Genomic DNA, 288,358 nt, shown 5'->3' on the forward strand with positions numbered 1-288,358 from the left:
GTTGCTCAAGGAAAAGTCTAGGCCTTTCTTTTAGATTCCCAAATATAGCATAGAGCTGCTTAGGAAAGAGATACCACCTCTTTGCCACAAGCTTACCCACCAGGAGTTGTCTTGTGTCCTGCCTTGGAATTCCTGTGTCAGCTTCACTGAATTTATTCATTGGTTGGTTGGTTGATTGGTTTTCCATGTGGAAAGCCGAAGGAGCCTTTGCAAGGTTTGGAATTGGGAGAGTTCTGGGTTCCGTTTTCTATTCCTCCAACCGCTTTGGCCCCCTTTCCTTAGCTGTACCCAACTCTGGAAAGTGCAGCCAGGAGGAGGCTGGTACCTGGAACCCCGGCATTTCCCAAAGCAGCTGGAATGAGCAGATGCTTGACTGCAGCTGCTTGAGCTGGACCCGGGAGGGTGGGTCAGCTCAGGCATGCTAGGATATAAAGTTAGAGGAAGTGGAGACGCAGTTGGGAAGATTTAGGAGCTCTTGGGCTGCACTGGATTTTACTGTATTGTCATTGACATATGTTTGTATTCTCTTCTGAGCAGGTTAGAGGTGGGGAGAGTTAAGGGAGGGCGTTCCCGGGTGCCAGGTCTGTACAGCTGGGCGGATGGGGAAAGATGAGGGGAGGGGGGAGATTGTCTGAGAGTCTGAACATCCTGTTTTCTCCTCAAGTTCCAGAGGGTGCACGCCAGGGCCTGGGGTGGTACCACAGAGGGGTGATAAAACTCACAGCAGTACAGCTTGCCTTAACAACTCCCTTGAATTAAAAACACGCTTTTCAAGGAAACAAATACGATTCCATCAGCAAACACATTATAATCATGAGGAAAGGCAGGGCTGTTGAGCAGCGTAAGAGTTTCAGAAAAGAAGAGGGGAGATATTCCGGCAGGAAGAAGCAAGCGCAGAGCGCATGACCCATGCAGCCTCGTCCTTTTGGTCAGACCCTGGGCGGACTTTCTGGAGTGTGGGAGAAATAGCAACTCCTACATGCTGGCCTCTCTTCCAGAAGTGACCCAACTGTAGTTTCTCTGTGGCAGTTGCCCTAAAGCAGTGCTTTCACACTTTAATGTGCACGCACAGCCCCTGTGGATCTTGTTGAAATGCAGGTTCTGATTCCATAGGTCTGGCCTGAGAGCTTGCACTTCTAACAAGCTCCTAGCTGAGGGTGATTTGCTGGTCCATGGAACACACTGAGAATAAATAACAAGGCATGGGAGGGTGCTGCCTTGGCTCAGCACCACTTCCGCTTCCCTGCAGACGACTATAAAACAAAAGCAGGTGTAGATGACCCAATTCAGCAGACTGGGAAGTTTGGGGAAATGACCCAAGACTTGGCCTGGTGGCCAAGTGGCTGCACAGGGGCTCCTCCAAACTGCCCTGCTCTCTCGCCCAAGAGTAAGCAATGTGCAGGGGTAGGTTGGGGTCAGCTGTCCCCAGGTAAAGGAGGCTGGTCACCAAGCACACGTGTGTAGGGCAATGTTACCTTTGTGAATTTACTACAGCCCTGGACCTATGGGCCCCCAAACTTGACTTGCCACCCACTAACTCACTTATTCATTCATTGCTTCAACAAACACTGAGTGAGCCTCTATTACCCCAGACACAGTGGTTAGCACTGAGGGTCCAGAGATGAAGAAGCAGTTTGTGTCCTCATGAAACTTACTGCACAGCTAGCCCTTGGGAATGAATCCATTTCTCAAGGGCACGTGGCTGATGTATAAAAAATAAAACTGGGGCTTCCCTGGTGGCACAGTGGTTGAGAGTCCGCCTGCCGATGCGGGGGACACGGGTTCGTGCCCCAGTCCGGGAAGATCCCACATGCTGCGGAGCAGCTGGGCCCGTGAGCCATGGCCGCTGAGCCTGCGCGTCCGGAGCCTGTGCTCCGCAACAGGAGAGGCCACAGCAGTGAGAGGCCTGCGTACCACAAAGAAAAAAAAAAAAAAAACTGATGTGCTTATTTATTATAATAATTGTAATTATGATGATGGTAGCTTACGCTTTTTTAAAAGCCTGGGAAGTACTCGCCGTTGTGCTAAGCACGTTGCATGGATCATCTCATTAATCCTCACAACAGCCCATGCGTCAGGTACTGTTGTTAAATCCACTTCAAAGATGAGGAAACTGAAGCTCAGAGAGGTTAGGTAACTTTCCAGAGGATACCAGCTAGTGAGGAGAGGAACTGGGATTCATGCCTAGGCAGGCTGACCCCAGTCCAGGCTCTTAGCCTTTACCCCCATGGGCTGGGTCCGTACTTCTGCTCATGGGCACATTTCCTCCCTGGGGGGAGAGCTCCTGGGAAGCCAAATGACAGTCAGTGGCTGAGCGAGTTTGGAATCTGATGGTGGGCAGTGGAACATTGGATGATGAGGGTGATATTAATCACAGAGGCATCACACTGTACAACTTGATGCCTGTGATGTACCTATCCCCCTAAATGGGCAGACCTTCAGCACCCAGGCACTCGGGTTCCTGGCCCAGGAGCCCTCTTTCCACTGGGGAAAGGCAAGAACACGCTGCTTGGCTTTGCTAAGTCTTGCTCTCTCTTCCCTGGGTCTCCCTAGCTGTATACGCATACGTGCACACACTCTCACACACATATACACATGATCATGCACAATCACACACATTCATACACCCACACACGTGCTCACACTCATGTGCAGCCACATACATACAACCACACACAACAACACATACATGCACATACATTGACACACACACACACACACACTTCCGATGACCATATCCTCTTTTGGATATGTTAATACTGTGAATCAGGTGAAACAAAATGTTTGCTCCTCTCTGCTTTGAACTAGTATATTTGTTTTATAGGTTAACTCTCAAAAGACTTCCTTTTTTCTCTGAACCCAGGTCCCATTGGGGCCTCTCACTGCAGCCCAGAGTTTCTTGCCAGTTTTAAAGCCCCCAAGTTGTGCAGCCACTTCCCTTGACACCCAGGTATCAGATACGAGGAGTCTTAAATGGTCTGGAGTGTCAATGGTTTCTTTTTTAAAGAAATACACACTCGGTGTGAGGTTGGATGACTTTGTACCCAGTCTTCATTCATCCCGGCTGACCTCAGCTCTCCATCCCCTTGTAAATCTGCTGTCTACCGCATCCTGGGCCCAGGCTGCTAGCAAGCCTTCTGAGGACATTCTTCTCAGATTTTGACTTTATCACCTAACCACCAGTCCTAATAGCATCAGATGAGAGAGTTTCTGCTGTGCTGTGCTTGTTTTAAAAGATCGCAGATGCTATCCACCTGGAGTTAAGTCCAGCCTTAGAGAGACAGCGTATAAACACCCAAGGAGACCAGGCCTGCCCCAGCCACTGAGTTCCTCAGACACTCTGTGCTGTAGGAGTTCCAGAGAGGGGAGATTACATGAGCTTGTGTGAGTGCAGAAGGCTTCCTCGAGGAGATGAGATTCCTGATGGACCTTTATTATGGGTTGAATGGTGTCCCCACCCAAAATTCATATGTTGAAGTCCTCAAAATGTCCACCGTCTAATAATATAATCCCAACCAGCAGTTCACTGAGTACTTCCAGAAGCTTTGCGTGCTTTGCTTCATTTGTAATCCTCCCCTCCCCTCCTGCAGAAGCTCCTCTTATTCCCATTTTACAGACAAGGAACCTGTAGCTCTGAAAGGTGAATGTGGCCAAGGTCTGAATAATTGCCACTCAGTGTCCAAAGCGCTCCAACTAGAGCCTGCCTCAATGCCTTGGGAGCTTGGGACTGACTTTTCAAAGTAGCACAGGCAGCGGTAAGGGCAGAACAGTATCTGAGCTGCTTCTTGAAGGACTGAGAGAATCCCCAGCGGGCAACGCAGAAGGGAAAGGAATTCCTGGAGCAGACGCACATGTGCAAAAGCACCTGGGTGTAAAAGAGTACAGTTAGGGGCATACCTCCTTTGTTTAATTCTGGAATTTAAGAAGCTTTCGAGGTAGTGATGGGAGATGCAGCTGTGAAGACAGGTGGGGCAAGATTATAAAGACCTCTGAATGGCAACCGAAAAAACGCAACTTCTGGAAGCAACAGGGAGCCATTGAAGGTTGTTAAGCGGTGAGAGAGCATCTAAAAGATTACAAGGCAGGGCTTCCCTGGTGGCGCAGTGGTTGAGAATCTGCCTGCTAATGCAGGGGACACGGGTTCGAGCCCTGGTCTGGGAAGATCCCACATGCCGCGGAGCACCTAGGCCCGTGAGCCACAACTACTGAGCCTGCGCATCTGGAGCCTGTGCTCCACAACAAGAGAGGCCACGATAGTGAGAGGCCTGCGCACCGCGATGAAGAATGGCCCCTGCTTGCCACAACTAGAGAAAGCCCTTGCACAGAGATAAAGACCCAACACAGCCAAAAATTAAATTAATTAATTAATTAATTTAAAAAAATAGATCTATAAAAAAAAAAGATTACAAGGCAGTAGAAGTGAGCTGTATTGTCCCAGGGTGCCCTGGGTGATGGGGGAGAAGGGCCTGGGTGGGGGGATCTGAGAAGGTTCCTAGAGGCAGGGGCCTCTGCCGGGAAGGAGGATCCAGCTAGGCCCAGCGCCCCAGTGAAGGCAGCATGCTGAGAGGGAGAGGCAGGTTGTCGCATTAAGCCCCAAACAGAGAACATCACACCTAGAGCGTTTTAGGCTCAGCCCAGATTTTCCCTACACCCACCTCAGCACGGGAAACTAAAAGAGAAACAGCTAAGAAAGTGTCAAGTTTATTAAAACAGCTCAGTTCCTATCTCTCTTTCCCGCTATTTTTAGGTGTTCCGGAATTCTCCACCCAGACATTCCCCATACCCCCTGAAGAGTGAGCATGTTTCCTGCCTCGCCAGCCATTGCCAACCCCACTCAGCTTCCGGTTCGACCCCAAGGCCCAGTTTCTGGTGGGAGTCTGAGGGACTCCAGCTGTCACAGGCCCCTCTTCTCCCTGGGCCTTGATTCCACCAAGAACCACCCAGAACTTGGTGTTATTCTCCTCTTGAAGAAAAGAAAGCCTAAATTATTTCTTTGGCTGGGTTTTTCCACTATGACTGGCTTTCATTAGCTTTTCAAGTGGAAAATAAATTCCCCCCCCCCCAGTGGAAAGTTGCCACTTGTGTGCAGAGAGTCATTGTTTGTTTAATATTTTTTATGGTGAATGACCCAAGCCCCAGTCTGCTGGAGCTCTGGCCAGGGCCCTGAGGAGTGTGCTTCAGAAACCTTCCTGGCAGGCAGTGTTTGTGGAGCTGGTGGTGGTTTGCCTCTTGTTAAAACTTGAGGGTTGGGCTTCCCTGGTGGCGCAGTGGTTAAGAATCCACCTGCCAATGCAGGGGACACAGGTTCGATCCCTGGTCTGGGAGGATCCCACATGCTGCGGAGCAACTAGGCCTGTGCGCCACAACTACTGAGCCTGTGCTCTAGAGCCCACAAGCCACAACTACTGAGCCCACGTGCCACAACTACTGAAGCCCGCGGGCCTAGAGCCCGTGCTCCACAACAAGAGAAGCCAATGCAGTGAGAAGCCCACGCACCGCAACGAAGAGTAGCCTCCACTTGCTGCCACTAGAGAAAGCCCACGTGCAGCAACGAAGACCCAACACAGACAAAAATAAATAATTAAAATTACAATTAAAATTAAAAAATTAAAAACAAAAAACTTGAGGGTTGAGGAAACCTGGGGAACTTGAGCAATCTGCTCTCCACTGCCCAGCCCCGTCTGCACAGCCTGGACCCCCTCTCAGCCTTTTCCTCCCAGTCCAAGTCCTGGTTCACCTGGTGGAGAAGCTTCTCAAAGCCACTTCTGCCTCCTAGCCTTCCTCACCCTGGAGCTGATACGGGGGGAAAGAGAAAACTGAATCAGGAAAGAAATCCAGCTGATAGAACTCCAGGTCATGCTGCTTTGTGGAACCAGAGGGGGCCTCCCTGGGCAGAATTCTCCCTCTGAGGGGCCAACTCTACAGGGGCTGAGACCAAGAGGGGTCTGGGTGCCCAGGCCAGCCCCAAGGTATTGAGTAGCAGGTTAAGACAGGTGAGAAGAGGAGAGACAGGCAAGAAGTAGAGGCGGGAAGTAGAGACTGAGTAAGTGGGGATAGAGGAAATGGAGAGATAGGTAGAGCAGAGAGACAGGAAGTGGAGAGACAGGAAGAAGAGACTTGGCCAGTGGCAGGAGAAGTGGCCAGCAGGGACCCATGTTACTCAGGGTTCCTTTGCCAGCTGTATTCCCCATGCAAGAGGATGAGGAAAATTTAAGTCTCTACTGGGAAAATTCAAGCCTGGAGATCATTTAAGCTTTCCTGGGACTCTGCCAGCCATCTCCAGGGTTTTGTCAAATTTTCCACCTACTCCCCTTTGCATGTAGAAATTCAGCCTGCATCTTAGAAACCCCATCCTCAACACTGGCTTTTTTCAGCTCTCGGTTATTCAGGAGGGTTTGTGGATGAAGATGCGCGGGGTAAGGGGTTTTATAGGGACCGGCTGGAGCTATGCCCCTGTGCCCCCCTTCCACCCATCTTCGCACATACACTCAGCAATCAGTTGTGCAGGAGGCACTGGTTGGGGGGCACACTTAGAGAATCAGGTATTGGGTTGTCCTGCTTTATCCCCCAGGGAAATACCAGGTATCCACAGAACCCCAGGACACGTCCCCCACTGCCTGGAATGACAGCACCTCCTCAGAGTAATTCAGGAATTTTTCTCTATTTCATTGTGCAAATATAGAACCAAATTGCACAATATAAAAAGTATGATATAGGTATATATATATATATATTTTTTTAAGTTCATGGTCTTTCCCTCTCTCCTTTTAATCCTACCTTTCTGAGGATTACTATTTTGATGTGTACATTAATTTTTTTTTTAATGCTTATAAAAACACACTGACCTACTGGCTTTTTTCCCCCAGACAAAATGGTGACACGTAGTATTACTAAACTTGCTTTGTTAAAAATATTTATCAGTATGTCCCAGGTATTGTTCCAGGTCATGAGATAGGGATGAGTCATTCTTTTTTAACAGCTCTGTTGCATCCCATTGTGTGGATATACCATTGTCTTCTTAGTCCTTTCAGGCCATCGTAAGAAAAGTATCACAGATTGGGTGGCTTATAAACAACAAAAATTTATTCCTTACAGTTCTGGAGACTGGGAGGTTCAAGATCAAGGCAGGTTCAGTGACTGGTGAGGGCCTGCTTCCTGTTTCATAGACGACCTTCTCACTGTGTCCTCATGCGGTAGACGGGATGAGGGAGCTCTACGGGGTCTCTTTTATAAGAGCACCAGTCCCATTCATGAGGGCTCCACCCTCATGCCCTAATCACCTCCCAAAGCCCTAGCTCCAGTTATCATCATGCTGAGGGTTAGTTTTCAATATGAATTTGAGGACACAAACATTCAGTTTTCGGTAATCATGATTTTAATAATCAGTCTTCTGTGATGGACATTCAAGTCATTTCCAGGTTGGATTTTGTGGTTGTTGTTGTTTGGGAGTTTTGTTTTTATTTTGCTATTATTATAAACAACCCTGTAATAATTACTGTGCATCTCTCATGACATACTGGGGTTTTGATGCTATAGGGCAGAGTCCTGGAGTGGGATTGCTGAGTCAGAGGAAATGTGTGTTTAAGTTGTACCAGGCACTGCCTGATAGCTTCTTAAGAAGATCTTGCAATTCACACTCCTTCAGAATAATCTTCAACTCCAAAACCAGAGGGTGATAATTTCTCAGGGAAAGCCTTTTTTAAAAATTTCATGTCACTTTTAGGTATGAATAAGATGTGAAATTACTTTACAAACTCCGAAGTGTTTACAGATCAGACATCAGCTGGTGATGACTTGCTCCTTAAATTCTAAGTAATAATGCTTCCAATCCCCATTCTCCAGATTTTCCCAAGTCAATGCCCTGCCAAGTTTTTTGGAAATTCTCTGAGAGAAGGGGGAGGAGTTTGCAGTTGCAGGGTCGTCTCTGATTCCTCACCCTGGGCAATCCTGAAATCATTCTGTTAGTAATCCCACACATGCTGTTTTGTCCCATGCCACATTTATCCAGATTAAGCCCTTTTCTATAATGCACACACGTGCGCGCACACACACGCACACATCCCTCATACACAGTTATTCATATGCGTACAGAGTACTGAAACTTTAGGGGAACTGAAAGGATTTATATCTTAAGATACATATAACTTAAAATTCACAGTTCAATATACCTGTTGCTAAAAATTCCCCCAAGCGTTTCTGAAATAGGGTTCTGATCTTTGGATTTTTATGTGGTCTTTCCCTTCCTTTCTCCCTATATTTCTGTCCTCTCTCAAAAGAACAACTCCAAAGATATAATAAATCCTCCCCCCCTCTTTTTTTTTTGCCGGGCCACGCAGCTTGAGGGATCTTAGTTCCCCACCAGGGATCGGCCCTACGCCCCCTGCAGTGGAAGCGCAGAGTCCTAACCACTGGACCACCAGGGAAGTCCCTTCCCTTTTCTTAGACACTGAAATTCAGTTCATCCCAGCCTCTGCTCCAAGATTTTGCGACCCTGGACAGAAGGGCCTTTTGTCTAATGTGATCCACCTTCCTTAGAAAGGTTCATGGGTTGTAAGTAGCAAAAAGTTTTCTCTCCTTTCCATACCAAAAGGTTCGTTCTTTTAATCCATTCTCCACCCAGAGCAGAGTGTTCTTTAAAAAATGTAAATCAGATTCCATTACAGCCCTGGTCCATCCCTGCTGGCTTCCCAAAGCCATTAGAATAGAAGCCAAACCTCTTTCCTGGGCACACACCTGCACCCTTTCCTGCGTCCTTTTCCTGGGCGCATACCCATTTCTGCTCTCAGATCTCCAAATGTGTTTTAGGTTCTGTTGTGTCCCCTCCGTGCCCTCTCCCTGCTTACAATGTACATAGGAACTCAGACAGGGAGGAGGAGCCCACCCCAGGCCTCTTGCTCCCCTTTATAACCCCCAGTACCCAGCCTTCATTGGGACTCGCTGGATCTCTTCTCCTGGGGGCAGGTGGGGGGGGAACTGGCTTGGGGTGATCACCCAAGATCTTCCAGATCTTTTGTTCCAGAGTTGGACCCTGGCTTTCAAAACTCAAAAGCCAAAAATTGAACTCTTGTTCTCCTCATTGTGCTACAATGATCCTGTCTTGAGGTGATGGTCCAACTGCCCTAGATTGGGGAGAGGCATGGCATGACAGGAAGAAGCTGGAGCGAACACTTTAGTGAATGCATCAGCTTGTATTCTCTTGGCAAAGACACCCTAGCAAGACGGCTGGCTTCTTTCTGTGAATACTTTGATAAGCTCTTGGATGGAGAGGTGAGCAGACACCCCAAGGGGCAACTCGAGGGACAGAGAGCGGTTTCTGTCCAGCTAACCACCTGGCTTACATCAAGATGGGGGTGAGTGCTGACAGTGGACCCAGGAGTGCTCAGGCTAGTGAGGAAGTTTTGAGAGACTGTACATTAATAGTAAGCAGAAACGTGAAGCAGGGAAGAGAAATAGCATCTGATTCCACTTAGATGACACACCTAGAGTAGTCAAATTCATAGCGACAGAAAGTAGAGTGGTGGTTACCAGGGGTTGGGGGGAGGGGGAAATGGGGAGCTATTGTTTAATGGGTGTAGGGTTTCAGTGTGAGATGATGAAAAAGTTCTAGAGGTGGAAAGTAGTGAAGGTTGCACAATGATATGAGTGTACTTAATGCCACTAAACTGTACACTTAAAAGTGATTAAAATGTTAAATTTTCTGTTATGTTTATTTTATCACAATTAGAACAATTTTTTAAATTGCATAATAAAAATTATAGAGTTCATGGGAAAAATGGAGCTGGGACATAACACTCAAAAATTTTGTCAATTACACATTTAAAAAATATGTAGGAACGTAACAAAACAGTAGCACAGTTTTACAAGTGTTAAATGGTTAAAAAACACATAAATACGACAATAGACATAGTACTTCACCTTGAAGGAAAAAAAACAAGAAAGATACAGAAGAGAGATTCTCAAACTTTTTGGTCTCAAGACCCCTTTACACACTTAAAGCGTTTTGAAGAACCCCAAAGGGCTTGTGCTTATATGGTTGATATCTATCAATATTTTCCACATTCAAAATTAAAGCTGAGAAATGTGTAGCAAACAAGAACACAGAAGCACACAGTCCATCAGGGTGATGACATCATCACATGTCACTCCGGGAAACCCCACCACACACTCATGAGAGAAGGAAAGGGAAAAAGGCAAGTAACAGCATAATATTCTCCTATGAGAATAGTTTTGACCTTGTGGGTCTCCTAAAAGGGTTCAGGGGACTCCCGAACATTCCCAGAACACACTTTGAGAGTGGCTGGTCTATTCTAGAGCTAAGGCAAGGCCTCTAGAGAGGCCCGTAGAGAGGATGGGAAAGGGGGAGGAGAGGGTATCCGAATGGGAAGTCAAGTACAGTCGGGAAAGGCCCCACTAGGAGGGGCTCCAGAAAGGCCGATGGAGCAGGGAGACTTGCAGAGAGACACAGCTGTGCCCACCTGACCCGCTATAGCGGTCCCTGCAGTTTAGCAAGTGGGCCCAAGGCTGCCCACACGCAGCTGCTCCCCGGGAGTGCACCTTCCGGCCCTTCCCCAGGGCCCCCAGCAACGAGGCTCTCCAGGTTATTCCCGATTTGACACAGGAAGGAGCAGTTGTTTGAAAGCGGTTTTCTGCCGGCCAAGCGAGGGATGGCCAACCCCTGCCCTGTGATGCTCCCACAGATCCAACGTGAGTGGCAGCCAGTGTAATAAGGCTTATTTAAAAACAAAAACAAATCAGCTTATTCTCAGTGTGAAATGAGTTGTGTTCGGCCTTAATCCCCTGTGGTCAGTCAGCGCCCTGCGGCTATGCCAGCTGTCCCAGTCCCCGCAGACCGCCTTAGTGAAGGTTACGTCCCCTTTCCAATGACGAGGAGCAGAAATCCAGTAATGCATTCAGTGCAGTGAAAACTTAATCCCAGATATCATTTTTACTCATCTGAGCAAAGTTAACCCGCTGAAGATTCAATTCAACAAACACTGCCTCTGAATTGGGGTCATCCATTTACTTAATTGTAACGTTGCTGCTTCTTGCACGAGATCTGATCAACACCCAGGTCAAGGCTCTGTGATGGGTTTTATTCATCATCTTTTCTGCTTCCCTCTGGGTAAGTGAAGCCAGGATGGAGTGGGGATTGGCAACGTGCTCGCACTGATGCCAAGCGAAGCTCCCAAAACATGCAGGCGTTTATGGGTCAGGAGCGGGTCACAGGCACAGGGGTGTCAAATGACATGCCCCTTGGGAGGGCTAGGAAACTGGAGGAGCCTCTTCAGCAGGGGGCTCCTGGGCCACATGGGAGAAATGGGGAAAGGGCTCTGGAACCTGAAAGGAAGGCCCCTGCACTACCAGAGTAGGGCACTGTGGTGGTCAGGGTTCTCCAGAAAATAGAACCGCTAAGATGTACATATACATAGGAAAAGACTTATTCTACAAAATTGGCTTACACAATCATTGAGGCTGACAAGTCCCAAGATCTGCAGGGTGTGTCGGCCAGCTGCAGATCAAGGAGAGCCAATGGTGTAGCTCCAGTCTGAGTCTGAAGATGAAGGCCTGAGAACCAGGAGAACCAGTGGTATAAGTTCCATTCCAAGAGCTGGCAGGCCAAGGGCCAGTAAGAGCCCTTGGAAGGCAGTTGGAAGGCAGTTGGAAGGCAGGAAAAAGCCAACATCCTGGTCAGAAAGCAGTCAGACAAGGGGAATTCTACCTTACTCAGAGGATGGTCAACCTTTTTGTTCTATTCAGGCCTTCAGCTGATTGGGTGTAACCCACCCACAGTAGGGAGGGCAATCTGCTTTACTTAGGCCACTGATTTAAATGTTAATCTCATCCAGAAACAGCCTCACAGAAACACCCATAATAATGTATGACCAAATATCTGGGTACACTGGAGCCCAGGCAAGTTGACACATAAAATTATTCATCACAGGGCTTCCCCGGTGGTACAGTGGTTAAGAATCTGCCTGCCAATGCAGGGGACACGGCTTTGAGCCCTGATCTGGGAGGATCCCACATGCCGCGGAGCAACTAGACCCGTAAGCCACAACTACTGAACCTGCGCGTCTGGAGCCTGTGCTCTGCAACAAGAGAGGCCGTGACAGTGAGAGGCCCGTGCACGGCGATGAAGAGTGGCCTCCGCTTGCCACAACTAGAGAAAGCCCTCGCGCAGAAACGAAGACCCAACACAGCAAAAATAAATTAATTAATTAACTCCTACCCCCAACATCTTCTTTAAAAAATAAATTACTCATCACAGACACCCAAAGAAAAAGGGAGACAAAGATTATCTCCAAATCAGGAGGGAAAGGGTGAGTGCTCATTTAGGAGCAAGAGAAAGCGGAAAAACTGGCTGTTCCAGGTCAGGCTGATTGTTGTGGCTGGGCTGGGGGCTTCCCCTTGTGAGTTCTTCCTGGTCCTGCAGCAGTGGGGAGCATACCATGGATGTAGGCTAACTTGGAAGGGCCTACAGAGCCTGGACCATTAAAAACCAGGCTTTTGGGCAATAATCACCACTCCCAACTCTGGGGCCAAGGAGGACCTGCCCCTAGCTTCTGGGCCTTTCCAGGCAAGGCGACATCTTAGACCAGGGTGTCTTCCCTCCTAACTGCATTTCTACAGCTTTATTAATTAAGGCTGAATCTCTAACAACCAACAATGAAAGAAAAGGGCCTTCACCAAGGAGAAAAGAAGGAATAAGAATTCAGAGAACCTTCCCGGGACCCTTGCAACACCTGGCAAGTACATCATCTTATTGAGCAATGAAGAAGGTCATGGTGGCCCACCTGTACTTAATCACAATTAATTATGATATAATCAACATAAGGGAGTGCCCATGATAAACCTGACCCTGTGCGTTATGGTCTTAACTCGTTTAATCCATTAATGACGTTAACTAGAACAACCCCAGAAGGTGGGAACCATTATCCTTCCCATTTTATAGAGGAAGAAAGTGAGGCACATAGACAGGCGCTGACATGGGGTCATACAGCTACTGAGGGATAGAGCTGGGATCTGAACCCACACGGTCCTTCCGGAATTAACCACTCCACTATGCCACCTCCTCGCATGAGCGGCTTCCCCACGTGGGGTCCCTCGGGTTTGGGTCATGACCTGGGCACCCGGGAAACTGAACGGAGGAACAGCTGGGCCCAGGCCTGAGGGCACAGCTGAGTGGAGTGAAAAGCAGGCTTGCTGGGGGTGAAGAAAGAGCCGACTGGCTTCCAACCTGGATCCTTCTGTCTCCTGTCTTCCTCTTGCCATGGCCACATGCAGCCCCTGGAAGAGGATGACCAGCAAATTAGGAAAGAAACAGACGGCCACCTGTTAAAGGGAAAAACCAAAGGCCCCAAATGGCGTCACCTGTGCTAAAACCCATGCTAACTGACCTAGATTTCATACCTGACCTAACTGTAGTTTTGACCTTCCCCAGGAATGTAGTGGCAATCGGCCAGTCTGGAATTTTCTGGTCAGCACCAGTGAAGTACTCTATCACAGGGCCCTGTCCATTCCCCCACCAAGGGATGAAGAGGTAAACTGCATGATAGACCTTCATCCTCCCCCCACCCACCCCCCGAAAGAAGGTGATCTGGTCTGAAACAATCCTTTTCTTTTGCTAATAGCTTCTGTGTGCCGCCCTCCTCCTGCCTATAAAAACCTTCCAGTTCATACAACCCCTCTGAGCACCCTTCTACTTACTAGGTGGGCTGCTGCTGCATTCTTGAATCATTGAATAAAGCCAATTGGATCTTCAGATTTACTCATTTAAATTTCAGTTTTTAACACACTTAAAGCAAGGCTAAGGGGGAGGTGGCAGCCCCAAGGACAGCAGTATGGGTACCACCGCCCGCAGGGCGGGCTGATGTTCTGGAACAGGGAAGTCAAGAGGCTGTTCCCTGACTGAGGGCCCTTTAGCCTCCTGTGCCCCCTCCAGGCTCCCCTGTTACATCTGTAAACCCCGTGGTGACAGCGACTCTGTCTTCTCTCAACACTCAGCAGACAGGCCACCAACCCAGTGGCCCCTGTGCTCCAAACTGCTGTGACGACGCTTCCCAAGCCAGCCTTGGGCCTCTTTATCCCTGAGGAAAACAGCTAAGTCTGTCCTTCGAGTCCAGAACAAGCTCTGAATTTTAATTCTGGATTTAATTCCATGTGGGTTGAGCCAGGAGCCATTCGGAGACGGATTAGCAGCCCTGACACTCAGCCTCTTGTCTTTGGGAAAAGGGACATGAATCAGCACCCACTAAGCCCACTGCCTGTGGAAGTCTCCCTGCGACTCAGTGCCTTTGGGAATGACCCCTCTGGGCCAGTTCACCATCTTTTTGGGATCACCCTGCCTACCCCAAAGCAGGATTCAGCAACATGATGGGGAGGCAGCCAGAGGGGAAGGACACAGCAGAAATAAGAGGTATAATACCAATGGCCACGGATTCCTGGGGTGGGAGGTTTTCCTCCTCATGGCCCTTGATAGACACCAACACACACCAAAACTAGGAGAATAAAAGGGAGTCTGAGGAATTGGGGCTTGTATCAGTCAGGGTCCTTCAGAAAAACAGAACCAGAAAGAGATATGCATGTATAGTCTGAAGGGGTCTGAGAACCAAGAGAGTTGATGGTGTACATTCCAGTATGAAAGCCAGCAGACTAAAGACCCAAGAAGAGCTCATGCTTCAGTTCATGTGCAAAAGCAGGAAAAGACTGTTGTCCCAGCTCAACAGTCAGGCAGGAGGAATTCTCTCTTACTTGCAGAAGAGTCAACCTTTTTGTTCTATTCAGGCCTTTGACTATTTAGATGTGGCCCACCCACAGCAGGAGGGCAATCTGCTTTATACCATCTATGGATTCAGATGTTAATCTCATCCAAAACCACCCTCAGAGATGCACCTAAAATAATGTTTGACCAAATATCTGGGCATCCTGTGGCCCAGTCAAGCTGATACCTAAAATTAACCATCACAGGGCTCAAAGTAGAAAAAGAAAGGGTACTTAGCATAAAAACACATAAGTGCTATGCATGAGCAGTTGCCTTTGACCCAGGAAAGGCTTGATTGTGTTGCAGGTTCCCCAGCCTGAGGTCAGAGCAGGTGAAAAGCCAAGTGGGACTGAGTGACTGCAGAAGTGAAGAGGGACCCTGAGGAGGATCCCTGGGAGGGACCCAGGGTAAGGGGATGTGCAAAATATGTATAGCCTGGGCCATATGTAAATCCAAAAGAGACTGTTACCTTCTATCTCTAAGTTAACAAAATTATTTATGCCGACATTTCATCTTAGGAATAAACATTGTAACACAAATCATTTATTCAATCCCTCTAATAATTATCAACTCATTTGTGGAGTGATTTTTAAATTTGTTCTGGCTGCCACTAGCTGGGAGGTCCCTGTCTGAGCCACAGTTCACTCTCAGGACTGCATCAAATCCTTCCAAGGTTGTCCCCATCAGATTCATGGTCACTGGGTCCCTGGCACCTGGTGTTCTGTTACAGCTAGTGAAGCATGGCCTTGTGCCCACACATCATGGCTAGGAACACACACCTACCCTGTGGCCTGGAGGCAAAGAGCCTCTGCGACAGTGGCTGCCTGCCTTGCTACCGGCTCTGTTGTGCCCACCAACGCTGGCTGCTCTGGAGCGGCAGGCAGGCATGGCACTCACCCTTGCTGCCCCCATCCATTTGGTGCCAGCAAGGGCTGCCAGCATCCTCTCCAGCATCCGGCCACCTGGTAACCTCTGGGCTGCCTGGGCCAATGTCATTTGATGGTTTAGAGTCTCATGAACTCATACTTTTTACCATCTGGTATGAGAGGATTTCAGTATTTTAATCACCATGAGGACTTAGCGGTGTGTCCTCAGCAAATAACAACCCTGAGTCAGAAGGACCTAGGGGACATGAGGAAGGGGGTGGAGATAGAGGGGGACGAATGACGAGGGCTTTCCCTATTGGCTAGACAGGAACAGTTCAGGCAGGCAGCCCAGGGATCTAGGATTAAGACCCCCAGTGTCACTGCGGAGATGGGGAATGAGCTGGAAAGAGAAGCTAGAAGTACAGGTCTGCCTTGAACATCTCAACTCTGCGCACTTAACCACTCAATGGTAAGAATTAAGGGTGGAGTGCTGGGCATATATTACCATGTACCATGCACACATACCATGCCAGTCCCCAAGGAAGGCATGCCCCGAATAGTTTTCTTTACATTTCTCAAAAAAAAAAATCTCTTTAAAGAACATATTATTGGGCTTCCCTGGTGGCGCAGTGGTTAAGAATCCACCTGCCAATGCAGGGGACACGGGTTCGAGCCCTGGTCCAGGAAGATCGCACATGCCACGGAGCAACTAAGCCCGTGTGCCACAACTACTGAGCCTGCGCTGTAGAGCCTGTGAGCCACAACTACTGAAGCCCATGCATCTAGAGCCCATGTTCCGCAATAAGAGAAGCCACCACAGTGAGAAGCCCACACACTTCAACGAAGAGTAGCCCCCGCTTGCTGCAGCTAGAGAAAGTCTGCGCACAGCAACAAAGACCCAATGCAACCAAAAATAAATAATAAGTAAATAAATAAATTTTTAAAAATCATATTAAAAAAAGCTATCAATGAGATTAAAAAAAGGAGAACATATTATTATCTCGTATTTCACATGAGGAGAGTAAAGCTCAGAGAGTTTGGATTTATTCATTCATCCCACAGATGAACATACCAAGTACTGTGCCAAGCACTAGGTAAGAACTGACCCAATAGACATGGGCCCTGCCTTCACGGAGCTTGCAGGCTGGTGAGCAAGACCCACATTAAAGAAATGAGCCCACAAATAAATATACAATTATATTATACATCACCATAAAATACAGTTAAAAAAAAAAAGGCCAAGGGTGCCATGAGAGTGAATGACATGGGGACCTAATATAGATAGACCACTCAGGGAGAACTTCCGTCTGCAGGAGCCCACAGTGACTCAGCCCGTGAGCAGCAGAACCAGGATTCTAACCCACAGCGTTGCTCTTCCCACCGGTTTCCCCATCACTAAGCCAATGGGAATGGAGGGGCTGAACAATCTCCCCTTATATTTAATCTATACATCTTGGATATGTCTTAGGCTGCTGAGGCCCAAGGTTCTCACTTCTACATTCCCACCATCTATCCTACCTACCTCCCTCAGTGTATGGGGTTAGGATAAGTCAGACATGGGAGGCTGGTGATGGGACACTTTAAAAAAATGTTGAACAGTAGCAAGATGCCTTGAGGCCCATTCCTGACTTTGCTACTTGCCAAGGATGAGACTGAGACACTTTGGTTTACCTAAACTCTAAGGGGTCCTGCAATGATCATGGTTACCTTTTACTAAGCACCTACCACATGTCAGGAGCTGCAGAGCGGCTTTGAATGAGCATTGTTATCTGTGGTTGCCTGAATTACCAACCCTGATTCTTCACTCCTCCCTGCACCCATGCCCTTGCCATGGGCCCATTGTGGGCAGGTTGTGTTTCCTGATCCCTGTCTCTGGGCTCAGTCACGTGATTTATTTTAGACAATGGGATGTTAATAGATAAGATGCAAGCAAGGACTTGAAATATGCTTGAGCAGTCTTTTTCTTGTGTCTCTGCCATTGCTGTGAGAAGAGATTCCCCAGGCAGCTATTGCCACTTCAGCCTGGGCCCACAGTGAGGCTCATGGAGGAGACTGGAGTCATCCAGACATGCAGCTTGAACCAGAGCTGCCCAGCCTGGCCCAGCTACAACAGCTGGTCCCAGCCAACCCTTAGAAACATTAGAAATAAATAGTTTATTGTTGGATGTCACTGAGATGTGGTGGTTGTTACACAGCAGTAGCTAGCTGATACAGTATTTCAACCTCATAACAACTCTGAAGTAAGTAGTTTCTCTACCATTTTACAGATGGATACACTAGACTTGAGGTTTATACATTGGCCTATGGCAGAGTTAGGATTTAAATCTAGGACCTTCTGGGGCTAAAGCCCAAAATGTAGGTGTTGGTGCAGCTTCAGTAGGACATTTGCATTAACACCGATCCTGTGATGATGTAAATTTGGACATGAGGTAATTGACAGCTGGCCCCTAGAACCTGGAGCTGCCCAGCTGCACAAGCTCATCCTGGTTGTTTTATAAACTTATCAGTGATGCCACCCTATTTCATACGTGTAAAATTTTCATCCCCATTTAGTAGCATTGCAGCAGGTTTTGTTCTATTATAATTCTCTAGAGATCAAGAGGAATTTTTAGAATAGAACTTCAGTGTCTGGGAAAGGGAAAAAGAGAAATGAAGGAGATGGATTGTGTTTAAGGAGATAAAAATCACATCAAGGGAAAGAAGGAAAAAAATGATGACTATTATTCATTCCAAGGGGCTGGAGTGGAGCTGTCATTCCAACCAGGAGATCAGGGAGGAGGCTCTTGTGGTTATAATCAGGCAAGTGACAAGGGTGACTTGATCGAGGGTGAAAGGGTTAAGTGAGCACCTGAAGAATGAAAGCACATGATGTGACCCAGTGCCCTAAAGCCACGCTGTGAAGGAACTGGGCAAGTAAACCCACTTAATCGCAGTGACATCCTCCAAGTTCTTTCTCCCTATCCAAAGTTACAAGCCACAGAGCCCAACTCTGGCTCAGAGCCAGTTTCCAGTTAACTGGGCACCTCATCTCTTCTCCAGTCTGAGACGTGGCCCCCAAATGAGCTGGAGGAAGGGTCCCCAGCAGGGACCTTGTCCTCACAGCAGGATGGCAGCTGTGCAGTCAGGACACCTCACTCTCCCCATGGGCGCACCCACCCGGGCCCGAGGTGCATCCCCACTCCATCCGGGAGGACTGCAGACCTGCGTGGAGGCTAGAGAGATTCTGGAGAGGCTTCTGGTTTTCACAGAGGCCAAACTGGGGGTGGGGAGTAGGGGGTAGGGAACATCGTGTAGGAATCCAGGGTTGAACTGCTTTGGGTCAGAGATTGGTCTTCCATCTTCAGTGTGTGAACTGAAAGCCAGGAGGGGGGTTGATTTGTCTGCCAAAGGATGCACCAGACCTCCACTCTTCATGCCTTCAGGCTCAGCTCTCAAGGAAGGCCTGGGGACAGGGATCAGAAGCCCTTGGCCTGTGTCGGGCTATCCCTGGAGGCAGCAGGCATCTGCTTCCTACTCCCTTAAAACTCCGTAGTGGAAACTGGGGGAAAATAAAGGACAACCATGTGGGTCACTGAAATATACCACCACTACAGCCTTGCCGCCTCCAGCATCCCCAGACTTGGCTCCAGAGGCCAGTTCTGCCGGGGGGTGGGGGAGTACCCCTTTCCCTGCTTAAGCATCTGGGTCATGGCTTTCCTAAGTGTTTCTGAGCAGACTGACTTAGGCAGCGACTAAGCTTGGAAGTCATAGAACGTGGTACTAAACCTGTCGGTGAGGATGTCAGCTGGGCCAGGATGCAGACCCTGGGTGTTGTTTGCAGCAAGCAAAGTCCTCTTGCTTCCAGCTCTTCCAGGTGCCCCAGGCCATCCCTGTCTGATGTGCTGTGAAATCCACAGGCTTTCAAGGTGCTTTCTGATGGGCTAGGAGGTCCAGCTGGGATCCACCTCGGATGCAGAGCAGGACTGAGCCATGGTAGAAAGATGGGCCAAGATCAGTGGGACCAGTTAACCTACGCTGGGTCATTCTCTGAAGCCCTTTCTGAATGTATCGGCAGAGGACCCTGGGATTTGACAGAGGGGGCTGTCTCCCTGGGGGTTTCCAGCTCAGCTCATTGCAACACTGTCTGCTTCCTGTGGATGGTTTCACACACAGTGGCTGTGCAACCTGCAGTCTGAAGGGCCTGACCTCAGCTCAGCTCAGCCGCGTGACTTAGGCAGGAAGCATCCTCTCTCTAAGCCTCAATTTTTTTCAGCTGTAAGATGGGAACAACAGTGTCACCTAACCTGCCTGCCCCACAGGCATTGGGAAAGGCTCAAGAGTAATAATATATTTAGAGGATTTGAAAAAGGGCAAAGTGCCTTATAACAATGAAGAATAACAAGTCTTGAGTCCAACCCAACAGACCTTTACCAAGTGCCACCGTTGTGCCAGACGATGTCTGGGCACCAGAGATGCAGAGATGAGGGAAAGAGATACAGTTCCTGCCCCCATGGGCTCAGCACTCTGATGGATGCTTGGAGGAGACAAAAATGTATCCTAATAGTAGCACTAACAATTTTAATAACAGCTCATTCACTGAACACTTTTATGGCTCAGGCTTGAGCTAAATACTTCACATAACTGAAAATTCTTGAACAACTAGGCAAGGAAGACATTGTTATTTCCATTTTGCAGATGAGGAAACTGAGGCTCAGTAGAGTGTAGTCATTTGTCCAAGCGCACTCAGCTAAGAAGTGATTTCAGAATCTCTCCTTACCAGATGTGCACCTCCTCTCCTGGACTTAGCCAGCATGCACGTGTTTTATGTAGTTTCCTCTTACAACCTTTAAAACAGAACTAAAGAGCTTTGTGCTTTATTATATCCATGTATAAAGGGATGTGTGTGTAGGGTCTATATAGAGCTCCGGTCTGGAAGCATCTCACCTGTCCTACTTAGGTTGGACCCATCTCCCAGCAGGTGAGCAGCCTCTCTGTCCAGTTGGCCCACAAGTTGTGGTCACATCATACCCTGGCCCAACCTTCTGCTTATTTAAAAACAAGCAGACTGGGGACTTACCTGGCAGTCCAGTGGTTAAGACTCCGCGCTTCCAATGCAGGGGGCACAGGTCCGATCCCTGGTCGGGGAACTAAGATCCCATATGCTGCACGGCACAGCCAAAAAGAAAACAAACAAAAACCAAGCAGACTGGCCCAATCTAGGCCTCCTTTTCCTGCTGTGGAACCTTGGGCAAGTTCTCACACTGAGCTAGCGTTCTCTGTGAAATGGAGAGAAGAGTGACACCTGCTATGAGGTGATTTTGTGGAGATGACAGAGAAGATGCCGCTACAAAGCGTGTGGATTCCAGAAAGACATCACTGCCTGCTCGTCCCCTTCCCCTGCCCTCCTTCCTGCCTTCTCTCCTCCATGTCTGTTCCCAGGCCCTCAAGGTAGAGGACCAGCAGGCCAGGCTCCTGCTCTGGAAGCTTCTCCCACTTCTTAGAGGGCTCGGCCCAGCAGAGGCTGGTGGTTTTTCCTTGTTAGAGTTAGAGGATTGTGGTGACTGGCCTGGGCACACGGGAAGGTAGGGAGACCGTCCTGCAACACAGCATGTCTTAGATGTGGCTCTAAACAGATGTCTGGGCCAAACACCATTCATTCAGCTGGCAAGCGCTTGAGGGGCTCCAGCTGGTCTACAGGCTCAGGGAACATGGAAATAAACCCTTCCTCAGGGGCTCTCCAAGGCCAGAGGGCACATGTGCTCACATCCATGCTGTAAAGGGCTGCAAATGTTTCCACGAAGTCTTCATGGAGAGCTGCTGGGACCCAAAGGTGAGGGTGGGGATTCCTGCAGGGAGGGGAGAGCTCAGGACTGGCTTCCTGGATGGGCTCCCGCATTGTAAGAATTGAAGAATGAGTCAGGGGAGGCAGGGGTGAAGGAGAGGTCAAAGCAATGGCGTGGAGGCATTTGGGGAGCCACAGGGGATTCCGTGTGGCAGAGCAGAGGGGAGACCCCAGGGGAAGCAGAGGGGCGGGCAGAGGGGTGCCAGCTGGGGAGGCAGGGCAAGGGGGGAAGATCCAGGAGGGCTTGTGGGTGTGTTCTGGGCCAGGGGGAGCCTGGCATGCAGGGACACGGATGACCAGATTCACCCCTCATGCAGCATGGACTCAGGGGAGACTGGAGACCTTGAAGCTTGAGGGTCCCACTTAGGACAGTTCTGACCTGGAAGGTCACTGTGTTCAGCTTCCTGTTTCCATTTCACTTGTTCCGGGATAAGAACCGGCTTATCAAGGAGTAGGGTTCAATCAATACTCTTCCCAGAGAACCTTAAAGGAACACACACACCTGAGGGTGGCATCCCATGCTGCCTCTTTTCTCAGGACAGAATGGCTTTCCCAGGCACAGAATTGGGCCTGTCACTGAGCACACCTCCAAGGCAACTCAACTGTCCTCACCATGTTAATTTTCAGAGTTGATTCTTTTCAGCCCCACGAGCCAATTTGAAGGCAAGCATTTTCCATCTTCCCAAGTCACTGTGACCCAAAAGAAAATAAGAAAGCTAATATTCAAGCTTCTTCCTCCTGGAGAAATTGAAAACTTGACCACTTTTTCTTTGTTTCTGCTACATCTAATTCAGTTGTTCTTAAGCTTGAGAGTGAATAGGAACTCACTTTCGGTGTCCATTAAAATGCCAGTCCTTGGGTCCCACCTTGAGATACTGTAGTTCCACAGGTCTGGAGTGGAGCCCAGGAATCTGCAGTTTAAGTTGCCCTGGTGATCAGAGACCACACGGAGAAAACTGAAGTTTGGCATCCCCATTACTCACAAAATCTTTGAGCTCATGGAGCCTCCGCCAACCCCGGCCCCGCCATTGTCTCCTTTCCTTGTATGACCTCAGCTCTGGATTGCATCACTGAAGGCATCTGATGAGTCAGGAAAGAAGAAATTTCCTAGCTGTGTGGTAACTCTGCCAGAATCCTGGCCTCCACATGCAGGGAGACGTGGGGGGAGGCAGATGTTGGAGGCTGCCTCCCAGCAGCCACCGCCCCCGCCCCCATCCACCCTTGCATGCTTTTTCTTGCTAAATAGAACCCCAGTCCTGTTCCAGAATCAGGTGACATGTGTTTCATGGCAGGCTGGTCCCCAGCCCCAGCCCCAGGGAGGAATCTTGATTGGTCTAAATGATGGGTTTTCAATCCTGGCTGTACCTTCAAGCATCAGGGGAAATTTTAAAGATAGCCATGAATGTATCCCGTCTGAGATCAGTTAAAGCAGAGTCTCTAGGACTGGGATTTTGGCATAGATACATTTTATGTTTTGTTTTTTAATTCTGCAGGTGATTCTAGTGTACAGCCATGGTTCAGAACCAAACCAATCATAATAGTAATTCCATTCTCCTTGCCAATGGTTGACTTAAGAATGAACGCATGGCATGTTTATGGCATAAAAGGAGATATAAATGGAAGGATCCATATTCTTCAAAAGGGGCATGAAGAAAAGTTATGTCTTCTTCTGACCTTCTGGCCTTTGGACATTGTGTGAGAGTGATGGCAGCCATCTTGCGACCATGAGGGTCAACGTGCTTGCAAAGGTCAATGTGCTGATGATGGCTGAACAAAACCATGGCAGCAACCTGGGTCTTGCATTTGCTATTGAAGCCTTGCATTCAGTATTGAACTGCTAAGTTAACCAACCCTGGAGCCACCTTATCTCTGGACTTCTGGTTATGTGAGATAGTAAATGTTTTCCTTATTAGTTAAATCACTGGTTAGGCCTTTTTGTGGTGGTGGTGGGTTTTTTTTTTTTTTTTGGTTGTTTTGTTTTGTTGCTGATTCACCAGCAAAAAGCATCTTAGATGACACAAGAAGACAGAAAATTCTATCAAGGCTGCCTGTTGGTTCCAATTGCCCTTATAATGATGCCCTTCTTATCTTTCTGTAATGAATAACCACACCTCCCCAACTGAATCTGGCTCCCTTAGGACTCCAGAGAGGCAGAACACCATACTGACTAAGCCCATGGGTTCTGGCACTGAAGTCAGCCTGCCTGATTCAGATATGCACTCCACTACTAACTAGCTGTGTGATTTCTGGTAGTTATTTAAGCCCTCTAAGCCTCAGTTCAGTCATCTGTAACTTAGGGATAACTTTTACCTATTTCCCAAATTTGGGAATTTAACATGTGGATTTCATGAGATAATCCACACAAAAGTCCATTTCACAACATTCTTGGTGCCTACTGCTCAGTATTGAGTTAGACAGAGGGAGTCTGAATTTACTGGAACAGCCCCAACTTTTCAGTAAAGGCAATTCAGTAGTAAGACTAAATGCCTTTCTATGACTATAATTGTAAAAGTCAAGAAAAGCCCTTCGCCAAGCTCTCAGTTCCTGTTTCAAGCAATGAGGTCTCCATGGCTCTTTCAGGGAATGGAGTGAGCATAGTTTTTATATCCTCTGACAAAGCAGAGATGAGCTGAGGTGTTCCATCGTACTTTTACTGGGCACAGCACAGACATACGTGTCACCACAAGCTGTTCTTGCCGCTGCAGCCGTAAACCCTCAGAGCCTGAGGATGCCAGTTTCCTGACACATGACTCATTGGGCTCGGGATATCCCACAACATTGCTGGTCTATCTGTGTGTTTCTGTAATGTCTATTGCCATGTACTCAGGAGCACTTGAAAGAGAATCACAAAGGTGGGAGAAAGCAGCCTCCTGGGTTCTGGGGCCTCTCCCAGTGAGGTGTGGCCAAAAGGCTGAGGGCCAATCAAGACAAGAAGTAGGGGGGCTTCCCTGGTGGCGCAGTGATTGGGAGTCCGCCTGCCAATGCAGGGGACACGGGTTTGTGCCCTGGTCCGGGAAGATCTCGCATGCCGCGGAGCGGCTGGGCCCGTGAGCCATGGCCACTGGGCCTGTGCGTCTGGAGCCTGTGCTCTGCAACGGGAGAGGCCACAGCAGTGAGAGGCCCGCGTACCGCAAAAAAAAAAAAATAATTTTAAAAAAAAGATAAGAAGTAGGTCTACCTCTTCTGGAATGTTCTGATCCCAGGGGTGAGCCTGGGTTACAAGTTCAAGGAGTTCCTAAGCCTAGCCCCTCAACAGCAGCAGCCCTTTCCCCACCACTGCAGCCTACAGTATCTGTGGGCAGTATCCAGGCAAAGGACACCAGTGGCTAAAGACGTCTCCCTGGTCTCCCTGGGGTTCCAGCCTTTAACTTGGCTTTGCCATCAGTCACATGCTTGCTCTGCTGTTCAGCATGGCTAGCTCTGAAGGGTGGGATTAGATCGGAGGAGGAAACTATGTCCATATTTTACTTTAATCACATCTGGTTGAATTTGTTGCAATGAAAATGTGGGGTTTTAAGTACACTTTTTTTTTACTCCCTTAAAATGACAGTGGGGATTGGTGGAGAGCACAGGGTTGGGGCCGGTGGATGGGGTCAAGAGACCTTTCCATGACTTGTCTGCAATGAGAGCTTCCTGGTGACCCACCCCAGACAGGGTCCGGGCAGCATGGGGGAGGGAGTGTTGCCCAGCCCTTGCCTTCTTCTTCTTCCCTTCTTGCTTCCACACACGGGTCTGGTACCCACAGACCCCTTCAGGTCTTGCTCATTCTGTCCATGAGGCTTATTCAGAGGCTGCACTCAAACCCTAACATCAAAGACGATCTGGACACGGAGCCAGGGTGAAGCCCCAAACTGCCACCATTTGATTATTTTTCCATGTGTCTCATGGTTTTGCTTTGACACTATTTCTACCAGTATCTTTTTTTTTAAGATTTAATATGTGATCCTTAGTATACCCAAAAAGTTTAAAATATAATTACCACCTTTATGCCCACCACCCAGTTTAAGAAACAAACTTTTTACCGATAGAGTTGAAGCTGATCACACTCTCTCCTCCCCCTCCTCAGAATAACCTGAATTTGGCATCCATCCTATGTATCAGTTGGGATTAAGTTTAGCTACAAATCAGAAAACTCAAAACAGTTGCTCAAGCAAGATAGAAATTTATTCACTTTCATAAAAAGAGATCTGAAGGAAAGCAGTTCAGGGCTGCTGTGGGAGCTCCATGATACTCCAGGACCAGCTGTCCTGTGTGCCACCATCTACAGTACAGTTTCCACCTCCTGGACTAAGATAGCTGCAAAGATCCAGCCATTTCATCTACTTACAAGCCAGCAAGAAGGAGAAGGGAAGGAAAGAAGGTGACTTCTTGAAAACTGCATGCTATGGTTATATCATATCCCACTGCCCAGAACTGAGTCACAAGGCTGCCCCCAGTTGCAAGAGAAGGTGGAAGATGCAGCTTTATTCCACCTGGCTCTGTGCCCAGTTAAAAATCAGGAGTTGCCTTCTAAGGCAGAAGTGGAGAGTGAGATTGAGAGACACCTAGTGGTCTCTGCCACATCACAGTCTTTTTTTTTTTCTTTCATAATTGAGACTTTGTTGGTTGTTCTGAGGATCAGTACACAGACATTTCAATTTGTACACAATTCTTAACATACGTACCAAAAATCTAAAAAATCATGTACTTGTGATTCTTTTCTGAACAGTTATTCCAGTGACTTTCCAGCTTAAAATTTGGAGGCAAATTTTCCTTGACAGGAAATCAAGTACCAATATCTTCAAATATTGATATGCTGTTACATTGTAAGTCCCCCTCATTCACAATTTAATATCGTATACACTACATACTCAAATTGTCAGTCACAGCACATTAACAAAGTTATTAGAAGAACTGGACAACCATGACCAAAGATGTTACAGAGGGCACAAAATTCACAGGTGTGTGATATTAATCAGACTTGGCTTCTTTCTCTCCTGCTTCATCAGAGGCTGGGCTCTCCTCGTTTTTAGTTTCTCCATTTTCTGCAGGGAAGTCTTCTTTAGTCTCTTGGTTAGCCACCTCGGCCTGTTTTCCTTTTGTTCCCCTTCTCCCTTTTGTTTGCACTTTTTTGTCTGAAGATTTATCCTTTCCGGCCACCTTTTTTGGCTTCGTTTCCACTTTTGCAGGAGCCGGTTTAGCTGACAACCTCGCCGATCTCCTCTTGGGCTCCTCCTTCGCCGCCCCCTCGGTGGAGGTGACCTTCCTCTTGGGCATCGTGGTGGCGGGGCCGGCGCGTGCCAGGTGCCTGCGGGCCGAGATGCGCAGAGGCTTCCTGACGCTGGGCTGCCAGACCGCTGCCACTCCCCCCGCCGCCGCCGCCGCCGCCGCCAGAGCTGCTGGGACCCGCCCACATCACAGTCTTAGCCAGAATGCCAATTTAGGACCTTTTTCTTTTTTTTAAAGAACATTTCTAAGTATTTAGTTTAATTCAAGTATGCAAATAATAAAGCTCAATGAATTTTCACAAATGGATCAAGATATAGAGTGTTACCAAAAGCCCAGAAAGCCCTCCTTAAAACAAAAAAAGAATTCAATTAGAAAATAAAATCCCAGGTTAGTAGCTAGCTCATTCCGTGTTGGCTCACAAGAATTTATTTTGCATTACTCCGTGGTCTTAACATTTATTTTGCATTACTCCGTGGTCTTAACAAGAGTGTATTCCCACTTTCTCTTCGGTAAGTCTTTCTCCTGATGAACAAACTGAAGTTGAACTTCCCTTAAGAGAAATGCTGACCGACAAGGGATATGTCCATGGATTGGATACAGATGACTTTTACCGTGCAACTATGATGTGCCAGCGGCTATGCTGAGTGAAGATGCCACTTTTGATGCCATCCCCACTCCTGGATCTGCCACTGCCTGGGGTGTGTGACGTCACCTGAAACTGAAGTCACTTGAGCCAGCTCTGCCTTAGGCTTCTCATCTGCAGAATGGGGATAATATTACTGTGATGATTAAAAGAGAAAATTATTGCCCAAGTGGTCTATAAATATGAACCTCGACGTAAAGACGTTGCCCATTTCTCTCGGGAGACCAAGTTTCTGAGTTCTACCTGCACCATTATGGCCCCAGCAAACGGCTCCATTTCTCATGGTGCCTCTTGGTGCTCATGAAGGCGGGAGCCAGCCACCTCCCGTCACAGAGCTGATGGCAGACCGAGCACTGAAGAAGCATGTGCTTGACAGAGCCAATGGCTTGCTATTTTCTCCTTTTTTAACTGGATCTGAGCTGTGACCCCTTTGCCTCATGCTACTGCAGCCCTCCCCTAGGTTTCTGGAACTCTCGAGCTGTCTACATGCCTGATCTTTGTGTCGCCTTCTTCCCTCCCACCCTTTCATATTGTGCCAGCCCATACAGATTTAGCTCTTTTTTTTTTTTTTTTTTTTTCTGTATGTGGGCCTCTCACTGTTGTGGTCTCTCCCGCTGCGGGGGATGCGCAGGCTCAGCAGCCATGGCTCACAGGCCCAGCCACTCCGCAGCATGTGGGATCTTCCCGGACAGGGGCGTGAACCCGTGTCCCCTGCATCGGCAGGCAGACTCTCAACCACTGCACCACCAGGGAAGCGCCAGATTTAGCTCTTTTAATCTTGCTTCATAAATCATTTCTGTACGTCGAGTCCCTGCAAATGTTTCCCCTGAACTCGCTCCAAACCGAATCTAAAACACTTACCTTCTAGTAAATGCATCATAGCCGACTCAGTCTGCCACCGCTGCTGTCATTACCAGGAGAAAGATGATGTGGAAACTGCAGAGGAGCAGAAAAGGCAGGCCCTGGCCCTCTGTAGGTTGCCGTGTGTCTCCCTTTTTTAAAGATGCTGAAACAGCATTGAAAAGCCTTGCATGTAATTTACATTTTGGTCTTTACCATACCACCACCAGGTGGTGGTTAAGGGTTGGGACTCTAGCATGAGTGCTTGGGTTAATGTCCTGGCTTCATCACTTGTTTGCTGTGGGACCTTGGCCAAGTCACTTAACTTCCCGGAGCCTCCACTTCCTCAGCTATAAAATGGGAATGGTGAGTGTTTACCTTACTGGGCAGTTACGAGAATTAAGTGAGATAATGCATGCAAAGTTCTCCACATGGTGCCTGCTACTTCATGAGTGCTCAGTAAGTGTTAGCTGTTGTTGGTTTTTCCTGTGGCCTACTTAATAGCCATCCTCTTGTCATTATTAGCAAAACCCTGGTTTTATGCTGGATGCCAATACACCTTGGTTTAAAAACAATGATGCTAATGTTTTCTGGCTTCCCTTGCACTCAGAAGTAGTCATGTGACTCAGTTCTTTCCAAGGTGACTTCAGCTGGAATCCTCAGTAATGCACCCAGGAAAGCTCTTTAAAGGGAGCAAACTGAATTGGCATGTGCCTATCTGCCCTTCTCCCCTTCCTCCTTTTTTCTTGTTTCACATGTGAGTGTGATGTCTGGAGCTTCAGCAGCCATATTCTGACCATGAGCCAGATTTGAGAATGGCAGCCATATGCTCAGAATGATGGAACAGAAGAATAAAATGAGGCTGGGCCTCATTTTATGATGCTGTGGAGCTGCCATACTAGCCCTGCAGTGCCTTCCTTCAGACTTCTTGTTACCAAATAAACGAAGGAATGAATAACCCCCCCCCCAATCTGCTTAAACCTTTATTTGTCAGGTTTCTATTACTAGCAACCATGCACAACTCCTACCTGCCACAAGCATTAGGCTTCTTCTGATTAGGAACAACTCCAATTAGAGCTGGATGGGAGCCTGAAGTGGTTTTCAAACAGTGTGCCACAGAAGCTGGGAGGTTCCATGGAGCTCCCCTCTCAGACTGGAGATTGGGAGTGGGGGCATATGGGACCATGCTGCCTCTTCCTAACCCATCTTTTTTTCCCCAACTTCGTCTTAATGTGTTGTAGGGGGAGAGGTGGCCCAGTTAGCTTTTGTTTAAAGAACAGATTCCAGGGCCAAAAAAGTAAAAAGTTTGGAAATCAATGTACCTTTTCCAACCCCCTCATTTTATAGACGAGTGATCCGAGGCCCCAAAAGTGAGGTCACTTGCCCAGTCAAGCTCAGCCAGGCAGAGCCAAGAGGAGAACCCCAAGTTTTCTGCTCTTTACGGGTGCCTGCCAAGTGCTGGAACTGCCACAAAAAAAAAAGCAGATCCAAAGAGTTTACAATCCCTGACGAAGCCCCAACCCGCCAAGCCCTGATCAGCTGCCCACTCTAGGGGAAATGGACAGGCCTCTCCAGTTAGAACTAATGAGGGCTGGGAATGCCCTTTCAAGGCTCTGGGCAGCCAGTCTGCCCTCCTGCTGAGAAAAAGTTGGACCTGTTTCCTCTTCTTTCTAAGTAATTCATTAATTGTTTGTTTATTTTTTAAAAACACACACACACACACACTAGATGCAAAGGAGGTGAATGGATGGTGTGAAGTCCTCAGTACATGGGGTTCTTTGTCCCTGTTCCTGTAGTTCTGCTTTTCAAAATGCTGGCTTAATCAATTCAAGATCAATGGCTGCTAAGTTGCAGCTGTAAACACCGCCTCATTCAAGGTCAATTAGAGAGCAACCCAATGTTCTATAGCAGGAAGCTAACTATGGGAGGGCCTTATTCACAGAGCCTTCAAGTACTGTTTAGACGCCCTGTCCTTGCAGAGTTGCCCTGTTTGGGCACACTTGGTCTACTCAGTAGAAAACAAATTGCCATTTGGGTGGAATAACCATAGGTAATAACAATGCAAAATATCTCATTCTAGGACTTTACCTAGAAACTCTTTTCCTCATCCCTCCATTCCATCCAACCATCCATCCATCTATCCAATAAGTACTTATTGAGCACCTACTCATGTGTCTGGCACTAGTCCCAGAGAAAATAGGCAAGGTCTTCACTTGGAGCTTATTTGGGGGGAGTGGAGAGAGACTGAAAACCAGCACGTAAACAAGCAAAGACCAGAGCCTTTGCAAGCCGCCCAGAGGAGGCCACAGGGCACCTCCTCCGGGACAGCCAGGACAATGTAGCCCCACCCCCAGGCCAGCCCCCTGATTTAAAGCTGTGGTTAACTGTCTTATAACTATCCTATCGTGTAGCTCTCTGATAAGTAATCGTATCAGGTGTTTACTAATTATCAAGCACTCAGTGTTAAGTGCTTAACACTGGATTCTTCAGCTTAACTCTTTTAGGAAACAGGCTTTCTTCCCTCCTGCTGCCCCCAGGCAACCAGTGGGAGAGAGGGACCCCCAGAGCTCTCAGGGAGACCCAGATATCAGGGTGACCTCCGCAGCATTTCCCTTTGTGAGCAAGGGGCAAGGCCTGGGGCTGCTTACGGACTCTTCTTTATAAACTACAAAGCTTTCAGAACATCTGTGTGAGCCAAAAGAAAGAAATCAGCATAACGTAATCTTTCATAAATTCATTAGGCAACTATTTGAAAAGGCAGTGGAGGGGAACCAGAATAGACACTCAGAATTAGAGACCCAAGTTCAAATCTTCCTTCCACCACCCCTCCCTTCTTTGGCAAGCGCTTAATTTACTGAGGCTCACTTTCCTAACCTATAAACCAGTGATAACACTATCTTACTCATGGAACTGTTATGAGGATTTATTATTTATTTATTTATTTATTTTTGTGGTACACAGGCCTCTCATTGTTGTGGCCTCTCCCGTTGCGGAGCACAGGCTCCGGACGCGCAGGCTCAGGGGCCATGGCTCACGGGCCCAGCTGCTCCACGGCATGTGGGATCCTCCCGGACCGGGGCACGAACCCGTGTCCCCCGCATCAGCAGGCAGACTCTCAACCACTGCGCCACCAGGGAAGCCTGAGGATTTATTTTTAAGTGATGCTGAGCACATTTCTGGCATAGAGGGGGGCCTTCATAGATGGTGGCCGAATCTGCCTTGAGGCAGGGAGTCTCACCAAGAGATCAGGAGGGTGGCTTGAGCCAGAGGCGCTGAGGGTCTGACCTAAAGAGGGAGCCTTGGGGATGAGAACAATGGCTGGGAAAGATGTTGAAGTACTAAGGTCAGTGGGCCTTAGCCACTACCTAGGTAGGAGTGGGGGACAGCAATTCAGGAGGGCAAGGGACTGTGAGAAGCTTGGGAGACTTGGGGTGGTGCCATCGGCAAAGACTGGGGACACCAGAGGTGCTCAGTTTGGGGGTGCCAGTGGGCCACCAGGTAGACCTCCGTAGGCACCTGGCCGCTGGGGACTGTGGCGTTAGCCACATGGTGGTAGTCATGGCAGCAGTGGTTGGGGAGCTCTGGAAACATCCACTGTTTTCCACTGTCCAGCACATGCACACACACGCCTTCGAAGAACTTCTCCCCCTCCGCTCCCATTAGGGGCATCTGGCAGGACCGCCGCGCCCTGCCCCACAAAATACAAGGGTGGACAACAGGCCTAACCCCACTTGATCCCAGCACACAACTCCCTTGGTCACGCAATTGCTCCAGTGGTGAGCTTATGACCCAACACAGAGTGTTCAGAGCCCTTCCTCAGGATTTTTAAGTTGCAGTTGGAGGAGAAGGGCTTGGTCTTTGAGTCCCAGAGTGGGAAGGAATTGAGAGCTGCCAGGTACCATCCTCTGTGGTATGTGAAAAAACTAATTTGCAGAAGGGAATAAACCAAGCAGAGACAAGCAGAGTTGAGAAATCGAGAATCCTGACAGCAACGTGTTCCCGATTCCAGTCCCCCAAACCCCCAAAGCTGCTGTGCTTCCTTGAGTTCTTTGAGCTACTCCAGGCATGTAAGTCATTAAATTCCCTTTATGTTCAACTTGCCTTAACTTGGGTTTCTGTCCCTTGCAACCCAAAGTTTCTTGGCTACCTCAGTTCTCAAAGGCAGAAAGATTACAACACTTCAGTATTCATGGACCCATTTGAGAAGCAGATGAAAGCGATGGATACATACACAAAATGTTGTCTACAATCTAAGCTTCCACCCATGGGCTTCTAGAACCTCTGGGATACAGGAAACAGCAGAGAGCCTAGGCTGACCATTGCGGGGCAGTTCCTTTCAGAAGACCAGGGGAGACTTGGGCCAGAGGAGAAGCAAGAGCATAGAGATGGAAGGAGAACCAAGAAGAGGCATCATGGCAGAAGCCAAGGATGAAATATTCCAAGAGGGAGGTTGCCACCAGTGACTGGCCAAGGGTTGAGAAAGGCCATGAAATTTGGGAACCGCAGAACGGACGTCATGGGGAGCTCAGGAAGTAAAGCATGGGGCAGGTTCACAGAAGCCAGGTTGCAAGGTATATAAGAGTGAATGACCCTTGGAAACACTATGCTTAGGGGAAAAAGCCAGACACAATTGGCCACGTGTTCTGTGATAACATTTATATGAAATGTCCGGGTTAGAATAGGCAGATCCGTAGAGACAGAAAATAGTTTAATGGTTGCCAGAGACTGAGAGAGGGAGGAATTGGGAGTGACTGCTGATGAGTGTGGGGCTTCTTTTTAGGGTGATAAAAACATTCCAGAATTAGATCGTGGTGATGGTTGCACACCGTAGTGAATACACTAAAACCACTAAATCGTACAATTTAAAAGAGTGACTAGGGGGGCTTCCCTGGTGGCGCAGTGGTTGAGAGTCCGCCTGCCGATGCAGGGGACACGGGTTCGTGCCCCGGTCCGGGAAGATCCCACATGCCACGCGGAGCGGCTGGGCCCATGAGCCATGGCCACTGGGCCTGGGCGTCCGGGGCCTGTGCTCCGCAACGGGAGAGGCCGCAGCAGTGAGAGGCCTGCGTACCACAAAAAAAAAAAAAAGTGTGACTATTATGGCATGTGAATTATATCTCAATTTAAAGAAAAAAAATGAGTGAGTGGTAAAGGATGGGAAACAGCAAGAATAGACCCTCCTCTGAGGAGCTTAGCATGGTTGGCAGGACCAAAAAAAAAAAAAAATGATTTTTCAGCATAAGAAACCCTGACTTCAGAGAGAAGGTAGATGTGGAGGGCAAAATAATGACGCCCCCGAAATGTCCCTGTCTTAATCCCTGGAACCTAGGAATAAGTTACCTAACATGGCAAAGGGGAATTAAGACTTCAAATGGAATTAAGGTAGCTAATCAGCTAACCTTAAAATTGACAGATTATCCTGGATTATCTGGATGGGACTAGAGTAATCACATGGGTCCTTAAACGTATGAGGAGGCAGAACAGTAAGTGTCAGAGTGACTCAAAGTGAGAAGACATATCAGCTCCTGCTAGCTTTGATGATGCAGGACGAAGGGGCCACAAGCAGAGGAATGTGAGCAGCTTCTAGAAGCCAGAAAAGACAAGGAACTGGATTCTCCCCTAGAGCCTCCAGAAGGAAAAGCAGTCCTGCTGACACCTTGACTTTGGCCCAGTGAGACCTGTGTCAGACTTCTGACCTGCAGAGCTGTAAGATAAATTTGTGTTGTTTAAGTTCTGGGTACTTTGTTACAACAGCCACAGGAAACTAATACTGTGGGATATTCCAAAGATAGAGATGATTAAAGTCCAGTGGATATGAGACGGTGGTGATATGGGAAGAACTTCAGCTGAGAGCCAACTGATGTGTGAAACCCCAGACTGCCACTAAATTGACTGAGGAGTCATGGGCAAGTCATCCCTTCCCTCTCTGGGCCTCAGTTTTTCCCATCTGTGAAATGGGAATATTGGAGTGGATGACTTCTAAGAGCCCTTCCAGCTCTGACACTCTGACTCCATAGGCTGGCCCTCTGGGCGACGTGGCTGCAGTCACTGGGGGCAGCTCACACTGCATCTCCCTGTGCTGGGCCTCATGAGGGATGCTGATCTCATCTTTGGTTTTGCACTTTGGTTTGTCAGAGAGGCTGTCCTGCCAGAGGATGATGACAAAGGGAGTTCAGCTGCCTTCCACAGAGGCAAGAAGTTTGAGGGGATTTGGGATAACCCATCACCACCACCACTACCACCAAACGTGTCTCTCCAACCCCCTGAAATTCCCCCCTTTGTGTGTAGGCATGTGCAAAAGGGGCTCCTGGACCCAACTCCAGTGCATGTGCGTGGAGGCTTCCCCGCACCAACAAGCAGTTCTCAGACGCCAGCAGAGTGTCCAGAAATTCAGCTTAATTCTGACACTACCTTCTCAGAGACAGAATCAGATTCCACAGGTAAAGGGCTCGGTCACACAAGACCGCCCTCCACTGCAGACACCAGTCTCAAGGCCAGGTTGTTACCTGACCAACGGGCTCTAAATCAGAGGTTCCCATGACGCCCTCCTTGGGTTTGATCAACTTGCTAGAATGACTCACAGAACTCAGGAAAACCTGTTTACTCACTAGATTACCAATTGATTGTAGAAGGATATTAAAGGATATGAATCAACAGCCAGATGAAGAGGTACATAGGGCGAGGTCCCAAACAAAGGAGTTTCTGTCCTCATGGAGCTTGGGACCTGCTCCAACGGTGGCACATGGAAGTGTTCTGGGTCTCCCAAGTAGAAGCTCTCTGGGAAAGGGAGCCGAAAAGCTGTCCTTTGGGGGTTTTATGGAGGTTTCATTACAGGGTCATGATTGACTAAATCACTGGCCAAGGGCTCTTGATTCCACCTCAAGCTCCCTCTTCCCTCCCTAGAAATCAGGATGGGACTGAAGTTTCCAACCCTCTAATCACAGAGTTGGTTCCCCCGGCAACCAGTCCCCACCCTGGGATGGGTCCAAAAGTCACCTCATTTCCCTAACAAAAGACACCTGTATCACTCTCAACAGTTAGGAAATTCCAAAGGTTTGGGGAGCTGTGAGCCAGAACCGCAGACAAAGATCAAATATATGTGAGGAATATATTTTGGTCATCTGAATAACCAAATATATCTTTCTCATAAAGCACAGTATCACAGCATGGAAAGCATCTGCATGGTAGGGGCACGGCCACACTTTCCCCTCTCCCTACTGGCAGACATCACTGGTGAGTTTTAGCTTCAGAATCCTCAGCACAGCACCCCATGTAGCCACGGCCAAGTGAGCAGAGCTAGCAGGTGAAGTAATGTCTATGTGGCATATCCTCAAGTTGACGTATCACTGATGCCAGCATCCTCCTTGACACCTAAACATCTTTGGGATTAGGTGAGACCTTAAAATGGTTTCAATCATGAACAGCAAACTGCGAGGTAATTAGTTCATCAAGGTTCTGATTGAGGTTCCTGGTTACAAACAATAGAAATCAACTCTGAGGGGAAAGGTGTGGGGAGGGATAAATTAGGAATTTGGGATTAACAGATACACACTACTGTATATAAAACAGATAAACAACAAGGACCTACTATATAGTACAGAGAACTTTATTCAATATCTTGTAATAACCTATAATGGAAAAGAATCTGAAAAAGAATATATATAACTGAATCACTTTGCAGTACAGCTGAAACATTGTAAATCAACTATACCTCAATTTTTTTTAAATCGCTTACAAAAAAAAAAAGGAAAAAAAAAAGAGAAATCAACTCTGGCCAACTGAAGAGAAAGCATCAAATCCTTACTGAAGGTATTGGGTTACTCACAAAATGGAACATGAAGCAGAGAAAGAGGCAAGACCATGGAAGTTAACAGCGATTACAGTCACGTTCATGCCACAGGAAAAGCTTGATTGAGACGTCACTGTTGCCACCACTGGACACGCCCCACCACGGCCGTTGCATTGGCAGTTCAGCTGCTGTCACCCTGAACAACCTCTGCATGAGCCCATCTCTTTGGGTCAACTCTCCAGATTCCAGGTCTTAGGGGAGAGAGCCAGTTGCCAGCCTAGGTTAGGTGCTGCCCCCTAGGGGGCAAGATCAGAGAAACGACCTCTGCCCCAAGCCCCCTTCCCCAAGGAGCTGGAGGCTCTGCCCCGTCCCTTAACCCACACTGTGGGAGAATGCCCCCTAGTACCAAGTGGTTTCACACGCTAGATCCCCTTAAAAGGGTCTAAGGTCCCTTGTGTTCAGATAATTAGCATGGAATTCCTGCTGGAAAAGATTGAGCTCTATAGTGCAGCACTCCTGTTTGAGAAGCTCAGAGCTCCTTGTTAGCCTCAGAGCTGGGACTAGAACACAAGCCTCCCAGCTCCCCTTCCAGTGGCTCTCTGCCCCACTGCACTGTCCTCCAGCCTGCAACTGGCCTGCTCTGGTGTAGGAGCAGGACAGAGACGAGGCGAGTGTGGCCATGGCAACCGAAAATCACAGCTTTTCCAAGACTGGATGAATTTCTTGAGCTGTCATACTTTTCTAAGAAGAGAAGAGTAGTAGCTCTATGTGATTTAACCCTTATACCTTTGTAAACATAGCTTTCAGATGAATACATTAACAATACAACAAAACAACCCTTTTCCTGGTTTTGTATGTTCTTTCTGAGAATCTGATTGCCCCAGGGACAGACAGGTTACTGAACGCCACAGCAAGGGTCTCTGGGCAGCAGGGGGCCACAGTGCCTGGGGTGAGAGGAGGAAGAGGAAGCCGGGGGAACGTGGGCAGACAGGGAGGGAGCTGGAACTTCTGGTGACTTCATTATTTTTCATCCAGCTGGCACGGCAGAACTGCATCTTGGCTGGACAGGGCAATTAAACAGCTCCCCAAGCGCCTAATGAGTTGTTTTCTCAAGATTTAAGCCGCCCTCGGAGTTTCCCAAGGGAATTTATTCCTGGAAGCTAACTTCTCAAAAGTGGCCTCCCCTGGGTGCACCTGGTGCAAGGCTACTGGTTTGGCCAGTTGGTTGGAAACCGGGAATTCTGGGTTCAGAGCCATGGCCTGTAATTTGCAAGGGGTGATCGGTAACAGCTCAGCCCTGACTCCAGCACTCGTAATTGTAACCGTGCCTGCCAAGGACACGTCCCCTTCTGGGGCAGCTTAGGGGTCCTTCGTCCTCACAAGCCTCTTCTGAGACACTCTTTCCACAGAGGGTCCACCATGCTTTGCACCTAGTTCACCTGGAGTTGGACCCAGCCCCCAAAGGCAGGATTTATAGTTGATCAGGAGGCAAAGCTGTCTTAGAGCAAAACCTAAACCAACCAGACCAGACTCTCTCCTGGGGAGCTTAAGAGTTGCAGAAAATCTGTTACTGCATGAGCAGTGGAACGATTTGCTGAGAGGAGGTGAGTCTTGGAGGGAGAGGTGGCTCCTGGGGCGTGGCTGCTTAAGGATGTGGAGAGCACCTCACAATGGGCCCTGTAGCCTCGAACAACCTGAGTGCATCTCTGATCTCTGTGACCCAAAAGATCATCTGTCACACACCCAAACACACACACACACACAGGGCAAGGTGGACAATAGGACACTTTCTTTTTTTTTGGCCGCGCTGGCATGTGGGGTCTTAGTTCCCTGACCAGGGATCGAACCCATGCCCCCTGCATTGGCAGCACAGAGTCTTAACCACTGGACCACCAGGGAGGGACAATGGGAAACTTTCATCCGACTAACTCAAGCCTGAAGGACTCCGCCTTTGCCTCACGCTGAGAAGATATGTGGGATCCAGCAAACTTCAAGAAGTGTCCTCAGTTCCTCACTTTAGTTTGCCTGTGAAACATGAGCAGGGTTAAAATATAGGAGCAATTGATTCCTCAACAAGGAAAAATATTCTCAGTGGAATGTAATCTTCTAAAGTCCCAAACTCTAGCCTTTAATAGCCATTCAAGAACCTTTATCCTGAGAAAATGGGACATGGAGGAGGTCTTTGGTTCAGTGGAAAGCGCTGAGCTTAGGTAAGTTATGGAGGTTTGCAGGGCCAAAGTTGCCAGGGGTGCAAACTTGAGTGTGGCTGCAAAGCGAAGGCGGGCCCTTGTGTGCCTCCAGCCCACCGCCCACCTTCGCCAGCAGCCCCAGCCATACGCAATGCTTCCATAGTGCTGTTTCATATCTCCATATCCAAATGCCTTCCCCATAAATTCCTTTCCAATCTTCAATACTGTAGGAACTAGGATTTTTTTCATTGCAAGATATGGAAACTGACATTGAATTATTAGAAGGCTCTGGGATGCCTCACAGAATCAAAAGAAGAGTTTAAGTACCATATCTCAATAACGGCATGGATAGGACAGCTCACGAACTTGAGGGCCCCCAGTCTAGAGATGTGGTTCTCAACTTGGGGGGAGGTGATTTTGGCAATGTCTGGAGCCATTTCTGATTGTCGTGACTAGAGATGAGGTGCTAGATCCATATGCTGAGTTGAGATCAGAGAGGCTGCTAAACATTCGTCAATGCACAGGACAGCTCTCCCAACCCCAAGAAAAAATTAATCAAGCCCAAAATGTCAGTAGTGCCAAGACTGAGAAACCCTGCTCTAGAGGACTACCATCACCATGATTTGGCTCCAATGATACCCAGCCTCTGAGGCTCTCCATCCCAAATTTCAGTTTACTGGGAGACAGAACTTGATTGGCCCACCTTGAGTATTTGTTCACCCCTGGATCTATCAGCTATAGCCAGGAAAACAGAGTGACCTAATATAAGTTGGCCACTGGGGACCCTTCTCTCGGTATTAGGAGATTCTTAGGAAAAAATGACTTCTTGTGGGCCATGCATCCCAAGAGCAGTGGCCAGAGCCCAGACAGACATCACTCCTTCAGAAAGCCTTGCCAGCCCCTTTTAATTAGAGTTATCTTGTACATGTTTGGTTTTGCCAAATTATGATTGGTTTGTTCATGTGTCCATCTCTCCCAAGAGACTATGAGCTCTCTACGGGTTGAAACTGGGTCTTACTCATCTCTGGAAGCCCAGTGTCAATGTTCTGGTTACCTATTGCTACATAACTAACTCAAAATGTACTCACTTAAAAGAGCAACCCTTTCACGTCATGATTTTGTGAGTCAGGAATTTAGGCAGGACTCAGCTTGGTGATTCTTCTGTTACACACTGTCTCAACGGGGGTGACTCAGTGATAGTCAACTGGCCACTGGGCTGGTCTGGAGAGTCCAAGATGGCTTCTTACATAACCGGAGCCTTAGTGGGATGGCTGGAAGGCTGGGCTCAGCTGGGAGCCTCTCTCTAGTCTCAGGGCCTCTCAACATGGTGTTTCCAGAAGGGTAGTAACATGTCTTATGTAGCAGATCCAAAAGCAAATGTTTCGGGCTTCCCTGGTGGTGCAGTGGTTAAGAATCCGCCTGCCAATGCAGGGGACACGGGTTCGAGCCCTGGTCTGGGAAGATCCCACATGCTGCAACTAAGCCCGTGCGCCACAACTACTGAGCCTGTGCTCTAGAGCCCGCAAGCCACAACTACTGAGCCCATGTGCTACAACTACTGAAGCCCGCATGCCTAGAGCCCGTGCTCCGCAACAAGAGAAACCACCACAATGAGAAGCCCACACACCGCAACCAAGAGTAGCCCCTGCTCACCGCAACTAGAGAAAGCCTGTGTGCAGCAACGAAGACCCAATGCAGCCAAAAATAAATTAATTAATTAAATAAATTTTTTAAAAAAGAAAAAAGCAAGTGTTTCAAGAAGATGTATGCTGAAACTGAAAGGCTCTGAAGACCTATCATTAGAAGGCCCAGAACATCATTTCAGCCACATCTCATTAGTCAAGCAAGTCACTGAGAACAGCCCAGATTCTAGAAGGGAATTAGATTCTACTTCTTGGTGAGGGGCAGCATTCATGAACATGAAGGAAGAAATTGGTGGTAGTCATCCTTAGAGATTAGCTACAGCAACCTAGTACAGTAATTGCCCAATAAACATTTAATGGATAAATGAATTAATATGAAGACAGATTAGCCCTACTTCACACAGTTGATGGAATGGTTCAATGAAAATAAAGCATATGGGAACTTCCCTGCCTGCGCAGTGGATAAGACTGTGCTCTCCCAATGCGGGGGCCCAGGTTCAATCCCTGGTCAGGAAATTAGACCCCATATGCATGCCACAACTAAGAGTTCACATGCCACAACTAAGGACCCTGCCTGCTGCAACTAAGACCCGGGACGACCAAATAAATAAATATTATTAAAAATAAAAACAAAATTTAATTTAATTTTTAAAAAAGAAAATAAAGCACATGAAAATGCTTTCCAAACCATCAAATGCTACAAAGACGTAAGGGGTTTGTGTTAGGAGAAAACTACCAAGCTTACTCTAGTTTACAAATGAGTGTTTGCAGGGTTCCCTTTGGGCTCTCCCCTCCCACGCAGAGATTCATGACAGACATCACTAATCAATCACAGCTCTTTTCCATTGATGCTGTACATGGTCTCAGAATTCTTCTCAACACAACACTCCACTCACCCACTTCTAATTGATCAAAGTTGTCATGGGACTTGAAACCTATTTGCTTTTGTTGTTCTTGCCTAAATTCCTGTTGCTAAATTATCTCCTAAAAGCCCCGGCCCTTAGTTTCTTAAAACATACACACAAACCGCTTCCTTTTTTACAGAGAAAAATATGAAGTGTAAGCCCTGAAGAAGATGAAATGGCAGACACCATCACCTTCCAAAACTGGATTCATAATGGAAACAGAAACTGATTTATGGCCGTGAGTTCTGCCATTACGAATTATTTTAAAAGGAAAATAACTGCATGCAAGAATAGTCATAAGACATCTCATAAAGGAGAGACTCTGTCTACCTTGACATATTTTCCCCCATGAGAACTGCCTTTCACGGTGAGGCAAGCCAAAACTTGTATATCTGGGTGAATGCAAGCCGTGCTGGCTGACCACCACCTGCCTCCACACTCCCCGCCCACCCACAGATTCCCCTCACACCCACCCTGTTGGCTCTTCAGCCTTTTTGAAAATACATTTTGACTGCTCAACTAAAGTCCTCGAGGAAAGACAGAGAAAAATCCACACAACAGCCTCTGGCTCTAACGTGGCTTTCTGCCATGTGATTGCTGATGCTGCAAGGCCAGCAGCGGGTCACACCTCCTGCGGGGTGAGTGGTCCCGAAAGCTGCTTCTCTTCCCTTCTCAGCCTCGAGGGAACCACCACTGTCCTCAAGCGAGAAAACAAGAGGCTGAAAATGACTGATACAATTTAGGGAGAACAACTAGATGGCTAGAGGCCACAGGATTTGGAATGAGGAGACTTGGGTTCAGGTCTCATGGAAGTCACTTATTATTAGCAGGTCACCTCACATCTGAGCCCATCTGCTCATCTGTGCAATGGGAACAATACTAAGGGTGGCCTCGAGGGAGCTGGACAGTTCAAAGGCAGTGATGGATGGGAGCCAGGAGCCCTCTCTACACAACTGTACCAGGGGCCACCAGCAGGATATGGAACCAAACAGTTGGACAGTCAGCTTTCCAAATGTGGAATATCCAGGTCTGTAAAGCTGCTTTTCCCTCCATGGCAGGAGTCAGGCCCTAGTGACTGGGATAATGCTTCATGGAGATATGTTCCATACTGTCTGCTTAGAAACAACCCAAGTAAAAGAGTAATAGCTAACCCTGCTGGTACTGCGCTACCAGCACCTGCGTGAAGTGTTTACAAGCAGTCCTCTAAAGCAGGCATGAGGTGTTATTGTTCTCATGCTACAGATGAGGAAACTGTGGCCCAGAGATGTTAAGGAGCTTACCCAAGGTTTCCCAGCTAGCAGCTGGCAGACTTGGGGTTCAAACCTACAGAATCTGGTTCCAGTGGCTTTAACCTCTAGGCTACACTACCTCGCCACAAGATGAGGGTGGCTAGAAAGAAGTTGGAACCAAGCAGCTCAGTCGTAAAGGGTGTCTTACCCTCCACTTCTTCTTATACTTCGGGAGCAGCATTTTCATCCTTATACTGCAGGGAAAATAAATGAACCAGAGCTGCAGGTAAAAACACAGGCAAATCTCACATTTGACGTCCAGCATTGTGCTGAGTGAAAAAAGCAGAAAAATGATATACTATGATGTCATTTACATAAATGTTTTAAAACATACAGAAGATAATATATTATCTAGAGATTCAAACATATACAGCAGCACCGAGACATTCCTTGGAATAATAAACATCACCTGTAAGATTCACCTTGGGGACAGGTGCATATTGGGGCAGGGTACACAATAGACTTCAAATGTATCTGTAATTTTGAAAATCATTTTCAATGGTGGGAACATGAATGTTCAGTAAATCCCTATGCCTTTCTGGATGTCTGAAACGTTTCCTAATTAAAAAAATAATTTTCCGGGCTTCCCTGGTGGTGCAGTGGTTGAGAGTCCGCCTGCCGATGCAGGGGACACGGGTTCGTGCCCCAGTCCAGGAAGATCCCACATGCCACAGAGCGGCTGGGCCCGTGAGCCATGGCCGCTGAGCCTGCACGTCCGGAGCCTGTGCTCTGCAAGGGGAGAGGCCACAACAGTGAGATGCCTGCGTACCGCAAAAAATAAAAAAAAAAAAAAAAATAATAATAATAATTTGCCACCTTAGAATGCTGACATCTCAATATTGACATCTGGTTCATTTGTTGTCCCTTAGTTTATATCAGCTTCCATCCTTTTGTCAGCTGATGATCAGGCGGCCTTGAGCATCTGCTAATAATAACATTAACAATAACAATAACCAACACTTATTGAGAGCTTAGTATGTACCAATACCGTTAAATGCCTTACAAATATCAACTCACTTAGAATTCACAGTGACACTGTAAGGTAGGGACTGTTATTAGCCCTGCTTCATAGATGAAGAAACTCAGGCTTAAAGGGATGTGGAAAGTTTCTGTGGTTCCTCAGATAATCTGTGGCAGAGCTGGGATTTGAATCCATGTCTGTCTGACCCCAAAGGCTGATTTCAAGCAAAACTCAGGTGCTAGGGGAGGGGAGAGGCAAGCAGGAAGGATGACATGGCCCCCTGTCTCAAGGGGCTTCCCATTCGTAGTAGACACCATGATGCCCCCGTTTCCGCCACCTGCTGGAGGTGCTGCTAGCCACAGCTCTCGGCTGGGTCCCTCTGCAGGACTTGCCCTTGGCTGAGGAGAGACAACTCACCCAAGGTCACGCCTTCTTCCCGGAGCAGCTGCATCCAACGACTGTAGATGTGGGGTATAAAGGTCCAGTCTGTGTCCAACTCTGAGGGCCCTCCCAGGTTCAGAGGTCCTGGAGGTTGGCCGAGACCTTGGCTGCAGCTTTGCCGTTCAACTTCTCCCTCTGCCCGTTCCTGCAGCTGTCACTCCCCCACGAGGCTGGGCACAAGAGCATCGCCAGTAAACTTCTTGCATGCAGAGAGCCTGCTTCCCAGGGACCTGGCCTGTGCCACCATCTGATGGGGGAAGAAAGGACGCAGGAAGGATCCCATGCTACACTGTAAATATCCCAGGGAGAGCTCGGAAGGGCCCGAGGAATTACAGAGGCTTCCTGGAGGAGGTGAAGATTCAGCTGAGTTTTGAAAGATAGGGAGAATTCGAATATTACTACTTGGCCATAAAAAGTAATGAAGGACTGACACATGCTACAACACAGATAAACCTTGGAAACATTACACTAAGTGAAAGAAGCCAGTCAAAAGACCACATGCACGATTCCATTTATATGAAGTGTCCAGAACAGGGGAAATCTATAGAGAAAGAAAGTAGATTACAGGTTGCCTAGGGCCAGTAGCATGGGGCTGAGGGGATTGGGAGGTGATAGCTAAAGCGTGTGGGGTTTCTTTTTCAGGTGATGAAAATGTTCTAAAATTAGCTGTGAAACAATGCTCATACCTGTGAATATACTAAAAACTATTTTATCTTACAACTTGAACTAGGTGGATTGTATGGTATGTGAATTATATCTCAATAAAGCTTTTTTTTTAATTAAAAAAGAGAGAATGTGGAGGAGGGTGGGAGAATTGCAGATGGGCAAAAACACAGGCAAATATGTGGAGACTTATGTGAGTGTGTGAGAGAGAAAGAGAGAGTGTGTGTAGGTATGATGGGAAATCGCAAAAAACAGAAGTGGCAGGAGGCTATGGCCAAGTAAGGAAGGTCAGAAATCCCTGCAGGGAGGAAATTCGCCTTGGAAGATCTGGGAGTAATGAGATGAACATGGTGCTTTAGGCTGATTAATCTGTGCAGAAAGGGCGGTGCAGAGAGGAGGCCGAGAGACCAGTTAGGGGGCTCTTGAGGCAATCCAGGCATGTGGGCTGGGGGACAATGTCCTTGTTACAGCAAGGTATTACCTGGTTTACAAGAGATACACACGCACACACGCTGTAGCGTTAAATGTCCTTTTATGTCGTTCTCAACTCACTGTGCTCATCATCCCTGCTTCTTTCCCAGCTGTCCACCTGTCCCCCGCACTGAACCCTCAACCACATCAATATCCACCATCATTATGTTCCTAGAAAGTCTTCTTCACCAGGTTATAAGGTTTTCCCTTAACATGGGGGTGAATTTACAAGAATGTCCAGCCTTCCTATAAATCTTGTCACTTACCTCAAAGGTGCTTTCTCACCTCCTAAACTAAAACTGTAATTTGGGCAACGATTTTCATTTAGTTAAAGATAAGAGTAATCTTGCCCTTCCCCCAGAACCTCACCCCGCTGCGGTCTGGGACTTCATTAAATCACTCTTACCCACTGTCAAGGGTGAGCTGAGAGTCTGCCTACCTCTCTTGTCCTGAATGAGGTCAGCCAAATGCGACTACCCAGGCCACGCTGCAAGTTCAGCTTCCTTTAGGAACACAGAACGGTAGCACTGGATGGACATGAAAGGTCCCCCAGCTCCACTTGGCCATTTGACAAGTGAGGAAACTGGGGCCTTCCACTGATCACTCACTGGGGACCTGTGGGACTTCTCCCTCTAGTCCCACCACTGGAACCACTCCAGTCTGGCCTTCAACCCAGAAGTCAGGGTGGTTATTCCACTCCCCAGGATGGTGGGCAAGTATTCCTGAAGAGGCTTTTCTCCTTGGTCTTCCTTCTTTCTAAGGCCCTAGAGTTTCCTATACAGATGCCACGAAAGCCCCCATGCTCACCCAGCCACCATCAGACCTTGGGTCCAGTGTCAGCCGAGGACCCCAGCAAATCAGTCCCAACCTAAAACTGAAGGCCAGGGTCTCTGGTTTCTTATGGTTGTAACCTCCATGGCCCAGGCCTCACCAGCCTGGGGACACAAAAGTAGTGATGGGAACCTACATACCCAGTGTCACTGCTCCAAGCTCCTTCCTGCTTCTTGGCTTAAGAAAGTTATGTGCACCAGATATCAACTCCCACAGGCAGGGACCAAGTCTGTTTTCTTCCCTGTTCAAGTCCCAGAAGCTAGGTAGTAGTCAAAACATACATTTTATGACAAAGAAGCAAAAGTGTTTGGAGACAATGGAGAAAAGATAGTCTTTTCAACCAATGATGCTGGAACAACTGGACATCCACATGCAAAAAAATGAATCTAGACACACACCTTACAAAAAAATTAACCCAGAATGGATCACAGATCTAAATGTAAATGCAAAACTATTAAACTGCTAGAAGATAACATAGGAGAAAGTATAGATGTCCTGAGGTTGGTGATGTCTTTTTAGATACAAAATCAAAGGCACAATCCATTAAATAAAATAATTTGCAAGCTGGACTTCAACAAAATTAAAAACTTCTGCTCTGCAAAGTATGATGTCAAGAGGATGAGAAGACAGGCCATAGACTGGGATAAAATATTTGCAAAAGACTTATCTGGTAAGAGACTATTATCTAAAATATACGAAAAATGCCTAAAACTCAACAGTAAGAAAACAAACAACCTGATTTAAAAACTGCCAAAATATCTAAACAGACCTCACCAAAGAAAATATGCCGGTAGTAAAAAGCTTATGAAACTATGCTTCACATCATATGTCATCAGGGAAAGGCAAATTAAAACAACAGTGAGATACCACTACACACCCATTGGCATGGCCAAAATCCAAAACATTGACCACACCAAATGCTGGCTAGGATTTGGGGCACTAGGAACTCTCGTGCGTTGCTGATGGGAATGCAAAATGGTACAGCCACTTTGGAAGACAGTTTGGAAGTTTCTTACAAAGCTAAACATATTCTTATCTGGCCACCACACTCCTTGGTATTTATCCAAATGAGTTGAAAACTTACGTCTGCATAAAAACCTGCACATCTACATTCATAGCAGCTTTATTTATAATTGCCAAAACTTGGAAGCAATCAATCTTTTCTTCAACAGATGAGTGGTGGTACACCCAGACAATGGAATATTATTTAGCACTAAAAATAAATGAGTTATCAATCCATGGAAAGACATGGAGGAAACTTATACATGAGCATTACTAAGTGAAAAAAGCCAATATGAGCAAGCTATGTCCTGCATGATTCCAACTCTGTGACATTCTAGAAACCTCAAAACTACTGCTGTTTACTGGAAACAGTAAAAAGATGGGTGGTTACCAGGGGTTAGGAGGGAGGGGAGGCATGAATAGGCAGAGCATAGAGGATTTTTACGGCAATCGGACTTCTCTGTATGATACCATCATGGTGGCTACACATCAGTATACATTTGCCCAACTCCATAAAATGTACAACACCAAGGGTGATCCCTAATATAAGCCATGGACTTTGCGTGACAGTGATGTGTCCGCGTAGAGTCACTGATTGTAACAAAGGTTGTTAGTTGGGGAGACCGCGCACGTGTGGGGACAGGGGAATATGGGAACTCTGCACTTTGGACTCAGTTTCGCTGTGAACCTAAAATTGCTCTAAAAAATATTCTATTTAAAATACACTTTGAATAACTATTTCCATTTCCCCCATGTTTCCAAGGTCCACAAAGATGCCTAAGTATGTCCATGAACAAGCTCTGATCATCGTCTGCCTCAGAGTCCATGATTACACAGCCCCAAGACTGACCCATCCCTTGGGGTGCCTCTCTGAGGCTTGAACTGTCTCCGGGACGGGTAGAAATCCACACCACAGCCTAATGAGATAAAGGATAAATACAAATACCCTCTGGGTTATGCTCAGTCTAGAGATGACCTAGAGCAAAAGTTTCTGGGCCCGAATCATCACATATCCACCTAACCTTTCTCTTAAGTCTCACACTGTGCCCTGGGTGGCTAGGTCAGAATGCACTTGGCTGCCAGACACCATGGTCCATCCTTGATGTCCCTGTTGCTAGGTTTCCATCTATGAGGAAAAGGTCCCTGACAATATGTGCACCAGACTGAGAGGACTGGAAGGCTGCCTGGAACTAAAAACAGCTCCAGGGCCAGAGGAGGAGGGATGGGAGAGACAAGGATCATCTGCCAGTTTAGGGATATCAGAATAGGTTGAGAGGTGCAGGCTGCATGAGGAAAGGAAGGGAGGGTCCCAGGAAGTGTGAGTTATCTTTTGGGCTGGTTCAGAGCTGTGCTTGTGTGGGCTGTGGATCTGCCTTCCCGCTCCAAAATGGTGCCATGGCCATCCGGGCCACTCCCCAAGACACAAGGCTCCTTGGCCTCACTTTCCCCCAGTTCTAACACAGACATCTGGACAAGGCCCAGTGAGACCATGGAAAAAACATTTGAGACAGTCAGGGAACTTTGTCCCTGCCCCACTCCCTAGCCTCAAACATTGTGTGATTTTGGACAAGTCATCTAGACCCTCTGGGTGGGTAAAGGTGAAGGAAGGCAACATAACAGAGCAGTGGAGAGATGGGTTCTAGAATCAGGCACCAGAGTTTGAAGCCCAGTTCCACCACTGGCTCCTCGGACAAGTTACTTCATCTCTCTAAACCCTCATTTCCTCATCCAGCAGTACCTCATGAGGTTGCTGTAGGGCCCAAAAAGGAGTGAATGGTTTCATCCAAGGTCACGGAATCCCTAACACCCGGTGCCTTTGTGGCCAGTCCATGAGTCCATCCTATATTCTTTCCCCACCTCCCACATTTAGTGGCTGCTTTTAACACTTTTTTGCTTCTATTTTATTCAAACTGCATATTCACATAATTTTAATTTAAAGAATCACATAGTTCTACAAGGTTCCCCTCCCCCCAGTTTCTCCATCTCAAAGGCAACTACTTAAACTCTTTGCTTGATGATACTTTTGATACATGTGAAGTTGTGCCATCCTTGGAAAGGGAATTAACGAACCAACAGAGATGTCCTAAGTTTTGCTTGGAATTCTGGTTGTTCTCTCTCTCTTGCTAGATCAGGTCCACAACAGCTAAATCAAACAACTTAGAGGGAGGATCCAAGAACAGCAGCCTTCAGAGATGTGGCCGGAGGAGCCCAACTGTTTAACTAAAATATGTAGTCACTGTACACTTTGCTTTCAATCAACGTGCCTCTCCTGTTCCATTTTAAATCCCGGCGCTAGGGGCTCTGCCCGGCCTGGGAAGAGGTTCTGCTCTCTGGCATAGATCAGTACTGACATCCAGTGGTCACAGAGGATTCTCTGCCTGAAGCTCTCCATCTCTCTCTTCCAGAATGCAGTGGGTGTTCACCCAGAGAAAGGAGGAGTAATGGAGGCTGACAGCTACAGATGGGTGCTGTTAACTTGGATCTGTGTGATCTGTGTGATCTGCAGCCAGAGGCAAGCAAGCCAGACCAAGGCCTTGCCAGCTTACAAGATGCCCAGGGGTTATTTGAATGATGACCCTAGCTAGTCACAGGGAGAAAAGGGGGCCATCACCAGCAATGTGACAAGACCATAAAAAATTAAAATGTTAAGGGGCCACAGGGCCTTGGAAGACACACTGGGTTTTTTTTTTGTTTTTTTTTTTTTGTGGTACGTGGGCCTCTCACTGTTGTGGCCTCTCCCGTTGCGGAGCACAGGCTCCGGACGCGCAGGCTCAACGGCCATGGCTCACGGGCCCAGCCGCTCCGTGGCATGTGGGATCCTCCCGGACCAGGGCACGAACCCACGCCCCCTGCATCGGCAGGTGGACGCTCAACCACTGCGCCACCAGGGAAGCCCCAACACACTGGGTTTTAAGTTAGAAAACTTGATTCAAGACTTGCTCTGTGTCACCTTGAGCAGTCCCTTAAACTCGCTGTGCTTTAGCTTCCTCACCTTCCTCACCTGCTCAGCCAGCCTCCCAGCGTTGTGGTGAATGTCAAATGAGAATGTTTGCAAAGCATTTTGTAAGCTGCAAAATGCTGTACAGCTGGGGCTGCTAGGATGGAATGGTGATGGACAGGGCAGGGCAAGCTGGAGCTGGTGAGGAGGTGCTAAGTATTGATACTATGACTCTGGAGGCTTGGCCAGCTGACAAATAACACTTCCAAGTTCCAATTTCACTGAAACTTTAGAGACTCAGCCTTGGACTGCCAGGGGGACCTCACCAGAAAAGGGCATTCTGCATTTTTCTCTGGGCTCAAGTCTCAGAGATAAACATGGGTGAGTAACTTCAAGGGCCATCTAACTTCAAAAATCATATATCAAGGGCTTCCCTGGTGGCACAGTGGTTGAGAGTCCGCCTGCCGATGCAGGGGACCCAGGTTCATGCCCCAGTCCAGGAAGATCCCACATGCCGCGGAGCGGCTGGGCCCGTGAACCATGGCCGCTGGGCCTGCGCTTCCGGAGCCTGTGCTCTGCAACGGGAGAGGCCCCAACAGTGAGAGGCCCGTGTACCGCAAAAAAAAAAAGTCATATATCAAACAAGTTTTTAAAAATAGAGTCATAACCCAAAGGAAAAATATGAGGCACCTTTTATTCTAATATCCAAGGGAGCTATTGTTAATGTCAATTGCACTGGTAGACTACACCCTTGCACATTTCCTTATAATTGTTTTTCTTGTTTTTCCATGTGTATTTGGACTAGGGTTTTGCCTAGGAAGACTGGTCTTGCAAAGTGGCTGTAAATGAAATTATGAGATGACCAGAGATAGGGAAATGGTGTGTGCATAGGAGAGAAAATGTAGGGAGGTGATTTGGGAGGCTCAAAGACCACATTCCTGACCCTTTCTGTTTGTGCCATCAGATTTCATAAATTACCGGAGTGGAATTTTTAAAAGTTTAGTCTAGTCTTTCTACTTGAGCTTAATTTAAAAGAAACAAAAGCCAATCCTCTCGTGTTTCCTAAAGGTATCAGAGGACTTTGAACCCAAAGAAGTATTATGCTGCTGCTTCCAGATTTCCATACAAGTGTATCTGTCAAGGAAAAAAAAAAAAAACACAACTCTATTCTAGTCCCAGAAGAGCTTTATTACAGTTAATAGAATTATAAGAAGGGCTGAAAGAAACAAGTGTAATTTCCAGTCGCACAGTGGAATCAGGCCACAAGGGAGCTGCTGACTCTTGTACTACCAGGAAGCCACCTACCGACTTGGGAAGTGTCCAGTCCTCAGCAGCTCCAATCCAGAGCAGCAGATGTGTGCCGCACAGAGCAAGTGATGGGACATGGATACTTTTGCTAACACTGATTCAAAAGAGCCTGATTCCCCCTCAGCTGGCTGAGCTTGTCAGCATAAGCAACAGCTGAGCAGTCTCTATTTCACATCCCCTTCCTAATCTCACCTGAAGGTGTCTCACTGGCTAAATCTAAACTACACCCAGAATCCTAGCTGTAAAGGGGTCTGGGAAATGTAGTTTCTCCATTTCTGGCTTCCGCACTATGGAAGGGACACCAGAAGAAGTGAACAGTGAACACCATGCCCCCACAATGGCTTGTTTTTATTTTATTTTAGAGTTATTTTTTTAATTGAAATCTCTTTTAATTACAAAAGTAATACATGATCACTGTCAAAGACAACAAACAATACAGAAATGAAGTAAAAAATGAATCCAAATGAATGAATGAATCCAGATGAATCCTGCTCCAGTCCCATTCTCCAAAGGGAATCACTGTTCAGAGTTTGGAGGGTAGCCTGTCAGAGGTTTTTGTGCATTTGCGGAGCGGGGTGGTTGTACTGCATACTGTCCTATAATTTGTTTTGTCACTTGGATGTATATCCTAGTGGTCTTTCCATAAGAAGAGAGGTGATTGTAAGTCACATGTTTAAGAAGAGCCGCCAAGTGTCCCATCAGAGGAACCCTACCAGTGGACATTGAGGTTGCCTCTAATTATTCCCTATTATACATAATGCAAAAGGAACAGCTATTCAGACATTTGGAAAGGTCAGATTTCCAGAAGCAAAAGACCTGAACCATATTTTGAAGCTCTATCTTCCCAATCACCACAAGGTCAGGGGACTCTGGCCAGAATTTGACTCAAAAAATTTCATCTGAGCCCTAAAGATTTTGACTCAGCAGACACTGATGGAGCCTCAGTTGTCAGCATGAGGGGTTCCTAAGCATGTCCCCCCCATTCCTGCCCTCTGCTGAGAACAGATAGAACTATGCCCAGCTAACTAGTGCCCAGTCCAGGGAGGTGAAGCCAGAAGGCAGGGAGAGCAGGAGAGAGGACATGGCTTTGACTTCCATGAGCAGTAGAGTTGGGGGTGTCAGAGAGCTAAGGTTAAGAATCCTGCTCTACCACATGGGGATCCAGGGACCAGGAGGAAGGCTGGGTCACCTATCATCTGCTAGGTCCCCAGACAGCCCCCTAGGACATGTGCCATCTCTTGGCAAAGTGGACACCAGCTGCTGCAGACCACTTCAAAGTGTGTTCCCCCTGCAGTTGTTTTTAAAACCTTCACTGCAGCTTGTCTCTGTGCAAGCTTGGCTGCCCCAGCATCTCAGCCAATTCTATCCCAAGCCTGGATACACAGTGGCCTGAGTGCTAAGTGTTGCGGTGGAATGTGCTGCTCTGTATGTCACATCCTTTCCCTGCTTCTCTCCCAATGGTGTTCGATTTTCCTTTAGAGAAGTCTCCCTCCTCCATCCTCCACCATGAAATCTGGACGGAATTGCCTCCCACCCTCCCTGCAACATATCCCCGTTCCCAGGCTAGCTAGTGACTGATTCAAGGATAGGCCTCGGATGCAGCCTGAGCCATTAAGGAAAAGTAAATCCCAGCCCTTCTAAAAAACCAATGGTAAAATATCCTCTCCTTTTCTGAAGGCCTGAAATGGGTGCATGCTGCTCCTTTAGGGGAATCTGGAAGCCTGAAGCTTCTGGGGGTTGTTCTGTGAACCCTGAGAAAGGTAGAGTAGAGAGGTAAAGAAATGACTTCAGGGACATCAGTAGAGCCTGGATCAAGCATTACCTGAAAGCACGCTTTCTCTAGACTTCTAAATCACGTCAGCTATTAAATCTACTTTATTGCCTAACCCAGTTTATATTGGAGTTTTCTGTCATTGGCATCGTACAGAGACAGACACTTTTTTGCATATTATCCACCGGGGTATTTCCCTTAAATGGCCTCTAAAAACAACCTATATGCAACCTCTACCACTGCCCCTTGGCACTACCCCAGAAACAGCTCAAGCTGGCCTCTCAGTGAGAGCTCTTTGAATGTATGGCCTAGAAAGTTAACCCAAACTGGCTTAGCCAAACAGAGGAAGGACAGGAGGAATCAAAGCAAGGGCTTCCAACACTTCAGGATATTCTCTTTCTCTCTTCAGCCTCTGGCTTCATCCCCCAAACGTGCTTTATTCATGAGGCTGGAACACAGCTACCCTCAGCTCTGGGCTCACGTCTGCACAATTATTGCTTAAGATAAAAAGGTTCATTCCTCCAGCTCAAAGTATAAAAATCCCTGAGAACAACTCTGATTAGCCCAGCTTGGGTCACATGTACATCCTTGGGCTAATCACTGCAGCCAGAAGAATGAGCTTCCACAATGAGCTCTGCTGTTTGTTTGTTTGTTTGTTTGTTTGGTTGGTTGGTTAGTGTGGGGCAGGGTCTATTGCCATGGCTCTAGACCCAATCTGTTGGAATGAGGAAGGTGCAGTTCCTTGAAAAGGGGGAGCAAAGCTGAGAAAGAGAATAAGGAATGCTGATAAGTCATAATAAAAATGTCCACGACACCTCAGAGCCATTGTGCAGATCAACTGACAATGAGTGCAAAAGAGCTCCCATAAAATGGCTTTGTTTAAAGCCTGCCATGTGATGCTTCCTGTCATTTGTAGACAGAGAGTCACTGGTAAAACTCAGAAGCCAAGTGGCTGGGCGACCAACCCAGGACTTAGAGGCAGGCGTGACTGGTTTATAACCAGCATTGTGACCTAGGGTGAGTCACAAAACCTCTCCAAGTTCAGTCCTATAAGGATTAAATGATATAATGTGCCTGGTACAATGTCTAAGGCATTAGTGCCTTCCTCCCTACATTTAGAATCATTTTGGAAGAGGATTTAAAAGCCCAGTTGTGAAAGTCTTCTCTAAGGATGTCAGCAGCTGGACAAACTGAGTGGAACACAACTGTCCAAGAAAAAAACTGAGGCCAAATCAGCCTTAACCTAGAAAAGTTTCAAGATATCCTCTATAGCAAAGAAATGCCAAAGGAAGGAAGCAAAGGAAATGTGAGTTCGGGTGGGCTTTTTTTCCTTACTCAAGCCATTGTTCAGTTAATATACTTTTTTTTCTTGAAGTTGAGTCTGATATCAGTTCTTTGGATTGCACAGTCCAAAACTGGGTAGGCAATGTGCGTGGAGTTCGTCAGCCATTTATCCACATCCTCCAGTGGCCATAGGCCCATCACTGCATGCTGGGTGTATGACCTAACAAGACAGGTTTATTATCATGGTAGCCACATGCCCCAGATCTTCTAGGACTGGCCCAGTTTCAAATAGCCTGCCCTGCTCTCTTCAGGAGCGCACCCACTCACTCTACACCCCATTTCACTCTCTTCATAGCACTTCTCTTTATTCAAAATTTTCCTATGTGCTCATTTCTTGGTTGACTTGTTTATTTGCTGCTGTCCCCATTAGGACATCAGCTGCATAGGAACAACCCTCATCTGTCCTGCTCATTACAGGATCATCAGCTCTCAAAACAGAACTGGCATGTGTGGGCCACTCAGCAATATTTATTGAATGGTGCTGCACTGAATCAAATGATTGAAGAGTTGTCAGACCATGTGGCCTGTTTTTTTGTTTGTTTGTTTCACAAGAGATAGCCACAGCACTTGAATTTGGAACTTCACTCCCGTTTCGGCCTTACAATAAACTTGTGAGTTAGGCATTATTATTATCTCCATTTTATAGGTGAGGAAATATTCAGAGAGGTAAGTGGTTTGTTTGCCGTCAAATGATAGAAAGGAACAGAATCAGGGCTCTCAATCCAGTGTTCCTTCTACCCTAGCAACACGTGGAAAAGTTAGGTGAAAGATAGCAGATCAGAGCAGCAGTGAGGAGGCTTGGGCATCAGAAGTAGTTAGGGGAACACCAGAAGTTGCACTTCGTTTATTTGTTTGGTTCTGAAAGCTCTTTCTGGGAGCCTAATATAATTTCGATACAGACACTTCCAATTTGTTGAACTCTCTCATGACATCATCTCCTACAGATGCCATGGTCTTTCTTAAGATCCAGGTGGGGATTTTAAGGACAAAGAGCTCCGAGCATGTGAAATGCTTGATACAGTTTTGTTCCTGTGAGTCCGGACACTTTGGGCTGCACGTGACAGAGATGCAACCCAAAGTAGCTCAGACATAAAGGAGGTATCTCATCCAGCCACGGGAAGGAGAGAGCTGCAGCTGGGCCACAAAAGCAACTGAAACCAGGAACTCCAACACCACCTCTCCTCTGCCCATTGAGTCAATTCTCTCTCCCTGTAGCCCAGTTTTCTCCATGTAGCTGAGAACACGCTCACTCACATCTTACATCTCACATCCCGACTCTCCCACCTCCAAGTGGTTCCAATTTTTTAAATTCACAGGGAAGAACTCTGATTGGTCCAGATTGAGTCAGGGCCCCAGCACCGAACTAATCAATTGCATGGGTGTGGCACAGGCACGAGACCACAGAACCCAGACTTGGTCCTATTTCTGGGCCTTCACCTCATGGGTATCTACTACAGTTGGGTGCCTGATAATTTTGACCGCCATGTTGCCTCTTCAGTTACTTTCATAGTGCTAAGAGATTCATGTTCTCCTTGAATTAAAACAAAACAAAACCCTCCAACTTTCTACATTCTTAAGTGGTAAGACAGAAGTGGGCTGACTGACCTCTCAAGTCCCTGCCAACCCCTACGCATCTGTGGTTTCTGGACGGCAATTTCCCTATAGTCCCAACATTCTCCTCAAATGTGAGCCTCCCTCTGCTCTATCTCATAGAACCAGAAAACCAGGTACCCAGAGACCCTAAAGGGGCTGGAGAATAAACTTGGCTGAAGAGGATGAAACTCTGTTGAACTGTAAGCAGCAGGAAGAAACTACTGGCCTACAAGTGCAGCAGTGGGCAGAGTCCAGGTCTTCTAGCTCCCTGTCCACCAGACTGCCACCCCTGTGAGCCCAAAGCCTCTGAGGCCTCCCTGCCCTACATGTGGACACTTAGATGTGCCCTGCCCATCTCTCCCTACAGAGATGTGGGTGCCCCCCAACAGGGGGAACCCAGGGCCTCCTGAGGACACAGATCTCCTTGGATTTAGGAGTCAAACATGTAAAAGGCTCCAGTACCACAATGGTGCGCTGCCCTTTGCTCTGTGGGACAGAGACAGTGAAATCCAAGGAAGCAGGCAGTGCTCCTCATCCACAGGGATTAGCACTCCTAGAATTTACTGCTGAATCTTAAAATGAAAATAAATGCAATAAATGCTTCTCATGGTGGCTCTCAGGCTCAGGAAGACCTTCCGAATCTCAAAAGAAAATTGGGAGTCTGGTGCCTCTGTAGCAGGATTTCAGGGTTTAGAAATGGATCCAGTGCTTCCACCCCTAAAATGTGCCTGTATTTTACAAAGTCATGCCTGAGATACCTCTACTGGGTGTATTTCTTTGGTATATAGTACTGAGATATAGAAGTGTATAGCAGTAAGTGAGTGACATTTACCTGCCATTTAGAGGGCAGACAAGATGTAGGGATTACACACAGGAGGATTAAGGCCTTCTGAGAAACAAGGAGGAGGTGATGCTGCAGCTAGGACTTAAGGGAGGAATAGTAAGTAGCTAAGTAAAGTCATAAAGAGCAAAGAGAGGTTATATGACCATGGGGCATTCTGGAAAACTTTTGACCAGGGCATAGGGTATGAGGTCAAGGGTAAGCTCATGAAAGCCCTGAGTGTCATCTGACACATTTAGACTATATCTTCTAAGAATCGAGCAAGCACAGATCACTTTCCAGGTGAGCTAACTGTGACCAGAAAGAGGAGGGGGCTTGTGAGCCATACATGCCCAAAGCAGAGCGCGGCCTGTGTTTCTCTGTCACCCCCAGCGGGCACCAGCCCGTTCACTTACCAGCACCCTTACCACAGTCAGCTGCCTGGAGAAGGTGAAAGAAGACCAGGGAAGGGCAATGAGCAGAAGATCCACCCAAGACCAGCCCAACCCAGGAGATGGCAGACAGCAGCTTGGAGGCTGGCCATGGGCCATCAGCCCCAAGTTAGAGCTGCTGGTGCCAGGCCAATATTAGAAAGGAGGGCCGTTTTGGCCCAGAAGACACTGTGCCTTGCCGGCGAGGCTTGGAGGGCAGGACTCTGGACCACAGAAGGTTTATCACACCTGGACAGGAGGAAACCCCGCCTTCACAGGCAGTGAGACTCCCCATGAGGAAGCGTGGTGGTTTGGTCAGAATTGCAAGCACTCAGGCAGCCCGGAGAGCCACCTGACGGCTTCTCCTGCTCCTAGGGGCCACAGGGGCCCTGAGAGAAACAGGCACAGAATCAACAGGAGTTGGTATAATGGCTGTGCCCTCATGCCTGCTCTCTCCCTGCCCCTCCCTTTAGTAAAAGGCAACTCTCCTGATTAATTTCTGGCTGCCTGTTATTGTTCCTAACTTGTCATCAATCCCAGGGTGTGCCAGGATGCTTTATATTTATCTACAGTTACTTGCCTAGGCATGCTGAGTTGGCAATCCTATTAGCAGAATTTTTTTTCGTTGTGTTTGTGAAATGAAATACAATAAAAAGGCCCTGTCTCCAGAGAGCTCTCCCTGCTTCATTTCTCTGAGCACCGTCAGGCTCTGGGGAGATCATGAGGTCTTTTCAGGGGGCCAAGGGTACACCTTTACCTTTGGTGCTGAGAAGGCCTGGGAGGATGTGTTGCCGGCTCCTCCAGCCAGGAGCAGGCGGCATGGTGGTGAGGAAGAGAGGCCTGGCTGGCCGCAGCGAAGAGCTCATGCAGCTGATGCGTGACCAAGAGGCGGCGGTGCAGGACAGGGCGGATTAAGGCGGGGAGATGCGCCCTAGTCCCCGTTCTGCCCTTCCTACCTGGGGGTCTTAAGCAGGTAATTCAAGCTCTAAGGGTCACTTTCCTCATCTGCAAAGTGGGGAGAACACTTCCGGCCTCACCAGGATGAAATAAAAGCTCATACGCATAATTCCTTGGCACAATGCCTGGTGCAGAGACATTCAGCTAATATTTCAGTCATCCCTTTTGGGGCATTACATTCTATAGTGCTGTATGTTAGAGCTTGCCTTCTGATGGTGCAGGGAGACGAGGGGACCTTTTTCTGGGTCCTTTGGAGGGAATAATAAAGGTTTGGGGAAGGCTTCAAGAGCCTGAAACATACATATGACTGATGAGACCCGTGGGCAGTGAGCCTCCTGAAACTGCTCCAAGGAAGTGATTTATTGCCCAGAAGCAGCGGTGCTCCAGCATCACTAACTGGGGAGAACTCGAGAGCACTTTCCTGGGTCCCAGACCTTAGCCTTGCACTCACCATGCTCCACGTGACTAGTCTTTGTGTCAGAATTTATAAGAAGTCCATTCTTAGCTGGGCTTTGTGGCTGCCTGCCCCATCAGCACGGGCCCTGTGCAAAATTCAGCCCTCTTATTCATGCTGAAGAGAGAGTGGGGAGCGAGTTCCTGCCTCAGTGCGATGTTAGGAAACGTTTTAAGCAATTTTTTTTTCTTTTTTTTTTTTTTTTTTTTTGCAGTACGCGGGCCTTTCACTGTTGTGGCCTCTCCCGTTGCGGAGCACAGGCTCCGGACGCACAGGCTCAGCGGCCATGGCTCACGGGCCCAGCTGCTCCACGGCATGTGGGATCTTCCCGGACTGGGGCACGAACCCATGTCCCCTGCATCAGCAGGCGGACTCTCAACTCTGCGCCACCAGGGAAGCCCCAGCAATTTTCATAGAAAAGAAAACCCTCCTGCAAATCCCCACTTGTATGGAAATCTTGGTCCAATACTGCAGTGGAGTATTACACAGTCAGTAAAAGCTGTGTGCAAAAAGGCCTGTGAAAAAAAGCAGAGTACAAAGTTGTGCATACTGCATGATCCAAGCTATGTTAAAATGCATTAAAAATGTTTTAAGATAAATAGATACCTTCTTATGTCTAGCCAATGGACACAGAAGCCAATGAGGCTTTTTTTTTTTTTTTTGGTCTTCTTCCTGCTTTTCTGTGTTTTACTAATTTTTCCATGAGCATGTATCTTTATAATGATAATAAGGACAAAGAGGGACTTCTCTGATGGCGCAGTGGTTAAGAATCTGCCTGCCAATGCAGGGGACACGGGTTCGAGCCCTGGTCTGGGAACATCCCACGTGCCACGGAGCAACTAAGCCTGTGCGCCACAACTACTGAGCCTGTGCTCTAGAGCCCACAAGCCACAACTACTGAGCCCGCAAGCCACAACTACTGAAGCCCACGCACCTAGAGCCCGTGCTCCACAACAAGAAAAGCCACCGCAATGAGAAGCCCGTGCACCGCAATGAAGAGTAGCCCCCGCTCGCCGCAACTAGAGAAAGCCTGCGCGCAACAACGAAGACCCAATGCAGCCAAAAATAAATAAATTAATTAATTAAAAGAAAATAAGGACAAAGAGAAAAAAGAAGAGGAGGAGGTCAAGGACTTTGAAAGTCCTCTCAAGCCTCTGTGTATTGCTGGTTCCCATTTAAAATCTCACTTTCTCTCTCTGGATACCAAGAAGTCACTGGGGAGGGGGAAGCACCATGGCAACAAGTCCATGGGCATCAGACCAGAATCTACAGCTGCAGAACCTAAGGCCACTTCCCAGGCCTGCAGTGTGCTGACAACCTAGGGAATTACACCCCCTCATGTTGACTTTCTTAGCATCTCACATGCTAGAGAAAGAAAAGATTGATGAGGCCAGTGGTTCTCCAAAGGCAATCTTATACACAAGTTTAGTACATAAAACAGGTTAAAAAGGAGCCAGACAGCTTATTAGGAGGGAGGAAAAGAGGGAGGGAGGGAAGGAGGGAGGGAGAGACAGGAAGCTTCAACCACCCCCCTCAGTCCCACACTCCCCACCCTCCATCCCCTGGTCCATGAGGTCCTTCTTTGGATTTCCATGGAAAGGAAACACAGCCTGAAAACCTTGTAAGGTTCAACAGGCCCATCGTGTGGAGAACAGAGACAATGATAGTGGGAAAGGGGGAAGGATTCTATTTCTAAGTAATTGAGAAATATCTTTTTGCTGAAAATCCATTTCCATTTAAACAGCTGCATCCAGCTGTTTTAGAAACAAGCAATAAGGATGTATTTACCAAACAACTATGTCTCCTGGGAAAAGTGTAAGGTTTGATATGTGAATACATTTAAGTCTGAATTATCCAGTTGCTTCACGAGCCCTGCGATTTATGAGATTGAATAAAATCGTGATTGCTAGCAGTTGATTCAAGCTGACAACGAGTTGTTCCCAGTGAGTTCTCGGCTGGGCTTTGGGGGGAGTGGGGATGGGTCGGAATACCCTTTTAGATTTGTTTCTACCTGATTGTCTCTTGGAAGAACAGATTGCTGTGTGTGTTAGTTTCTTTTATTTATGTATTTCTTTTTTTAAAAATAAAAGGTGAGTTTGTATATTATTGGAACTCATTTGCAAATATGACCTAAAATATTAAAGGCAGGAAATGTGTTTTTTCTGCATTTGGACTATTTCACTTGGTACCTTTTCAAGGTCTAGATCCTGGTGAATGGGAAGCTCTCAGCAGCCTTCAAACACATCTGCAAATATTCGGAAAAACTCATCAACCTGCAAATGATTCAGAAAGATGATGATGATAATGTGTGTGTAAAGTATGATAAAACAAATGTGGTAAAATCTTAACATTTAGGGAATCACATTAAAGAGTATACGGGAATTCTTTGTATTTTGTAACTTTCTGTAAGTACAAAATTATTTCAAAATAATAAAAGTTCAAAATAAAAAGAAAACTCATACCTGTACACTTAATATCTATGCATTTTACTGTATATAAATTACATGTCAAAGAAAAATTAAAAAGGGGGATTAGGAAGTATACATAGCAAGGATCCTGGTGAATGGGAAGCTCTCAGCAGCCTTCAAACACATCTGCAAATATTCGGAAAAACTCATCAACCTGCAAATGATTCAGAAAGATGATGATGATAATGTGTGTGTAAAGTATGATAAAACAAATGTGGTAAAATCTTAACATTTAGGGAATCACATTAAAGAGTATACGGGAATTCTTTGTATTTTGTAACTTTCTGTAAGTACAAAATTATTTCAAAATAATAAAAGTTCAAAATAAAAAGAAAACTCATACCTGTACACTTAATATCTATGCATTTTACTGTATATAAATTACATGTCAAAGAAAAATTAAAAAGGGGGATTAGGAAGTATACATAGCAAGATCTTGATAAATGTTGAATCTGAGTGATAGGTGTACAGAGGTTCATTATACTATGCTTTCTACTTGTGTGTATGTTTGACTATTTTTATAATGCAAAACAAATTTAAAAAAATTAAGAACAGGGCTTCCCTGGTGGCGCAGTGGTTGAGAGTCCTCCTGCCGATGCAGGGGACACGGGTTCGTGCCCCGGTCCGGGAAGATCCCACATGCCGCGGAGCGGCTGGGCCCGTGAGCCATGGCTGCTGAGCCTGCGCGTCCAGAGCCTGTGCTCCGCAACGGGAGAGGCCACGGCGGTGAGTGGCCCGTGTACCGCAAAAAAAGTAAATAAATAAAAAATTAAAAACAACCAAATATCTGTCAAGCTCCTGGCCATGTGCCTGGCAGAGGGAGGCTCTCACCTCTAAGAATGGCCCTATTAGGACCACCCTGCACCTTCTTGTAGGGTGATCAGGGAATTATATATCAGCCTGCTAATGCTGACATTGCCTGCCACCATGCTGGACAAAAAAAAACGCACCCAAAGTTGATTTTCTCTGCCCTTCAACTAAATAAGGTGAAACCAACATCCAGACAATGTTGGAGAAACATGTCCTTTCTGAATACCCACCCAGGTGAATCCCTTGCCTGGGTGTCTTTCTCCTGCAGAAGCTGCACTCATGTGGCTGCAGCTACAGCAAAGCCGCAAGGAAAAGTCAAGGAAGGCAAAGGCGGAGTCATGAAAACACCTTGCAAGACAAGCAGGAACCACTCTGGATCTAATTTCACCTTTGCAAGGTAAACATTTGCCTTGATGGAGACAGAGGGAAAAAGAGAGGGCTGATGACCTTTGAAGTGAATCGAGCACATCTCTTAAGAAAGTCTCCATTTTCATGAGGACAGGAGCACTGACCCAGGTGGGCGGAGAACTGGGTACTTTCCCATCGCATCAGTGATGATCTGTGTGACCTTGGGTGAGTCACCTCCTCCTCCCTGGGCCTCTTTCCTCCACCCACAAATGAGGGTTTGGACCAAAGGAACCTTTGAGTACAATCCAGCTTTGTGATTCTTTAAAACAAACATCGAGCCTTAGCTGGGGAAGGACCCTAGGTCAAGGAGTGAGCAGCAAATGGCCCATGGAATCCACCAAGAGTTGAGGCTTCACGTGCTTCCAGAGCCCAGGCAGAAGACAAATGAGGATGCAGGCAGGACAGAGACTGTGGGAAAGATACCTGGTATGGTCAAATCTGAATTTCCCAGAGAAACTGAAAATCTAGATTTTCATATCCAACCTCCTGATTTTCAAATGATAGTAATGATTTCAAAAATTTTTATCAATGCAATGTGAGCCTAACAAAAATATCTGTGAACAGAATTAGGTCCCTGGGCTGCTAGATTGTGCCTTTGGTGTGATGTTATAGCCTCCTGGCTGGGGGCTGGATGTAGGGCCTCTGATCTTTTCAACATTAGGATTTGGTGTCTCCCTAACTCTCAGAGATCATTGCCTCAAAGATGAAGGCAAATTTTAATGACAAATATTTCAAACTTTTTTTTACTGTAACCTACAGTAAAAAAAATCCATTTACAGTCCGTCATTGCTCACACACACATGCACACAAATATATAAAGCTGGAAGAAAAGATTCACAGAATAAGACTGACCCCTACTACAAGTGATACTCTCTGATATTTTCTATTCTATTTTATCTTACTTCATTTTTTTAATGCTGGTGGCAACCCATTAAACTGATTTCATGGGTCATGTTAGAAAAACATTTCTTTAGAGTTCACAGTTACTTAATTCTCATTTAGTTGTCCCTCTCACCTTATGAGGTAGAAATTAATATCATCCCCATTTTACAGAACGGAAAAATGAATCTCAAGCTTCACACACCAGATCGATTTTCTCACTTTTATTCTATTAAACAAAAAAGGAAAGAATGAGAAGAATTAGGAGACTCCAAAGGGCAAGATCAGAGAGGAAAAAGTCACAGAGTGTAAGCAATTAAGGAGGGCCTTGGGGAGAACAGAAAAATCTAACAGAAGGATTAAGCTGTATACTGTGGGACATGCAACTTAAAGGCTCCCCCTTGCCTACCTTGTGAAATCTGCAGTAAAATCTACATGGCTCCCCACACCATGGGTGAGTGACTTCTACAAGGAGGAGCCATATTTGTCATCCAGATGACCCCAGCGGACTCAAAGGGGATAAGGAAGTGGTTAATGTCTAAGGTCACATTCATGAACTTGAAACTCCAACTCCCAGACTTGTAGGGATGGGTAGTTGGTGGGAAAATAGGTAGGATTCAAATTCAGATCCATTTGACTATCAAGGCTGGCCTAGGAAACCTTGTCGCTCAACTTTGCTACCTCCCAGTTCATCATTAGTGAACTGACAAAAGCTCTGTGTCTTCTCCGTAGGCAATGATCAGAGAGGACAAGAGATAGAAGCCTAGCCTAGGGATGTCAGTGGGGGAGATTTGGTTTCTTAAGACACTGATGAACTTTGCTTCTAATTGGACCAGTCAGCTGAGCCTAATAATACTGTTTCTAATCAAACGTTGCAGCCATCTGGTCTGGAGTAGAGAACCTGGCGACACTCTACACAGCCCAGCACAGCCCAGCACAGCCCAGCACTGCCCAGCACAGCCTGGCCTTCATTTGTAGCATGTCTGTGCTGTATTCTAGGATGGTTGAGTCTATCCCCATCTCTCTGTGTCTTTTCCTTGTGTCTTCTACCTCCAGGCTCCTAAAGAGAAGGAGCGGAGGTGAGTGTCTGTTTATAAAGCCCAGAGACAATGATTTCAAGCATTTGTATTGGGTGGCTTTCTGCTTTCTCTAAAATGTTTGGTGTAAGCGCAGTTGTTGAGTAATGTTTAAAGCCAAGGAGTCCTAGATTAGCATCACAAAAGTCAATGAACAAGACAATTTCTTCCCTTGGTTTGTATTTGTATATTATTAATGAACCACAAGGCCCCCTAGTGCAGTAAATTAGCCTAGGTAACTGGGGAGTAAGTGTACAAACATTTTTTTTCCCTTAATGGCCCCAAACTTTTATCTCATACAGAGAAAACTATATATAAGCACGCGAGAGCTCCCTGTTCTGGCAGCCGCCGTGGAAGCACATCGGAGCAGCTTTGATAAATATTGATGTCTGTTTATCCAAATGCCTCGGACCATGCTGGCAAGCCGCCACCCGCCCCCACCCTCGTGCAGCCCTAACTGGCAGGGCTCATTATGCAAGGAGGAGACACAGGAACCGCAGCCGCCTTTGCTGAAGGACTTTCAGCCTTTGTTTCCTGAACACACATACACACACACACACACATACACATACTCACATACAAATTAGGGGAACTAGTTGTCCTGACCTTCAAGGGTCAGGAATAAGACAAAACAAAACAAAGCCCCTATGTCCTATCTTTAATGGAAGGGCAGATGTATATTCTCTTATGTATAAAGAGAATGGTAATTGGCAGATTCTGCTTCACTGAAATAGCTAGCTTAGGAATGTATGACTCCTACCCCAAAGTGCTGCTTTGTTACAGAATCAATGCCGTTAAGAAATACATTGTGCTACATATATGTACCAGATATGTAACATCTCCATGTTAATAACCACTCATTCAATTAGTCACAATTGAGCACGGACTATGTACAAGGCAGTGTGACCCATACCCTTCCTTTAATCTCCACTCATCTATTTCTAAGCAGCATGATTCAGCCTCAGAATGTTTGGGACTAAAGCGGAGTGTAAATTAATAAGACGCGTGTATTCTTCCTTTGATAAGTATTTATTGAATGCTTATCATATGAATGCCAGGTGCTAGGCACAGAACAAAAACTGAAGAAGACACAGTGCCTCAAAGAGCCCAGTGGTGAGTGGGGGAGAGAGACAGGTCGGCAAAACACTACAACGCAGGCCACGGGAGGGGCGTAGCCCGGGCTCCTCGGACACCCAGGAAGGAGTGGGCCATCAGGAATGGCCAGTGACGGTTAATGTCCTGGGGAGAAGCCAGGTGCCCCTCCTAATATCCTCTGCTCTTCCCTACATTGATTCCTTCTCCTGGGGTGATAAACTTACTCCTCCAGGTGGCCTTCTCAGGAGGACTGGCAGACCTCAGATGGGCACCCCTCAAATGGGAAAATCTCAGGTCGGCATCTCCGCATGCCCCAGGAATCCCATCTTCTCCCTTTAGAGACAAAAGAAAACAAAACAGTTCCTCATTTCAGAATAAATTTTCTTTCTGACAAAATCTACTGTTTTCTGTCTGCCTAGGCTCCTGTAGACTGGGCTCCCTGATAGGCTCTAGAGGATGCTGACCCTGAGGCAGCCCTGAAGGCTCTCAACCAGGCCAGGGATGCCGGAGGCTCTAGGGAGAGCTCCCTGGGGCCAGAGGCCTGGTGGAAAGCCTCAGCAGCCTCTTGTACCTGCAGGTATGCAAAAAAGCAGAGCATAACTGCCTGATGTCTCATTGCTTCACAAGTCAGTGGGTCTGTGTGTGTACATATGTCTCTAATTTACATTTTATGGCTTTCTACCTGGATGGCATAATGAATATCTGCACACAATGTTCCCTTTACCTAGAATATCCCCCATCTCCCCACCCCTTTCAGCTTCATCTAGTTAAACACCTACTCACACTTCAGATCTCAGGGAAATGCGCCTTCCTCAGAGAAGACTTCCCTGACCCCTTGGGCTGATTGCCGGAGTTATTCATTCTCACTGTGCCAGACCCCTCTCCTCCCTGACATTTGTTGTAGCTTGCAATTATGCATTCCTCTCGGTTGTTTTCTTTTCTCTCTGCCTGCCTCTCCCATGGTCATAAGCTCCATGTGGGAAGCACAAAGTCCCGCTTATTCCCCTCTGTAATCCCAGCTCTAGCTCAGGGCTCTGCGTGTACTATGCACTCAGCAAATTCTCCTTGATTACTCAATGAATTTCAAGGAATGAGTTTCTCCCCAGAACCCGTTTCTCCTGTTCTGCTACCCGCCTGCCTGGCTTGGATTTCTGTTTGGTCTGAAACTTGGCTTTTCAGATCAAAGGCATTATAGGCAAAGGCAAAATCATTCTACTTCCCAATATCTCCTGTGCCACTTGGCCTCAAGGAGCCCTTAGAAGCCAAAATACAAAATTAGTAAATAGGAATTTTTAAAAATTAAGATCTGAGTGCAAACAAGCCAACTGTTTTGCCAAGAGGAGCACACACTGGTTGTTTCAGAAGGCTATCACAGATACAAATCAATAATGTTTTTGTTCCAGTAGATTAACTTTATGTTTAGAACAAGAAAAGAATCTAATGGACAGCTCTTTGCTTCCTCCCCCTCTGTGACATGATGCGCTTACGCCAGAGAGAGGAGTCTGAGGACACAGAATGTTAGAAAGCTAAGGACATTGTCTATAATGCGGGAAAGAAGACTTGGAAAGGTCAGATTCTCCCTGACCTGTCAAGCTGGTGGATAGAACTGTTTATGCACTTGAAATGCGATGTGCAGACAGGTCACGTTGAAGGTGACTGTTTTGGCTGCATGTGTGAAGAACCAGAGAAAGCCAGCCTGCAGATAGAGAGAGGACGATAAGAGAGGTCAAGTGTCCATGAACAAGAGAGCCACCCTATTCCCAACTTCTTAGATCCTGGTCCTTGTCCCTTATGAGGCCAGCCTGAATTCCCATCCTCGGAATCCATGATACCCCTTGTGTCTTCCTAGAAAATGCCCTCTCTCCACCTCTCTTGTTGCCAAAGTTAGTTTGAGTGTGTTTCTGTTCCTTACGTATTAGTTTCCTGTGGCTTCTGTAACTAATTACCACAAACTGGGTGGCTTAGAACAACAGAAATTATTCTCTCACAGTTCTAGAAGCTAGAAGTCTGAAATCAAGGTGTTAGCTGGGCCATGCTCCTTCAGAAGCCTCTATGGGGGAGAATCCTTCTTTGTTTCTTCCAGTTTCTGGTGGCTCCTGGTATTCCTTGGCTTGTGGCTGCATCACTCCAATCTCTGCCTCTGCCTTCACATGGACTTCTCCTCTTCTGCCCGTATCTCTCCCCCTTTGTCTCTTCTAAAGACATTTGTCATTTCTAGTGGGAAGCAGCCGCATAGCACAGGGAGATCAGCTCGGTGCTTTGTGACCGCCTGGTGGGGTGGGATAGGGAGGGCGGGAGGAAGACGCAAAAGGGAGGGGATATGGGAACATGTATATGTGTAACTGATTAAATTTGTTAAAAAAAAAGAAAAAGAAACGTAAGACCTTATGGGAGGGGAAAAAACACAGGATTAGGAGTCCTAATCTATGAAATTATGAATATCTATGAAATAAAAAAAAAGACATTTGTCATTGGATTTAGAGCCCACCTCATTAATTCAGGATCATCTCATCTCAAGATCCTTAACTTAATTACATCTGCAAAGACCCTTTTTCCAAATGAAGTCACATTTATAGTCACTGTGGGTTAGGACTTGGACATATATTTTGGGGGGCCACCATTCAACTCACTACACCTTGCAACCTACTGAGCCCTGGGGTGAGTTGATCAAACATTCCTCATTAGCTTTGCAAAATGTCAGTGACCAGTTGATATACAGCCCACAACACAAACTGTTTATAGATTCTAAAAGATGCATAAATGAAATAAAAAGCAATTTGCATTTTTTTGTGAGAAAAGTGCTTTGTGGCAAATTGTTTTTGAATATTCTGGGATGGAGTCAAGCCTTGGTCTGTCACATCTGAACTCATTATCTTCTCTAGAGTCTTTTGGATTTGTATTGATGATAATATAGTGTGGTGTACTGAACACTTGTTAGGTACCAGGCATTGTACTTAGCTCTTTATGGGGCAAAACAATGATTTTCTAAGTGTGGTATTATTATGCTCAGGAGTCACACTCAAGTCGGTCTAGTACCAAGTCAGAGCTTTTCACCATCAGGATGACCTTTTTGGAGATCTGGCACATTTGAGGGCTGTGGATATTAGAGAAAAGAGAAGAGCCTAATATGGGCAGCACCTACTATGCGCTAAGCACTGCCTTTGGTTCTTCACAATTGTTATCTCCTTTGATCTTTATAGTTCCTCCACAAGAGAGATGGTGCAGAAATTCATGGAAGGCTGATCACACTAGCCAGGGCTTCCCATGGACACAAGTGCTCAAGTCAGTAGGGCAAAGTCCCAGATGTTCCTGCTTATCAATTCCCAGGAGTACCAGCCCCTACAGAACTACTCCTAACAACTTAAGGAAACATGACACAGGTAGACACCAGAATGACAGTTGTAACCTGAAGGTGAGAAAGTACCTCCTGAATTAGAATACTCTTCTTGCTGGAGAAGCTGCTAATGTCACCTCCCAAGTTGTGGACTTGGATGGGAACTGAAGGGAAGCAGCCTCCAAGGTCAAGCCCCAAAGAGAAGGGCTTCTCTTGGTACATGTCTTGTCTTAGCAGTTTTCTACCCCAACCCCAGGGAAGGATTTCCTTTCAAAAGCCTCACCCTATTCTCATAGTTTCCCTCTTCCTCCTTGTTGCCAATGGTATCTTTCCCCTCCTCTAGCCTTAAAAGTTGAGGACACACAGTGAAGATCAAGATCACAACTCACCTCCACCTTTATTCCACCCACACAGTCACCCACGTCAGCCACCAGGACATCATCCTCAGCTCCCCTGTGCCCCATCAAGCCCTGCCCACCTGTCTGCCACCTCCGTGACTTCCTGTCTCCCCTAGCCAGCATTGCCCTGGATCAGGTCCCCAGCATCTTTTTCCTGGTCTCAGTCAAATCTCCCTACCTATATTAGCTCTTGATTTGATCTTGTTGTTCCTTTGCTTTCAGCTCTGTGATGGCCCCCCATCAACCTACCGCAGTGGTTTTCAAAATGCATCTGGAGGCACTCCAGTGTAATGCATCTTGTTGATGTTGTAATGAGCCAGTAAAATGGGCCTGAGTTTTGAACAAATTGAGAGACACAGTATTCCAATAGTTGGAAATGAAAATATCTCCTTTCTTACTGATAAAGCTATAATAGAGGGCATGGCTTAGCTCTGGCCAAATAGCATGACAACTCTTCACTGAGTTAAACCAGAGATGCCCTAAGCAGTAGGAATATTCCTCCTTTTTGAGAAGTGATTGTTTTTTTTTTTGTTTTTTTTTTTGCGGTATGCGGGCCTCTCACTGTTGTGGCCTCCCCCGTTGCGGAGCACAGGCTCCGGACGCGCAGGCTCAGCGGCCATGGCTCACGGGCCCAGCCGCTCCGCGGCATATGGGATCCTCCCAGACCGGGGCACGAACCCGTATCCCCTGCATCGGCAGGCGGACTCTCAACCACTTGCGCCACCAGGGAGGCCCAAGTGATTGTTTTTTGAAAGGAGGGTTCCTAGGTATGAAAAAAAAGTATGAATTAATGTGCAAAACCAGGGGTTAGACTCTTGTCAGGCAGAATTTCTCAAAGTGTGTTCCATGGGACACTAACCTTGAAAAGACATGATCTGGGAAGAAAGTGTTCCCTGGTCAAATGCCTTTAGAGAAAACTGCCCGCCATGTTGTCCCTTAAGAATCGCAGCACACATATTAGAGGCTCCCTGGTCTGCAGTAAGGAAATCAGACTGACTTTGCTTATCAGAGGTCAGTCCACTGTTTCCCTAAATTATCAGACTAAAAAAAAAAAACCTTTAAGAGTGGTGAGTCTTTTTATATTTCCACGTGAAAGAAACTCCATCAGCGTGAGGCTACCGGCCTCTTTCTGCCCGCAAGGGAGGAGGAAGAAGAGGTGAGCTACTGATTGGAGAATAGAGGGGAAGGGAGTACAGCTCAGACCCTTTCTCCCCCCTCTTCAAGTAAGGCTTTCCTAAGTGGACCTTTGTTGTTCATTTTTGTTGCTTCTAACAGACTGTAGCTCTAAAATCTCTTCTGAAATGTTGCTGTTTTGATAGTAGAATGAGTTAAGAATGTTTTAATAAAAGTGTATGACTAAAGTGCAGCAAAAGGGTATCCTTAATTTCAGAAATTAAATGCAATTCATTCAACCTTTACATATGACCTCTGAACTCTGACACAAAGGGTAAGGGAAGGGAGTAATGCAAGACCATTTGTAGCAGCTTTGTGGTTAAAAGTAGTATGAAGTCCTTGGAAGGATCCTTTGCAAAGCAGAGAATAGTTTCAAAGTAGAAGATTCCTAACCTTCATATTACATTGGAAATATGTGTCAGATTTGTTCATTAGACAACATGAATGGAGTATTAAGTGCTGCAGTGGGAAATTGTCCTTGGTCAAAGACCTTTTGGTTCCTCTTCCTTAAGAAAGAGACCCACGCCTGACTCCCACCTCATAGACCTTTGAGGTAACTAAAGAACATGGAAGAGAAAAGGTCTGCCCAGCTAAGCAATTTTATGGAAAAGACCGTACACTCATCAGTCTAGAGTCTTAATTACGCTCACTCTGATGGGAAGGACCATAAAAAGGCATGTGGTCTAAATTGGGCAGGATCAATGTTTTTGGCCAGCTCTTGAATTGTCTTCAGTCCAAAGATATTTCGGTCTGAGCCAGGAAGTGAGACAGTGAGGGTAAAAACATCTGAAACCCATGAGCATCTTCCATCTATTGATCCAAAGGTATCAGAGGAGGTAATGAGCCCAAGTGTGGTTTGAGGAAATTAGCTTTAGGGCAAATGAGAACAGAATTTCCTGGGGTTGAATGAGCGTCTAGGTCAGTTTGTATAGAGTTCCAGGAAAGGAGGAGTTCTGACAGCCATCAGTTTATTTGATCAATGCATTCAGGTCCTTCTTTCTCTTAAATATGCGTGTATAAAGCCTGATAAGTCTCTTAATAAACCAATACTTGTCAATGAATCCAGTAATTGTCAAAGCCCCTCTTCAGTTTGTATGAGAAACATGTGCACAGATGTGACTTCTCGGGTCAATTGTTGCACAATTTGAGTGTGTTAGGAGGGCCCACAGGAGTTCACAGGAGTTCTACCCACAGGAGTTCACATATACCAAGTGAATCCAAATCGTTCATTCAACACACTTTGAATTCCTGAGCCTGGAGTTATAAAGACAGATAGGATGTAGTCCCTGCCCTCAAGAAGCACAGTCTTGTTGGAGTGACAGACATGTTAGCAAATTAAAGGTCCCTGTGGAGTGACAGAGTCAAGGATAGAAGTGTACTGACAACAGTGAGGTCCAGAGGAAGGGGTGTCAGAGTGCCTGGGGAAGGGATAGAGAGTCTTCAAGAATAAAGGGGGAGTCCGACAGGAAGCCAAGGGCCCTCCATTATGAGAGAACTGCTTGTGCAAAAGCCCTGAGGTGTAAAGTCTTAATATTCAGGGGACTGTTGATGGTTATGTATAATGAGTATTGGAACAGAGAAGGAAGGCATGTAAGATAAAGGGGAAAAAATATAAGGAGAGGTCAGATCTTTTTTTTAAATCAATATTTTTTTATTGATGTATAGTTGATTTACAATGTTGTGTTAATTTCTGCTATACAGCAAAGTGATTCAGTTATACACATATATACATTCTTTTTTAAAAATTCTTTCCCATTATGGTTTATCATAGGATATTGAATATAGTTCCCTGTGCTATACAGCAGGGCCTTGCTGTTTATCCATTCCATATATGATAGCTTACGTCTGCTAACCCCAACCTCCAACTCCATCCCTCCCCCAACACCGTCCCCCTTGGCAACCACCAGTCTGTTCTCTATGTTCGTGATTCTGTTTCTCTTTCATAGATAAGTTCACTTGTGTCGTATTTTAGATTCCACATATAAGTGATATCATATGGGATTTGTCTTTCTCTTTCTGACTTACTTCACTTAGTATGATAATCTCCAGTTGCATCCATGTTGCTGCAAATGACATTATTTCCTTCTTCTTATGGCTGAGTTGTATTCCATTGTATATATGCAGCACATCGTCTTTATCCATTCATCTGTTGATGGACATTTATGTTGTTTCCATGTCTTGGCTATTGTGAATAGTGCTGCTATAAATATAGCAGCGCATGTATCTTTTTGAATTATAGTTTTGTCTGGATATATGCCCAGGAGTGGGATTGCTGGATCATATGGTAATTCTATTTTTAGTTTTCTGAGGAACCTCCATACTGTTTTTCACAGTGGCTGTACCAACTTACATTCCCACCAACAGTGTAGGAGCGTTCCCTTTTCTCCACACTGGGAGAGGTCAGATCTTTCACTCACTGCTTCAGATAGCATTACCGAGTACCTGTTATGCACCAGGAAGGTACTGCTGAATACAGCACTGAACAAGACAGATGCAGTTCCTGCCCTTGTAGAGTTTATGTTCTGATGGGAAGAGACAGAATACACAAGCTAATAAATTTAATTTCAGACAGTGATGAGTGCTATGAAGGAAATAATCAGGGAAATGAGACAGAGAAATGGGTTTGGAGAGCAGCTTAGAAGGCATGGTCTGGAAAGGCTATTCTGAGATGAAGGCTATTAAAGAGGCAAAGGATGGAAAGGTCAGAAAGGACCCAAATGTGGAGCTTCCTATAATTTAGGGGACAGAGAGAGGAAGAAGAGGCAGAAAAGGAAACCAAAATAAATAATCAGAGGTTTCAGACATAAGTTGGGAGAGGACAGAGTAATGGAATCCAAGGGGAAAACGGAGTATGAGGAGAAGAAAGGCCTCCACTCCATCACTCACCTTTCACTGGTATTTTTTAAATAGATGGTTATCAGATTCCCAGCTAAAGAGAGTGGATTAAGCCGAGCATCTGATTTTCCTCCTCTTAAAACCTCACTTAAAACAATATTAAAGGAATTTTTTTGTAAGACTTAAAACCACAAGGACAAGGCTAAGAGACAACATCAAAATTCTAGAAAGCAGATAGATGAGTGTTAATTGACTTGACAGACACAAGGAAGCCAAATCGTAAACTGGCGATGGGGAATGTGAGAGCTAACATGAAATAAAGGAATATGGAGAAAATTCAAAAGACTCAGGAATTAGTGGCACTGCATACCTTTAGAAATGAGGGTGAGGTTGGGAGACTAAAATTAGGAGGACTGGTTTAAAGCTGTTTGAGAAATAGATTCCCTTCTCCCACTCTACATCACTGGTGACTGCCCCTCTCTCACCCTGGCAGAAGACTGGAGGTATAACCCTTGGAGCAAGTAAAACACAGCTGAGGGTAGGAATGCTGTAGTAAAATAATGGGAAATCAGTAATGGATGCATACTGATCTCTGAGTTCCTCCTGATTTCTTCCCTTATTCAATTCCCAGAACCCTGACATCCTGGTCTCTATCTTCAAGCTAAGAGAATCAAAGAGCATTCTCTAAGAAATCTGACTTGCCCAAAAGGAAATATCTAAAGATATAGCATGAACAATTACCCTAAGAATGGCTGATTCAGATCATTCTATAGCAAAGTTCAAAATCTAGAAGCCCACCAACATACTCAAAGATCCCATCAGCTTTTTGGCCCACCTCTCTTAAATATATGCAGACAACCAGGATTCCCTGACTCCTGAGACATAACACTCACATTCATGGTCAACTGATTTTTGAAAAGGGTACAAGACCATTCAACAGAGGAAAGAACAGTATTTTCAACAGATGGTCTGGGACAACTGGATATCTACATGAAAAAGAATGAAGTTGGACCCCCTACCTCACACCATATACAAAAATTTATTCAAGATGGATTATAAACCTACATGAAAGAGCTAAAACTATAAAATTCCTAGAATAAAATATAGTAGTAAATCTTCATGACCTTGGGTTAATCAATAGTTTCTTAGGTATAATGCAAAAAACACAAGCAGCCAAAGAAAAAAAGACATAAATTTGACTTGATCAAAGTCAAAAACGCTTATGCCTCAATGGACGCTATCAAGAAAGTGAAAAGACAACTCACAGAATGGGAGAAAATATTTGCAAATCATATACCTGAGAAGGGAGTTGTATCCAGAAATACAAAGAACTCTTACAAATTAATAACAAAAATTAATAATAAAAGACAAGTAGCCCAATTTAAAAATGGGCAAAGGATTTGAATAGACACTTCTCCAGAGAAGATCATCATTAGACAAGAGGGAAATGCACATCAAAACCACAATGAGATCCTACCTCACACCCATTAGGATGGCTAAAATCAAGAAAACAAGCGATGGCAAACAAGTGGAGAAATTGGAACCCATATACACTGCTGTTAGGAATGTTAAATGGTGCAACTGCTTTGAAAAACAGTCTAGCCGTTCCTCAAAATGTTAAACATAGTGCCTCCATATGACCCAGCAATCGTACTCATAGGTATCTATCCAAGAGAAATGGAAATTATGTCCACACAAAAACTTTATACAAAAGTTCATAGCAGCATCATTCATCATAGACAAAAAGTGGAAAAACCTAAATGTCTAACATCTGCTAAATGCATAAACAAATTGGATAGTCATACAATGGAATATTATTTGGTCATAAAAAACAATGAAATACTTATAAATGCTATAGCATGGATGAATCTTAAAGACATTATCCTAAGTGCAAGTAGCCAGTGACCCGAAAATCACATATTGTACAATTCCTTTTACATGAAATATCCAGACTAAGCACATAGATAGAGACAGAAGGTGATGCGTGGTTGCCTGGAGTTGGGGTGAGAGGAAATGGGGAGTGACTGCTAATGGGCGTGGGGTTTCTTTTTAGGGTGTTGAAAATGTTCTAAAATTAGATCATGGTGATGGTGTCACAACTCCGAATATATGAAAACTAATCCACTATACACTTTAAGTGGGTGAATCTTATGGTATATGAAAAATATTTCAACAAAGCTATTAAAAATCTCACTAATCATAAAGATATCGACGAACCATAAAGATACTGTCAACATCTTCATAGCACTACAACATGTTTCCCCACCTTGCTATTCAAGGTCCTCTTGGCACTTTTTCAACTTGTAATAACGTTGTAAAGCCGCTTGGTCTTCAAAATTAAGATTAAGCAAGTCAACGTTTTGTAATTAGAAGGAAGAGGTAATTTAAAGTTCAACGGTCAGGTTTTTACTCAATAGGAAAGGGTAGGTCAGTAAGTGTTGTTTTACAACATCTTATAACCCAACCCTTTAACACATGCTTATTAACTGTTTGCATGGTGTTAATAAGACTTATTTGTCTTTTTGAAGAAACTGAAGACTCAGCAGAATAAAGATGCTCAGCCAGGGTTCCGAATGAATTTTTCTTCACTAGTGTTGATTATTTGGTTTCTCTGGATGTGAGGCGGTAGGGAGCAGAGAGCCGGTGTGTCATGGTGGTCACCAGGCCAGAACCTGGACACAGATGAACCTGGATTAGAATTCTTCCCTTGCCACTTAGTAGCTGTGTGACCTTCTGCATGCTGCTTAGCCTCTCTGTGCTTCCATCCCCTCTCTGTAAAATAGGAATTCTATCCTTACCTCAGTTTTTATTTGAGGGTCTAGCCCGTTGCAGGTACCTGTGTTTTTAAAAAAGCTTTTAATAGGCATTTATGAGCAATACATCGTTGTGACTTTTTCCTGACTTAAAAAAAATAGTGTTGGCATTTTCTGCAGATCAGTATCTTATTCTTCTTTCATTAGTTCTGTTTTATTTTGATGTGTTTATTATTGAGTTACTTGTCAAAGTACTTCCCTGAAACTCTGATATCAATCAGGAAATAAAGAAGTAAAGCATTTGGTTGCTGTGTCTTTTGTTACGTAACAGTTGTGGCTCTACTTCTGCTTAGCAAAAGCATAGAGAGTGCAGAGTCAGAATGAGGACGCGGAGCTGAAGAACCCCATTCTTCTGATGTGTGGGGGGCAATAAGGGACAGTGAGGGCAGGAGGCGCTGTACATCTTTTTGGCTCAAAATTGCCTTTTAAGGTCCCATTCATCCCAGGGATTCTTTGGGGTTGAGTAGGAGTCTTTGTTACAATGCAAATATTTCTTGGCCCTCGATAGCAATGCACAATAATAATTAAATTCAGTTGCCTTTGTGATTTTGCCATCTTTCAGTCATGTAAAAACTAGAGTTTTCCAATTTTTAAAAAGTTTTGCCATTGTGAAGCCATATTTGTCAATGTAGAGGGAGAAGACAGACAAATCTTATTTAACAGCTTGATTTATAATTTTCAAACATTTCAAGCATTTGTACTCTAGCCCTGATCCCACATTTTTATTTTTTATTTATTTTTTTTTTTTGCGGTACGCGGGCCTCTCACTGCCGTGGCCTCTCCCATTGCGGAGCACAGGCTCCGGACGCGCAGGCTCAGCGGTCATGGCTCACGGGCCCAGCCGCTCTGCGGCATGTGGATCCCACATATTTTAAGGATGGGCCTGATAGCTTCAATCAGATAATCAGGTCGTTCTTTTTCTAAAATTTAGCTAGTAATAACTTATGGATACTAAGTATGTGTCAGACGTCCTATGAAGTACTTTCTACATATTACCTTATTAAAGCCTCCCGACAGCCCTGTGTCACAGGTAATTTTATTATCCTTGCTTTACAGAGAGGAGACTGAGGCTTGGAGGGTTTAAGTGACGTGCTCAAGGTCATATCACCACTAAGTCCTGGATCTGGCATCTGACCCCAGGAGGCCTGAGTAACTTTGGGAAAGGACACTTAGGGGAGATGACCTTGATGCACATCCTGTTGGGAGCTTAGACAGAAGGAAGGCGATGCGGGAGGGTCAGGGTGTTGGAAGAAAGGGCTGTGAGGACAAGTCCCCACCAACTCTACAGTCAGACCTGAGATGTGAGGTCACCTCCAGGGAACATCCCCAAGCACCAAAGGCTACCAGATGTCTGAATAGGTGGGGAAGAGTACCAGTGTTACCAGTCCTTCCTGTTCTCCTGACTTTAACAATATGCACAGGTAAGTAGAATGTCCCATTTATTTTTGTTACTCTTAGATGCTCAGTCATTTAACAGGCAAGTTCAGAAGACTGATTCCTTCTTCCTTCCTTCCTCTCTCTCTCTCTCTCTCTCTCTCTCTCTCTCTCTCTCTCTTTCTTCCAGGAAATACACACTGAGTTACTGCTATGCACTAAGCACTATGCCAGCTACTGAACAAAACAGACAGGGCCTCACCCTTATGCCTAGTGGGGAGACAGACGGCAAATTAACATGAAAAGACTGAAAATTACAACGATGATCCAAAATGCCATGAAGGAGCAGTAGGTGCCCTAGGAAAGTGTACTAGGGGAATCAGGGAAGACTTCCCTGAGGACATTTGAGCAATGATCGAGGTGGTAGTAGGGGTTAGCCATACAAAGGTTCAGGAGAATTTTCCAGGCTGGGAGCCCTGTGAGGAAGGGACCCTGTGGATTGGAGCATGAAGATTCTGAGAGGAGGCAAGGGAGGATGGATTGTGAATAGAGGGCAGGGTTCCAGGCCTTCCAGACCAGGAAATAGGCAAATTATGGCCCCCTGCCTATTTTCGTAAATAAAGTTTTCTTGGAACATAGCCACACTCCTTTATTTATCTACTGCCTATGGCTGCGCTTGGCTGCAATGGCAGAATTGACTGGCTACAATAGAGAACTGAGGGCCCACAAAACCTAAAATATTTACTCTTCGCCATTTACAGAAAAAGTTTGCAGACCCCTGATCCAAGGGGAGTTCCCAAATGAAAGCAATGCTAGGCAGACCAAAAAAAAAAAAAAAAATCCAAACGACATAATAGGCCTGTCATATCTGCCAGGCTGGTACCCACAAGCTTTGTAGAGGAAGCCACCTCTGCTCTTGTGGCCAGAGCTGAATGGACCAGAAATCAGTCCCAGAGCAGCCTGCAACACATATATCAGCTGGACACAAGGGAGGCTGATCAATACCAAGGTGACTCAGCACAAATGTGGGGTAGCGGGCTTTGGGGGCTCCACGGAAGGAAGCTAACCAATCAGACCTTCTCTTTTGGAACTGTAAGTGCCAGGTCAGCAAAACAAGGAGGGCTGTTTGCACTCAGATTGACAAGGCCAACAACACTTAGAAATGTGTCCTGGTTTCTATGTAAATCGCTCTACATGGTATAAACAGGAATCCATACAGCAAATCTCCTTGGCTGAAAGAAAGGCAGGCCTGACTTTTCTTCCTAAGGAAGTTGGCTGTCTCAATCACTACAGTCTGATGCCCTGGGAATATCTTCCCCTGCCTTTTCAAGGGAAAATGTTTCTGTCTTTGAATTTCAGACAGCAAGAAATGAGCTACTCTCTGCAAGGAATAGGCTCAAAAGAAAGATAACCGCATTGGAGGAGAATTTAAACACCAGTAGGTGGCCAGGGAGATGTAACCACAAGAATTTCTTGGGGAGGAAGCTGAAGTAAAAGCTAAGTACCATAGAATTAGTAGCCCACTGGTAGTTGGGCAGGAGTCCTGAGTTCCAGTCCCTGCTGGGGCACCAGGGGCAGGTCACCTCTCCTCTCTTTCTTCTGGAAAATGAAGTTTCAAAATCATTCATTCCCCTACAAAGCTGTAGATTAATGGCTGGATCAAGAGGGCACTGTGGCTGATGAGTGAATAAGGTGGAAAGTGGGAGATGATAGCTAACAGGGACCAGGTCATTTGGAACTTTGGACTTCACTGCTGAACTTCAGCTTTCACCTTGTATGCGACAGGGAACTGTATTAGTTCTTGTGGCTGTTATAGCAAATTGCCATAAACTTAATGGCTTAAAACAACACAAGTTTATTCTCTTACAGTTCTGGAGGTCAAAAGCCCAACTTCCAGCACATCTCACTGGACTGAAATTAAAGTGTGGGCAGGGCTGTGTTTCCTTCTGGAGGCTCTTTGTCTTTTCCAGCTTCTGGAGGCTGCCCACATTTCGTGCTCCTAACCCCCTTCCAGCTTCAAAGCCAGCAATAGTGGACTGAGTCATTCTCACATCACATCACTCTGATTTTCTTCTGTTCTGCCTCCCTCTTTCACTTTTAAGGACTCTTGTGATCACATTGGACATAACTGGATAATCCAGAAAAATATCCCTCTCATAAGGTGAGCTGAGTAGCAAACTTAATTCTATCTTCAACATTAATTCCCCTTTGTCATCTAACACAACATACTCACAGGTCCTAGGGATTAGGATGTGGACATCTTTGGAAGGGTCACCATTCTGCCCACCACAGGAACCACTGGTGGTTTTGAGCAGATGAGTGGCACAATCAGTCTTGTCCTTTACCGTAATCATTGTGGCATCTGTGTTTGAATAGACATCAGGGTAGCAAGAGAGGAAGCAGAGAGGCCAGTTAAGAGTCCATTCCAAAAATCCAGGCCCAACCTTGTGCTTGAACCAGGATGATGAATGTGGTAAAATTCCAAATATATTTTGAAGATAGAGCCAACAGGATTTGTCAACAGACCAGGTATAGATATGAGCAAAAGAAAGGTGTCAAGGACAACACAAGGCTTTTGGTCTTAGTAACTGGAAGAACAGAGGCACCATTAACTGAAGCCTTCCCAGAGAACCAGTGGGGCTGAATATCAGCTCAGTTTTGCACACAGTAAGTCATTCTACACCCAAATGGAGATGTCCAGTAGACTGTAGGATATATGGGTTTCCTAGAGGAGTTCAAAGGAGGGGTCCAGACTGATTAAATACATTTGGAAGCACAGCAGATGGATAGTATTTGAAGCCATGAAGTTGGATTAGATCACCTAAGGAGTGAATATAAATACAGAAGAGGTGAGTGTGCCTGGGACCCCAACAGTTATACCGATTCCCAGCAGTAGATTTGGATCCACCAATAGATCTCAAGGACTTACACAGTCTCCAAGCCTCTTGCTGCTGCAGCCTATTATTGTCTCCCACAGTTACCTTCCCCTGCTTTGCAGGGGAACACAGCCAACAGCAGTGCCTCTTCTCCCAGTCTCCTGGGGCATTCTGCTCCCTCCTCCCTAGCCTCTTCCTTCAAACGAGTGGTCCCAAAGTTTCAGGAGAACAGGGTAGCTCTTTCTCACCAAAAGTGGAGAGGGTGTCATGTGAATATATTCATTCATTTAATAAATATCAGCTGAGCACTTTCTATGTTCCGAGATTTATGCTGAGGACTGGGAAACACTGTGGTTTATAAGACACATTGTACAAGTGATAACAAAAAGGTGTGATGAACTTTTATCAGGATTGCATTTGGCAACTAGCAACAGAGACCTGAGAAGTACTAGCGTGACAGCTTAAAGGACATGTTTCTCAAATGTAGAAGAAGTCCAGAGGTGAGGATTGCAAGGCTGTATACAGCTTCAATGTCATTAGTGTCCCAAGGTTCTTCTATCTTTCTGTTTAACTACGTTCAGTGTGTGGCATCTATCCTCAAGGTTACCACATGATTGTCAGATGGCCATGACGGCTCCAGTCATCACATCTGTATGTAATGTGAATAGGCAACTAGCAGTCTCTGTCACAAGCATCAGGAAAGCACAGGTTGTTATATGAGTATTTAGCAGGGGGCCAAGTTAAGGCTAGGAGCAGGGACAGTCTCCTAGAAATAAGTATTTAAACTTGAAGGGTAGCAGTTGCCTACAAAGGGAAGAGGGAAAGAGTTTCAGGTAGAAGAAGTAGCATGTGCAAAGCCCTAGAGATAAGAGAAAGAGCAAGGGACAAGGAGGAATCACAAGAACTTTAGGAATCCTGGAGCACAGCCACACGTGGGGGCATATTGCGAAATGGAGTGGAAGATGTAGGCAAGGTCTAGATCGTGAAAGCCTGAGGGATCGTGCTCAGGAATTAGCACTTCATCCAGAAGCCTATGGAGAGCTGTTGAAAGATTTTAAGCAGAGAATAGCTTAATTTGGCTTGGCTGAGAATGGTGAATAAAGTAAGGAAAGGAAAGTTGGAGGTGGTAGACCAATAAGAAGGCAGTGGCAGGAATTTAGATAAAAGATGACAATGGCCCAGGCTAAAGCAATTTCAGAGGATAGAGAAAAGTGGAATGGTTTGGAGAAGAATTTAGGAGGAATATAAATGCTGATTAAGGCCTCATCTATCTAGTAAGAATCTGATTATGGTTGCGCTCCCTGTTCTCTGGGTCCATGACCATGTGTAGGTGACAGGCCTACAGCTTGCTCTTCTGTGTTGCTTGTCTTTGTTTATGGAGCCCCCATCTCCCTACTCACTCAATTATAAAACCTCAGTTGCCTTTGAGTTCTTCTCCATCCACTTAATTTCCAACCAATTCCCTTGATTTTTCCTCTACAATGTCTCGTAAGTCCAACCTACTGCCTTAGTCTAATCCCTGATCAACTTTTGTCTGGATTCTGGCAAAACTTCTTCACAAATCTCACCCTCCCTCCATACAGACTCCACTTGCAATTTGCTACCAGGTATATCTTAAAGCAGATCTCACTCTTCCATCTCTCCATCCATTCAGCCATCCATTCACCCTATAAGCATGCTTCCTAGTATGTGCTCTGTGGATTGAGGATACAGAGATGAAAAAGCCATGGTCTTTGCTCTTGAGAAGCTCACAAGTGGACTCGTGATTCCGAGCAAGGAGCAGGGAATCTCAGAACATGATAAGAAATGCTGTTTCCAAGGTGACATCAAACTGCACTGAGGACAATGGAAAAGATCCTAACCCAGACTTAGAGGAGGTCAGGAGGGACAGGGGTGTGAACAGTCAGGGAAAACTTCCTGGTAGAGGTGACCCTTCTGCTCAGTCTTAAAAAAACCCAAGTAGGAGTTATTCAGACAATGGGCAGGGGAACCAAAGGGTTAAGGTCAGAAGGAAAAACATTCATTCACATCCACAAATATTTATGGAGTACCCACCATGTGCTAGGCAAGACTGACAAAAATAAAGGAAGTAAGATAGATAATTGTGTGTTTAGGAGTCTGCAAACAGTCCCAAATGGCTGAAGAGCAGGGCCAGGATTAGGGTGAGGTGAGTGAGGTACTCTCCTTGGGCAGAAAATTTGAAGGGGCACCAAAAAAACCAATCAACAAGATAAGTAACATTTAATGCAACATCTAAAAAATAAAAATAATATGTTCTCTATGATAAACAAAACATCAGGATTTTAAACAAAGACACGATCTGACAGTGCCAGGCCAAGAAATACCAGAGCCTGAGGCAAAAGGACAAATGTGGGTGGACAAAAAAATGTTGCCTGCCCTTTCCGTAAACACAGAATGTTGCCCACCATCAAGTCATCAGGCACTGCAGCTAACCCCTACAGTGTGCCCTGAGGAAAATTCAGGGTGGAGAAAAACAGGATACTGGCCCTAGACAGTTAAGATTCATATCTAAGGAATAACTTCAATGAACTCAGACTCTTGCATCTTCCCATACACAGAAAAGCACTAAAATCATTAACTCGAGATGTCTGTTCTTCATGACTAGCAGTAATCTTTGAATGTTTGACTACATGTTTTGTTTCGTCTTCAGCAAAAATTCCTATTCATCTGGGCTCTTCCCTTTCCTCTTTGGAGCAGTTCCTCAGAGCTATCTGAGAGGCTGTCTCCCAGGCTGTAGTCCTCAGTAAGTTTCCCAAATAAAACATAACTTGCAACTTTTAGGTTGTGTGTCTTTCTTCAGTCAACATGTGAAACCCTGTATATACCTTTTAATATTTTTTAATGGCCAGTTTATTCCAGAACATTAAAGTAGTTGAAAAAATATAGTAAATTTGAAAAGTAGATATATTAAAGTTCACATTAAGTTTAAATATTTTGTTTGTACCCCAAACAGCGTTTATTATCATTTTACTTTCTGGCTTTAACGAAAGCAAATTCATCAATAAGATCTTCATCCATCGACTGATGAGTGGATAAGGAAGAGGTGTTATACATATACAATGGAATATTACTCAGCCATAAAAAATAATGAAATAATGACATTTGCAACATAGACAGACCTAAAGATTATCATACTAAGTGAAGTAAGTCAAAGACAAATATCATATGATAGCACTTATACGTGGAATCTAAAAAAATGATGCAAATGAACTTATTTACAAAATAGAAATAGACTCACAGGCATAGAAAACAAACATGGTTACCTAAGGGGATAATGGAGCAGGGGAGAGATAAATTAGGAGTTTGGAATTAACATATACACACTACTATATATAAAATAGATAAACAACAAGGGTCTAAAAAAATAAAGACAGGAAAAAAATCTTCAAAATCTATGTCTGGAGTAGTGAGAGAAGCTGAAGTGTAAGCAAAGGCAAGCTCACAAAGGATGCTAATGAGTTTGGACTGTATCCTAAAGGAATATTGACCTAAAATGAGAGGGCTTGGGGTTAGACAGAGTTTATTCAAATCTCCACTCCTCCACTTACTAACTTAGTGACTTTTGGCAGGTTATTTATCTGCATTAAGTGCCTGTTTCCTCATCCATAAACTGGAGATGATAGTACCTACCGCAAAGGACAATTGTGGGAGTGTAAATGCTTCTAAAGTGCTTAGCACAATGCTTCCCATTTACTATGCTCTTGATGTGTAATAGCCATTATTATGAATATGGCTGTGGGGAGCCACTGAAGAACTTTTAGCTACAAGGTGACAAGATCAGTTTTGTACTGGAGAAAGATCATTGTAGCAACAGTGTGGAGAATGATTACAGGAGGCAAGACAGGCAGAGTGACTAGGTAGGAGATAATGAAGAACTAAAGTCATTGCAAGAGAAAAGAAGAGGGCCTGAAATAAGGGCCTGGTGATAGGGCTAGAGAAGTGCGGACACACTTGAGATATACTAAGGAGATAGAATTTAAATAATGAGGGGGGGCTTCCCTGGTGGCGCAGTGGTTGAGAATCTGCCTGCTAATGCAAGGGACACGGGTTCGAGCCCTGGTCTGGGAGGATCCCACATGCCGCAGAGCAACTAGGCCCGTGAGCCACAACTACTGAGCCTGCGTGTCTGGAGCCTGTGCTCCGCAACAAGAGAGGCTGCGATAGTGAGAGGCCCGCGCACCGCGATGAAGAGTGGCCCCCGCGTGCCACAACTAGAGAAAGCCCTCGCACAGAAACGAAGACCCAGCACAGCAAAAATAAATAAAATAAATTAGTAAACTCCTACCCCCAACATCTTAAAAAAAAGAGAGAGAAAAAAAAATAATGAGGGGGAGTAAGGAGGGCAAGCAATGTTTGGACAGGTGGGTGAATGGTAGGGAACATAGAGGAGGGGGCAACTTGGGAAGGATGGTTATTGGATGAAACAATTAAGATTAGGTTTGACCAAATATAACAGAAAATCCAGGGCTGCTGTGGTAGCTCCAAGAAGTCATCAGGGATCCAGGCGTATCTGTCTACTTTGCCATCTTTAGCATATGGCTTCCATTGTCAAAGTTACTTCAAGATCCAAAGTAGCTGCTGGAGCCCCAGAAATCATGACTGCATTCCAGACAGCTGGAAGGAAGAACAAAGAGAGGAAAGCAAAACAGTGTAGCTTCCAGCTGAGTCAGTCCCCTTTAAGAGATTCCAGAAGATCCTACACAACTTCTTACATATCAGAAACCAGTAACATTGACACATCTAGATGTAAGGGAGATTGGGGAATAAGTGTCTTTTATCTCAGTGCATTGACATTCATGATGTCAAATGGGAGTTCTGTTACTAATGAGGTAGGAGGAGGGGAGAAAAGGGAGAAGCCTGCAAGATGGAGTGTAAGACTGAGAACTCACTCCCAGGAAAATCACCAACTTTCCTTGTGGGGGAAGGAAGTACTTGAAGAATATTTTAAGATGCAGAATGGATTAATACACAGTTTGAGGATATTGTATCTCAGTACTCTGAAAATTACTCAGATAATCTTCCACCCCACCTCCAGCTTCTGAGACATTTATTACAATGGTGCAGGAGCATTATAAATAAGGTTTTTGGTGGATATTAAGGGTCTGCATTTCCCATTTGGGTTGAAACAGTGTAGAACTGAGACGGCAGCCCAGAGATGATCACAAGAAAAGAAGCTGCCTGGAGCTCCCAGATATCCCGGCAGGGCTCTGGACTTTGATAGGATGTGGAATACGGTTTTGAGCCTGGCCCTCTCAGCAGGCTAACATTTTTGCAACAAAGGAGCCATTCTGGTCTCACACCTGGGGATGAGTAAGTAAGATGAGAACAGCTTGGTTCCAAAGTTCTGTACCTCCTCCAGTTGGGTCAGAATTCTGTTTTTTCTTCTAGAATCACCCAGACTCAGGACTGTCACTGGCTTGGGGATCTTCCAGGGCTAAAGAGGAGCCCTGCCCTGGCCCCTTAAGGCCAGCCAGAACCAACCTGACTTTTAGGTATGGAATATCTGACCCTTGTGAGATTAGGGGTGGATCTTTGTGTTGTCCATGTGGTTGGAGCACATAAGCATTTATGAGGTAACCAGATGGCAGGAGGATAACGTTGTTGCTGGGCAACCTGGCTTCATTAACTCTGTGGCTTTGGTCAAGGTGCTACCTTGTGCAAAATTCCCTGAAGTCTTTCCTCACCCCCCCTTTCTAACGCCCCCTTCCTGTGCACCATGGAACCAATAAGCCCCCTTCCAACTCTAGCAATCTTGGTATCCTAGTACTGAGTAGTGACCAAGGACTTAGGGTTTAGTTTTAGACAAAACCAGGCACCATTGTGTGACCTTAGGCAACTTCCTTTGCCTCTCTGCGCCAGTGTTTGCATCTGTAAAATGGGTGGTGGCTAACTATAACTGTCTCTTAAATGAACTAAATGTGGTAATACACTCAGGGGCTTAACGCACCGCGATAGCTTGACAGTGACTATTCATCTTCCAATCATCTGGCAAGTTCACCCCACTCATCATTCCTCAAACCGGCTCTTTTTTTTAATGTCCTTCTCGTTTAAATCTCGAATATCCGCCTAGGTAGTAAAGTTAGTCCGCATCTGACTCCTTTTTTCTCTGTCCCTCCTTCCCACGGCCCACCCTCCGTGAACGCAGAGCGTCTGCTGGTCAGATTGTTGATCGGCGAAGGCGGTCTCAGAGGCAGTGTAATCTTGTCCTCGGCTTGGGAAGTCTCCGAACTGCCAACTCAGATGTTTTGCGGCGCTGCCCGGCAGGGAAAGCCGCCAGCCCATTCTCAGGGACGGGAGTGGAAGAATCACACTGCAGCAGGGGTAACAGGGACCGCGGCCAATGAGGGGGGATGGGCGCATTAGAAGATAACGGGATGACCGGAGTCAAGAACGCGCCGCCACATCTCCGCCCGGCCTCCTTATCCTCCAACCGGTGGCCCCAGTTATGGTCCCAGATCCGCGCAGCGGCTTCAGAAGTGACAGCCACGTGTATCGCGGGGTACTGGAATGTTGGCGTGGGGGCGGGGTTGGAAGGGCGCCCGAGAGGTGAAGAAGGACCCGCGTACGCGTGCCCGGGCGCCGGCTGCCAGGCGACGCCGCCGGGAGCGAGTACGCTCCTGACGTCACCCGCCGTTTGTCCAATGAGCGGCGGCCAGAGGAAGGCGCCGTTCCGCTCCCTCCCGCCCCCGCTGCCGCCACCACAGCAGCCGCCTCCGGGAGCTTCTGAGGAGGCGCGGGCCGTTGCAGGCTGGGGTGCTGCAGTGCGCCGTCCGGAGCCCCTGGACGAGGCCCAGGGAGCCGCTCGCCCAGACCCCGCCGCCCGATGTCCTCAAGATGGAGGCAGGGGGGAGGGCGGCGTGAAGAAAGCGGCGCTGTGGGCGCGGGGGCCAGGGCGCGGGCGCTCCGGGCGGAGGCGGTGGCGGGATGGGGCTGCTGCTCATGATCCTGGCGTCGGCCGTGCTGGGCTCCTTCCTCACGCTGCTCACCCAGTTCCTGCTGCTTTACCGCAAACAGCCTGAGCCGCCGCCGGACGAGGCCGCCCGCGCGGCCGACGGCTTCCGCTACATCAAGCCGGTGCCGGACCTGGCCCTGAGAGAGTACCTTTATGGCGGCGGCGGGGCTGAGGAGCCCTCCGGCGGGCCACCCGAGGGCGGCACGACTCCGGCCCCCGAGACCCCCGCCCCGCCGACGCGGGAGACCTGCTACTTCCTCAACGCCACCATCCTGTTCCTGTTCCGGGAGCTGCGGGACACCGCGCTGGCCCGCCGCTGGGTCACCAAGAAGATCAAGGTGGAGTTCGAGGAGCTGCTGCAGACCAAGACGGCCGGGCGCCTGCTGGAGGGGCTGAGCCTGCGGGACGTGTTCCTGGGCGAGACCGTGCCCTTCATCAAGACCATCCGGCTCGTCCGGCCCGTGGTGCCCTCGGCCACCGGGGAGCCCGACGTTCCTGAGGGGGAGGCGCTGCCCGCCACCTCCCCCGAGGAGCTGGCCTTCGAGGCGGAGGTGGAGTACAGCGGGGGCTTCCACCTGGCCATCGACGTGGACTTGGTCTTCGGCAAGTCCGCCTACCTGTTCGTCAAGCTGTCCCGGGTGGTGGGGAGGCTGCGCTTCGTCCTCACCCGCGTGCCCTTCACCCACTGGTTCTTCTCCTTCGTGGAGGACCCGCTGATCGACTTCGAGGTGCGCTCCCAGTTCGAAGGGCGGCCCATGCCCCAGCTCACCTCCATCATCGTCAACCAGCTCAAGAAGGTCATCAAGCGCAAGCACACCCTCCCGAGTTACAAGATCAGGTGAGAGGGGGCGTGGGGGGAAGGGTCGCCCGGGCGCGGGGGCCTGGCTGCTGGGACCCCGGGCCCGGAGGCACGCTGCCGCCTGCGTGGGTGGCAAGGGCAACGGCCGAATCGCAGTCCCTGCTTCCCAGGGCCCTTCCCAGCCCTGGACAGGGCCCTAGATAAAGGCAGGTAGTGCCTACGTTCTTTGCTTCCGAAGGGCCTTAATGGGAGCTAGAAACCCCTTCGTGTGTTCTTGGGCAGCCAAGGTGCTGTCGGCATGGGTCGAAGCGGCATACTGAAGATGGAAGGGAAGTCCACCCTCCTCCCCGGGACGGCTCTGGGACTGTTGCGAAACTCCTCCTATCCGTGGTTGCTGCATTGAGGGCAGCTTTGCAGCATCACCTTGGCCACGTTGAGACATTGTTCCTGGACGCAAAGGACAGGCGTGAAGAGTGTGCTCGTAGCCCAGGGCTGTGGTAGTTTGCAGCTGCAGGCGCGTTTTGCTGTGCGGCTTCGGCAACTTTCCGGGTAGAGGGAGTGTCTTGGAAAGGAATACTCTTCCGCTGCAAACTGGAAACGAGTTGGGAGCCTGTGCGTGTGGTAGTTCTGTGTACGTTCTGTGTTCGTGTCATCTGCCCTTTGGGGGACCCAGACTGCCTCTCACGTTTCAGCTCTTCCTGGCTCTGAGTTCCTCCCACAGTACCCGAAATGGCCCTGCAGATAGTATTTTAAAGATTGGTAGTGATGTTAACTGTTTTAAGGTCTCTGTATCTGGCGGTTTGATTTTCTGTAGTATACTATTTTGATTAAGGTACAAGGGTTTGGGTTTTTTTTTTTCTTTTAATATCATAGAAGTGGAAGGGGAAAGGAAGTTTTGTAGGACTAGAGGCTTCATCCACTTTGGTCTGGGAAGGCTTGTCGGTGTTGAAAGGGTCATGTATGGCTATTTCATCCAAAACAGATGCATTTTTAATTTTACTTTCTGTCCTCCTTTAATTTTGTGTTCATTAAAATGTCTGACCCTTTTAGATTTTGTTCTTTACTATAAAATTATGTCCATCTGGTATTTGCCTTACCTAGTTTCCTGTAGTGGAAGTTACATGTTTCTAGATCGCTGATTTTCTACCACAGTTTCAAGCATCAGTGACCCAAAGAATTCAGGAATATTTGATGTTTGGGTTTGGGATGGAGTATTGACTTGTGTTATGTGGCAGATTTACCTTAGTAATTGTGTTTTGTTTATGCTAATAGCACAGAGTGACAGCTTAAAACCGTCAGGTGGCAGGAGAAATTTATAATGGAAATATTTCCATAGATTTGCAGAGGATGGTGAACTGGTCATCCACTGTTTGATTTCCTGTTCTGTGAAGTAGAACATAACTTTATGAAACCTACTCTTTCAGCTCTGGAATATAAGTGACTAAATTATAAATGAGTTCTAGTGTTTAAGCAGTGAGGTGTTTATAGCAGTGTGTGGCTAAGAAAGTCATGAGAGAAAGTTGTTAGGGATTTTGATAATTCTATCACAATTTCAATTCTGATGTTTTCTGGGTAACTTTCAGGTGATAAAACTTGACTAAGTTATTATTTGGGGGTTATTTGCAGGATAGCCAGTGGTAGTGAGGGTACATGTCATTTTGAGGTGGTTTTTTTTTTTAATGTAGACTTGGAATTCGTTAAATCTGAAGGAAATTATGATTAGAAGTTATGGAGCCATTAATAGGTTTATTGCTTTGAAGGAACTTTATGATCTGTATCATTGAATAGCATCATCATTTAAAATGTAGCAAAATTGCTTTTATTTACTGTATCCAAAGGGGTTTTTAAACACATAGCATGCCTGTGTTTGGTTACGTATGATATTTCAACTTTTAAACCTTAAACATTAAATGATCACCTCCAGAAGTATACACACTTGTGCTCTTTATATTCGAAGGCATTTCAGTGGTCAGTGAGTAAATACTGTATGGAACATATCACTCAATCTGTAAATATTTACCGTACACCTGCTGTGTGCTTATCATTGTTCTAGGTGCTGGGGTTTCAATACTGAACAGGCTCAATCCTTGTGGAGGTTGGAGTTTAGTGAGAATTGAATTAGCTCTACTTAATAAGATTTAAACTAGAATGTGGTTGATGGGGTTGAAGTAACTAGGAAGTTGATTATAGTTTAGGAAAAGAAAATGATAGAAGTGTGAGGATGAAAAGGGCTGCTTCAAGAAGTGTTGAGTTCTCTCACCTGTGTGTAGCTGTTCTGCCAGGAATATTTTAAAGTACTGATGTTGTGGTACAGATTCAAGTTTCAGCTAAGAGAATGAATTAAAATACATTTAAGATGTATCACAATTCTCATCATGAAAATTAAAGTAGCTATGGTTTATCCTTTTCTATAGATCAGGGGATAGTGCCCAGAGTAGTTAAATAACTTGCTTAAAATCACACAGCTGTCAAGTTCTGATAAAGCCAAGCTGCCCTTTTTCCTTAAACTCTTCTGTGTTGTTCTTAAGGATTTTTTTTAAGTATGTCATCAAAATAATATATGTGGGGGTAGCCTTCCAAATTAACTGAGAACTCTGAGTATGACTATAAAGCTTTTTTTTTTTTTCCTAAAAAAATTTTTCTGGAAATTTTGAGAAACGATCCTTTTAAGGTTAAATCATAAGGTTAAATCTTTGGGTGCTGCCCCACGTAGCATTTCTTTTTTAATCCAGCAGATTTTATTTCTAAATAGAAGGTCTTGCTAGTTTATCCTTTTTAGCTATCTAATCTACTTAGAGCTAAAGCAGTAAAGAAAGTTGTATTGAGTCTTAGGATCTTTTGGCCCTTGAAATTATTATAAAACAGAAATACCTTGCCACTTAACATTGTTGTCACCTCTTGCCCCTCTTCATTTGTTTTTTATTTTCATGTTGCTAAAGTAAAAGTGGCCCATCAGGACTACCCATTCCTGATGTCTCATAAAGAGATGAGAAGGGAGCTCAAGTGATTGCTTGCTTTCTGGGGACCCAGCTGATAGACGTTTACCCAACTAACACAGTTTGTAAAGCATTATAGTATTTTTTAATAAGTATACATTTTCTACATATTATAATTTTAATTTTATTAACTTTACTAATATTCTGATTTCACCACCTCAGTGTTCATTGTTTTGATTTTTTTTCTTAAAATGTATACTTTAAAATAGTAAAAGCCGTAGTTTTTAAAAAATTATTATTAGTCAAAAATTAGTCTTCAAGAGAGAAGGATTACCACCAGTGTTCTTGACTACACGGAGAATCCATCTTCAACATGAAATCTGAGTAACAGTCCTGAGGAGTTTAGGGTTTGGGAGTCAGACATTTGAGATTCTTACTGATGCTTCTGTTCCTTGGGTATTATTGCTGTGTAGTTAGCAGTCGTTGCATACTGAAAGGCCAGATTCAGTTTGTAGGTACTATGAATTTGGCCTGCACTGTGGTTTTCTTATTTCTTAATTGCCAACATTTAAAAATGGAAAATTTCGCATGATTTGGATTTCTGGCCTTTTTTAGGAAAATTTGGAAGATCTGGTAGCACTAGGCCTGCATCTGTCCTAGCAATAATAAGATGGAGAGATGGAGTCTAGTAGCAGCTGCAGGAACCTCTTAACGTGTAGCTTGTAGTTCCCACCCACTTGCTACATTTACTGATGGTACTTGCCTGGCCTGGCAATATAAACTTTTGATGCTTACTAAATGAGGAGCGTTACTGTTGCTCTTCATTGAAAATGGGAAGAGTTAGTTAACAGCTGGATAGTAGAGGGTGATGATTTCTATCCCTCTTTAAACATTATATCTTTGAAGAGACTTTCACTGAGCAACTTTATTTTATAAAAGACATTATCATTATAATGTTGAATGTTAAAAAAATCATTCTGTTAGGAATCTTTTAAAAATCCCTTGAAACATTTTTCGTTTCTCTGCAGTACAGTGATAGTAAGTAGACAGTGGCTGCTTTTACCTTGAGTTTGGTGGACTTTTGCTTTAGTGCAAGGTTTGGGTCATTAATTAACTATATATAAGTGTTTACTTCTCTGACTTACAAATAAGGGTGAATCTACTTATTGACACCATTTGAATTTAATGAATGAGTATGGAACAAATATTTGGGGGAAACTTCACTTTTCAGGTTTACGGAGTGTCTTCTGAACATGACTGTTTTGTCATAACTGTTTTGTTCTTTTACTCTTGAAAATATTCCAATATGTATTTGTAGAAAACTTTCACGTATTCTTAGTGACTGGAGATTGAGGAGGCGAGGACAGGACTGTATTTAGCTAGACAGGGTCTTTTAGCATCTTTAACTATATCTTCTCTAAATATACCATTAATTTCAGAGAACTAAATTAGGCTTGGTCTGGAAAGCCTCATACTCTATAATGTGGCTTGTAATTGTGTTATTTCTTCCTTGGTCTTCTGAGATGAGGAAGAAAAATATTTATTCTTAATGTTAATTATAACATTTAAAATTTTACTCATTATTTGAGGTAAAGATAGTAATCGATGTCTTCTTAAAAACTTTCAAAGTAAATTCGCTGAAACCTGACAAAATCATTTGTAAAGTTAAGTGTAATGTGCTGTGTTTATTCACTTACGCTTTCATACTTTTCTTTCTATATATAGACAACTTCTAAAAGGTATCTTTGCTTAGGCTGGAAAATACTTTAAAATAGCGGCTAAAATTCCTTAGTGATTATAGGAATCATAGTTTTACTTACTAATGTTAGTAGGAAATATAACTCACCTTTGATACTTTGGGAGAGTGGAGACAAGGACGTTGGGGTATCACGCTAGCTGTTCTGGAGTAATGATGTCATGTGTTTGCTAATTTTTTATCTGTTATGCTTTTTCTTGTACTCCTGCTCAGATGAGTATCTCTATATAAATGGAATTGTAAGATCATTATCTTAGATAGTTGTCATTTTGAAAGTAGACACTTATTTTCAGTAACTATTTTTCCTGAAGATTACCATACCTCCTGGTGTGTGAGAGTACGGTGATAAAAAATGGTTAAAACAGAGTTCATGCTTTCAAGCTGGTTAGTCTTCCAGGGGAAAACAATGAACAATTAAAGCTCATTATAATGACATTTGGATACATTTAAGACCTTCAGTTTTGTGAGAAACAGAGGAGAGATCAGTGTCTCTGCTAGGCAAATACTTGATTACTTTGTGTTGTATAATATTTTGTGACCTTAGGTTCCTTGGTACACCTAAGTATGCTCCAGTTTAGTGTTGGTTTTAATAACTTCTTGCAAGTTGGGTTTTCTTAAGCTGTTTTGAATTACTATGATTTAGGCATTTAAAACACTTCAGATGGAAAATAATATATTGAACACTAAATCTTTGCTCTAGAAATTTGATTTACATATTGAAAGGAGAAGAGTAATTATGAGGGAACTGTTGGATTCTAATCAGTGGGGTACAGGTCTGTTGGCTTCTGGGAAAGCCTCACTTTGTTACTAGAAGTAGTAGCCAAAGCAGATCATTATAAAGTAGATTGCATTGGAGGAGCATGCCTGACCAAAAACTTAGTATTGACTTATAAATATTACTAATTTATCATATGAGATAGAGGCACAGGTAATAAAATCAGTTTGCTAGCTATATGCCAGGCAATGTGTGTGCAGTTCCATACACTTGCTATCTCTCTTAATAGTTAAAGGAACTGTGTAGGAGAGGTCAGTATCTCATTTTTACAAAGATGTGGAAACTTGAGACTTTGAGGGGGTTAGTGACTTTCTCAAAGTCCTTTTAAAAAAAGTCCTGGACTCCCAAAGCCATGCTGTGTTACTTTTGCAGAGATGTATCAATGGTTACTCTGAATAAACCAGGAGTTTGCAAACAAGCTGGTGTTAGGCCCACAAATTAAGAATGGCTTTTACATTTTTTAACTTTACATTTAAAGTTGTTCCAAAAAAAAGAGAGGAAGAAGAAGAAGAAGAATGTGCAACAGACCGTATGCACCCACAGATTCTAAAATATTTCCTGTCTGGCCCTTTATAAAAAATGATTTGCTAATTCCTGCTCTAAACCCTTAAACAGAAAACCCTAAAAAACAAAAAAACTATGTTAAGTGTGTACAAAAAAGGAACGTGTACGCATATATTTTGAAAGGTACTTTTAAACCTTTTTTTGAGGGTCCTTTTTGGAAAGCTAATGAAAACTGTGGATATTCTCTGCAGAAAAATGCATAAACAATTTAATTTCATGGAATTTTTAGTCCCCTGGAAACCTGTCTGGGGTCCTTAACTCCCTGTTGCATAGTAAACACAGACAGAAGGATACAACTTTCCATAAATATAACTAAAACTAACCTGCTAAAACAAATATTAAGCACTTAATACTTTTGCTGTCCTTCTTGTGTGCCTTCAATGGCTCCGGCATTTTTCTTTTTTTTTTTTAATTAATTAATTAATTAATTAATTTTTGGCTGCGTTGAGTCCTCCTTGCTGCGCACAGGCTTTCTCTAGTTGCGGCGAGCGGGGGCTACTCTTCGTAGCGGTGCGCAGACTTTTCATTGCGGTGGCTTCTCTTGTTGTGCAGCACGGGCTCTAGAGCGCAGGCTCAGTAGTTGTGGCGCACGGGCTTAGTTGCTCTGCAGCATGTGGGATCTTGCCCACCTGGGGCTCAAACCTGTGTACCCTGCATTGGCAGGCGGATTCTTAATCACTACACCACCAGGGAAGCCCCAGCTCAGGCATTTCTAAAAAACCTCTCACTATCCAAGAAAGTATAACCTGTCTCTTTTTTTTTTTTGCGGTACGCGGGCCTCTCACTGTCGTGGCCTCTCCCGTTGCGGAGCACAGGCTCCGGACGCGCAGGCTCACGGGCCCAGCCGCTCCGCGGCATGTGGAATCTTCCCGGACCGGGGCACGAACCCGTGTCCCCTGCATCGGCAGGCGGACTCTCAACCACTGTGCCACCAGGGAAGCCCCTCTTTTTTTTTCTCTTAGTAAGATTCCCTATAGTAGGCTGAGACTTTCTGAATCAGTTGTTCAATACGAACAAGTTAGTTAGTTTCTACCACTAAATATCTACTTTAGAAGTTAAATACTGACCCAGCATTTCTTCCCTTCACATTCTCCGTTTCCTCAGAACAGTGTCACCAGGAAACAAGTGCCGTTAAATACCTTTGTTCCTTTTTAGAGTCATAGGACCTACCAACACTTTGGCCATGGCATGAGAGCACTTCGCACTTCATTGGAAAGTCATAAAGCACCTACTGGGTCATTAGCAGAAGTTTTACAGAGTAGTTTCGAAATCTCTCTTGCCAGATTGCTAGGGCTCCCATAAAACCATATACTTACTGTATTTGTACTAGGGAAAAATGAGGTGTAAGTGTTAAATATTTACCTTCAAATGAGTAGAACTGCAGGTACTACGCAGAGACTGGCAATACCATGGAATTATTTCATTCTTTTGGTTGAAGCTATACCGAAGTGCTTAAATTGTCTATTCCAGTAGATAGAATTTTGAATTAACGTATACCTGAATTCAGCGCTCTACTGTGCAAAAAGGCCTTGGACAAAAGGCCTTATCTTCTCTTAGTCTCAGTTTCCAGATTTGTAAAATGGAAATGGAAATAATATCTATCTAATTGGAGATAATAAATGTCACATATGATACCTGCTGAATAAATGTACTCCTCTCCGTTTTAATTTCATTCCTCTGATATACCGAAGCGTTAAGTTTGAGTTGTACACCCAGCTCTGTGCTCAAACACGCAAATACAAGCCTCTTATATGCTGAGGAGGTGCCTGTCTCTTCCTCTGTCCCTCCCTCTCCATCTTCCCCTCCCCATCTCCCCATCCTTTTCTCCTTAATAATAAAGTGGGGAGTATAATATAAATGTGACCCTGAAAATTGGTTTGTAGGTGTAACATAGACATTTCTCCAGGCACTATGCATTGGTCTAAGTCATTTACTGATTTACTCCACTTTCGGCCATACCTTATTTTCTGTAACTCTTGTTTTCTATAACTCTTCCTCTCACTTACTCTTTTCTGGCTTCCTGGGTGTTTCACATTCCAAGCTTGCACCCATCACAAGGCCTTTGCTAGTCCTTCTCCAAGAATATTTTTCCCCCAGATAGCCAAAGAGCTCACCCTTTCACTTTTCAGTTCCTTGCTTCCGTATCACTTTTTGACTATCCTATATAAAAAAGTACACTAGCCTGTTAAACGCAGAATTTTTTTTTTGCACAGACTCTTTACTGACACAGTGTGTGTGTGTATGTTTCTGTGTGTATATACAGAAACTGCCCAAATCATAAGTATACAGTTAATAAATTTTCACAAAATGAACTCAGCCTTGTAACTGAAGTCCTGGGATTTAGAAGTTAGTCTGTCTAAAGAATACCTGTTAATTGAATTTCTTTAAATAGAATGTATAGAACATATTAACCTTTTTTTTAATGGTTGAAGATTGTCGTTATAAACACAGAATGATGATATATAACCCAGTTCTGACTGTAAAATCAGTATTGAAGAGGAATGCCTTCTCCCCTACACATACACAGGCACACACACACAGGCACGCACACGCACTCGAATGATGCTGATTGAGGTTTCCAACAGTTCATAGTGCTGACTTCAAGGTCTGTCAGGCACCTTACTGACACCATCTCTCCTCCTGTCATTCCCACACACAAACAAAGACAAAACACAAATGTGTTTGCAACCTTCTCTGACACTCCAGAAGCCTTGGGTTTTAATTTCACATTCTTAGGAAAGGTCCAATATTGATAAACTGCAGATTATCATCGTTCCCTTGGACTGATATTGAATAACAATAAAACTTATTTTCACTGGTTTGGTGCATAATTACCAGTTTTCCTGAAACCAGCAGAATGCTTTAGAACATGTATTTCTTCTCTAATCAGCACATTGGGTCTTTATGCCCATAAATTCTTCATGTATTGTAGGGAGAATGGAGCTGATGATATGGTAGGTGGATTACTGGACTGTCCATGCTCTGATTTGCATAACTTTGATTTAAAAAAAAAAAGGCTACACAATTTCCCACTCTCCAGCATAATTCTTCGTGATATGTACTTAGAACAAAAATGCTGATTAGCAAACATAGTAAAGATGTTTTAGTTGAGTTTATTCTTTTGTATTAAGTACCTGTTATGTGTACTTGTTTCATTGGTGAGGTATGTGCCAGTTGAATAGGTATTTGTAACCTACGTATGTTTAGAAATGGTGTTTCTGCCAGGATCAACTCCATATCCTCCTATATAATCTGTAATTATAAGTGACTATTGTTTTCTTTGCTGTAAAATCTTAAGTAGCAATAATGGGGAAGATATTATTTCTGTTTAGTAGCTGGCTATAAGAATCTCTGTTTTGAAAAATGACTGTGTTGTTTTCTTAGTACAGCTATTTCATGCAGACATCAGTATCTACTAAATAGCGCATCTGGTGTGGTGTGCACACTCATTGTTCTTTTCACACAATAGCTTTTCATGCATATTAGATTATACTCATACTTATTACTAAGGATGAATGTGGTTGCTGACTACACAGTCTCGCTACCTTAGTTATTTGGTCAAGCAAGTAAATAATTCAAAGCTTTTAGTTCTGTGAAAGTTGCTGAGGCTGAAGTTAAGAGCCATTCATCCATAGCCAATTTCATTGTGATAATTTTTTTTTTTTTTTTTTTTTTTTTTGCGGTACGAGGGCCTCTCACTGTTGTGGCCTCTCCCGTTGCGGAGCACAGGCTCCGGACGCGCAGGCTCAGCGGCCATGGCTCACGGGCCCAGTCGCTCCGCGGCATGTGGGATCTTCCCGGACCGGGGCATGAACCCATGTCCCCTGCGTTGGCAGGCGGACTCTCAACCACTGCGCCACCAGGGAAGCCCGATAATTATTTTTATAATACACTGAAAATTTTATTTTGTTCTCACTATTATTAAGTACAATATTATTTTTGGAAAGTTTACAAAGATTATGCCTCATCTATTTTAATATTTGGAAAGGTTATTAGTTCTCAGTATTTAACTTTGGATTTTAATCAGAACTAGAATTGCAGACTCTTGACATGGTAAGAATTTAAGTAAATGTTTGCAGCAAAATATGATTCCTGGTCTTCCCTGGTGGTGCAGTGGTTGAGAGTCCGCCTGCCGATGCAGGGGACATGGGTTCATGCCCCGGTCCGGGAAGATCCCACATGCCGCGGAGCGGCTAGGCCCGTGAGCCATGGCCGCTGATCCTGCGCGTCCGGAGCCTGTGCTCCGCAACGGGAGAGGCCACAACAGTGAGAGGCCCTCGTACGGCAAAAAAAAAAAAAAAAAAAAGATTCCTTTTGTTTACTGTTGCTGGAGTGGTAGATAGCACAGATTGAATTTAGTTCAGCTATTTTGAAATTAGTGAAGTGTAAGGAGAAAATTCATGACCATCTTAGTCTGTAGTAAAGCCCATGAATACAATTTATCTAAATTATAAGCCATTTTGGGGGTAAATTGCTTACTTAAAATATTTAAGTAAATTATTCAAACTATTTGAATTTTTTAGTACTATAGAGTTAGGATTTGGATTCATTCTGAGATTCATGCCACTCAACAAGCATTTTAGACCAGAATCTGTGGTAATAATTGTTGGAGCCTCTGTGCTCTTAAGGTTTTTCTTGAAAGTAACTCAGCCTCTTGCCCTGAAATAGTAGGAGTATATGATTAGGAACATCTGTTTACTGTGGATTTCTTTATTTAGTGCATAGTTGGGTAAGTCATGTAACTTGTAATTTTTGATACTGAATGAAGCAAAAATCTAAAGTTTTTAAAGTTCTTAGAGAAAAGAATGAGGTGGCGTTATTATTCACTTCTCTGTTATTTCTGCATAGGTGTAATGTAGGAATTTCTCCTAAATGTGCAGGGGCAAATCATCTTTAATATATTTTCATTTAATAAGTTCTGACTTTAGTTAGGTGATTCGTTATGAACTAAGTGTAGCATAGATATAGATAATATTAAAAATCATTGATAGTTCAGAAAATGCTTTGCTACTTTTATTTGGATAGAGAAAACTGAGGGGAAAGCTGGACATTTATAACCTTAAAGTATTAACTTTTGCCTCATTTCTCTTGTTCAGATCTTTTGCTGTTTCTTACTTCATATCTGGAATGGAGTTTTTGTCTGTTCAATACAGCTAACTGACTTAAGACAGACCTCTGTGTTACATACTTCATCTTTCCTATCTTTACATAGTAGGGAGGTGATAATTTTGGCATAAGATGTTTTCTTTTCCCCCATCCACTAGATTTCAGAAGAGATTCAGTTTACTCAGTAAATGTTTAGTACCATCTTTGTCCAGGGCACAGTGCACTGCAAAGAGAATTAGCGCAGTGAGGGAATAAATAAAACAGTCCTTCCTTCCTTCAAGATTTTTTTTAATCTAGTGTGAGAAACAATGTACTTAAAGTAAAATAATGAGTTACAACTTGGAATTTAAGAAGATTTGCCATGACTAAGAGTTGTTACTAATGGTTTTCAAAGTATGGTTTGAGGACCCCTTTGGACTTTGAGAGCCTTACAGGGCAGTCTACCAAGTCAAAACTATTCTCATTATAATACAAACATGTTATTCACCTTTTTCACTCTCATTTTCTCATAAGTGTACAATGGAATTTTCCAGGAGTTTCCTGATACGCGATGACATCATCACCCTGAAGGCTAATGGAATGTGAGCTTTTGTAGTCTTATGTTTAAATGTATTATTTCTAGTTTCTAATGTGACAAATATGAATTCATACAACCCATATAAACAACAGCTTTTTGGAGTCCTTAATAATTTTTTAAAATGTATAGGGGCCCTGTGAACAGAATATTTGAGAACTGCTGGTCTAACCTGAAGTTTATTTTTTGCCATATGTAAAGGAGATGCCCCTATTGCCTCACTTTCTGAGTCAGCTTTAATGAATATTAAATACATACATGTTTTTGTTGCTTTATAGTATTGCTTGTACATCTTGGTGTTGTAAGGAGCACAGGCTGGGTGGATGTGTTGCAGTTTTGACTGTACCATTTGCTATGTGATCACAGAAAGCTATTACTTGAACTTCCTCATCCTTAGTTTTTTTTTATCCTTAGTTTTTTCACATGTAAAATAAGACTTATAATGCTGTACATTGTTATGAGTTTTGAGAATCAAGGATGTCTATGAAATTATTATGTAATTTGTAAATGTGCTAGAGTCATATAAAGTGGTAATTTTTATATTCCCTTATTCAAAGGCATGTATTGGAAAGCTGGTAGAGAGGAATAGAAGGAGTTGGGATTTGAGGACAGTTCTCACTGCTCTGCCCTTTTTCTTAGCTTTGTGAAAGCTGAGAGTTTCAATTTAATTGATCATAGGCTACGGTAAGAGACCTTCACATTGTAGGTTGTGATGAACATAAAAAGATAGGCGATTTATTAGACATGGTCAAGAGAATTACTTTGGTTCCCTGAGCCACTCATCTCATTTGATACTTTATCTCTCTCCTGCATAGGAGATCAGTTAACATTGACTCATCTTTGAGTCACCAGCTATTGAGTTCTTTTATGAGGGACTTACAGCCTCTATTATCACTCTTGTTCAACGTATATATAAAACTGCTTCAGAAAATTTTGAAGCATTTTAGATCTTGATCAGTCTGTGCAGAATTAGGAGTTTAGGTAAAAGTGAACCTTTCATATTAGGTAGACGGTGTATGGATGAGCAGGTGGGAAACGTTTCTGTGTAACAGTATTTGTTATCCTTGTTCATTTTAGTTTCATTACCACTTAGGAGTACTTTTTTCTCCCTAGGAGTACAGAAATTAAAATCATTTTCCCAAATATGAACTTTGTCAGCCTAGTGCACACCAAGGAATTCCATAAATAGAACAATTCTGCATGGGCTTCCTTAAGTCAGTTTCTTAATATATTCAGTTTAATATAAGCCTTAGTTAAGAAGCTTAATGACACGGAGGTATAAAGGTGATACCTAAGGCAGGAAAGCGCGCTGGCTATTATTAACTTGTTTCCTTGCACTTGCAAGTTTATATCCTCACAAAGGACAACTAGTATAGTGACTGAAATCATGGCCGTGGGAAATCTGAAGTCCAAGCAAGACAAACAGCTATAACCTTGAACATCATACTTGGCGAATGCTTAGTCCTGATATGGTTCCTTGTGGAAGGAAAGAAGTTTGCTGTCTGACATGTCTCTAGGAGACCAGCCTTCAAATAAATAAATAGAAAGCTTGATAGGAAATATTTCTAGAGCACTTCCCTGTGCCAGAGGCTTTATGTGAACTTTCTCGTCTAATCCTTACAGTAACCCTAACATAGATGCTAGTTATTATCCTACTTTTACAGATGAAGAGACTGAGGCTCTCAAAGTTGAAATAGTTTGCCCAAGGTCTCAGAGCTAATAAGTGTTGGACCTAAAATTCGAAACCAAGCCCTAACTAAAACCTGCGTCCTTAACACTGCTTTAAACTACCATGTCACAAAGAAGCTGAGAAGTGAGGGATGCTAAGTGCTTTAAATTATTTCATGTAATTCTTATAACAGCACTGTGAGGTTGGTGTAATTATTATCCTCCTTCTGCATATGAGGCAACAGGCTTAAAGGCAAGAGTTTGCTCAGGGTCATATTGCTACGAAGCAGCAGAATGGGATCCCAAGCCAAGCTGTCTGGCTACAGAGTCTGCTCTTACCACAGTTCTGTACTACCTGCCATATATGTTTCCTCTCCTCAGGCAACTCCCTGTTTAGTTGGGAGGAGTGGGAGGTGTGGGAGAACTACAGAGAGACAGACATGTAAATGGGGTGATTAGTGGCATAACAGAAGTGTGTATAAAGTGCTTGTAGAACATAGATGGGGAAGCAGTGACCAGATGGTGGGGGGGGTAGGGGTGCTGGTTAGAGAGGAGGTGGCTCTGAAGAACTTGAATAGTGAAAAGGAGCTTACCATGTGGGGCTAGTTATGGGATCAGAGTGATTAGCAGGCAGACACGTCTCTCAGGAGAAATAATGTGGCTGTGTTAACCTTGCTAAGTGTGGAGGAGCTTGGTGTATGAATTGTCTTTTTAATGTAATATCAGTTGAATTGTCTACGTAAAATAGATTTGAAATTTAGGTTCATGGTTTACGAATATAGAAAATTAAGAATGTTTCGAACTATTTGTACTTTGTTTTCTTTCTAGTTACATGTAGTTTTGTATTAGTGCACCATACTTTGCATAATAATGTGCACCATACAAGTAATGGCTAATAGAGGTTTGTGATGATATTTAAATGCAGCAGGGGAACTCATTATTTAAAGGACCACTGAGGAGCCTCTGAAGAACGTAAATGAAGACACATTTTGAAACCATCACCACTGATTTATCTAGTTTATATATTTGGTTTAGGAGATTTGGGAGCACATTTATGTTTGTTCCTAATGTGAGAGAGTCAAGACTGTCAGACTGAAAGGCAAAAACCACACAGAACTCCCAATTACCTAATTTATATCTACTTGTTCTCCTCTCTTCCTTGGGCAGGATGTAGTGATGCTTGCATTCCTGACCCTGAAATAAGTCTGTAGTCTCTGAGTGCCTGACTTTGATTGGTCTCTCTATCCTTGAATACAGTAAACATATTTGTTGAAGGGATGAGATGACATTTGAGCTGCTTGTTAAGGGATAGTGTAGCTTTAGACATAGGAAGATGGGATGGAAGTTCAGTGTAGGTAGGAGAAATAGCAAAGGAACAGAATCAGGACACTGTATGATATCTTTAGGGATTCAGTAAGGAAGCCAGTTTGATGAGACTCAAGCACAGAGAAGGAAGAAAACCAGGATTCGTGTACCTGTTACATGCTGGGAATTCTATGAGGTGCTTCACATGTATGAACTCCTAAATCTTTGTAATAATCCTGTGAGGTAGCGTTTTATTAAAGAAAATAAAAGACACGGACTTTTGCTTTTGGTTAAGAAAATAGTCTTTTTTGGGGGGTAGCTGCAGCAGGGCAGAGCGCGGCCTCGGTTGCGGAGCGGAGCCGCAGGGTGGCGGCAGGAGCGCGGTGCGGGGGGCACCGGAGCCCTTTGCCCGGGAGGACTGGGGAAGTTCACGCTGGCAGCATGGGGCGGTGACGCCGCACTGGCCTTCCGCTCCTGCCAGCTGGTTGAGAGCAGGCGGAGGAGGAGGAGGATGCACCCTCGCTGACGGCTTGCCTTCCTGGGCGGGCGCGCAGGCACCTTGCAGAACAAGGAGTAGCTTGCTGACTTTGAACGCGTGGCAAATATTTCAGAAAGTTTCAAGATCAAGGTGGAGAAAGGAACAGTTATTCTTCCAAATTTATCTGCTTCAGCTATTATTCTTATTGGGAATGGACAATGGAACGTTCTCTAGCCTTATCATGATCAAAAACCTTCTTCTGTTTCCATGAACTTAGCCAGTCACTTTGGCTTTTCACAAATGCCAACCAGTTCTGTAAAAGATGAAACCAATGACAACATCACAATATTCACCAGGATCTTGGATGGACTCCTGGATGGCTACAACAGCAGACTGAGGCCTGGGCTCAGAGAGCGTGTCACTCAGGTGAGAACGGACATCTACGTCACCAGCTCCGGCCCAGTGTCTGACACGGAAATGGAATGCACCATAGACGTGTTTTTCTGACAAAGCTGGAAAGACGAAAGGCTTCAGTTTAAAGGTCCCATGCAGCGCCTGCCTCTCAACAACCTCCTTGCCAGCAAAATCTGGACTCCAGACACCTTCTTCCACAATGGGAAGAAGTCCATCGCCCACAACATGACCACGCCCAACAAGCTGCTGCGGCTGGAGTATGATGGCACTCTGCTGTACACCATGCGCTTGACCATCTCAGCAGAGTGCCCAGTGCAACCTGAAGACTTCCCGATGGATGCCCATGCCTGCCCTCTGAAATTTGGCAGCTATGCATATCCTAATTCCGAAGTTGTCTATGTCTGGACCAACGGCACAGCCAAGTCGGTGGTGGTGGCAGAAGACGGCTCCAGGCTAAACCAATACCACCTGATGGGGCAGACAGTGGGCACAGAGAACATCAGCACCAGCACAGGTGAATACACAATCATGACAGCTCATTTCCGTCTGAAGAGGAAGATAGGGTACTTTGTCATCCAGACCTATCTCCCCTGCATAATGACTGTGATCTTGTCGCAAGTGTCCTTTTGGCTGAACCAAGAATCAGTCCCAGCCAGGACAGTGTTTGGGTTGACCACGGTGCTGACCATGACAACCCTCAGCATCAGTGCCCGAAACTCTCTGCCCAAAGCGGCTTATGCGACGGCCATGGACTGGTTCATAGCCGTGTGCTACGCTTTTGTGTTCTCTGTGCTGATTGAGTTTGCCACCGTCAACTATTTCACAAAGAGAGGCTGGGCCTGTGACGGAAAAAAAAGCCTTGGAAGCAGCCAAGATCAAGAAAAAGGAGTGTGAACTTACACTAAATAAATCAATAAATGCTTATACTACTGGGAAGATGACCCACCCCCCAAACATCGCAAAGGAGCAGACCCCCTGCAGGGACCTCAAATGCCTCTTCAGCCTCAGTAAAACCTGAAGACAAGACTTCTGAAAACAAAAAGACTTACAACAGCATCAGCAAGATCCACAAAATGTCCCGAATTATATTCCCAGTCCTGTTTGGCACTTTCAACCTAGTTTACTGGGCAACATATTTGAATAGGGAGCCAGTGATTAAAGGGGGCTACCTCTCCAAAATGAGCTGCCATGCTCCCAAACTCCAAGACAGCCATACGTTCAGTGACGGGCACCAAGGAGAGGTTGAGCTTGGGAGACCTCCCTTATTTGGGCACTATCTTTCAGGAACTTTTTGCATATTTAATAATATGTACAAATAATATTGCCTTGATGTTTCTATATATAATGTCAGATGTTTCAAAGATGTCACATTGACAAATCAAGCCACTTTCCAGAAAAACAGGAGACAATGGCTCTGACACTCAGATGCTCAGTATCTTACATTGATAGTTTACAAACAAGTATATTTTTAACTGTTACAAGTGTTACCTAACAATGTTTTTTATACTTTGAATGTCATTTCATACAAATTTTCCCAGCAAGTAAATATTTTAGGAAATACTCCATGATTATTACTTGACCAACTCTCACAAGAAACAAATATCACAAAGAGCACATTTTTCATTGAAAAAGAAACTGGGGGCATTTATGTACAAAACTAATTACCTTTGATAATTCTTACTGTTCTGAAATTGAAAGTACTGCATGATCTTATGTTAAGAAATAGAATGAACAAATATTTATGCAGACATTTAATAACAGAAATATATGGTACATTAGATTAACAGATACAGTGTTTCCCCAAGGAAAAATTTAACTGCTTAAAAAATATTTTTTGGGTGGGAGGTGGGAATGAAACTTACTTCTCTCCCTCCGACTCCCCCCACTAACTGAACAATGACCAAGAAAGAAAAGATCTTAAAACAAAAAGTAGTGTGATGACAGTCATGGCATTTGGCCTGAGCATCCACTGTCTGAACCATTGACCACACCTCACTGCAGCCAGTGTGTAGTGCTTCAGTGGTGAGAAATTGTAAATGAGTTATTTTCCATTTTATTTCCCTGTATGTTATTTCATGATTGACTTATTGCTCTGTTAGCTTTTATATATGAACCTTAAATGTTCATTAAAAAATAAAAAATAAAAATAAATAAATAAAGGAAAATAGTCTTTTTTAAGAAGAGGAAACACGATTTTTAGAAGTCATAAAATTCTAAGTAATCGTTGAAAACCTGAACCACGCCAGTGGGGAACACAGAAGAAAAGTAGAAGACATATTTTAGCCATATGAAGTTGGGGAAATGGAGGTGGAACTGGTTGGTTGTGAGAAAGGGGGAAGTAAAAGGTAACTTCAGGTTTCTTAGAGTCTGTGAAATCAGTGGTGCCAGTAAAACAGGAGAGGAGGAGCAAGTTGGAAGAAAAGGTGTTCCATTTACTTTTAAGCAGAAATAGATGGAATTTATAGAACCCGTGAGAGCAAATGATGTTGCTGAGGAAAATATAGAAGAGAAAGGAAACAGGAAGAGAGAACCCAGGTGGTTTTAGTATGCACAACAAACTTCTTCTAATTCTCCATTATGGGAAATTTCAAACTTACTCAAGAGTTAAGAATTCAGTGAACCCCCATTATACATGTAGCCAGACAATCATTAACTTGTGGCCACTTTTGATCATCGGTATCTTCCCACGCTCCCCTCCCTTGATGATTCTGAAACACATCTCTAGGAGTTGGGACCATAATCTGTTTGTATGATTCTAAATTTTGTGTTCTTTATACACCTTCCCTCCTTGACGAAGCCTCATCCAACCTCTACCTGAATATTTTTAGAGATAGAAGGCATGCAGTGCATTGAGACAGTTGTGTCCTTTTTGACTGGCTCTAATTGTTAGAAAGTTTTCCCTTTTATTGAGTTGAAAACTCTAGCAGATTTATTATTTTGGCCAGGACACAAGAACCCATGCTGAAGTTAAGAGTAGATTTAGACTGCAGAATATTTTTATATTGGGTTTGTAGTCAACCCTTTTTCTCTAAAGATCACAGTGTTTGCAAACGGTTTTACTGTGCCATGTGATGGAGATGTCACCAGCTGGCATTCAGGGTGCTTATAGAACAGTCTTGAAGAAACATCTTGGAGCAAAAACATATTTTAGATGTTAAAAAAGAGTATCTCAGATCCACATATGAGAAGAAGGCTTGGCGTCTCTTGTAGGTGTAAAATTTTAAATATGTATTTTAAAAATGTTATCAGAGTAACACATATTTTTAAATTAAACATGTTTTTCTTTTAAACTTTTACTGAAGTGTAACTCACTGCTTAAAAAGTACACTAACTGTAAAAATTTAGTTCAATGAATTTTTACAAAATGAACAAAACAGCAATCAGAACAAGTAGTAGAATTATTACCAGCATCCAGAAAGTCCCTCATATGCTACGCTACCTTCCCTGCTCTGCCTAAGAGTAACTACTATCCTGACTTCTACCACCATTGCTCTGGGTGTGGGGCAGGGATGTGCCTGTTTCTTAACTGTACATAAATTGAGCCATAGTGTTTACACATCGTTTTTCTAGCTTCTTTGACTCAGCAGTATGTTTGTGAGATTAATCCATGTTATTGTGTATTGATGTACTTTGTTTATTATATTTGCTGTGGCGTCTTCCACATGTACCTCAATTTATCCCTTCTATTGTTGATGGACAGTTGGATATTGCTGTTATGAATATTCTTATACATGTTTTTTGGTGAACATTTATGCATATTTCTATTGGATATCTGGGATTGCTGGGTCATAGGTTAAGCATCTATCCCTATGTAGCAGATAATTGCCACACAGTTTTCAAAATAGTTATGGCACACTAGCAGTTTCACGTCCTTTCAACATTTGATATTATCTGTCTTTTCATTTGAGTTAATGTACATAATTTAAAAATCAAATATAACAGAAGGACTTAGAATTAAAATCAACAATTACTTCCCTAAACCCTCTACTTTCCTCCCCTAGGTCACACTCCTCAGAAGCAACCATAAGTACTATTTCTATTTTTAACAACTTTTAAGAGGCGGTGATTAATAACACAGGTTTTGAAGCCAGACTGCTTAGATTCTTTTCTTGGCTTCACTACTTACTGTGTAACCTTGAGCAAGTTATTTAACCTGTGTCTCAATTTCCTCATCTACAAAATGGAGATTAATTATAGTACCTATCTCACAGAATTGTGAGAATTAATAAATGTAATAACTTTTTTTTATAAGGAGGAGATTTTTCTTTGTTTTTTTTTTTTTTAGATGTTGGGGGTAGGAGTTTATTTATTTATTTTTGCTGTGTTGGGTCTTCGTTTCTGTGCGAGGGCTTCCCCTAGTTGTGGCAAGTGGGGACCACTCTTCATCGCGGTGCGCGGGCCTCCCACCATCGCGGCCTCTCCTGTTGCGGAGCACAAGCTCCAGACGCGCAGGCTCAGCAGTTGTGGCTCACAGGCCTAGTTGCTCTGCGGCATGTGGGATCCTCGCAGACCAGGGCTCGAACCCATGTCCCCTGCATCGGCAGGCAGACTCTCAACCACTGCCCCACCAGGGAAGCCCAATAAATGTAATAACTTTTATTATGTGGTAAATACTCAGTAAATGTTAGCTATAGTAATTAATTATGACGTTACCTATATTTTGCTCAACAAAGTCATACAGCTGTCTTGATTCAGCAACTTTAGATATTTTCTACTGATTGACTTCCTGCTAAGATAGATGAAGATTTAGCTAAGTGATATCCTCTCTCACCTTCCCTTCTGTCTTTTCCCAATCTAGTTATATCACTATTTTCAATTCATTCATTGAACTACATCCTTATTTATATATAATAACATTTATGTTCAGACTTAAATCTTCCTTGATTGAAATATTTATGTTATTGTTAGGTCTATACAATTTTTTTTTATTGCAGAGCTGCCTAATATGCAAGTTTATGCTTCCTTTTCTATATTCCAGTTTCAAAATCTTTGTGCCATTAAAGCACTACGTTCCTAGAGTCAAGTTTGAATTCTTTTTTATTCTCTTACCAAGTTGCCTTAACCAAATCTTCAAGATTTAATTGAAAAATGAACCTCTTCTCATGTCTTCTGCCTCTTCTATTCATTCCCTATTTCCTGGAGATCTCCTTCTTGGAGTTTTCATCACCTTCCCCAAATTGGACTTCTCTCTTGGTTTGCCAGACCTCTGTCATCTGGGTTTGGGACATCATTGCCTGCTTGACTTGGATCCACTATTTTCTGGATCACTTTCTTCTTTCTTGCTTTAGGCCCTCATTTTGCTGGCATATATCTTCATGTAACTTTTTAATGAAGTATTCAGTCTGCAGCAAGGCTCTTTGTTCTCTCTGAACCTGTTGTGTGAAATGGGGAAATGGTTTGCAACCGTGCCTCACCATGTTATTGTGAGTGAGGATCAAGCACAGTAATATACGTGAAACCATGACCATCCTCGTCAGGTAACTTCAGACCAGGTTTAGAGCATGTATTCCAGCAGAAAACAGGTCGATAATCAAATCAGCCTCTGGAACTATGGACCAGGCTCCAGAGTTATATTTGAGTTCCTTTATGGACAAATTGTATCCCCCAAAATGTTGAAGCCCTAACCCTCAGTGTAACTGTATTTGAGGTTATAGGACCTTTAAGGAGGTAATTTAAGTTAAATGAGGTCATAAGGATGGAGCTCTAATCCAATAGGACTGGTGTCCTTAAAAGAAAAGGAAGAGATACCAGGAGTATGTGTGCAGAGAAAAAAGTCATGAGAGGATACAAGAAGGTGGCTGTCTGTAAGCAAGGAGAGAGGTTTTACCAGAAACCAGCCCTCTTGGCACCTTGATCTTAGACTTCCACTGTGAGAAAATAAGTTTCTGTTTTTTAAGCCACCCGGTCTGTGATATTCTGTTGTGGCAGTGCTAGGAAACTAATATAGGTTCCAATTTTGGCTCCAGTGTATAGTGTTTGTTAGACCTCTAGGACTGTTTCCTTATGTACAGTGTGCTAATGCCTGGTTTGGGGGGATTAAGTGAGCAAATAAATGCTTTATACAGTCAGTACCTGGTATGGTAGCCTTTCAACAAATCTTTGTTTTTCGTAAGCCTTAAAAGGGGCTTTAAGTTATTTTAATGGAGCTGTGTCATTTGTGGTTTTGTTTCTTTAATCAGATAATTCTAACTAAACATTTACATAGCAAAACAATGACAAGAGCAATTATCTCTGGGCAACTGGGTTAAATTTTTTTTAAAGTAGCTTTATTGAGATATAATTCATACTCTGTATAATTCACCTATTTAAACCTACAATTCAGTGGTTTTTAGTACATTCACAGATATATTACAACTATTACCACAGTCATTTTAGAACATTTTTATCACCTCAAAAACAAAACCCCATACCCTCAACCAATCATCCTCCTAGCCTACCTACCACCCCCAAACCTAAGCAACCACTGATTACTTTCTGTCTCTATAGATTTCTCTATTCTGGATTTTCATATGAATGAACTCACATAATTTGTGGCTTTGGGGCTTACTAGCTACCTACCTCTATTTGAATATTTTTTCTGCTCTTCCCTCTCTTCTCCCCTCCCCTCCTGCTGGCACTCCCTTTATGTGTATGTTGGTATACTTAATGGTATCATTTCTCTAAGGCTCAGTTTATTTTTCTTCATTTTTTTCCCTCTGTTCTTTGGCTTACGTAACCTCTGTTGCTCTGTCTTTGAATTCACTACTTTTTTTTTTCCTTCTGACAGTTCATATCTACTATTCAGAACCCTTTTGGTGAACTTCAAAATTGCATTGTACTTTTTTTTTTTTTTGGCCACTTTGGGTCTTTGTTGCTGTACACGGGCTTTCTCTAGTTGCGGTGAGTGGGTGCTGCTCTTCGTTGTGGTGCGCAGACTTCCCATTGCGGTGGCTTCTCTTGTTGCAGAGCACGGGCTCTAGGCGTGCAGGCTTCAGTAGTTGTGGTGCACGGGCTCAGTAGTTGTGGCACACGGGCTTAGTTGCTCCGCAGCATGTGGGATCTTCCCGGATCAGGGATCGAACCTGTGTCCCCTGCGTTGGCAGGTGGATTCTTAACCACTGTGCCCCAGGGAAGTCCCTATTGTATTTTTCAACTCCAGAATTTCCACTTGTTTTTTTAAAAAATTATTCTTATATCTATTGATATTATATATTTGATGTGACATTGTCATAATACCTCCCTTTACTTCTTTAATCATGCTTTAAAAATTTTTTTGTGAACATATTTGTAAGGGCTATTTTGAAGTCTTTTTCTCTTAAGTCCAATACCTGGCCACTTTAACTGGCAGTTTGTGTTGACTGCTTTCTTTCTGCTTTATGGATCATGCTTTCCTGTTTCTTTATATGCCTCATAATTTTTGTTGGAAACCAAATATTTTAGATAATATATTGTAGTATCTCTGGATACTGGTTCCCCCTCCCAGGATTTATTATTTATTTATTTGTGTTTTAGTGATTTGCCTGGATCATTATAGTGGAGTGTTAAATCTCTGACGTTGTGCCTTTTGTTTTCAACAATGCCCTGGGACATTGTTCTACACACAAATCCAATCAAAGTGTGGGAAGAGTTTAGGAGCTGTTTTATGTTCTGCCTTTCCCTCTCCTTCTCCCTCAGCAAAATCCTTGAGCCAGGGCTCTGGAGCTAGGGTTGGGGACAATGGCAAGCTTCTCTGTGAGTGACAGCCCCACTCTAGCTGTTGGACACTAGATGGAGGTGGGATGAGGGGTGGTAGCAGCCTAAGGTTCTCTTGGCTTGCCTCTCTTGGCATAGAACCACTGTTTCATGAGCCAGGGCAAGGACAGTCAAGGCCTCAGTATTCTTAGTGTGCTATGCCCAAAGTAGAGTCTCTGTTTCTCAAGTGGGAACTTGGTCAAAGAAAGGAGCTTCCAACTCTTTGACCATTCTTTCCCAGAACTTAGCCTAGTAATAGGTGTTCGAGGGCCAGATGAGAAACATTGATGCCCTGCTCTTAACCAGGAAGAAAGCCCTCTGACAGTGTGCTGGGGAAGTGAGGCAGCCTGTGTTCTTCGCTTCAGCAGTCCACAGTGGAATCTCTTCCCTGCTGAGCAATCTTGGCTCCAACACCACAGACTCTCACCTTTCTTACCATATTTCTGTAGGTTTTCTTGAATGGAAGTTTCTTTGTTTGCCCTTAGGACCATTTCCAGAGGCTTTAATATTTGTTTTAATAATTTCACCAGTTTCACTGGGAGCAGGTCAGTGGAGTGTCTCATGCTGTCATTATAAAAGTCCATCTTCCAGGTTGGTTTTTAAAGTTTTCTACAAGAGGAAGTACAGATAGCTTGTAAAAGAAGGTTTGAGTGAGGGGACTCAAGAAAGAGAAAGAAGGGGAACTTGAGTGAGAAAACAGTGGCATTTTTAAGTTGATAGGTTCACAGGAGATATAGGCTAATGAGGGAAGGATTTTTTGGTATGATGGGAAGATAAAAGGAAGGGATAGAAGTGGCCTACTTCATTGTTTGGATTCCTTTATGAGTTTGGGCTATTTAAAGACTTGGACTAAAAGTTTTGAAAACCAAGTGTTCTTTGTGAATGTGTGGTTTCTGTTTAGTAGCTTGCTGAACAAATAGCTTTTGTTTTGTTTTATTGACGTATAGTTGTTTTACAATGTTGTGTTAATTACTGCTGTGCAGCAGAGTGACTCAGTTATACGCATAGACATTCCTTTCCATTATGGTTTATCACAGGATATTGAATATAGTTCCCTGTGCTCTACAGTAAGACCTTGTTGTTTATCCATTCTATATATAAAAACTTACATCTGCTAACCCCAACCTCCAACTCCATACCTCCCCCAACCCTCTCCCCCTTGACAACCACCAGTCTGTTCTCTATGTCCATGGTTCTGTTTCTGTTTCATAGATAGGTTCATTTTTTGTGTCATATTTTAGATTCCACATATAAGTTATATCATATGGTATCTGTCTTTCTCTTTCTGACTTACTTCAGTTAGTATGATAATTTCTAGTTGCATCCATGTTGCTGCAAATGGCATTATTTTGTTCTTTTTTATGGCTGAGTAGTATTCCATTGTATATATTTAGCACATCTTCTTTATCCATTCGTCTGTCAATGGACATTTAGGTTGTTTCCATGTCTTGGCTATTGTGAATAGTGCTACTATGAACATAAGGGTGCATGTATTTTTTTTGAATTATAGTTTTGTCTGGATATATGCCCAGGAGTGGGATTGCTGGATCATATGGTAATTCTATTTTTAGTTTTCTGAGGAACCTCCATACTGTTTCCCACAGTGGCTGCACCAACTTACATTCCCATCAACAGGGTAGGAGGGTTCCCTTTTCTCCACAGCCTCCCCAGCATTTGTTACTTGTAGACTTTTTAATGATGGTCATTCTGACCAGTGTGAGGTGGTACCTAATTGTAATTTTGATTTGCATTTCTCTAATAATTAGCAGTGTTGAGCATCCTTTCATATGCCTATTGGCCATCTGTATTTCTTTGGAGAAATGTCTCTTTAGAACTTTTGCCCATTTTTTGATTGGGTTGTTTTCGTTTTTGTTGTTGAGTTGTATGAGCTGTTTGTAAATTTTGGGAAATTAAGCCCTTGTCGGTCGCATCGTTTGCAAATGTTTTCTTCCATTCTATAGGTTATCTTTTTGTTTTGTTTATGGTTTCCTTTGCTGTGCAAAAGCTTGTAAGTTTGGTTAGGTCCCATTTGTTTATTTTCACTTTTATTTCTATTGCCTTGGAATACTGACCTGTGAAAACATTGGTATGATTTATGTCGGAGAATGTTTTGCCTATGTTCTCTTCTAGGAGTTTTATGGTATCATGTCTTATGTTTAAGTCTTTAAGCCATTTTGAGTTTATTTTTGTGTATGGTGAGAGGGTGTTGAACAAGTAGCTCTATCCCACTGTTTAGTGTGTTATTTTAAAATGGAATACATTTTTTTCTGATTTTAGTTTATTTTTGTGCATAAATCCTTTTAGCAAACCCCCTAGAAGCATTAATAAACCCAAATTAGACTTTACTACTTATAACATTGAAGTCACACACCTGTGAGAAATTTTTAAATCAAATTTTAGCTTTATACTTGACAAGAAAAGTTGATTCATAGAGCAGCTGTGATTTAGCAAACTTGGATTATTATATTCAAAGTTGCTAGTGTATGTAGTGCTTTTTGTGATTTTTTTAAATAGAGTGACAGTTATATGTTCTTCAGGAGCCATAAGGCTTGTTTATTAAAAACACTCAGCTACAACATCGTATTAACATGATAAATGTAGTTGTTTTTTTTCCTCTCAAAAATTTGGTGCCAGTCTGTCTGAATCAAATGATTTCAATGGAAATTAGGAAACTAAAGGGGCTTTCTGTTTTCCATCTGTTTTCAGAAGCAAGAGAAAAGCACTGAGCATTGTCTGTATACCTCCTTATCTTTCCCTAAGAATTTTTTCTTTAATCCTGTTCATTGGGAAACTGTAAAATAGTATTTCTCCCTCTCTATCAGTATCTTTCAGTATAAATTGTTGTGGGCTATTCATATTTTCTAAATGTTTGTTTCATTTTTTATGTTGGATTTTTATAAATCAGATCAATACATACTTCAGTCCTGATAGTGTGTGTGAGGGGGTAAAGATAATTGTGAAGCCAGGTCACATTTGAGATTTCAAGGCATAGGTGCCCAGCAATTTAAATGACTGCAAGATAAAGAAGAGTGAAAGCAGTGCGTGTGGTCTGCTGTGATGTAGGACCTAAAGCTGATTATAGAAAGTGTTTAGGGTTTGGGTAGGCTTTGAGGAATAGGGAAAACCTCCAGTTGGTACAAAAGGCTTGAAAGCAGCAATATGCATGGCATCTTCTGGGTACATGAGGTGACTACACTTCCTAGATTGGAAGGTTTCTAATAAGGAAAAATACCATTGGAAAGATTAATTGTGGTAGACCTTGAATATGAAACCAAGAACTTTTGACTATCGTTTATACCGTGTGTGGTTAGTGAGAAGGCATTAAAGCTTTTGAGCAGACAGATGTCATGGCTAGTGACAGCATATAGGGTTAGTTGAAAACTATAGGCCCTCAAGCCCAATTTTCTCATTTTCTTTGTCTTTTGCTTTAATGGAGGAGTATGAATTATGTTTCAAATTAAAGTTTTTAAAGCTTACAGTTTATAACTCACCACAAGCTTCTACGTAAAACCCAAGAGTATTAACAATGAGCATGTAAAGACCTGAATAGTTCATAGGTAACTGAAGTGTTACGTAGTCAACTAGTCAAACTAGCTTGAATTCTGGTTATGCCACTCACTGTGTAATGTTGAACAAATTCTTTAACCTTTCTAACCCTGACCTGGAGTGCCAGGGTTAGACCCTGGAGTGGGAAGCTAATCATATTGCCCACTCAGGATTTTGAGCATTGAATAAGATAATATAAAGCATGTAAAGCTCTTAGCACACTGCCTGGCAAATAGCAAACATCTCTGATAAATACCTTTGCTGCTGTTAATTGTTGTTGTTGTTGTTGTTATTATTTATCATTATCTAGTACTAATCGCTATCCAATTTTATTGTTTCCATGGAACATTGCATTCTGAATTTTGATCTTTTATTGTAGGAACACTCTTCCCATCTGGTCCAGAAAGAATCTCTCTCCTGTCCCACCCAAGTTTCAGGGCCCACTGGTGGCTTCTAGATTTTCTTTTCCTTTGTTCTAGTTGTCCTGCCTTGTCAATGAGGGCATGCCAAAAAACCAGGAAGTCTGGGTGCCACCAAGAAGGCACTATTTGCTGCCAGTTATGGGGGAGTGTGGTAAGCTCTGGTTTTATAGGGCACATGCAATATTAGATGTTTGTTTTGTGTTGTTTTCCTACAGGTAGGTTTTGTTATTACGCTTTAAAGTGTGGTGTTTATTATTCAGAAATTTAGACTTATCTTTACTTTTGTCAGGTTTAAGCCGTTTTTCCCATTCCAAACCTTGCAAGGATTCGAAGAAGATGATGAAGAGCATATCCATATACAACAATGGGCACTTACTGAAGGCCGCCTTAAAGTTACATTGTTAGAATGTAGCAGGTATGTTCTTTGTTTTGTCATTACTACATTATAGGAAAGAAAGTACACTGAAAATGTACTTGAGCAGTATTTGTGTTTATTCCCCGCTGTGTTAGTTTATATTGTATTATCTGTAAATTCTTCAATTGTAAATTTCATAAAAGTAGTCCTTTCCAACTTATAAAAAATACAAACTATATTTTAGAAAGCATTCTAATGGCAGGAGTGATCATTTATCCTGCAGTAATTTCCAAACTTTTTAGATACATAATGCTCTGTTGGCATATTTCTTACTACCTATTAGAAAGCTGTTCATAGCATAACAGTTTTGAGAACTGTTTTTGATAATTGGAAATACCCTGGAAAGTTGCAAAACCAGACTTGTAAACTCCTGTGATTCTTAAAATTTTAGAGCTGGAAGGGAATCTCAGAAATAATCTTGCCCAGCCTCTTTATTTTTCCAGCCCCATAGTCTAAGCTATGTTCATACTTTGCTTGAACTACTTACTACATTAGCCTCCTTACTTATCTCCTAACACGGGTTACCATTATGACAACCAGAATGAGCTTTTCAAAATGCATATCTGATTGTCACTTTCCTACTTAAAATTCTCTAATGGCTTCCCCATTCCTCTTAGAATATAGACCCAAATCTTTTTCATGGCTTGCATGCCCCTCTTTACCTCTCTAGTTTCTTTCTCCACCCAGCCCCTCACTCACAGTGCTTCAGCCACATAGGCCTTCCTAAGAGAAGAGGTTGGCAAACTTTTTCTCTAAAGGCCCAGATAGTAAATATTTTAGGCTTTGTGATTCACATGGTTTCTGTTGCAACTACTCAACTCTGCCTTGTACTGTGAAAGCAGTCATAGATAGACAACAGGTAAATGAATGGGCGTGGCATGGCTGTGTGCCCGTAAAACTTTATTATATGAATTTTATAATTTTTATGTGTCATAAAGTTCTTTTGATTTGTTTTTTTCAGCCATTTAAAAATGTGAAAACCATTGGTAGCCCACAGGCCGTATAAAAACAAGCAGTGGACTGGATTTGGCCCATGGACCATAGTTTGCCATTCCCTGCCTTAGATATTTTAACATACCAAGCTCCTGTGTTGACTCTCCACTATTTTCCTGGCTGAAGGCCCTACCCCATCTTCTGTTCCTTGAGACTAGCCTTTCTTGCTTCACCTTAAAAGCTGCCTCCTTACTGTGTCTCCTGATCATTCCAACTACAAATATAGTATCCTTATGCTACATTTCTGTGACCACTTATTTGATGCTTAATCACTCTATTTTTATTTTCAGCCCATAATAAAAAATAAGTGCTTGAGTCCAAGGTTTTATTTTATACCAGATATATCTGTATCCTTGCTAATAGGTTAATTTTGAGTATACTAATAATATGCTAAATATTTTTTTAAGTCTTGGAGTGAATCAATATTATGTATGATTATGTCAGAAAGTCTAGTTTAAAGGGAATTCTTTTATCAAAGAAAGACTGAATATGCTGTAAATTTGTAAAAGGGACTGCAATGTACAGTAAAATGATATATACAATCAAAATACAGCTCTACATAAGTCTGAATTTGAAGTAGCTAAGCCAATACGCTATGGTAAGCATAAGTATTAAATATCTAATTATAATTTGGGCTTGTCATATTATCATTTGGAAGGATGTTTTTCAAGTGGCCTGTGTCTGAGGAAATTTTGGACTGATACTTTCTTTCAGTGAATTTTCTTATAGATTCACAGGCATCAACATCATACCATTGGATTACCTTTTCCAAAATAATCATAGCAACTTCTAAACATTTGAAAGGCAGCTTTGTACAAAATTTCTTGACTCTCCTGTTGTTAATTCCTACCTACCTATTTACCTGCCCATCCCCAAACTTGCAAAGCTAGCCTTGAAGAAGATTCATTGATTGATTCATTGAACAGATATTTAATGCAGTATATATGATGTGTAATAGGTACTGTGCTAGGAACTTTAAAAAACTAGTTCTTTTGTCTTGGTGTTGCTGATGGGATTATGGATTAATTATATGTCTGTTGTTTGCGGCTTTTTTTTTTTTTTTTTTTTTTTTTTTTTGCAGTACGCGGGCCTCTCACTGTTGTGGCCTCTCCCGTTGCGGAGCACAGGCTCTGGACACGCAGGCTCAGTGGCCATGGCTCACGGGCCTAGCCGCTCCGCAGCGTGTGGGATCTTCCCGGACTGGGGCACGAACCCGTGTCCCCTGCATCGGCAGGCAGACTCTCAACCACTGCGCCACCAGGGAAGCCCCCTGTTTGCGGCTTTTTAACCACTAGCTATTGTTGTCTCCTTTGCTCACCATTCTCTTGCTTTATTTGAGATACTGCTCCCTTAAAACCTTGGGTCAACCTTGAACCCAAGACTGCATGAAGGCATTGAGAGAGTGTAGTCAGGCATTATTTAGGACATGTTGAATTGAGATAAATAATACAAAGAAAAACATTATAATTTGTGAAGTATATGTATCCTATTTTATTTTAATAAGGAACTGTATAATGAATCTCTGAAAGAATATACAAGAAACCAATAAAAATTTTTATGGGGAAAAGGTTGAGGGAACTGGGTTAACGATGATGGACAGGGGTGAAGGTGAGAGCCAAACTTTTCACTGTAACCTTTTTTATACTGTTTGATTTTTGTGACTGTATCACCTTGTCAAAAAATATAAAAATAAAGACCAGTAGTTCTGGAGAGTTGAAGGAGAAAGCATGGACAGTAGTTCATGTTCTTATGTTAGTCCTTGTAGGCCAGCACCTTTCCCCAGGTGACAGCTTAATCTTGGGAACAAGCACACTATCTCAATAGTGTTTTAGTCACTATCTTTATAAACCCAACCATGTAAAGTTACTTAGTGTTGTGGTGCTATGTGTTATTCACACAGTTTAAGGATTACTTAAAATTGTTAATGAAGGAGAGAATAAATTACTAATTACTATTTTCAGCTCATTCCTGCTTTTTCATTCTTCTCATATTCTTATTAAAATCTTTCTTACATTGTTGTTTTTCTTCTGAACATTTTTGTTAGTAGAAAAAAAAGAACTCTCAATTCATATAGATTACAAGTTTGTAAGAGTCAAACAAAAGAGGAGATACTACTGTAATCTAAGTATTTTCATTTTTCCTGCTTCTGAATATAAATTCATCTTGTGGGGTTTATTGTAATCTCTAAAACAGAAAGAAAATGACACTCTAGAGAAAATGGAAGAACAAATAACAGTGCCCCCTTTTTTGGAGGAAGGACAGAAAAATGCTTATCATTTATTTCAATTTTGGAAATTTAAGGCTTAAGACCTCTTGAGATATTTTTACCGTGACAACTTCACTTAGTGATATGAGAAGATTTGAAACAAATAGAGGAAAGTTTTAGAATGATCAAATTTTTAAGAGCACATAAACCAATTAAGATTAGAACACTTCCATAGACCACTTGTATGTATATAAGGTTGTTTTGAATTAGCTTACTGTCATGAGTTGAAGTTTCTTGAGTTCTTAGCCTTTAGGCATACATATTCACATTTCTCCTGCTTGACCGAGCACTATTGAAACATGTCCAGGTTGTTATAATGTCATAGGTTGTTATAATGTCATGGTTACAGTTTTAGCTTAATATTCTTATAAATGTTTATTTTTTAAGCTTATTTTTTTAATAGATCTTTATTGGAGTATAATAGCTTCACAATACTGTGTTAGTTTCTCTTGTACACCAGAGTGAATTAGTCATATGCATACATATGTCCCCATATCCTCTCCCTCTTGAGCCTCTCCCTTCCATCCTCCCTATCCCACTCCTCTAGGTCATGTGCAGAGCACCGAGCTGATCTCCCTGTGCTATGCTGCTGCTTCCCACTAGCTAACTATTTTATATTCCGTAGTGTACATATGTCCATGCTACTCTCACTATGCCCCAGCTTCTCCCTCTCACCCCATGTCCTCAGGTCCATTCTCTGTGTCTACATCTTTCTTCCTGCCCTGAAACTAGGTTCATCAGTACCTTTTTTTTTTTTTTTTTTAGATTCCATATATATGCGTTAGCATACGGTATTAGTTTTTCTCTTTCTGACTTACTTCACTCTGTATGACAGACTCTGGGTCCATCCACCTCACTACAAATAACTCAATTTTGTTTCTCTTTATGGCTAATATTCCATTGTATATATGTGCCACATCTTCTTTATCCATTCATCTGTCGATGGACACTTAGGTTGCTTCCATGTCCTGGCTATTGTAAATAGTGCTGCAGTGAACATTGTGGTACATGACTCTTTTTGAATTATGGTTTTCTTAGGGTGTATGCCCAATAGTGGGATTGTTGGGTCATATGGTAGTTCTATTTTTAGTTTTTTAAGGAACCTTCATACTGTTTTCCATAGTGGTTATATCAATTTGCATCCCCACCAACAGTGCAGGAGGGTTCCCTTTTCACCACACCCTCTCCAGCATTTATTGTTTCTAGATTTTTTTTTTTCAAAAATTGGGTGCTGTCTCAATTATCCTTTATTTGTAGTTTACCTTGAATTACTCTGGTAACCTATTGAGGTTTTTTTTTTTTTTTTTCCTCCAATTTGCGCTGTCTCGGCGCACGTACGTGTCACCAGCTCTTTTTTTTTTTTTTTTTTTTTTTATGGCTGCGTTGGGTCTTCGTTTCTGTGCGAGGGCTATCTCTAGTTGTGGCAAGTGGGGGCCACTCCTCATCGCAGTGCGCGGGCCTCTCACTATCGCGGCCTCTCCTGCCGCGGAGCATAGGCTCCAGACGCGCAGGCTCAGCAATTGTGGCTCACGGGGCCAGCTGCTCCGTGGCATGTGGGATCCTCCCAGACCAGGGCTCGAACCCGTGTGTCCGGCATTGGCAGGCGGACGCTCAACCACTGCGCCACCAGGGAAGCCCTAGATTTTTTGATAATGGCCATTCTGACCAGAGTGAGGTGATACCTCATTGTAGTTCTGATTTTCATTTCTCTAATAATTAGTGATGTTGAGCAGCTTTTCATGTGCCTCTTGGCCATCTGTATGTCTTCCTTGGTGAAATGTCTATTTAGGTCTTCTGCCCATTTTTGGATTGGATTGTTTGTTTTTTTGATACTGAGCTCCATAAGCTGTTTGTATATTTTGGAGATTAATCCTTTGTGTGATGTTTCATTTGCAAATATTTTCTCCCATTCTGAGGGTTGTCTTTTTGTCTTGTTTATGGTTTCCTTTGCTATGCAAAAGCTTTTAAGTTTAATTAAGTCCCATTTGTTTATTTTTGTTTTTATTTCCGTTACTCTGAAAGGTGGGTCAAAAAAGATCTTGCTGTATTTTATGTCAGAGTGTTTTTCCTGTGTTTTCCTCTAAGAATTTTATAGTGTCTAGTCTTTCATTTAGGTCTTTAATCCTTTTGGAGTTTATTTTTGTGTATGGTATTAGGTAGTGTTCTAATTTCATTCTTTCACATGTAGCTGTTCAGTTTTCCCAGCACCACATATGGAAGAGGCTGTCTTTTCTCCACTGCATGTTCTTGCCTCCTTTGTCATAAATAAGGTGACCATGTGTGCATGGGTTTATCTCTGGGCATTCTATCCTGTACCATTGATCTATATTTCTGTTTTTGTGCCAGTACCATACTGTCTTGATTACTGTAGCTTTGTGGTATAGTTTGAAGTTGGGGAGCCTGATTCCTCCAACTCCGTTTTTCTTTCTCAAGATTGCTTTGGCTATTCGGGGTCTTTTGTGTTTCCATATGAATTGTAAAATTTTTTGTTCTAATTCTGTGAAGAATGCCATTGGTAGTTTGAAAGGGATTGCACTGAATCTGTAGATTGCTTTGGGTAGTATAGTCATTTTCACAGTATTGATTCTTCCAATCCAAGAACATGGTATATTTCTCCATCTGTTTATATCATCTTTGATTTCTTTCATCAATGTTTTATAGTTTTCTGAGTACACGGCTTTCACCTCCTTAAGCAGGTTTATTCCTAGGTATTTTATTCTTTTTGTTGCGATGGTAAATGGGATTGTTTCCTTAACTTCTCTTTCTGATTTTTCGTTGCTTGGTGTATAGGAATGCCAGAGATTCTGTGCATTAATTTTGTATCCTGCAACCTTACCAAATCCATTGGTTAGTTCTAGTAGTTTTCTGGTAGCATCTTTAGGATTTTCTATGTATAGTATCATGTCATCTGCAAACAGTAACAGTTTACTTCTTCTTTTCCAATTTGGATTCCTTTTATTTCTTTTTCTTCTCTGATTGCCATGACTTCCAAAACTATGTTGAATAAGAGTGTGGAGAGTGGACATCCTTGTCTTGTTCCTGATCTTAGTGGACATGCTTTCAGTTTTTCACCATTGAGTATGATGATTGCTGTGGGTTTGTCATATATGGCCTTTATTATGTTGAGGTAGTTTCCCTCTATGCCCATTTTCTGGAGAGTTTTTATCATAAATGGGTGTTGAATTTTGTCAAAAGCTTTTTCTGCATCTATTAGTATTACAATCATATTAAGATTATTATTTTTAAATTTATAATTTATAGTCCATCTTCTAAAGGATTTTAGGTATTTTGCAAAGAAAATAATATACCCATGTGCAGTTAAATAGAAAATAAATTAGATCAAAAACAACCATGTAGAGAAGAGAAGATCAGTTTTCTGGCAGCAAAGGAAACTTGATGGAGTTCCTAGTTTTTATTTCTTGATAAACTGTGCATGTTTTTCAGGGGAAAAGAAATTCTGACCTCAAATTCTAGGAGGGATTTGTCCCCTACATCTTTGTGTAAAAGACATTGAACAATGTAATGGGTCTCTTTTCCCTTCTCTTCTCTTTTCTCTTCTCTTCTCTTCTCTCTTTTCTTTTCCTGGTTTTAGCAACCAGTTATATTCTTTAAAAAACAAACTTAAGATTATAGTCAGTGAAGGCAAAGCCTATAAAGTTCTGTTGTGTGAGAGTTCTGTACTCTAGAGCAGTATATTTAGGATAGTCTGTCCTAATTATAGATAGAAGTTCTAATTAAGGTCATTTCTTCACTGAGTCACACTTACACTGTTCTAAAGCCTCTATTTTCTCAGCACCTTTTAGAGTGTTGTTTTTTCTGGGTTCCAAAAATACATCATTTTTAAAATTTTTAAATGTTAACACAAATACAGAAAAACCACAGCGCTTGACATTCTTCTTTCATTACCAAGAGTTCTCCCTTATTCCATAATTATCTATCATCAGCATGGACTCATGTATTCCTATTTTTTTCAATCACTATAATTCTTTACCATCCTTAATTATTTTGGTGCCTGAATTATCTCATATATGACCACTAGGAGCCTCTTCAAATAACCCTGTATTTTTTTCTTTGCTTTTCTTCTTCTTCTCCCCCTCCCCCTCCTCCTCCCCACCCCCATCCTCCTCCTTCTTTTCTTTCTTCTTCTTTTTTTTCTTTTTTTCTTCTTTTTAGGTCTTCACTACTTTCTGGTACATATAACAAGCTGTTCCAGGTTCATTTTGTATCTTCCCCATCAGAGTCCTAGAATCGGCTATTTTTCCAAAAAGCCCTGGTTCCTTCTGGTAGAGAATGATATTAGGAATCAAGATCTGGGTGTTGGGTATGTTCATTGCTACTTCATGTATTCATAGGGCCCTTCAGTGAGCAGAGTTAGGAAATACATATATGTGAAGACACTTGTAAACATACACACACACACACACACACACACACACACACACACAATTTAGAAATCATGAGTTCACCTGATACTTCCAATTCTATTTCATCCTCATAGGGTTGTTCCTTGCCTTGGTTCTTCCCTGCCTTGGTTCTTCCCCCTTTTGTATTTTTATGTCCCTTGAGCCCTGACTCCGAATAACATCAGCACTTTGACTCATTTGCTGAATCCTATTCTACATCTCAGATAGTTTTGAAATTGCTTTGTCCCTACGTGAACAGAGAACATACTTACTAAAAGGAATTCAGGATTTATTTGCAGTTCTCCCCTACCCTACCCGTTGAGGGCATGTGGTCATGTACTGTATTCATAAATTAGAATAATTTTTCCCCTTTAGTGTGATTATGTTGTTCATTTGAAATGTAGCTGGGTTCGTTTCAGTTTGCTCTCAGTTTCAGTCTCCCCCCACCCCTGCCTTTCTATCCTTATTGATTCCTATTTTTTCATATGTAGAGCATTAACATGCTTCTATGACACAAAACTACAAAAATATCTACAGACAGCCCTTACTCAGCCTGGCACTGTGTTAAACAAAACCTTGCATGTCAGAACAGTACAAAGCAGGGACACAATTCTGATATGCAGTTAACACAAAGTGAGGACTGCCAGTACTATCATTTGGATCTTCTTTACTGTTTTTTTTTTAATCTAGTTTTGTCAGTTAGTGAATGAAGTGTGTTAAATCTTCAACCATGACTATTAATTTATCTCTTCTTTTGTAATTTGGTTATTAGGTGCATATTTCTTCATTTTTTTAACATCTTTATTGGAGTATAATTGCTTTACAATGGTGTGTTAGTTTCTGCTGTATAACAAAGTGAATCAGCTATACATATACATATATCCCCATATCTCCTCCCTCTTGCGTCTCCCTCCCACCCTCCCTATCCCACCCCTCTAGGTGGTCACAAAGCACCAAGCTGATCTCCCTGTGCTATGCGGTTGCTTCCCACTAGCTATCTGTTTTACATTTGGTAGTATATATAAGTCCATGCCACTCTCTCACTTCATCTCAACTTACCCTTCCCCCTCCCCGTGTCCTCAGGTCCATTCTCTACATCTGCATCATTATTCCTGTCCTGTCCTTAGGTTCTTCAGAACCTGTTTTTTTTAGATTCCATATATATGTGTTAGCATATGGTATTTGTTTTTCTCTTTCTGACTTACTTCACTCTGTATGACAGACTCTAGGTCCATCCCCTCACTACAAATAACTCAGTTTCATTTCTGTTTCATATTTCTTCTTGACATAATTACTCTTTTATCATTATGAAGGTTCCCTCTTTGTCTCATAATATTTCTTGTCTTACTATTTATTTCATCTGATATTGATATAGCAGCTACAGATTTCTTATTATTTTCATGGTGTATGTGTGTGTGTGTGTGTGTGTGTGTGTGTGTGGTAGATATATATATATATATATATTTTTTTTTTTTTTTTTTTTTTTTTTTTGCGGTACGTGGGCCCCTCACTGTTGTGGCCTCTCCCGTTGCGGAACACAGGCTCCAGACACGCAGGCTCAGCGGCCATGGCTCACGGGCCCAGCCACTCCACGGCATGTGGGATCTTCCTGGACCAGGGCACGAACCCGTGTCCCCTGCATCAGCAGGTGGACTCTCAACTACTGCGCCACCAGGGAAGCCCTATCTTTTTTTTAACAACCTTTTACTTTCGATCTATTTCTGTCTTTATATTTAAATTGTATCATATGTCATAAACAGTTGGCTTTTGCTTTTATGTGTATAACAATCTCTGCCTTTTCATTGGCATGTTTAGTTCCCTTATACTTAATGTAGTTATTGATGAGGTTGTGTTTTTAGGTCTGCCATTTTGCCATTTGTTTTTTGTCTCGTGTTTTTTTTTTTCTCTCCTCTGTTTCTTTTCATCCTTCCTGTCTTGTGAATCAAATCTTTTTTAGTATTCCATTTTAATTCCTTTATTGGCTTGCTAACTATAGTTTTACACTGTGTATGTAGTTGCTCTAAGAATTGGAGTATGCATCTTTAATGTATCCCATATACTTAGAATATTGTTACTTAAGGTAAATTACAAGAACCTCATAATAGTATATTTCCATTTATGCCCGCATCATCAGTGTTGGTCATATACAGGTATCCCCTGCTTTTTGAAAGTTTGCTTTACACCACTTCACCTTTATGAAAGACCTACTTTAGTACCTGTTTTTGCTAACTGAAAGAAATTTGAAGAGGATTTTTACTTTTACAGAAATTGAAAAGAGAAAATGTCATTCAACCTTTGTTTTGCAGCAAGCTGTTATAGAGGTAGCTGTGTACCCTAGCAGCAGTGAGAGTGACACCACCAAGCTCCTTCTCTGGGAACCACATTCAGCATCCCAGCATCAAGCCGCTGTAGCTTTGAACTGTGTCTGTGAACATCTGTGCTTTATCTTGATTTATTTTGTGCATCCGTTAGTAAGATGTGTCCTAAGATAATTGCTTCTGCCCTTTACACCATTTTGGCTTACAAAAAGTTTCATAGGAATGCTCTACTTTTGGATAGCAGGGGGAAACCTGTATATTACATTCATATATGTTATTAACCCATCAGTAGTGTTATTTTTAGCTTTAAACAGTCATATGTCTTTTAAAGAAATTAAAAGAAACAATTTTTTTTTACATCTACTGTATATTTAACATTTCTATTGCCCTTCATTCCTTCCTTTAGATCAAAGTTACCATCTGGTATCCCGTCCCTCCAGCCTCAAGAACTTCCTTTAGCATTTCTTGTTATTTAGGTTTGCTGGCAACAAATTCTCTTTTTTTGTTTATCTGGAAATTTATTTTTCATTCAGTTGTGAAGGATAGTTTTCCTGATATAGACGTCTAAGCTGACAATTATTTTCCTTCAACACTTTAATTATTTCAATCCTATATTCTGATGAGAAGTCAGCAATCAATCTTACGGCTCCTCTCCATGTGCAATGTGTCATTTTTTTCTGTAGCTGCTTTCCAAGTTTTCACTTTGGCTTTCAGTCCTTTGACTATGTCTAGGGGTAATTTTCTTTGTTTGTTTGTTTTTAATGCTTCTATTTCAGTGAACTTCTTGGATATGTGCATTAATGTTTTCAGTCAAATTTGGGAAGTTTGGGGGCATTATTTTTTCAGATATTTTTTCTGCTTCTTTCTTTTTCACCTCTCCTTATGGGATTCCAAATTACATATACGTTGGGCTGTTTCATTTTCCCCATAGGTCCTTGAGGTTCAGTTTGTTTCTTTAAACTCTTCTTTTTTTCTCTGTGTTCTTTGGATTGAGTAATACTAATCTGTCTTCAAGTTCACTGAGTCTTCTGCTATCTCCAGTCTGCTATCTCCAATTTTTAATTTCATTTATTATGCTATTCAGCTCTAGAAGTTCAATTTTGTACAGTTATCATTTCTCTGTTGAGAATACCTATCTTTTCACTCATTATTGTGTTTTCTTTCATTCTTTGAACAAGATGTTCTTTCAATTCTTTGAGTATATTTTTTTTTCTTTGAAAAAAAATACATAAATGCTGCATTGAAGTCTTATCATCTGGACCCATTAGGAGTCAGTTTTTATTGACCCCTGTCCTGTTGACCATCGGTCATACCTTCTTCTTTTCTTTGATTGAAAACTGGACATTGTAGATGATGAGTTGTAGCAACTCTGTGTTCTCTTATATTCTGAGGATGATTGATTTTCTGTTCTAGTGGGCAGTTAACTTGCCTATTATCAAGTTGCAAACTTTGTCTCCGTACTCTTCCCACCCTCCCCATCTTCCCAGCAAAGCATATATTTCTCTCATATATTTCTCTTCTTCCTTTGTCTTCCCACTGCTGCCTTTTTAGACTGGTGCCCTAATTTTTCCTTCTTTATTTAGCAATCAGCCAAGGATTTGAGCAGAGATGGGACTTACCCTCTCAGTGATTTCTTTGTCTCCCCATAATTTCTAGCTGCTCTGCTGGCTCTGCTGGCTTTGCACTGTATCCTGATTCTTGAAACCCATAAGGCTTCAACTTTCTGCTGCTTGAACTACACCACCGTTTTCCTGCAGCCATAGCCCTGAGCTGTGAAAACCCCACGCTAGCAGTTTGTACTCCTTGTTGCAATTTTATGAAATTAGACTTTCCTCTGCCTTCTGTCTGCTTTGGGAAGGTTTACATTGTCTTTAAACGTGTTTTTAAAATTCTTTTTATCCAGTTTTTATAACTTCAGTCTGTTGGAGAGTTTGTGTGACCACTTTACCACTATTACCAAAAGTACTGTTCACTTGGTTTTCTTGTAGATGTTGTTGACAGGTATTGCCTTTGTTTTCCTGGTTGTTCTTTGTGCTTTAATGGGAGGATTTGGGAGACTCAAAACCATGCTACCACCACTGCCATCCTTCTAGAACCAGAAATACATATTTTTACTTTGATTTTATAAGGCAAAGGAAAGGATTTAATTATGTGATTAAACTATTTTGAAATAGAATCAGCTGTTTCTTTTATTAGGTGAGGCAGCTTCAAGGTAAAAATTTGGTAGAAGGAATTAATACTTTAAGTAGCATTATATCCATATTATATAGTGAAATGTTTAGTTCTTCTATAGAGAAGGCTATTAACATGGAATTTTGAAATTCGTTTACAAGATGAGCTGTTTTAGAAGTTAAAACCAAAGAAATATTTCTAGCTTGCATTTGTTTGTGGTCTTCCATTTATTTTAGTATTGAGTTTGATTATATTCACTTGTTTATTTTTGACTCAAGTGGTAACTGTTTTTTTAAAAATTTTATCTGAAGTAAATAAGGCTAAATATTAACTCCCCGCCACCCCGAGTAGTTGGTAAATGTGTGTTCCTTATACTCTGCATTTATTTTAATGTTTGACAGTTTATCTTTTTTAAAAAGAGAAAATATCTAGCTAAATTTGAGTATATTTGGGGGCATGACTCTACAAATACCTCTGTTGTTACTAATAGCGTTTACTTATTACCTGCAATATATAGTATATGGTAGGTACTTTGCATTCATTATTTCAGCCCTCAGAACATCTTTATGAGATTAGTATTATATCCATTTTACAGATGAAGAACTGAGATCCATAAGTTACTTGCCCAAGACCCCATAGCTGGAATTTGAATCTAGGTTTGTTTGACTTCAAAATCCTTCACTCGTTCTATCTTCATAGCCTTTTTTTAAAACTTGTTGAAGAAAATTTTGTTTCTTAAATTTTTCATATTATGTTAGAGTATATAAATTTTGGAAATTTTTTTTACCTATTTGAAGGCAAGTCATTATATTTTTTTAAAAATTACCTTTTCACGAAGATCTTGGGATATAGAAATGTGCATTAGTAATGAAGCATCATTAAGATAAAGGCTGAAGTTGTTTCCTTCATGGAGGAGAGATGAAAGGAAATTAGCTCAAACATGAGACATTTAAATTTTTGTAAGGGAAAACTTCCACTCAGAACGAATTACTTGGAGCTGTTGCTGAATATACTCCTAGTGGTTTTTAAAGCTATATAGATCTATAATCATAAAGGCCTGTCAAGGTTGCTTTTGACTAGAAGAAGACATTTCAGAAGATTCCAAATTTAGAGTTCATTTGTCCTGGGTTTATGTAGGTATTCTTTCCCCACCTCCTCTTTCCTAAGATTACTGTGTTGGAAAATAATATTTTTTCTTTTGTAATTGTACAGGCATAGCTCCAGAACACCACAATAAAGTGAATATGACAATAAAGCGAATGACATGAATTTTTTGGTTTCCCAGTACATATAAAAGTTATATTTATACTATACTGTAGTCTGTTAAGTGTGTGATAGTATTATGTCTAAAAAACTGTACATACCTTAATTGCAAACTACTTTATTGCTAAAAAATGCTAACCGTCATCTGAGCCTTCAGCGAGTTGTAAAATCTTTTTGCTTGTGGATAATCTTGCCTCGATGTTGATGGCTGCTGCAACTGATCAGGGTGGTGGTTGCTGAAGGTAGGGGCGGCTGTGGTAATTTCTTACAGTAAGACAACAGAGAAGTTTGCTGCATTGATTGACTTTTCCTTTCACAGATGATTTCTCTGTAGTGTGCAGTGCTGCTTGATAGCATTTTACCCACAGCAGAACTTTTTTCAAAATTGGAGTCAGTCCTCTCAAATCCTGCCACTGCTTTATCAACTAAGTTTATGTAATAGTCTAAATCCTTTGTTGTCATTTCAAAAATCAGTTGAGTTTGCCATCTTACATGGGAATGATTGGTGGTGCCCCAAAATAATTATAATAGTAGCATCAAAGATCACTGATCATAGATCACCATAACAAATATAATAATAATGAAAAAGTTTGAAATAATCCGAGAATTAACAAAATGTGACACAGACACGAAGTGAGCAAATGCTGTTGGAAAAATGGTGCTGATAGACTTGCTCGATGCAGGGTTGTCACAAACCCTCAATTTGTAAAAAATGCAATATGTACGAACTATATAGTAAAGCAAAGAGCAACAAAGCAAGGCACAATAAAACGAGGGTATGCCTGTATACCTCTACTGCTACTTCATACAGCAAAACAGCTGTTTTAATTCTTCTGATGTCTGAATTGTAAACGAATTTAAGAAATTAAGTATGAACCCAGATGACATAAAGCCAACACTATGTTTTAAAATGCCAAACTCCAAAATGTTTAAGTGTAATGTTGGCATGCTATATACTTATATATGATACTTTCAACAAAAGTGAACTGTAAAATGAACTGTGGTCAGAAAAATAAGAATTCAAAATAGTGTTTTATCTGAACTTACCCTCTCTTTGCACCATTATTCCATGACTGTCAATTAGTTCTTCTAATGAATTTATTGATGTCTGAAGGTGATATTAAGATACACTGTTTTCAGAAATCGCTGTTTATATATGGATTGCATAGAAAGAGAAATTGAAGGCCCAGAGACAAGAGGTATTTAGGTTAAAGGTGAGGAAGTAAATTCTTGAAAGACGTGTATTAGTAGAAACAGGAAGGGATAACTGGTATAAGTAGGATAGGGTTTAGTGACTGACTGAATATGTGGATGGGAATAGGTGGAAGAGGCAAAGGAATGTTAAGGATTTGCGTTTAGGAGAATTATGGTCTCATTGACTTTGATTTGGTCATCAAGTATTGATTATTTTCTAATATTAGAGATATAAAGATCAAGACAAAGCTTCTCCCTTTCAGGACTATGGGGGCAATAGAGGTGCTTGTTTCAGAGGGAGATGAGTTTGACTTTATATGTCTTAAGTAGTAGGGCATGGTTAGATTTCCCTGTAGAAGTGTTCTGCAAACTTGACGGTTTAGACATGGAGAAGGAGAAAGACAGGGACTGGAGATTAGGTTTGGAGGTCTTCGTCATAGACAGGGAGAGTTAAGTCCTGGGTGGGATAATTTCCAAGGGGGAGGAGTATAGACCAGAGGTAAGCATATATAGGAGGTCAGCCAAGTTTGATTCTTTTCACAACCCTTGAGGTGATATTTGACTCCCTTCAAGTGTGAGATTCTTCTTTCAAATTAAGTTTAATCATCCAAAAAAAGAAAAAAAGATTTTTGGTTTTCACTTTTGATTATAAAAATGACTTTCTTATAGAAGGGTGCACAGGGAATTCCTTTCCTTTTCTCAGTGGTTTGGTCTTGAGTCATATAAATTCTCTGTTTGTTTCTTGTTAGGTGATGTTTGTGCTTATGCTCAACATGAGGTTTCAATATACCTTTGCCTTTAAAAAAAATAAACATTTTGAAATTGGAAAGAACTTTTATAGAGCTAATAGCTCTTTCCAGAGACAGATGTCTAAAGGCGATTTTCTTTGCCTTTTTTGTTTGCAGTACAGACTCCTACTCCCTTAGGAAGTAGTAATAGTACAAATGTATTTGTACTCGTTTCTTGCTAATTCAGTATATGTTGAGTGTTCATTTCACTCAAAATATGTATTAACCAGTGACCGTTGCTACTTGTTTCTGGTGATTATATAATTTGAATGGTAAATCTTTGTTTAACTCAAGACTGAATTGTACATGTACAATGAAAGTGGATACTTTTGTTTTAAATGTTCTATGTAAACTAAAGCAATGCCTTCTTAATTCACCCAGTTGGCTGGTACTAGTGGTACAGTGGAAACTCCTTTCTGGCGTTTATCTAGAAAATTATATGTTTTTCCAAATCAGTCAAGATATCAGTCAAGAAATCAGGAAAATGGGGGATACTATTATTCTTCTTCTAAAAGAATTAAATCTTAATCAACATAGAGTCATTAGTAGTTGAAGGAATCCCCTGATTGCAAGTCGAAAGCAGGTTCAGGCTAACATAGGAATTATGTCCTGGGAACCAGATCTGGTGCTTGTAGGAGAGAAACAGTCAATCTAAGCAGTCAGTCTCAGGTATCTCTTTTTCCCTGTCTGTTGCTAATGGTGGGTCATTCTTGCAAACAAAATAAATATTAAGAAGTTTATACACATAATATACTTTATACAGATCCTAAGAAATAATACTTTTTTAAAAGAAATAAATTTTCTAAGCAAAATAGATCCTTACTAAATTGGCATTATGACACATGGTTTAGTGTAGTGTTGTTAGCTTTTCTAGAGTACTAGTAATGTTTGCTCAGTTCTTCCAGAATATTCACCATTGGCTACAGATCTTTGTAACTACTTTAACGGAAGAAATGTAAAGAGTAGAAGTGAGTATCGTGGAGTGCTCTGACATAGAATCAGAAGTTGATCTAAAATCAGAATTAATAAAAGCAGTATCTATTTCAATGGCAAAATTAAATTCAGGGTAATCAGACAAAATATTTTCATCCTTAAGAAAAGAAATAAACATCTGAAGCAACATAGAGCCTAACAAATCAACCTAAAGGTGTTTTTGGAAGTACTTTTAATAGTTGATCAGTTGCTTTTAAAATGAAAGTTTTCTGTATCTGGAATATTTGTCACAAAACAAAGATCAAGGCTATCTGATAGGGCAGTTAATGTTTTATGTACTTTAAAATTTCATTGTTGGGCTTCCCTGGTGGTGCAGTGGTTGAGAGTCCGCCTGCCAATGCAGGGGACGTGGGTTCGTGCCCCGGTCAGGGAGGATCCCACATGCCGCGGAGCGGCTGGGCCCGTGGGCCATGGCCGTTGGGCCTGCGCGTCCGGAGCCTTTGCTCTGCAATGGGAGAGGCCACAACAGTGAGAGGCCCGCCTACTGCAAAAAAAAAAAAAGAAAAAAAATGTCATTGTTAAGAATGATAACTATTAAATGTTAAATATTTGTGGTATTTCAATATTTTAAATGATTTTTATTTGGATTTTTTTTTTTTTTTTTTTTTTTTTTTTTTTTGCGGTATGTGGGCCTCTCATTGTTGTGGCCTCTCCCGTTGCGAAGCACAGGCTCCGGACGCGCAGGCTCAGCAGCCATGGCTCACGGGCCCAGCCGCTCCGCGGCATGTGGGATCTTCCCAGACCGGGGCACGAACCCGTGTCCCCTGCATCGGCAGGCGGACTCTCAACCACTGCGTCACCAGGGAAGCCCTGGAATTTATTTTAAGGGACCCTTCTTTTAATATTTTCTGTTATCAAATGTCAACATCAGATAAAAATCCATTTTCTATTTTATTGAAATACATAATCTTATTGCAGTGTATTGATTCATAGTAAAAATAAAACAAGCATTTATTATTATATCTTTTTGTAACAAATCTCTGAGACTTTTGATATAACCCTAATGAACGCTCATTATTCGTTTTCTCTTTAAACAGCTTTATTGAGATATAATTCACATACCATATAATCTATCCATTTAAAGTATATGATTTAGTGTGTTTTAGTATGTTCAAAGGGTTCTACAGCCATCATCACAGTCTAATTTTAGAACATTTTTGTCCCTCTCAAAAAAACTCCATACTCATTAACAGTCAATTCCTAATCCCCCTAGTCCTCCTCCCCCAGCCCTTAAGTAATCAATAGTCTACTTTCTGCCTCTATAAATTTGCCCATTTCCAGACATTTCATACAGTATGTGGTCTTTTGTGACTGGCTTTTTTCACTTAGCTTGTTTTCAGGGTTCATCCATATTGTAGCAGGTATCATTACTTCATTTCCTTTTGTTGCCCAATAATATTCCATTGAATGTATATGCCACGTCTTATTTACCTATTCATGAGCTGATGGACATAAGGGTTGTATTCACTTTTTGACTGTTATGAATGATGCTGTTATGAACATTCATGTCAAGTTTTGTATGAATGTATGCTTTCATTTTTCTTGGTTATTTACCTAGGAGTGGAATTTCTAGGTCATATGTTAACTCTATGTTAACTTTTTATGGAATTGCCAGAATATTTTTCAAAGTGGCTGCATCATTTTACAACCCCTCCAGCAATGTGTGAAGATTCTAGGTTCTCCACATCCTCACCCATACTTGTTATTGTCTCTTTTTTAATTAGCCATCTAGTGGGTATGAAGTGGTATCTCATTGTGGTTTTGATTTGCATTTCCTGATGGCTAATGGTGTTGAGCATATTTTCATGTGCTTATTGGCTTTTTGCATATCTTCTCTGGAGAAATGTCTATTCATTTTCTTTGTCCATTTTTAAATTAGGTTATACTAGGTCCTTACGAGATACATGATTTGCACATATTTTCTCCCATTTTGTGGATTGTCTTTTTGCTTACTTGGTGGTATCCTTTGAAGCACAAAAATTTTTCAGTGAAATCCCATTCACCTATTTTTTCTTTTGTTACTTGTGCTTTTGGTGTCCTATCTTAAATCATTGCCTAACCCAAGGTCACAAAGATTTGCTTTTATGTTTTCTTATTAGACATTTAGGTCTGTGACTTATTTTGAGTTAATTTTTGTTGTGCTTTTTTAAAATGTAAAAAAAGGTGTTATGAAAAATACAGAATGACTTATGGTTTTAGGGGGAGGTTCCAAGCATTATGCTTTCTTATTCCTGAATCCTGTAATATCTGTTGAGAATTTGAGAGTACTAGCTGGTGCATAGCCTTCTCTGCATGACCATAAAGGCCTTTAGGTAGTTTGCTCTTTTGGACACATGGTGGCAGCAGAGCTTTGATGAATGAAAATTCTCATTTTCCTAAACTTAGTATTTTATAATTATGAATCTTCTTAATGCTCTTGGCAGTAAATTGTTGAGCAGTTAAGTTTAAATTGCCTTTCAGATTAAAACTTATTTAAATTTATGAACTTTTCTTTGCCATGAGTTTATTCTGACTTTTCAGGTTATGAAGCCAATTTACGAGGTATGGACGTGATTTGCTTGAGTTCTCCAACCTTAGGACACAATTTTCTCTTATTACTCTAAGGTCTTTTATCCACTTTTCTTTCATTATCTCACTCCTATCCCTGTGATCTTCGTGTAGAGATAAAGTAATAGAGTAGCAGTCAAAATGTTGATTAATGCTAAAGATAGTCTCAAACTTACTCCTAAAAAACATTGGCAGACTTACATTCTGACTTAGAAGATAGATAACATAGAAGTTGAGCATGTGGGTAACAGTTTTTTCCTTCAATAAGAAAAACTGCTTTATGTCTTCTCAAGATTGGACCCAAGATTTCCTTTTTAGATCTGAATATTAAACAGTAAAATTAAGTGATACAATTATTCCTTGACAGTTATTTTCAAGATAATAGAAATAATAAACATTTATTGAGCACTGACTGTTTGCGAGACACTATGCTAAATGTCTTATATGCATTGTCTTTTATTCTCACAACAGCTCTAAGAGGTAAGTTTTATTTTTGGCCTGAATTTTCCAGAGGAAGAGATGGGTTTAGAGAAGTTAAATAATTTGCCCAAGGTCACATGAGTAGGTAGAGATGTACGTGTATGTATGTGTGTTCATAGCAACTATATTGTACTATTTTGTGTTTAATTTTTACAGATATGGTATCATACTGTATAGATGTATCACTCTGCAACTTATTTTTAAAATTCAAATCTATAGCTGATTTGAAAATCTATAGCTTTTGCTACTGTGTATAGATATCTGGTCAATTTGTTTACCTCATGAATAGATACCACTTTCTATTTCTTTGATTTAGCTGCTGAATAACAGCTTGTCCTAGAATTTCACCTAATTTTTAGCTTTACTTTTCCAGTAGAGGGTATACGAAGTGTTTAACTAAATTTTTTCCTCTGTTGACAGTAATTTATTACTTTTTAGTATAATGATCAGAAAGAAAAAGTTTAATGCATATAATTGGTATAATAGTCCCCTTGTTTTATTTTATACTGCAGGTTACTTATTTTTGGATCCTATGACAGAGAGGCAAATATTCATTGCACACTTGAGCTGAGCAGTGGCGTTTGGGAAGAAAAACAAAGGAGTTCTATTAAGACGGTAAAATAGATTTGCATAGCTTTACATCTGTATAAAGTTTATATTCTATAAGTGTTGTTTTATTAATATTTCTGTATCCTAGAGTTATTTTTGGTCATATGCAAATAATTATGAATAGCTCTTAATTTGTCTTGTTGCAATATATCCATAATAAAATGAATCATGTAAAACTATAGTATTAATTGCTTGCATAAGAAACCTTGTCTAACTAATTTTCCTTTTATAACTTTAAAGTTGTTTCATAGTTGTGGAATCAGGAGGAAATGATTCCGAACACCTTAGAAAGCTTGTAAATTCAGAGCATTCATTCATTGATCAGATATTTCATGAGCACTTACTTTGTACCAGGCACTGTGTTAGATGCTGGGGAAACAGTTCAAGACAAGAGACCCTGTTTTTGTGGTGCTGTCATAGGGGAGAGGTTTGATAATCGTCTGCCTGTAGAGAGAAAGGATTATAGGACGGTGGGGTAAACCTGAGAGATCAGATCAGTTAGGAGGTATTTAGGGGGAGGTGTTGGCTACTTTAACTAGGTGGTAGCCAAGGAAATGGAAAGAAGAGAATGGATTTGGGACATACTTTTGGTGTGTGAAGGACTTAGAGTTCCAGTTTCTTTTTTGATCTCTCTCAAAAGAAACTCACCTAAATTGCAAGACTTTGAAAAAAAATGCAAAGGCTTTTAAAATATTTTAAGTGCTATAATTAAAAATACACAAAAACAGTGCTTTACTCTCAACATTTTTTAAAAATTTTATTTATTTATTTTTGACTGTGTTGGGTCTTCATTGCTGCATGCAGGCTTTTCTCTAGTTGCAGCGAGCAGGGGCTACTCTTCATTGCTGCGCCACGGGCTTCTCATTGCAGTGGCTTCTCTTGTTGTGGAGCATGGGCTCTAGGCTCATGGGCTCTAGAGCGCAGGCTCAGTAGTTGTGGCCCACAGGCTTCGTTGCTCCACTGCATGTGGGATCTTCCCAGACCAGGGCTTGAACCCATGCCCCCTGCGCTGGCAGGCAGATTCTTAACCACTGCACCACCAGGAAAGGCCCTCTCAACGTGTTTTAATTGGACTTGTTTGGGTTCTTTGGATTCCTAAATGAGTAAAACTTGTCACTAGTTATTAGCTAATTTGTTGAGCCAATAACCAACAAACAACTCAACCAAAGTTGAGTTGGTGTTTTCTGAATATTCTGCATAGCAATTTTAATAGCAGTTATGTTATGCTTCTTGGAATTTGCATAAATCTAGTTGTCTATTAAAGATTTTAGAGCATTTATCAAGATGTTGTCTACAGAATTTTTTTATTAAGCCCATGAAGTTTCACAATGAAAATAGAATCCCAGAATTTTATGGCTGAAATAGGGAAGAAAAAAAAAACAACAGTGTCCTTAAGGGATCCTCAGCGTTTTTTTTTGTTTTGTTTTGTTTTGTTTTTTTTGTGGTACGCAGGCCTCTCACTGTTGTGGCCTCTCCTGTTGTGGAGCACAGGCTCCGGACGCGCAGGCTCAGCGGCCATGGCTCATGGGCCCAGCCACTCCACGGCACGTGGGAATCTTCCCGGACCGGGGCACGAACCCGCGTCCCCTGCATCAGCAGGCGGACTCTCAACCACTGTGCCACAAGGGAAGCCCAGCCTTTTTTTTTAAAGAAAATTTATTTAATTTACTAAGCATATACTGAAATATTGGGCTGGCCAAAAAGTTCGTTTGAGTTTTTTCCACACCATCTTAGGGTTTGGTAATAATAAAATTCTAAGAGTGATTTTGGAACCCCCAGACCTCTCCAGAGTTGCTTTTAGTCTGTTTTAAGGTAAGATCTATTTAGCACTTCAGTAGTTTTTTGCAGGAATAAATTATAGTTGTGTTCTTTAAAGCTGTATTTAATAAGTTAGATGTTTAGCTGTTTCTATCACATTTAACTCTTGGTGGCAGTATAGCAAATCCTATGATTATTATTTGTATCCAATATTTAGGAAAACTCTCTCTCTATTATGTCTTCATTATACTGGTGAATATACTTTTGAACTGTACTACCTAGCTGTTTTATAGTAGTAGTAATGTGCTTTTTGGTATTTCTGGGATAGTCTGTTATTCGTCATAGCATTTTCAAAAATAGTTACCAAAAAAAAATAGTTACAATTCTCTTAAATAGATACATAAGCATATTGCCATGCTCTCAAAAATTATGACTTTTAATGGTTATGTGGTTTTTTTTGGATGCCTCTTTGACTTTTAAATTGTTTCCAATTTCTTCATGTAATAATTGTGAGCATTCTTATATAAAAAATTGAGCAGTGTGAAATTCTTTTGGAATAAATAGAGTAATTTTAATGAGTATGGGAAAGTAGGGAGAAGTAAAGCTGGAAAGGGAGGATGGGCTGACCCCTAGAGTTTGAATGTATGAAAGTAGTTGGGAGAATAATAGGATTTGGGGCATGGGAATGACAGGGTCAAAATAGTTTTTTTTAGGAAAATCTCCCCTTTCTCTCATGGTTGTTCATGCCACCTTTAAGTTACATCTCAAGCAGTTTGAAGCAACTCCTCAGAGAAAATAACCAGCTTTATAATTTGTTCTGAAATAAATAAATACCTGAAAACGCAGTATTGTTTTGTCTAGGTATGAAATGGTCATAACTTGCCATTGCTATTGGCATTTTCAGTTTCCTTTATTATACTTGCAAAAATATGAGATTAGACAGCTTTAATATTTTGTAGCAAAGGTTAGTAAGACTTTAATCTTGAGTCATAATTTTAGATCTTAGCATATGTCATAGGTAGTTTTGGAGAAGGAATTCTAGGTTACTAATTACATCTAGTGTCAAAAATGTCAGCAGCACTGAAGTGTCTCCAGGCACTAAATTACATATGTCTGAATTTAATAACTCTAGGGAGGAGAATTAGAGTGTTTCTCAAGATTACATAAAGCATTACAGAATAGGATTTGATAATTTGAGATACATTGCAAATTTGGCTAGCAAAAAAGTACATCATTAAAAAAATAAGTATGCTAAAAAGTATTTGAGTTTAGAAGCTATCTTTGTATAGATAAATAATTCAGATTTAGGGCTTCCCTGAAGCCCTAATGGCGCAGTGGTTAAGAATCCGTCTGCCAATGCAGGGGACACAGGTTTGAGCCCTGGTCCGGGAAGATCCCACATGCCACAGAGCAACTAAGCCCGTGTGCCACAACTACTGAGCCTGCACTCTAGAGCCTGCGAGCCACAACTGCTGAGCCCGTGTGCTGCAACTACTGAAGCCCGCACGCCTAGAGCCTGTGCTCCACAACAAGAGAAGCCACCGCAATGAGAGGCCCACACACCACAGCGAAGGGTAGCCCCCGCTTGCCGCAACTAGAGAAAGCCTGCATGCAGCAGCAAAGACCCAACGCAGCCAAAAATAAAATAAATTAAATTAAATAAATAAAAATTAAAAAATAATAATAATAATAATAAAAATTCAGGTTTAAATCAGTTTTTTTTATTTTGAAATTTATTAAGTGAAGTTAGCCATCAATTTCAATGAATATGCAGAATGAAAGAAAAATTAATTATGTATTTTAAATATGCCTTTGAGTTTTTCAGACATTTTTTAAAGCATAATATACCTTATCGTGCTGTTAAATTAGGGAAGATCAATAATAGCTGGAAAGTTTTAAATTTGTAGTATTTTCACAATTATGGGGGGTGGTGGAGATGGGTTGGGCAGGTGTGGAGATGGAACAGTTGTAATGCAATAGCTGCGAGTCCTAGCAAAATCTAATGAATAGTGGCTTAAGCAAGAAAAGGAATTATCTGTCTTGTGTGATAAGCCCTGGGTTAGTATGGCAGCTCAGCAATATTGTAATCAAGGAGCATGCATGGCTCTTATTGGCTTTCTCCTCCGTCATCCATAGCACAGGGTTTTTGTCTCCATGGCTGCAAGATGGCTAATGCACCCCTAGGTATCCATCTTTCAAGAAAAAAAGTGAGGCGTAAGGCATGCCAAAGAGACACGTCAGCCAGGTTTTGGTTTTTTAAAATGCTTTCCTAGAAGTTCCACTTATATCTCATTGGCTAGAACTAAATCACGTGGCCTCCCCCAGCAGTAAGGAAGTATAGGGAATCATTTTAGTTTTTCAGCCTTAGTAGAGGTAGAAGGCAAGGGAAAAAGAGTTACGAATGCCTTTTAGGAGGCCAGTCCACAGTCTTGCCACAAGAAAAATTCAAATTTATTTGATGACTTTTTATTTTTAATGGAATTTTTCTTGAATTGGGATATCAGGGAATAGTTGAAAAGAAGAATTTAATAAATACCCTGCATAGAACCTACTTCCTATTTATTAGATATCTGAGGAAAGTTTGGATCAAAATCAGACACTTAGGTCAGTGCCCTGCTTATTAGCTCATTTGCACAATGAAAGAGCTCATAGGGTAAATGAGGTACTTTGTGGTAGTGTTTGTTCCTTAAAAATAATAAATAAGGAAGGCTTCCCTGGTGGCGCAGTGGTTGAGAGTCCGCCTGCCAATGTGGGGACACAGGTTCGTGCCCTGGTCCGGGAAGATCCCACTTGCCGCGGAGCGGCTGGACCCGTGAGCCATGGCCGCTGAGCCTGCGCGTCCGGAACCTGTGCTTCGCAACAGGAGAGGCCACAACAGTGAGAGGCCCGCGTACCGAAATAACTAACTAACTAACTAACTAAATAAATAAAATTCCTCATGAGAATCCCATAAGATTTCATAGCAAATAAATTAGAAATTAGGCTTAAACAAAAATTATAAGATCATCTTGCAAGAGTTGAGAGAGCCAATACTAAAAATATGTTTACCTACATCAAAAGAGACAAGGCACTTCATGATTTATTTCAGTCTTGCATTATGCAGGTTTGGCAATGATAATTTGCTTCCCTTTCACTAAGGAAGAAAATTCAAGGAGTTTTCAGATTTTAAAAAAGTTTCAGGCCATGATATTTCAGTAGGAAACTATGAAAACAACTGTATAACTCTAGAATTTATAGTACTTATCAAATAACATTCACAATAAAATTAATCTGACATATATTAAACATATTGAGTATACATAATCATTATTATATGCATGGTAAAGCAAACAGATCTCATAAATGTCACATAGACACACATAGTTTTTAAGAGGGAGAGATCCTGAGTCTTACCCTCCCAGAGTTGGAGTTCCCTCATCTTTGACCACCCACTTGCTTTACCCTTAGCCCCAGACATAAAATAGGTTATCAGTAAATGTTCTTTTCTCTTACTCTCTCTCAACTATCCTGCCTGTGCCATCCATGTCTTCTCTTCCATCATTTATCCCCACTGTCACTGGAGTCTTCAAACATTGTTTTATTCTTGGTGCAACCTGGAATTCTTGAGGCCATTTGGAGAGAAGAGAAGAAGGCACCATGAATATGAGTTGTGGAACCTCTGAATCTGGGAGTTCTGGGGCAGAGGAAAAAGCACTGGGGGCCTTTTGGCACCCGGCTGTTCAATCTAGTTCTTTCCCTTGTTCTCCATTCTGAATAAAAGGAGTTATGAAAAGAGTTTTAATTTTAAAAACAAGCTTTTTAATGTACATTTTTTGATACTAACCCTGTTCCCTCTCCTTCCACCCTACCACACTGTGCACTCAGACACTTGATAGCAATTGTCCTTTGTAAGGGTCAAGTCTTTCCTTCTCTAATTAGACATAGAAAGCTAAAAATCTAACTTGTTAAGTCAGTCCATTGGCATAAATATGTCACTGTCAAAGAGGAAGGAAGAATATCGATTTCTTCCTTTGAAGTGGAGATGAATTTAAAAAGAATCTTCCCTGAATATATTAGGTGGACAAAAGAGAGATCCTGGAACAGTCATGTGTTCATTGTAAAAAGAAGTAGAAGCACTTCATGTCTTATGTAGCCCAGTATGCAGGTACCAGAGGGAACTATGGTTAAAGACATTAGGAAATGTCATATTTCAGATCTGTCTGAAAAATAAGAAGTAATAAATTCCTGAAAAGCATTCAGCAAACAACTTGGGGAGAGTCCATAAATAATAATTTGGAGCTCTTAATCAGAATGAATATATTCCTTTCAGAGGGTTGTATGGTGTCAGCTGGCAACTTGGAATTGGCCACTGCTATAAGAAGGGCTTTAGATAGGGTCTACCGCACCCAAAATTATGAAGTCAGAAGAATTATCTAGAGTCTAGACTTTATCTTTTTGTTTGATTTGAGTGGTACTTTTCCTTCTCTGTACTGCTGCTTCCCTATCAAAACCTCATTTTGTATATGTATATAAATTTATTTATTTATTTTTATTTTTGGCTGCGTTGGGTCTTCATTGCTGCATGCGGGCTTTCTCTAGTTGCGGAGTGCGGGGGCTACTCATTGAGGTGGCTTCTCTTTGTTGCAGAGCACGGGCTCTAGGTGCGCGGGCTTCAGTAGTCGTGGCACGCGGGCTCAGTAGTTGTGGCTCGTGGGCTCCAGAACACACACTCAGTAGTTGTGGTGCACGGGCCCAGTTACTCCACAGCATGTGAGATCTTCCCAGACCAGGGCTCAAACCCGTGTCCCCTGCATTGGCAGGCAGATTCTTAACCACTGTGCCACCAGGGAAGTCCCAAAACCTCATTTTTTTAAAGGATCTGATTCTGAGAAATAAATAATTTATATCAGGTTCCCTTCCATTTTCTTTTAAACATACCCTTACATTTAGACATTTGAAGAGATGATGCCTACTTTCTAAGAACTGTCAGTGTAGGAAAAGAGACATGTGAACCAAATATGTCACATATGTAATACTTCAGCGTCTATGAAATATTGATACTTTAACCGTATACAAAGAGCCAAAGTCTTTTGCCTGTAAGATCTGTACTTGCTCCCTTAAATCCCACTACCTCAAACAAAACTAGACTGTGTGTGGTATTCTGATAATTAGGAGACAATTTGGGAATGGTGTTAGTGGAATCATTTTAGAGCAGAGGCAAGGAAGGCTCTGAAACTATGGGGAGATGGAATTTGAGTGGAAAGGCCTTCATAATAAGATCAGCCATGTTTAAATGCCAAAGATTGAGCCTGATAATATGCCTTATCATAGAGTCAGTGAGTCTCCCTTTACTTCCAGAGTAGAGGTTAGGGCCACTGAATACAGGAAACATTTGGTAGAGGGAAAGTAGTCATTTTGGAGAAAATACAATGTATAGGGAAATTATATGTTCCCAAAACATCTAATTACTAGGAGAATATTTTGTCACAGATAGACCTGCATTAAGGATAGGGGAAACAGGGTAAAAATGACCAGGTGTAATATCCTGAATGATTGAGTCCGGGACTTTGATCAGTTTTCACAGATGATCTAAAATAGCACTGTCCAATAGAAATAAAATGCATGCCACCTAGGTAATTTTAAGTTTTCTTCCAGCCACATTTTTTAAAGTAGAAATTAACAAGTAAACAATTTTAGTAATCTTTTATTTGACCCACACACCTAAAATATTGTCATTTCCACATGTAATCAACATAAAAATTAAGGAGATTTTTTTTTATAGTCTTTGAAATCTGGAGTGTATCTTACACTTATAGCACATCACAATTCATCCTAGCCACACTTCAAGTGCTCAGCCACATGTGGCTAGTGGTGACTGTATCAGACAGCACAGATGTAGAGCGAGCAACGTACAATATAATATTCAGATTTGCACGTGTCATTAAACTTCTGTCAATAAAACGTTCCAAGTTAAAAGGTACAAAATTGAGAAAGCTCTCTCAGGACAAATATGTAAGAAAGAATTCCAAACTGCCTAAAATATGTAAGATCTAGGCTCCCTAAAGAAATAGACAATATATCATTGTAGCTCCAAAACAAGACAACTTTTCATTAGAGTGGGTGTCAAAAAATGAATATGCTTATTTTAAAACTATGAAGTTCTCAGAGAGAATAAATTATTTGTACATTTCTGGTTTCTATAATACAAGAAATTTACAATTGCTAGATGAGGTGGGGAGAAAGAACTGAACTTTATATGGAAGTGAGATAGCCATATAAAGATAAATGGATGGGAAAAAATTAATGTTCTTCAGCTGAAAAGACAAAGGTGGGTGAATGATTAATGGAAGCATATAAATATAAAAAGTAAACAATAGAATGATGAACAGATTTACGGAGCAAGGAACTAAGTCTCTGGGTCTATGAAGATAAATCTCATAGTGCTAATGATAATTACATGCTAAATGCTAAAAGAAGGGCACTTAAAAGGTCTTTGGTAATACTGCATACTACGTACTTGCTGATAGACTTTGCAGGAGCACAAATATGCTATATTCTATTTATGCTATGTGTCCTGCACCTAGTAGAATTCCTGGCATGTTGCAGTTGTTCAATGAATGTCCTGGGAGGAGGGAGGGGAGGATAAGTGGCCTTCATGGCTCCATACTTCTCACAGGACAGGCTCACCATGCTTCCAGCTTCTGCCTGATGCTCCAGCCCCTGGCCTCACCTAATACTACTTCTTCCCTCTGTCCTTCCAGCCGAAGGGTGGTAGTGACTATCTGAGACAGAGTTGCTTCACTGTCTCCTATTTGGTTCTCAGTTCTTCCATCACTGAGTAGCCATTTCCTCTTTTAAAGTCCTTCTGTTTCAGATATTTATGTGTGTCTGCCTTCTTGTCAGTCCCTAACTGACTCACCAACCAATCATCATTTCTCTGGGAAACTTTTCCTAATGAGCATGAAACTCTTTGGTAATATTTATCACAGTTGGGAGTTTTCATTTATATTTGTATGATAATTTGATTGGGGTTATCTCTGCCAGTATCTTCCTTTACAGCAGATACCATGATTGTTTTTACTTTCAGCACTTGGCATTTAGTGGGTATTCAATAAATGTTTTTGGGAACACTGAAGCTGTCTGTTTAGCTATGAGCCTCCATTTACCCTTAACCTTTTTTCTTCCAAACTTTCAGCATGACATAGTCACATTTCTGTCTCTTTTCTTCCTTCAAGGCTATCTCTGATGTATGGTTTAAGCAAATAAAAATGTTTAGGTTGAGGAGGTCCACAAAATTAGATTAACTGCTCAATATTCCTTCTGTATAAAAAGCCTGGTTTTTAGAGTGAGGAGTTTACAAATATGGTACATAATGGTATAATGGCATTATTTAAAATATCAGAAGAACTTCTTACCCAATGCGTGTAGTTCAGCATAGCCTAAATAAAATGACTGTGGGATCTAAAATTTTTACTTGCCTTACTTCCCTTTCAGTTTTGGAGAGTTTTAGAAGTTCTTGCTGAATGATATTTGTCCATGAATTATTGAGTGTACATACAAAGAGTCTCAAAGAACTCCCTAAAGAACTGTGGTTTCAAGTAAGAACATCAGAGACAGACAAATTTATAAATACATTAGGCTAGATGCTTCAGAGTTGGCATTTTGGTGTGTTTGTTTAAGGCCAGATGTCTTGCAGATAGTATTATTTGGTGCTCCTATTTAACCATTTGCCATTTACAGTCTTAATCTTGTCAAAAGGAAGAGAAAGATTAAAGCAAATAAAGCTTTTTTGAAAATGTCAGTTTTTATGAAAACTCTGGTTTAGTTCCATTTGATAATATTTGTAATGCAGTAGGGACCCAATGAAATTTTAACCATATGTAATGTTCTATAATTTGGCTTCTTAAATAAACTAAATGCCTTTGAGCTTTAGTAGTAAATCCTATTCAGCATTTCCACTCTTAAAGTTCATCTTGGTTAGAAATGAGGGATGCAGTTTTCTGTCTCATATTTTCTAAGTGTGTTTAATATGATTGTGAAATTCTGTGAAAAGAGTAGAAACTTAGGTTAAAATATAGAAGTGTCTCCAAATCAAGTCAGTGTAAGGCACTGGGTATGAGAAAGAAGAAACTGAGTATGAGGTGCAAGGCAATGAGAATGTGGTCCCTTCCTTCAAGAAGGAGGAAATAAGATCAACAGTAATGATGAGCATCAATATTACTATAGCATATGAATGCTCTAAGAGAGTTTCATAATAAAGTACTATGAGGTTCCATTGAAGGGGAGATAGCATTCTTTTGGAAAAACCAGGAAAGGATATTTTGAGGTGACATTTGAGCCAAACCTCACAGTATATATAGGATTTTAAAATGGTAGTAAGGAGGGCATTTCAAGGTGGAAAACATGGGGTAAACCCAAATAAAGAGTATGAATGTTTGAGTATGTTTAGGATACATTGAGTCATCCAGGTTGGCTGAAGAATATGGTAATGCAGGAAGATCATGCAAAACAAGAGTAAAAGGATTGGACCATGTTGTCCAATTAAAGAAGTGCTTTAAATACCAGCCTAAGAAGTTTGGCTGTTACTCCCAGACAGTTAGCAGTTATGGAGGCTTTTAAAATGAAAGTAATCTCATCACACCTTGCTTTAGGCAGACTAGGCTCTCACTTTGAGTCTTAGCTATTTCACTTATTGACAGAAGGATATTTCATTTACTGACAGTCCCCAAACCTATCTCATCCACAAGTATTTTATTCCTTTATAAAATGGGAATGATAGTGCTTCACATGGTTGTGTAAGGGATAAATGAGACTCTGTATATTAAAATGTCTAGCACAGTATCTGGCATATAGTAGGTAGTAAGATGTTTACTAAATCTGGCAGCAAGTGGGTAAAGTCAAGGATGATTTGACAAGGGGAAGACTTGAAATAGAAGAGGTGAAGGATAATGAAGGTCTGAAACAGAATGGTGGTGAAAATGGAAAATAGAATCATTGTGGCTTAGATACCACTGGAAATGGAGGGGGGTTTGGAGAATGAGAGAGGAAGCCAGAAAGACGAGAGCCATGAGGAGGGAGAAGGAAGAAGAGGAAGGAGATCTCATTCTGGATGTGTTGAAGTTGAGGTACAGTGATGGTCAAAAGTCAGTCCAGGGCTTCCCTGGTGGCGCAGTGGTTGAGAGTCCGCCTGCCGATGCAGGGGACACGGGTTCGTGCCCCGGTCCGGGAAGATCCCACATGCCGCGGAGCGGCTAGGCCCGTGAGCCATGGCCGCTGAGCCTGCGCGTTCGGAGCCTGTGCTCCGCAACGGACGAGGCCCCAACAGTGAGAGGCCCGCGTACTGGGAAAAAAAAAAAAAAAAGTCAGTCCAGAGATGGATTTTTTTTTATGTGCTGCTTTGATTATTCATTTTCATTTGTTTGTTTTTAATATTTTCAGTGCTGTTGATGAAAGTTTTAGTATCTGGTAAGTTGAACACTTTATTTGGGGTATATGCTTTGTTTTTAGATTTCCTTTTTCAAGTAGGATAAAGAGAAGCCGAATGGTTTCACAAAAGAATAATAAGAATCTAAATCTTTTTTTTGAAAGAGCTTTTGAGAACAAGTTAAGGAAATAATATTAATGAAATTTAAATGTTTGTTTTAATGAAACTTAAGCATTCTGTTTCTTAGAACCCTCCAGTTCACTGCAATCCAAGTAAAACTGATTCACTAAGTTCATACTTTGTCATGAACTAAAACATTCCTATTCAAGGCACAGTAGCACCTTACCGTAGAAATCCATTTAGCCAAATAGCTCATTTTCTCAGTCATACACTCAGATGCAGGATATAGAACTAGGAAATAACCAATTTAGAAAAGTGTTAGAGTGGTTTTGTCAGAGATCCTGCAGTGTATACAATTCCTTGCCCACGTGCGTTCAGTCCAGTGATATTTAGGAGCAATAACAAGATGTGAGTGATTTCTGTGTGCCTCTGAGGATTTTAAGACATATGCATTAACCACTTAATTCTTATAACAACTCCATGAGAATAGGCACTATTATCATCTGCATTTTATGTACGAGGAAACTGAGACACAGAGAGAAAGTAACCTACCCAGATCATCCAGCTAAGCAGGTGGTAAAAGCAGTCCGCACACCCAGAGCCGATTCTTCATTACTATACCATCTCCATGAATGGTGGCTTCAGGTCCAGCTCTTCCACTCAAGGTCTATGCCTGTGAACAAGTTTTTTCATAATCTCTAAAAAAGAGATAGTAGTAATGGTTAAACACTTAGCCCAGTATCATGGTAACTGTAACAGTAACTATTATCACTGAACTTGACCCAAATGCCGCCTCTTTTGCTCCAGTGTTTTTAGTGCTATCTGATATTTTATATATCCTTATAAATCCCCCTCTCCCTTTTAAATCCTTCCTATAACAAGGGGAGGAGGACAAGGAAATAGCTTCCTCAAAGGATAGTGTTGTTTTAAGACAAGAGTTTCAAATGGTGACTTTTAAGAACCTCAGCAAGTTTATTAAAGGCTATTATAAGAAGGATAGAGACCAACTAGCTGTTGCCCATCTCAGCTGAGGGTAAAGCATTGACAAACTTTTAAATTTCAGGAAGGTTTAAGACAAGTAAGAACTTCTTAGGAATAAAGAGTGTTAATGTCATAGCACAGTAAAAAATGTCTAGATGTCTGTAATAATATAATTTTAGAACATACAGGAAGTAGTAGCACTCACTTTTGCATTTTACTATAAATGTGAAGTTTATCATTTGCTTATTGAAGGTACTTTAAGATGCATAGGCCAAAAGTAAAACCAGGTTGAAATTTGTGTTATCATCTTCAAACAGCCAACCGGAAAGGGCAGCAACAACAATGCTTAATACATGTGCCCTGTTAAATGAGTATTTCCATAAGGTGTTGTGTATTTCTCCACATAAATATTGACCATAAATAGCATTTAAGTGGGTTTAGGGGCAGCTGTGTTTCCCATTTGTAAGCATGTTGATTACACTGATACTGGATTGTACTAGGCAAATATGTGGTTATATTTGAAAGCTGTTTATATATAAATAGTATGCTCTATACTGGAAGAGTTAATGTTTTTATTAATCACTGTAAAAAAAAGACTACTTCTGGGTCAAACATTATATTTCTTTAAAGGTTATCAAGTGATTATCTTAGAGTATAGACAGATGGCTTGTTTTCTAAATGATGTGTGAGTTATCTTTCATAAATTGATCAACACTGAGAATGTTGTCAGAAGTCTAAGTAAGAAACCATTGCGCATAAGGAAGTAGCTATCATGAAGCAGAGTTTTAGTTTTTGTGGTGATACATTCATTTGTGAAATTGGAGGATACTTGCATATTTTAACAGTAAAATCAGTAATTTCTAAAAGATAAAAGTGATATGTGTTTGGAAATTGGTATGAGCTTTCTTTTTTTGCCCATATTAAAAATAAATTCAGAAGGCTATAAAGAAAACTGCAAAAGTCAGCCATAATCCTACTATCCAGAGAAACCACTAATAACTTTTTAGAAGAACTTTATAAATACAAGTATACACACACTATTCATGAGGTATGTTTATGGTTCTCTTTTTTTTTTTTTTTTACATCTTTTTTGGAGTATAATTGCTTTACAGTGTTGTGTTAGTTTCTGCTAACAAAGTGAATCAGCTATACATATATACATATATCCCCATATCCCCTCCCTCTTGTGTCTCCCTCCCACCCTCCCTATCCACCCCTCTAGGTGGTCACAAAGCACAGAGCTGATCTCCCTGTGCTATGCGGCTGCTTCCCACTCGCTATCTCTTTTACATTTGGTAGTGTATATGTGTCAGTGCTACTACTCTGACTTCGTCCCAGCTTCCCCTGCCTGCCTCCCGCCCCTGTGTCCTCAGGTCCATTCTCTACATCTGTCTTTATTCCTGTCCTGCCCCTAGGTATGGTTCTTTAAATAAGAATAAAATAAGATTGTGTATTTTATAACCTACTTTTTTTCCAACTTAGCAATATACTGAGGGCATATTTTTATCTCCATATACATGTATTATTGTTTTTATATCTGCATGATATTCCACTGGGTACCATAATTTATTTAACCAATCATTTATTGATAAACATTTAGACTTTTTCCAGTTTTTTGATGTTGTAGAGAAATCTATAATGGCAGTGTATATATATTCATGCACATTTAAGTCATGGTTTGGCACACTTTTTCTATAAAGGGCCAGATAGGAAATATTCTAGGCTTTGTGGGCCAGATAGTAACTGTTGCAACTATTCAACTCCGCTGTTTTAACTCTAAAGCAGCCAGAGACAATACATAAACAAATGAGTGTGGCTGTTTTCCAATAAAACTTTTTTAAAACAGCTATAGTTTGCTGACCCCGATTATGATTCCTTGATCAAAGATTATGCAAAAATAAAAGGCTAGTAATATGTATTTCAAAATTGCATCCCAGCTAGAATCAAGTCTATAAATTAGATAATAGTATTTGTATCAATGTTAATTTTCTGACCTTGATAATTGTACTATGGTTATATAAGAAAATGTCCTTGTTAGGAAATATACACTTAAATATTTAATGGTGAGGGGGCATCATGTCTGCAACTTATTTTCAGATGGTTCAGGAAAAATATGCAGAGAGAGAAAAAATATTAATAATTGGTAAATCTAGATTTAGGATAAATGAAAACCCTTAGTACTATTTTTGCAACTTTTCTGTAAGTTTGGAATTATTTCAAGTTAAAAAGTAATAAAAAACAATCTGGCCCTAAAGCTCTCATACTTCCTTAGTGAGGTGTAAATCACCCTGTAGAAGGACATTGGTAATATAGGAAGCTGAGGGTTGACTTGGTGATTCGGAATCAGAGCTGTTTCTATTTGACAAAGGAATTAAAAAGGGCAAGAGTGTTCCACTCCATTGTGCCCATAACAACTCAGACTTTACATACTTTTCAGAGTTTTTTATTTCACTGGAATAGTTGTATAAATTTTAAATTATTATAGTTTCAGATCAAAATATTAATGGAGAATTCAATCACACTTAAAAAGGGAGAGAGAAGAAACCCTTTGTATTGCAAGGTAATCATTTGGACATGATTACTTTCCTAACAGGCTTTGAACCTGGGCAAAGGATCAGTTTTATTCTTTGGATCTCTTAGGTCAATTGTATTTGTATAATGGACTTTATTTTCTCAGCATATTTCTACATCTTTGTTGTCTCTCAGATGAGGCAATGAAAGGATGCAGTCCTAATTTATCATTCAGTTGCTTTAGAGACAAGGTTATCAGATGGCCAAGCTGGCATTCCGTTTTAGAGGTTGAGGGGCCTCACTTGTATTTTCACCCCAGAAAGAGGTCTTCCTAATCCACCTGAAGAGAGATAACAAAAGTGCCTGGATTGTGCTAGATATTTATTCCGGGAGTTCATTTAATCTTGACAACAACCCAGTGTGGTAGACATTAGTATCCTCTTTTTACAAATAAGACTCACAGAGGCTAACTCACTTGCCTGAGACCACAAAACTAGTTAACGTTCGAGCTAGAATTCAGACCCAACACTGAATACAGACCATCCCAGACACTTCAAGAAAGAATTTTGAATCTGTCCTAGTACTGAGGAGGTGTTGATTTCAGTATTTTTGTTGTTGTTTGTTTTGTTTTTTAACTATTCATTGAAAAGTGATAACTGAAAATTTAGGCATTCTACTGACAAAGAAAATGTTTACATGTAAAATCCATGTGAGAGAATTTAGGATTTATTCCCTGTACTGTGCAAATATGCCCCTTTAAGAACCCCCCCCTTTTAAAAATAATTTTTGTCATCATTTGGGACAGGGCATGAAAATTTACTTCTGCAGTGGCACTCTTTTATTTATCTGATGTATGAGTTTAAGATCTGTTATGATTTAAACCTTTATGAAGTGGTTACACTTTAATGACAGGTCTTTGAAAGGTTTTGTGAGAGTTGATAGTAATTTGTATGCCAAGAGATAAAAACAAGACATTTGCCGTATGTCTGTTTCAAGAGTTATACTTTATGTGAAAAAGTATCTCCTTTTTTCTGTTAGAGTGATAAATCTGAATGGAAGACGATTGAGAATTCAGCTGAATCCTTGGAAGCAAAATAGTTACCCAGTAGTTGAGAGTCCCATGAAATATTTGTTTGAATCTTCTGTGCTGTTAAAACTGCCTGAGTGTAAAAGTAGATTAAATTGATGCAGAATGACCCTTCAGAGACTCAGTATTTTCTCTTTCTTATGTGTTTCCTTTTTCATTCTAGAACCTAGACATTGTTTTATTAACTTCTTAGAATTATAATTTATTGACATATGCTTTAAAAGCAGAAATTGAGTAATAGTACTCTGCTTCTAACTCAGTTACTTCATAACAGAGCCAAATGTTACTTGCGTTACTTTACACTCAAGTGTGTTTGTGTGGGGGAGAAGAAGAGAGATGGGGAAGGGGAGACAATGAGTATGAATAAGAACATACACTTTCCCTTGTGAGTGTTTAGCATGGTACTAATGAAGTTAGTGGAATCGTCAATTATGGTTGTGATTTTTAAAGGTGATGGATGGTAAAATATGAAATCTGGCTCTAGATCTTCAACAGCCTCATTGCTGCTTCTAATTGAGATGGACAGTAAGCTGTTGGTCCCTGTAATCTGTGCAGTAATCCGTGCCCTGTAACCGAAATCTGTGCCCTGTAACCGTAAAACAAATTGGTTTGAAATCTGGTATTCAAGCAAATGACCAGAAAGTTACACCTCTAACACACTCTGTGCTGAGTTTGTTGTACATCGAAGTTCCCCTTGCAAACGGCTCAGTAACTTATTTAATATAAAAGTTGTTCTAGTTTTAGAAATCTTGACCTCTCAAATATAAATCAGAGCTTGGGGATAAATCTTTAATACTCTAGTCATAATTGCCTGGGTCCCTGATATTCAGAATTCAATTGCCACGTCTCAAAGCAAGCCAAGTAAAGGTGATCTGTACAATGGCCCATCAAAAATGATGATTTTTAGTCACCTTCTGGAAGTCCTTAGCATGTAGAGTTTTGGTTACTTTGACCAAAGGAGCTGTATTGTATTTCATGAACACAGAAACCAAATTTTGTAAACTCAAGTGGCTTTCTGACAGAAATATTTGGATGCTGCAATAATAGAATAACTTTTTTTTAACATCTTCATTGAAGTATAATTGCTTTACAGTGGTTTGTTACTTTCTGCTGTATAACAAAGTGAATCAGCTATACGTATACATATATCCCCATATCCCCCCCCTCTTGCATCTCCCTCCCACCTTCCCTGTCCCACCGAAGACCATTTTAAAAATTTGAATAATCTCAGAATATCCAGGGTATTTGGTTGGCATAAACAAATAGTTCTACTTTCAGGCATGAATTTTTGAAAGCTTGAGTTTATACGCTAATTGCTCTTAGACTCTCTGTACTTGTTACTCTAATTCTACCCATGTTTAAGATGTTTCCCCAGCCAGAGGAATAGTACACTTTTCTGGGGTAATAGAAGTAGGAAGCCAGGATGCTAGGTGGTGTCAGCTTTTTAAAAAGGAAGGGAAAGCAGGTCAAATCTCTATAACCTATGAGAAAGTAGGTAAAGCTAGAGAGCGGGCCTGGTACTGAAAAGAGACCTGGAGGAGGAGGAGAGGGTAGAGGTTTGACTTGACAGAAACAGGAGTTTCCCATATAAACTGTTCTATATAGGTTCCTTAGACAGTCTACAAAAGCCCCTGTTATAGCTGACCGGGTGCATGTTTTCAATTTTTAAAAAATATAGGCAACAAAACCACTGCAGATCAGTGCAGGAGTAATTGACTACTACAATGAATAGGAAATGCCCTTCCAAGAAATGTTTAACGACAGGGATTAAACTATGTAGATGGCTCCTTCTTCAAGGCACCCCCCTTTTGGAATCAGATGCTATTTGCCACTAGCCGTCTGGCATCTTTTTCTTCTCAAAAAAAAAATCGCTCCTAGAGAAGGCTCTTCTGTTGTTCCAGGCCATCACTGCCCTGAGGTAATCTGGTCCCTAACCATCTGAAAAGAGCTGTGTTAAGTGTACTTTCCCTTCCTCATTTAACCTTGTTGTCCTGGGTCTTTGGTGGCTGGCTCTGGGCCTTATCCACTGCACAGGAGAATGAAGGAAGGGAGAAAGGAGATTTAGGTTTCAGTTCTCCCAGATAGGTGGGAAAGTATTAGTCCAGAGACCTTTCCCCTTGAATCTTGGCTGGTCCTGGGGCCAGGCAGACAGCAAGGCTGGGCTGAGCTAGCCCAGGAATTTAGAGCTTGCATGTGTGCTGCCCAAGTCAGACCTGTTTCTGTACTTCTCACCATTTTGGCCATTGTGTGTAGGATTTCAGAACTAAGGCATTCTGTCTTTCATTATTATCTGTGAGGGGTCAGTCTAAGCAGTCTCTCCAAGTGACAAGTGTGCTTATCTCAACAGCAGATTTCCCTGAGAAAAGCAGGGAGAACTTTATGATTTATTTTCAGGGCCTCAGCCTTCATTTAGCAATTTCTGAAGTGCCTTCTTTCTCAACATTCAAACTTTGATTAGGTAAATAAAATGTATCCATGGGAGAGGTTTGTTTTCTGACCCCCTAGTTTTGTACTTTATGGCCTTGAGAGTACTTGAGTTTGGGGAATATGGATAATGTTGAAGTATCCTTTGAAAGGAGAAGCACTTAATGGTTTACAAATACAAGTATCTTTATGGAAGTTTCTTGTAAATGGTATGTTTTTTAGCAAGCAATCAAACTTTGAAGTAATTTGAAACTTGCTTCACTTTTAAACATTTGACTTTAAGTTTGTTGTTTTTTTAGGGAAAAAACCTTCGTCTTCTGATAATATTCATGAAATTGGGATTATTTTTAAAAGGGCTTGGATGGATCCATGTGGATTAAATATTACTTGCTTTCAAGTTTTCAGCCACATCATAGCATTAATTAGCACATCCAAATGCTTTTTATACCATTTACCATTTATTAACTTTGACTATTTATGGCATGAAATCGGTAATGGAATTGATGTTATGCTGCTTTCTTTTAAGATATCTTTCAGCTGAATGAACCAAGATTCCCTCCCTCTTCACATAGACTAAAACTTGTCAAAGAGCTGTAATACTGAACTTTTTTCACTTCCTCAAATATGTTATGCTAGCCCTCATCTCCTCCCTTCAAACCTGCCGCTCTCAGATATATTGCCTCCACTTCTGACCTGGCCTAGCAAACTACTACTAATCCTTCAGGTGTCAAATTAAACTTGTTTTTTAGGAATGCCTTCTCTGCTCTCTAAATGTTAGTTAGGTGAGTCCTATTAAATCACACAAGTAATTATTTGTTCATGCCTACCTTTTCTACTACTATGAGGCCAGGGAAGCTCATCTAAGTTGTTCACAGTGCCTAAGCACTTGAATGAGTGAGTGAATCACTTAATGCATTTTTTTCCATTACTTTTCTTCCTCAGCAGTTTTGTAATAGGTTATGTTAAATATGTGTTTTTTTAGGTCAGTATTGGTTTTCTGAAAATATTACCATCATTTCATTTTGGGGAAAGGAGGTAGAGAATACACCAATATGCCTGAATATCATGGGCATCTTTTTTTTATTTTAATATAATGAGAATTCTGGTAGAATAGGTATTGGCTTACGTTATGGACCAGGAATGGTTATCCCATTATGGAATGGGAATGGTTATCTGCATCTAAAAACCTACTGTTAAAAAGTTCAGTTTTATACAGGTGTTGTGTACATGTATAGGTTATTGTGTCACTTTTCCCTTTCCTGTCCCCCTACACTACTAAAAAAGCTAGGAAATAGTCCTCATGATGATTTTTTCAGAAGATTTTTTGATGAAGGAATACTCAAAAGTATACCTGGTCACAGTTATTCAGGGTCTTTCACTTAGTGATCCTTTTACTCTTTCTTGCATTTTTGGTTTTTTGCTCAATGTTACAAGCTCAAGTAAGAGAGAACAGTTGGTAAAAGAGTTATATTGATGTGTTATTAAAATATATCCTCTTCTTATCCATTGTATAAAATTATGTCCATGTTAGGAAGGGATTAAAAAATCAATATGTTGTTCCCCACCCTGCCCCCCCCAAGGTGAAAATAAGGCATCCCAGCTGGGTCCAGGAAAGGCTAAAAGGATGTCAGAGTGTGAGAGCTCTTAAAGGCTATCTTGGTGTTTTTACTAAATTGCTCTCCACCAGATAGGTACACATACAGCTAGAATTTTTTTTAATACAACAGCTTTCTTTTATTAATTAATTTTTTATTTATTTTTGCTGTGTTGGGTCTTCGTTTCTGTGCGAGGGCTATCTCTAGTTGTGGCAAGTGGGGGCCACTCTTCATCGCGGTGCGCGGGCCTCTCACTGTCGCGGCCTCTCTTGTTGCGGAGTACAAGCTCCAGACGCACAGGCTCAGTAGTTGTGGCTCATGGGCCTAGTTGCTCCACGGCATGTGGGACCCTCCCAGACCAGGGCTCGAACCCGTGTCCCCTGCATTGGCAGGCAGATTCTCAACCACTGTGCCACCAGGGAAGCCCACAGCTAGAATTTTTTAACCTGTGTCTGACATGATTGGTGAAGTTAAATGCAGGCTGTCTGCAATCTTGTATGTGTTGACTAGTGATTAAGCTCATGTAATTGCTGTTTAGTATGTGTCAGCAATTCTTGACAATTGATAAACTTTTTTTTGGTATGTCATGCAAAAAAATACTAAAAATAGTATTTCTCTTCCAATAGAAGTTTATCTTTTGGTTTCAACAAAATTCAGGCCAATTGACACAGGCTAAGCCACAGAGAAAGCACTTTACATCCTACTTTTTTTTTTCTATTCCTATGATAGATTGGTTTATTGATTATCTATGTTGACAACAATATTAAAGAATTTCTTCATAACAGTTCAGAGTATAATCAACTACTAAAATATGAGTTGCAGATAATAAAGCCCACTTTATTTAGCACATGGAGGGTGCTACAAGGGCAGGGAGCAGGGGTGTGCTCCTGGCCCAGCAAGGATGGCCTCCAACAGTTCTCCACTCCTCCCAGACTCTCCGAAGCCCACCGCACTGCTCCTGGGAGTAGAGACAGCAGCTCAAGCCTGGGGACGCAGCTTATGAGTTTGGAGGTGCCTGGGCCTGCACCCTTCAGAGACCTTCTCTGTCGCTAACACTCCAGGACCTGGAGCTGCCAGCCTGGGGCGTCCTCTTGTTATGGAGCAAGGGCTCATGTGGACTATGAGGACTATTTCCTAGCTTTTTTAATAGAGTAGGGGGACAGGAAAGGGAGAAGTGACACAATAACCTGTACACATATGTACACAACACATGTATAAAACTGAACTTTCTAACAGTAGGCTTTTAGATGCAGATAACCATTCCCATTCCATAATGGGAAAACCATTCCTGGTCCATAATGTAAAGGTGCAGAAGGAGGTGAAAGCCCAACACTGACAGCACGTGTTTGAATCAAAGTAAGGGTTTATTTGCAGGGTGTGCCAAGCAAGAGAGTGGGAAACAAGTCTCTGATCCACTCCAATTTGGACTTTGATTGAGGGGCTTTTTTAAAGGGGAAGAACAAAGAGGCTGGGATTAATCATGAACTTGTGACATTTCTTTTTTATTAATATGCAATATTTTTTAATTGAGGGATAGTTGATATACAGTATTATATAAGTTTCAGGTGTACAACATAGTGATTCATAATTTTATAGGTTATATTCCATTTATAGTTATTCTAAAATATTGGCTATATTCCTTGTGCTGTACAATATATCTTTGTAGCTTATTTATTTTGTACATAGTAGTTTGTTGCTTTTAACCCCCTACCCCTATCTTGTCCCTTCCCTCTTCCTTCTCCCCACTGGTAACCACTAGGTTACTCTATGTGACATTTCTTTTTTTTTCTTTTTTCTTTTTTTGTAATTGAAATATAGTTGATTTACAATATTGTGTTAGTTTCAGGTGTACAGCACAGTGATTCAGTTTTATGTATGTATTTTTTCAGATTATTTTCCATTATAGGTTATTGCAAGATATTGAATATAGTTCCCTGTGCTATACAGTAAATCTTTGTTGCTTATCTATTTTGTGTACAGTAGTTTGTATCTCTCAATCCCATACTGTATGACATTTCTTTTTCTTTTTTTTAAATTAATTTATTTATTTTTGGCTGTGTTAGGTCTTCATTGCTGTGCACAGGCTTTCTCTAGTTGCGGTGAGCAGGGGGGCTACTCTTGGTTGCAGTGTGCGGGCTTCTCATTGCAGTGGCTTCTCGTTGCAGAGCACGGGCTCTAGGTGCGTGGGCTTCAGTAGTTGTGGCACACGGGCTCAGTAGTTGTGGCTCACGGGCTCTAGAGCAGAGGTTGTGGCGCACAGGCTTAGTTGCTCCATGGCATGTGGGATTTTCCCCGACCATGGCTCAAACCGGTGTCCCCTGCATTGGCAGGCAGATTCTTAACCACTGTGCCACCAGGGAAGTCCTATGTGACATTTCTTTATCATGGTTTAAGCAGTCAGGATGTCTCTCTCTTATGATTCTCAGGCCAGGTGGTCCATAGTTCAGGGGTCTGTTAGCTCATCTTGTGCTGGAGAAACAACTTGAGTTGGTATGTTAATGATGATATCTACAGCAGCAATTGTGGTACATTAATGATGTTAACTATAGTAATCTTAGCCATCTGACTGTAGTTGATTAATGTTCAGTTAGCACAGGATTGGGGTAAGAGGTGACAAAGAAAGGAAATAAAATTTTAGATAGAATAACTGTAAACTCAGTAAGGGAACTCTGTTTTAGGGGGACTTGGTTTTACTTTGTAGGACGATGGTGAGGATAGCACCACACTTCTGAAGCCCCGAGCCCCCATCACCTCCTGGACAGGCCCCTATCTGCAGAAGAGGCAGCCTCTGGTGTCAGGAGGAGCTGCTGGTATAGCACTGGCCCAGGTGCCTCTCCCCTTCTCTGACCCATCTTGCAGGTGCTAAGTCCCTGCAAGGGCGGGCGGCAGAGGCCCCTGGCTAGGCTCGGTCAGATTCCATCCTACATTTATAATGTATTTGTAGCTTTGTAGTTAATAAATACAGCACTTTGAGTTTAATGAGATATTGTATATGATGGTCTCTAACACGGTACCTGGTAAGCCAGAACCCGTTTGAAACAGATACCTACTAAAACTCACTTAAGCAAAAAAGGTGTGCTTATTTTGAGGATTCCATGGTATTTCATGCCACAGTCAGGTGTCAGGGCCACTGTTCATGGTTGTGTGGGCTAGGCTCTGCATAGCTTTTAGTAGGAGTACAGCCAGGCCTTAGCAACAAACTGGAACTAGAAACTAAATCACTGTCAGGCCTCTCTCTCTTTGCAGACAAAATGAGTTCTGTAGATGTTAATTTTTCCTTAATCATAGCTTATCTTTTGGAATAGAGGAGTACCCATATTTTGGTGGACTTAAAAACATCTAATTGGCTTTTTATGAGAAAGGAAAAGTTATTACATGATTGTTAGAATTGACTGAAGGTCTCCCATCCATAATCTATTCCTGTATTTGTTATCAGACATTTTACCTCCACTTTCATCCTGCTTTTCTTTTTTTTTAATAAAGATTTCACGATCAGCAACCCAAAGGAAAATATAATATTGTTCCATGTTCACTTTTTCTTCACTATGCTTTTATTTGTCCATAAGAAATACAATTTTTTCTCTCTCTGCTATTCCTTTTTTCAGCCCCTTCCTTTTCCTTTCATTTGATATGTCTTTAGTCTACTACATAGAGGAAACCTTATAGCAGGATGAAAACATAATTTTGTGAAAAGTTAGATATTTACCACCATTGGTATGATTTCTGTTCTTTGGAAATAAAGACCATGCTTGAGCCCATTCTTCTAGTGGGTTGGAACTGGCTGCTGTTCTCTTACTGAATGTCAACATCAGTCAGTCTTTGTCTTTTCTAATGGGATAGTTTTTAAAGTCATATGATCATAAAATTAGCTTCTCAGTCTTGATCCTGTAAAAGTAAATTAAGGTTTGAACGATATAAGATAGTTTAAATATTCTAATGCCCTGAATTGATGTTTGTTTCATAATATGTTTGCCTTGTTTCCTCTGCTGTATATTGAGTTCATTCACAGCAGATTGGCTTTTAACTTTCCTTTTGTATCCTGTTTTGACTAGTAGTGCTGAGTCTTACTAATAAGTATAATAATAAATACTGAAACTTTTCATAGCTCTGCATCTGAGAAAGACATTGTTGAAGACATCATATTTCACTTCTAAATATTTCAGTATGAATCTTCTAAAAATAGAACATTTTACATAACTACAATAACCACCATCACGCATAAGAAAATTAATAATTCCTTAATTTCACCAAAGTTTCAGTCTATATTAAAATGCTCCCAGTGTCCAATAAATGTTTTTGTAGATTTTTTGTCCCTGAACTAGGATCTTACCAAGATTCAGACATTACATTCGGTTGTTCCAACTCTTTAGTCTTTCTTTGTCTCTCTCTCTCTCTCTCTCCCTCTCTCTTTTTTTTTTAATCTAAATGTTTCTCTCCTCTTTTGGGTGATTTTTCAAATCTGCTCATTCCTTCTACATTTATTAACTGGCTTCTTTTTAGGCAGGAGTAGGGTGGAGGGGTAAAGAAAAACTTCGCTTTGACTGAGTGCTAAATAATTTAATATGTAAACAAATGGATAGGTGAATTTAAGAGCTAATTGCAGAAGCAGTACTTACATAAATCCTACATTTAAAGTGAAAGCTATGTTGTTGAAAGAAAAACCTCCAAGAAAAGCAAAAGGCTATACAAGACAGAAAATGTAAAGATGTCCAGGTTCTCAATAAATAATATTTATATAGTCACAATATTATAAACATGACTGACTTTCAGTCAACCTTGATAGCTTAAAAATAGTTTAAAAATTAATATAATAGTTATCAACTTTCATGGTAGAGTTTAGAAGGTAGAAGGTATAAAGGGGAGAAGTGAAGGGGAAGTCCTAGTATCAAGAGAGATATTGTCTGTAGTTGATGAAATAAGAAATATAGGGGTATACGTATATTAATTAAAGTTATAAAGAGGTTATGTAGAGGAACTAAAAATAATGATGTAACTACTGTAATTTGGGGGCAGGAGAATGGACTATCATCCTTATCTACTATAGTAGGAAGTCAACACGTTGTCTAAAATTTGATATCTTAAGAAATGATGATGTTAATTTCTACAACTGATATCTATCCTTAGGCTAATACCACACTGTCTTAATTACGCTAACATTATATAGTAAGCCTTGAAATTAGGTAGTATAAGTCCTTCAGCCTTGGTCTATTTAAGGATGGCTTTGATTATTCTAGGTCTTTTACCTTTCCAAAGGCCTGCAAAGATTTTTACTGGGATTACTTTGAATCTGTAGATAAATTTGGGAGGAATTGGCATCTTAACAATAATGAGTTTTCCAATCCGTGAACATGGTGTCATTCTTCATTTATTTAGGTGGTCTTTAATTTCCCTTTGCAGAAGTTTTCAGCATACAGGTTTTGTATATCTTCAATTAAATGTAATCCTAAAAGAAGATGTGGTATATATATATATATATATATATATATATATATATATATATATATATATATATATATATATATATATATATATATATATACACCCCCTCCACACACACACACACAGTGGAATACTACTTATCCATAAAAAAAAAAGATGAAATCTTGCCATTTGTGACAACATGGATGGACCTTGAGGGCATTGTGCTAAATGAAGTAAGTCAGAGAAAGACAAGACCTTATGATTTTACTCATACTGTGGAATATAAACAAATAAAAACAAAATAAATGAACAAACCAAACAAAAACAAACATGTTGATATAGAGAACAAAGTACTGGTTACCAGAGAGGAAGGGGCCAGGAGGAGAAGTGGTGGTGAAATGGATAAAGGGGATTAGTTGTATGGTGATAGATGGAAACTAAATTTTTGATGAGTGCACACTGTAGTGTATACAGTAGAAATATAATGTACATGTGAAACTTATATAATGTTATAAACCAATGTTACCTCAATAAAAGATAAATTTTAAAAATTTAATCCTAAGTATTTTTATGCTATTACAAATTAATTTGGTTTCTTTATTTTCTAATTATTTGTTGGTAATATATAGAAACATATTTGCCTTTTGTATATTGACCTTGTAGTCTGTGACCTAATTTCACTTATTAGTTCTAAAAGTTGTTTTGTAGATTTCTTGGGATTATCCATGTATAGGGTCATATTATATGCAAATAAAGACCATTTTTCTTCTCCCTTTCCATTCTTTATGTCTTCCCTTTTTCTTACATCATGACCCTAACTATACCCCCCAGTATAATAATGAATTGAAGTGGTAAGAACAGAAATCCTTGCTTTGTTCCTGATCTTGGGTAGAAAACAGGTCTTTCACCCTTGAGTATTATGTTATTTATAGATTTTTGTAGATGCCAATAATCAGATTTAGGATGTTCCCTTGTAGTTCTATTTTGTTAGGGGCTTTTATCATAAATGGATGTTGATTTTTTTTGTGGCTATTAAAGTATTTATATGGTTTTCTCCTTTCTTTTCTTAATATGGTGACTTATACTAATTGACTCCTGGGTGCTTGAATCAACCTTGAATTCCTAGAATCAACTCCACTTGGTTATGATTATTATCCTTTTCATATATTATTGGGTTGAATTCCCTAAAATTTTGTTAAGAAATTTTGCATCCATATTTGAACATTAGAAATATTAGTCTGTAGTTCTGCTTTCTTGTCTGGGTTTGGGAATTAGGGTTACACTGGCCTTAACACATGATTTAGGAAGCATACCCTCCTTCTCTATTTCTAAAAGATTCCAAGTAAGATTGTTATTTCAACAATTCACAATGAAGCAATCTAGACCCGGAGGGATTTTTTTTGTGCAAAGGTTTATGAATTTGATGTTTTTAATTGATATAGGGGTGTTCAAATTTTCTATTTCTTTAGTCAGTTTTTCTCATTTGTTATCTTTCAAGGAAATTTTTCCATTTCATCTAGGTTGTCAAATGTATTGACATAAAGTTGTGTATAATGTTGCCTACTCTCTTAATGTCTCTATATTCTATAGTGATATTCCCCTTTTATTTTGATTTTGGTAGTACACATTTTTCTTTATCAGTCTATCCTAGAGGCTTATCAGTTTTATTGACTATTTCACTGAATCAGCTTTCATGATTTCTCTGTTGTTTTCGTTTCTATTACATTGATTTCTGTTCTTCTTTCCTTCTACTTTGGGGTTTCTAGTTTTTTAAGGAAGGAACTGAGATCACTAATTTTAGAATTTTTTTCCTGATATAAGTATTTAAAGCTATAAATTTCCTCTAAACACTGTTTTAGTTGCATCCCACAAGTTTTGATAGATTGTACTTTCATCATCATTCCACTCAGAGTATTTTTTTAATATAAATTTATTTTTTTATGGCTGTGTTGGGTCTTGGTTGCTGCACGCGAGCTTTCTCTAGTTGTGGCGAGCAGGGGCTACTCTTCATTGCAGTGCGGGGGCTTCTCAGTGCAGTGGCTTCTCTTGTTGCAGAGCACAGGCTCTAGGCGCACAGGCTTCAGTAGTTGTGGCACACGGGCTCAGCAGTTGTGGCTCGCAGGCTCAGTAGTTGTGGCGCACGGGCTTAGTTGCTCCACAGCATGTGGAATCTTCCCGGACCAGGGCTCGAACCTGTGTCCCCTGCATTGGCAGGTAGATTCTCAACCACCGCACCACCAGGGAAGTCCCCAAAATACTTTTTAATTTCCCTTCTGATTTCTTCTTTGACCATGAATTACTTAAAGTGTGTTGTTTTACTTTCCAAATGTTTGGGGGTTTTCTAGGTTTCTTATTGTTAATTGATTGCTAATTTAATTCCATTCAAAGAATGTATCTTGGATTTCAGTCTTTTTAAATGTATCAACGCTTGTTTTATGACCATAGCACATCCTGGACTTACCAGGTGTACCTGAAAAGAATGTGTATTCTGGCATTGTTAGGTATAGTGTTCTATAAATGTCATTTAAGTAAAGGTTGATCATGTTCAGATCGTCTGTGTCTTCGTCTGTTTTTTCTAGTTATATTGGTTGCTGAGAGAAGGATGGAGAAACAGGTATACCTCTAATGGCAGGTCTGGTAAAGTATTAATTGCAAAGGGACATGCATTCAAGTCAAGGAGAGTTTGATACTATATTTTATAACCTACCACAGGGTTCATTTTAATTATTCTTTGTGCTTTTGTATATTTTTTAAATTTTCTGTAATAAAACCTTAAAAACAAAATCATCTTTGGTAATGATGTCAGAGTTTAGGGAGTGCATGCCACATGCTATACCAGATGTAGGAAAAATATTTAGGATTTCTATTTGTTTATTTTCACCTCATCATTTAAGGTTCAATGGCACAAATGTGCAGTCTGAGCATATGTTAATTTATATTGTCACAATAAAAGATTTCCTCCCTCCTTTATTAGTCTTAATAATAATCACCATGGTATAAAAGTCAGCGTCAACTGTAGTGCTCTCAATGTGTTAAGTGTTTTCTCACTCCACTACTGTGAACCCATTGAATCTGTTTTCATTTTTTTATCTTTATCAAAGGTTGAATTAATAAAGGGGAATTTACAAAGTGTCGGACTTACACTTCGTCTTGTCCAGTCAGCTGACGGGTATGCTGGGCATGTCATAATTGAGACCGTGGCCCCAAACTCACCTGCTGCAATTGCTGATCTTCAGCGGGGAGATCGACTGATTGCTATTGGAGGTAATTATGCTGATGTGCAATATACCTGACATTTACAGAGAAAACCAGAGAACAGATGTGGGGATTTTTCCTCTCTTCCTTCTTTATTTCTTTTTTCTTTATTATTTTTTTTTATTTTTGGCTGTGTTGGGTCTTCATGGCTGCGTGCGGGCTTTCTCTAGTTGCAGCGAGCGGGGTCTACTCTTCGTTGCGGTGCGTGGTCTTCTCATTGCAGTGGCTTCTCTTGTTGTGGAGCACGGGCTCTAGGTGCGCAGGCTCAGTAGTTGTGGCTCGTGGGCTCTAGAGCGCAGGCTCAGTAGTTGTGGCCCATGGACTTAGTTGCTCCACGGCATGTGGGATCTTCCCAGGCCAGGGCTCGAACCTGGGCATGTCCCCTGCAATGGCGGGTGGATTCTTAACTACTGCGCCACCAGGGAAGTCCCTCTTCCTTCTTTATTTCTATAAGCACGTTACTTTTACAGTGGAAAGAAAGTAATAACTATACTATAAATAAAAATGTGAAGGAAGCCTTAAAAAAATTAAAACACGTCCTTTTAGTTCTAATTATAAATCTTGAAAATATTTCATCTTTAGACCATTTTCCTCCTTCTACTTCTATTTTTTTTTATTGAATGTGAAAGAAAGGGCAGGTCAACAGTTATCTTTCTGTGTGGCCACCACCATTACTACTCTGAGCCTAAAACTGACAATGTTAGCACTACTGCCCCCATCACTTAGGACTGGATAATTAACAGGAGAGAGATTCCTTGTCTAAGAGGGAAATACCTGAACTGTCCTGGGGCCCCATATTGGTTGCCCCTATTGTTCCTGACTGGCCAGCCATTTGTTAGTAGATTGTCATTCAGAGTGCAGCCCAAATCACTGTCACTGGCAGAAAAATGTGTCACCTGCATGCCTTCCTATCAGTTGGATTGATAACAACAAAAACTCTCTACTGTTAGGCAGATTATTTGCTTGCATGTTTATAAATAAGCACTAAGACTCACTGTGGACACCAGTGGGGGAGAAGTCCAAACCTTTTCAGACCTTTGTAGTACCTGGCCCACCCATTCTAGGCTTGTCAAGAGATTTCTTGAACCCATGGTTGGTTACAGTTGAGCTTTTAAAGGCAACATGGAATATTCTCTCACAGCTAAAACAATAAATAACAAGGTAGATTAGTTCCTAAATTAAGGAGCAGTTGTCTTTGGTTATATGTTGAAGAAACTCTACCTTTAATTCATATCCATCATGACAATAAAATAATGAAAATTATTTAATTGCATACCTGGAAGCCCCACTAAGTCAATATTTCACATGGAAATCCCTCTGATTATGTCATAAACAGTGCTTTTCAAACTCTCTTGTGTATTCCAATCACCCAGGCATGGTGTTAAAATGTGGATTCTGATTCAGTAGACCTGGGGTGGGGCTCCAGGTTCTGTATTTCTAACAAGCTCCCAGATGATGATACTGGTTCATAGACACTTAGGATAATAAGGCTATAAAATAAACCTCATCTGTTACATAGTTATTTAACATAAACATAACAGTCATCCCTCAGCTAAAAATCATAATTCAGTATGAATTTTTTATATGTATACATATACCCTGTTTGGTTTTACCTACAGCATAAAATTGTTTTCTTTTTTACGTCCTTTTATGAAGGATTTTTGTTTTCAATTATACAAGTAGTAAATATCTGTTATCAAAAATAAATAGATAAATCCAAGCAGTATGAATACAGGCAGGGTGAAAAAGCAAAAGTCATCTCTTCGTGTCTAACATTTGTAAAAATAATAATAATATTCATTGAGATAAGGGGAGGGTATGATACACATTCTTTTTTTATAGCTATACTTTATTTGTATGGGTATACAACATTTAAAAAACATTTAGTGGGCTTCTCTGGTGGCGCAGTGGTTGAGAGTCCGCCTGCCGATGCAGGGGACACGGGTTCGTGTCCCGGTCTGGGAAGATCCCACATGCCGCGGAGCGGCTGGGCCTGTGAGCCATGGCCGCTGAGCCTGTGCATCCGGGAGAGGCCACAACAGTGAGAGGCCCACGTACCGCAAAAAAAAAAAAAAAACATTTAGTAATGAGATTGGTGATAATTGAAATAAGATTGGCAAAACGTTTGTTATATTTAAGCTCAATGATGGAGTTCATTTCACTATTTCCTCTGCTTTTGCGTATATTTGAAATATTCCAATAGAACAGTAATCCATATTTGGCTGAACAGTCCCAAGAGGCAGATGTTAAGTCACAAAGAATGATTTTAGATTGAGCTGAAGTGTTTTGCCTACCTCAGACCATTAGATGGACTTAATTTTTATTTATGTCAAACTACAGTTTTGCTGGGACATAGTGTGGTTAAAGGGAAGCAGCAGAAATTAAGCCTGGATGAATCATGAAGTCATACCAGAAAGCTCTGAATTGCAGTATGAGTTTGTAGGCTAAAGGTTTTTGAGCCAATGTTTTAGGAAAACTGGGGAGCAATATATGTTTGGTGATTAAAATAGGGAAGATCTAAGTGAGGGATCATAGTAAAAAGCTGTTTATTACTATAGTGGAAGCCAGTAGTCAGGAGTATCTGAACCAGGAATGAAAATGGACTGGAACTCTAATAGGATTGACAGCAGACTGAATCTATCTAGGGAGTCAACCATCTCCATGATTCAGATCGGGTTAACTGGGAAGGTGGCAAATTGATTCACATAGTCGTGAGAACAGGAAGATGAGAAGGTCAAAGAGAGATTTTAACTTCACTGAATTTGTAGTATCAATGAAACATCCAGGTGGTGATATCCAGAAGTAGCTGGGAATGTACAACTAGAGTGAAGAAGAGGGGATGCCAACCAAAGAAAACGTTGATAGTTGAAACTACTGAAATGGGTGTAATCTAGGGAAAGAACAAAAAGGCAGAGAAACTAATGACAAAACCATGGGAATGTTTGCATACAAGGGACAGATACAGGTGGCGGAAAAAAGAAAGCAGAGATGATCAGAGCCAAATTAGTACAGTGTTGTGAAAACCAAGGAAAACAAGGTTTTAAAGGAGAAGGAGGAAGGGAATTAAGATTTTAGCAAGGATAATTGATAGAGCAAAGTCCTGAAGGGGATAGGGAGTAGGATCCAAAGTACAAGGGATACTTCCTCCTCTAAGATAGCTTAATCCTGAAAATGACTGGCAGGGAGAAGAGGTGGCTTCTTACTGATCTTCAGTAAATAAGGTGATGTCATCTACAGAATAAAAGAGAGTAGGAAGGGTGGGTTTCAGGGGAATAAGAAAGGTTTGAAGCTGGTGTTTGGAGACTTAGTTGTTTAGAGACCAATCAAAAGAATGCTAAAGCAGCACTGAAAGCCTTGCTGCAGATAGATGGTATAACTCGGGAGTTGTATCCAGGTGATAAGCTCAGGAGCAGGAAAGGGCAATAAGGGGCTAGCATAGCTGGGGATCAGAAAGACAGGTAGATGGTAGAAGAGGCAAGGGCTGGGGCAAAAGAATAAAAAAGCTTGATGTGAACACCACTGAAGTCTTGAACTGAGGTTGGGGAGAAAAGCAAGTGGTATCAGGAGACCAGCTGGACCATGAGAGCAAAGGAGGAATGATTGGACATGGAAACTACCTCAAAACAGATTCAGTTAGCAGACAGGATTGTTAGAGGTGGAAATAGGAGATTGTGATCAGAGGTTAATTTCCAAGTAAAAGATCTTTGATGTGGAAAACTTCCAAGTGATGACCAGGTCTAAAGCATGGTCTTGCCTGGGCAGCCAAAGTAGGAGAATATAGAGGTTGAGGAACTCTGAAGTCAGGTTATTAGATGGGGCTGATGTTACTTTGATTTATTTAGGATGGCCTTAAGACCTTTGGAAAGCAAAGACCCCTTTTCACCTTTCTCTAACTCCTACAGAAAGGGTTGGCTTAGGTAAGTACTGTTTTGGGGAGGGAAGGGAAAAAATAGAGCCTTTAAAAGATACACCTAGAATATCCCTAGAAGAATACATCAGAAGCTTTGATTGCCTCAGGAAAGGGACAATACGTTTGGGAGATAGAGGTGGAAGGGAGATTTTTCACTGTACATCTTTCTGTACTTTTTGAATTTTGAACTAACTGATGTAGCACCTATTAGAAAATAAAATGAAAACTTAAGATATTGTTGATATAGATACAGATAGTAAACAACTTGTTTAACTTTAAAGCCTTCCTATTATGCCTTCCTTATTTTTCTGGTCCTGAAAAAGATTAGTTTGATGGGTAGGGCTACTGAAAAGAATCTGTAAGAATCCACTATTCATAATAGTATTGGGGTGGCCAAAAAGTTTGTTCAGTTTTAAGTGAAAATAAAAGACATTTTTCATTTTCACCAAGACTTTTATTGAACAATGTATTCACTAACAGAACAAACTTTTTGGCCAGCCCAATATTTTGCCAAGTTTATTTCAAGCATTGGTCTCTTAATTTGAATCATTCACCGTACAGCTTGTAATCCCTGATGCATTTTACAATTTCCCTCAATATAATCACAGTTTCCCATCATTTTAAGCCTGATTTAACCGTTAATAAAATCCTTTTCAATAGGCCTCACTCTGCTCACTTCAGTTCAAACTGAGGAAAAATGTCTTTTAAACCTAGGAAGGAATGGGAAGCAATTAGGAGTTAGCAGCTTGACACCCTCCTCAGGATTTTCATGTCATCATTTGGTTTGAAAAGGTAAACATTTCCAGGACATCGGAGCAGTCAGTGTTTAAGAATCAGTACACTGATGTATCCATAAGCCCGTAAGATATTTTAGAGGTTTCACTATTACTTTTCCATTAGTTAAGTAATCATGAATAAATGGCAATTACACTTAGTGAATTTAGGTAATTTTTACTTCAGTAATTTACATGTTTCCCTTTTAATATCTTAAAACAGGTGTGAAAATCACATCTACACTGCAAGTGTTGAAGCTTATCAAGCAGGCTGGTGACCGAGTCCTGGTATATTATGAAAGGCCTGTTGGCCAGAGTAACCAGGGTGCAGTGCTGCAAGATAACTTTGGACAATTGGAAGACAACTTTCTGTCAGGCTCATGCCAACCAAACTATGAAGAGGAAACAAGTGGGTTGGCAGTAGATGCTGAAAACAGAGACCTGGATTCTGAATTTGAAGACTTAGCAAGTGATGTGAGAGCACAAACTGAGGTCAAAGATGAGGCACAGTCATTAAGTCACAGTCCCAAACGTACTCCAACAACACTTTCTGTGAAACCCCTTGGAACTATATCACCAGTTTTAAACCGTAAATTAGTTGTAGGAAGTTACCCACCACCCCCAAAACTTCCATCCAAAGAAGGAAATAAGCCCTTGGCCCTAAAATCTTCTGAGATAACAGAACCAGCACAAGTGTCAAAACCCACCCAAGGATCCACTTTCAAACCACCTGTGCCACCACGACCGCAAGTCAAAGTTCCTTTGCCTTCTGCTGATGCCCCAAATCAGGCAGAACCAGATATTCTCGTTGAAAAGCCAGAGAAGGTGCTGCCACCGCCTGCTGGAGATAAACCTGCTGAAAAGCAAGCGAAAAATCTGGATCACGTAGAAGAAGCAGCTGCAGCTAAGCAGTTTTTAGCAAAGCAAGAAGTGGCAAAAGATTTGACTTCAGAAAGTTCCTGCCCTCCTAAGGACAGTTCAGATGACCATCAAACATGGGAATCATCAGAAATTCTTTATCGTAATAAGCTCGGAAAATGGACAAGAACCAGAGCCAGCTGTCTCTTTGACATAGAAGCCTGCCACAGGTACTTAAACATCGCACTGTGGTGCAGGGATCCTTTCAAATTAGGGGGTCTCATCTGTTTGGGGCATGTCAGCTTAAAACTTGAAGAGGTGGCTTTAGGATGCTTAGCTACATCGAACATGGAATACCTTTCCAAATTCAGACTGGAAGCCCCATCACCTAAGGCCATGGTCACGAGAACCGCGCTACGTAATCTGAGTATGCAGAAGGGGTTCAATGACAAATTTTGTTTCGGTGATATTACTGTTCACTTCAAATATCTGAAAGAAGGAGAGCCAGACCACCATGTAGTTACTAACTTAGAGAAAGAAAAAGAACTCCATTTGGTCGAAGAGGTTTCTGCCCTACCTAAAGAGGAGCACTTTGTTGGACAGATGGGTTTAACAGAAAATAAACATAGTTTCCAGGATACTCAGTTCCAGAACCCAACTTGGTGTGATTACTGTAAGAAAAAAGTTTGGACTAAAGCTGCTTCCCAGTGTATGTTCTGTGCTTATGTTTGCCATAAAAAATGTCAGGAAAAGTGTCTAGCCGAGACTCCTCTTTGTGGAGCAACTGAACAACGGATAGACCGGGCCCTGAAAAATCTCAGGCTGGAAGGACAAGAAACCCTCTTAGGCCTGCCCCCTCGTGTTGATGCTGAAGCTGGGAAGTCAGTCAACAGAACAACAGGTTTGACAAGACATATTATCAATACGAGCTCTCGTTTGTTAAATCTGCGTCAAGTCTCTAAAACGCGCCTTTCTGAGCCAGGAACTGATCTAGTAGAACCTTCACCAAAACACACACCCAACACATCAGACAACGAAGGCAGTGACACAGAGATCTGTGGCCCAAACAGCCCTTCTAAACGGGGCAACAACACAGGAATAAAATTAGTGAGAAAGGAGGGTGGTCTGGATGACAGCGTTTTCATTGCAGTTAAAGAAATCGGTCGTGATCTGTACAGGGGGTTGCCTACAGAGGAGAGGATCCAGAAACTAGAGTTCATGCTAGATAAACTGCAGAATGAAATTGATCAGGAGTTGGAACATAATAATTCCCTTGTTAGAGAGGAAAAAGAGACAACAGATACGAGGAAAAAATCACTTCTTTCTGCTGCTTTGGCTAAATCAGGTGAAAGACTGCAAGCTCTAACACTTCTTATGATCCACTACAGAGCAGGCATTGAAGATATTGAATCTTTAGAAAGTCTGTCCTTAGACCAGCACTCCAAAAAAATAAGCAAGTACACAGATGATACGGAAGAAGACCTTGATAGTGAAATAACCCAACTAATAGACTCTCAGCCATTCAGTAGCATATCAGATGACTTATTTGGCCCATCTGAGTCTGTGTAACAGTCTGTTTAAACTTTCAAGTGATTGAGGAAAAGTTGCATCTAAAGTACCACAGATAACCACATTTAAACCCTCATTATGCACTTTGGCCTGCTTCTTCACAGTTATTTGCTTGTGTAAGAACTAGAGTGGAAAAGGTGGTTTTCCAGCAAAAACATAACCAGCTCACTAAATTGGTTGTTTCAGATTGCATTTATAGCTATGCTTTTTGGGTTTATACTGGGAATTTATTTTTACTAATTTATTTTTAACTTTTTCTAATTATGTAATTATGTAAGCTGACTTTTCGTGTTTATGTAGGTGTGATGTCTCATTGTGTTTTTTTTCTTCCTCTTCCTAGTTTTTGAATTAGTGTTGAATAGGATACTGTCCAGATTCTTGAAATATTTTCATTTCCATCACAGTTAGAACAACAAATTTGCTGCATGCCCAAATTGACAACAGCAGTCATTGAGGGAACAGGTTTTGAATCTTTGTGTTATGAAGTTTGTCATATCTACTTGCTTGAGAGTTTTGTTATTTTGGGGTTTGGGGGAGTGCTTTTTGTTTTGATTTTGCCAAATGTAACATGAAAGCAGATGCCGCAGCTTTAGTTAGTTATGCTGATTTAGTAAAAAAAAAAAAAAAAAAAAGTTTTACATATAGTTTGTTTTTTATGCTTTTGTGAAATTTTTTTCTAAAGTTTATGTGCAATTTAAGTATAGTGAGAATATAGTGAATAATTTGAAGAGCTTGCATTGAAAAACAAAATGCAATAGGGAATAAATACAGAATGCAGTTGGTCAAGAATTTTGAGAGGATGACCAGATTACTAAAACAAACAAAAAAACACAGGAACCAGTTGGATTTTGAAATATAATCTTTCAAAATGTTGACATTTGCCTTTCAAATGGAAGTACTAAACATTTATGATTATTTTTCATCTTCAGTTCTCCCATAGGAAATAAAGCATGTAGATATTTGAAGTTTCAGAGGACTGTTCTTAAAATGACCTTGTTGATATCTGGTTTGGCTGTTTTGTTTTAGAAGAATAGTCATGCATGAGAATGCTGTAAGGGAGAGGAATCATGCAAAATAGATTTATTGCTTTGTCTGACATCCTACAGGCTTAAAGGAATGGTGATCGTTCTGAATGCTTCTGTAGTTCAGACTGTCTTATTAAAAAAAAAATTACACAGCATAGCTACATAGGAATTGGAACCATTTCTCTTAAAATGAAGGTCTAGTCTGATACTCAGGCCATCGTGTGGATCCCAATAACACAGGACTGAGGGAAAACACGTGAGCATGACCTCTGTTGGTATACCATAAAAGTTTTCGCCTTTTATATTTCTATAAAATAGATATGTACATGTTTTTCCCTTTTGTAGGTAACTACTATGATAATTGCTATATAGTGAAACTGACATGAATTTAAGACTAGATGGCAGTTTTTATGGCTGGCAGGAAAAGGCATAGTATAACAGTAAGGATTCTGGCCCAGGTCTGTAACCCAGGACTCCATACAAGAGTTTAAGTTCAAGCTCTTCTGTTGGCCATTAGTGAACTGTGTAACCATAGGCAAGCCACGAAAGGGCTCCAGGCTGTAGGCTCCCCAGCTATAAAGGAGGAATAAACAAAACTTATTCTACCTCACAGGATTGTTGTGAGGAAAACAACAGCATAACTGCAAAAGTTCTCTGAACAGTAAAAAGCTATTGAAATAAAAGGGTTATATGGATGATAAAAACATTTTTATGGGTAGAAAAGCCACTCCACTTTTAAAATCAATAGCCAGTTCTCATTCTTGCTATTTTATTATTAAGTAAAATATTAGGAAACTAAATACCTTTCTTGGCCAAGTTTATAACAAAAATATATCTGTGTATACCCCCCATTTTTGTTTAAACATGCTTGCATTTTAAAAGAACACTGCCGTAGAAGTCTTTATACACCAAATTCACTGAAAGCTAAAATGTTGTTCTATAACAATAGCTTGAAACAATCTGCCCAATGTAATAACCAACTGTCATCTTATCATAAAAAATCACTTACCACTGACAACCTGGAAGGCAGAGTAAGTGGCTGGTGGTTTTGGATTATACCACGGAAGTTTTAGTGACATCCAAGCATGCTGCTGAAACTGATGCATTTGAAAGCGCTGTAGAAATAATGCAAAACTTTGGTTTCATAAAAATCTACTCATGTTTTAAAAGTATTTAACTCTGTAGAACCACAATTATGGAAAGCTCAGTAATGCTGCTAATGATATTCGTAAAATATACCTTCAATGTAGTGCAATATTTTTCTATTTACTGGGAGAGGCAGTAGAGGCATCACAGTTGTAGTTTCGTGCAAGGGGGGGGCGGGGGGGGGTGGGACACTCCAATAGCCTAAGGAATAGTAAGGTATAAGGCTTCAGTGAAAACAGTTGTACTATATCACATTCCTGATGTAATCTTTCCGCCATGCTATGTTATCAATAGCTAAAAAATAATATTAAATAAAAACTACCACAGAAAACAAGAATATCTTCATTTGATGTCATCTGAAAAAGGTGACTGCTGCATCTCTATGGAATTATTGCCTGGTTTAATTGGGACATGAAGATAAGCTTAACAAAGTCCGCTTTTGCTAAACAAAATTGCTATTCTGAAAATTGTCTAAGAGCATTAAATTTTGGTTTTACTATTTTTTTATGCTGTGAAAATCAGATTTATGGATTTGCCAATGCTATCTAGTAGTAATTGGACTAAAGTGTATTTGCTACATTGGTATTTAGATGAATTATTAGGTTAGACAGTCAAGCTGAGCAATATTTTAGCATTTAGAATCAATTCATATGCTACATTTCTTAATATCAGACCTTACATTCTTCAGTATCAGAACTAGTTAAAATACTATGTGGCCATTTTGTGAATTTGAGAGGAGAAAACACATGCTAAAAATTTGAGGGTACTGTCAATTCTAAATTTAAGTATTTTTGAATTTTTTGAAAGGCAGTTTGAAAGTATTTGGCTCTTACTAATATTAAGATAATAAAATCTCAAGTCCCCTAAAAGTGAATAAATTTAAAATCACTTTAATTTTAAAATGTATTGAGTTTATTTCTAAATTGAAAGATAACAGCTTTCCTTTAAAAACAGGGTTGGGGGAGGTTCCCTTAAGCCTTTTTAAGCCATGGATCCATTTTAAGACCTGTTTAAAACCGTGGATTCTCACCCCTGAAAGGTGCACACAGGCGCACCCTAAGTTTTATGGAACTTCCCGGGGCTGTGGACCTACTGTGTCAAGTGGCTGCATATCATAGTTATTTTCATCAGATACAGTTATTTGTTCGTAGTAATCAGGAAAACAATATAACTTTAGAGATGCAAGGATAACTTACTGGTTGGTTCCACACTGACACCATGTGGCTAGTTACACACTTCAATTTAAAACAAATTTTGCAAAGCCAAAAAGTATGGTTCAAACTAGTCTGGAGTAGATTTTACCTGATGCCTGCAAGCAAAGAAGAATAGTTTTTAATTGAATACCCACAGTTAAAACAGTACCTTCTTACATATTTTATTCCAATGATAATATCTGGTTAACAAAGGAATACAACAGGCACAGTAGTGTTCAGAAGATTTATTAAGTAAACTAGCTAAAACATGACGTAGGTGGATACACTTAGCAGTCAAAAGAAAGAATTGAATATTCATCACTACCTCATTAAGCTTTTTGTATCTGTTTTGCCAGGTACAAACATAAAAACCACCTCTGCTCAAAAAATAAATGTTCAGAGAGCTGTGTGTTCATTCTGATACACACATTAAAAAAAAAAAAACTGCTCTTTTCATAGTCTTGCCAACCCCAGAATACTGGTCATATAAAAGACCTTACAATTTTTTTCTCCTTCAGATACAACTGATACCTTTTGCTCTCAAAACAGTTCTGAAAAATATATATCTTTTATATGATCTCTAGGGATCACCAGCAGACATGGCTGCCAGTCATCCTTGAAGAGACTGAAGCCTTGCAGGCAGAAATAAAAGAGGGAAAAGTTACATGGTATTGGGAGTGAGGAGAACCACAAACCCCGCAAGAGAACTGATTTGCAGCACGTTCTTTTTTAAGGCTCTCCCCTACAGAAGTAGAGAACAATCCTGCCTTTTTACTTTAGCCATAGAAGTGCCTCCAGCAAAGCAGAGTCCTTGTGTAAGTCGCCCAACGCAAATACACGAGTAGGACGCTTGTCTGCTTCCAACACATGCACTTGAAAACCAGACTTCAGATCAAAGCCCCACAAGAAAAGCTTCATAAAGAAAATGGGAAGTATTAGCTACTTTCTTAGAGAACTATAAGGTTGAGGGGTCCTTCCAAGTTAACAGGAGCACAATTTTAGCTTAACAAAGAACTGACATTAAGTAGTTTTTGTTTACAACAAAGAACTGACATTAAGTAGTTTTTGTTTACGATTACAGAACTACAGAATGAACAAGTGTTATTTGAGACATTCCACACTATCTTCATATCATACAAAACTCGATATAAACTTAACAATGTTCACTAACACGGTACTTGCTATCACATCAAAAAGGCACATCAACGTCGTCATGCTTAGAAAAACTACATCACACAGCACTAGGTGATACAGTATTACAGACATTTTTAGATGTTTGGGTTTTTTCCTGCCTGTGAAAGGGGGTGTGCCCTGACCACCCTATTATTTTTACCTGTTTTCCTAACACGATTCAAGACAATTTCATTCCTTCTTCATCTTCATGTAAAATTTGTTTTCACATTGATGTGAACAACGTTCAGAAGTCTAAAAAATAATAGTTTCAAACAACTCAAAATTAGTAGATCCCTAGAAAACACTTGGATGACTTCCAGCTCAAAGATAATTATAGTCTGATTTTTTTCACATCACAGCAGCTATTAGCCTTTTAAATTTCTTTTCTAAAACCTGAGCTAGGTGTTGATATATCTCATCATGCTTAAACAACCCTGACAGTATAAGGTATATCTATCCTCAATTTTCTGTCATCTGGTAAGACAAGTATATATCTGAAAGGGAAAGCTTCTAGTTGTTTATAACTATACGTTTGGGTGCTTTTCTCTGCTTTCAGAACATTTACTATTTTACCCTTATTGGCTTTTATGTTTGCTGCCAACCACATGACATGTAAACATATAATTTACAACCATCTGTTTCCAGGTAGGTGATTACATAGAAAACTAATGCCCGCTGAGATTCATGGATAAATCCAAAAGATGACTGGCTCAAGTTCTTGTCTTCTGCATCTGAGAAAACTAGCTTTTAACTCATGAATATATTGACAGTACAGTTGACCCTTGAACAACACGGTTTGAACTGCACGGGTCCACTTATATGCAGAATTTTTTCAATAAATACAGACTGCAGTACTACATGGTCTGTGGTTGATTGAATCCAGAGATGTGAAACCATGGATACAAAGGGCTGACTGTAAAGTTGTACGCAGGTTTTCGACTGCATGGGTTGTCGGCACCCCCAAACCCTGTGTTGTTCAAGGTCAACTAATTACAAGTTCAGTAACTCAACATTCAGTGTCACTATATAATATATGCCATCTTACTTGATTCTGTTTTTCAGACTTCCTTCTAGTTCCTCATTATTGGAAGTGTCTCGGAGATAATGCGTGCTTTAAACACTCATTACCAATATTCAGAAAATATATAAGACTTTTTTGCCCAGGTGTTTGTGAATGTAAGTTAAAAAATTATATTGGATTTGGATTCAAATATTTATAGATTTACACTATTTCGTCAAAATATATTGTATAATATTTAATAAAATCAAATACATAAAATAAAGTTTTCAACACTATTTATACAAACCCCTAGAAAAGCTGCTTTTTCTTTATAAGGCTGTTGGCAATCGATCATAACCATGGAAAAGAAAACCTTTGGTTGTTTTACTCTTTCACCAGGGATGAGTGGTATCACTACGACAGATCTGGATGAGTCATTTCACTGGAAACACTGTTTTATACAATTAGATACTTGGATGACTTTTGAGGGTCTCAGTCACTTTCAGATTCTTCATCCTCATCTATCGGATACGACTGGATATTATTCTGAGTATACATTTTTGTTTTAATGGGGCAGTTGTGATCCATAAGGATAGCCTAAAAGAGAGCAAAGTGCAGATATATTAACTGTTTCATAAAGAGAAGATAGTCTTACCCTGTTTCTAAGGATTAGTAGTTTGAAAACTACATATAGTACCACCTACGATCAACCAACCAGTGATTTGGTGCAACTTCCAGGTGCCTTCCCTAGAAGACCTGGAGTTCTAAACTGAAAATTCCAGGCAATAGGAAGCAGCAGCAGCAGTCTGCACTATTCCCATTATACCTGCCAGGAGCCCTAAGTCGATTTGGAGGAAACTGTAAGCTAGGAAGAAAGGGATATGCAGGTTAGGTTTAGGTTATACTTAGAGTCTTTGAATTAGGGTGGGGGGATCCTGGAGGTCACCCAATGCACCTTCACAGTGGCAACACTTAATAAGGAGGTCCTCCCTCCTTAATGAGGCAAGCTCTCGTGTTAAAAACATCCCTGAGGCTAGACTAAAACCTGTCTCCATGTTTCTATTTGTGGATCAAGTTCTGATTCCAGCCGTCTTCACAGCCTGCCCTTACAATATTTTAAGACCACGGCCATGCCCCCTTAGATTTCCCTAGACTAAACGTCACAGGGCCCTTATCTTTTTAAAAAATGGCATTTCAGGAGGACCTCTCCCCAAATCCTGGCTGGCCTCCTCTTGCTCAATTGTATTTTAAAAACTACATTCCTCTCATGTACATAAAAATCTTGTGCACTCCCTTATTGTTACTGAAAACTTTTTTAAAGGTCAACTGATCCTCAGCTGACAAACATCCTCAGTTGATGAGCACTGCAGTCATCATTCCTCGTGAAAGTGTACAGACCAAGCACGTAGTCTGAGTGTCCAGCTGGGGTTTATCATGCCAGGACTGTGCTAAGCATTTTCAATGCAATACCTCAACTTCACAGTAACCCTATGAGGTAGCTTGATAACCCTCCGTGTAGGCACAAAGGTTAAAGAACTTGACCAAGGGATGTACAGCTAAATGGGGCAGATACAAGCCCAGGCAGCCTATGCCAAAGTCTGCTCTGGCGATGCCCCACAGGACAGCAGGAGTGTAGAGCACAACATCAGGTGCAACTGAAATGAGTTCTCTCATCAAGAATGTCTTCCAGAGTTTTCCTCCACGTAAACTATTCCCTCCAGTGCCTTTCTGTGCAGTTTGAAAATCTAAATGGCAGCATTTATCTGGATTAAAATTTATCTTCTGTTGGCCTACTGCAACCTATCTTGGCGCTTGTTAGCTACTCCCAGTTCTTGTCCCACAGATTTGATAAGCTGCTATGTCTCCACTCAAGGGCTTAACCCATTTATCATTTCTCAAGAAATGCTAAATTGATCTGCTGTGTGGCATGTTAAGATAAGGACTTCCGGGGCTTCCCTGGTGGCACAGTGGTTGAGAGTCCGCCTGCCGATGCAGGGGACACGGGTTCGTGTCCCGGTCCGGGAAGATCCCACATGCCGTGGAGCGGCTGGGCCCGTGAGCCGTGGCCGCTGGGCCTGCGCATCCGGAGCCTGTGCTCCGCAACGGGAGAGGCCACAACAGTGAGAAGCCCGCGTACCGCAAAAAAAAAAAAAAAAAAAAAAAAAACAGTAAGGACTTATAGGACCCTCCAAGTTAGGCTGCCAGCTCGAATTGTCAGCTGCAAATTTAACTCTTATTTTTTTGATTGTGCTTCTTGCCAAGTGAATTGATACATGGACTTCATAAAGAGCTCAATTTCTAAAAATAAGTAATTGAGGCAACAGACACTATACCAGGACCATTCTCTCCACGTGGGTGTGTGCTCGTAACACAAAAGGTCTAGCCACCAAAGAGCTCGATGTCTTGCCTCTCTGGATTAGTGATCCTCAAAGAACTGTGCCCAAGAATCACTTGAGGGGGCAGGTTAAAAATGAAATCCCCCATCCCTACCCTCACATGAGGGTGAGAAACGCGCTGCGAGAAACACCGCCCGACTTATGTGGCATTTTCTAGGGCACAGTAGGGTCACATGGCTGACAGCAGGTTACTGGGCACCTACCAGACGTGTGTGTCCGTGCCCTTAAGGTCCTCTGCCAGCAACTCAGGTACCTCACTGCACACGAGTGACAGGTTCCATAGGGTTTGCAGGCAGAGCGCTCACTGTGGGTTAAGTGCTCAGGGAAAGCAATGTGGAAGCGATGGGGGTGGACTTGAAGCTTGAACGACGGAAAGGATTTTCACAGCGAGGGAGTTGGGAATGAGCGCGGCAGAGGTTATTTACCAAACGAGACATTAAGTAAAACAGCCTGCCTCCCCACCAACCCCCCCACCCCCGATCTGATGATGAGGCACAGGGAGACGTTCACGGGAAAGCCCAACCGGGGCCAGACTGCAGGGCCCCGAATGCCAGGCAGGGGCCTCGACCCCAGGCCCACAGGTGGCGAAGCGGGCTTGGAAAGGACGGCCATCATTCTACCTTATTGCCTCCTGTCCCTTGGTTATCCACCATTATACCTAACGGTATGTACATGTAGACTTAAGGACCTCTGGAACCTAGCTCTGGGTACGTAATACGGACTCAATTAAAAAACTGCATTGCAAGGGAAGAAGTTCAGTCAGACCAGTTACTTGGCATCATATAGACTTAAACAGAATTTATCAATTAACCAAACTGCATTTGTTGACACTACCTATATCAGGTTAAGAAGTTTTCTTTCTTAAAAGATCATCTGTTGCTTTCAAAACCTAGCTTACTGGCTTCTGAACCTCTTTTGAAAGATTTATTGTGCCATAGTTGTTGTTGTTTTTTTAAGTTGTACATGATTAAGCCAGATGGCATCTAATAGTCCAAAAGTGCCACGAAAAGAGGGGCCTGAACAAGATCAAGTGGGTAAGTCAAGTGCATGGGGGACGTGTGCAGAGTGGCCCGGGGAGCAGCCTGGTAATCAGAGCAGTGTTCCACGCACTGCTGTGTGGAAAAAGGTGTGTTTGACTCTGGACTGAAGAAAAAGTAAAAAAAAACGAGAGGGCATTTTCATCTGAATTCAGGGCAATGCCTGGTTCCTGAGAGTTGAGCCCTGGTCCTACCAAATGCCTGGTTTCATATCAGACACAGGAGAGTCAGAATTTCCAAACTGGTAAAAACATGCTGGACCAAGTGAAGTGTAAAAGTAACACAAATACAAAGCTGGGACAGTGAAAAAGTAAAAGCATTAAAATGTAAGAGTTCCAGGCTTCAAGACCTCTGTGTGCTAGAAAAGATTTATTTACCACATCTTTAAAAAAAAAAAAAAAAAAAAAGTGATGGTTTTGCATCAGGGTCGCCCAGTGAAAGAAAGCTGCAGTCTTCAAACCTCCTACTTTCCTGCCTGGGCAACAATTAGAAACTTCAAGAGTAAGACCTAAGAAATGTGCCCTATCTTTAAAAATAATTCAACCAGAAAAAATAAAACTCCGTTCCAGAACACAGCTTTCCTCCTCACTGGGTATTCTGACAGTTAGAGGCTGTAAGCAGTTGTCTTATAACTGGAACACAGTTTCCTAAATGACAGAGTTGGTGTTTCTTATACTTGCAGAGGAACTGGAGTAACAGGCTTTTTTCTCTGCCTGTATTGATAACACTGATTATTTAAAAAAAGAAAAAAAAAACAGAAATCCAATAAACCAAATGGAAGAAAAACTCAAGTGCTCACAAACTGGCTCATGACTGGATGACTTAGGATCCATAAAATAGCACTCGAATTTTCCATTTCTAGCTTAAGTCCAAACACCACTTAATCAGAATGTTTACTAGTGAAAGAATGATTTGCCAAGGTTTGTATACCTTCTTCTGGCTCTCAGGTCCCCTGTGTTTGGTAACTGCTGATCCTGAATGCCAGCACTTGTCTGTATTGGATTTTCTCAAGTGGGCAGTAATCGATCGTCCCTCCTCCACGGCACACACTGCTTCCTGCCCTCGCTCCCCTCATCATCCGGCGCTATTGGTTTCCACCTGGTTCCTTCCTGCTCTGCCTGCACAGTAAGTAGGTGGCAGCTATTGGCTGCCACCTTCGCATGCTGCCATTATGACAGTCAAATGGCGTCTGACACGATGCATTCATTACGGGCATCAATTATGGGCATCAATTATGGGCAGGCAGATGCGCATTCTCTCAAGTTTTTAATGATTCATCTTGCCAGGCACTTATTAAGGATTTTGACATTTTACAGTGGAAGTGGCTTCTGGAAGCCTGTCATTCTTGTTGCTTTGCCTTTCAGAATCGTCTCTTCCACTTCCTTCAGCACTTTTCTTTTTAAATGAACTAAAGCCTTAGTTTAAATGTGGGAAGAGGCACTGAGGCCTGATTTCCGCCCATCACGTGGGGGCCCCAGAGTGGGAGCTGGCAGGGCAAGCTCACCCCACCCTGGTCCCCTGACCTCATCCACTTCCTCCAAGGCCTCAGATAAGCCCTCACACTGCTGCCGACGAACGGATAACACAACAGCCACTAACATCTGCTGCTCGGCGAGGGAAGCCCACTGGGCAGCCCTGGGCTCTGAGAGTAAAAGGAGGCTCTCATCTCAGAGAGGAAGAGAGGGAGGAAACTGGGGTACTGCTGGGCTGACGGAGTAAGTCAGGGTTAGGTGAGAGCAAGAAAGGAGAGTGGGGTGAGATGGGAACGCGTGACAATTTATTGAGCATTTACTGTGTGCAGACTCCGGGGTCGCACTCCACTGGTATTCTTTCATTTAATCCTCACAACCACTCTGTGAGGTTGAGGCTATGTCTTCCCGTGGGACAGACAGCTTGGCTCCAGGGCTGCCCATGCTGGCCCTGCGCTGTCTCCCGAGCCTTAAACAGTCTCTTGGATGACAGGAGCATTTGTAGGTGGTTTTTTTTTTTTTTTTTTTGGTCAAATAGGGTTGGGAGTAATCTTCATTCGGCCTTAATCAGATTGATACGGTGGCAACAGGACAAGCATTGTTTTCTGTGGTTGCACAGAGAATTTTCTGACCCTGATTGGGGCCAAGATACTGTGCTGGGGTCGGACAAACGAAGGTAGACAGGAAACCTAGACAACCAGGCTGGAAAACAGGAAGTGCCCCGAGAGAGATATGACATAGTGCTATGGCTGTGGCTGTTCGGAGCTGGCAAGCATAGGCAAAGAGGAAGAGTCAAATGGCTCGAGAGTAATTCAAAATCACCTACTTAAATCCTATAGAGTAAAGGGCACAAGACCAGTGCTCAGTGCTGGACATATTTTTTAAATATACTGCACATATTAATAAATACAAAAAGTGCCCAAAACAAAGACTGCACACAACCTAACTTCAGGGTCTGTGTCTCTCTTTAAATCCACTCTTTAGGGATAATCATGTAAAAGGGCAGTCAAGAAATGCCAAAAAAGCCTTAAAACCCACTTCAGGTCAAACATCAGAGAGAACTTCTGACGTACTCCCTAGAGAACAGCAACAAGGGAACCTCACACCCATTCCTAAACGCCAAATACCATCTCTCCCAGCCTTGTTTCTCTCTTTACCTTTAACCTAAGGCCCTCATCTTTCAACTAGACGAGTGTCTATCACCATTTGATGTTTAAAAAAAATCAGCAGCAGCACCAAACCAGGTATGAATGCTTATCAGAAAGGGTAAAATGACCAATGCATTTCAAAATTCAAATTTAGAATCAATAAGTTTGAATTTATTCAGAAGAGGAACACTTAACACTCAATACTACATCTTGCCTATGGCTATGATTCTGGTCATGAAATTATGAACTTAAACGTTATACATATGTGCTAACATGTGCCCAAAGGTGCATAAACAATATTTTTCCATAAGCGTCTGTTACCTACATTAAAACCATCTCCAGAATCTTATGCAGTAAGGACTAAGACACTATTACTGAAAGCTGTAAGGGTTAGGAGAAAAGCAAACAGGACCAAAAATGGCTGATCTTAGAAGTAAGCACAAGAGGCAAAAAAGTTATCTTCAAGATTTTCAAGAACCTTAGAAAATTAAATTGAACAATCCCTGTTTATATTTGGTTGATGAAAAGAGCTATATTGACTGCTAATCTATGTACAAAAATAGTTTCATTCTTCAAAATATATAAACATAATGCTTGATACAGTAAAACAAGTAGCTGCCTTATGTGGTATAAACTAAAAAGGAATTCTTACCATTTACATTTGGGGAGTTCTGTTCAAAAGGGGCAGAAATATATTTTAGAACTAAGCCATAGGACACTATCCAGGAGACCATGCTAAAATTATCCAGAAATATTTCATTGCATCCTAAAATTTGCTTACCATTTTTTCTTCCTTGGCAGGTGGACTTCGGAGAAAAAAGCAGAGAGGAGCAAAAAGAATATCAATTATTCCAATAATTGTCATGAGCCATGGAAATCCAATTGCCTTTGCGATAGCCCCACCAGCGGAAGGACCTTTCAGGAAACAGAATTAGATAAAGCTCTCTCTAAATGTCTTGTAGGCAGAAAGATGCAAAGGTTTACATAATTTTCAGTAGGCATTATCAATCATGCACTGAGAAAAAAGGTTGTTTTGAAAGCCAATGTCCTTACCTATAGCATATCCCATACAAAATGCTACATCGGCAATGGCATACACGCTCCCATAGACGGACACGTGCCGCAGGTCAACCAGGTAGCCCATGATGGGCATCATGGACGAATCCACCATGCCTGTGGACAATCAGGGAACACAGTCTATAGAAAACTGATGGAAACCAATAATGAGCTGAATGTCAGGGACTGTGTCCTAAACTCACGACCCTGCCAAGATCTCTCACTGCTACCTGCAAGTCTTGAGGCAAACTCCCTGCAACATACCTTTGGCTGAAGACAGACTGAAAGCGCTTGAGGCTGAGACTGGAACCCAGACCACCATTTGCCATTCTCCACCTTGCCTCACCTTGTCCTCCGCTGTCTGGTGGACAGCGCCCAGTCCTCTGGTGACTCACCTGCCATTCTTCAGATCCAGAGGGATGCTGGTTACTGGTTGTGTGGACCCCAAGCCTGCTTCCTGTGGGTGTTTTCCTGATTCACTATTTTCTGGTCCACTCGTCCTTTGCCCTCAAAGACTGGGCAAACCTACATGCCTCACTCAGCTCCCTCCCCATCCACACTGTGGCCTCACACTTAGATTATGAGAGTTAAAGTTGGAAAGTATTAGGGAGAATCAGAAGGAACCAGACAGGAAGGAGTCTGAGGGATCATCTGCCCTACTCAGGAAATTAAAATCGAAAGAGTTTTGCTCATTTAGTTGGCTAAAAAAACCAAAACCGCCACCACCACCTCCAAGACCTGTATTAGAATCTCTGGTCTCTTGAATAGTCGGGGACAGGAAGCATAAAGAAAAAACACATATATTCAGAGTTCTGGGTCCAAATCCCTGGCTGGGTGAGCACTGTCATGCCTTATCTCTCTGAACATCAGTCTCCCCATCGATAAAATGGAGATGATAATGACCGGCTGAATGAGGTGATGGCTGTGAACACGCCCAGCAGGGCGTTCAAACGACAGACCCCTTACCCGAACACCCACCAGGGGCAGGAGGGTAAGGGACATTTCTTTCATTCAGCTAGTATTTGCTGATCACCTAACATGTGCAAGTTGCTGGGACACAGGGGAGAACAAAACGAACAAAGAGTTGGAAAATAAATTACGACTGTGATTGAGGCTATAAAGGCACTGTGAGAGGTTATGTATACGTATACATACAAGCTAGGAGAACCTAACCTGGTCTAAGGGGTCCACAAAGGCTCCACCCTTTCTACTGTACCAAAGAGTCCTGCCTTTACCCTGTGACAGATTTACCTTTACTTTTATCATGATCAATGTGTATATTATAAATGAGAAACAAGCATATGCTATTTATCCAAAATATTAACAAGGTTTTTCCCTAACGTATTACTCACTGTTCCTCACATCACTGCAAAGACTCAACCCCTTTGCCTGTGAAAATTCCTGCAGTACAGCTGGTCATCAATACATCAGTCTACCTTTTCTGTACCAAACCTTATACAAGAAATACATGTGAAGTCTCTTTGTCCCCCAGCCTCATAGGAGAAGGTCTGTGCACAGATATGAGCCCAAACAAATGGATTCTGGGGAAGCAGTTCTCCTGTTTGCCCAAGCTCAGCAGTGGAGTGTTCCTTTGCTTCTGTAAATAGCAGGCTTTTATATGACCGGTTTTCAGGAAATAAATGACTAGTACATGGAAGCCAGTACCTTTCTATGGACGATCTACAAGCCGTACATGAGCTAAGCTGCCCACAGCCTCCTGTCAAACTTCTAGATATTTTAGATTGAGTAGCTATAGTCTGCCCAAGTAAGAGGAACTCTGTCTTAGTAATGGGAAAACAAAGTTTTAAAAATAAAAGATTTGTGTGACTTACCAATTGCAAAACCAACTCCAAAGTTGGGAGCTATGAGTCCGTAAATGTTTTTTGCAAGAGGAATCTGTAAGAGGAAATAAATGTTATGCTAAAATAACATGCTGGGGCTTCCCTGGTGGCAAAGTGGTTAAGTATCTGCCTGCCAATTCAGGAGACAGGGGTTCTAGTCCTGGTCCGGGAACATCCCACATGCCGCAGAACAACTAAGCCCGTGCGCCACAACTACTGACCCTGCGCTCTAGAGCCCGCAAGCCACAACTACTGAGCCCGCATGCCACAACTACTGAAGCCCACGTGCCTAGAATCCGTGCTCCATCACAAGAGAAGCCACTGCAATGAGATGCCCAAGCACTGCAACGAAGAGTAGCCCCTGCTCTCCACAACTAGAGAAAGCCCACACGCAGCAACGAAGACCCAACGCAGCCAAAAATAAATAAAATAAATTTATTAAAAATAACTAAATAAAATAACATGCTATCCAACTCTAAATCATCTTGGAAAGTCTTAAAGATATGCTTTCTTTGGCCTGTTATGCGTGTTCCCTCCTGGAGGAAGTAGGAGGAGAAGCAGGATGAGGTTTGAGCAGAAGTAGACCCTCCAAATCTTTAACAGTCAGAGTTGAAGTGGGTTTTGTGACCACCACGAACAGCTAGTTCACGGCCATATGTGAAAGTTCAGCCTCGTCCATACACCATTTTTGAAAAGAACCATAAGGTCTCATTTGGGATAGATGTTGGCCTTTAGTAGATGTTTTATTCTAGAAAAACATCTTGCTATTGTTTCTGGCTAGCTGCCCTAAAGTGTTTAAGACACGGCGATGTTTAAGATGTTGGGGAGCGGGCTACAAAGTGAAATAAAAACTATGGAATAAAACATTCTAAATAATTTCCAACCAACATGAAGTGAAAATAAACCCTTTGGAGAGTCTTGTCCAAAATTTTTAAGATGATAAAAATTGATGAGAAGAAAATGGAACATGTAATAAAACTCAATGTCAACGAACTTCAAACTGCTATAAAATATTTCTTGGTGATTCTTGCCCAAAGCAAAAGTTTCAATCACAGATTATTTCCACTTGCCAAATGTCATCTTTCACTCACACATAAAATGCTGATTCCAACAATTATCATTCCTAGAAGAGCACAAAGCCACCTGTCAAAAAACAAAAAAGCACCATCAATACATGATTTCCACCCCCATCCAAGTTTTCAATGGAAATCAAAACAATCAGTTGTAATCGTGAAGGCAGAAACACTGGGAATTGTTTTTAAAGAACTACATTGTTATAACAGAGTGAGCGTTGTCTCATTTCATCTTACCTCCCCATCTTGTGCGCAAGGATCCCAAAAATATTGGTTCCAATGAGATAAGAAATACTAGCTGGTAAGAAAGCAATGCCTGCAAATGTATGAAAAGGACACCTTATCGGTACTGATATCAGACACATGTGAGAAAAACTAATCATTGTGAGACACCACGCTGGTGATTAGAGCTGATGAAATGAAGCCCTGGGGCCTGCACCCAAGCAGCTAATATCCGGCGGCTGCCAGAGCCCGTCTGGGCCCCACGTGGCTTATCCGGCTGCCCAAAGCTGCCGAGACGCTGCAGAAATGAGATTCCTCCCTCTATCAACAGCTTCATCTCGCCTCCACCTCTGCCTGCTGGCGAGCTTTACACGGAGATGACACTGACACCTCCCAGCATGGGGAGTGAGCATGGTGGCATCTGCTTCTGTTCCCCACCCGCCCCTTCATGATTTGTACGACAGGAGAAAGACATGGGCTTTGACAAAATCGAGGAACATTAAGATGAGGGCAAAAAAACAATAAAATTATCCCACACCCCTTCACTCATATAATCACCACAGTTTTCCCTTGTAAGTTTTACATACGTAAATAAATGTGTGTACACAGGGTTTAGGTTTTTTGTTTTTCAAAAAAATCTGGGATTACACCTATGGTTCTACATCCTGCTTTTCTCAATAACCTTCATGAACATCTTTCCATGCCAGAAAAATAAATAAGTAAATGTCTACGTGGTCATTTTTTGTGGCCAGAATGGCTTGCTGGTGACTCCTGACTCCCAGAGTGAAGCATGGAAACCACCTCTGAAGCCAAAACTTCAAAGCAGGGATGCAGACCGGCTCAGGGGAAGCCCCAGACAAGCTACATCTTTCTGAAGCGAGTGGGGTGCTGAGCTCACGCATGTGACCCGGAAGCCAGCATATGTTATTTTCCACGGACAGCAGATACAGTTGACCCTTGAACAACATGAGTTTGAACTGCACAGGTTCATTTGTACGCAGATTTTTTTTCAATAGTAAATACTACAGTATTACAGGCTCCATGGTTGGTTGAATCCACAGATGTGGAACAGCAGCTACAGAGGAATCACAGACGGAGGGCCGACTATAAATTACAGCGGATTTTCATCCGTGCACAGGGTCTGCGCCTCTAACCTCCAAGTTGTTCAAGGGTCAACTGTACTCTCAGACAGCAAACACCCACTTCACGATTCTCAAGCCAAAAGCATGGGATTAGGAGGCATGAAACAAGGTGTTCATTTCAGCTGGAAACTTACCACCCAAGGCTTAATTAAGTGGGTCACTTGAACCCCTTAGAGCCCAAGAGACAGTGACAGCTCCTATTGCACACACCTCACGGGGAGGCTTTGAAGATCACATGGCAACATGCGCAAGAAGGGCTGTGGCACCAGCCCTCCCAGCCTGACCCTGTGCCCTGTCACTCCACACAACCCCCACTCACCAGTCACCCCAGCCTGCTGACCTTCCCCCAGCTGCGATAAGCGCCTGTGGGCAGGGACCACTTCATCTGTCTCCTGGCAGCCCAACTCCACGGTGGCACACAGGTGGCGCCCAGAACACGCTGACCATTTAGAGGAAAGACCCTGCGTGAGGACGTTCACTTCACAGAGCTGGAAGTATTCAAGGCCGTCCCTTGAAGACACCCCCGTTGGTCCAGCATGGGCTTACTCCATGGGGCAACAGGCAGGGTGTGGTCGGGGGCCCAGAGTCCTCCTTTCTTGACTTTCAAGCTGCGGCCGGGGCCATGCACTCTTTGGACCTCAGGTTCCAAGTTCCCTTTTCCTGTTCTGACACAGCCTCAGCATCGTCTGCCTCGCCAGGACCTCCACCACCTCACACAGTCCACAGAACCTGCCTTTCGGAACTCAAAGAAACCTCAGTGTGCCTCGGGGAGGAACGGGGTCCCAGGAGGGGGCCATCTAGCTCTGCTGGGAAACCTGGGGCCGGGAGCCCACTACTCTTCCAGACGGCGCTTCAGGGGCGCCTCCTACTACAGGGCAGCATCCTAACAGCAAGCCCTAAGCCTCCCACCACTTCCACCCGCCGGCCCTGGTTCACATTCCAGAGCCAAGACAAGCTGGCTTCAACCCCTCCCCTAGGCCCGCTGCCGGCGGTGCGTGGGAAGAGTGAGAAGCATCCCTCCCGCCACTCAGCTTTCGCCACGAAACACGGCCTCAGGCTCTGGGTTGTTCCCCAGCGGCAGGGCGCCTACTGCGGCCCCCTCTGTACAAGTTCACGTTATTCTCGACTTTGAAACCTGGTTCCCAGAACTGCCCCAGCCCACGATGGACACACAGCACAGGACCACTAGCATCCGAGGGAAAAAAGAAGGGCTGAAGGAATCCTACCAGCTTCTTCCGAGGTCTGGCCCCTCGGCCACGCCCCTCTGGGGCAGCCACACAGTGAGAGTCTCTGGAGACCCAGCGGCGCATGCGCTCACCGGGCTTGCCGCGCAGACACCTGCGCTTCCTCCAGGCCCCCGACCTCGCCTTCCTGGGGTGCTTTCCAGCCTTCGGCAGGGCTTCACACTCTCACCAGAGGATCCCCCCAGGTTCCTTTCAGGCCTTCATTTGTGCCTGTGGAGAGTTTTTTGAATCTGCAACTAATTGGACATCTTTATCCCTCCCAAATTTGTATCACCGGCAAACACAACAAGACTTCTCTCTAGGCCTTTCCCCAGCCGCATGAGAAGTGTTGACTGGGGCTGGGCCACATGCGAGCCCCTTCTCTTCCACTGGGGTGCCGGTGCCTGCTCACTCGCCACTGCTCAATCCAAAAATGGGCAGAAGACCTAAAGAGACATTTCTCCAAAGAAGATATACAGACTGAAAGGATGCTCAACATCATTAATCATTAGAGAAATGCAAATCAAAACTACAATGAGGGGCCTCCCTGGTGGCGCAGTGGTTGAGAGTCCGCCTGCCGATGCAGGGGACACGGGTTCGTGCCCCGATCCCGGAGGATCCCACATGCCGCGGAGCGGCTGGGCCCGCGAGCCATGGCCGCGGGGCCTGTGTGTCCGGAGCCTGTGCTCCGCAACGGGAGAGGCCACAGCAGTGAGAGGCCCGCGTACAGCAAAAAAAAAAAAAAAAAAAAAAAAAAAAAAAAAAAAAAAAAAAACTACAATGAGATATCTCACACCAGTCAGAATGGCCATCATCAAAAAATCTAGAAACAAATGCTGGAGAGGGTGTGGAGAAAAGGGAACACTCTTGCACTGCTGGTGGGAATGTGAATTGGTACAGCCACTATGGAGAACGGTATGGAGGTTCCTTAAAAAACTACAAATAGAACTACCATATGACCCAGCAATCCCAGTACTGGGCATATACCCTGAGAAAACCAGAATTCAAAAAGAGACATGTACCAAAATGTTCATAGCAGCCCTATTTACAATAGCCCGGAAATGGAAACAACCTAAGTGTCCATCATCGGATGAATGGGTAAAGAAGATGTGGCACATATATACAATGGAATATTACTCAGCCATAAAAAGAAACGAAACTGAGCTATTTGTAATGAGGTGGATAGACCTAGAGTCTGTCATACAGAGTGAAGTAAGTCAGAAAGAGAAAGACAAATACTGTATGCTGACACATATATATGGAATTTAAGGGAAAAAAATGTCATGAAGAACATAGGGGTAAGACAGGAATAAAGACACAGACCTACTAGAGAATGGACTTGAGGATATGGGGAGGGGGAAGGGTAAGCTGTGACAAAGCGAGAGAGAGGCATGGACATATATACACTACCAAACGTAAGGTAGATAGCTAGTGGGAAGCAGCCGCATAGCACAGGGAGATCAGCTCGGTGCTTTGTGACCGCCTGGAGGGGTGGGATAGGGAGGGTGGGAGGGAGGGAGACGCAAGAGGGAAGAGATATGGGGACATATGTATATGTATAAATGATTCACTCTGTTATAAAGCAGAAACTAACACACCATTGTAAAGCAATTATACTCCAATAAAAAAAATAAAATAAAAAATAAAATAGTTAATTTAAAAAAAAAAAGAGAGAGAGTTAAACCAAGAGGGACCACCTACCTGCCCCTGGTGCCTTTATGGAAAGTCTGGCTTTGACCACAGGCTTGACCTGCACACAAGGGAGAGGCCTGGACCATCACAAAGTCCACAGAGAGCTGATCCTGGACACGCAGCCCCAAAATGACCATGAGAATGAGGCCTTGGGCTTCTTCCGAGCTCCGGGTGACCCATCCCTGTCGTCCCCAAGGACTCAGCTGGGAACCAGAATGGGGCAGTGGTCCCATCTGGACTCTCCAGAGGGAGGCTCGGAAGGCTGAAGTCATCACATCCCAGAACCACAGAAGGTTGGCCATCATCTTGTCTTTGCCACCCAGCTAGGCTGGCCCGGGACCTGCCTGGGGTCACAGCTGGCTGGGAGCAGTATGGTCCCCCACCAGCAGGCCAGTGTCCTTCCCTCCATCCCACACTGCACCACCACACCTTGTTAAAGAACCAGAAGAAAAAGTCTGTTTCCACCCTTGTCTGGGGCCTGCTTCTCAGAGCCTATGCTTCCCTTTTGGGGTCACAGCCCTCACCATGAACATGACCTTTTTGATTCCCTAAGCCTCAGTGTGTCAGGGAGAGGTCATCTGACCCAGGACTTGAGGTAAAGAGATGCCATGAGGATTCTCTCTCCACCAACCCAAACCCAGGGCCACACCCAAGTGGCAGCACAAGGAGTTTGGGGAAGGGCTTGCAAGGGAGCCCTCTGGAGTAGGGACGGGCTGCGTCTTTACCTCCCCCGAAATGATGGCCCAAAACACCGCGTTCAACAAGAACAATCACGCGTCCCCTACGCAGCTCATAAGACTGTTTTGCTTTGACTTCAAATCTTACAGTCTTTCTCCAGAAACAGTCAGAGAAGCAAAAGGTAGAACGGCTTCTGTTTCCACACTGGGCTGGAGAGGGCTCACACAGGGAGGGGCTGAGCTGCCCGGGCCTCCAGGGAAGTCCTGTGCCACCTCCCAGAGCTCGGTCCTCGCCTCGGGGACAGGCCCACCCAGGGGCCTTCTCACCCAGGCTCGGAGGGGCCTGAGGGGCTCGGGAGAGGGGGCCGCAAGGTGGCAAGGCCCACCTAAGAGGACAGCTTCCCCTCACTGGAGATGACACTGCAAATGGGCACAGAAATCTGATTCTCTTGAGGAAACCCAAGTCTAGCTCTGAGACAAGGAAGGAGCCATCTCACTGGTGGAAAGGTACAGGGTCAGGGGAGCATCTGGCCGGGGTGATAAGCCCCACAAGAGGACCTCCTGATGAAATCTAGGCAGCCTGCGGCCTGCTATCTAACCCGGATGGCCTGGGTCCCTGACTGACGTGAAAGACTTTCTACAGAAAGCCTCGGGCTGTGTCTGGAGAAGAATAGGGCAAAGCAGCTGAAGAGCCCTGCACATGGCCAGGACGTGTTCAATTAGGGTGATAAGTCAGTTAAGTGGAGAAAACAGAAACACCAGGAGAGCATCTCTGCCCAGGAGCACGTGCAAAGCCAACACGGGAGCTCCACTCACAGCCACGCGCCACCGACACGGGGAGCCTCCTGAGGAGACCTGAAGGCGCCGATCAGCACAGGCACAGAGGAAAAGAGCCCTAGAAAAACTGCTCCCGTGGTGTCATCCGCCGGTACCAGTACCGAGACACGAAGAACGTCTCCTCATCTTTTGCAAAGCTGCTATTCGCTAACTCGAGGACAGAAAACGTCCACCCCTCCTGCAAAGCGGTGAGCTCTCCTTAGAACCTATGAGAGCCTTTGGGTTTCCTCTGCTCTCTCCATGGCCAGGAAGTTCAGAGAGAAATTCCTGCTAAGAACTAGCCTTAGTTTACCTCCCAGAATCTTTCCTCCTTCACTGAATGATTCGTTGTTGGGGGCCTGGTTTGGTTTGGTTTTGCAGCATAATCCACAAACCATACAATTCACCGTTTTAAAGTGCACAGTTCACTGGGTTTTAGTATATTCACAGGGCTGTGCAACCATCACCACGATGTAACTCCAGAACGCTTTCATCTCCCCCCAAAAAAGAAACTTCACACCCTTTAGCAGTCCTTCCATATCTGGCCTGACCTCCAACCATTTCAGGCTTTTTAATGAAGGATTTTGGGGGGTTTTTTAATGAACGAACACAGAAATTCAATGCAGAACCCAAAAGGACTAGTGCCCAGGCCAGGCCAATTGGAGTGAGGCCGGAAGACCAGGGACCAGCCCAAACCAGGAGGCGGCATCTGCCAGGACGCCTCCGCAAAGGGAATGCAAGTTCACCTGAGGAAGGGTGGGGGCGCTAACAAGTGGGCTTACTCAGAACTGAGAGTGTCCATCTGAAGCTCACAGTGTTTAAGGTGAGAGAACGATGAAAAGAAAGTAAACCTCCAGAAAGGACAACTGATAAATTCTTAAAGAAATGTGTGTGTGCAGGGACTAGCCTTCCATGTACTAAGCACTATTCTCAAGCTAATTAAATAGGAGGGTATTGACACAGGAATACAAGCAGACACATGGGACACAAGAGAGAAATCCAGAAACAGACCCAAGAACACACGATCATTTCCAGCATGACAGACGTGGGAAATACCAGATGGACTCCTAGGGCTCCTGGCTGTAGGGCTGACCAGCCATAAAGAAAACAGTAACACCACATCCCTATCACACACCTTATAGCAAAATGAATTCCGTGTAAATCCAAGAGTTTAATGTAAAAAATAAATCACAAATTTACTGGAGGAAAACATAGTGAAAAAATAATCTTGGCATGGGAAAGGCCTTCCTGAGCCTGACTTGAAATGACAATGATGTAAAGGGGAAGCTTGCTAAATCTGACTCAGAGCATTATGAATGTTCCAAGTGGTAAAAAATTTAAAATAAAGTAAAATAAAATCCCACCCATAAAGTCAAAAGACACACAACAAAGGGCAATATTTGCAAAACATCTGATGAAGGATTAATAACATACAAAGAACACTTAAAATCAATTTTTAAAAAAGGACAAAACTCAATACAAAAAATGGATAAAGGATATTAATAAGTTCACAGTAAAGGGAATAGATATGGATAATAAACATATGAAAAGGTGCTCAATTTCACTCACAAAGGATTTGTAAAACTAAATCAAAATGAGACCCCATACAGATTGCCAACAAACACATGAAAGAATGCTCAACATCATTAATCATTAGAGAAATGCAAATCAAAACTACAATGAGATATCTCATCTCACACCGGTCAGAATGGCCATCATCAAACAATCTAGAAACAATAAATGCTGGAGAGGGTGTGGAGAAAAGGGAACACTCTTGCACTGCTGGTGGGAATGTGAATTGGTACAGCCACTATGGAGAACAGCATGGAGGTTCCTTAAAAAACTACAAATAGGGGCTTCCCTGGTGGTGCAGTGGTTGAGAGTCCGCCTGCCGATGCAGGGGACATGGGTTCGTGCCCCTGTCTGGGAGGATCCCACATGCCACAGAGCGGCTAGGCCTGTGAGCCATGGCCGCTGATCCTGTGTGTCCGGAGCCTGTGCTCCGCAACGGGAGAGGCCACAATAGTGAGAGGCCCATGTACCGCAAAAAAAAACAAAAAAAAACTACAAATAGAATTACCATACGACCCAGCAACCCCACTACTGGGCATATACCCTGAGAAAACCATAATTCAAAAAGAGTCATGTACCAAAATGTTCATTGCAGCTCTGTTTACAATAGCCAGGACATGGAAGCAACCTAAGTGTCCATCAACAGATGAATGGATAAAGAAGATGTGGCACATATATACAATGGAATATTACTCAGCCATAAAAAGAAACAAAATTGAGTTATTTGTAGTGAGGTGGATGGACCTGGAGTCTGTCTTACAGAGTGAAGTAAGTCAGAAGGAGAAAAACAAATACTGTATGCTAACACATATATACGGAATCTAAAAAAAAGAAATGTCATGAAGAGCCTAGGGCTAGGACGGGAATAAAGACACAGACCTACGAGAGAATGGACTTGAGGATATGGGGAGGGGGAAGGGTAAGCTGTGACAAAGTGAGAGAGTGGCATGGACATATATACACTACCAAACGTAAAATAGATAGCTAGTGGGAAGCAGCCACATAGCACAGGGAGATCAGCTCGGTGGTTTGTGACCACCTAGAGGGGTGAGATAGGGAGGGTGGGAGGGAGGGAGACGCAAGAGGGAAGAGATATGGGAACATATGTATATGTATAACTGATTCACTTTGTTGTAAAGGAGAAACTATCACACCATTGTAAAGCAATTATACTCCAATAAAGATGTTAAAAAAGAGAGACCCCATTTCTCACACACTCGATTGGAAAAGATTGATAATACCCGTGTTAGTGCAATGCTACCAAATATCAAAATGCCAGTTTAAGTTTAGGAATTTGCCCTACAGATATATGTACTTCCAAACATGCGCAGGAATACGTGGAAAGGATACTTCACTGCGGTATGGTTTCTGATGGCAAAACTGGAATGAACCTAGATGTCCAGCAATAAGGACAGGTTGAAAATGTATGGTATAACCTTAACATGGAATAAAAGGCAATCAGAGCAGAAGGAATGATGGGTTTCCAGTTAAACAGGGCAGACTGAATCTACGAGCTCTTCTCTGTTCCCACTCTAAATTCCATTTAAATTTTAGTAAAGGAATAAAAGAAAACTATAGACCCTCCCCCTCTCTGCCCAAGGAGAGGCAAAATGAAAGGGGAAAAAGCAACGAGAGGGAGCAGCAAGGGGAGGGAGAGCAGAGAGGGACACAGCCCAGAGCGCTGGAACCTTCCACCTGCTCACGGAGCGGGCAGAAGCAGCAAGACCTCTGTGCCTCAGAACCCAGAAAATTAAGGAACTGAAGGCTCCAGGTACTGTGAACGTAAGGCTGAGGGCGGAGGCTGTCAACCAGAAAGAGAGCAGTTGGACCCCCCAGCCCTCAGTGGTTCGCCTAGCAGGAGAGGGTTTCTTCAGCGAAACAACTGAAAAGGTTCAGGGACCCCAGGCAGCATGGAGACCAGGGATGTCACGAGAGGCTGAAATGGGAGGTGAAGAGAAGGCTTCCTACCGAATGGTAAAGGGGATCATTTCCACATCCCTCCACCGCCCCACACATACACAAAACCCCTTAGGGTAAATGGGAAAGGGCTCTTCAAAAGTGTGATACGATGCCACCAACTGTAAAAGTTCAACAGACTTTAGAGGAGGAGGATGAAGAAATCAGAGGAAATAAGGGAAGGCAAACTAAGAAATTAAAAGTATAAAACATAGAGGCCCCAACATCCAACCAACCTGAGTACCAGAAAAGAGAAGAAAGAAAATGGAAGGGGGGGGGGAATTAAAGAAATAATACAAAAAGGTTTCCCAGAACTGAAAGAAGGGATTTCCCAAATGAAGAGGCTGACCAAGCAAGTGCCCAGCACAGTGGAGGAAAAGACTCCCTGCAAATCAGCATTGTGGATGCTCATAACCTAGAGAGGAAGATGGGGAATGAGGACACTGGCCTCCTCAACAGCAACCCTGCATGCCCGAAGACAACAGCAACCCTGGCCTCAAGACTCTGAAGGAAAAGGATTTCCAACCAAGAATTATATACCCAAACAGACTAAGTCAACCAAACTCAGGATAAAGTTGAGGTATGGATAAAGATGTTGCTGATAAGCAGGATCCCAGAGAACTTTACCTGCCGTGCACCCCCTCTCAGGAAGCTGCTGGAGGACGGGTTCCAGCATAATGAGAAAGTAAACCAAAAGAGAGGAACACAGGAGAGAGGAGGATACAGGAAACAGAAGAGAGGCAAAGAAGATGCCCAGATATTAGAAGAGGAAAATCTCTGGATGGCCTAGGGAACCACTCTAGACTGGAGCAGGAAGTCAGAGTGATGTGGGACAGATGTCCACAAACAAGCAAAAACACAGAAAGGTTACGTCTGTGGATGTGCTTGTCCATATTTAGAGGGTCTTTCATCTCTGCAAAAGACTTTGAGGGATATATTCATAAATGCTACACAGAAAATTAAGAAAATAGAAAGACACCACAATTACTAACACCAGGAAAAACAAGAAGTTTGTAAAAAAGAAAGGAAATAATCACAGAACCCTACAGAGCTCGTCTTTGAATAATATTTACATATTCACAATAATGTCAATACTGAATGCCAATCTAACCAAAACCTGTAATACAATTGTTTTAGGAGAACACAAGGTGAGAAAGCATGTGAGTTGGTTGGTTGATATTTTCAGGTAAAGCAATAATGGCATTAAATCCTCATCTACTGTATTAGGAAGCTGGTGGACAATGTCAGAAATTGGAAAATCAAAAAACAGGAGTGTACACATTATTTAGAGACATAAAGGAAATTAGCAGAAGAAACAACTATAAGAGTTGAAGGTGAGCAAATCTGAGGAAGAGAATTGGAGATGAGGAGGCATGGGCCAAAGACTGCTGTCTTTTCATTATGATTTTTATAACATATTTAACTTAAAAATTGTGTACATGTGTAACTTTGATCAAAAATTAAAATTTAGTTAATTGTGAAAAGTAAATCTACCCATTCTGACACAGAAACATAGAAAAACAAGAGGTCACACAGTGTGTAAATGGCAAGATTCCACATGGCTTGGGTTTTCAGGCATTTCACAAAGATGGTGATCAATGCAGAACAATCGAGGAAAAGACACACAGAACTATTAACAATGAATGTCACAGAGGACTGAGCTGGGAGAGGGGGAAAGATGAATATGAGATTTTTACAATTTTTACTTCCTCAGTCCCTGTACTTTGATTTTTTTAACAATAAGCATGACTTACTTTCTAAATAAAAAATACTTTCAAAAATTCATCCTCTTAAAAACAGAGTTTGTAATGGATAAAGAAGATGTGGTACATATACACAATGGAATACTACTCAGCCATTAAAAAGAATGAAATAATGCCATTTGCAGCAACACAGATGGACCTAGAGATTATCATACTAAGTGAAGTAAGTCAGACAGAGAAAAACAAATAGCATATGATACCGCTTATATGTAGAATCTAAAATATGACACAAATGAACTTATTTAGGAAACAGACTCACACACCTAGAAGATAAACCTATGGTTACCAAACAGGGAAGGCGGGGGGAGGGATAAATTAGGAGTTTGGGATTAGCAGATACAAACTACTATATATAAAATAGATAAACAACAAGGTCCTACTGTATAGCACAGGGAACTATATTCAATATCCTGTAATAAACCATAATGGAAAAGAATATGAAAAAGAATACGTATATGTATGAATAACTGAATCACTTTGCTGTACATCAGAAACTAACATAACACTGTAAATCAACTATACTTCAATTAAAAAAAATAAAACTACATTTGCTGTTCTCTTTCCCATAAATTTTATTACTGTCCACATATATTTAATATAACTTGTCCAGTTCAGAAGTGTGAGGAAATGCTGAATGTATTTTTCATCTCTCATTTCTGCCCAGGTCTGATGCCTTGATATTAATTATGCCTCTATCAGGGATGATACAAAAACTGGAGCCAAAACAAACCCCAAAGCTCATTGCTAACCTAAGCACTGACCCCATTAAGTGAAAAACGGAAACAATCACTTTATCATCCTGCTACCGGCAGCTCAGCAGGACTACAGTAATGAGACCCAAGCTGAGGACAAAAAGTCTAGAACCAGAAACTCGCGGCCCAGTCTTACCCAGCTGCCACTTGTGGGAACACATGGTCTCCATCATCCAGATGGGCAGGGCTGGCTCCAGCATGGCAATCCCCATGTTTGCAAAGCAGATGGACCCTTTAAGGGAGAAAGAAGGTTAGCATCCTTCTGTTTGGGGTCTCAAGTGTCCCCTACCATTTCCAAACACAGTTCAATCCCATGTGCCCACAGCCAGAACAATCAGCTCAGATACCCAGAACATCTACTTTTGTAAGAAAAAGACAAATAACAGGTCAAAGGGATAGCGGGGAGTGTTGCTTTTTAAATTATTATTATTACTTAAAACAACTAGAATCCCAGAGTCATAAACTGTGGAAGTGGAGGGAAGCTTAGTGATCAGTGTGTTTAACCTTCCCAATTTATTAATGAAGAAATGGAGTTCCACTTTATTAATGAAGTAACTTGCTTGAGGCTACTCAGCAGCTCAGGCTGACCATACACAGACTCAGGCAACCTGAGGCTCCTACACCTATGTTTCACGGTATAACAAACATAGATATTTCTAAAGATGCCCTTGGTTGCCCAAAATTCAAGTGTATTCAGTGCAAATATGCTGTTGAGGGAGTTTTGTTAAACCAGCTATACTTATAGGGTATCCATGCAAATATCCATTATCACTGTGTTAACCAGAACGCTTTGTAAATGTAGAACCACCTGGAAAAAAACACACATTGCTGTCCCCATTGTTCTGAGAGCTTCCTGTGCTGTGTGCGGTGGAAACTCTAATTTGCTAGACTCCTGATTCAAAGAACATTGTGCGATCATAATTAAGGTGTTTACATACAATGAAAGATTTTTTCATTCTTTGTAGCATTTAAAGACAGAACATAAAAATGATGCTGAAATGGCTGGGCTCCCCTCACCCACCTATTCCGTGTTTTCTTAAATTCTGTATTTGTCTATTTGATGTTAATTACAGGGCTAAACTAACAACCAGAGTTGTTCACGTCTCCCCTGTGATCCGGAACCCATACTCTGAGTCCCTGCTTTATCTAACTCTCACCCACCTCACCAGTATCTCCTGCCCTAAATCCACCCAAGGCAACTGGGGAGAACACCCAGACTGGAATTATTTAAACTAGCCAATGCTAAACTGCTTACCCTCCCCTACCTTTCCCATGGAAACTCCACTTTCTCATGCAAACGCCTAGGTTCTGGCCTGGGTCTTCCCCTTGCCCCTTTCTGCCTCCTGACCAAACCCGGTACCTCCCCATGTGGCCCTGAGCGACGTGGCATGCCCCCTTTTCTCCAGAAACATAAGTAATAAAATCATCCTTTGGTGGTATTAATCTCTCCATGTCATCTCGCCACTCAGTCGCCTCTGTAAACTAAACCCCAGCGGTACAAACGAGACACCGCCTGGCCCCCAGCTCCACCCCACACCCCACCATCCTGCCCGGACCTGCCGACGGCCTGACACTGCGTGCCGGCTGGATTTCTATATTTCCTCCAAGGGTGGGTCGGGGTGACACGGTGACGGTCCAGGCAGCACAGCCTGCCCACACGCGTGCCCCAAGGTGCAGGGACTCGCATCTCTGGGCCCCCATCTCTCACCACACATGTCCTCACCCCCCAGCTCAGACAGCCAGGGCTCCAGGGGAATCTCAGCTCTGGAATGTTCCCTGTGTCTTGCTGGGGGCACAGCGAGGTCCCCCTGCATGAGGAGGTCACCACACCAGGCTTATAACCCTTTGGTCAACAGGCATGACAGACAAGGTCTAGACCAAGGCCCCTTATGTGTTGCCCTGGGCCAAACCCAGCAGTATACACCTTAACAAAAGCAGTCGGGGTTTTGAAAGCGGCTGCATCTGAATGCCCTCAGGCGGGGCGTGCCTCACCTCACCCAGGCTCCCCCCAGCCCTAGTGTCTGTAACTGCTGCTTAGACACACCTACCCCTACCTGGAGGGAACCCTGACCGGGCCTGAGGCCACACTGCATGGATGCCCTCTCCAGCCTGATGCCAAGGGCCACTGGTGACCACTGTGTCCAGGCCCAGGCCGCGTAAGGCTAGTCCCTGACGAGGCCGCTCCAGGCCTGTGTCACTGGGGTGCTCTTGGGAGGTCTGCTGCTTGGGTGGATGCAGCCCATTATCCTCCCCAAGAGCCACAGAACCCCGGGACGTCCTTTGAGCCCATCTCGGCCAAGAACCCAAAGGTGTCTTCCAGCCGCCTGTCCGCCGCTGCGCAGGATGCCCTCTGCAGAAAGAGAGGCACCCCTGGGCCCTCTGGGGCCCTGCTGTCAGTCTCTATTCACAGATGCCAAGGTGAATCAGAGCACCCACCTAAGGCACCGGCAGGGAGGCCATGGACCCATTCCAGAAGTTCAAGGCCAAACCACGACAGCCTCTGACACAAACACAGTGAGCAAGGTTAGCCCAAAACAATCCTCTGTGCAGGGAGTCTCTGTGACTCAGGCATCTTCGCCCCAGACGAAAAACAACAAAGGAGCTTGGCTGCGTCAGAAATTAATGACAGAAGAAAACCATTTCTTCTGACGTGTAACCCCTTTGGGCCTTTTAGGTTTTTCTACAGCCCAACGTTTCCAGCAGCAAAATGAACGCTGGTCCTCACCACCCACCCACCCCCGCCTGGCTGGGAAGAACCAGGGGTGCTGGGGGAGCCCCACCTGCGGCGATGATGATGTATGGGTCCCTCAGCAGGGTGGTCAGCGGCGTCCCCTTCTGGCTCTGTCAGGACAAGAGGGGTTAGAAGAGGCCACGCGGCCACCACAGCGCCCACCTCGCCCCGCCGCTCACCTCCGGCTGCACCCGGGATGGCTGGAGCACGAAGAGCTGAATAGCTACAGGAGAAAAAAAGAAGAGGTGTGGCCCCGAGCACCTGCCCACAGGGGTGCCAAGCTCAGGGCCCCCGAGGTCACGGCCACGGGGTCCACGTGGACTCACTCACCTCCATCCAAGAGCACCAGGGCAGCCAGCACCAGGAACGGAGCTGTCTTCCCCACAAACTCGTATAACACACTCCCAAAGGGGGGGCCCACTGCAAGGAAGAGAGAGAAGGGCCAGTGCCGGGCCCGGGACTGATGACCGCCCCCTGCTCTAGAACCAGCTTGCGTTTCTTCCTCTACTTTGTTCGAAACACTGCGTGGGGTGGCCACCCTACATTCTGTTCAGGACTGTTAAGTTGCCCTGGCAACTTCCTCCAAGTGGTTTCACACCTGAGGCGTGGAATCACTCCCAAAGTAAAGGTCAGAGGAAATAAGACCCAACAGAAGTGCACAGGAAAATGGACCAGTGAAGACTTCATGGTCATGACACAGCAGCATAGACAGGGACTGTGGGCTCCCAGATGAAGGCCAGGAATGTCCCAGATGAAGGCCAGGAATGTCCCAGATGAAGGCCAGGAATGTCCCAGATGAAGGCCAGGAATGTAACAGAAAAGGGAGAGGACCTGGATCTCTCAGGGAAGGTGTTTACACCTGGTCTGGGAGCTCAGCCAGGGCAGGTGGAGGAGGCAGGCTCAGAAAGTGGGAAGGTCCTCAGGTGGGTGGTAACTCAGAGAATGTTCAAGAGGAAGGGCCTTGGCAGACCATCCTGTTCAATACTTGGATTTACATCTGGGCCCAGGAGGGAAGTCTGGGGAGTCCAGGTCCTCCCAAGTCAGGACTCTTCCCATCATTTTTCAAAGGCTCCATGAAATTAGGGAAGAAACAGAGGACAGTAGTGTGAAAGGGGACTCACTGTCCAATGCCAGATAGGCACCTCCCCCCAGGTGGCCCCCACAGTGGCCCTCACCCACCTAAGACCCCCATGGCCAGGCCTCCCAGGGCGATCCCCATGGCATTGCCTCTCTCCTCGTCATCTGTGTACACGCTGGCCAGCATGCCCATCCCTAAACAGGAAAGGAAACAGTAACAGCCAAGCTCTGGGAGCAACAGAATAACCATCATGACTCGCCCTCCCCCACCCCCAGCCCAGACAGTGGTCTTCCCACACCTGCCAGACCAACAGAACATAAGGCCAAGCAGCATCCAACAAGAAGGTGGTACCTTTTCTGAGAACCAACCACCAACCACCACCACCAATACCTAGATTCCCTGAATTATTCCAACTCGTTCTGTAAAGGGCCGCCAGCCTGGGCAATGACGGTGGCCCCTCCAACAGATGGAAGCCCCGGGGCACTGACTTAGGCGTTTCCACACCTACCAGCTACAGAAGAGCAGGAGGAACCGATGCCCTGCAGGGACCTGGCGACCAGCAGGAAGACGTAACTGCGGGAGAAGGCGAACACTGCGGAAAGAGGGGTCAGGTCACTGTAGACCCGCTGGTGCTGTGGCCAGATCAGCTCAAACAGGGACCTCCCTTAACCCGATGGGGTATTTCCGTGTTAACCACCCTGTGCTTTTGCTCCCTGAAGACCTCTCCTATCAACTTCTTTCTGCAGTTGTTGCCAAAACACACCCCCTACCCCCACCCCCACCCCTGGGCTGTGTTCTCAATTCCCAGCTGGTGGTGGTCAGAGCCCACCCAGTGACCCACACTCAGAAGGCAAACATCAGACACTTACTAACTGTTGAGATAAACATGATGCAGAATCCCGTGAACATTGGAATTGGATAGCCGATTCTGCAAAACAGAACCACAATGAAAACCTGGTGACTGCTTTGTATTTTTATAAGCCTTTATATTGAGTCTCTCCTGCTTATCCTTTGGGATCAGGTGCATAAGTGTTTGGTCAACTTTTCTAAAAATTCATATAGTTGATGCTTCCTATATGACCTTTCTGTGTTTGACTGTCTTGGAACGTGAATACATTTACGGATTGCCATTCTGAAATTTCTCTGGAATAAATGTTAATAAAATATTGGCAAGTAACCCAGAACACGTTCAAATACACAGCCCCTGTTTCCATCATTTTGTAAAAATGTCTTTAATTATAGTCTTTGCTAGAGCTTCCCCAAAGGGACAGCTGCAATCAAATGACTCTAGTAAAAGGTCATCAAGTGATTCAACGGGCAGCAGACGCAATGGCACTACATCTAAGGGGCATTAGGAAGCAAGGAAGTTTTCAGATCTGTCTTCACGTTGACCCCAATGAAGCCAGCTGAGAAAGACAGCCCTTGTTTTCTGTGCAAAAATTCAACATCCTATCTGCTCTGTAAGACCACCGTCTGTAGAGGGCTCTGCCACCAGGAGGACAGGCGAGGTGGGGAGACCTTGGCCTCCTGGCATCACACCCCTGCCTGGACACCTGGCCCTGCCACTTAACCCAGGCAAATCTCCCCTCAGCCCCGTAGAAAGACCACCGCCCACCTCCCAGAGCTGGAGTGGGTATGAAGTGAGATATGGATGTTAAACTGCTACCAGGGCATCTGGAACAGAATAAGTGCCTCCGAAATTTTGTTTCCTCCCTCATTCTCTTCCTTTTTTCCTTTCTGTTTCTGCAGATTAAGCAAGCAGGTTGGTCCCCGCCATATGGACAGGGCATGAGAGTGAAGGCAGCTTCTTTCCCTCCCACCACACCTGGCCTGAGAGGAGCCAGCACTGGCTGAGCTACTGCCCTAAAGGAGACCTTTGTCAGCCCAGAACAGCCCCGAGCATCTCCAGGCCTCATCTCCCTCCAGCCCTGGACCCTCCACATCCTGTAGAGAAACCAAATGAGGAACAGGAACCCCGAGTCCCAATCAAACAGCCTGGGAGGGCTCTTCTATTCCAGGCGTGAACAAAAAAATCATAACACAATACCTTCACCTTAAGGTTACACTCCATTCTCCAAGCACTTACACACGAGCTCAATGATTTGATAAGGGCAGATGACCACCTCCCCATTTTACAGATGAGGAAACTGAGGTACAAAAAAAATGACTTGTCTAATGTCCTAGGGCTAATTTCACTCAGGGCCATTCAATCCAGTCCAGGACTTTTCCTTGCAAACTTAACTACCTCCTCAGGTATATGCCAAAAGGCATACGTGGCTCTAAATAGAACCCTTCTAAAAGTTCTGGGCACACTTACCAATTTTTTTTACTGCTTCATGTGCATCCAGAAACCAAACAGCATCACAAAATCATAGCATTCTCAGGCAGTCGCCCTCCCACAAACCCAGGCAAAGATTCCTCTACTGTGACCTGAAATGAGCTTGTAATTCACAACGCAGGGCTTGAAGCCAATCCTGTGAACTAGGAAGGATACCAGAGTTCTGAACAGCAGTTCAGATGCCATCAAATGACAGCTTCTCCTGTCTCAACTAACACCGAGCTGACTGCTCTGTGCTCTTATTCATGTAGGAAAAGAAAGCCGTTCACAACACCAGGTCCAACATGGCACTGCTGGATCCTGATGAAGGAGACTTCCAGGAAACTCAGAGAACTCACAGGCAGTTTATTTTCTCAGCAACTATTGCACGTCTGGGGGAAGAATGGACATACGACTGCCCTGGAATAAACACAGGCTTCTCATCCCTTTCAACATCCTACTTGGAAAACCATACATATGTCAAAGCTATTGGAATACCAGCAATATTATGTCCAGTCTAGAGCCCAGCCAATGGCCAACGTCACCTGGCAGGACACAGCTGAGGTGGGCTCCTTCTTACCAGGAGTCTCTGGCACTCCCAGAGACTATAAGGGTCACCTGTGATTCTCACCACAATTCCGTGAGGTAGCTGGCTTTATCCCTATTTTCAGATGGCCACACTGAGGCTTGGGGAGCTGCCCCAAATTCAGGGCAATGGGCATATCTCGTGTGTCTAAGGTGTGGCAGGGCCTGCTAGCATACACTTTGGTGGGGACACCAGTCACAAGAGCAGAGGTTCACATGGGTTGAGTGGAACCCAGGGTCCACAGTATCTTTTAAAACCAGGTGGCTCCGTACCCACAGGGCTGTGTGCTTATGGAAGATTCTTTTTACCAAGGCCAGGTGCTGTGTTTTCTTTAAAAATGCTGTAGCTACTGTTTTGTTTTTTAATTCCTTTGGGATTTTAATAAAGCATGAAGGGAATAGCCAAACAGCAAAGCTAGAAGGAAATTCAAAGGCTGGCCAGTCCAAACCCCCAACGTGGATGAGAAAGCCGAGGTTCAGAGGTGAAGCAAGCCAATTGCCTCTGATGCCACTGGGCTCCCGCTGCTTCCTTCTTGTTACCAGACACATGTGCCCTATGCTTTCAACATCGGCCAAGCCGCTGGCAGGGCTGCCCAGTGGAAAGTGCTGGGCAGCGTCCTTCCCTGGAGCTCAGCCCCATGGCCACTGTGGCCCAAGGGGCAGCTCCTGGCTCTCCACCCTCAGACTCCCCTGGCCCCCTGAACACCGACCTCAGGAGACTTGCTCAAGGCCCCAGGGTCACTGAGTGATGGGCAGGTCGCCACTGTCCTTTCTCCTTCCCCACAATGTCTCCTAAATGGACAGAACCCCAACTGACATTAGTCATAAATGTCTGATTCGGCCTCTTGTCCCAATTCAATGCCATCTCAATTAAAGGGCTACTAAGCAGAGCCACGTCTGATGTGGCAAACCTTTAACCAAATATCCCTTTATCACCCCCTCGTGAGTCATCCTGGCCCACAGTCATCTTCACAGAGCATCAGGGAGCAGTTAATCCAGTTGAATAAAAATAAAAATCATATATTTGAATCCTAGAAAAATGCGCAAAGCAGTAAAAGTTACATTCATTACATATCCCTACCCAGTCAGCAGAGAAACCCCACTATGTCTCTAAACTGTCACTGGCAATCAGTACTTATTCTCTAATGCTACTAACTAGTTTGTCTTTACCACAGAGATTAATGTAAGCTCTCTTCCCAGGCTTGCTAAGACCTGGGTTCCCTCTGCTGTGGTAAGTGACAAAAGCAAGGACACAGAACAGGGGACAGGGAAGGGTACAAACTGTCACCAGATGAGACAAGAGGTGACATCTCCCATTTCAATTACCTCAACATCCTCCTAAAAGATGAGCAATATTAAATGGAAAGGTATTTTACATTTGCTAGGATACACTAGGAAGCTTGTGGCCAACCATTTCATAAATAAAACAAAATTCTTAGGTTTAGCCCCTGGGTCTGTCTTTTTCAGCTATCAGATGTGTGTGGGGAATTACGCGAGCCTTGGATTTCTTATTCTCCAGGGTGTTCACCGACACACAGGTCACGTGAGGGCTTTGCTCCCGTGAGAAGTACCCAATTCCACGGCCAGCTTCTTCTGATTTTGAAGCAAAGACGCTGTCACACCGTCTCCACCACCTTGATGACATCGAGGATGGGAAATCCCTTTCCAGAATAGCTGGTTTCCCTGTCCACGGAGGAGCTTTTTGAAAAGGTCACTGCTTATTCCTACAAAGCCCACTTCAGACCAGCTGCCTGAAGCTAAAGGGAAAAAAAAAAAAACCCACAGTAGATTTTGTAGAGATTTCATGCCCTGCGGCTTTCTCCCTGTCTTTCAGACGTTAGCTAAGATTTGTGAGGAAAAATAACTGGCTTTCAAATATACTAGGTAACTATGGAAATAAATTAAGTCACTGACGCTGGCTTGATAAAAAGCAGGCCACTAACACAATGACAAGCCGATGAGGGGACCATCCCCACCCCTGTTAACCCTTTCCCAAGCTGCCGGCTTCGTTTGGAATATCCTGGGTCTAAAGATGCAACTACTAGGTAAGCCTTACGTTAAGCAAGTGAAGACCATGATGCCTCGTTCTTAACCTGACTTACAGAAGAGAGAAATGTAAAGGTGGTTTTCACATTGTTTACCAGCCTGGAACATTCCTTTTTTGTGTGTGTGTCTAAAATCCACTTACTGGGCCAAAAGACAACAGGTGTTGCTAGTATAAGTCCTTCTACACCCTTTTACTCACAACTGCAATCATGAAATGAATACTTAAACTGGAATTATAAAATAAGTCACACAAGCCTCAAAAGATGGCAATCAGACCAAGCAAGGCACCCACAGGCTTTCGAAAGTGCGTTATTGGACATGTGATCACCACACTCGCCGAAATCAAAAGGTCCTTTGCTCCCTATCTGGTCACATCTTATTCAGTAAAAATATAGTTCCCAAAGCGTAAATGAAACAGGAATTACTTGTACCATATTAACAGCCAAATGAGCATTTAAATGCTTCCCAAGAATTGTCATTTTCTATTTTCAGGCTTTGGCATGAGATCTTATCCACTATTTAAAACAGACAGGCAGCCTGCGTCCTGTGTCACCACAAAGCCACTCACTCAGCAGCATCGTGACCATGAATTATGGGGCCCCAGGCTGTAACATGGGGGTTTGGATTATGACCTGTGTGATGCTGGGTGTCTCATTGCAGAGTGAGTCCCACTTACAGCGAGAAGCTTTAGAAAGGAGCGGCTCCAACCGGCCTGTCTCTATGGAGCTCCCCTCACATCTTTGGGGATGCAGGAGGCCTTTCTTTTCCCCACTATCAGAAGCACTGCAGAGACATTGGGAAGTTGGACCAGCTCACATCACGGGCTGGAAAAAGATATTTTTCTAGGGCCAGGGAGGTGAGGGAGGATCCATGTCCCAAAAATCAGGCTGATTTTTCCTAAACTCCCTCGCATTGAATAAAAATAGCACCCAACAACTTACTGTTTGGACCTTCCCTCATTCAGCCTGGCACATAGGGAGAGCCCAAGTAGATACAAAAAAAGCAGATTTTGACCTGCATTGTTTACATTTTGTAGCCAAAGGTACAAACTGTGTATCAGTAAGCAGATGAAAAGAACAGGAAGGAAGGAAGCCATTGGCCGGAGTGTCTGGACAAATGCTTTCTCCTCCTGAGTACCAAACCCTTTTGCCTATACTATATTAAGATGGGGGCTTCCCTGGTGGCGCAGTGGTTGAGAGTCTGCCTGCTAATGCAGGGGACACGGGTTCAAGCCCTGGTCTGGGAGGACCCCACATGCCGCGGAGCAACTAGGCCCGTGACCCACAACTACTGAGCCTGCGCGTCTGGAGCCTGTGCTCCGCAACAAGAGAGGCTGCGATAGTGAGAGGCCCGCGCACCGCGATGAAGAGTGGCCCCCGCTCGCCGCAACTAGAGAAAGCCCTCGCGCAGAAACGAAGACGCAACAGAGCAAAAATAAATTAATGAATTAATAAGCTCCTACCCCCAACATCTTCTTTAAAAAAAAAAAATACTAAGACGGACCCAAAAGCTTTTGCTAAAGTCTCCTCCATCTGATGCTTCATGTTTTAACTACTCTTTAACCAGAAACATATTAACCAAGTGTAAAATGCTATTGTAAACTCACTTCTTTACAACACTGAAACTGTGAGTCACACGTCTTGTTGGTAATTGCGGATGTGACTGGCACAAATTACATCAGAAGGCTATTTGCAATGGCTCACGAAGGTAGAGTCTGTAGAGGGAAACGTATTTCTCACTTCTCTGAGCAGAGCCGTGGAGGGCCCAGAAATGCTGAAAGTCCCCAAATTCATATCTACTGGGCTTGGAAAATATTAGAAAAAATTACTTATCATGATCATTTTGAAGGCACAGCAGAGTTTTTTTGTTGTCCTACATCAATATTATAACCTGTTTGCATTTCCACATTACAAGGCAGTGCGAGAAGATGAAGGTTATTTTGAAATTTGCTGGAAAGCTGGGAGAAATCAGCTAGGGATTAAAATTTTGCCCTCAATAAGTTCCAGAGTGGATTACACACCATACCAATAGACTAAATCTCACAGGTCACTAAAGGAAATTTGTTTTCTCTTGGCAGATAATTTTTTTGGGGCCCCAAACATGAGCCTTAGGTGGCTGCAATGTCAAAGCATTTGGAGTATTTACTAGGGGAAAGGTCTCACTGGTTTTAAACAAGCTGCTGCCCGGTAGCATAAGCGAAGCATTAAAAACAAGAATGGGATATTTTTGTAAGCTTTTCATTTGCCATTTACGTTTGGAAGATTGGAACACTCACATCATTTCAGCCGAGTTTCTAAGTATTACACTGTGCAGCTAGTGACATTCACGTCCAAGTGATTGGCAAGGCGTTATTACAATAATGTCCTCAATTTTCCCATGTAGTATTTGAGCTGTTTGCTTTCTCAGAATACAAAACCCTGAGCTGTTTTCTGTAATTATACCAGATGCATTTTAAGAAGTGCTCTTAGTCTGGAGAAAAGAAAGAAAACCCTGTAACTATGAAGGTCTGTTTGGTTTTCCTCCTGAAGAAGAGAGGAGCTGCCGAACATCACGGTGGTGATGGTGCCTCTCGGTGGGCTCCCAGTCAGCCCGGCGTCCTGCGTTAACTTGCTCAGCATTTTGTGCAGCAGCCTGATAACACTACACAGCAAACTGCAGGCTGGATGTGGCCTGGAACGGTTAAAATGGATTCCATGGCCCTACTCGGCGCGGAAAATCGAATCACAGAAGTTGAAAATGTGCTTCCATCGGACTCCCCGTGAGTACATAGCCAGCAACCTGCGTGCCAGAGGACAGCTCGTGCGGAGGAGGGCGGATCCCCTCTCTGAGCCCCTGCCAACGCCCCAGGCCTCCCACCCCGCAGAGTGGGCCCCGCTCTGAGAAGGGTCCCCTGCCTGGTTTAACGCTTCTGTTGTTGCCATCTTGAAATGCTTAATAATATTTTAATAGAAGGCCCGGCCAGCCCTGCTCCACCTTTCCCAAGGCCAAAGCCTGGTAAATGTACAGACCTCCCTGCTCCCAGCCTGCGGGGGGTGCTGGGCTGACCTGCTTAAAATTGCGCTCAGCTCCCTGACTCTGCAACTTGGCTTCGGAACCTCTAGTGGTTCCCAAGTGCCCCCCAAACAAGCCCCACTCCTCTCTCATCTAGCACATGGGGCCTCTTATAGCTCAGCCCTGCCGGGTCCCCCCAGCCCCGCCCTCCTCAGTTCACCCCGCCCCTCTTTTATTCTCTTTTTTTCTCTAGTCCTTGTCTTGGTTCTTGCTACTAGGCCTGGTTCACAGGTAGGACTCTGGGCACCGCCCCATTTTTCACACTGCTGCCTTTGGGGTCACACGGTCATATGGCGGCCCACCACCACTCACACTCTACCAGCTCCCACTCTTTGCAGCTGACACCTCCTCCCCTCCTCTGCCAGTCCCCTGTCCTGTACTTGGAGTCCCCATGTATCAGGCAGAGCTGGCCCGCCTCAGCTGTAGAAGAGCAAATACTTGCTGGATGGCCACCAGCAATGGAAATGTAAACAGTTATTCAAAATAATGTGGGTCCCAAAAGACTCCAGAACATTGAGATGAATATAAAGCTAGTTTGGGCAGCTTGAATTATCCAGGAAAAAAGCCTCTTCCCTTTGTGCATGTGGATGCAGCTTAGTGAGTGGCAGGGGAAGGACTGGTACACTGCCTAGGACCTCAGTGTCAGCGAGATGTTTCATACATGCAGCAGGACTGCAGATCATGTGCCACGTTCCCCACCTGGCCATCCCCACGAGCACCGAGCACGCCAGCCCTGAAGGAAGCCACCTCAGCTGTCTATTAGGAAGTGCATGACCACAGGTGCAAGAGAAGAGAAAGCCACATGGTACATACAATCCCACAAGGATGGTCGTGGTGGCAATGAAAAGGAAGACCAAATGGGAAATCGTGATTGACTAAGGACAGAAACGTAAGGCAAAGGAGACTGGCTTTTTCCCCAGCTTTGGTTTTCCAGATTCTGATCAATGAATGAGAAGCAAAATCCCAGGGGAAAGTGACCTGGAACAATATAAATATCAAACTTTTTGACCAAAATGATATAACCCACCTGTTGGTCAACAGTCCTATGAACGGGTTGGTGAGCAGCTGGACGGTGGCTTTCGAGGCAAACAACAGGCCGACCTGCACGTTCTCATTCAGGAGGTCTTTGTCTTCACTGGGACAGTCGGAAGGGGCAGTGGACCTGTTAGTCACTGTGCGCTGCGTGGTGGTCTCATGCAGCAGCGCCCCCTGAAGGCTGCCGGTGCTATTGCCGGCGACCACGGTGGAGTTGTCGTAATAGGAGAAGATGTTCTGGAAGCCGCCGAAGGTGGAGGCTTTGAGCACTGGCTTCGCAGTCTGGATTTCTACAGCATCTTTCTCATGCTCGATGCTGTACAAGTAACTTGGGATGATGGGGACTGGGAACAAGAGCAGGAGAGTGGTGATTACACTGAAACCCTGCCCGGGACCAAAGCCAGCAAAACCGTGGTCTTGTCAAACGCTAAGTGAGGCCCAGAGGAGTGGCACGTCTGCCTCGGGAATGGGACCTCCGTGCCGACACTGAACAATTTCACATTGCTCAGCTCTGTGAACAAAGCCCCAGAGGCTGTGAGAGCTCTCAGGGCCAGCTACTGTGCAGACCGGACCCACCCCAGAGATCCCTGTTCTTTGTGGGCTTTCCCATTACAGGGCTCCTTCACAGGAATATTTTAGGAAAGCAAGATTCGGTCTGAAGTCTAATCAGTGCTGACCTGGGGTCAACCAGTGCTTCTCAGAAAGAGGCTAGAAAGACCTTTAAGTGAATGAATCAAGGAAACAGAAATCTAAATTTCATTAGGTGTCTTAGAAAAGAATAAACCTGCAGGAAGTAATAATTCGGAAGTTCTGCAGCAGGCCCACTTCATCTTTCCATTACTTGAGTGGGAAGCTTCAATGTTTCATACAACCTGGAAGATTTGAGACTTCTTGAGACTTTCGTAGAGGAAACGAAAAACTGATGTACTGGAAGCTCTGGGCATGTGCATCACAGAGCATTCAAGACAAAGGAGGACTCGGGCCCTTGTTACTGAACTCAGATGAGCGCCCCCCGCCCCAGCTCTGATATTCCTGGAAGTGAAACCCTGACTGTGTGATGTTCTGAAAACCATCGAGAGAGAACCTTAAATGGAGAGAAGGGAAACAACCCTTTAAAAAATCATTTTTTATTCATTAAAAATTGGGATATTTTTAAGGAAAAGCATGTCAAATCTGTTGCTGTTAATGGTGCTAATTAAGAGAACTGGATGTCAATTATTTAGTTTTTCAAAAATCCATTACAGGAAAAAGATGAAAACCAATGCTGTTAAAATTGCTCTTGATGTGGGTCCTGTAATGTCTCCATGTCAAGTCATTTGTGGAATCACTGCCTTTAAATGTCCCTTCCTTTTATGCAGGGAAGGATTTTGACCTGTTCCTTGAGGTGATAGACCACATTACTGACCCACCTTTCTGGGTAGCATAATAATTATCATGACATTATTTTGAATCCTGGGACTTGTTCCTCCTTAATAGATATTTTTTTAATCGCGTTGAAAGTGACAAGGGGAAGCAGAAGATTATCAGGAGGAAACATAAGTTCTGGGTTTTATCTGCTGTCACATTTTTTGACCGGACCGCCAGGAAAACGAAGCCACAAACACGGCTACTAGCCTAGACGAGGCAGTCTTGGGGGATGTATTTTTGCAAAACGTGTTCTCCAACTTTCCCGAACCGCGCTCGGGTAAGCGGGACGCCCTGGGAAGGGGTACCCGGGGAGGTGGGGGGAGGGCGCCCGGTCCGTACGTACCCACGACGGTGAGCAGCATGTTGTCCAGCAGCAGCGCGAGGAACACGATGAACAGGATGAGCTTCCGCGAGTGGCGGCTCTCCTGCAGCCAGCGGAGCAGTGCCAGCTCGCTCAAGGCCATGGCTCCGGGGCTCGGCTCCGGGGCTCGGCTGCGGGCGCGGCGCGCGGTCGGTCAGGGGCTCTGCCGGGCTGGGGGCTCCCCCAACCCCAGGCCCCAGACTTCGCCCGGCCCGGCCGCCGAAGGGGCGCTCGGGGAGAGGCGCGCACCGGGCGGCGCCGGATGGTCCCGGGCGTCCCACCCTCGGCTTACCTTCGGCGAGCGCGTTCTCACCGGCACCTGCGCTCCTTGTTAATAACGCCCGCGAGCGCCGTCTGGGCCGGATCCTGGGCGCCGCCCGGCTCTCCGCCGCCCCCGCGGGTCCCACTTCACCCCCTGCGCGCTCGGAAAGTGCCGCGGGACCCCTGCGCACCGTGCGTCCTGCGCCCCGGGTTTCCCGGGACGCCCTGGAGCCCCGCGCGCGGCGCCTCGGGGGGCTTCCCCTGCCCTCGGCCGGGCCCCGCTCTTCCCCGCGCCCCGGGCGGCGATCCGTCCCCAGCGCCGAGCCCCGCGGGCAGGGAGCGGGGTCGGCGTTACCTCGGGTGGTGTGCGGCTGCCTGCCCCGGCCGCCGTGGGCTCCGTCCGTCCGGGCGGCTCCGGGTCGCAGTCTCCGCCCCAGCGCCCGGCGGCCGCCGCTCAGTTTACCGGCTCTGTCTCTGACGTCAGGGCCGGCGGGGGCGGGGGGCTGCGGCGCCCCGGCCTCCGCCCTCCCGCGCCGTCACTGCGTCGGAGTAGCCATCGCCTTCCTTTCCCCGCCAGGTGCTCGACCAGGTTCTGAGCCCGGATCCTAAGGTCGCCCCGTCCTGAGCAGACCCGAGCCCCTGTCCCTGCACTTGGCCGCGAGCCCTGGGAACCCGGGTCCGGATGAAGTGGATGGGTCGCAGAGGGAGGATGTCAAAAGCCGCAGGGCGAGGGGTCAAGGATCCCGGGGTGAAGGGTCAGGGGCCAAGAGAAGGAGTCAGGGATTAGTGGTTTCATCTGGTCCAATTAGGCGCTAAAGCTCTCTTTGAGCCTCCCTGTTCCTGCAATTGGCCGTGAGAACATGAAGGCTAGTGAGTGCACCAGGGAAAGAGGTCTTAGGGTGTTGGGAGCCAGGGACCGATCTCTTTCCTGGAGAAGCCACTCTGCACCCCACCACCCCTCCCCTCTCCCACCTCGGGATCATGATGCAGGGTGCCACTTGGAGTCTTTGACCATCGGGTCCTCGGGTACCCTCCAGATGGTGATGTGGAAACGGGGAAAGGGGACATCTCTCAGTGTCACCCCACAGTGAGAGTGGGGTTCTGAGGGCCCCAGGCCCTGAATCCAGTTCTCATAAAATGGGACCGTGTCACCCTGAGCAGGGGACACTGGAGAATAGGTGAGTGCCTGGCGCCTTAGTAAAAGGGCTTAGGGGGCAGCTGTCCCAGGCCCTGTGTGCTGTAGTCCTCTCCCCGCAGCGTTTTCCCCAGGGATTCTGGTTAAAAAGATGGTTGAAACAGGCGAAGTGCCTGTTTGTGGCTGACCTGGAGCTGTCACCCTCACTACCAAGGGGTAGCAGCCCGCCTTTGATTTCCAAGTCCCCCCATTTTATAAACAGAAGAGAAACAAACAGACATGCCCCAGACAGAGCTGGAGCTTTGAAGACCCTTCTGGGGGCAGGAGAAGCAGGAGCTGTTTTCTCGGAAATCCGCTGAATAAACGTTGTCTGCTGCAGCCGCAGCAGTAGAGTCTGGCCTCGTTTTCTTAATGTTTCCTTGTCAGCTGGAGACTGCTTAGAGCAGCAGCGTGATGTGTAGGGCTCCTGGCTCTCTGCACCTCCTTACTTCCTTCCCGAAACCCCCCTGTGCTGCCCCCGATGTGAGAAAAATGGTTGGATACGTAAGTAGGTCAGGAACATGCAGACTCCGGGATATCCCAGGATATGTGCAACTTAAATATTAAACAGGGAGGAGAGAAGGAAAACCACTTAGGAGGAGAGAACAGATGGCAGGAAGCTGTTTCAGCTGGCTGTGAAGGGTATCACGTTCATAGGGTGCCCCAAAGTGCCTGGAGTTTCAGAACAAAGACATAGCTCCTGCCCCTGTGCCCCCTGGGCAGAGGGGCATCATGGGTAAGGGCTCTTGTCAGGATGCCTGGGTCCCAGTCCACTACGTCCTTGATTGGTGACCTCGGGCACATTATGTATCCTCTCTGTGCTTTAGTTTCCCCATCTCTGCAGTGGGGATGCCAACTGGACATACTGCAGGGTTGTTGTGAGGATTAAGTGGGGATCCACAGTCATCGCTTAACTCAGTGCCTGGCCCAAAATGAGAGTCGGCGTCCACCATTCATCCATCCAACAAATATTTGTTGAGCTTTTAGTACATGCCAGGCACCGTGGTTGATACTGGAGAGACATTAACGACCCAAAGAGACAAAATCCCCATCCTTGGGGTGCTTACACATTCTGGTAGCAACACCACAACAGTGAACACAGGAAGCCACACCAACTCCAGCCCAGCCATCTGGAGGAACATGGCACTAGGGAAAATGCCAGTCCCTGTGCCCCCTCCACCTGATCTCTGCCACCACCCCTAGAGCACCATGGCCTATAACAGTGTCTTCAAACTTGTTGTTGACACCCCCAAAGAGTTTTTTAAAAGATAGGTATGATGGGCTTCCCTGGTGGCGCAGTGGTTGAGAGTACACCTGCCGATGCAGGGGACACGGGTTCGTGCCCCGGTCCGGGAAGATGCCACATGCCGCAGAGCGGCTGGGCCCGTGAGCCATGGCCGTTGAGCCTGTGCGTCCAGAGCCTGTGCTCCGCAGCAGGAGAGGCCACAACAGTGAGAGGCCTGCGTACAGCAAAAAATAAAATAAAATAAAATAATAAATAAATAAATAAATAAATAAATAAATAAATAAAATAAAAAGATAGGTATGCCTCACACATTTCTCAGTTGACATCTAAAATATTCTTTTATCATACATTTTAATAGTTTAGGGGTATATTATGTAAATTCACCTTTATATATAAAACCATTATAACTCTCTTTTAAATGTACCCAATGAATTATAAAACTACCGTATTATATTTTAAAATACTAACAAGTTTCTCTTTAACACTCAAAAAATTTACATTGTTTCCTTTATGCCTTCAAAGTATATTTTCTTTCAACTTTCAACAGAATTTTATCCAACTGTAATGTTTTTATTATTTAAATCCAGTATTCACCACCTTATCTATTATATGAACTGCAACAAATATATGAATATGCATTCGCTTTTTAAAATTTTCTTATGGCCATAAGGTTCTAATTTCTAAGGTTCTCTCTAAAATTGTGTTATTATAACTATTATTAGTAGTATATAAATGATAAAGCCTCAGACATATAATATGAATTTTGATAAATATTAAACACAAAAAGGAACACTGTATTAGAAGTGCATTACCTAATGAGATGGGTGGAGAGAGGATAATTGGAGCCTTAGAAGAAGAGAAACTATATTGTTTTTATGCCTCAGAACAATGTAACCCAGTAAAATGGTAGGAGTCAGGTTGGGTGGGAGGTAAGCCTTTCCTCGTCAACTGAGAGACGGGAGATTGTTGAAGGGGGAGGTGATAAAAGAGAATCCTCGTGTCCCTACCTGGGTCCATCTTAGCCAGATCAATTTTTAAATACAGGACATATGGAAATTGAGGGTCTCCTATGGCTTGGGAAGTCTTCATACATACCCAGTGTCCTGAAGTAGCAGGTCCTGAAGGAGCCAGCCTGGGAGGCCCTGCCTGATCTGGGACTTTGGGACTCTGTAGCCTCTTATTCAACTCAGCCCCTGCCTTTCCCCTCCAGCCACACTGGTTCCTCAGGACCTTTGCACATTCTGGTTCCTCAGGACCTTTGCACGTTCTCTGCCTAGGAATTTCTTCCTCTTCTTCTTCTAGTTATCACCTTCTCATTCTTCATTACCAGCCCTAGTGCCACTTCTTAGGAGGAGCCACACTTTCATGGACATCCCCCAAGTATCAGACAGTTCCCCTTCTCCTATAAATCCTCATGGAACTGTTACTTCCTCCGGAATACGTCTGTCCATGAGGAAAAATACTCACATAAGTGTGATCAGTTATCTCTGTCTCCCTAGGTTATCAGGACTGGGGATACTCTTCTTGGTCATCACTGAGGTTCCAGAACACAGCTGATGCTCATTAAATACCTGCGAAGAGGATGTGCTCTGGGTAAGTCGGGTTCCCTTCTGAGGCGGAGCCATGGGGACCAGAGAGAGAAGCACTGTTGCTGGAAGGCAAAGGTTACACCTCCCCCCACCAGAGGCCACTCCTCTGGGACCAGGCTTTGAGGAAGCCCCCTAGTGAACACAACATTTATTTGCTCTTCCTGGGCACTCAGACTGGTGAACTCAACCACCTTTTTCAAACACTAGGGACTGGGAAGGTACAAAGGTACCACCAGGGTTGACTTTTTTTCACTAAATTTCAATATTTAGGAAAGGTAAGGCATGGAGCTTTCTGGAACATAGCAGTTATTTGAAATAGGCATTATTTGAGATAAACTAACATGAGTTTAAGCTATGAATGGCATCCCGATTGGGTCACTTTTACAATTCTGTGAATTGGGGCATGTTACTTAACTTTTATGTGCCTCCATTTCTCATCTGTCACTCAAGCATGCTAAGAGGGCCCCCTGACAGAGTTGTTTTGGGGATCAAGGGAGATGATCCTTGCATAGTGCCTGGCACACAGCAGAGGCTCACACTTTAGGTGTTCCCTGGCCTCGGGAAAGTGAAAGTGCTGATACGTGGGAGGTGTAGCTCGTCTGTGGGGAAAATCCTCAGTTGCTCCCCCAACCAGAGAACTTGGAAATAATGAAAACAAACTTATGACCTGGACATTATACTGTGAAATGCAAACAAAGGATCAGAGCAGAAATGAACAATAGCATCCTGAAGAGACACATGGTTTGTGGGCCAGCAAAGCCTGATACTCTGGTTAACACGTGGGTAGAGAAAGGAGGTGAGTAGCCAGGGGAGAGCCAGGCACAGGGTAGAGCAGGCTGTTCGTAGACAGAGGAAGCCCCAATGGCTCCCAAGCTCATGAAGAGACACTCAGACCCACTAGTGATCAGAGAAATGCCAATTAAAATGAGAGGGGGGCTTCCCTGGTGGCGCAGTGGTTGGGGGTCCGCCTGCCGATGCAGGGGACAAGGGTTCATGCCCCGATCCGGGAGGATCCCACATGCCGCGGAGCGGCTGGGCCCCGAGCCATGGCCGCTGAGCCTGCGCGTCCTGAGCCTGCACTCCGCGGCGAGAGAGGCCACAACAGTGAGAGGCCCACGTACCGCAAAAAAAAAAAAAAAAAATGAGAGGGAGATGCAGCGCTACACCCATTGGACTGGCAACCACTAGGAAGTTGGGTAAATGCCATATGTTGGTGAAGATGTAAGGAAATGGGGATGCTTTCCTTGGTGGGGGGGGTGGAGTGGGGACTGCAGGTGCAGCCTTTCTGGAGAGCAATCAGGAGTGCTTGGTGGAATTAAGCCAGCATGCACCCTCTGACCCAGTCTACAACTCGGGGAAGTCCCTAAAGGGAAAGAACTAGGGTTGGCATCGCAGTGTTTCTGGTGGCAGCGGGAAGTTAGAGGCAACCTCAGTTTCCACCACTAGGGAATAAATAATTGAAATGTGGAAGAAGCTCGTGGTGGAGCGCCATGGGATGGGATTCCGCGGGTGTCTGTGCACAGGTTTTACTGTCTTGCGTATGAGGGAAGCAGGAGGAGAGCAAGGTCTATAACAAGGTTGCATGTTAGTTCAGTAAAAGCACACAGAGCACCACTTATTTGGGAGGTTTCATTCCTATTCAAGGGGCCTTATTAAACCCCTCGGAATGGGTGCCTTTGTAGAGAAGGGGCCGAGGAGTGAGCATCTGGGATGAAGTGGGAAAGTGGAAATAAACCAAGAAATGGACCTTGCAAGGACCAATGATGACAGGACACTCAGAGCTGAGACAGATGATCAACTCAACTCCCTGTGCACGTGGTTCCCCCCAAAGGGGGCTGTGGCCTGTGGATGGCTAGAGAAGTCACAGCCTTTCAGTACAGAGTCGGCTGTTCTGAGCGCATAGGCTGTACGTGGGTTTTGTCTCCTGGGGCCGGCAGGGCTGTGCTCTGTCGCAAGCCAGGCTGACAGGAAATGAGAGAAGATGGAAACCAAGGTCCAGGAAAGAACGGAAAGCATCCGAAAAAGTAAGCTCTCTGGCTAAATGCAAAAGACACCGGTGGTTTTCTGTTTTATTTTGTTTTGTTTTTTGCCTTTTCCCTCTTATTTTCTTTATAAACTTTTAACTGTTTAAAATTATAACAATGGAGGGATTTATGGCACGGGTAGGTAGATTATTTATAACAACTATAACTTAAAGGACAAGGTTGGTTGTGGGGCTATAAAGCAGCCAGATTTTTGTATTTTATGTGATGTGGTATATTATTAACTGTAAATGGACTGTAAAATGTCAAAGCTGTGTATTGTAATCTCTAGGGCAACCACTGTATAAGTAATACAAAGAAGAATAAATAGCTAACAGGAAAATTAAAATTAAATGGAATTCTGTAAAGTGTTCAAATACTTGCAAAAGGCAGGAAAGGAGGAACAGATAAGCAAAAAAGAAAAACCCAGAGGAATCAAGCAGAAAACAAAAAATAAAATGATAGGTTGAAATCCAACTACATTAACAATTACATTGTGTTCAGGGACACACGATTAAAGGACAGAAATGGTCAGAATGGATTTTTAAAAAAATAGTCCCACCTCTATGCTGTCTACAGGAGACTCTTTAAATGTAAAGACACAGGTAGGTTGAAAGTAAATAGATGAAAAAAATACACCATGCAAACTGTAAGCATAAGAGGGCTGAAGTGACTACATTACTATCAGATAAAATAGATTTCAAAACAAAACTTTAAATGGTGACATAAAGAAGGAGATATCATAATGAGAAAAGTGATTAATTCAATAGAAGACCTAAGAATCATAATGTGTATACACCTAACAGTAGAGCGTCAAAATGTATGAAACAAAACCAGACAGAATTAAAGAGAGAAAAAGACAATTTCACAATCCAAATTGGGGAATCTAACACCTAGACCAAAAAATCAGCAATGCAGAAGATCAGAATGATGCCATTAACCACCTTGGTTTAATTGATATTTATTTAGCCTGAACAAATAGCAGCCTTCACATTCTTTTAAAGGGTTCATGGAAGGTCTCTGCCAGGAGCTATCTCATTCAGAGAGGTTTTTTTTCTTTTCTCTTTGAAGCCAGCTCTACTGTTGTTGAACACACATACAAAGAGTGAGGACACAGTTTTTTTTTAATGCATTTTATTTTTATTCTTTTCTGAGTTCTTCTGCATACTGCAAAAGCACATTTTCTGTATGAAATGGAACCAAATCTACTGTTCTGGTTTTAAGACAGAATGGCAAAGCAGATGTCAATTTACTTGAAGGAGGCCTTGCTGATGGCCAATGAAATTAAGTCATAGATGCTCTAACTTAATAATTCAATCACTGAATTAACTGGCTTCATGCAGCATTATCTGTAAAATGTGGGTCTCCAGGTTTGGCCACTTTGATAGAATCACTAACCTGTCTGAGGACATTTGCTGTAATTAGAGGCCGCAGAGGAGCCAGCCAGCTGTGAAAGGTAGTGTTTCATCAGCTTTATGCCTTGATTCTCCACTCTCACCTGGGCTTTTCAGTCATCCCCAGTGGCTACTCCAATGGCCACCCAGCCCTCCCACAGTCCACCCTCCTCACCAGCTCAAGGGAGTTTCAAAACACCAGGGTGGTCACACTACTTACCCCCTGTCTAAACCTTCAGCAGCCTTGCACTTGGGATAATGTCAAATGTCTTCAATGTGGCCCAACGGGAAGTGCCTGGTCCAGCCTCTACCACTCCTCCATCTTCATTTGCCACATTGCTCTTGACTCTGATCTAAAAATTGGATTCCCTTATAATTATCTGGTCTCTCACATGGCTTCAGATATCTTTGTGTATCACGAGGGTCCCAGCATTGCAGCCTGAGGAGCCCTGGCCCAGAGGCCCTTACCAGCCTGGGTCATGCAGCCTCCACACATCTTATGCCACTTGGCCCCTGCCTTCCCCCTCCAGCCACAGAGGGCTCCTTTCTGTAGGGTTCCCTGCCTCAGGGCCTTTGCACTCTCCATTCCTTCTGCCTGCGAAGCTCTTCCTCTCCCTCTTTGTCTGATTATCTTTCTCATTCCTAGTCTCCTGACTGTTCATACATCCTGTGCTCCTTCTCACCCCAGAACCTTTGCTCAGGCCATTTATGCTGCCTAGAATGTCCTTCCCTCTTACCCCTTTTAACTAGTTAGTTCCCCCTTAGCCTTTATGTCTCAGGTCAAGACACAGGTAGGTTGAAAGTAAATGGATGGAGAGGTATTTCTTCTCAGGGGAGTCATCCCTGACCCCTATGCATTTGTCCCCTGTACTATATTGATAGGTCCCTAAACCTTTCATTCCTGGTACTTTTCATTATAATCACAATTTTACTGATGAGACTGTAATTAATGTCTGACTTCTATATCCCTCCGCCACGCAAGCTGAGGCCAGGGAAGGGCCTCTGGCGTCTTGCTCCCCACGTCATCCCCCCAGAGCCTCACACTGCCTGGCACAAAGTATCAATAAGTACAGCTGTTGACTCAGGTTTCCCTGATCACTTAAGCAGTGAGCGCCCTCTGGGGGTAACTCGAGGAATTGACCTCTATTCTCACAGGCCGTATAGAGACAGCAAAGTGCTATGCCCAGTCCAGCTCATGTGCCTTTGCAAAAGTGGCGTCCTTCACCTGCACTGTCCACCCCCTTTCTTCTACCTACCCAAGCCCCTGCCTCTTCCTACCTGGTTGGGTTTGAAAAACCCTTTTCCCACTATCCCACCAACTCACCAAAAAACCCACTCAACTTATGATCCCATAAGGAATTGCCATCTCTGCTTGTTTAACAAGCCTCAAATAATTGAGTCGTTTCATGCCCCCTCCCTCCCCAGCAGTTACCTGCAGCCATCCCGCCCACCCCGCAGCCCCCCAGCCTCTGTTCCTTCCTGACTCTGAGTCTTTGCTTAGGCAGATCCATCCACATAGAATGCCCTTGGGATGGGGAGCCCAGCCAGAAGCCAAACGCCCAGATGTCATCACATGGTCACGTTTTCACCATCAAAGCTGAAGGCTCACGGCCATGGGACAGGCGTCCTCTAACTCTGTAGAACGGCTCCTCTTTCCTTTTAAGACCCCCCAGCCCCACTCACCACCTCCTGCACAAGCAGCCCCTCCCCCGCTCCCTGGCACCAGGTACTGACTCCAATCCATCGGTGACTCAGCGGATCTCAATGAACCACTGCTTCCAACAAGCCCCTCCCCAGCCCAAGAGCCTGAGGCGGCTCCCTAACGCTCCTGTCTAAACCCTTCTGCCTACGTTTTTTTTGTTTTTTGTTTTTTGTTTTTTGTTTTTTTGTTTTTTTGCGGTACGCAGGCCTCTCCCTGTTGTGGCCTCTCCCGTTGCGGAGCACAGGCTCGGGACGCACAGGCTCAGCAGCCATGGCTCACAGGCCCAGCCGCTCTGCGGCATGTGGGATCCTCCCGGACCAGGGCACGAACCCGCGTCCCCTGCATCGGCAGGCGGACTCTCAACCACTGTGCCACCAGGGAAGCCCCTGCCTAAGTTTAAGGGTCGTCCGCAATCCACCCACTGCACCCCCAGCTCCCACCCTCTGCTCTAATCACACTGGCCTCCTCGGTGGCCCAGCAACAGACATCGTTCACATTCTCCTCATCCCTCTGACTCTGCAAATCTTATTCCTAGCCCGAGAGCCCACCTCAGGGGCTCTGTCAAGTCACTTTGACCCACAAAGTCAAGCCTGGCATGACCCACAGCCCGCCCTGGGCCACTACCTCCAAGAATACACAAAGCCCTGATAGCCTGTCCCCCAAAGCATTTACCAGCCAGCGCTCTTCTGCAGTAGGTCCATCTGGGCTCATGCTTTTTCTTTTTTCCACCTGGGTCATTCGCCCCTTGATGGCAAGGGAAGCGATTCCTTCCTCTCTGTCTCCCCCCAGGATGGTTTGTGCTATGCACTGTACAGACTAGACCCCTGGGGCTGGCATCAGATGCCCAGTGAAGAGCCTGGGGCCAGAGGCTTCTGCCTCAGAGTCCTCATCTGCACAGGCAGAGTGGATGGGCCGGGTAGACCTGCCCTGTCCAGTCCAGGAGCCACTCACCACCCATGGCCACAGAGCTCCTGAAATGCCACAGGCCGAAGTGAGATGTGCTGTAAGTATAAAGCCTGCTGTATAGCACAGGGAGCTCAGCTTGGTGCTCCGTGATGACTTAGATGGATGGGATGGGAGCGGATATATGTATACATAGAGCTGGTGCACTTCATTGTACAGCAGAAACTAACACAACATTGTAAAGCAATTATACTCCAATAAAAGAATATGAGAAAAAAATACACACAGAGTTTCAAAGACTTAGTATGAAAAAAATGTAAAGAGTTTCATTAATGTTTTGTATTGTTACATGCTGAAACAATATCTTAGATACACTAGGTTAAATAAAATATATTATTAAAACTAATTTCACCTGTTGCTTTTTTAAAACATGGCTGCTAGAAATTAAATTACCTACATGGCTGGAGTGTGTGGCTCACATTATATTTCTACTGGATAGTGTGGGGATAGAACATCAGTGCTGGAAGGGGCCTCGGACGTTATTGAGTCTAATGGCTGCCTTTTCCACGCGAGAAAGCAGACTCAGAGAGGGACCGAGGCTTGCCCAAAGCCACACCACGTGTGAGGTCCGGGCAGTGAGGACTAGAACTCTGCTTCCTGGGCCTTCGTGGTTTGGGGACAGCTGGTGTGCAACACTGGTGGGGCCGACAGGTGGGTGCCCGCGGGTAGCCCTCAGCCGCAGAGGATGCTAGAAGGGACTTGGGAGGCTCCCCCCGCCCACTCAGGGCTGTCTTTGCCCACTTGTTATGTTGACCGCATACCCAGACGTCCGCAGGGCAGGAGATTTTAGTGGATAATCAATAGTCCAGTAGGGCCGACTGCAAAGCCCCAAACCTAATTATTTTGTTCAGAAACTTGTCTGTAACTAAAAGGCATCTGAGAAATCACTGTCACCTTCTCTGAGGGGGAAGAGAAATCCAGTCATTATGTCCAATTGGATTTACATTGACTGTTGTCTTGTTGTAGAAGATGTTGTCTCCCTGCAAAACCAGTGTTTGGGTGCCACAGGGACACACAGACACACACACGTACACACTCACACACACAGACACATACACATGTATGCATACGTACACACACACATACATACACATAAGCACAAACACACGGGAGAGCTGTCCCTTTTCTAGGAGCCTTTGGGAAGGTTCTGGTCCACCGTTTTTACACAGGTGGCCAGAGGTGCTGTTACCTGGGTGACTTTATGGGTCTTTTTTTTTTTTTTTTTTTTTTTGCGCTACGCGGGCCTCTCACTGTTGTGGCCTCTCCCGTTGCGGAGCACAGGCTCCGGACGCGCAGGCTCAGCGGCCATGGCTCACGGGCCCAGCTGCTCCACGGCATGTGGGATCCTCCCGGACCAGGGCACGAACCCGTGTCCCCTGCATCGGCAGGTGGACTCTCAACCACTGCGCCACCAGGGAAGCCCCTGGGTCTTATTTTTGAGGTTCCAGATTTTGCCACCCTAATTCCTCTGAGGAGAGTAGAAAACAAATCCCTTTAAAATGGCAGCATGGAGAGACTGAATATCTTCTGCAACCCCAGGTATTTGCCAAACCCCCTAAATGAGAGAAAATACTTGAGGATGAGAAATCTTTTGAAAATCAGTTAAGACGTTTGCATGTCAAGTCACTTGTGTGACTTTAGAATTGCAATAGGAAAAATCTGGAAGCTCCTGATTGGCTGCACACGGGGGACTGTGAAAGTAAGCGGTGGTCACCCTTACAGTGAAATACCCAGTGGCCACTTAAGAAAATGAGGCAGTGCAAGGTTTACCACGGAAAAGAATCCAAGACATTCTTCGTTCTTTGATTAGTGAAATCAAAGCTCACAGGATAGCGTGTCTGCTATGATTCATTTAGGAAAACAAGTGAACTTTTCAAAAAGGCTATAAATACATGTACTAATGCAAAATGCAGACAGATACTGTACAGTCAATACAGTACTGACTGTATTTAGTTCCAGGGACTGAAATTAGTGGGGGGAAGGGAGAGCAGGAAGGTGAAGATTTTTACTCTCCACGGGTAACTTTATTTTCTTCCAATTTTTTTGAAGTGTTATTTACCACAAGCTTCTATTGCTTCTTTCTCATATCTTTATTATGGGATATATCATTTATACAGAAGAGGGCACAAAACATATGTTTACAGAGTAAAAAATAATTGTTCAGTGAGCCTCCTGTGACCCCACCTGGGTCAAGATATAAAACCCGGCCGGTGGCTTCCCTGGTGGCGCAGGGGTTAAGAATCCCCCTGCCAATGCAGGGGACACGGGTTCGAGCCCTGCTCCGGGAGGATCCCAGATGCCGCGGAGCAACTAAGCCCGTGTGCCACAACTACTGAGCCTGCGCTCTAGAGCCCATGTGCCACAACTACTGAGCCCGTGTGCCATAACTACTGAAGCCCGTGCGCCTAGAGCCCACGCTCCACAACAAGAGAAGCTACTGCAGTAAGAATCACACGCACTGCAACAAAGAGTAGCCCCGGCCCTCCGCAACTAGAGAAAGCCCGCGTGCAGCCATGAAGACCCAATGCAGCCAAAAATAAATAAATAAAATAAATAAATTAAAAAAAAAACCAGCCGGAAGCCCCGGAGCTCCTGGGGGTCTCTCTTCCATCACAAAAACCTCCTTTCCCCTAGACTTCTTGACTTGTTAGATTTTCTGTTCCTTGCTCTTTTTTACAATTCTACCACCTATGGCATTTTCCTAAAAATATAATTGAGGTTTGCCTGTTTTTTATCTTTTTATAAGTGGAAACATCCTGTAGGTGTTCTTTCTCTATATGGTTCCTTTTCAGTCTCACCAATATCACTGGTGAGGTTCATCCATATGATGTATACCTAACGTTCATTCCTAATCACTGCTGTATAGTATTCCATTGCAGGACCATATCGCAATTTCTTTGTTCCTTCTGTGGATGGACATTGTGGTGTCCCACATTTGTTATTAGCAGTGTCGCTAATAACACACTGGAGATGTGTGGCCCGAGTTTCTCCAGGGTCTGTGCCTGGGAGGGGAACTGCTGGATCATGGGATACCCACAGCTTCACCCTTCCCAGCAAATGTCAAATGCTTTCTAAAATAGTTGCATGAATACATATTGCTAATTTTTAAAGTTTTTTTTAAAGGTCTTTATGCAACTGGAAACTGAGAAGGTGAAATGGGTTGTAAATTGTGTGCCGACCGACCAGCCTGCTTCAGATCTTGACATGGCCCTTTCTCTCTGTTCTCCACAGCTCACATCTCCCCAAAGATGAGGGAGGGACTGGTTAGCGGGATTGCTGATGACACTGAACCGCACACACCCCCAGAAGGAAGGGATTCCCCAAAGCTGGTAAAGCCGAGAGGCCGCTAAGCCTACATGCCCAGCAGCAGGCAGTCCATCCTCCTGTCTGTACTGCAAGCCCACCGTGTGCCAGGACCGTGCAAAGCACCTGAGTGCCTCTGATCTCCCAATGGACCCCGCAATGATCAGGCAAGAGAGCAAAATGTCAACAGTCCCACACAGTGGGGCAACTTTGCCAAGTTCAGCGTGTTTAGATAGAAGCTGTTCTCCCATCCAAAACCTCTCTTTGCTCTTTGCATCAATTTGGCCTTCAGGGAGAAGGGTAACCAAATATGAGATGACTCAGCCTAGGGGTGATAATACCGGCGAGACCCTCCAGTGGGCCCAGGCAGCGTGATGGCTCTAAGTGGGATTGGCTGGGCCGTGTGACTGGCTTTAGGGAAAGACTCAGGTCGCCTTTGTAGTGGGGCCTGGTGTCCCTCAGTCACCTGTCGGGAAGGAGGAAGGGTGGGTGCTGCAAAGGGAGGAAAGGAAGGTGGCAGAGGGCGTGCTCTGCCCACTGGGCCCTCCTGCATTTCGGGAGCAACCCCAGGAAAGGTGCAGGGTGGGGTCAGGAAAAAAGAGTAAGTAGCACCAACAGGGCCCCAGCACCTCATCTACTAACATTTCTTCAACAAACATCCTGCCCTAAGAATGCACAGTCCAGCTGGACAAAGAGGACCAACACAGGGCTCAGTCACAGGGTAAGTGTGCGGAGGCCAGCAGGGAGCAGGGAAAGGGGGGAGGGCAAGGGTGGGGCCTCGAGATGGGATCCAGAGTCTGAGAAGGCAGATGCCTTAAGAGCGAAGCCCTGGGTCTACTCGGAAGGAAACAGAATGGAATTTGCTCTCTTTCCATCAGGATCCTTACTTTGTTCAAAATGAAGGCAGGGTGTTGTCATCCCAGGCAGGTTTACATCCTAAATGCACCTCCTTCTGTGTATTGGTCTCTGTGTGGCCAAACAGCCTGGAGAACCTGCAGTCTCCTTAGCATCTACATCACAGAACATTCCACCTGGAGAGAGCCTTAGCGAATCCTCAGCCGGTGGTTTTCATTCCTAACCCACTCTCTCTCTCCTCTCTCTCTCTGTTTTAAGTTATGGACGTCTTTCTTCAAACAAAATGTTATAGGGAAGCAGAATATATAAAACAGAGCAAAGCAAAGCTACTCAGGCCAAAACAGGGGTAAGTAGCTGGAACCTTTGCCTGGGTTTCAGAAAACTCTGTATGAAAACCCCTGGGTTACTTCAGTCCCCTTGTACTCTGGGGAAACTGAGGCATGGAGATGTGGTCCTGACCATAAGCTCTAAGAAAGCAGAGACCTGGTTGGTCTTGTACCACACTGAATCCCCAGCATCCCAACCCCACCCCAAGTCCTAGCACATAGTAGATGCTTAGTAAATATTCATTGGATAGTGACATACAAGCAATGCTGACTGTCTCTGCAGGGTCATCTGTTTTCCTACACATGAAATTGCTTTCCAACGAGACTAAAGGGAGGCTTGAACCTCAGAGTGGACCCTTAATTGCTCATGTCTTGAATTTACAGCATTTGAAAGGGTTTTACTCTCTGATCTAAATAGCAAGAACAAAAGCAGAGCAGGAAAGAGCCCAGGAGGATGAAAAGAAGCCATCATTTGCATCCAAGATGGAGGTGCCCTTTGTTATCCCACATCCAAGTCAACTTCAAAGTTCTCTGCTGAACAGATAGATGCACATCAGTCACCATGGCAACAGCCAAGAAGCCCAGCCCGCCCAACCCTGACAGCCCAACTCCAGGAAGCTGGGGATGGGTGGGGGGAGACAGAGGGACTATACAGTGGGTGGGGAGTCCAAGGACCCATTCAGCCTGGCCCCTCTGTCACCCAGCTCTCCTACTGCTTCTCTGCTGAGGGAGGGAGCTCTGGGTCACCAGCTCCACCTCAACACACGTGAGCACCCGCCACGTGCCTGGGCATCAGAAGTGCTCTCCTTAAGAGCTATACCTCAGTGTCTGGCACACAGTTATTGAACAAAAGCTTGTGATGCGTAAATGAATGAAGAAGCAGCCAAAGTCACCTGAGAGCTTCTAAAATATACAAACGCCAGGCCCCGCCTGAAATCAGCTGCATCAGAATCGCTGGGAGGTACACTCAAGACTGGGGAGCTTCTTGAAAGCTGCACACATGCCTCTCAAGTCAGAGCGGGAGAGAGAAGAAAGCAGAGTCAAGACAGCCTCACAGGCATGTGGCTTCAGCTACTAGCAGGCTGGGGCTGCCACTCCCCAGGTGCATGGGGTGGAGCAGGGCCCCAGCAGAGGTTAGAGCTCTGTCCTGGACTTGTCCAGGGAGAGGTGCTGGGGAAGCAGTCGTGAGTCTGCAGTTCTGGGGAGAAACCAGGACTGGAGATGGTGTTTATACCCATCAGAGTGGATGAGACCCAAGGGAGGGAGTGGAGACAGGGAAGAAACGAAGGGTCCAAGGTGTAAGCCCTGGAGCCCAATGAGGAGGGCCCAGCAAAAAAACCTGAGCCATCAGAGAGAGCGCATCAGGCAATGTGGTGTTGTGGGAACCAAGAGAAAGAGACAAGTGCAGGCCGGGGAAGAAGGCTGCAGTCATGCCTGGAGACCTCAGGGTACCGAGGGGGGAACCGAGGAAGAGGGCTTCTACCCGACGCGTGCTGGGGTGTTAGCCACTGAAGAGGCCCCACCTGGCTGGGGACTGCCCACGCTGCCTGGGCCCACAGGACTGGGACCACCCTAGAATCAGCAGGGGCTCACTGAGTGTCCTGCAAGCTGACGAAATGCATCCTTTTCCCCAGTCACAGTGGGAGGGGGGAGGGGTGCTGGAGAAAGCGGAAACATGGCATTTTTTGCCTCCTAATCATAGTAATGGAGACAGCTAGGATTTTTTTAGGTGCTTGTAAAGCTGGGCACTGGGCTACAGCACTTCACATGGATTATCTTGTTCGATCCTCACAACCACCCTTTGAGGTAGATACTACTGTTATGTCGACTGGCCAGGCTGCCTGTCTCCACAGGCAAAGGCCTTAACCACTAGGCTGCACTGTCTCTTCCGGGTCAGCACATTGAGGGTGCCCCAAGCGAAGTTTCTGGTATCTGAGTACCTTCCTCTTGACTCTATCAGTCACCTTCTTTGGGGGCATCTCTGGACAGTGGGGCAGTCTAACCACCTGGCAGAAACCAGGGCACAGCTCTTGTTAGTTTGTGGCTCCACTTCAGGTTATTTACTGTGCGCCTGTGTATGCACAGGCTGATGTGGCCAAAGGGAATCCAGTGGCTGATGGCAAAGTGGCTGGACCTCTGTCTGGGGAGGACACTGGATCAGCAGGAGGCTGGCTGAAGGAGATGGACAGCATTTCCTCCTGCTGAGTACCTGTCAGCCAGGGGCAGGTTTGTGGATGTTTATTCAATTTAAGGGGCCCTCTTTAAGAAAAAAATACAAAATTGCGCATTCAAAACTAGGTTTGAATATGAATACTTATTTAGAATGAGAAAAAAATAACAAATTAAAATGCCAACAAATACAAAAATGTACAAGTGCGTGACCACACTCAGGGTGGAGCCAAGCAAGGACCCTGAGCATAAGCTTCGTCAGTTTCCAGGGGAATCACCTCTGCCTTTGACACACTGACCTTGATCAGAGTCAGTGGAAGCCTCGGATCCTTTGTTTCAAGCACCACCTTCTGGGGCTTAGCTTGGTCCACCCTGAGGCAGGAGATAGATGGGCTCCAGGCTAGATATTTACAACTGGCCTCCTGTTCACACCTCCTGGGGTGAGAAGAAGATGGGCTCCAGGCTGGACATTCATTACCAGCCCCCTGTTTACATTTCCTGAAGCAAGAGACAAACAGACTACATATTCATGACCGGACTCGTGTCTATATTTTGAGATCTGCACCTCAATATAAAAACCAGTAACAGAAATAGGGAAAATAACCAGACACTGGACATTTTTATGGCAGCGACAGAGTGGGACGAAACCCTGTTAAAAGATCAAGAGGTCATACATTTCCCATCCTTGGGGCAAGGGGGACATTGCACATGTGCAGAAAGGCTCCTTGGGGGTCAAAAAGGAGGGGGCGCCACCCCATAATAGGTGATGCTAAGGCCGTCCCATAGGCCTCTGGGCTGTAATCCATCTTGGAAAACTGTTGCGCACGCGTGTTGGGGAGGGTCCTAGGACAGGGCAGGTGCGGAAAAAGAAACCAGATAATTGGCCAGAGGTAAACAGAGACCCGGAAGAACTGCCCTGTATAAATGACTTACCCGCCTCTTCACTGCGTTCCTCCTCATTAGGGGGACGCCCACACCCTTGCTCTCCGGGTGTGCATCTCTGCCTTCTTCTGTCTTAACTAAACAAACAGTTTCTCTGTGTGGTCTCCCACCTGTTGTTTTGCTGTGTCTCTATAATAAACATTGTACCTGTTTTTACAGTTCTGCCTCTGTGAGAGGCATTTTTCACTGGGGGCAAGAGCCAGGGGGTGTGGTGGCTAAGATTCCTAGTTTTCATCCAGGCTCCCCAGGTTCCATTCCTGGGCAGGGAATTAATATCTCGCTTCACGCCGCCACTCACGGCTGCCTCTCCCAGATCAACCCCAACTGCGGAGGGGACACTGTTAGGGAAGGTTCCGGCAGTTCTGAGCAGAGCCCACCCCAGTGGTCTGGCACAAGTGTTCAGGGGCAAAGGTTCTGATCCGAGCACCAATATTTACCTTCTCTGTAGATTAATCATAGGGATTTATTCACACCACGGACGTATACCGAGTACCTACTACACGCCAACACAATGCCAGGGCCATTTCACCGTGAACCCCTCAAATATAGCTCAAAGGTTTAAATGTGTAACATGGGCAGAGAGCCTGGCACATATTAGTTGCTCATTAAAGCTTCTTCCCATCTGCTAGGCACCCTCCCAAGCTGAGGCCAAGGTCAGAGCAATGCATCCAGCAGCCTACGAGCCAGTCTCCTAGGCAATCAATCCTACTTCCCACCCATCAAAGCAGCAGCTACTCAAACCCTGGCTGTGGGGTGGGCGTGGGGGACAAGGGAGGCCGGCGTGCAGGTCAGCAGGACCACGGGGGCTGCCCAGGCCAATCCTCTCCTCTCTGGAGAGACCCAGAAGCAGGGTCACAGCCAGGACTGGCACTCCGGCCAGGTCTTCTGTCTTCTAGTCCCTCTGTCCCCAGCAGGCCTCCCAGGAAGCACTAGGCCTCTCCAAGCCCCTTCTGGTCAGAGTATGCCTGGCCCTGGGCCTCTCCACCCTCCCACTTAGGACGGTGCTTCTCAGTGAGAATCTCCCTCCACAGCTGAGAGACAGAAAGTGAACCACAGCCCCCAACAGCAGCCATTCTTGGGCATCACTCCCAGGGCCTCCCACCCAGCAGATTTCAGGTGGGACAGGGCACCTGCACATTGTAGAAACTTCCAGGTGTCTTTCTTGCAAGCTCCATAAGGTCCAGAAGGCCCTGCTCTCTCTAATGAGGCTGGTGGATCTGAGAAGCATCCAGGGTGAAAGGGAGCTAATGGCAGAATTACTGACAGGACGCCACCTGTCGAGTGGCTGAGACTCAAGTGCTAACATTTCAGGCGCGCATAGGAGCTTGGCAGGACGTGTGATTTGAGAGATGCGGGCCAGCCGTCCGAGGTGCCCCCTTGAGAGGGATGCTCTGAGGACGTGGTCCGAGGCGTTGCTTCCCCGGGTGTCCACGGCAAGGACAGGGACCCGACGCTCTTCTTCCCGGCGCCCAGGGGCCCCTTCCTCCGAGGGCCCGGGCTACGGATACGCCACCTGCTGGCCTCGGAGCGCGGGGCCCTCGCGGTCTGGCAACGCCCACCTGGTGGCCACTTGGGAAAGGACCCAGCTTGGGGTCCGGATGTGGCCGGTGTGCGGTTAAGTGGTGGCTGCCCTCCTTGGCATTTATGCACCTAAGTTTTTCCCAGAGTTCTCCCGTATGTGGCAGGCACTGCGGAGTACGGATGGGAGGATTAAAAAAGAGAACAATGAGGCTTCCCAATGGCGCAGTGGTTGAGAGTCCGCCTGCCGATTCAGGGGACACGGGTTCGTGCCCCGGTCCGGGAGGATCCCACATGCCGCAGAGCGGCTGGGCCTGTGAGCCATGGCCGCTGAGCCTGTGCGTCCGGAGCCTGTGCTACGCAACGGGAGAGGCCACAGCAGTGAGAGGCCCGCGAACCACAAAAATAATAATAATAATAAAATAAAAGAGAGAACAATGATGGTGAAAAAGACAATCATTTCATTCGGGCAGCTCTGAGTTTGGAGAGGCCCTAGTTAAAATCCTATAACAGAGGAAGGGGTGACAGTGGATGCAGTGGGTGCATAGGGGAGACCAGGAGTCAGGGGACACTACCCAGAGGAGGGGACATGTGTGCTGAGGCATGAACTTAAGGCTTCATCAGTCCTAGAAGGGAGAAGGACACTCAGGCTGAGAAAGCAGCCAGAGCAAAGTTCTCAACTCCGACCACACACTGGGGTCGATCGGGGACCTTTTAAATGGCTCACGTGGCACCCCCGACCAATGACTTCTGAATCTCAGGGGGAGAGAGATGGGGAGACACATGAATTCTTGGAAGCCCCCAGGTGTCAGTGTACAGGCAAAGCTGAGAACCACCAAGCAAAGGCTTGGAGGAATGAGGTTACATTCCTGCCCAGGGGTATGGGAATAAATAGCCCGAGGTAGATGGAATATGGGGTGTGTAGAGCAGAGATGCAAGAAATGAAGAGCAGGAAGGCATGCTGGGCCATTTCCTCAGAACCACAGAAGAATACCCAGTAGCAGATGAAGTAAGCAAATGACAGTGACCTTCAATTTACATAATATGTGTCCCTGACAAACTCCATGTTTGCATTTGAACAGGACTCTCCACTGCCTTAGGAAGGGAGGGGCTGAGAGATTGAGTATCACCTGCTGTTACCTCCATGTTTCTGAGGATATGCCTATTTTTGCAATCCTCTCTGAGCCTGGAAAACAGCAAGCACTCAATGAACGTTTACCAAACTGAACTTTGAATCTGATCCTGTGCTCTCACTTGAGTGGCCAGTCTTGATTACCTTTGGGTTTGAGGGGCTTTGCTGCACAGAAACTGGGCAACTGTGACTTCAGGATTGTCAAGAAACTCCACAGAAACCCTAGTCCCAGCAGCTGCTGCCTGAAACCCCATGTCTTTCAGTGGTTCTTGTTCACACCGTGTCAATTCCATTTCCTGAGGTAGGTCTTAAAGAGCTGAAGGGGCAAAAAAACCTAATAGGTTTGGGGAAGAAGAGGAAAGATCCAGAAAGGAAGGTCTGCAGCCCCCTCTGATTGCTGACTTCCTTTCTTTTCAAACTGGAACCTCCCGGCACTTTTCATTGGTTTTTGCGATTTTTGTTCTATACCCTGGAGCAAAATTCACCATTTACCCAGGAGCTGACTAATTTGGCCAATCACAGGACACAAGCTGATTTTTCCAAGATTCTCTCAAAGAAGCATTCAAGAAACTTTGAGTCTCTCAAATAAGACATTTCTAATAACTGACTAGGGAAACAGTGCGACTCTTGTAGTACTACGTGCGTGGGCCAACCAGTTCATACACCAATTTCGTACATCCTCTCCCAGGCTGGGGTCCCCAGCAGTGACTCTGAGACAAAGCTTTGTGTGCAACTGGGTTATCTGAGGGTGATCTCGAGAGGAGGGGAGATAGGAGACAGAGAAATGAAGGAAGCCATACAGGGTGGACTCTTGGGCAAGTGAGGCTTGATTCCCCTGGGGGAGACAGTGTTGAACGTGGCCCAAGAAGCTGGGGCCATACATCCACCCACTCCCATCGCTCACTGGTTCAGGGCTGCTCCCAGGAGCGTTCATTCCTTGGCACTTCTAGCCTGCCCTGCGCATGCCTATGCTTTAGTGTCCAGAGAAAGTCCTCAGACAAAGGGAACTAGAGTAACAGGCCATATGGGTGGGGTACTTACAGCATCTGCCATGCAGATGCCCTATTCACATGCCAACTCATTCATGAACAGGTCACGAGTACAGCCACCAATGAGTGCCAACCCTTACACATACCCATCCACTCACATAAGCATCAACACTTTCACATGCCACCTCCCTCATTCAGGAGGTGCGATCATGTGCCGCTTGGTGAGAACACTGGTCTACACCGAATCCGGCAATCAGGAACTATCCCAGGCCCCTGTGAGCACAGGGGACAATTCCTCTCAGCGCCATCAGTGTATTTTACAAGGGCTGGGATTGGGCTGATCACATTCATGCAGTCATCCAAGGAAAGAGGTGGCTCAGTCTAGCTCTGTTTCATCAAGGGTAAATGGGGAGCAGGTCAGGAAGATTTTAATTTAGCTGAAAGTACAAATTGCAAAAACAAAAGGTACATTTTTTCTCATGTTGCAAGAAATCCAGTGACATCTGTAAGGTGGTTTCATCTACATTAGGTGGGGCTTTTGAAAAATGAAGACAGGGCAATTAATTGAACTTTGGAGGATGGTGACAGTTTTTGTCTAATGTCCTGATAGGAAGGGCCTTGGCCACATTTCTGCAGGGCCTCGAGACTTAAATCAGCTGTCATGCAGGGTGTGACTCTGAGGCCTCAGGTGACAGGCTGCAGTTCCACCAGCTCTAACTACACTGCCCCAAAAGACAAGACAACCAGCTGGGCCGGCATCATCACACGAGAGTTGATGGAGCCTTCACTTTTTTTTTTTTTTTTTTTTGCGGTACGCAGGCCTCTCACTGTTGTGGCCTCTCCTGTTGCGGAGCACAGGCTCCAGATGCGCAGGCTCAGTGGCCATGGCTCACGGGCCCAGCCGCTCCACGGCATGTGGGATCTTCCCGGACCAGGACACGAACCCGTGTCCCCTGCATCGGCAGGCGGACTCTCAACCAATGCGCCACCAGGGAAGCCCGAGGCTTCACTTTTTAACAGGATTGTAACACTTCCCATTTGCAAAGAACAGCATGACATTTTTGTAGATGCAAATCAGCCTGTTTTGCACCAACGTGAAAGCCATGCACACAATCTCCATCCCAACAATGATATAAATGGAGAAGAACAAGACGTGAGGCTGTTCTAAAACAATGTCCCCAAACCCAATGGTGGTCAGCGTGACAAAGCAGAAATAGAAGGCATTTTCGAAGTTCAGCTGCTTCTCCCAGATGGGGAGGATGGCAGCTGCACAGGAAATGTAGGCCACGAGGGCGATGATAGGGAGGGGGATGTCCAGCCTCTCCACCTGCCGCCCCGCCTCATCCAGGTTGTTGATGATGGAGTACGAGAGTCTCCCGGACACCAGCTCAGGACACGAAGAGCTCCTCTCCGTGGCCTGAGGGGGCACCTGCAGTGTGTTCCCTTTCTCTTGTGCTAGAAGTCTCTCGAACAGCTCCATGTTGCTGCTTGGGATTGAGGGGGCAGGTTTGGGGCCCGGGAGTTCTGGGTCGTTGATGGCAATCCTCAGGATGGCTTCGTCTACGGGATTGGTGTCAGGTCTTCTTTCGCAGGGGGGTCCGGAGCGCCACTTGGGAAGGGGAGGGGGGAGGAAAAGGAGTTTTTGGAATTGGTGGTAGGACATGGATAAGATGGTTGCCAGGATGTCGCCTGTGTCTGTGAGGACCAGGAACATCAGGGGGACGCCAAAGAGCACATAGAGCGCGCACAGGTACTTGCCAAGCCTGGTGACAGGGTAGGTGTTGCCGTAACCTGAGAAAGAGGACAGAGCCTGGGACTGTCGGCTGCCCTCCCCCCTCCCCCCTCCCCTGCTCAGAAAGCTTCAAAGAGACCTGCCACTTCATTTCCCTGGCATATGACATTTTACACAACACGTTTAAAAATATTCATCTTGGGGCTTCCCTGGTGGCACAGTGGTTGAGAGTCCGCCTGTCAATGCAGGGGACACGGGTTCAGGCCCCAGTCCAGGAAGATCCCATATGCCGTGGAGCGGCTGGGCCCGTGAGCCATGGCCGCTGAGCCTGTGCATCCGGAGCCTGTGCTCCGCAACGGGAGAGGCCACAACAGTGAGAGGCACGCGTACCGCAAAAAAAAAAAAAAAAAAAAAAAAAAAAAAAATTCATCTTAAAACATTCATCCATTTGTCTGACATTAGGTCTGCTTTGCTGGGGGAGCAGGCAGTGAAGCCCAGCTTCTCTTTAGGATAGGGGACGACTCACGTCCAGATCTTTGACCCGAAATGTCCTTGGCAGGAGACAACCCTGTGCTTGGGAGGAGGTGACTGCCTTGCATTTTGCCACTTCTGAGCATCTGAAGGAGGATGGGCCCAGCTCACCTGGAGGGATAGGGTGAGCACAGGTGACAGGATGTGCGGGCTTTGCAAACACACCCATCACCTCCATCATCCTCCATGAAGGCGTCAGTTTTTATGAAGCCATGCTTGTCCTTCCTGGGATGTCTGGGCCTCTATGTTTGTTTCTATATAATAGGCAATTATTATGTGCCAGTGGTGTGTACAGCAGTATGCACGGTATTTGGGACGGTAGAAAGCTGGACGGTGACTAAAATACAATTGCTGCCCTCAGAGCCATTTGTGATTTAGTGGGTCAAACGTGTTCATAAGCGAGAGTGACACGCTGAGGACCCCAGCATCCAGACTCTTACCAACCTCGTTTCCAATTACAGCTCTGCCATTTACTAGAAAGTTACGTGACTGCTCACATTTTCAGATGTCTTATCTGTAAAATGGGGATGACAATACCTGCTTTGTATATTGACCAGCGGGAAGGATTACAAGACACCAGCACCTCACACACAGCAAGTGTGTCGTTCTCGGGAGGTTGGTGTCCTCATTCTAATAGCTGTTTTTTTGAGCATTTACTGTGGGTTGGGTATTAACCAGCCTTCCTCGGTAGGTATTATCACCGTTACAGATGGGGAAACTGAGGCTCAGAGAAGTGAAGTGACTTAGCCAAGAGCATACGCGTGATAAAGTGTGGCGTTGGGGGGTCAAACCCCCAGGGCCATCCAGTTCCCAAGCCAGCTCCTTCTGCTGAGTCAGGAGCACCGAGGGGGTGGGACCCTCCAACCATCAGGAACAGGATGGTCAAGCAAAGAGAGGTTGAAGCCTCCAAGCTCTTCAGGAGCCCCCTCCTCCCATCACCCCAGCCCCCCACCCCTCGTGTCTAGAGAGGGCAGGATCAGAGGGATGTCGCACCCCACAGCGCACGTCGTTGGATCTTCTGGAGTGGGCAAGCTCACTGCCTTCAACAAAGAGGGAGAAGCTTCTGTATTTAATGCCTATGTTTAAGTTTTGGTGTCATAAAGGATGATTAATGCAGAAAACCGCAGCCCAATTATGTAAATTAATTGGAAGGCAATTCCCAGGCTGGCTAAGCCCCAACCTCCTCCAGGGCTGCAGCTTCCTGTGCAAACTCTGGCCTCAGCCTCCACCCTCCAGGCATATGCACGGGATCAGGCTGCCTATCTTCATCAGGGTTCTGGAAGAGGACTGTGGCCCTCACCAGGTCCCATCACTGTGCACCCTTCCCAGGGCACTCCACGCCACCCTGACTGCATCCATGAGGTACCATTTGACGGCAGGGGTGGTGAACTCTCTGTGCATTCATATTGTTTGTGCACGTGAGTGCTTACTGCATGCACTGGGACACAGTGGTGAGTAAGGCAGATAGGAATCAAATAACCACCCTCATGAGTTTGCAATTACAAGTGGAGATCAATAACAAGATGCGTAAGAGCAGACCAACAGATTAGAACAAAGGCATCCATCCTGGATTTGCACTTATTGAGCACCTACTCTATGCCAGGCTTCCCTGGGTGGGATTGGGATACAATGAGGAACAGGCAGAGGTCACGCCCTCTGGGGGCTCCTAGTCGAGCGGGAAGCAAAGCCTTGAACTCAGGTCCCCACCTGTCCAACAGGACCCAAGAGCACCAGGCTCAGGAGTGAGCCTGCACTGGCTAAACCCCCCGTCAGAAACCCGAGCCTGTTCCGCAGGGCCGGACTTGCTGCGGGGGTGCCCAGGGCTTCTGTTGCCTCTCTTTCCCTTCCCCGTTCCCTGCAGGTCTCCAGCAGCTCAACCCTCCCCTCAGGGAGAGGAGGTTGCAAAAATGACCTCAGGACAGCATCTTGTCCAGGCTTCGGTGAAAGCCCAGAAGCACTGAGGAGACTGGGGTGGGGAGGGGTCTCAGGGAGAGGGAGGGGGTTGGGGACAGAGGGGGGCCCTGGAGAGGATGACCAACGGCCCAATGTGCCCGGGACTGAAAGTCTCACGTTCTGGTAAACCCTTAAATGCTAAAACCATGGCAGCCTCGGGCACACCAGGGCATGGCTCACTCTAGCCAGGGTGATTGTGGAGGGTGAGGGAAGAGAGGAGGGAGCCTGGAGCCCCTCGTGTCGGGGCAGGAGCTCTGAGAGGCCTGGCCGTGGAGTCTCAGGAGCCTAGGCCCCGGTGTCAGCAAATATCCCTGCTCCTGAGCTTGTCACAGGCCTTGCAGTCCTTAGGGGTGTCAGCAGCAGGGCCCGGGGGCAGGCAGCCACCCTGTTTTCCAGATGTTGCCTGGAAGCACCCAGCTCTCGTGCACCCCTGGGAAAGTCAGGAGAGGCTCCCCAGTGGGAGCCCCCCAGCCTCCAGGATGGAGTCCCAGGGTGAGATCTATTTTATTTAAAGGAAAGAATATCACATTTCTTACAGGATTTATGGAGTAAAGTGCCTTTTAGAGTCAGAATTTCCCGCATAGCAGAACCCCTAATACTGGCAACCACCGTCGTTACTGCATTTAATGGACAAGGAACAGGGGAGTCAGGTGACACGTCCGGAGTCTCACAGCCCACAGCCTGTGGGCACCCCTCACCTGAAGACCTCCCTCCACATGCATGTTTTCCTTGGCAAAGGTGGGTTTAGTGGATTATAAACAAAGTCATTGTGGCTGCCTCTGGGTGGAATATGTTTACAATCCAGAGGACACGCCACATTGCAGAGAACGCATCAAGGAAGTAAGTCTCAGAGAGCACAGGCCCCTATGAAGGAAATGTATTGCCCACCCAATTACTGAGTGCTACAACGCATAATGGAAAATCGTATTATTTCTTATAATGCATGCTGATATTCCAATTCCATTAGTCCACGCCACTTAGCCTGTGAGTATTTAACAGCCCAAACACTTCCTAATCCAAGGGGGCTGATCCAATTGGGAATGACTGGGGATTGACCAACCTCATGCCTTTCAGGGGTCCCTTTTTCAGCATCAAGACCAGGTGCATTTCAGGTGACCCAGAGATGCAGGGCAGGGAGCAGTATTACCAGCAGGACCATTATTGATTACAGGCAGCGAAGAACCTTCCCCAGTCCTCTTCCAGTTGTACTTACTGGATGGCTTGATGTCTTAATGGACTTGTACCATGAGTGGCAGCCTCGTTTTCTTGGGATATGAGCCAAGCTAATGCATTTCCATTAGGTCAGTGGTTCATAACCTGGACTACCATTAGAATCACCTGGAGGGCTCTGAAAAATACTGATGCCTGGGTCTGTCCCTAGTAAGTCTGACGTGATTAGTGTGGGGTCCAGGCACGGGGGCGTGTAAAAGATATCCAGGGAATTCTGATGTGCAGCCTGGCCTGAGAACACTTGCCCCAGGAGAGTGCTTCTCAAACATCTACGTGCATCAGAATCACCTGGAGAACTGGCTAAAACACAGATCACTGGTCCCACAGCCGTAGTTTCTGACTCAGTAGATCTCGGATGGGGCCTGGAAATTAATTTGTAGCTCTAACAAGTTCTCTCTGGTGATGCTCACACCACTGATCCAGGGACCACGTTTTAATAACCATTGCATTACATCAGTGGCTCTCAACAGGGGGCAATTTTGCCTCCCAAGGGCCATTTGGCAACGCCTGGAGACATTTTTGGCTGTTGCAACTGGTGAAGACAGCAGGGGAAAAGGTGGCTGCCTCTGGTGGGTAGAGGCCAGGGATACTTCCAAACATCCTACAGTGAATGCACGGGACAGTCCCCGCCACAAAGAATCCTCTAGTCCAAGACACCAATAGTGCCAAGGCTAAAAAACGCTGCTTTAGATCAGTCCCCTTTTGTTCTTGAGAAAAAACCTAACGAAACCCCATCCTCTCAAGCCCGTTTGCTTCCAGTCTCTTCCGTGCACAGTTCCCCTGTAAATGTTGTTCCTCAAAGCATTCCCTGGAGCTCTGGGGTCCCTGAAAAGGCCAGCTGTGCCCTGCTTCTATACCCTGCTCGAAACGACTTCCCTCCCAGAGCCCAAGGTCACTGCTGAATGGGACAGTCACAGCACTCACCTTGTAGGGCTGTCATGAGGATTAAACAAAATCATGCATATAAAGCACATTGGCACAACGCCTGGTGCCGCGAAGTGCTCCGTAGTGCAGCTATTAAGTTACAGTTATTCTTTCTGCTCCTGACCTGTCCCTGCTTGGATGAACATTCAGGTGAATGAGACCGGTTCTGAAAGAAACCACATGGGGGCGCCCTTGGACACAAGCATATGTGCCCATTTAAGCAAGTGGGTTGCAGTAGGCACAGGTTGCCCACCCAGCAGCCATTCCCCCACCTTTCCCTGGAACGCTGCTGCTCTCTCGCCTGATTTAGAGATAGATCCGATCCGTCTAGGTCATCCTTGGTAATCCAATCCCCTTGCCAGGGACTGGCTTGGGGGGTGGGAGGCTTCCAGGAAGTTTCTTGCCGATTATGACAGCCAGCCTTTTCTCTGTCTATGAGATGCAATTATGCCCGGGTGGGACGTGGACCTTGGTGACCATCTTGTGACCCGCTGAGCAGGACGGAGAGAACCTCATAGTCAATGTCACAGCTAAGCTGCACATCAAGCAGCCTGAGAGCTGTCCCCCACTGGACTTCCTACTTGGGAGGTGACGCATTTTCCTTGCAGTTTAAGCCAACTGTGTTGGGTTTCCTGTCAGTTGCAGCTGACCCTCATGCTGACCCTCAGAGGCAGGTCTGGGAGGAGTCATAGATTAGGGAACAAGGCTCACACAGGCTGAATTGCTCACTGGAGGTCACACAGCTCTGACCCAAGGTGGCTGGCCCCCAGAGTCCGCAGCTGGCCATTGTGCTCCACCTCCACCCCGAGTGTGAGGGGACCCCGGGATGAGTGCCCTGAGCTCAGGCCCCCCGGGGATCGGTATTCTCTTGAATGGATGCTCTCCTGAACGAAGATGGGGCCCCAGTACTTTTCGCTGCCCAAGAGGGGCAGGGCCTGCGCAGTGAGTCACAGTCCTGGTGGGGAGGCTGACCCAGGAGCCCCTGACCTGTGGCCGAGGGCAGCTCCACTACCTCCACTCCTGTGACCCCCTCACCGCCAGCAGGGCTGGCTCCTGCCAGGCCTGGCTCGGCCCCTGCACCCAGCCCACCCTGCTGCGGCACCGCAGAGGGAAGCTGGGGCCCTTAGTTACTAGAAGGTCCTCCGATGCTGGCCCAGGGACACGGTGCCTGAGTGCAAGACCAGCCCCGCTTCTCACAACCCGCCAGCCTCAGTGGTCTCTTCCTCAGAGGGGCCTCTAAGCCCCGGAGCTTTGCCTGCTGCCTGGCTGGAAAGCTCTCTCAGCCTTCTTTGCCTGGTTAATCTCCACAGATCCTTCAACTTGTCACTTCCTCAGACAAGCCTCTCCCCCACCCCCGAAAGTCAGGACCCCCCTCCCCCATCCTGTTTCACCCACTTCCACAGCCCAAGCTTCTCCTCTTGAGCACGTCTGTGTGCTTAGCTGTTCATTGTCCCCGCCTCCATTAGACTGGGAGGCCCACCAGGGCAGGGAGGCATCCAGCTAGTTCAGCCCCATGCCAGGCACAGAAAAAGTCACGTACAGAGAGAGGCCGTGGGGTTTCGGGTTAAGACCGAGACAGACCGGACCCAGACAGACATGAGCTGTGGCCCCTTGCGAAAATGGTGGACCTGCCTTGCCTCAGAGAGTGGGAATAATAACAACAGCTACCTCAGGGTTGTGGCGAGGTGTGGATGGGCTCATCATCTCGAAGAACTTAAAAGGGAGCCTGATGAGTCTTAAATACACATGGGAAGCAGCCGCATAGCACAGGGAGATCAGCTCGGTGCTCTGTGACCTCCTAGAGGGGTGGGATAAGGAGGGTGGGAGGGAGACTCAAGAGGGAGGAGATGTGGGAACATATGTATATGTATAACTGATTCACTTTGTTATACAGCAGAAACTAACACACCACTGTAAAGCAATTATACTCCAATAAAGATGTAAAAAAATAAATAAATAAATACACGTGTTAGCCAGCGCAGCCGCTGCTGTTGCAATCAGAGGCGTTCGGTATTTGTGAAGGAAGGAAGGAAGGAGAGAAGGAAGGAAGAAGGGAGGGAGGGAGGGAGGGAAGAAGCAAAGGCCATCTCCACAGCCCAGCTCCAATGTGCGGTTCACACAGGAGCCCACCCTTTGCGCAGCCACCGAGAGGAGGATCCGGGGCTTTGAGGGTCCACAGAGCCCATCTTACAACGCGCAAGTGGTCCCTGTAGGGAAGCAACTCTGCCTCCGCACCCTCCCCTCTGCCCGGGGCTCCGGAAGGGACTTCGCTGGGACAATGTGTTGCACGGGAGTCTTTCCCTTGCTTGGAGGCTGGAGACACGTATAAAGCAAGTGCGGGGAACAGGGCGAGGCCAGCTCCTTCCGCTCTCCAAGTCCTTCCCTTCTGGGCACTGTCATCCACTCCATCGGGACACAAGAATCTGAGCGGCCCCTGCTTCCAGGCGGAGCGAGGCTCTCCCTGGGGCTCCCTGAGCAGGGGTGAGCAGTCTCCACAGCACCCCACAGACCTGCAAAGCTGGCAGCCTACTCTGGGGAAAGAGCCCTGGACCTGGAGTCTCAACAGCTCTCGTGGGCACCAGCTCCACTCACTGCGTGACCTTGGCCCCTGACGTCACCTCTCTGGGCTTGGGCTCCCCGACCTGATTCACTGTGGGCTTTAAAGAAGGCAGCTTAGCACGGGCCCTGCAGGCAACTGTGAGCTCTCCTTAGCGCTGCAGGTCCCCTTCCTCCTCTGCCTTATCGTTGGCGCTTCCGGTCCTGCGCTGGCACACTGTCCTCCCTCCCCGTGCCGTGCCCTCCTCCATTCCCTTGGAGCCAGCTGCCATCAATATGCTGGTGACTCTGAAACCCACTCCCCAGCCCCAAGGCTGGGGTAGCTGTGCTCCCGCGATACCCTGAGCGCATCACACTGACCACGTTTGGTTGCCCCCGAGCCGAGGAACCTGGGCAGGCAGGTACCCGGCAGGTTGTGTTTTGTATAAGAGCACTCACTGGGACACAAGAAGAAGCCAAAACGCAGCCCACACCTCACTCACTGGGGCCTTTGCCCGGGGAATGGGGCCGTGCCCACCTGAAGGAAGGGTATTCTTTTCTCATTCGCACAAATGGGCCAGTGGCAGCCCTGCTCACTGCCGTCTCCCTGAGCACAGCGTAGGCACTCCACAGCTGTTTCTTGCACTAAATGAATTGAACACTTCAGCATCCCCACCAAGGGTCCTCCTCCCCCTCTCCCCTGCCCCCACCACCAGCTTCCTCTCACAGGCCTGCCCTCGCCCCTGGACTTACCCACTGAGCTGATCACTGTGCAGCAGAAAAAGAGTGAGCTCAGGAAGGACCAGTCTGGGGCTTCCCTGGTGGCGCAGCGGTTGAGAGTCCGCCTGCCGATGCAGGGGACACGGGTTTGTGCCCCGGTCCGGGAAGATCCCACATGCCGCGGAGCGGCTGGGCCCGTGAGCCATGGCCGCTGAGCCTGCGCATCCGGAGCCTGTGCTCTGCAGCGGGAGAGGCCACAACAGTGAGAGGCCCGTGTAGCGCAAAAAAAAAAAAAAAAGAAGAAGAAGGACCAGTCTGCAGACCTGCTAAACCACTGGGGCTTCCTGTTCCGCAGCAGCTTCCCGAGATCCCGCTTCCTGCCTCCCTCAACTCCAGAAAGAGACGACCAGCATGAGAGAGAAGGTTATGCCCTTTAAAACAGGTCCCACCCAGGGGAAGGGGCGTCTTCCCCAGGGACCACGCCCCCTGCCTTGTGGCCCTCATCAACACTAAATGCAGGATCTCAGGACCCTTTGCTCAACGTCTCTGCCATTTAGGTACTGCTCCAGCACCTGCAGAGATTAGGAGGCCACATAACCCTGTGTGCTGAGCACCCAAGAGAGAGGCCCACAGGGGTCCGGCCTGAGCTCAGCCATGGAACTGCCCTGTGGCCTTTCTGAACCTCTGAGCCTTGCAAAGGGGCCTACTAACTCTGTCTCTTTCCCCGGGTCTTGAGAACTGAAAGAAAAAGGCTGTTATGAAATGCAAGGTCTTGCGTGATTGCAAACCATATCCACTCCTGCAAGCCATTAAGCCTGATGGAGTGTGGTGATCATACTGGGATCAGCTGGCTGAGGATGTCTGGGAAGACTTGGCGGAAGCAGGCCTGGGGGCCCTGGTTTCTCAGGGAGGTGTCCAAATGGTACCTTTGGCCTGGCAGCCAGTGGGTTTTAGGGATCCCAGAAGTCACCTGCCAGCTGGCACAGTTGTAAGAAGATGTCACAGACCCTGGCACAGCAGGAAGTCACCACTCATTTGAATGGGCACCAACCTGGGAGTCCAGACACCTGCAATCTAGACCCAGTTCTGAACCTGACTAGTTCCTGTATACGTGGACAAGAGGCTTCTTTCTGAGCCTCAGTTTCCCCATCGGGGAGGCAGCATGACATGGCTTTGGAATCTAAATGCCTGGGGTTGAATCCCTGGCTCCATTTTCTAGTGGGTGACCTTGAGCAAGTTGTCTAACTCCCAGTGTCTCAGTTTCCTGATCTGTAAAAGGGGGACAATTCATATCCACCTCATAGGGTGGGTGTGAGGATCAAGTGAGATAGTGCATGAAAAACACTTGGCACAGAGTCTGCACTAACCAGCACTTACTGAGCATTTTAATCTCCAGTGAAAATCAGTGCAAAATGCAGATGGACCAGCTCTGTTTTCCTATACCATTCTGTGCATCAGAATCACCCAGGAAACTTTTTAAAAATAAGATTCCCGGAGCTTCCCTGGTGGCGCAGTGGTTGAGAGTCCGCCTGCCGATGCAGGGGACACGGGTTCGTGCCCCGGTCCGGGAAGATCCCACATGCCGCGGAGCGTACCACAAAAAAAAAATAAAAATAAAAAAAATAAGATTCCCAGCCCGGTCCTGGAGATACTGATTAAGTGGGTTTGGGGAAGAGCCTGGGAATGTGTATTTTAGACCAGCTCCTTGGATGATTCTGATGCGTGGCCAGGTTTGGAAAGCCCTGAACTTGTTGACAGTCTGGACCCAGTGATGGCTCAGAGTGTCTGATGGCAGACGGCTTCTCCTGGGTCATCTGAGTAGGCTTGTCTGTCTGGCACAGATGCAGAGAGAAGGAGTAGGACCCTCCACGGAGAGGAGACCCTGCCACCTGTGATCAGCCTCTGGTCTGCCCCCGCTGAAAGGACCTCCCACAGGTTGGAGGGCTCATTACCAGCCTGGCTGAGGACCTGTCATACCATCGGACCCTGTTCTTTTTTTTTTTTTGCTGTACGCGGGCCTCTCACTGCTGTGGCCTCTCCCGTTGCGGAGCACAGGCTCCAGATGCGCAGGCTCAGCGGCCATGGCTCACGGACCCAGCCGCTCCACGGCATGTGGGATCCTCCCGGACCGGGGCACGAACCCGTGTTCCCTGCATCAGCAGGCGGACTCTCAACCACTGCGCCACCAGGGAAGCCCGGGACCCTGTTCTTCCCGTGAACTTTAGAGTCTGTTTTTCCTTTGTCTTTTATTTACTCTCTATTATTTTTTTTTTTTTTTTTTTTTTTTTTTTTTTTTTTTTTTTTTTTTTTTTTTTTTTTTTTGCTGTACGCGGGCCTCTCACTGCTGTGGCCTCTCCCGCTGCAGAGCACAGGCTCCGGACACACAGGCCCCGCGGCCATGGCTCGCGGGCCCAGCCGCTCCGCGGCACGTGGGATCCTCCGGGATCGGGGCACGAACCCGCGTCCCCTGCATCGGCAGGCGGACTCCCAACCACTGCGCCACCAGGGAGGCCCCTACTCTCTATTATTTTATCTTGCTTTGTTGAATGCATCTTTCCAAGCTTTAGGGGACAGTATGGAAATAAGGGACAAATACGAATGAAAAGCAATAAGGACAAATATAAAGTGCCTTGTGCCTTCCAAGAGGCTTCACGTCCACTGTCTCATCTGCTTCCCACAGGGTCCCTGTGATTGGCGGGCCTGAGACTGTGGGCCTTGTTCTCCCTGGCAGACTGAGACCCAGGGAGGGCAATCTGCCCCCGATCACACAGCAAGCTGGGAGAGCAACTGGGACTGAAACCGGGTCCCAAGTTCTTCTCATAACACCTTCTTCCTCCCCTGAGTCCGACCACAAACAAAGGCCACTTGAAACAAGAAGTGGGAGAGCAGGGGGCAGGCTACTATCTCGGCAGTCCAAGCCCAATTTGGATTGTTCCTTGAATTCCAGTCCTTGCAAACTGAATCATGGGCTGGGGCAGGCAGTTCTGAGGACCAGCCTAGGAACCCACAGCTCCAGATCTGGTCACCCATCCACCCCACCCCACCTCATCAAATCTCCAGCAATCCACCTTCCTCAGAGTCTGTCGGTCTGGGTGGGGAAGGGAGCGCCGACTGGGTGCTCAGCACTTTTCCTACATTCTTTACATCAACCCTGAGAGGCCGTCCATTATTCCCACCCCCATTTTACAGAGGGGAAAACTGAGGCCCAGAGAGAAGTCTCTTGCCTAAGGTCGCCCAGGAGTGGGCAGGATGCAAGCAGAGGGCTCCCAGACTCAGCTTCCTACAAGGCAGTTCTCTGCTCTCTGGGGCCTGTCTCTACCCAGAGAGAAAAGGCCCGCCCTGCCCAGGCACGCCACCTACCTGTTCTGTTGCATTTCAGGATGTCACAGAGCTTCTCCAGGAACTCCTCAAACTCCGGGTCATCTGCCCCCAGGTGCTGGCTGCCCTCAAGGGCTGAGAAGAGCACGGCACCCACCAGCGCGTATGTCACCAGGGAGCAGTGGAAGCAGAGGCGAGGGAAGATTTTCCTCAGGGCCTCCCAGCAGCACCTCCTACCTTGAGGCAGCCCCGCAGCCTCCATCCTCCCAGGAGTGGGCAGGACAGGAGCTGCTGGAAGAAGGAGGAGCCCAGAGGTCCCGCCAGGGAGGACGGGGAGTGCCCCGAGAATGGCCCGGCTCCAGCGCTAAGTGGATGGTGCCAGCGCTTTCCCCAAGGATTTGGGAAGCAGGCGGCACTCCTTGCGCGTTCAGTTCCTGAGAGTTTCTCAGATAGCGCGCCACCTAGTGTCTCAAATTACTATTGATCCACCAGGCAGGTGCGCTCCCAGCAGCCTGGCCAGCCCGAGAGCTGACCTTCAGGGGCTTTGGGAGGAATGCGTGGTGGTTGCTTTGTGCTTTGGCCTTTCCCATCCCAAAGTTGCGCTTTTGACTCCAGGTACCAAATGTGACTTTTGGCTTTTAGTCAAGTGATCATCCTTCCTGGGGGTTGTCTGTGGTACCCTGACTCTTGGACAGGTAGAAATAATAGTAATTAGTGCGATCAGAGCTCCACAGTTTACAAATGGCCTTTATCCTGTGTGGATCTAATTATTGGTCCCAATTCGTCATTCCCCTCTAGCATACCCAGACTTGCCTTGGCCTCAAGGTGGGCAGAGCATACTTCCTTCTTAGCATGGGACTAAGCCACGTGACTTGCTCCAGCCAATCAGGTGTTAGCAGACATGACGTAAGCAGGTACCTGAAAAGTGAACGTACAATGGCCTGTGCCTTACCTCTGCCACTAGGAAAAAAAAAAGTGCCCCACATGGCGGATGTGGAGATATGTGGGCGTTTAGATCCCCCTTCATGAAAGGTTTCTCCATACAGCTTCAAGGAGCATGGTTCCTGACAGCCTCCAGCTATTCGTTCTTTCGGGGTTTGCTTCAGCTTTCAGGCCCTGTTCTCCAGGAAGCCCTTGTCCAATGGCTGAGCAAGGTGGGGTACAAGAGCTTAACCATTTCTGCCACCTGCCAGACTCCTCCAACCCGAAATCTTTGCTCTCTGTTGGTCTGCCAGAGATTTTGTCAGGTCTGCATCGGGATATGAAGGCTCCCCTTGTCCCATCCTGTTTCCTCCCTTCGCCTTTACTTCCTAATAAATAGAGCTTTTGGATGCCTTACTCTACCTGTGTCTGCTTCGCAGAGGATCCAACCTGCAATAGTGGGCAACGGGAGTGACCTGAGAGAGCAGGATCTTAAATGGGGTTTCAGCACTGGGTCGCTCGGTACCCACTGGTAAGGAGATGGTGCGCAGGCAGCTCCTGGCTCAAGGTGGCCATCCAGTTGTTACACTTTTTTTTTTTTAGATGTTGGGGGTAGGAGTTTATTAATTAATTTATTTATTTTTGCTGTGTTGAGTCTTCGTTTCTGTGAGAGGGCTTTCTCTAGTTGTGGCAAGTGGGAGCCACTCTTCATCGCGGTGCGTGAGCCTGTCATTATCGCGGCCTTTCTTGTTGCGGAGCACAGGCTCCAGACACGCAGGCTCAGTAGTTGTGGCGCACGGGCCTAGTTGCTCCGCGGCATGTGGGATCTTCCCAGACCAGGGCTCGAACCCATGTCCCCTGCATTAGCAGGCAGACTCTCAACCACTGCGCCACCAGGGAAGCCCCAGTTGTTACACTTTTGGCAATGGTGAGGTGGGATGGTGTGCAGGTGCAACAATTCAGGCATTTAAAACATAGGAGAGGAATGATAAATATAAGGATAGGTTTGGGTGGTTATTAGGAAGTTGCATTGATCCCCTGAAGGCAAACTTAGAAAGGGAGGTTAGTGGGACCAAGCACGGCCTCCACTGCAGTTGAACTCAGGACGGCAACTGATTTTCGTCGTCTCCTTACTTCACTATTCATTCTAAATTTGTCTTGCCCTCTGCCACCTCTTCTACCGCTTTCAGTGGATTCCCCAATGGCATGACCCAAATTCTCATTCCTGAAGGGTCTGAGTCCTTGGTAACCACAGCCTTTCCAGGTTGGACTTGCTTGTGTTTGTCCATTGGGTCACCTGATTGCCACCCATATTCCTCCCTGCTCCCATTGTGTGAAAGCCTTAATATTGGGTATAATGTTTCCTCCTACTTTATTCTTCTTTTTCAAGATTGTTTTAGCTACTTGAAGGACCTACTGTATAGCACAGGGAACTATACTCAATATCTTGTAATAATCTGTAAAGGAAAAGAATCTGAAAAAGAGCATATATATATATATATATATGTTTATATATATAACTGAATCACTTTGCTGAAACTAACACAACATTGTAAATCAACTATACTTCTAAACAAAAGGCCTTTCGATATGTTTTTAAATAATCTTATCTATGTCTACATAAAACCTTACTGGGATTTTGATAGGAATTGCATTAAACCCATAGGTCAACGTGGGGAGACTTGGCCTCTTACTATGTTGAGCCCTCCACCCCGTGAACACAGTGTGTCTCCTGTATGTCTCTCCTGGCCATTACTTTTGAACAACACCTTAGCGTGTGCCCATTGTTCTTTACCCAAGTCAAGAATCAACATTTTAAGATAACAATGCATAAGTCATTTGTTATTTGTTATGTAATGCATTCTGAGTGCTATTTAATGTGTTTAGGGGCAATGTTAATGGATGAAAGTATTAGACGGTAGAGGTCAGAAAGTGTATTTGTACTCCTCTTTTTAAGTCTTTTTAGAAGACATATTCCAACATCTAGAAGAGTCTAGAGAATAACAGAACCTGTGTACTCATCACTCTTGATGATGGGCCTCGTGATGTAACGCACCTTCTGGAGGTAGACTGATTGCTGGGAAGAGAAGGACCCTGTGATGGGCCACAAACTGACAGTAAGTGAGCTCCAGCTCATTGGCCAGATTATCTAGCTGCATGTCACTCAATGTGTGTGTACAAGAGTCTTTTCACCACATTTCGGCCAATGTGATGGTGGCAGCAGGAATGGGTAAGAACCCACAAAAGAAGGGGACTCTTGTGGATAAAGTCAGGGCCGTGAAATCTAGCCACCACTCTCCACTACATGAAACACCTTTGAGGTGATCTGAGTTTCTTTTGTCTTTAGAAAGGAGAAATTTTCTTACAGTCCCATAGGTTATCCAGACCCTTTTCCTAGGAAGGAAGTGAGACCGCGTAGCTACAGGCCTCTTCCTGAAGACTAAATCTCTCTCTTAATGAGGCATCAGATGGACCAGACAAGAAGCCGTTCCTGAGGGTCGGCTAGAGACTAGATTATGTGAGGGCAATTAAAATCCCAATGTCCATCAAAGGAGAGGATGTAGGGGGCTCCCCTGGTAGCGCAGTGGTTGAGAGTCCGCCTGCCAATGCAGGGGACACAGGTTCGTGCCCCAGTCTGGGAAGATCCCACATGCGGTGGAGCAGCTTGGCCCGTGAGTCATGGCCGCTGAGCCTGCACGTCCGGAGCCTGTGCTCCGCAACAGGAGAGGCCACAGCAGCGAGAGGCCCGCGTACCACAAAAAAAAAATAAAAAAAAAAAAGGAGAGGATGTAGATACATGGGTTTATGCACTTAAATATAGTGAGGGATGAATTACAAAGTGAGATGCAAACACTATGTGGCTTATGGAGTCAGAAGAAAGAGGGATGCTGTGAGCTCGAGTGGCCCCAGCAGCCCTCATGAAAGAGAAGAATTCAAAATACATCAAAGGGGACTTCCCTGGTGGTGCAGTGGTTAAGAATCTGCCTGCCATTGCAGGGGACACAGGTTCGAGCCCCAGTCCGGGAAGATCCCACATGCCGCGGAGCAACTAAGCCCATGCGCCACAACTACTAAGCCTGCAAGCCACAACTACTGAGCCCACGTGCCACAACTACTGAAGGCCGCACACCTAGAGCCCATGTTCCGCAACAAGAGAAGCCTGCGTGCCACAATGAAGAGTAGCCCCCACTTGCCGCAACTAGAGAAAAGCCTGTGCACAGCAACAAAGACGCAATGCAGCCAAAAGTAAAAATAAGTAAATTAATTAATTTAAAAAATATATCAAAGGAAGAGATGAATAATGGACAGATGAGAGCATATCCATGGTGATAGATTGGACTGAGGTCAAATTTTCTAGTTCTGGAGGTGGGGCTAAGGGTAGATGGAAATAATAGCAAGGATTTTCCCCTTCTAAACAAGTGGCTTTTTTGCAGAGAACACAGGTGCATAAGATGCAGGTAAAATAAAATCACTTTCCTTTTAAGCCAATGAGATGGAAATTGCACACATCACTTCTGCTCACATTCAGTTGATGAGAATTTTGCCACACCCAGCCACAAGGTCATCTGGAAAATGTAAATGTAGCATCTAGCAGGTGGCAACTGCCCAGGAAGAAGGGGGGAATTGATTATGAGAACACAACTGACCACAACCACACTAACAAAGCAACAACATCCTGAGACTGTTGCTAAGTCGCCACACTGGCAGAAGGAGGCGCACATCTCTGAGTCTTTGATAAGGGCTTTCATAAAATTTCCTTTTGCAGATGACTTCTTATTTTAGCTTGCAATTAATTATCCTGGTTGGTGAGGGAAGAATGAGGAAAGCCAAAAGATTAAAAGCTTTGAGGACTTCCCTCGTGGTCCAGTGGTTAAGAATCCACCTGCCAATGCATGGGACACGGGTTCGATCCCTGGCCCAGGAAGATCCCACATGCTGCGGGGCAACTAAGCCCGTGCGCCACAACTACTGAGCCCATACTCTAGAGCCCGTGAGTCACAACTACTGAAGCTCACACGCCTAGAGCCCGTGCTCCTCAATGAGAAAAGCCACCACAATGAGAAGCCCACGCACCACAACGAAGAATAGCCCCCATTCACCACAACTAGGGAATGCCCACGCACAGCAACAAAGACCCAATGCAGCACTCCCCCCCCCAAAAAAAAAAGCTTTCAAAGTGCTTTGGGAACTCTAAAGCACTGTATAAATTCAAGGGGGTGATGTTCTTGTTTGGGGGTTTGCTTTTTGTTTGGGGTTTTTTTGTGATTTTTATTATTCTAGAATATTGGAGTATGGAGGTTCCCACCCTTTCCATCCTGCCTGTTCAGCACCCTGTAAAAAACTGATAGACATATTGAGAGGAAATTGTGAACATAATCAAGTGGGGAAACAAAACAAAGGTGGACCCACATATGATCCAGATGTTAAAGTAAGCAGACAAGTACTTTAACTACAAGTAACATGCTAAAGAAGATAGAAGAAAAGGTTGACGAACGGATGAATGAACAATGTTAACAGAGAAGCTCTAAGTCTATAAAAGACAATCAAAAAGATATTCTAGAATTTAAAAGTTAAAAATATGGGGCTTCCCTGGTGGCGCAGTGGTTGAGGGTCTGCCTGCCGATGCAGGGAACACGGGTTCATGCCCTGGTCTGGGAAGATCCCACATGCTGCGGAGCAGCTAGGCCCATGAGCCATGGCCGCTGAGCCTGCACGTCCGGAGCCTGTGCTCTGCAGCAGGAGAGGCCACAACAGTGAGAGGCCTGTGTACAGCAAAAAAAAAAAAAAAATTAAAAATATGAAATTTTAAACTTACTGAAAATGAGAAGACAAGCCATAGACTGGGAGAAGACATTTGCAAAAGAGAGGTCTGTTAAAGGATTTATCCAAAATATATAAAGAACTCTTAAAACTCAATAATAAGAAAAAGAACAACCTCATTTTGCAATATATAAGAGCATCAAATCAACATGTTGTACACCTTAAACTTACACAATGTTATATGTCAATTGTATCTCAATAAAGCTGGAAAATAAAATAAAATATTTATAATTTTTTAAAAGAAAAAGAACAACCTGATTTAAAAATGAGCAAAAGATCTGAACAGACACTTCAAAGGATACATACAGGTACCAATCAACATATGAAACGATGCTCAGCATCATATGTCATTAGGGAATTGCAAATTAAAACAACAATGACATACCACTCCACACCTGTTAGAATGCCCAAAATCTGGAATACTGCCAACACCAAATGCTGGTGAGGATGTAGAGCAACAGAGACTCTCCTTCACTGCTGGTGGGGATGCAAACTGGCACAGCCACTGTGGAAGACAGGTTGGTGGTGTTTTATAAAATTAAACACACGCGTACCATATGATCCAGCAGTCACACTCCTTGGTGCTTCTCCAAAGGAGATGAAAACTTACACCTACACAAAAGCTTCATGTGGATGTTTACAGCAGCTTTATTCATAATTGCCAAAAGTTGGAAGCAATCAAAATGTGTTTCAATAGTTGAATGGATAAATGAACTGCAATACAACCAGACAATGGATTATTATTCGGCACTAAAAAGAAAATGAGCTATCAAGCCATGAAAAGACATGGAGGTGCTTTAAATGCATATTACTATGTAAAAGAAGCCAATCGAAAAAGGCTGCATAGTGAATGATACCAACTATGTGATATTCTGGAAAGGGCAAAACTAAAAACTATTGCAAGAGTAAAAAGATCAGTGCTTGCTGGGGGGTAGCGGGTAGGGAGGGATGAATAGACAGCATAGATGATTTTTAGGGCAATGGAATTATTCTGCATGGCAATAGAATTATTCTTCATGATACTGTATTTGTGGATACATGTCATTATACATTTATCAAAACCCAAAGAATGTACAACACCAAGAGTGAACCCAAATATAAACTACAGATTTTGCATGATAATGATATGTCAATGTAGTTCATCAGTTGTAACAAAGGTACCACTCTGGTGTCAGATCATGATAGCAAGGGTTGTTGTGCATGTATTAGGGCCAGATGTATATGAGAACTCTCTGTACTTTGCTCAATTTTGCTGTGAACCTAAAACTGCACCCAAAATAGTCTACTTTTTAAAAAAACGTACTGGATGGATTTAATTGAGGACTCGGACACAACAAAAGAAAGAACTAATGAACTCAAAGACAGTCAATAGGTCCAGTCAAGATGGAATAACAGGGATAAGACTTACCAGGGGGGAAAAAAAGACATGAAACAATGTTAAAAACAAAACAAAACAAAACCTGAACATCAGCCAACAAAAGATAGTGATCTACAGAGAAAAGAACAGACAAATAAAAAATACATAGCAAGGTGATAGACTTAAAACTAACCATAACAATAATCACATTAAATATATATGGTTTAAATATCCCAATAAAATGGCACAGATTGTCAGACTGAATTAAAAAGCAAGACCCAGGAATTCCCTGTTGGTCCAGTGGTTAGGACTCTGAGCTTTCACTGCTGTGGGCCTGGGTTTGATCCCAGGTCAGGGAACTAAGATCCTGCAAGCTGCACTGCACGGCCAAAAAAATACCAAAAAAAATAAATAAATAAAACCAAAAAGAAAGACCCAACTAGATGCTGTCTACAAGAAAAACACTTTAAACATAAAGACACAAATAGGTTAGAAGAATGGAAAAAGGTATACCATGTTAACACTTATCAAAAGAAAAGGCTGTAATGGCTATATTAATATCAGATAAAATAGATCTCAGAGAAAAGGATATTACCAGAGATAATGAAGGTCATTTCATAATCATAAATGGGTCAATTAATCAAGAAGGTATACAATCTTAAATGGTTTTCTCTTAATAACAGAGCTTCAAAATACATGAAATACCTGAGAAAGAGTTCAGAGTAATGATCATAAAGATGATACAAGAACTTGGGAAAAGAATGGATGCACAGAGCAAGAAGTTACAAGAAGGTTTTAGCAAAGAGTTAGAAAATATAAAGAACAACGAAACAGAATTGAAGAATCCAATAACTGAAATGAAAAATACATTAGAAGGAATCAATTGCAGAATAAAAGAGGCAGAAGAATGGATAAGTGAGCTGGAAGACAGAGTGGTGGAAATCACTGCTGCAGAACAGAATAAAGAAAAAGGAATGAAAAGAAATGAGGGCTAAAGAGACTTCTGGGACACATCAAATGCACTAACATTCGCATTATAGGGGTCCCAGAAAGAGAAGAGGAAGAGAAAGGGCCTGAGAAAATATTTGAAGAGACAATAGCTGAAAACTTTCCTAACATGGGAAAGGAAACAGTCACTCAAGTCCAGGAAGAGAGAATCCCATACAGGATTAACTCAAGGAGGACTGTGCCAAGTCACATAGTAATCAAATTGACAAAAATTGAAGACAAAGAGAAAATATGAAAAGCAACAAGGGGAAAGCAATAAATAACATACAAGGGCATACCCATAAGACTATCAGCTAATTTTTCAGCAGAAACTCTGCAGGCCAGAAGGGAGTGGCATGATATATTTAAAGTGATGAAAGGGAAAAACCTACAACCAAGAATACTCTACCCAGCAAGGCTCTCATTCAGATTTGACAGAGAAATCAAAAGCTTCACAGACAAGCAAAAGCTAAAAGAATTCAGCACCACTGAACTAGCTTTACAACAAAAGGAACTTCTCTAAGCGGGAAAGTAAAGGCCACAACTAGAAACAAGAAAATTATGAAATGGGAAAGCTCACTGGTAAAGGCAAACAGATGGTAAAGGTAGGAAATTACCCACACACAAATATGCTATCAAAACCAGTAATTGCGAGAGGAGGACAGTACAAATGCAGGATATTTGAAATGCATTTGAAATTAAGAGATCAGCAAATTAAAACAATCACATATACATACAGACTGCTATATCAAAACCTCATGGTAACCACAAATGAAAAAGCTATAATAGATATACAGGGCTTCCCTGGTGGCGCAGTGGTTGAGAGTCCGCCTGCCGACGCAGGGGACACGGGTTCGTGCCCCGGTCCGGGAAGATCCCACATGCCGCGGAGCGGCTGGGCCCGTGAGCCATGGCCGCTGAGCCTGCGCGTCCGGAGCCTGTGCTCCGCAACGGGAGAGGCCACAACAGTGAGAGGCCCGCGTACCACTAAATAAATAAATAAATAAATAAATAAATAAATAAATAAAAATATAATATACACACAAAAAAGAAAAAGGAACTCAAACACAACACTAAAGATAGTCATCAAATCACAAAAGAAGGGAACAAAAGAGGAAAAGAAGAAAAAAGACCTACAAAAACAAATCCAAAACAATTAACAAAATGGCAGTAAGAACATACATATCAGTAATTACTTTAAATGTAAACAGATTTACATTTAAATTAAATCTGGTAGATTTCAGTCTACCAAAAGATGTAGACTGAATGGATACAAAAACAAGACCTGTATATATGTTGTCTACAAGAGACCCACTTCAGATCTAGAGACACATACAAACTGAAAGTGAGGGGATGGAAAAAGGTATTCCATGCAAAAGGAAGCGGGAGTAGCAATACTCACATCAGACGAAATAGACTTTAAAATAAAGACTGTTACAAAATACATCAAATAAAAACTGATAAAATTCAAGGAGAAATAAACAAATCCACAACTGTAGTTGGAAATTTCAATACCCCCTTTAAATAGTTCATAAAAGTAGGCAAAAACTCAGCATGGACATAGTAGACTTGAACAACACTATCAACCAAATTGATTAATTGACATTTGCAGATAATTCCTCCTCACAACCACAGAATATATATTCTTCTCAAGTGCACATGGAATGTTTACGGAGATTGATCATATTTGGGGTCATAAAACCAGTCTCAATAAATGTAAAAGGATCTAAGTCATACAAAGTATGTTCTTTGGTCACATCGGAATTAAATTAAAAATCAGTAATGAAAAGATAACTGGGAGTCCCCTTAATATTTGGGAACTAAATAACATACTTCTGAATAACCCATAAGTCAAAGAAGTCACAAGGGAAATTAGAAAGCATTTTGAACTGAATGAAAGTACAACAGATCAGATATAGTGGGATGCTGCTAAAGCATTATTTAAGTGTCGCAATGGGCAGTAACATGGTCGGAATTTTTGTTTTTAAAAGATCAGTCTGTCTAGCAATTGAGTTTAGGAGGAGAGGTGAAGAACAAAAGAGGAAGTAGGGATTAGGAAATTATGTCAACCAAACATTTCATCAATAATTATTGAGCACCTGTACTGGGTTAAACACTAAAGTGCTGAGGTGGTAACAGGGAACAAGACGGAGTGTCTGCCCTCAAGGGGCTTACGTTCTAGTGAGGGGAGAGAAAGAAATAAATACATGAATCAGATACTGTCAGGTATTAAATGTGGTAGAATGTGACTCGGTGGGTGGGCAGGGCGGATGGGAGTGGAGGTGGGGAGCAGCTTTAGTGAGGCTGGTCTGGGAAAGGCCTCTCCTCAGAAGTGACATTTGAGCTGACCCCTAACTGTGCAAAGATCCAGGATAAGAGCTTTTGAATCAGACAGAATAGCAAGTGCAAAAACCCTCAGATGGAAATGAGTGAAACCCACGCGGCTGAAGCACAGGGAGCAAGGTGCCAAATGGAGACCAATGAGAATGGAGCAGCAGACGGGGGACCCTCAGTAGGCCCTTGATGGCAATGCAGTGTGGATCCCAGGTACAAATGGAAACTTCTGGAGAGTGTTGAGATGAAGGGTGATGTGGTTGGTTCACTCTTTTTTTTTTTTTGCGGTATGCGGGCCTCTCACTGTTGTGGCCTCTCCCGCTGCGGAGCACAGGCTCCAGACGCGCAGGCTCAGCGGCTATGGCTCACGGGCCCAGCCGCTCCGTGGCACGTAGGACCTTCCCGGACCGGGGCACGAACCCGTGTCCCCTGCATCGGCAGGTGGACTCTCAACCACTGCACCACCAGGGAAGCCTCGGTTGGTTCACTCTTTAGAAAGATCCCTCTGGCTTGGCGGAGGAGGAAAGGAGACCAGTTATCCAGGCAAGAGATGGTGGGGCCTGCACTAGGGTCATAGCAGGGAAGATAGTGTGAAGTTATTGGAATCCAGATATATTTTGGAGGTAAGCAGGACTTACCAATGAATAAATGGGAGAACAGAAGTCTTGAGGAGGGTAGATGTGAGGTCTGAGAGAAGAGACAGGAAGTCCAGATGGAAGATGGCTTAGGCTAGAAGAGTGCTGACAGAGATAGATTTAATATTCTCTGTTTCACCGACTCTAAGATCCACATTTTTTCACATTTATAATTCTCTGAAATTGAGATGTACTCTTCAATCAATAGGATCTTTCAATTGCTATCAACCATGAAACAACTGTGAGGTTGTTGTGTGGTGAAAACATTCCATTGACACTTGCTGGTAAGATTAAGTGCCAGCAGCAACACATCTTAGATTTGGTAAAATGTGGATATATTTGCAGGCAGAATTGACAGGATTTAATGATGGATTGAGTGAGGGGAACGAGGAAGAGAAAAATATCATCATAATTCAGGAGACGGAAGTCCCAAATTCTGAGATGGAAGAGTAGCAGATTTTGAAAGAGAGAGATCAACTTCTCACTCAAAAGTAAGTTTGGGGCTTCCCTGGTGGCGCAGTGGTTGAGAGTCCGCCTGCCGATGCAGGGGACACGGGTTCGTGCCCCGATCCCGGAAGATCCCACATGCCGCGGAGTGGCTGGGCCCGCGAGCCATGGCCGCGGAGCCTGTGTGTCCGGAGCCTGTGCTCCGCAACGGGAGAGGCCACAGCAGTGAGAGGCCTGCGTACAGCAAAAAAAAAAAAAAAAAAAAAGTAAGTTTGGAGTTCCTATAAGGCATATTAGTGAAAAATGTCAGAAGGCACTTGGGTATTTAGGTCAGAGCTCAGAAGAGAGAAGGCTGGAGATCCATAATTAGGCAGATAGTATATGATGGTACACGGAGATGGTAAAGGAGTGAACAAGATTTCCCAACACGTATAGAATGAGTAGAAAAGATGGCCCATGGCTGAGCCCTGAGAAACTCCAACATAGGGGGCAAGGAGAGGAGAAACCTACAGAAGCCACTGAGGTCAGGCAGCCAGAGTAGTAAGTGGGAAATCATGGGGAATTCCATCTCTGAAGCCAGGACAGCCTAGAGTCATCAATCCAGTCAAGTGCTACTGACAGGTCAAGTGAGGCACAAATACACGTGAGTATCAGCATAGAGAAAATCCTGGAGGGTTATACACCACACCATTACCAGAGATTATCTCTGAGGGCTGGAATACAGAGACTCTTCCTTTTTTTTTAACTTTTATTTTCCAATATTGCATATTTCTGTAATGTATTAATTATTTAAAAGGAAAAACTAATAAAGCAAATCTGCAAAGCGTATCTATCTTGTGGGTGAGGATGCATCCACATAATAGGTGTCTGATAAACGTTAATTTTCCTCCCCTCCCCTCCCAAGGTTTTGCATTCTGAATGGAGTCTTCCAAAGAGGCAAAGCCCTCAGAATGGTTTTTAGAGGTGGAATGAATTTCTGATATCTTGGAAGACAGGTAGAAAAGACCGTTTTGAAGAGAGGATAGGCCCTTTCCACAGCCCTGAGATCACATCACAGAGGGGGCCGGCGGCATCTCCCACAAACAGGCCTGTGCCTACATGCTCATTCCCCTGACCCTGAAGAAGAGGCGGAAAAGGAAACTCGGAGTTGCCTTGAAATTTAAGCACAACTTATATTCGTTCTACTCTGAGATCTGAGTTTTTAATAGTTTAGAAATGCCCAGCCATTCAGAAGGTGAGCAGAGGTCCAAACACTGAAGAGAATGCACACCCTACTGGTGATTTCTCCAGCCTGCTGTTCACTTCTGAAAACGTTCCCTGAGGTGAATAATTTATGCCACTTATTGGTTCTTTAAGAGGCCTGGGTTAAAGGAGGCTGGAGGTTTCCACACAGTGAGAGCCCAGCTTCCCCAGAGGCGTTTCCAGAAGTCAGGATGCTTGGCTTTCCTGGCCCTGTGGTTTGAGGGTTCTCTAACTGCAAACGTCCCACAGTGCAAACACATTTGCATCAAGATCATGAATGTCCTTGCTACAATGTAAATATGACATAGAAATAGTTTTTAAAATAACCCCAGCCAGCCCATTACAAAGAGATAACAAGCCTTACTGCGGATGGTGAGGAGGATAATTGTTCCTGTTCCTTACTCTTTGCCTCTAATACCATGATACAGCCACACCCTCTGCCCTGTGACTTTGCAGTGCCTCCCAACAGAGCCGGCAACTATTATATCCCTTTTCCATTAAAGTTGGGCTTGGCCATGTGACTTTGGCCAATGAAAATAGTAGCAGATGTGATGCCAGAAATGGCTTCTTTTTTGGCTGCGTCGGGTCTTAGTTGCGGCACACGGGATCTTTGTTGAGGTATGCGGGATCTTTTCCTTATGGCACACCGTCTGCTCGGGTTTCTCTCTAGTTACAGCGCATGGGCTTCTCTCTAGTTATGGCATGCAGGTTTTCTCTCTCTAGTTGTGGCATGCGGGCTCCAGGGCGCGTGGGCTCTGTAGTTTGTGGCACGTTGGCTCTCTCGCTGAGGCACGCGAGTTCAATAGCTGTGGCGGGTGGACTTAGTTGCTCTGCGGCATGTGGGATCTTTGTTCCCCGACCAGGGATCGAACCTGCGTCCCCTGCATTGGAAGGCAGATTCTTTACCAGTGGACCACCAGGGAAGTCCCCAGAAATGGCTTTTTAATGCGTTTGCATGGGTTGGGCTTCTGCTATGCACCTTAACATCTCTGGGAGCTGTTTGTGCAGGACATGTGGAGCCAACCAGAACTCCCCGCCCCCATCCAAGCAAAGGCAGACCAGCCAGCTGGCAAACCTGCAAGAGATCTGGGAGAATAAACAAGGAGTTGGTAGGAATTGTTAGATGCTAGAACATGTCATCTTCCTGAGGACTTCGTTCATCAAAAAGTTAAACACAGAATTACTGTATGACCCAGAAATTCCACTCCTAGATACATACCCCAAAGAATTGAAAACAGGGACTCAAACACACACCTGTACATGAATGTTCATAGCAGCACTATTCACAATAGTCAAAAGGTGGAATCAACCCAAATGGCCATCAGTGAATGAGTGGTAGACGTACTAGAGAATATTATTCAGCCATAAAAAGAATGAAGTACTGTTACATGCTACAGTGTGCATGAACCTCAAAAACCTTACACTAGGTGAAAGAAGCCAGATACAAAAGGACAAATATTGTATGATTCCATTTCATTTACTAGAATAAGGTAAAGCCATAGAGACAGAAAGCAAATCAGTGGTTTCCAGGTTCCAGGGGGAATGGGGACTAACCACCTAGGTAGGGAGTTTTCTTTTGAGATGATAGAAGTGTTGGAACTAAATGGTTACATAACATTGTGAAGGTACTAAATGCCACTGAATTGTTTACTTTAAAATGGTTGATTTTATAAACCATAATGAAAAGAATATGAAAAAGAATATATATATATATATGAATCACTTTGCTGTACACAAGAAACTAACACAACATTGTAAATCAACTATACTTCAGTTTTTAAAAATGGTTGATTTTATGTTATATAAATCTTACCTCAATGAAAAGAAAAAAATTGTCTTCATACAAATGGGATGTGTAATACCTACAAGTGCTACCGGTGTCGCTTCTCTTTTTAATGAATCCACTCTGAAGCAGGAGCGTACCAGGTCTCAGAAGCTTGCAACTTTTAATCTGTGAGTCAATGTATGAGTGGATTTGGGTAATCTGGCTGTAAATCCACTTAAAGATTGCCTCTAAATCACTATCTTGAAGTAAGGCCAAGGCATTAAGGGGGAATCTGATCTAGTTACAAGCATGCATTCCTTCCAGGGATGAGTAAAGCTTTGGGGACATTCTCCAGCCCCTTTATAAATCCAAGTTTATAAGGCTTTATAAATTGTTGAACTCATCACATTACTACAAAATTAGATTCGCTGCCACAAGGGGGCAGTGGTGTCCAGGCAATGCCCCACCAGTTAAGAAGACAAATTAGAATTCTTGAATTGCAGATTCCAGTTTTCATCATTGAAAATGGTAGCAAATAACCCCAGCCTGCTGAACACATCATCAGCTATTTAAAAATATATAGTATGTGTGTTGAAAAGAATATTGAATCTGGAAAAGGATCTTTGGAAAACATGTCCATCAAGTTTATATAAATATAGAAATTGGGTTCAGCGAGCAGCCCAGAGCCACAGAGCGAGGCCTGGGACCCAGGTCTAGTGTTTTCATGTCTGATGCTCTTGGTACCACAGCCTCCTGCTCTCTCGAGCTTTCCTCGACCTTTCCCTGAGCTTTCAGAGCAAGTCATGTCTGAGTATTGACGTAAGCACTTCTCGCTGTGATTGCGGCAGGGCAAGTCTCTCTTCCAACCTCACGGCTGCCTTCGAACTCCCACCTTGCTGCTCTTGGCTCCCATCTCCCAAGGCAAAAGCATTAGCAGAAAAGCCCGGCACTCAGAGTCAGGGCTGGCGGTCCGAGACCAGTGACTGGGGACGAGCGTCCACGCAGGGCTGACAAGATGTCAAAGCCTCCACCATCTGTCAAGACCTATGAGAACGCAGTCGGCACGGGGCAGGCAAGGAGCTGATGTGGTCGATCACCCAGCATCAGCCTCAGAGGCACACAGGCAGTTCACCTTGTGACCTGCCCCGGCTCTAGCGTTCCTCCAGGAAGCACTCCAATCAGCAAAGCCCCCTGCTAGATGCTGGAGGGAAGGAGGCATCCCTCAAAGGTGATTAAGACGCCATCTCAGCGCTGGAGAAGCTGCCAATCTGGTTGAGAAACTGAGACCAATCTAGGAAAGGGTAAACAAGAATACAAGCACCAAAGCAGCACAGAGCAGATTTCCAAGTCCTCTGCAGGAACCATTCACCCCAGGATACATGCACATCAGCAGGGCTGGACATCGGAAGGAATTCCAATTCCTCAGAATCCGAAGGGCGGCCACCTTGCAGAGGGGGACAGTGGACCCTTTGCCCCACTACTAAAAGGGTAGAGGATCTTTTCTCCTACAGCTTCTCACTGAAAACGCAGGCCGCCACTGGGTCACTAACTCCCTGCAAACCCCACAGAGCTGGATTATTTTTGGTAATTGCCACCAGAGGGAGCTCAAAGAACAAGCCTGAATTTTGCTTCCTTGTCATTTATGAAAGAAGAGGGGGATTTATGCTGCTTTCTGCCTTCAGCCAGTCCAAAGACCAGTTAAACCCCCCTGGGGCTTCCCTGGTGGCGCAGTGGTTGAGAGTCCGCCTGCCGATGCAGGGGACGCGGGTTCGTGCCCCGGTCTGGGAGGATCCCACATGCCGCGGAGCGGCTGGGTCCGTGCACCATGGCTGCTGAGCCTGTGCGTCCGGAGCCTGTGTTCCGCAACGGGAGAGGCCGCAGCAGTGAGAGGCCCGCGTACTGCAAAAAAAAAAAAAAAAAAAAAAAAAAAAAAAAAAACTAACAGTTTTACTTAATTCCTACTTTGTGACAAGTACACATGGCAGAATGATGCTGGATCTGTAGATTTACAGAATGGCTGCCCTCCTCCATGAGTTTCCCATGAATATTTCAGACCCAAATGATCCCCACAGCAGAAGTCCTGTCTTTATAATCTGCCCATAGTGCTCTCTTCAGAGGATGGGATGCCAGCATTCTCCCCGCCTGCATTCACAGCCTCAAGAACTGCCCTCCCAACCAGAACCAAGCCCAGATTCTATCTCCAACATCCACAGGAGTGCCAGCCCCACTCCTCAGGCCCCTCTTTTCCAAGCTACCCGTGAACATACGACAACGCTGATGTGACAGACTGTGTTATACTGGCGTTGAAATTAAAGTGGAACTTGCTTCCAGCTGCTAGATTCCCCATGCCTCCTTTTCACTGCCGATCCTCATCTCAGTTGGGGTGGGGATGCAGCAGTGTGGTGTTCTGCTGCCAGGATGAAGTGACGAGATTCCCAAGGAGGAGATACAGCAGCTGCATCCAGGAGCATGACAAACCCCACCTTAGATCACTTGTTGATTAGAATAGTTAGAGTTCACGAGGTGTTCATCCCTATTACCACGTGAGGACATCACAACTGCTTTTTCCTTCTTCTCAAGATTATTTTGCTCCTGCAGAAATTTCCCTTTTTTTAATGTGTTTGGAGACAGAACTGTGAAGAGGGATGCTGCCTTGGGCCCAGGAGCCTTTGGTTTTCATGCAGAACCTAGGGGGCAACCTAGCAGGGTCGGGGAGGGGGCAGAGAGAATTGGCCCTGACTTTCAGGTTTGGGGGTTCAGCACAGATTGCTGTTGTGGGCCCCTGACTTGAAGGAGGCCAGTAGGCCAACAGGGAAGTGGATCTGTCAATACGGTCGCATGCACTCTTCCTGCACTCAGGGGACATCAGAGGAGTGCATGACCGCTCAGAAATGGCAGCTGCTCCTGGAGACATCTGGAAAGGCTTCTGAAGACAGATGTCCCCCAGGCTTCTCTTGGAAGGCTGATAGGTGACTGCAACCACCACTCTGGGTTCACCCCTCAGCCGCCCCCTGGCCTGCACCAGCACATGTTCCCTGAGTGGCACCTTCTGAGTGCTTGCCAAGTCAGGTGACAGGATCACCGTGGGGGGGGGTGCTGCTGCTGTCCTGGGTCTTATCTCCTTCCCCCAGGTCTCAGGTGACATCCATGACTCACACCCTCGTCTTCTGGAGCTCTGTGAACGGAGAGTGCATTTGCATTCCCTTTCTTCTAGTGCATGGTTAAAAACTCAGACTCTCTTTGAGACAGTGTGCACAGGGTTTTGGTTCAGAGATGGGTAGATCCCTTAACTGTTTTCACCCACACAGCAGTTGCCCCTCATCTGAAATGGCCTAGAACATCCATGCCATTGGCTTTGTGGCCGTGGACCCTGACTTCCCCAGCCACCCTCATGCCCTCTGAATGGTATTTTATGGTTTGCAAAAAGCTTTCACTTTCATTGTATCATCCCCATTAGACAGATGAGGAAACTGAGGCTTGCCAGCATCCAAAAGTCTGGTGAATCAGGAACCATATTACGAATCTGCAGAATTGATAGTCCTGAAATCAAACTACTGGTTTTACAAGCCTACCTCAGGCAGCAGACAATGCTAACCTGAGGCACTTCATTTTGATCAAGTAGCTGTGCCTGAGCTTGGGGGAATCTCTGGATAACCATCTGGATTCCAGAACCCACATGACCTGGTGCAGCCACTAGAAGGCTGATGCTCTAAGTAATATCCTGTATCCAATTTTGCATCTACGGTGGATGTCTTTGGTTTTGCTGTCCATCACCCTATCTGCTTTCTCCCAATACCTCAGTTTTCCTAAGAGTGACCACTCTCCCTCATATTTAGTATGATGTTTCACCTGTGTCAGGAGTGGACATGCAACTTAGACTTGAACATTTGGAGCCTTGCTTTCTCTTGGCCACAGTGGTTTGGAGCACATGGCCCAGTCAGAAGCATTGAGACTCCTGCTGTGATCGTTAAGAGATAGGCACTCTCTTTCACAGCACTTGAGAAACCTGAGAGCATGCAGGCTTGGAGTATCTGGCAGCAATCTTGTCACCATGAGGAACCCAAGAAACAGAGTGACTAGCTGATGATATCATTGGTCTCCAGATATAGCTATGCCTGAAATGAGTATTTCCCTGGACTTTTTTGTTATGTGATCCAATAAAGGCCTTTCATTTCTTGGGTCAGTTTTGAGTTGGCTCAAAGGTCCTATCCAAGGTCCTAGCCAATGTAACATCTCTTCTACTACAAAAACCAGTCATCCCATTATACACACATTCCTTCCATTTCTAGACAGTGGGCTTGGTCCTTGTCTCTATCCCTCTTGTCAAGTCACAAGGAAGCTAATAGAGGACTCTGGCTACACATCCCTTGGTCCGATGAGTTGATTCTTGGAATGAGGGCAAATTGCAATATCCAGACGAAACCAGCCAGGCATCTTGCTTGATACCCAAGTCTGTCTCATTTATTTGTATAAGGATATGTTGCACTTTCTTCACAGCAAGGCCTTTCATGTCTTCTAGTCTGCACCTGGAGTCTGTTTCCTCATTTACAAAATGAAGGGGATAGACCAAGTAATTTCTAAAAAATCCACTATAACTAATATTCTGTTACCCATTTATACATTCTTTAACAAAATATAGAAAAAAGTCCTTATGAAGGAAGTGTGGTCTGTGATCAGAGGGTTTAGGCATTTGGGAAAAGCCTGAGGTTTCTGGAAAATGTCATTGATGGGGATGTGCTTTCAGACTCTCCATTTACGGTAACCTGTGACCCGAGAAATGTCTCGATTTGGGAGAAAATAAAGAGGAATAAATGAGAATAAGCATCGAGGTGGGTCTGTGTGGGGCATTTTATTTGTCCAAGGCCTCAGATCTGTAAGCAAGCACCGTCCAAAGAGCAGCAGAGGCATGTCCCTTTCAGGAAAAACTTCTCCTCATATCAAGGTTCCCAGAAAATTGTGTTTGGAGAGCTAAGAAGCTTGGCCGTGAGTAATTTGTTTTTTAAATAGCCCTGTTAGTTGGTCCACATTGTGTTTTTCATTCCACCGGAGCCAAAGGTGGCGTTTCTTTTGTTTATAGTATTAGTGTTATATTATTGGTGATCTCATTGTTCTTGTTTGTGACATGTTTACCTCGGTGGGACAGTTATTGTAGGAGGCAAGTCGGGGGCTAATCTACCCACCAAACCTGCAGAACTAAAGAAAAAGACGCCAATGTGTCCTGCAGGGTGCATATTACTCCTCTCTTGGATTGTTAAAGTCTAATTATAGGCTGTTGGTCCCAGTTAGAACCATTTATAAGCCTAAACACTGTTCTGCAGTGTCTTTTGCCAATAGGTGTGTTTCGTTCTTATTGTTGTGTAAAACATAACATTTGCGCATTTGGGGGACTAGAACAGGTTAGTATTCCTTTGGAAAGTCAGATAGAAAACAGGCTAAATATGACTGAGAACGGGATGGGGGAAAGTAATGACCTTGATGTTTATTTATTAGGAATTTCTGAAACCTCAGGATTATGGAACTCTCCTTTCAGATCTCAGCTCAAATGCCACCTCCTCGGGGAAGCTCTCCCTGACTGCTCATCTCACATTCTTGGGACAGCAGATTTCCCCCACCCCCACCCCCAGCTTCCTGGCGTTTATCACATTTCATATGACTGTTTGGATTATTTGATTGTATCTTTCCAGTAAATGGAAGACTGCCTAACAAACCAGAGTGCTAAGTACAGATAGAGACAAAAAGACCAAGTTATAAGGTACGATCATGCCACCTCAGGACTGGCAGCTATGTTATCCTCTATACCAGCCACCCACCGGTGACACCGTTATGGTCCCAACTGTGTTCTGCCCGTGAAGCACAGCTAAACCCGTAGATGTTCAGCAAGCTAATAGTAGAGCTCCTGCTGTGGCCAGGTGAACTTGACCGTGGCTCTGTAATGGCGAAAGTGTGTGTCATTGCCTCGGGCACCTTGTGTCTGTTATCCCATCACTCACCCCCAACTCTAGTCCTTGTAACCACATCGTTAAGGGGGAAGGTTAATATGGAGAGCGGGGGAGGGGAGGGAGAAGGGAACATGAACATTGCATATTACATAACCCATGATTCTGAGCGTGGTCCTTCCACCTGCTTACACCTAATTGTATTGGTGCTAACATACCTCATCTCTTTCCCCTTCCTTCTTCCTGTGTGTGTTTTAAATTTATCCAATAATCTGTGAGATTCAAGCATTTAACTTGGTCTGTGTGCCTTTCTATTCTGTCACCTCTAGAATAGCTTACCTGGTAGTGCATTTGGAGGCTAATTTCTTTACAACATATTGAAAGAGTATACTGTGAATTACCTACTGTGACTGCTAATTAGGGTGAGGGGTAGGGTTAAACTACTTTCTGAGTCTAGCTACAAAAAAAGCCATTTCGTTGCCATTCAACCGTTATCCATTGTATTAACTTTTGAGAATACAGGGACAAGAAAACAGCCGTGGAGCTTACAGCAAAAAAAGACAATCTGATGATCACACGAATAAATGTGAAGTTTTAACAGTGATAAGTCTTCATGAAGAGAAGGTGTATGGTCCTCTGAGAGCATATGACAGGAGAATTTGACCCATTCAGAGAAGGTAGGAGTTAATGAAGCAAAGGGAAGGATAACCCGTGTAAGGCCCCATTTGGGATAAATGAAATCAACCACTCATTCAGCAGGCAGCACCGGCCCTGAGTGCCTGGCCCCCTGTTGGGTTCAAGAGTACAAAGCAGAAAGACCAACCCTGCCCCAAGGCAGGTACAAGAAAACTCTTAGGCTTGGGAGGGTCCTTGGAGAATCCTGGGGTCCTAACTCCCAGCTTTACTTATTCTCACTGATGCAGGCTTCCACCCCACCTAGTGCTCCTTTGTGAGTTCAGCCCTCCCAGGATTAAAAACTGACCTCACAATAATATCTCTGCCTCCAGTCTCATCCTTGCGTCCAAATCAAATCCAGTTTTCAAAACTTCATTAGCTAAAGTCTCATTGAACTCAGGTTTTAGAAGAAATAGTCAGGATGCAGTTCCCTGGCCTATCCTAAGCTCTTTACACACATGATTTTTTCATCTTTATGACAACCAGTGAGGTAACACTATTGTAATAGGAGAGAAACCTGGTGCTTAGAGAGAAGGTAATTTGCCCAAGTCATTCAGCTATTAAGTGACAAAATCAAAGTTCAAATCCAGGTCGTTCTGACCCCAGACCTGAAACCCACATGAAACCCTAGAATCTTTAACCAGGAATTTCAGTTAAAATGAAGCTTGCTGGGTTTCTGAACAGCTCTCAGGGCGTTTTCTTCCAGGTTCTGGTTCAGATGAACCATCTCTCTCCATTGCGTCTTCCCAGGGGGGCGGATTTTCGAGGGAGAGAAGCTGCTTCGCACAGAGAAGTGGGCAGATGGCATCAGGGACACACGTGTGACCGCCGAGAAGACTGCGGCGTATTTGCCCTTCCGGTTCACAAGATACGGGCGAGGGGCGGTGGATACGAGGGTGTGTTGGCGGTGGTTGAGTGGGGACACTTTCTTTCCAAAAACCCAGATTGAATACAGTTTTCCTTCACCCCCTGAGCTTGGGCGGGTGGGTTTTGTCTTTTCTCAACCACAGCGCTTGCCTCCGAGTGGCCTGGCGTCCAATTGCAGCCGGACAGTGGGGGGCGGCGTTACCTGGCATCGCTGGTTTCTAACCAGGGAGAACCGGACCTGCGGCTGGAGAACGTGGGGGGCTTGGGGCAGCAGCGCGCCCGGGCCAGTCAAGGAAAGCCTTGAGTGACTCTCGGACGGTCTCTGGGGACAAGGCTGGCCACCTCCGTGGGAAGTGGGAGGGTGGGCGAGGCAAGCGGGCGCTCCCGGGTGGGCGGGGGCGGCGGGCAGGCTCAGCCCGGAGCCGCAAGGGCGACGAGTGCGCGGTTTCCTGCCGCCAGGGGGCGCCTGGCCCAGCGTGGCCCGACGGCGGGGCTAGGCGGGGTGGCCGCAGTTGGGTGAAGGGTGGGCGGGGTGCGACCCAGCTAAGCCTGGAAAGCGCGGCGCCCCCCCAGAAAGCTCACTCAGACCAGCGCTAGGGGCGCCCTCAACTCGACCCCACTGGAGGGCAGAGGTCAGGACAGAGAGTGAGGGCCCTGGGGTGCAGGGCCTGGCACCCAGTAGGCGCTCAGTAGAGAATTGCTGACTGGGGGGCGGGGGGGCGCTCAGGGACAGCTCTAGGGAGCAGCTGGCCCGGGAACCTCAAGTCCAAGTCCATTCTCAATGGGGTCTCGGTAGCTGACTGCCGTGAACCCACGATTACACTCAGTAGAGCACCCGCCCCGTCCCCGTCCCCATCCCCGTTCCCGTCCTAAAGAGCTTCATATCTGGTGGGGGAGAGAGGGAGCTCCCCCGCGGCTTGGCACCCGGAGGAGTCCCGAAGTTTCCCGGCTCCGTGCTCCTCCCCGCCTCCCCGAGATTCAACAGGAGTAGCCTCACCTACGTTCTTAAATGGTTCCTCTGGACCACTGAGCTGAGCTGAGCCGAGCCTCCAGGGAGGGGAGGGGTTTCTTCCCCGGACCTTTGTCCCGGTGCTCGGGTGGGTCAGTCTGATCTGAAGTCGCCTAGGGGACTAGAGTCCGAAGAGGACTCGACCAAAAGGTCTCAGGACGCCCGGGAACTAATTAACTGAGCGAAAATGCGCGCCAAGGCCTGAGATTCCCGGGGTCGTGCCTCAGCGTCCGCAGGTGCCAACGGAGGGAAGAGGAAATTGCAGTTTAAAGAATGTAGAGTGAGTGGAAACCAAAGAGCGAAAGCTTGTGCTTTCTAATGTCACACCTGAGGGGGCTCGGCCTCTGAAAAAAACGCTTGGTCCAAACCCCTGCTGTGCCACTTACCAGCTGTGTGATCTTGAGCAAGTTACCCAATCTCTCTGAGCTCTGTTTCCTGCTCTGTAAAAGGGAGTTTTAAAAACTTAACTACTTCTGTCCCGGCATTGTGAAGATGAGATGCGATAGTGAATGCACAGCTCTTAGCCCTGTGTCTGGTGCAGGTTAAGGCTGGGTGTGCGACAGGTGTTAGGCCAGTGTTTTCATCGCTAGATGCCCCCATAAGCGAGGATGACGAGCTTCCCAGAGCTGAGAGAAGTGAGCAAAGTCTGAGCCCTGGTGTTAGAGACCCGGGAAGCGTCCAGACGCCAGTGCACACAGCCTTCAGGGCTGTCACTGCTCTGTATCCTCCCCTCCTGAAAACTGGAGTTAGCACCAGTGTGGTGCTGCAGGCGGCCCCCATATGGGATGCTTTCTGGGGCACTTTCCTGCAGGAAACACCTGCAATCACCAACGGTGACTTTGAGCACATGCCGGCACTTTAAGGAAATTATCTCAATTAATTCTCACAACATCCTGAAAAACTAACAAGGAAAATGATGTACAGAGAAGCCGAAGGTCTCAAGGTCACACAGTCAGTGAGCAACCAAGCTGGTACCCCCCACCAGATCTGGTTCCAGAGCCTGAGCTCCTTCCCTATGTCCAGCGATCTAAACACCTACCTCTCCATCAAGCCTAGCCCCCAAGCCTGGGACCAATCCTCCAGTTGGTGGTGGGTGTCTTGGGGCTTGGGCCCGATACCCACGCCGGGCACCAGATGCCCAGCATGGGTTGGAAAAGAGGGCAGTCTTCCTCCTGGCGCCTGCAGGAAGCCAGGGCCAGCCGGGGCTGGTAGGAAGGGACAAACTGGGCGGGACTCTGGGCCCTCCCGAGTGTCACCCTGGTGTTTGGAGTGGGTCACCTGATACCTTGCCCATCTCTCCCACTTCGGGATGCAAGGAAGAACCCAACTCTGCCTCCTGCTTTCTTTCTTCTCTGCAAAGCCCAGATGCCAAAAAAAGATGCCCAGGGAGCTGGTGCTCATCAAAGAATGAACATTCCCAACCCCAAATGAGTCTCTGTGTACACAAGCCTTCCCCGCTCTCCCAGGCCTGTAGTCGAGGCCTCCTAGCAGCTCCCACATCTCCAGCCGCCTCCTGAGTAGACATCAGCCAGGACTTGGGTGCCAGAGTCAAGAAGGGGCGCGGGCCGCACTGGGGGCCTGGTCTGGCAGCCCTCGCCCTCAGTCCTCTTTGGGGAGGTGAGTGCCTGGGGTGGGGCGGGGAGGAAGGCTTTGGAGCTCGGCACGAGAGCTTTCTTGAGGCCTCCGGGCCAGCTTCTCTGGCCGGGCTTGTGGCCAAGAAAGGAGAAAATGTTGGTCCGGGCCGTGGAGGAGGGAGATCCTCAGCCGTCTAGCGGGGCAGTTTCGGCGCAGGATACCAGGGGGCAGTGCTGCGCAGCGAATGTGGCCGAACCGCAACTTGCAGCCGGTTCTCCGACTCCCCTCTGGTCTCTCAAACACGCTGCGAAGTTGCTCCTTGAGCGCTCCTGAGCCCAATAGCCCTCTCGCCCCCACATGCTAAAGGGGGTGCGCTCCTCTCCCACCGCACGCCGCGCTCGGTGCGGCCGTCTTTGAATGTCTTTGCTCGGTAAGGACAGCTGCCACCTGGTTGGTTTTCGACCACTGACTTGGCCTTAAGAAGCGTGAGCTGGGGCGGCGGGGTGTCCCATAGGGTTTTTGCAGGCCTTGCGCGCAAGGGTGGAGTTACAAGGAGGATGGGGTTTGAGGGGACAGCCCACAAAAATGCAGATGCCCCTTTGGCAAAGGAAAGGGCCGCTTTCGATCGCCTTCCGGATTTACGTAGAAATCGGTCCAAGGAAAGGTCAGATGTAAGGTGGAGGCCCACCCTCGGCCAGGTTGGCGCCAATCCAGAGGGGCGGGGGTGAGAGGGCTGACTTTTAGCGCCAGGACCCAGCCCCAGGCCCACCCCACCCCCGGAATCGATGCTGTGTGGGAAAAGCCTTCCCTTCTAGTCTAGAGGAGGCTGTGTCCAGACTTAAAATCTGCAGAAGCAGTGGGCAGACCGTACCCGGTGACACTCGCGGAGCTCTTCCCACACGTGAGGCTACGAATTCCACTCCATGTCCCGTCGCGGAGGACAAGGTCGCGCCCTCCGAGGTTCCGGGCCAAGTGTGCGCCCAGGGAGCTTAGTGAAATATAACCCGAACATGATTCTCTTTGGGCTCGGCCTGCTCTTGCTGGGATTTTTGTTTTTGTGTTTCTCTTTTTTCCCTCAATAGCCGTTTTGCAATAAATAAAATTAAAAGGCAGCTGCATGTCAGCGTTTGAATGACAGTGGCTGTTTGTTCTTTGAAGAATTCACACTTTAAAATTGCTTTCTGTGAGCCCAGAGGAAGAACTTTTAAACCACCGTTATGTAATTTGAAACCATCAATGGCCCCTCTTTAAGGTTGTCTTTATTGTGGGAAGTCAAGGTAATGATTTTGTCGCTGTCTAATTTCATCCCAATGTACAGCATCGCTTTTATAGCCTTTCAAAGGTAGGTGAAAGGCGTCAATCTGGGACCCTTTTTGTGGCCGATTAACAGTTTAAAATGGTTTTCTAACCCTGTCACAACTATTGGGCTGATAAACAGGATTTCTGCAGAGGCATTAGCAAGTCTGTAAATAGATCATTTAAAAAAAAAAAAAAAACTCCAGGCAATTCTGCCGCTCCTCTGGCAAAAATAAAACATAGGTCCACGGGGTGGTGTGCCCTGTGTCTCACCTCCAAGAAGAAGTAGTTACAAGCGACTTCTCAAGAGCTGTTTGTGTCCTGGTTGTTATTATTATTGCCATAATCTTAGGAGAAAGTGAACAACAAGCTGAAGACGCAGGGGTGGAAATCAATGGCTTGTGGGCACTGCATTCATTCTACCTTATTGTAGGAAGTGTCCTTCCCGATAATCACTGGCAAAGCCGGGCGCCGCTGCCTACCGTCTTTGACGTAGAATCATCCAAATAGAAAAATCCGATTTTATTGCAAGGGTTCTACAGAAGAAAATATTTTATGTGGACACTGCTGGGACGACTGCGGGAGAAACGAAGGAAATGAAGGCAAACTAGACGCCAGCATACGGTGACCCATCCATCACCTTTATCCCCTCTCTACCACTGAGAAATAGTAATATTTTCAGTAGAAGCAAAAAGGCAAACTGGACTATTTAAGACTTTTTAAAATTAAGTTTAGGCCCAGTCCTACTATACGTTTATTCTCCTTGACCCCGTTGTATTTCTCTGATGCAACAGAAACCTCTAACTCCTGGCCCCAGGTCCCGCACCAAGGGCGGACAGCCCCATTCCCCGGGTCACCCGAGGATTCCCTTTTGGGTGCAGGCGCGGCCTCTTTCTCCAAGAGGAGGGGGCAGCTCCCCCAATGCAAAGCGAAGGAGAAATTAGAAGTAGCGATGAAACTGTCAGGAGGCCCAGCCTGGCATCCACTTCCGCAAGTCACTGGGGGAGGCGACACCCCCGAATCTGGAGCGCCCCCGAGAAGCTCCTCTGGCGCCGTGGGCGGACAGCTTGGACTGTTTTGTCTTCTCCGCCCCGCACTCCGGGAGTTTAGGTCCCCGACCCGGGGAGGAAAGGGCGAAAAGGCGCCTCTGGGATGGCTGGGGATGCGGCCGCTGCGGAACCCACGCCCGCAGCTACCCTTGCGGCCCAAGGCCGGGCCCGACGCCGAGGTGAGGTCGCGGGGCAGGCGGGAACCCCCGCCCTGGGAGGGGCCCCTGCGCTCCGAGCCGTCGGCGCGCGGGGGAAGTCGAGGCGCGCAGACCGCTTCCCTCTCCGCTCGGCTCCCGAGCTCCCCCCGCGATCGTCGCAACTCAGGACCTGGGTGTGTGGGGGGGTTGCCTCCCCAGCGCCGGGAAAGGACCGCCGAGACCGAGGGGGCAGCGGGCTCGCGCGGCTGCAGTTGGCGCCCGGCGGCCGCCAGCAAGAAACAGAACCTGGAGCTGGACTCGCATCCTCACTCCCGGCCCCCAGCCCGGCCCGCGGTGCTCAGGGAGGCCCCGAGTGGCCCCTGCCTCCTCCCCTCCTGCAAACACCACCTCCAGTAAAACGGGCCCACCCCACCCAGCCTGGCGAGCCACCCGGCCGCGGGCTTCCCCCGCCGCAGCTCAGTCTCGGCTGGTGCAGATCCCTGGCCGAAGGCAGGCAGAACTCAGCATCCCCGCGGCTCCTACCTCCCCGAGGCGGCCACCTGGGATGGGGGCGGGGTGGGGTGGGGGTGGGGCCGTGGGCAGAGGCCGAGCCAAGGGACGCAACTCGGCTGCCGAGGGCTCGGCCCCGGGCTTAGCGGCGCGCTCGAACAGAGCCCAGCCCGGGCCCTCTCGCTCCGGACGCAGTCCGGTTCCCGCCCTACCTCTTCCCCGTCCCTCCTCTGGCTGCGTTCTGCGCCTTCGGCATTTCCCTTCCCTCCCGGGGTTTCCACCCCCCTGCTTATCTCTGTTACTCTCCTCTTCTTCGCCAGCTCCTTTCCTCCCCACCTTGTCCCCCGCCCTCCACTCTTCTGCACCTTGTCGCAGAGAGTCCCAAATAACCCTCATAAAGCCAAAAAAACTACAAATGTAAGCACTGCCCAGATCCTGTGTGCGTATCCTGTTGCTTCTAGAAGGCAAATTGACACCGGGAGGATTTGGATCGGCTTCCTCCCCAGCCCAGGGACGTTAGCCCATTGCACAGACGGAGGATTTGGAGCAGGGAGGTAAAACCCCAACTATTATCAACATAATTTTTCTCATGTGGTGGATTTCAGTCCTCTGAATATGATCTCTACCTCCTGTTTTCCATTCCTCTTAATTTCTTGACGTTTTCTTGGCTGGTTTAAGCAACAGGAGGAAGAGAGGGCAAAGATAGCCCTATACCTTTCAGTAGAATGAAATAGCAGCCTGGAATTTCAGCCACATAACTCTCACAAATGAAACTGTGTTTGTGAAAATTCGTGACCCTAGCTATGTAATTTGGAAACAGTCATGAAAAAGGATATTGCGCAGGTGAAAGCGATCTTGCAATGGCTTCCCTATTTTTAGTATTTTTCAAAATTGCTGAGAGGCATTTCCCTGAATACAAGGATGGATGTTTCAAGTTGGAAACTGCGGTGTAGCCTTAGTCATTGGAGGGCTACAGTTATCATAAATTTCTTTTAAAGTGTATATTAAAAGTGATTGAAATTTGTTTCCTTAAAAAAAGTCTCTGAAGTTGAAAACGTTCCACCTTTCTCAAATAGACTTTCCTAAAACTTTAAAATAATTCCCATGAACATTTTCTTAGAGAAATTTCACATTAAATATAATGTTTCTGGGACCCTTAAAAAGCAGAAGTTGGAGCACAACTTTCACAACCATCAATTTCCTGCCAGATTCTTTGAATTGAGCATTTTCCTGGGTGTCTGGACCTTCCTCTTCTCGAAGCAGGGTTCTCAGGAGGGAAAATTCGCATTCCTGAAGAGCTCTGCTTTATGGCAAGTCCAGAAGAAATGAATGCAGGTTTTTGCATCTCACGCCTATCAGGGTGGACCCGATTTGGATGTGGGATCAGCTTAAAACCCAGCAACTATTCTGGACATGCTGACAATTTGAGGCAGATGCAAAAACTAGCCAGAGTCATGGAGGATGAAGACAAAATTAAAAAGCCCCTTGTTTTGCAGGATGCACTCAGATATTGAAGAAGAGGTGGCGGTGAGATCGGACTTGTCTACAGTGTCTATGTCCATCTATTACTAATTTTCATTCCTTTTCCAGAGCTTGTTTTGTTTAGCCAGTTCTGAGTACCTGGGATTTACCGGAAAACTGTTTCCTTTGGTTTCTCCCCATATTGTTAGTAATAATTTGAACTGAGTCTGCCTAATCAAGCTCTTATACTCTAATTTTATTCTTTAACAACTAGATCTTCAAATTAAACAGTGTTTCTGTCCCTACATAATTTTTACTTTTTCCCTCTTAACTTTATTCTGTACTTCAGACTACCTCTCCTTGCTTATCATTCTCCCCATTTATTCTTCTCTCACTTGAGGTTTCTATGATGGTGATTTACACTACCGAACACATTTTCAAAACACCTTCAAAATTAACTGATGCCTTTCCTCACCCCCTGGAATATCATTTAACCAAGGAAGTCAACCCAGGAAGGTGAGGGAGAAAAATGAGATGATCATATACAAGTAACTGAGGACAAAAACATCCTCTCACTGAGTTTTTTTTTTTAAAGAACGTCTTTAAATTAGAAATATCGGATTAATTACTATAAGACAAATATAAATTGCCACTCTCCATTGGGTATTCACGTCAGGATCCTTTTCTGCTAGCGACATTATAAAACACAAATAGTGGCCATACAAAACATCAAAAAGTTGTGTGTCTAACCCCAAATGCCTCATTCCTATAACTGACAATCTCTCTGGCATCCTTCTTTGTAGAAAAACCTGTTCTTAGAGGAAAAGAAAAAGTTGGAAGGACACCCAGACAGCTGATATGAAATAATTCTCTTGTTGAAACACTTGAAGGGAATTCCAGCAGAACAAATTCGTATTTCCATGACCTGTGTTTGCCCCAATGAGAGGGAATTTGGGATGGGAGGGAAAATGGCAGTTATCAGGAAATGAAATGCTTGCCCAGAGAATTCTAAGCAAGTCAATCACCAGACCAGGCAGGAGTTTTGTGGGGGGGTTTTTTGTTTTGTTTTGTTTTGTTTTTTAAATATCCACTTCCCATTTGTTTTACCCAATTCAAAAATTTTTCCCAAGAAAAAAAATACGCTTGTAAAATGTCTCATTAACAGCAAAGATGAATTGGACCTCAACTTTTGAATGCCATGCAGCTTTAATGGAGATTGTAGAAGTTTGTGGATTGAAAGAATAGTGCCAGCTTGCATTCGGACGAACTATTTTCCATCTGTGTGGTAGAGTTTGAGCTGTGTTTGCTACAAAAGCTTCAGCTGGCTGATGGACGACTTTGGCCCTGAATTTTCATTTATGTTTTGTTTAAAATATGAAAGGATATTTGTTATTTCCCAAAATTTCAAATTTTCAATCATTTCCATTTTTATCTGGTTTAAATTATGTTTTGAGATGCACATTAGAGACTCTACATTTAATATTATTTTACAAGGAAAAAAGGGAAGGTACTGACTTTCTGTGTCAAAGAAATGGCTTATTGGTTTTTGTCTTCAGGCATCTCTGATTAATACTTAAAAAAATAGTTTTTCTCACAAGCAGGACTTTGCTAATACAAAGTACATCAGCGTGATCCGCAGTCCTAAAATGTGAGGGGTGAGGGTGGGGTGCGGGGGCAGGGAGAGCTCATCTGGGACCCACGCAGGATGCAGGGATTGTGTTTTTATGGAAAGCCTCTTTTGTCCAGCAGCTGGTGAAATTCAAAATGGTCCCCAAAGCCTGTCTCTGAAGCCAGCAATTCAGAAACAGTAGAACCAGTTCGTTAGCCTCCGTACCCTGCCTCCCTACTCAGTGACAGTCCAGCTGAGAATGCTTCCAAAAGCAAGACTTTTCTAACCGAATGGAAGCTGCTGGGAGGGGCTTAGTTCCAGGACCAACAGTTTTTGCTTTAAAAAGAAGGTAGCAGTTCAGCCCCTTGTTTGTTTTTGCTGAGCACCTCGGTTTTGCCTCTGCGGTTCCCCAACAGCAGGAGACCATTACTCGGAACAATGTCCTATCCCATTGTCATCATCTCCTACGGAACTAAAACAATGCTCTGTTTGGCTTCCTAGGCGAGGGGGATTTGTTCTGCTCTTCCTGAAGCAGAGTTTCCGACTGAGTTTCTGACCCAGTCACTTGATATTCAGCAGGGATACCTGGGGACAGTTTGTTTTTAATCTGCTATCTTGTGTTTTGTAATTTCATTCTCTGAGAAAGGGCTCAGAAACTCGATTCTCAATCAAGAAGAATCATACCGTGGCTAAAGGAAGAGGGTTTGCTCAAACTGCATGAGCTCTATAATTTAAATCAGCTAGATAGGATTTATTTATCGTTGTCTCATTTTTCTTGTTTTGTATTATTGAATAGCAAACCCCTAAAAGATTTTCTAATATTGTGTTGTTGAATATCAAACCCCAAAAGGTTAGAAACCACAGGACCTCAGATATTTTCTACTGGACCACAGTGTTTCTGCTTACTTCTTTTTTTTTTTTTTTTTGCACAGGCTCCAGATGCGCAGGCCCAGCGGCCATGGCTCACGGGCCCAGCCGCTCCGCAGCATATGGGATCCTCCCAGACCGGGGCACGAACCCGTATCCCCTGCATCGGCAGGCGGACTCTTAACCACTGCGCCACCAGGGAAGCCCTCTGCTTACTTCTTTTTAAACATGTAAGCTAAAATATACACACACACATACATATATATGTATATATACGCACATATATATATATATCATGACATGTCAAGACTTCTAACATTCATGACAAAGGTTGATAAACATTAACTCTTTGGAGCTATTTTGTCATACTTGAGATCTTCCATAAAAGTGAAACAAGCCCACGGAATAGAAAGAAACCCTCTGATCTGCCATAAGCAACTCTCTCTTTACATACACCTACACAGGCCTACTGGCCCTAAGTGTTTTCACCTGGAAAATGTAATATAACTTAAGGCAGTTCTAGTGGCGGAAAGACTTGTTTGTCCTGAAGCTAAAGAGTCAGTAGGACACTTAAGAGTGTTTTGCCCTTGGACCTGAGGCAAGCTAATTGTCAGCATCGCTCCAGTAGTTGCTATCAATTTATTACTCATGTTTAGTAACCTGGGAAGCACAAACGTAACAGCTGCTTATAATAAAAGTGTTAATTGGCCAAGACTGGCAACCTGAGGAGATTAAGCCTCATGCTAATGAGGCCAAGGTCGTATGCTGACTTACTTTGCTCTGAGGTGGTAATGAATAGTCCCCGTCTCCAGCAGCCCCAGGCTGGATCTGTGCAAACCTACCTTTGCATGGCTAGTAGAGAAACAGTTCAGAGCCTAGGTCTTGCTGGACTGCAAGAGAGCCACTGAGGAAGATGAGATGGCAAAATGCTTAAGAGCTGGGGCTCCAGAGGCAGACGGACCTGTACTGGAATCCTGACTCCCCCATTTGCTTTCTCGGTGACTCTGAGCAAGTTATTAACCAGTCTGAGCTTCTGTTGCCTTATCTTTAAGAAAAGGGAAAATAAGAATAATAGTGCTCTATTATTTGTTATAAAGCTTAAATGACAAGGTGCATGCAAAGCATCAACACTCAACATTAGTGATCATCAGTATTATCTGTGTATACGATGAACAGCACTGAGTATCCAAGACCCAACCCTATAGTTCTTCCTAGTCCTGTCCCTGTCACTAGAAAGAACATCTACTCCATGGATATTGTGGTCACATGTTTTACTCCTAGATCCCAGGAGACTTGTCACACACAAGTGAAGCTTCATTAATTGGTCTGTTTGGGTTATACATGTACGGACACATTCTGCAAATCACAGTAGTCTTCGCAGTCATGCTTCTTTTTTTTACAAAAAAAGAGTTGAGAAATCCAGGAGCTTTAAAAAAAAAATCTTTGTTTTACCGATAGGTACCAAATAGGAATAAACTGGAGTATTCAAGTGGAGTATATCAAGTTACGACTGACCAAGAGGTTGAGATCATTGAAACCAACATACTTTCCTTAAAAATACCAGACATCTGACAAAATTTGTCCAGCCTTCATAAGGGCTGCCTGAAATCTGGGAGACCTTTTTTTCAAGTAAGCTCCTGCTGTCTGAGCTGATTGGGCATATAAGAAGTTCTCATTTCCCTACTGATGGGTTGAGACTCTAAGAAGCCTATGAACAAAAGAAGCTCCCTCTAGTTTTGTGGGAGATAATTTTTGTAAGGTTATGGTTATCTTTATTACCCTTTCCCTGGCATTCCCTAGTCCTAAATTTACTAATTCTGAAATGTTATACTTAGAGGGTCATGCTTTTTCCTGACTATATTGGTTGGTTTGTAATATGATCCCCGTTGCATTTTACTAGACATGTGTTACATTTGCAGGAAGTCCAGGATTAGGCCAACAAGCAAACTGGATAACCCCATGGTTTCTTACAACTATTCTGAAAACTTCCTTATTTTGCTTTTTAAACATCAGAAGTTTGGCTTATAAGAGCAAAATTGTGCCTGGAATGCTCTGTCATGGGTTCTGATCTATTAAGCACTTCCTTGATTACTCGGTTGGCCTTCATTTGTCCTGTTCCTCTCTTTAGATCCAATTCTACGTCTCTTATCCTGTGTTATCTGTGAAGCCTCCCCATCACGTGAGCTGCTTTCCCCTCATCACTCTTTCTTTGACTGAAGCCTGAGTCCCATAACCTCACCACACTGGCCACAGCTTCAGTGAAGAGATCCCTGCTCTCAAGAACTTATAGTCTAGTTATGGGGACACACGTGCATGAAAAGATAACTAGCAGTAGAAAGCAAGGCATGAAATGGGATGAAAATGCAGTCAAGATGGTAAGTGCTATGGCATACCCCTCTCTGAACCTCACTTTGCTCACCTGAAAAACTGGAGTTAATCCTCTATGGTCAGCCCCTCCCATAGGATTTCAGTGAAAAACAGATGAGATGGTCTATATGGGAAGCTTTCTGTCAACCACAAGTCAACTGTACAAAAAAAGAGTGAGCATTGTTAAATTGTAAGATGCAGGAAAATAACAGAATTATTATTAAACCTTAAAAGGCTTAAAGACAAATGCCAAATTCAGTAGCATGGCAATATGGTTCCATCTAGAGTGGGGGTAAGGTTAGGGGGTACAATGGGAAAGGGTGTGCAAAGGGTCTTTTTTTTTTTTTTTGCAAAGGGTGTGCTCTGTGTTACATTGAGGGGTGGTCACGTGAATGTTCATTGCCTCATTTTTATAAATGTTGGTATATATGAAATATTTATATACCATACATATATTCATATGTATATACCATATGTATATACATACATAAAGGACTTTAGTTATTGGGTCTAAATAGTTTCACTTCACAGATGAGAAATCTGAGGACTAGAGAAAGAAATGCTTGCTTAGAATCAAACAGCCTCTCAGTAGCTAAAGTAGCACTGTATCTTATTCCCCTCTCCCTTGATCTGTATTTCCTTTGTCCTCTGTAAATCTTATTGTTATCCTTCATTCCTCTCTTCCCCTTACCCCCATAGTCAAGCCAACAACAGGTCCTGCCAGTTCAACCTTCTATGTCCCGAGTCCCCCCACTTCTCCCCATTGCCATTGCCCGTGTGCTGGCACATTTCCCCAGCAGCTCTGGACTGATGCTGGAGCAGGACAGTGCAGCGCAGGGCATAGCTGTGGTTCCAGGTTTCCTGACTGGGTCCTCATTGAGAAAGCACTGCATTTATGCACACGGGAAATAGAAGTAACCATTACTCCTGTTATGCATACTTCACAAGGTACTTATGTGGATAAATGTGAAGGCACTCTGAGAGTATAAATTGTTCTTTGTATATATGTGTATAGATATGGAGGTGTACACACAAGTTTCTACAGCTACTGTTATACACAAAAGGCATATACACTCCTCTCATGTCCCTCAGTGTTTTCTCCAATTCTTCAGTGGAACATCCCACTCTGGGGTGCGATGGATCATCATGGGCCTTCCTTATCCTTGCCAGATGGAAATTCCTGGAACGTAGGAGTCTGGGGCCCCTGTAGGGACAGAACATGTGTTCTGCTGAATAGGTGTTGAATGAACCTTTATTCAGAATAAGCCAGCGCTGTTGCTGCTGTTTCCATCCCACCACGTGCCTTTCCTCATATCCCTTTAGATGGAAGGTCCTCCTTCTCTCACACGCCCATCCTTTCCATCCTTTTATGCCCGTTGAGTCCCACAACTTCAAAGAAGCCACGCTCCACACTCTGACTTGCACTGCAGCCAGCCCTTCCTTTCTCCTGAACTCCTTCCCCACTTGCAGTGTGGGCCACAAGGTTCAGCCTTCAGGGATGTCTTGACTCATTTGATGTTTTAACGGAAGATTGGAAGTATCCTGGGCTGGGACCATGATGTCTCAGAGTCTCCCATCTATAACCCACTGGCCTCTGAATTTCTTGAGGACAAGGACTTGGTCTGTATTGTTCACCGTTGCATTTCCAGCTTCAGTACTTTATCTGACAGAATAGATACTCAGTAAATATTTGTTGAACGAATGAATAGATTTTACACATAATAAATGCTTAATAAATACTTAAGCATGCTTGGCCAAGATAGTCCAATAACATACCTTCCTATTATTTTTTCATAACACTATTCTTTCTTCACAGTATTATTATTTCTTCATAGCACTGTCTGAAATTATCTATTTGGTTAATGAGTTCATATGTTCCTTGTCTGTTGCCACTTCTCCCACTAGCCTACAGGGAGCTTATAGTTTAACAAGCAAGGCTCTTGTTTGCCTTTTTCACTGCTGTGTCTGGCAATTAGTAGATGCTCAGTAAATGAATGAATGGAAAAAATTATATCACACTGTTAGGGACTGAATTCTGTCTCTCCCAAATTCATATGTGGTAGCCCTAATGCCTAATGTGACTGTATTTGGAGACAGGGCCTTTAGGGAGGAAATTAAGGTTAAATGAAGTGATAAGGGTAGGGCCCTAATCCAAAAGGATTGGTGTCCTTATAAGGAGAGGAAGAGATGCCAGGTCTCTCTCTCTCCATGAGAGCACAGAGGACAGGCCTTATGAGGACATAGTGAGAAAGTGGCTGTCTACTAGTCTGGAAAAAAGGTCTCACCAGAACCAACCTTGACAGCACCTTGATCTCAGACTTCCAGTCTACAGAACTGTGAGAAAATACATTTCCGTTGTTTAAGCTACCTAGTCTGTGGTGTTTTGTTATGACAGCCCTAGTAGACTAAAATATACACAATTACACACTAGTTGGCTGGCCTTGGACAAGTCGTCTTACCTCTGTATGCCTTAGTTTCCTCACCTGTAAAATGGAGCTAATAATAGTTTCTGCCTCACAGAGGCATGATGAAGTTTGAGTTAATATATGTAAGGCCCTTAGGATACTATATTAATGGTAGCTATTTGAATTAGTAATAGTAGTTCAGTCAATTTAGTGAATGACAGCAATCATGCAAAATTTTAGGGCTCCCAAGTAGGACATTTGGGAAGAAAATGTCACCTGGGGAAAGAAATGTCACCTAGAGAGGCCCCAGACAAATAGGTAGGTGCAAAAGGGCAGAGGAGGAAGAGAAGAAATTCTGGGGAGACAGGATGGGAGTTGGCACTATGTGACGTGCCCAGGGACAGCAAAAGGGTAGGCTGGCTTGGGCAGAGGGTCTGTAGAGAAGAGAGTTCCATTTCTATTTGCACAAAAGCACCAGTGTTTCAAAGCAAGGGAGAAGCCGGCAGACATTCTGAGTGTGTTTTGTGTCACTGGTGATTCCGTTCCGATTACTGACCTTCTCGGGTCTGTCAACAGGCCCTGCTGGCCTGCCCTTCACCAGCTGTCACTTCTCTCCCTTCTTGGCACCATGCTCTCTTACTCAGCACACTCTGCTTCTCCTGTTCTCCTCCAAACACCCACAAGAGTACATGTCCTGGTGCAGCAGGACATTAGCCACTGTGCTACACAGTCCCATGTCTGCTACTCCCTCCCTTTCTGGCATGCAAAGATTTGCTCTGTAAAGAGAATTTAACTGGAGTGTTCAATTTACTGTCAAGTAAGTTGATCTGTGTAGACAGCTGGAATCCTTTTTGGTTTGGTTTTATTGTTTTTAACCCTCAGAACCAAGACAGAGTTGGGGTCTGAAACTTTGGGTCACACATTGCCTTTATCTTTCTTCTCTGCTCTTCTCCTAGAGGTGAAGGACCAGCCTTTGCATCCACGGACACATGCCCATGTTCTCTCACTGCTCTGCATCTGGCAGGGTAAATGGCAGCCTGCAGTCTCTGCCACAAACTCTCTGGGTGCAGGAGAGGGAACGCAGGCCTTGGAGTGAAAAACATAGGCTGGTCTCCTGACTCTGTTTCTGCTTCCTCTAGCCTTGTCACTCTGGGAACCTTGAGCCTCAGTTTCCTCATCTGTAAAATGGCACAGATAGTGGGGAGGATCAATGTGAAAGCTCTTGCAGATCCGTCACACTCTGGGATGATGTGGTTGTTCTCGTTGTTTTCACCAGCTGCCTGTCATTTGTTCTCTCACCTTCCCTGGCCTCACTGTGGCTGGATCCCTGGATTGGGGAGGAAGAAGGAAGGGGCCCAGTCAGTCTTGGGGTCATTCCCTCGATGTAGGGCTGGCTTCACTGGTGTGACTCGGGGTTCTAAGTACTCCAATGATGGCACAAACCCCAAAGGGCAGTTTTGTGAGATGTTTTTTAGGACCCGCAAGCAGGGAGAACCCGACTGACCGTAAGGCTCTCCCACTTTGTCAGCTCCTCGGAGCAATGGCAGCCTGCACTGCTAGCTTCTTGTGCAGCCCAGCTGGACAGACACATCTACAGCACCTGTTCTCTACAGCATCTTCTTAGACTCAGGTGCCTCCAGGCCCAAGCAGGGAATGTGATCGAAGGGGCCCACCTGGTAAGGAACCAGGGAGTCTGTGTCCTTCCAGGAAAGGTAGTCTCTTCTCATCTCCAGCTGATTGTTGACATGGAAAAATGAGCCTAGTGCAACCAGGTCATCTAATTTTTCAAGAGAAACTGGGAGTTCAAGTTTTTAGATGAAGTCGCTTATTTTTGAAATATTGGAGATTAACTTTAAAAATGTGAACAAAACAAAACACAAAACCACAGACTGGATTTGGCTCAGGTCTTCAGCCTCTGCTTTAAAGTAATCCACGTGAGAATATTGGTAAATGCTCAGTGTGACTGTTTTGTGACTTATAGGCATTTCTACTGGGGCCTTGTCTAAATACGCAGCAGCAGTCCTATAATTTGGATGGCCCGATGACTCTGCCATGAATCAAGAAGTCTCTGCCTAGGGACTCAACTCCCCTAGGCTTACATGTGTAACCACAGAATCTAAGAATGTTAGAGTTGGGATCACCAGCTCTCCTTGGACCACTGATCCTGTCTTGCTCCTCCTTCAGTCAAAAAAGAAAGCAAAGGTTAGATGGAGTGGGGCCTTGCCTGGGATCACTCAGATTTTTAGCGAACCAGCTGGAGCAATAGTGCAACCTCCCAACCCCTGGTCCTATTTCATTCCACTTTTCCTTGAGCTTCCATTTCCTGCTATAAAATAATTGTCTTTGCTTCAACCCCAAATGAAATTCTCCTGAGAAGTAGTATTCCTCTGAGCCACTGGGATTTCAAGCCATTGAAGAATGAAAGGCAGGTTGGATGAATGGCCAGTTCTGTGGTCTGTTCTTTATGGTTGAGGTCAAAATCAGGATGAGTGGAATGCAGAATCCCAGGGATTCTGATATGGCAAACCAGAATGCTCTGATGTGCATTTTCATCTGATTGCCTCCAAATTTCTTCACCAAGAGTAACAATGTCTCCCTTTTATAAAAAGCATGGCAACAGGGGCTTCCCTGGTGGCGCAGTGGTTGAGAGTCCACCTGCCGATGGAGGGGACACGGGTTCGTGCCCGGGTCCGGGAAGATCCCACATGCCGCGGAGCGGCTGGGCCCGTGAGCCATGGCTGCTGAGCCTGTGCGTCCGGAGCCTGTGCTCCGCAACGGGAGAGGGCACGGCAGTGAGAGGCCAGCGTACCGCAAAAAAAAAAAAAAAAAAAAAAAACAATAAAAAACATGGCAACATGTAAAAACAGGCAAAATAACTTGTCCAGATTAAGAATGTAGTGGGAGAAGGCGCTGTAGAATCTCAAAACTGTGAATATTTTAAAGCATTTGTGTATTGGGCAGCAGCAACCAAATATTTGGCCGGGGGTGGGGGGAGCTGAATATCCTGCTCTGCACCAGATATTTGGCCACTGGCTGGTGTAGGCCATTGGGAGGGTGTCTGCTCCCCACACCTCTTTATGAGGCCCTTTCTGCAGAGATGGTGGACAGAGCTTGGCTGACCCAGGAGGCAGGCTTCCTCCTCCTTCTATGTATGTGCCTGGGGCTCAGACAAGCCCCTTGCAGGAAGAACCTTAAGAGAAGGGACGCCAGCCAGCCACAGATACTCAGGCTGCTTGCAGAAAGAGAGCATCCTCGGTGTTTCGACTCGGTCTTCTGTTGGTGTTGTTGTGGCAGTGGCTGACGTTGCCATAAACAGCCTTCGAGAGTATCAAATGCCACCGTCACACCTCCATATTTAGTCCCTTACAAAAGCTGTTTATAGTTCTGTGTACTCCTCTTCACAAACATTACACCTTAATTTATTAGCTTTTTCAGAGAACTCAAACAGATTGCAGAGGCTCAATTTTCCCATCCAGAAGTCATGCTGGTTTAATTAGTTAATATTTGTAAAGCACTTTGGAAGAGGGAACGTGCTGTAGAAGTACTAAGTAGTGAGTAGTATTAGGAGTTACTCAACGCACTTTATTATAACATCTCCTGCTTATACGTCATCCCTTCCAGCTCACTGGGTGTGTGTTAGTTCTGACCATTACAGAATTCATCACATAGAAAGTGTTCCTGTCTCCTTCTGGGGTCACATTGGGCTCCCAGGCCAGTTACAGCCACCTGTGACCCTGTGACCACAGTTCTCCACTTTTGTTGTAGCTGAGAGTCTTGGCAAACTCTTGGCAAAACAAATGCCTCTCAAAAACAGCTAACAGTCCTCTCATTTTCTTTTCGTCTTTTCCCAAATACTGAGTGCCCCACCTTGTACCAGGCACTCCCTCCTTTTTGGTCCTCTTTTCTTGTCTGGGATAATGGTTTTGCTGAGTGACCTTGGACAAGTCAATTCATCTTTCCACTTTCCTTGATCCCTTTGGCTGTGTTGCAGGGATCTAACACAAAACATCTGGGAATAAATCTATGCTCATGCTCAGTTCTGTATTCCTGTGTTAATGATCTCACTTCTGCCAGCTTTAAGTAGAGAATGAAGGAAAGTCCATATTGTTTGCATTGCTTTCACACTGATATAATTTTGCATTTCAAACTTACAGTGATTTCTCCTTTATTATAAAGGAATTCAGTGTGACACACATGTAATTTTTCTGAGTTTATTTTATATTAAAATGTTTCTCAAATCTTTTATGTGCTTCCCTGCCCTCTTAAACAAAAATGCAATTTAATCTTTTGAGGGTCATTTCCCTGAATATCCATTGTCACATTGCATTCTACTGCTTTCATGCCCTCGAGAGCACTTGAGGTTGTAGTTACTTGTGTCCAAGCAAAGTCACCCCAGATTGCGATATATTTCAAGTTACTTGGTCTGTTTTCTCTCTCTCTCTCCAAGCAGTACTTTCCCCTCCTATTTGATGCCTCTAATCTTCTGCAGGTTCGGAAATGGGAGAGTTAGGTTTGTTAGAATTAGTCCTAAAATAAGAGTAAATAGGCTTTGAATGAGGGACTGAGAAGGTCTCCTATAAGCCAAGAACCCAGGTTGTAATTTACACTCTTTGATACACACATTTTAACTACTCGATAGCCTTGCCTTCATCCTTTTCCGGTTGTGGCTCTCTTCTAGATGGGGTGAGGTTTATAAAATAAGTGACTTCTGGGCAAGCATTCTTGAACACTGAAATAAAAACACTTTACAGCTCTGATACAGGGAGTTCTTAGAGATTTGCGTGGAGTAGGTGTCAGTACCTGCTTGTTGAATAAATGGCTCCAGCAGTTTTTCAGGCAGTAAGAAATTTTAGAAAATGATGGGTTTAAAGACGCTTTGAAACACAAATGTACTCATGTTAGAAAGATACAAAGTTATAAGCCAAGTTTCCTGGAAAACCTCAAAGTTCTCTGTGATCCAGAAAAT

At 44.4% G+C, this 288,358-nt stretch overlaps 4 protein-coding genes, 1 non-coding gene and 1 pseudogene across 5 annotated transcripts; 2 read left to right on the forward strand and 4 right to left on the reverse strand.

Annotated features, from left to right (window-relative positions):
• Positions 1-26,398: 26,398 nt before the first annotated feature.
• Positions 26,399-26,704, reverse strand: LOC132490503 (non-histone chromosomal protein HMG-14-like). The gene has a single exon (XM_060098863.1). The coding sequence runs from the start codon at positions 26,702-26,704 to the stop codon at positions 26,399-26,401; it is 306 nt and encodes a 101-aa protein (XP_059954846.1).
• Positions 26,705-37,754: 11,050 nt separating this feature from the next.
• On the reverse strand, positions 37,755-37,827 carry TRNAG-GCC (transfer RNA glycine (anticodon GCC)). The gene has a single exon. It is a non-coding gene; the product is annotated as a tRNA-Gly (tRNA).
• A 48,370-nt stretch (positions 37,828-86,197) lies between these two features.
• PDZD8 (PDZ domain containing 8) lies at positions 86,198-172,948 on the forward strand. Its single transcript, XM_060099107.1, has 5 exons — positions 86,198-87,289; positions 114,794-114,919; positions 134,849-134,951; positions 163,347-163,509; positions 168,407-172,948. Exons 1-5 carry the CDS (start codon positions 86,424-86,426, stop codon positions 170,608-170,610), a joined length of 3,462 nt encoding a protein of 1,153 aa, XP_059955090.1. The 5' UTR covers positions 86,198-86,423; the 3' UTR covers positions 170,611-172,948.
• Positions 102,624-104,145, forward strand: LOC132489459 (gamma-aminobutyric acid receptor subunit alpha-5-like; annotated as a pseudogene).
• A 3,691-nt stretch (positions 172,949-176,639) lies between the features above and the next one.
• Positions 176,640-212,696, reverse strand: SLC18A2 (solute carrier family 18 member A2). Its single transcript, XM_060098965.1, has 15 exons — positions 212,576-212,696; positions 210,818-211,169; positions 202,661-202,719; positions 202,300-202,383; positions 201,893-201,985; positions 201,044-201,133; positions 200,893-200,936; positions 200,763-200,823; positions 198,119-198,214; positions 186,405-186,483; positions 186,186-186,237; positions 185,086-185,149; positions 183,251-183,370; positions 182,979-183,112; positions 176,640-176,744 (listed from the first exon to the last, which is right to left on the reverse strand). Exons 1-15 carry the CDS (start codon positions 212,694-212,696, stop codon positions 176,640-176,642), a joined length of 1,554 nt encoding a protein of 517 aa, XP_059954948.1.
• Positions 212,697-235,183: 22,487 nt separating this feature from the next.
• Positions 235,184-247,382, reverse strand: KCNK18 (potassium two pore domain channel subfamily K member 18). The gene is made up of 4 exons (XM_060099088.1): positions 247,163-247,382; positions 244,126-244,192; positions 243,836-243,900; positions 235,184-235,968 (listed from the first exon to the last, which is right to left on the reverse strand). The coding sequence occupies exons 1-4, from the start codon at positions 247,380-247,382 to the stop codon at positions 235,184-235,186; spliced, it is 1,137 nt and encodes a 378-aa protein (XP_059955071.1).
• Between the last annotated feature and the right edge of the window lie 40,976 nt (positions 247,383-288,358).

This window comes from Mesoplodon densirostris, chromosome 1 (genome assembly GCF_025265405.1).
Source record: "Mesoplodon densirostris isolate mMesDen1 chromosome 1, mMesDen1 primary haplotype, whole genome shotgun sequence".
NCBI lineage: Eukaryota > Metazoa > Chordata > Mammalia > Artiodactyla > Ziphiidae > Mesoplodon > Mesoplodon densirostris.

Excerpts from the sequence above, each read along its gene's own strand:
- LOC132490503 (XM_060098863.1), bottom strand. The coding sequence starts at position 26,704 with ATGCCCAAGAGGAAGGTCACCTCCACCGAGGGGGCGGCGAAGGAGGAG.
- PDZD8 (XM_060099107.1), top strand. The coding sequence starts at position 86,424 with ATGGGGCTGCTGCTCATGATCCTGGCGTCGGCCGTGCTGGGCTCCTTC. Across the intron at positions 87,290-114,793 it reads CTCCCGAGTTACAAGATCAG|GTTTAAGCCGTTTTTCCCAT; the intron begins GTGAGAGGGGGC and ends TACTTTTGTCAG. Across the intron at positions 163,510-168,406 it reads TCGACTGATTGCTATTGGAG|GTGTGAAAATCACATCTACA; the intron begins GTAATTATGCTG and ends ATCTTAAAACAG.
- SLC18A2 (XM_060098965.1), bottom strand. The coding sequence starts at position 212,696 with ATGGCCTTGAGCGAGCTGGCACTGCTCCGCTGGCTGCAGGAGAGCCGC. Across the intron at positions 186,238-186,404 it reads CTTGCGCACAAGATGGGGAG|GTGGCTTTGTGCTCTTCTAG; the intron begins GTAAGATGAAAT and ends GTTTTTTGACAG. Across the intron at positions 176,745-182,978 it reads CTGCCAAGGAAGAAAAAATG|GCTATCCTTATGGATCACAA; the intron begins GTAAGCAAATTT and ends GCTCTCTTTTAG.
- KCNK18 (XM_060099088.1), bottom strand. The coding sequence starts at position 247,382 with ATGGAGGCTGCGGGGCTGCCTCAAGGTAGGAGGTGCTGCTGGGAGGCC. Across the intron at positions 244,193-247,162 it reads CCTGAAATGCAACAGAACAG|TTGAGGGAGGCAGGAAGCGG; the intron begins GTAGGTGGCGTG and ends CTCTTTCTGGAG. Across the intron at positions 235,969-243,835 it reads CACAGTGATCAGCTCAGTGG|GTTACGGCAACACCTACCCT; the intron begins GTAAGTCCAGGG and ends CCTCTTTCTCAG.